Source organism: Pteropus medius, unplaced genomic scaffold (genome assembly GCF_902729225.1).
Source record: "Pteropus medius unplaced genomic scaffold, Ma_sr-lr_union100, whole genome shotgun sequence".
NCBI lineage: Eukaryota > Metazoa > Chordata > Mammalia > Chiroptera > Pteropodidae > Pteropus > Pteropus medius.
Genome location: NW_024349800.1, coordinates 30,257,844 through 30,538,763, shown reverse-complemented (window position 1 = coordinate 30,538,763; position 280,920 = coordinate 30,257,844). Strand labels below are relative to the sequence as shown.

General features: G+C 36.3%; 2 protein-coding genes, 1 long non-coding RNA gene, 1 other non-coding gene and 1 pseudogene across 4 annotated transcripts; 4 read left to right on the top strand and 1 right to left on the bottom strand.

The window, feature by feature from the left end:
* Positions 1 to 71,237: 71,237 nt before the first annotated feature.
* On the bottom strand, positions 71,238 to 71,765 carry LOC120621647 (peptidyl-prolyl cis-trans isomerase A-like; annotated as a pseudogene).
* A 7,707-nt stretch (positions 71,766 to 79,472) lies between these two features.
* Positions 79,473 to 194,670, top strand: ACYP2 (acylphosphatase 2). The gene is made up of 4 exons (XM_039887163.1): positions 79,473 to 79,788; positions 87,816 to 87,832; positions 89,292 to 89,401; positions 193,971 to 194,670. The coding sequence occupies exons 1-4, from the start codon at positions 79,650 to 79,652 to the stop codon at positions 194,083 to 194,085; spliced, it is 381 nt and encodes a 126-aa protein (XP_039743097.1). The 5' UTR covers positions 79,473 to 79,649; the 3' UTR covers positions 194,086 to 194,670.
* LOC120622431 (5S ribosomal RNA) lies at positions 157,305 to 157,423 on the top strand. Its single transcript, XR_005658481.1, has one exon. It is a non-coding gene; the product is annotated as a 5S ribosomal RNA (ribosomal RNA).
* Positions 194,671 to 213,627: 18,957 nt separating the features above from the next.
* CIMIP6 (ciliary microtubule inner protein 6) lies at positions 213,628 to 233,240 on the top strand (the record flags this gene model as incomplete). Its single annotated transcript, XM_039886933.1, has 5 exons — positions 213,628 to 213,656; positions 215,890 to 216,100; positions 222,339 to 222,492; positions 231,859 to 231,974; positions 232,759 to 233,240. Coding segments are annotated over 5 exons (879 nt in total), but the record flags the coding sequence as incomplete, so codon positions are not given.
* A 15,677-nt stretch (positions 233,241 to 248,917) lies between these two features.
* On the top strand, positions 248,918 to 259,487 carry LOC120621645 (uncharacterized). Its single transcript, XR_005658228.1, has 4 exons — positions 248,918 to 249,138; positions 255,888 to 255,969; positions 256,809 to 256,907; positions 258,000 to 259,487. It is a non-coding gene; the product is annotated as an uncharacterized LOC120621645 (long non-coding RNA).
* The last annotated feature ends 21,433 nt before the right edge of the window (positions 259,488 to 280,920 follow it).

Here is a 280,920-nt window from a genome sequence, read left to right as displayed (position 1 = left end):
ATTGATCTTCTAATTCCAAGGAGTATATTTTTAATTTTATTAAAAGTTTTATTTAGTTCTTTGACAAATATGCCTATTCTGTTTATCATTGAGTTTTGTTGTTTATGGTTCCAATTATTTCTTTAATCATTTTAGAAATACTTATTTCAGGCAATCATATTTGACATACTTTCTATTATCTCAAATTCTTAGGGGTGCTATGTATTTATTGACTTTTGTTCATAGTGAATCATTTACTTGTGTTTTATAACTTTTTATATTATGAGATCATCTTCAGATACCTTTTTTCTCTTTGGGAATCCCATGTGACCCAGAGTAGTTTGTTCGTTTGCTTGCTTGCACCAGATCCACAGAAGTATCAAAGGACCAGTACCTATCAATATTTATGTTTATTTTTCATCTACTGTAAATTTAGATTTTTACCTTATGCAAGTTACAAGCCTGGGAATTCAACCCTTGAAGAGTTCTGTTTTTATGCAGTATTTTATTTCCAATTCCCTTAGATTGAAGTTTTCAAATTCTGTTTCTCAATAGATATTGAACCTCAACTTACTTGTTTCCAGATCCAAAAGCCCTGCCCTAAAGTTGATGCAGAATTAACTCACATGTTTATCACTCTGGCTTTCTTTTTCTTTTTTTTTCCTGGCATTTGGAATTTTCCTTTTCTGTGTGTGAGCTCATCTGTGGTTGTTATTTGTTATTATGTTTTATGCAGCATTCCTGTATAAGAGCTTTTTTTACATTTGCTCAAGCTGACATGCCATTGGAACTGGAAGACCCTTACGGAATGAACTTCTAACTCTAAAATATTAGATATCATTGGGATCAAATGGGAGTAATTCTAGACTATTAAACATTTTTTTTTTGACATCTTCATCATGTAGGTGGCCCTTGGTCAGGTCTATCCATCAAGCTATATTTATATAATGATTTAAAAATGTTTTATTATTTATTACTTTTAAAACTTTATATTTAAATGCAAAAAGTATTTTTTAGCACCACCGAAACTCTGTTTCTTCTTTGACAAGCTATGAATAATGTAGGAGGTCACAGCTTCCCTCATAATCAAATATAGTAAAGAGATGTATTGTATTTTTTAATGATAGTTGGAGAAATTAACAAGAGTCAGTGGAGAGATAACCAATGCATAAAGAGGATGTATACCCTTTCCACCTACCCCCGCCCCCATTTTTATGTGTATAAAAAGAATAGGTCTTACTTATAGGTAGAGAATAGAATTGTCTGCATGAATAATTTGGATAGCGAACAAGACACTCACACTTTATCTGACGCTTGAAACGCTGCCCTTTGAAATCTGTTTCTTTGTACTAACCAGAATCTCTTGAAATTTACAGACTCATAAGAGGGGTAATTATCAAATTCCTAATTCTCCACAGTGAATTATATATTCATTAATTCAATAAATATGTATTGACTGCCTTCTGAGTGTCAAGTTTGAGATTTTAAAATAAATGACACAGTACTTGTCCTCAAGGAGTTCTGTCTAGTGGATTGATAGACAAGTAAACAGATAAAACTGTAACTGAATGTCACCTGGAATCTTCTTACTTCTTAAGATCTCTAGATAAATCTATAGCAGGCCCTTAAGTCATTGAGTTATAATGTTGATGAGATTCCATAGGAACATAACTATATCAGTTAGCCTCTGGTAAAATTGGTTTTCTTATATATTGTTTCGCTTAAAGACCGAACCTATTGAGGACATTGAGGATTTACTGTAATTCAGACTCCCACAGATTGAAAAATTCAATGTGTCATCCAATAGTTCTGTCAGTTTTGGAGGATGGGGGCTTATGTTTTTATGGTCACTCTCAGCTGTAAACTTTTGCTTCTGCTAAATTTGTTTTGTCAAGTCATCATATTACCATGAGGCTTATGTTGTCCCTGTTCCAGTACTGCTTTAATCCAAATGGGGAACCTGGCTTTTTTCCCTTAATTGACACAATTTCCATACAATTTACCATTCACAGAAGGCTTTCTGTGTCTGTGTGTGGATAATAGATAAACAGGCTCAAGGTGAAAACAAGTTTATATGCTAGAAATACAACTTAAAATTTAATGTAATGTATTTCCTTTTTTAAAAGATCTATTTCTGGGTAGGTCCTGATGTTATGGAGCTCATTGTCTAGTGGAGCAGGCAGACATCAAACAACTCGTTCTACAGGTATATAATTATATATATTTTTTAAAACCCTTTAACAGGATGAAGAGTGCTTTGATTGTGTAGAACAGGGGGACCTGGCCTAAACTGGGAGGCCTAGAAAGATATTTTTGAGGGAGTAGCATCTGATGAATGAGGTATTGAGAAGGATAATTTAAAATGATCCAGGTAGGAAAACAGTATTAGTGGAGGTTTGAGGTGGGAGAAGAACTTGATGTGTTTAAGAAGCTCAGAAAAGACCAATGTGCTCAGGAAAGGAAAGTGTGAATGTCAGATAAGGTAAGTTCTTCCTCTCCCTGTTGAAGGTCACTTCATTTTGGAATTGTGGAGAGTCAATGGTGCACATAAGCATTTGCTATGGGAGGAACCCTCATCTCTAGCCATAGAGAGTGGGCTGCCTTTCTGGACTCAGAACCTGAAAAATTCAGTTTTTCAGTTGTTGCTTTGTTTTTTAAATTAATCTTTTTATTTTGACGTAATTGTAGATTCACATGTAGTTGTAGAAATAATACAGAAATCCAGTTTTCCCAAATTCTTATCTTGCAACAATTGGTATCATCTTGTATCAAAATCAAGATACTTACATTATACAGTCAAGATAAGGACATTTCCATCATCACAAAGATCCCTCCTATTATCCTTTATAGTCACATCACTTCCTTGATCCCTCCCATATCCCTAATCCCTGGAAATCACTAATCTGTTTTTTTATTTCTATTTTTTTTTCATTTCCAGATCATATGTAAATGGAATCATATAAGATATAACCTTTTGAGACTGGCTCTTTTCTCTCAGTATAAATTCCTAGAGATTTATCTAAGTTGTTGCATGTACTAATAGTTCGTTCTCTTTTATTGCTGAATAGCATTCGATAGTATGGATGTACTATAGTTTAACCATTCACCTGTCGAAAGACGTGGGTGGTTTTTAATTTTCCAAATAAACATTCATCTACAGGTTTTTGTGTGAACATAAGTTTTAATTTTCTGGGGTAAATGCCCAGGAGTGCAACTTCTGGGTCGTGCTGGGATGCATGGTTAGTTTGTAAATATATAAATAAATGCCAAACTGTTTCCCAGAGTGGCTATACCTTTTACATTCCTACTAGCAATGTATGAGTAATCTAGTTTCTCCACATCTTGCCAACATTTGATATTGTCACTGTTTAACCATTCTAGTAATTATGTAGTGATATCTAATTGTGGATTTAATTTTCATTTCCCTAATAGCTAATGATGTTAACTGTATGTCATGAGCTCATTTGCCACCTGCATATCCTCTTTGGTGAAATGTATGCTTCTGTTTTTCTGCGTGCTAATTGGATTGCTCGTTTTTTACTGTTAAGTTTTGAGAGTTGTTTATATATTCCAGATACTATTCCTTCGTCAGATATGTGGCTTGCAAATATTTTTCTCCTTGTTTATAGCTTGTCCTTTTATCACCTTATAGGGCCTTTTGCAGAGTAAAAGTTTTTAGTTTTGATGAGGTCTAATTTATCAATTTTTCTTTCTGTGGGCCAAACTTTTTATGTCGAATCTGTGAAATATGCCTAGTCCTAGCCTCAAAGATTTTTTTTCTAATAGTTTTATCATTTTATGTTTTGCATTTAAGGCCATGATCTTTTTTGAGTTAATTTTTATACAATGTGATATTTAGATCAAGGTTCATATTTTTGCCTGTGAATGTCCAATTAATTCAGTTTTAAATAATGCCACTTGAAAGTTACCAAGAGTCCAGCCTAAGCAGCAATTTTCCAAACCCAGTCATTTCATTTCACAGTCTTTTACTCGAACATGCAGTGAAAAGGCACATGCTGGCACTATTCATTCTTATGATTTACTCACTGTAAGCCAATACTTGAATGAAAAGACATATCTCTTGAGAACAAAGAGTGACTTTTATGGACAGTTCTTAAGTCCATAATTACTAATACAAAGAATGTATTTGACTAATTCTGCTAGAATATGGTCCTATTAAAAATACACCCAATTTACTTTATTCAGGACATTTATAATAGTGAGCATCTATAATTGTTTTTGACTGCTCAGCATCTGGACTCACTTGTTAGATTTAGGAAATTTCCCATTATCTAGGTCTTGGTGAGCAATAGGCTCCTACCTCTAACTTTGAAAGCATAAAGAGTGAGATTCACCCTCTATTCACTCCCTTGAGTGCCTTGCGACCCAAATTTGGCTACCACTTACTCTGAATCTTGAGCAAGTGATGCGAAGATAAAGGGATAATGGATGATATTGGATCTGTGGTAGGTACGGGCAGTCTGGCATCTGTGGCTGTGTTATTGGTAACAGTGGCTGCCTACAGTGACTACTACATCAAATAGCAGAGATGGCATACATTGGTGGTGGCAGCAGCATCTTAATCAGATTGTTTCTGCTATCCTGACTCCCTTGGTTCCAGCCCATTATCTGAGAATGTTCCTTATCATTTCTTATCAATTCTGTGAGTTACCTGACACTCTCCAAGAAATTTATCTTTAATTTGTTAGCCAAAGTTGGTTACTGACAATAAGATGACTGACAATAAGATATCAAGAACCCTCACTGATAATACTTTTAGCAAATCCATCTAAAGCAGTGGTTTAGAAAGCTCCTACCCCCAGAGTTTCTGATTCAGTAGGTCTGGAGTAGGGCCGGAGAATTTGCATTTCTAACAAATTCTCTTGTGATGCTCATGCTGTTGATGAAGTAACCACACTTGATCTTCATCAAGGTTGATTTTATAGTTTTCCCTCAAACAACTCCTGATTTTGTGTACCAGTGTTCAAATATACTATAATTTGCTTATCCTTTTATCTGTTGATAAAAAGTTTGCTTGTTTTCTGGCTATTACAAATAAAGCTGCTATGAATGTTAATGTGTAAGTCTTTGAATGACCATATATTTTCTTTTCTGTTGGCCAAATACCTGAGAGAAGAATGGCTGGATCATATGGTAGGTATATGCACAACTTTTTAAGAAACTGACAGGTATTTTCCAAAGCAGTCATGCCATTTTACATTTTTACCAACAGTTAAAGTGTATGACAGTTCTGGTTGCTATACATCCTAGCTTAATTGGTATGATTTGTCTTTTTAACTATAGCCTTTATAGTAAAGTATAGAAGTACTTCATTGTGCTTCCAGTTTGCATTTTCCTAATGACTAACAATGATGAGCATCTTTCTGAGTACTAATTTAGCGTCCATATATCTTTATTGGTGAAAAGTCTATGAAAATATTTTGCCCACTTTTGAGGGCCTTATTTGTTTTAAAAGTTCTGAGTTTTAAAAGTTCTTTATATATTCTGAGGATAAATCCTGTACCCCATATGTGATTTGCAAATATTTTCTTCTAGTCTATTGCCTTTTTTGTTCATTCTCTTAATAAGCAGAGTCATTTTTGCAAAAATTATCAAGAGCCTCATCAGTTTTCTGAATGACTTTACTTAATTGCTTGATATTTAAGTTATTTCTTTTTGACGCACATTCCTTTTCTATATTCTCTGTTTCCATTGTGAACTGGTATCACTGCAGAGCCTCACTTGCCAACAGCGTTGTGTGTGAATTGAAGAGTTCTCTAATATCACTTTTTATCAACTTCATGAAATCTTATATCTGTTGTATAATCTGCAGTTAAATTTTTTTTAATTTGATTTTCATTTGATTGATATTTTGGATGTTTACCACAATCTCAAAGTTCAAACCAGTGAGGTGTCAACTGAGAGGTAACGGAATGAGATAGGATGGGAAAAATAAGAACTCGTGTTTTGTATGGAAAAATATTTAAATAAAGACTCATTTTATAAATGATCAGTTAATTAGAGAACAGTTTTGTGTTATTAGGACTTTTGTTTCCATATACTAGCACAGTTTTATATAATAAATACTCATAAAACAAGGCCCTACAAGAAAAGACCCCTACCTCTCTTAACATTTCATGTCATATTTTGATCCCCCCTCACTCATTCTGTTCCAGGTACTCTGACCTCTCAGTTTCCTGATCAGGACAAGCATTTTCACAATGCAAGACCATCTATTCTTTCTTTAGTAAGTGGGCCAAGAATGTAGATTTACTCTAAGTGAAATGGAAACCAATAGACAAGTTTTTAATCAGGAAAATGACATTATTTGGTTTATACTTTCAGCGGCTCTGTCTGACTCTAAATGGAGAACAGATTATACAGGGGTAAGAATGGAAGTAGGGAGACTAATTAGGAGGCTATTTCATCAGTCTAGTGGGAGATGATCATTGGCTTATATCAGGGAGAGATAGAAGTGGTCAAATTTGAGAAATTTCTTGGAGGTAGAACTAATAAGATTAGATGAGAGAATGTCATATGAGACTCAAAAAGGAAGAGTTCACAGATGACTCCCAGATTACCACTGTTGGTAATAGAGTATATCATCGTCACTCATCAAGATGGGGAAAACAGGGTAGGTCCAGGCTTGGGAAAGAGCAACCGTGAGTTCTGTACCATCACATTAAGTTTGCCTGTAAGGTCCTAAGTGAAGATTCAAGGAGGCTTTTGGGTTATCAGTTTCTAGAGTTAGTGGTAAGAACTAGGCTGGAGATATAAATTTGGAAGTTGTCAGCATATAGATGATATTTAATGTTAAGATACCAAATAAGATCATCTAGAAAACATTATAAAGAAGAGAAGACAGTAAAACCTTGAGGTTTAAGGTGGGACAGGGCAGAAGAAATCAACAAAGGAGTATGAGAAAAGGAACACCAAGACAGAGTAGCAATAGGGGTCCTCGAGACCACCTCTATGTTCAGATGTTCACTAGGAGGCTTACTGGAATCAGCATACAGTTGTGCTTACAGCTAAGATTTATCACAGTAATGTAGTAAACATTCAGAACTGGATTATAAAGGGAAGAGACACTGGTGGAGTCTGGGGGAATCGATGGGCAGGCTTCCTTATACCCTTTTCCTCCCCCGAGGGGTCATGCAGAGCACACTCTTCTCCAGCAATGAAAATGCAGCAACATGTGTTTGATGTTTCTGCCCAGGGAAGTCCATTAGAGACTCAGTGCCCAGGATTTTTATTGGGGTTTGATCACGTAGGCACTGTCTGCCTGCAAAATTCCCGAGTCCCAGAAGAAAAGCAGGTGTTCAGCATAAAACACAATGTTTATACAGACTAGGCACAGTGAGCCATCATTATCAGCTAGGGAACAATGGCAACACTCCTGAATCAAGTTCCCAAGTGTCAGCCAAGGGCCAACCTTGCAAGCCCCTTTGAAGGATAACCATCTCAGGCCTGCTATGTTAATTCTATTCTGCCCTGAGTGGCATCGCAGAAGATGAGTAGAGATTTCAGGGAGAGGGTTGGCTGCTGAAGAATCAAGTAAGATAAGGACCAAAGTGGCCAATGGATTTGACAACATAGAGGTCATTGTTGACTTTGCAGGCACAATTTCAGATGCATGGTGGGATAAGGAAGCTGGATTGGGGAGGACTAAAGAATGACTTGTTGGTGATGGGAATGTAGAGACAGGATATTTCAAGAAGTTTTCTGTCAGGAAGCAAAAGAAGGAAACACGTTTTAGAGAGGATATAAGTCAAGAAAGGCTTTTTACACATGAAAGATACTAGCACGTGTTTGTTTAGGATCAGAATAATTTATTAGAAAGGGCGAGAGGATGTTGTGAAGAGAGAGGGATTAGATCCAGAGCAGGAGCAAAATTGTGGAAGGAGAGACACTTCACTGAAATGGGAGGTAAGAATGAGAAAATGTCCAGATGCAGGTAGAAGTGTAGACAGGAATCAGATGATGAGCAGCTTCTCGTGGCTTTTATTTTCTGGAGAAATATGAGGCAGTGTCCTCAGTTGAGGATAGTGGGCTGTGTAAAAGATGTGAAAGATGTGTGGGAAAAGTAAAAAAGTTGGGAGTCTGTAGAGTAAGGAGGGAAATAATTTGAGAAAGCAAATGTGTAAGATAGTAAGCTGGCAGAGGAGAGGTCATGCTAGAGGTTACGGAAGACTGAAATTATTTTCCAAATGTTTTGTTAATAAAGGACAACAATTTGAATTTATATCATTGAAATGTTTCAACCTTCCACAAAGATCTACTTCTAAAGGAACTGTTGTGTTGAGTAGCAGTTAAAAATAGAAACGAAATGATTAGGACTTTAACCAAATAGTTATCAGCTCAAAACTTCTTTAGTTTAACAGTTGCTTTCCTAAATTACTCTGCCACTGAACAATTGAAACTCGATGACCAATTAATCTTCCCCAGCCTAACGCACACATAAAATATACTTTCAACATTATACTATAACTCCCCCACCACATACACACACACACACACACACACACACAACACACACACACACACAAAAAAAAAAACAGGAAGAGTGGTTATGTTTCGCTGATAGTGCTAGATGGTCTGTCAAGTAGAATTTCCGTTATATTCTGAATATCAAGTTGGTGTATTATGTGACAGTTCTTTATATGTTTTTTTCAACACTGCCGTGACAGAAGCATCTTTTCATTTTCAGAGAAGTGTCTCATGAACACAAGACATAAAGTATATTTCAAAGAAGCTTCAAGAATCTTTGCTGTTTAAAGGACATTTTTAGTGCATATACTGACTCTCATATTTGCTGAACTCCAGCTGTGGCACTTGTCTCAGAGAATTGCTCTGCTCCTGCTTTTTATCCCATTATTACTTTCAATTGTGAGATGAAATTGTTCTATTTAAAATAACTTGGCTCCTCTAAATAAAGAAATGTCCAGATAGCTAGTTTAGTCTCTTATTTGATCTCAAGTTAAATCAGAAAAAAGATTTCAGAATGTGGAACACTCATTCAAATCTGCAGTGACCATGGAGTTTTCCTCAATACATAAATCATTATCACATTTCTTAGTTTTCTAGTGCATAAGTTAAACTTAGAATATACCTTTCTTAGGCACAATTAAATTCAATGCTATCAATTTAATTTTTACTTGTATAAATTTTATAATGTGTAACTTTTTGCGTATTTCCAAAGTATTTTTATATTACTTGAGGAGTGGAGTGAGACACCTATGAGAGATAAAGGGAAAGGAAAAAGGATTGAGTAGAAAAAGCTTTAAAGACCTCGATGGTGATGAAATGTCACCTGTGAAAGATAAGTGAGGAAGAAACAGGATTGGACAGAGAGAGCCTCAGACTCTGACATAGATCTAGCCAAGTCTCAGCCAACCCAATGGAGCAAAGACTGCCTCTTAGAGAAGTCCTACACTGGGTACAGATGGCCAGGCCCTGGTAATGCTGCTGTGCTCAGTCATTGGTGGAGGCTGCACAGGAAGATGATGACCTTGGCTTGGATGCTGCTGTGGTAGATCCTGAAGGTGCTGAAGCTGGAGGCTATTATTAGCTATCTGCATTCTACCAGCTGAAGAGATCCATGCAATGGGGATCTTCATGCCTGCTACATCGGTTGTTCCCTTTATGCTAATGTTGCTCTCTTCAAAACAGTATAGTAGTTCACCGGTTCAGTCTCCTAACCTCCTCTTGGCCAGTCTCTCACCTATTAAACATTCTTAGCAGATTCATCTCCTAAAAGATCATTTTTATCCTGTCAGTCCTTTGCTCAAAAATATTCAGTGTTTCCCTATTGTCCACAAAATAAAGCCCAGACACTCTTACCTGGTACTCAAGACTAACACAGACTGGCCCCAACCTACTATTGTTTTTATCTAATTTTGTATCCTCTCTGATCAATCTATGTGGGACTCACTTGCGATCTCTCCAACATTTCGTTTATGTTTAAGTATTTTTAATACCTTCTATTTCACGTGTCAAACCATTTTCCCTGATATCAACCTATCAAAAACCTAGCTCATCTTTTAAGGCCTAGCTTACATTCCCTTTCTTACAGAAAGCGGTGTCTCAGTTTTTCTTAGAAATAGTTTAATATGTCTCCCACTTATCCATATCCTTTTTCATTATATTATTCAAGTTTTAATGTGAGCATGCCTCTTTTCCACCTATGCTGTCATTTCCTTTAAGATAAGAGGAGCACAGTGTTGTTTTTTCACTCTGCAACTACTCCATGATTGAATAAAGAGAGGTGAATAAGGGAATAGATAGTAAGAAGCTACTATAGAAATTCAAAAAATTAGAGACAAAACTTCAGGTGACATAAGAAACTACAATGAGAAGTGAAAGAATACTCTGTAACTGTTTTGTGGGAATGGATGATCCTATTTACTTTCTGTTTCTTTCTTAAATGCAGACCAGGGCAGAATTATTTACCCAAAGTACAGAGATGTTTAGGTGATTTACAGATGGGCTTTGAGGGAGCGTGATGATCAACAACTGACAATTATGAAAAATTTGTATTCATATGTGTGTGACTTTTCTGGTAATAAGATTCATAGCTTTTGTCTGATTTTCAATGGTCTGTGATCATAAAAAGATTTAAACCACTTGACCAGAGTTTGGGGCCTTGGTAAAAGAGAGGTTGAACAGGATTAAGTGTGACTTAGCAAGTAGGAGATCACCGGTAATCGTAAAGAAAATAGTTTCTGAAAAATGAAAAAAGCAGAAGCCAGATCCCTAGGAATTAAATAGTGAGTGGGTGGTGAGGAAGTGGAGGTAGCAAATATGGATTTTCATTCCAGAAATATATCTGTGAATGAAAAAGGAGGTATATGATAATTTGAGAAAGAGTAGGAGCAAGGAAAGTTGTTTTTTTTTGTTTTTTTTTGTTTTTCTGGACAGGACATACTTGAGTATATTTACAGAGGAAGAGTTAAAAAGGGGATAATTTTTTTATTATTCTTTTTTATTTAGTTTCAAGTATACAATACATTGGTTAGACATCTATATGGGGATCTTCATGCCTGCTACATCTATATAGTTTATAAAACGATCCTCCCAATTGCACCCTCCCTCCCCTGACCCTCCACCTAGCCAATGTATTAATGCTAACTGTATTCCCTATGCCGTGCTCCCCATCCCTGTGACTATCCATCAGCTACTAATTTGTACTTCCTTAGCCCTTCCCCCATTCTCCCAGCTCCCCAAACTCCCCACTCCTCTGTCCGACACCAAATTGTCCACTATATTTATGAGTCTGTTTTTGATTAGTTTGTTCTTTTTATTCCTTAGATTCGCATATAAGTGAAATCATATAGTGTTTATCTTTCTCTGTCTGACTTAAATACCTTCTAGGTCCATCAAAGCAATATCTTTTTCTATCCCCTTTCTTTTCATATGTGGGGGTCTTGTTTTCTTATCCTTTCAGCTACTTTATCTTTTGGTTGGAGCTCTTCATTCTTTTCCATTTGAGGTACTTACTGATAGGAATGTAGTTGTTACCATTCTTTATTCTTGTTTTCGATACATGTTTTTTTCTTCTTAAAGAAGTCCCTCCAACATTTCCTGTAATACTGGCTTGGTGGTGATAAATTCCTTTAGCTTATTTTTGTCTGGGAAGCTCTTTATCTGTCCTTCAACTCTAAATGATAGCTTTGCTGGATAAATTGTTCTTGGTTATAGATCCTGGGTCTTCATCCTGTCAAATATTTTTGCCAAGCCCTTCTGTCCTGCATAGCTTCTTTTGAGAAATCAGCTACCAGTTTACGGGTTTTCCCTTATAAGTAATTTTTTCTTCTCTTACTGCTTTTAATAGTCTTTCTTTGTATTCAACCTTTGGCATTTTAATTATGATATGTCTTGGTGTGGGCCTCTTTGGATCCCTGATTTTTGAAATTCTCTGAGCTTCCTGGAGTTTTATGTCCATTTCCTTCAGGTTAGGAAAGCTTTTCATCATTATTTCTTCAAACAGTTGTTCAACATCTTGACTTTCTTCAGTTACACTGATTAGATGAATATTTGGAGCCTTTATAGTGTCCCATATCCTCCTTAAATTATTTTTATAGTCTTGGCATCTTTTTTCTTGCCATTCTGATTGAGTGTCCTGATTGGCTTTCCTGTCGTCTAGATAGGGCAATTGATCCTCTTCTTTATTTACTTTGTTTATTCTATTTAATATACTTCTCATCACAGATAATGTGTTATTCATTTCAGACTGGTTCCCTTCTATAACTTCTACTCTCATTTTTATGGGGTTTTTTTTAGCACTTTATTGAAATTCTCACTGAATTTATCTACACTTCCCAAAAGTTCATTGAGCATCGTTATAACCAGTGTTTTGAACTCTGCATCTATTAGATTACTTGACTCCATTATATCTGGATCTCTGTTCTGTTCTCTCATATGGTTTCTGCTTGTCTTCCCATTTTGGCTGCCTTTCTATGTCTGTTTCTATGTACTAAGCAAAGCTCCTAAGTCTCCCGGACTTATTAGTGTGGATTTGTGAAGTAGGTGTCCAGTGGCACAGTCCTGAGAGGGATTCAGCTGCAGGCCAAACTTAGCCCAAGCCTCTACCCCTCCGGAACCACCTGTTAAGATTCAGCAAGCAATCCGCAGATGCTGTGCTTATAGTTGCCTCAAAAGGCCACACCAGAAACCGAGGCCAGCTGCCTCCAGTGTGAGTCTAGGTGCTCAGCAAAGAGCACCTGACTTGCTGAGGCTATACCAGGATGTGGCTTGGGTGGGGCCCAGGTTGGGGGAGGCAGGGTTTCTGGGAATCCTCTGGGCGGGGCAACCTCTGTTATCCATTTCGAGGACATCTGGACTATGGCAGCACTGCATCTGATGCACTGGAGACGGGGGGCAGGTCTCAACAGGGAATAATGGATACTGCTGGCACTTCTGTACAGGGCGAGTCTCTTCTCAGCCCTTACTCCAACAATGTCTCCCTGTAAGTCTCTGGTGCCCCCTGCACACAGCTGAATAGGTACTGGTGCTCAGAGTGAGCGGGTCTGTCACCACGAAAATCCACTTGGGAAAGCGGCCCCTTTGAGAGGCTTCTGCCACCACCGCAATATCCGTCTCTCTCAGCCACTCGAGACCCGGTAACCCAGCGTCCTCACCCAGTCCTACCTTCTGCCATTGCAGGGTGCTTTCTTGGATTTCTCCCTGGCTGTATGGCTTGTTCCTCTAGATCCCAGGCAATTTTTCCTTGTTGCTGCTCCTTGATTCCATCACAACTTTGATTTAGTCTCCGGAGGGATGAACAGAGTCTCTATCATCTACACCATTTTTTTTTCCTAGTATCGAAAAAGGACAATTAATAGAAGAAGTAGGTGGGGAAGTATCTGGGTAACCCGGTTTTATGCTATAGCAGTAACCATAAAAGAATAGTGACTTAAAACATCAAAGTTTACTTCTTGCTAATGCAAATTCTACTGTGGATAGCAAACTCTACTGAGACCCATTAATGCAGGCTGCTTCAGTCTTTGGGCTTCATGCTCCTGACCAGAGGGGAACGGAGAGATCAGGGAGTGATGCTGAGGGATATCACTGAAACAATTGAAGTGACATCTGTTATTTCCACTCATGTTTTTTTAACCAAAACTAGTCACATGGTCACACTTTATTGGGGGTGAGGGGCACAAAATGTAGAAAAATATGAAAAAGGATTTGCTGAACATAAAATTATCTGTGCTGCATGAAGGGATCAAAAAACCAAAGCAAGTTCTGGAAGTTGGGAGTGGCATCGTTTTTTGATATTCTCATATCTTCCTACAAAAAATAGAGCAAGTTGGATAGCAAAACCTAAATAAAACCCATGAACAACAATAACAAGTTTAGGTAGCAGGTGTGAGCTCCCAAATATACACAGGTGGGGATACATAATGGTAGCAACAAGATTCATATGTGGGAAGAGGCAGAGGGAGCCAAAACAAAACAAAACACCAAATTACCTAAAAATGCCCCCAGAAGAAGTCTCACTTGCTGTGTAAAGCTAGGAGAATTCATCTGAGGGCAGCAGTCAAAACTGGGGAGAATCTTTGTGGGCTCCATTTCTCAGGTGAACACAAAGGAAGATCAGATGGTGCTGGAACTATCTAGGTCCTATGCACTTTCAAAACCAACCTGAGCTTCCTTCCAGGACCAAGCCCTGAATGTGAGAGAACCTGCTAGGACAGGACATAAAACGGGCCATGCTTTATAACTACCACAAATAGCATCTTAATTATAGAAACTCTAAATCTGAAAATTTATCCCCTTGTCTTTTTTCCATACCAATTATATTCATTAATATTATCTAATTTCATGTATAAGAAGGCTTGCAATGAAATTATGTGACACCATTGTGATACTTCAATAATAAAATGCAGTGAACACAGAGAACCTCCAAATTTGACCATAAACTCTATTATAAAATTCCTAGGGAAAATTATAATCTAAAGATTAAAACCCAAATTACAAATTAAAGTCCAAATAAATTCAAAAATATCAATGCCTGCAATTCATCTTTTCTACTTCATATTTCACTTACTTTCAATGAGAGGGGTTCTTAAGGATTAAACAGGGTTGAATGTTTTTGTAAGCAGAAATAATATCGTTTCTCTTTGAGTTTCCAGAAGGTCCAAAAAGTCAATAAAACACACAAAATTATTATAGCACTGTCCCCTCACCCATCGAATTTAGAAAAAGCTATTCTTCAATCTCTAGTGGGTAGTTATTTCAGAAAAAAATTGTGTTCCCAAATCTCATTAATTGGCGTTGTCAAATACCAGGTCAGAGACTTCAGAGTTAGGGATGAGAAGGGAAATTCTGAGTTTCAACTTTACCAAGATGGTTGATCTAATAGAAAGATCTGGAATCCATGTCTAGTGAACATAAACTTAATTAGGAGTTGTTGAATTTAGCACTTTGAATTTTCCATTTCTAGGGGGAAAATTGACCTATTTATGTTAATTCTTCTCTTATTAGAGAGTGGCATTTGAGAGATACCATTATCTTCTTGAAAGCTTTACAAGAAGATATGAGTTTATTTTTCACTCATATTACACGTCCATCCTGGATTGGCAGGGAATTCTGTTCACACTGTATTCACTTAAGGAACTAGGATGACAGAATCTTCACAGGTTTTTCCATGATCATCACAACAGGACATGGGAATGTGATGAGTTATGCCCTGCTCTTCAAATTTCTTCCCAGAAGTAGCACATCTCTTCCACTCGCACCACTTCCATTCATATTCCATTGGACAAAACATGTTATGTGGTCTTCTAACTTCAAAGGGAACATGGAAGGACAAGTTCTTATCCCTTCTGTGTTACATTTAGAATGAACTCTGTCTGCTAATACTGCTTGTGTAATATCTTGTGAGCCGAAAGTTTTAATCCTCAGCCATCAATTGCTGTGACTGCTTTTATCTATAGAATAGCTGAAGTTTGGTTTCCCAAACTTGTCTGATCAAAATAATTACTTGGATTCTTATTGAAAATACTGATTCCTATATTACATTCTTGAAGAAATGATTCAATAGATCTGGGATGATATCCAAAATTCTGTGTTTTAAAATTACCCTGTATTAAACCAAGGAAACTTCCTTCCTAGAATAGGTTTTGTTTTTGTTTTTGTTTTTGTTTTTGTTTTAAATATACTTATTTTTTAGAGCAGTTTTAACTTAACAGCAAAATTGAATGGAAAGTATAGAGATTTCCCATAAATGCCCTGACCCTGCACATGCGCAACCTAATCCACTATCAATATCCTGCACCAGAGTGGTACATTTGTTACAACAGATGAACCTAATTTGATACATCATTATCACTCAAAGTCCATAGTTTACCTTAGAGTTCACTTTTGGTGTTGTACATTCTATGGGTTTGGACAAATGTATAATGACATGTATTCACCATTGTAGTATCATACAGAATTATTTCACTGCTCTAAATCCTTTGAACTGTGCCTTTTCATCCCTCTCTTTCCCCTAACCTCTGACAACCATTGCTCTTTTTATTGCCTCCATAGTTTTGCCTCTTTCAGAATGTCATATAGTTGGAGTCATACAATATGTTGCCTTTTTAGATGGGCTTCTTTCACTCAGTATTGTGTGTTTAAGTTTCTCCCATGTCTTTTTCATGGCTTGATAGCTCATTTCTTTTTAGCACTGAATACTATTTCATTGACAGGATGTACCACTGTTTATCCATTCACCTACTGAAGGACATCCTGCTTGCTTCCAAGTTTTGGTAATTATCAATAAAGCTGCTATAAATATCCATGTTCAGGTTTTTGTGTGGACATAAATTTTTGACTCCTTTGTGTAAATAACAATACCAAGGGCAACTGCTGAATTGTATGGTAGAGTATGTTTAGTTTGTAAGAAACTGCCAAGCTGTCTTCCAAAATGGCTATACCATTTGGCTTTCCCACCAGCAAAGGATAAGAGTTTATCTTGCTCCATATTCTCACCAGCATTTGGTGGTGTCAGTGTTCTGGATTTTGGCCATTCTAATAGGTGTGTAGTGGTATCTCTTTGTTTTGATTTATAGTTTCTTAATAGTATATTACGTTGAGCATCTTTTCATAAACTTATTTGCCATCTGTATATTTTCCTTAGTGAAGTATCTGTTCAGATCTTTTGCCCATTTTTAATCAGGTCATTTATTTTTTGTTTGTGAGTTTAAGGCTTCCTGGCATATTTGGATAAAAGTCTTTTATCAGATCTTTTGCAAGTGTTTTCCCCTAATCTGTGGCTTATCTTCTCATTCTCTTGACATTGTCTAACACAAAGCAGGAGTTTTAAATCTTAATAAAGTCCAGCTTATCAATTACTTCTTCCATGAATTGTGCCTTTGGTGTTGTATCTAAAAAGTCACCATACCCAAGGTCATTTAGGTTTTCTCTTATGTTATCTTCTAGGATTTTTATACTTTTACATTTTACAATGAGGTTTATGATCCATTTTGAGTTAGTTTTTGTGAAAAGTGTTAAGATCTGTGTCTCGATTCAGTTTTTTCATGTGGATATCCAGTTCTACCAACATTTTTTGAAAAGATTATCTTTCCTCCATTGTATTATTTCCCCTTTGTCAAAGATCAGTTGACTATATTTATGTGGGTCTATTTCTGGTTTCTCTATTCTGTTCCATTGATAATATTTTTCTGTTCTTTTGCCAGTACCATACTTATCTTGATTACAGCTTTATAATAAGTCTTAAAATTGGGTAGTATCAGTCTTCTGATATTGTTCTTCTCATTTAATATTGTGATGGCCTTTCTGGGTCTTTTGCCTCTTTATATAGACCTTGGAATCAGTTTATAATTATCTAAAAAAGTACTTGCTGGAATTTAGACTTGGATTGTGTTGATCTATATAGACCTTGTCTATATAGTTCAACACAATCTATATAGAATTCAATCTATAGAATGAATCTATAGATCAAGTTGGGAAGAACTAACATCTTGACAATATTGAGTCTTCCTACCTATGAATAATATAATGTATGTCTCCGTTTATTTAGTTCTTTGATTTCTTTTTAAAAAATTTTTTGTAAGAGTTTGTTTGAGCCAAAACTGATGACAGTTGCCAGGGAGCAAGATCTCAAATGCTCTCAGTTCTTTGATTTCTTTCATCAGAATTTTTAAATTTTCCTTATATAGATCTTGTACATATTTTGTTAAGTTTATATCTCAATATTTCAAAAAATTTTTGGAAGCTAATGTAGAAGATGTTGTGTTTTTTTTTTAATTTCAAGTTCCACTTTTTTGTTGCTGGTATATAGGAAATCAATTGACTTTTGTATATTAACCTTGTATCCTGCAACTTTGCTATAATTGCTTATTAGTTCCAGGACATTTTTTGTCAGTTCTTTTAGACTTTTTACATGGGCAATCATATCACCTGTGAATGAAGGCAATTTTATTTCTTCTTTCACAATATGTATACCTTTTGCTTTCTTTTTTTTTGTCTTACTGCATTAGCTACGACTTCCAGTACAGTGCTGAAAAGGAATGGTGAAAGGGACATCCTTACCTTGTTTCTGACCTTAGTGAGAAAGCTTCTAGTTTCTCACAAGTAAGTATAATGTTACTTGTAGATTTATTATAGCTGCTCTTTATCAAGTTGAGGAAATCCTTCTATTCCTAGTTTGCTGAGACCAGCATAGGTCTTTCACCTTATTTTTAAATTTATTTCAGTTGAAAAATCAACAGTAGCACTTTCCAAAACTTCTGTTCAAATTTCTAAAGCCCATACCCCTAGGACTGTAGACTCTAGTGAGGATCAATATTTTTGCCAGGTGCTTCATGAGACACTATATTTTCTCTGTGTTTGAATTTCATAAACTTCTCAGGCATGATCCCACAGGGACAGAAATTCTTGCATGCTTATCTATAACCACCAAGTTGCCCATAATTCTTAGAGTATTACTGCTCTTTAGTCTGTGAACAAGGCAAATTCATTATTTAACAAAATTAAAGTTTAGCCCCTTTAATTTTGTTCTTTGCCCTGAACGCCACTAATAATCGAAAGTTGGAACTTGTTTTGTTCTCTGAATGGCATCTAGAACTTGCCTTGTAGTTTAAAAGCAACAAATGTTTAAAAGGATCTAATCTTGCCACTGTCTAGCCTTTTCAGGTACAGTGTTTGCCTGTTTGGCTTTGCTTTTCAGAGGATGTAGAGACTACTCACAAGTCATGTGCTTAAGCCAAAGATCTTGTGGCTCCTGAGCCTTTGCCAAGGCTTGCCTCTATAAAGGTACCCACTAACCTGTGGACCAAGCTACCATAAACTGCAGTCCCTCCTTACCAAGTTAAAGTACCACTTGCTCTGAGGCTTACAGCCTCTTTCCCCAATTGCAACTGTTAAAAGTCCATACAACTGCCAATGTCACACACTAGAGTCCACTCACACCTCTAAATGTATATAGCTCCTCTAAATTCTCAGTTTGGATTTTGATTTTTCAATATTCCTCAACATCTCTCTGGAGGTCTTCAGTCTTTAGAGTTACTCCAGGATGAGTGGGACTGGCTGGCTGCCAAAAGATCTAAAGGCTGGTTAGAGAATGCTAGTTTATTCTGCACAAATTTAACAATCAGCAAGTCACTCCACTTCCCCTAAAGTAGAGTGAACAAAACAAAACGAGAGTATAGAAGAAGCATTCTCTGCTAACAGAGTGGCCGATGAAGGAGAAAAACTCATGTCATAAAAATATTTCAGGCAGGGGAAGATTTGGGGACTTCAGGAAAGTAGAGGTGATTTAGAATAGCAATTGTGGGGAATGGAATAAGGACTCAAGGAAAGATTACATGTTAGAAAAAAAGTCCTGTGTATCCGTGATGCTAAAGTTAGAGTCCAACTGGATTCTGGAAGTAATCCAGGTTTGAAGCAATCCAGGAGCTGAGACAAAAAAAGTGATCAATGGAAGGGACTAGTTCTAATCAGAGGGGAGAAAACCAGGTGACTGGTGACCAGGTTCCACAGAGGACAAGTGAAACCAAATAGAATACTTATACTACTGGCTAACATTCTTTGCATATTTAATGTGTCAGATTTATGTGGATTATCTCTTTTAGCCTTCGCAGGAAGCCTGTGGGAAATTTAGGGCATAGAGAGATTAAGTAACTTGCCCCTGGTCACTCAGCTAGTGAAGGGCAGAATCAGGATTTAAACTCAGGCAGTTTCTCTCTAAAATCTACCTTAACCACAACACTACTATTTGAGGATTGATGTAATTTGTGTTACTCTGAGGACACATACCCGGTTCAGTAGAATTGGAGAAATGACAAGACAAGAGGTGATGGCTGGAATGGGCATTTCAGTTTAAAATCTTAGAGCCTGAGCAGATTCGATATCCAAGAAAGGCAGGTAACAAGAAGTCAATCAGGCCAAAAAAGTGTGATCAGGCTGTCGAAAAGTCATGAAGAGGAATGTTGAAGTAAGTGTTCAATGATGATGTAATTAGAGAGGAGGCTGGAAGTCCCTGAAACTATCAAGGAACATAAGGGCTATCCCCAAGGCTGATAGACAAATTTAATAGGGAAGAGGGTGGTGCAAACGTTTGATCTAGATGTCAAAGGAGAGTATATCAACTATTGTAATATTCTCTCTTTCTCCCTCCTTTTCCTTCCCTCTCTCCTTTTCTCTCTTTCTCTCTCTCTCACACACACACACTCAACCTCCCTTTATTTTACTTAAGAGAAAGGTAAGAAAAAGCTAAAAGACATGTTGCTTTGCTAATAATCATGGCTCGTTGGTGACACAGTCAAATGAAAGCTCTCAATAAATTATTAAGTCTCATGCTCTGGATTTTGTTCAGATCATTTAAATCTTTCACTATTTACTAAAGATTTCCATGGAGAAATTATTAAATCTCTATGCCATTTTAACATTGAGAATTAAGCTATTAAATACTTAAGTAATCATTTATTATTAGACTATACACAGTTTAACAAATATTATTCTGGGAATAAAAATATAACACTCTTATTCCCAGAAGCTGCTTTTCTGTTTTTCATTAAAATCTTTTGATATAGCTAACGCATGTCCTATTTAAATTTAATTTTTATTTTCTTGGGGATTCTTGAATAAAACATTCTCTCTTGTGCTGTTCCCTGGCAGAAATAATATTCACTGGCACTGTTTGATGACATTTCAAAAATGTCTCCTGCTTACTCTATTCTCAGATTGGTATTATGCTATCCTTCATGAATACATAGCATTTTTTGTAGCTCACTCTCTCATAATAGTAATAATAATAATAATAATAGAAAAACCTCTGCTGTGCAGTTCTTAATCTCTTCTAAAGTCATATGCATTTAATGCTGTATTTTACTTCTTTGAGTCTCTTTTCTATTTATTACCCTTTCCTCATTGGAAAATGGTCAGTATCATTTAACAATAAACTTTGATACTTTTGATATCAGATATTTATTGGAAATATCAGATGATAATCTGATACATTGTGACATCTAGATATATTTTTAGCTATTTTCTATTTGTATCTCCTTAGGTGTATTAAAAAAAATGAATTGCCATTGTTTCCTTCTAGGGCATTTTCTCCTTGAGTAAGTTACTTTGTCAAATTCATAAATACTTTGAGAATTTGATCTGAGTTAAAATGGTTTTAAGGCTCATCTGGTTTTCAGAATATCTATACTTGAATGTTTCTGCACTTAAAAAGTACCTATAGACTTTACTGATTTAAAATACCCCTAAAATAAATAGTCAAATTCTCCTTCATAGATTAGTTGTTGAATTTAAATTTGTTTTTTATTTCTGTTTTTCCTGTGCCAAAGAAGAGCACAACACTGCACCTCTTAGTATGGCATTCAGGGAGTTCTTTATTAGAATCTGGTCGTTCCTCCTGTCTTCATTTCTTCTACTGCCACCCTGGCCCACAGACCTTGCCTCTATTATCTCTGGCCTGGGCTGTTTCAAGAGCCTTCCAGCTGGTTGGCCACTTCTGGCACTCTGTCCCTTATCTTTCTCAACCAACAATCAGAATGATCGTATAGAAACAAGTCAGGTTATGACAGTCCTTGACCTTTGAATGGCTTCCCATCTCATTCAGAGTAAAGCCAAAGTCCTCATAGTAGCCTACAAGACCCAAAGTGATCTGGGCCTTCTTCCCTCTCAGACCTCATATCTCGCTTTCCTTTCTCCCTTTTCCTCTGCTACACTAATTCCTTGTTGTCCCTTGAATATGCCAAGATGCTCTGACCTCAAGATTTGTGTTGTCTTTGTCTGAAATGCTTTCCTCAGATATGTCTGCATGGCACACGCCCTCACGTATTTAAAGTCTTTGCTCAAAATGTCACCTTCTTAAAGAGACCTTCTCTGACCCCTTATTTTAAATTTCACCCCTCCGCCATTTCTTTCCCTTGCCATTTAAAAAAATGTAACATTTACCATCTGATACATTTTTCCAGTTTTTACTTACTTATTTTTTACTTATTTATTTAAATTAAAAACAATTTTTAAATTATAATTGACATACAATATTATTTTAGTTTCAGATGTACAACATAGTGATTAGACATTTATATAACTTAGGAAGTGATCACCTTGATAAGTCTAATATTCATCTAACACCATATGTAATTATTACAGTATTATTGACTGTATTCCCTATGCCGTACTTCCCTGTGACTATTTTTATAATGGCCGTTCGTACATCTTTATACCTTTCCCTTTCACCCTTCCACCAACTACCCTCTCATCTGGCAACCATCTTCACTCTCCTCTCCTTTAGATCTGAGATAGTAGAACATGGGAAGTGCAAGGAGGCTCGATATGGACCTGTGTGGGATCCAACAGTGGAGAGTTCTTTGGAGTTCTTTATTGATAGCTACATAAGCATCTGCCTGGATATAGACCAGTGGCTCTCAAACCCATGAGTGCATCAATATCACCTGGAGGGTTGTTACTGGGCTCCACGCCCAGAGTTTCTAATTCAGGAGGTCTGGGGTAAGGCCCAAGAATTTGCATTTCTAATGGATTCTCAGATGATGTTAATGCTGCTGGTTCAAGGACTGTATTTGAGAACCACTAGTGTAGTGGGGTGGAAAGTATCAAAAGAGAAAAAGAGCTCAATAAGTTTGAAGTGTTAGCCCAGGTCCCTTTTGATATATCTTTTCTTTTGAAGGTGTGAAAATTTTAATCGTTAATTCAAATAACTGTTTTTAATTGAGTAAAGAGAAAGAGCACAGTTTGTTTAAATAGAACTGTTTACGGTTTCTGCTTTTTATATCAAGCATTTGCAAACATCGATCTGTCTGCGAAAAGATTATTTTTTAAATTTGTTAAAGCCAAGGAAATATGTTTTGTTTTCAGATGATAGTAAAATTAGTAAACAGTGATAGAAGTACTCTGTAGATTGCTTTCATCTTGTGTTCCCTTTGATGTTTTGGATAAACTGATTTTTTTTCCCCCAAAAAATTGTTGGTCACATTATCATTTTTCTGTTGAAGTTTTTTATGTATGCTGTGTTTTACCTTTATTTTTTCCTCCTTTTTACAAAGATTACATTGATACAAAATGAGCTGACCTCGGTTTACTTCCTGAAGAATGGAGACTACAATAATACTCTTGGAGCAATGGAGTGATTAATTGTGCTTTTATTTTTAATGATCTTCCTAGAAATAAAAATACATCTCCTGCCGATCGAACGTTAAAACTGCAATTGTGCTGTAATTGATTCCCCTCTGAGAGAGGAAGTGTCAATACAATACTTTCTTCAAATGCTATTAACAAAATAATGCTTTTGAGTAAAGTTTTAAAATACTCTACTAATAACTATAAAACAGTGGGCTAAAAAAAATTAAGCCAAATATTATATATCCTGGTAATTGCTGTCACTTCGGAAAGCTATACAGTTATTTCAATTATTCTTTAATTACCTAAAATGGGTCAGCAAACTAGGGCCTGTGTGCAAATGTGTTCCACAGACTGTTTTACTGGAATAAATTTTTACTGGAATACAGGGAAACTCATTTATTTAAACATTGTTAATAGCCGCTTTCATACTGCAACAGCAGAATGGATTGTGACAGAATCCACATGATCCACAAAGCCTAAAATGTTTACTATCTTAATGTTTACAGAAAAAGTTTGCCAACTCCTGGCCTAACATAATTTTGGAGCTCTTTTTTTTATTATTATTTATTTTTTATTTTAGAGACATGGAAAGATTTTTTTTTTCTGAGTGGCATTTGTGATGGCAAATTTTAATTTCATTAAGGTAGGCTTGATTTTTCAAAAATACCAAGTCATTTGAGTTAATGGTAAATTGAGTGACTATGTGTTCAGATGCCATTTTGTCCAAAATAAAATATAAATATATTTAAAATAACCACATTGATTTTATTAGGAGGGTCATAAACAGGGTCTGAAGCTCCAAAGTGAGATTTCCAGAAATGTCTGAAAATGGTAGCATTGCTGAAATAAACATATAGGTTCCCAACGGGACTATTTTAAATAAAAAAATTAGTTGGCTTATCTTTATTGCTTACTCTGCCTTCTTTTAAAATTGACCTTGAATGAAAACATCTATACGATTTCAAAACAATTGGACAAATAATTTGAGCATTATCTAGAGGCATGGAATACAAAAGAAGTTGTTTGATGGAACTTTTTATTTTACAGCTGGGTTGTTCTGGTGTAAAACATATAATCTTAAATTTAGTTGAACCATCTGAGTAAATTTTAATATACGGTTCACAGTTTAATAAACGGTTCCTAGTTCACAGGCTGTTCCATGAAGACAGTTGTAGGTTAGGAAAACTTTTCCTTCTACATTTCTATGTTCTTTGGCCAGTTTAGTAATTAAATTGATATGACATTAACAGGAGAAAAACATATTTAATTTCATACTTACAGAAGCCCCATGAAAATGTGAGTCCCAAAGGGCAGCCAGATAATTGAGGCTTATATAACATCCTGAGCTAAGGAAAAGTGTAGAGTCTGGGGTATACTAAGAGAAGGAAGACCATTCACAGGAAGGCAGAGATGTTTGGAAAGCAAAGTTTTCCCTGGTATGTAGATTGGTGTGTTGCCCTGCTATGTACATAAGTTTCTTAGGTAAAATGGTATCGCTGGTAATAGCTTTCTTCTTGTTGTAGGCCCCCTTTCTAATGTAAATTTAGGCAGTTGAGGGGGAGGTAAAGAGCCTTTTCTGAATCTGATGGATTTTTAGTATTTTTAGCTCAAAATAATCCTTAGGCCAAAGAGACATTTTGAGGTAGCAAAATCTGCTCTCCTTCACAGGCACAGATTAAATGCTCAGGCAGCGTAAATACTATGGCTAGCCTTAGTCAGTGAGCAAAATAAGAAATAAAAAATTGACCCCTAGAGATATTTCTGTCATTTTACCAGTAATATTACTGAGCAAGCTTCCCACTCCCCCCTTGCCAAATTTCTATTCTGAAAAATTTCAAACATATAAAATGGTTGCAAGAGTAATATGAATTATATACTCTTCATCTTGATTCACCAGTTTTTAACATTTAGCCACATTTGCTTCTCTCTCCTCCTCCCTTCCTACCATTCTTCCTTTTTTTCTTTTGCTGAATCATCTGAGAATATGTTACAGACATAAATTCAGTATGCCCCTAAATATTTTAACATGTGTAACCTAAGAACATAACATAACCTTGTGATTATTTCAAAGAGTTTTCATAAATGTAAAGATGATTGCTTTTTTTGTTGTGGTTGATGGTATCATTTTGCATTTTATGTATAATATGTATGTATTGTGGGGGAGGAAAATATTTTACTCTACCCTTGTAGATTCTTCTAACTGATCTTCTAATCAAGTTGACATGAGACAGATTAGCGGGAGAAAAACAAATTAAAGTTTAATAACATGTATACTTCCTGAATACGTGAGAGAGACCCAGGAAAACTGATTAACCTGTCAAAATGACAGAAGCCATTACTTAAAAACACCACTTTAAGCTGAATACAAAAGATGTTGGGCTTGAGAGTTAGTTTTGGGAGGTTACCAGAAAGAGTACAGCAAATAAGACTAAGATTGTTCTGTAGATTTAGGTCTCTTTCTTCTTCATTGAAAATAGTATCCAGAAGTTTAGGTATGTTCCTCTTCCTGATACAGTGAGGGGAACACCTTCACAAATGAAGATTTCCCTGACAAATGTAAATGTACTTTAACAAGGATAACTTTTACCTGATTTTTAGAGCTTCTCTCATGTCTGCTGTTTCTTAAAATTAACCAGCCTAAAATAATCAGTATCTACAAAGACACATATTTTGTGGGAGCAAACTATTCTCCCATTCAGTATGTATATATTTATGTGTGTGTGTGTTTATGTATGTATGTATATTTTATTATTCTTGAGTGGAATTGCTGGATCTTGTGGAAAGTGTATACTTAACTTATAGGAAATTGCCACTCTAGTTTTTAGAGCAACTATATCATTTTGCATTCCCATAATCAATGTTTTAGAATTTCAGTTGCTTTATATCCACAACATCACTTGATTTGAGCAATTTCTTACATTTTAACCATTTTAATGTGTCTGTTGTATCGCATTATGACTTAATTTGCATTTGCCTCATGACTAAAGCTATTGAGAATATTTTCATGAGCTTATTGCATTTATACACCATTTTGGGGGGGTACAGTATCTATTTAAATATTTTGCTTATTAAAATCTTTTTGTTTTTGAATAGTTTTGGTTAACCGAAATATGCAAAGATTGTGCAGAGTTCCCACATACCTTGCACTTTATTTCCCCTATTATTAACATCTTATATTAGCATGGTACATTTGTTACAATTAATGAAATATTGGTACTTTATTATTAGCAAAAGTCCATATTTTACTCAGATTTCTTTAGATTTTACCTAATGTCCTTTTTCTGTTTTAGAACATAACTCAAAATTCTTAAAGAGATGTGGAAAAGAAGAGACTTTATTCAGGTGAAATAGTTTGTAAAGCAGGGAAACACAGCCTCTGGCGGAAAACAAAAGAGAAAATCCTGCCTAGGTTCCCAAATGGTCAATTCTATGCAAACGAGGTTCCAAACTCATACAATTCTGATTGGTCAGTAGAGATGCAAATGAAGATATAATTGTGCAGTTCTGATTAGACAGGGTTCAGTCCATTGGTCAAAAGAGGAAACCAGGGCTTCCCTACAGTGATTGACTTAAACACGCAGAGCATAGGGAGTGGAGTTCAGTCTGAGGTTCTTCCCTGCCAGCAAATGGCCACTAGACTCTTATTATTTATACAATTTGGGCCCTCAGTTGACCATGGGAGTCTATCTCAGCAAATAAATTCTTTCTTGGGGTTCACATCAAACGAATCTTTCTTCTCAGGGTCCATAAGAATGTAATCTAGGATATCAGATTATGTTTAATCATCATGTCTCTTTAGGATCCTCAACACAGCTATGATAGTTTCTCAGACTTTTCTTGTTTTTGATGATCTTGACAGTTTTGAGGACTACTCACTGGGTATTTTGTAGAATATCCCTCAGTTGGAATTTATCTGATGTTTTTCTTTTGCTTAGACTGTGATTAGAGGTTTTGGGGAGAAAAACCACAGAGATAAAACGCCATTTTTATCATATCATAGGTGCTATCAACATGGCTTATCATTGCTGATGTTGACCTTAATAACATGGCTGATATAATGTTTCTTATATTTCTTACATTTTATCTTTATTCAAAATATGTTTTGTATTTTACTTTTACACATTTCCAAAATAATTTGTTTCTAAAAAGTAATAGCTGACCATAATACTTCCAACTTCATTATTTCATTCTCAAAAGTGTCCTTCAGTAGAAATATAAGACAGTTTAGCTAAGTTAGTTTTTGATGCTCTCCAACTTCCTTTTCCTTTAATAAGTTATTATGAATGCCAAGTCTGTGCCAACCATTCTGTTCTGTAAGAGTTACCACGACACAGTCTATGCCCTCAAGAAACTTGTTGTCTAGGGAGTAGCCAGAGATGTAAAGAGAAAATTGTAATTCAGTGTGACATGTGCTAAAATAGAGGAAATTTCAGGGCTCTGGAAGGATGCCACATCTCATTGGTATGTCAGAGAAGACTTCCTGGGGAAAATTACTTCTAAGCAGAGACCTGAGTGAGAAAGAATTAGCCAAATAAAGCCGAAAAGAAGATAAGGAAGAATGCCAGGCCGAGAAGGTGGCTTCTACACAAACCAGTAAGTGAGAAACCATTGTGTATATTGGGTGTTCGGGTAGTTTATGAGGCTTAAAGCCCAGGGCAAGCTGATCAGTGAGGATATTGGCTGGGGAAGTGAGGAGAGTCCTGAGAACAAAACTTTACAAGTCACATTAAAGAGTTTAGACCAGCAATTTTCCTGGGGGAGGGGAGGGGGAGGGGAAGGTTAGGGGAGGACAGTAGTATATCCACTATCCTAAAATTTGTAGGGGTTTTTGCTTCTAGTGTAATCGTGGCCAAACATTTTTTAATTAAACTAATGTTGTTTATGTTATTTACTTTCATTTATTTAAAACTCGTGTATATATGTAGTTTACTTTCCCTGTGAATTTTCTTTCAGGATAGTAAGGGAGAGGGGAGTGATGAAGATTATTTATTATATAAAATTTTGCCTCATAGGTTGAGAACCACTGGTATAGATGGTGCTGAAAGCAATGAAGAGTCTCTGAAAGTGTTTAAGCAGCAGAGTGACATGATCAGATTTGTGTTTTGGGAAATTCATTCTAGCTGTAATGTGGAGAACAGATTGGAAGGAGCAAACCTGGAAATATGGAGACCAGTTAGATGGCTACTTCAGTAATCAGGTGAGAAATGATGGTGGCCTGAAATATAAAGTATTGGTTATAGAAATGGAAAGAACATGATGATTTTCCACCCTGAGTTCTCTAAAGAGTTAGCTTTACTTTTCCCACTGAATTTGCTTTTAAGACCAAAAGAATGTTTGAAATTTCAGGGATCCTAAAAAACAATAGGGAAATATATAATAGCAGAGACATTCCCCATATTTCTCAAATAATATCAATAGTGTAATGGTTAAGAGCCCAGACTCTGGTTAAGAGGTTTGACTTCTCACTCTGACATTTAATAGCCCTGACTTTGGGCAAATCGCTTCATTTATCTAGGTCTCAGTTTCTTCTTCAGCAAAATGGAGATATTAATTATACCTACCATGCTGTAATTCCATGAGCACAGATATTCATTTCACCTGCTTGTTAGACCAACTCTGATTCTAGCTAAAAATAATTTCGAAAGCAAATTGCACAGTTGTCTTTCAGATAGTGGTATTGATTTATATTCAACTATCTACATGATCACATTTTGCTCTATTTGGGACAAATTTCAGACAGCTCTGTGATTGGAATGGCTGGTCTTGACTAGCAACCATAGAAGAGAGTGAAACTTATCTGTTAGTACCTGATAATTTTAACCCGGTGGCAAGTGTTTCCCCATTATAATTATTGTCCTTTGAGACCATCGAAAGTACCTTCCAAGAACTTGTGAATGAGGAAATAAGACTGCCTTCCAAGAATAAACTGTAGGACCATGACAGAAAAATGTGTAATTACCTAAAAGAGACAGACTGACTTAGTCCAGCTAAAATGTTAATCACCTGAGTGAAGATATATTGATATTTCTAAAGATACCAGTTAAAGGGGTGGCTCCATAGTGTAGTAGTTAGCACGTCTGCTTTATACACAAAAAGTCCTGAGTTTGGGCCCCAGGTGGAGCCATGGACCATCCCCGGGTGCACACCATGGGCACGTGGGAAGAGACGCCCCGCCTTCAGAGATCCAGGTCTTAGGGGGAAACGGCAACATCCATAGGTTAGGGTTGGAAGTGGGGGGAGGTGGAATTAAAAAAAGAGATACCAGTTAAAAGAGATCGATTCGCCTTCTATTCCTAGATAAAGAATCATAAAGACAAAACTGGCAGTGCCCATCCAAGCTCAGAGTAAAGGAAAGGATATCTCAGCTTGCATGTTTCTGTTTCTGATGGAGATGGATACAGGGCTTATAGCTAATCGATTATTGAGGACTTTGATTCTTTTTGTAATACAATCTCAATTGAGATTGATGCTATGGCAGATATTATAAGTAGTCTCTTTTATTTCTTCTCTTCTTTTCCCTTGGGAATAGGACTCTTTGTTTTTCACTGGGCACAAAGTCACCCAGAATAAAGATTATATTTCCCAGTGTCCTTTGAAACTAGGTATGACTACATAACCAAGTGTTTGTCTATGGATACAAGCTACCATGGTATGCGCAACTTTCAATAAGTTTTCTTATAAGGAAAGGGCATGCTCTCCCTTTACCTGGTTAGAATGTGTACGCGATGCCTGGAGACTAAGCAGTTGTCTTGAACTATGGTATTGAAATCATGTGTTAAATATGGCAGAGCAACAAATTAGAGGGAACCTGGATACCTAGTCATAGTGGATCTGCTATGTTAGTATTGGATTGTTTAATCTGGACTTTATTTTTGTGAGAGATCATAACTTGTTTAAGTATACCTCGTTCAAGCTACTGATTTTTAGGGAGTTCTCAGTCACTGCTCAATCTAATTCTAACTCACTGCTGAATCTAATCCTTAAATGCCTCAGTTAGTATTTGTTTTCTTTTGCTGCTGTAATAAATTACCATAACTGAATGGCTTAAAACAACACGTTTATTCTATTATAGTTCTGGAGGTCAGGAGTTTCACTGAGCTAAAATCAAGGTGTCAGTAGTGCTGCATTCCTTCTGGAGGCTTCAGAGGGAAATACATTTCCTCGACTTTTTCAGCTTCTAGAGGCTACTTGTGTTCTTTGCTTCATAACCTCCTTCTGGCATCACTCCAATCTCTTGTTTTACCATCACATCCTTTCCTACCACCTTTGACCTTCTTGCCTCCCTCTTATAAGGATACTTGTGATTATACTGGGCTCACCTCAATAATCCAGGATAACCCCATCTCAAAATCTTTAATGTAATCATGCCTGCAAAGTCCCCTTTGCAATGGAAGGTAACACAAGTTTTGAGTATTAGGACATGGACATCTTTGGAGGCCTGTATGCCATTTGTCATAGAATCTTTTAGTCGAGTTCTATATATTTGATTATCTATTTCTATTCTTATTACTGATCAAAATTCTGATTATGCTTTGACTCTCATGTAGGCTGTCTCTAGGGAGAAAATGCACAGATCATATAGAAACTAAGGTTTCTGTTCTCATGACAGAGATATCTCATGGTAAATTACTAAAGTACCTTTTCAGTATGAATTTGCCTCTCTGCCTTGACTTCAAGGAGAAAATGCACTAATTATGCCAATGTGAGTTTTCTGGTCCATATGAAAGTTTAACTTCTTATTGTTAATGAATAAAGTGGCATTTGGATGTCTATTTCTGTTTCTCATGTGTGAGTCAATCTCTTGAGGCTTATACCCAGGACACTGGCAGGAATGAGATTCTGGGCCAGATCCTGAAAACTGGCCAGATCTAATTGTGGTGCTCAGTGCATACTGCACAGCTCTTGCTGCCTTCCCAGGATGACCCCTTGACCACTTACTTCTGTGTAAGGTCCCTTTTCATTGATTTCTAGATCATGCATTTAAAAAGACTTAGTCAAAGGTGTGTGAAGTAATGTTCCTTATATAACATTTTTTAATGTAGAAAAGTTTCTTGGAAAACATTTAAATGGACATTAGAGTTGTTTTATTTTTAATATAATGATAATATTTTTAACAATGTAACAAATAAAACCTACTTATAGTTAACTAATGAAATAAAGCACATGGTAAAATTGAAATCAGAGTGCTTTTTATAAGCAAATGAATTCTAATGTAACACTTTTAAGCAAAACAGTTATTAATGATCATTTCAGCAGTTAAGATATTGGAAATATCAATTAACTATAAGAAACCTGAAGATTCTTTCAAGAATTTTAAGGTGAATTAATGCTAGCAGGTTTTTTTCACCAAATGTATCAAGCAGAGTGGGATAAACATTTCCCCAGGGTATAACAATCTCCAAAACTTTCTCTCCTACACAGTAAAATGACTACAATTTAATATTCAGTGTTACCGACACCTCCCCTTACATAATAAAGAAATTAAAGCATAAAGTAGGAAAAACAAGCTGGATTTATTGAGACAACTCTGGATCATCACTTCCTGGAAGGTGGGAGGATAGATTTATTTTTATGTTTGAATCTCCTCATTTCTTCTCTGTCTTCACCCTGGAATGCCCTTATTGTTGGCCTAGTAAATATCCTTTTATTCTCCAGGATTCACATTAAATATCACCTTCTCTGTGAAGGCTTCCTTTACCCTGAGGGGAAATTGATCCTGTGTATAGAGGCTGAGAAGTCCCAAGATCTGCAGTCGGCAAACTAGAGACCCAGGAGAGCCAATAGTGTAGTTCCAGTCTGAATCGAAGGCCTGAGAACTAGGAGAGCTGATAATATAAGTTCAATCCAAGGACAGGAGAAGGAAAATGCTTCAGCTCTAGAGTCAGGCAGGTGAAGTTCTTCCTCACTGACTATTCGTTCTATTTAGGTCTTCTATGGATAGGATAAGGCCCACCACATTTGGTCAGTCTGTTTCACCCAGTCTAACCAGTTCAAATGTTTATCTCATCCAGAATGAGATCCTCACTGACACACCCAGGATAACATTTGACCAAATGTCTGGGTACCACATGGCACATTCAAGTTGATACATAAATGAATAATCACAGATGGGTAAATAGGGAAGGACTCACTGAGAAGACGACATCTAAGGGAAGGAAATGAGTGAGTCATGTCTGAGAAAAGAACATCCCAGGAACAGTGAGACAAAGACCTGGGGGTGCCTGGAAAGTTCAAGGAATAGCGAAAGGTAGGGAGAGTGCTCCTAGAATGGAATAGGCAAGGCAGAAAGAAACAAGGGATAAAGTTGGAGAGGGAATGGGTAGGAAGCAGAGCATACAGGAAATTTTAGAAGTTGAGCTTTTACTAAAAATATCATTGGAGAGTTTTTTAGCAGAGGAGTGACTCTCTCTGATTTGTGTTTTAACACTATCACTCTGGCTTCTGTGTCGAGAAGAGTCTGAATGGTATCAAAGATGGAAAGTGGGAGACTAGTTGGAAGGCTCCTGTATTAATTTAGGTGAGAGATAGCAGTGTTAGTAGTGGAAGTAGTGAGTGGTGGTCACATTCTGGACATATGTTGAAAGTTAAGCTGGCAGATCAGATCTGGGGTGTGAGAGAATGTCATCTTGGCCTGAGCACTTGGGGAAGAGTAGAAGAGAAAGAAGTCAGCAGCAAGAGGAGATCAGGAGTTTGTTTTGGACATTAAATTTGTCTATTAGTTATATAAGAAGAGATATTAAGGAGGCAGCTAGACACTGTGAGTCTTGAATTCAGGAGAGAAATGCAGGCTAGACACAGAATGTACTAGATGGTGTTTAAAACCATGAGACTAGATGAGGGCACCAAATAAATAAGTGAAGATAGAAAAGAGAAGAGGTCCAAGGACTGAATCTTGGAATACTCCACGTTTTTGAGGTCAGAGAGGTGAAGAGAACCCAACAAGAGATACTGAGAAAGAGCAGCCAGAGGGGTAAAAGGAAGACCAGGTAGATCTGCCTCTAAAAGCCAAGTAGAAAAGTGGTTCAAAGAGGAGAGAGTGATCATATTCTGCTTATTGGGTATTGGATATGGCAACAGAGAGATTGAGGTAACCTTGATAAGGGCAATTTAATCAGAATGGATTAGATAAATATCTGATTTATTAAATTTAAGAGAAAATGGGAAGAGAGATAATGGAGATGGCGAATATAGACAACCTCTAGAAAAGAAAGAAATGAAGGTAGTAGCTGGAGAAGGAAATGGGGTCAAAAGAGGATTTTTCAAAGGTGGGAAATAATGTCTGTAGGTTGATGGAAAAGGTCCAATATGAAAAGGGAAGAATTGAGAGGAGAATTACTAAAATGATGTCCTTGAGCAGATGAGCGTAATGGCGTCTAGTCTAAAGGTAGAGCAAGTGGCCTTTTCCAGGGGCACAGAGTTCATTTACAGCCATAGGAAAGAAGCACAGGACATGGGCACTGATGCAGGTGATGCATGTTTGTGAGAGCTCTCTTCTGATTCATTCTAGTCAGTGAAATAGGAAGCAAGACCATGAACAGAAAATGAAAATGGGTGATGAGTGGGTATTTGAGGTTTACGGACAGAGGAGAAGGTATGAAATGTTACCTGGGAAAGTGGGAGAATAAAAGGATCAGAGAAATATAGTATGATTGCTAGCAGCATTAAGAGCCTACTCAAGGTTTATGATCATTATTTTAAAGTGGGCTCTCTCATCATGATCAAGTGACTATCTCAAAGTGTCAGAGTGGTCAGGGAGTGAGGGGCACATGTAATATAACATAAGTGAATTTAAGCTGAGTAAGGAATGAAATGACTATAAACATGAATGAATGTTTTCTCTACTTGGAATAAACATTTTTTTTTTCCCATCCATTGATTCAAACTTTATTTTTAATGGCCCACATATGAACTGTACCACCCAGAAACCACGGTCGGGGGTTAAGCTAGTAAATGTACTCTTAGATGAGAATAATTTAAGAATGGCAAATATTATATCATAGGTTGTGACGTAGAGAGATTCTCTTGTTTAAGTTTTCTCTTTGATTGTTTAGAACTCATCTTCCACTCAAATATCAGCTTATACTGGCAGCAAAACACTGACCTCTGGTAAATGCGGGAGGGTGACTCACAGAAGTTTCCATAACATACTTTTTTTATCCTTTTTTCTTTTTTGCCAGAACTCGGTATCTTTTTTTTTCCCCCCCTTCATGAGAACTCAGTATCTTTATTAAGCGTCTGGTAAATATTTCAGTTGATCCTAATTAGGGATGTGAGTCATGGGGCATGATGGTGAGGGGACTCTCATTCCTTTTGGGTCCCTATTTGGCTTCCATTTTGTATTCAGCAGGCAGAAGCATAGGCAACCTAGTACTTGTCCTTGGCCAGGGAGAAAATGTTTACAATTCAGAGTCTCCTTTAATCCAAGCTGATGATTAGAGAGGACCAGGAAAAGAGGTGTAAAGCTAACTAGCTTTTCTTAGCAATTTAGCACATTGACACACCCATCATTTCCACCTTCCTAAATTTTAAATAAGGCCCAAAATAGAAACTCTTTCTATTTCACTCTACATGACCATCAGTCCATGCATAGCATGGCTACTCCCTGACCAAAGCCTCATAACTCTATGTGGTCAGGGACCTTGGTGAAAATGGTGTGTATGTATACTATTTTAAAATCAGCAGCCTAAAAGTTGTGTACAAATAGAAAATGCATGCTTGTTGAGGCCAGGCTTGCCAGGCCTTGGAACTCTTAGCCTGGGAGTATGGCAAGTATATCTTGTTCTGTTACCTGGAAATTCTAACCAAGGGAAAATCAAAAGGAATCCAATGCATAGGCACTCTTCTTCAGACTGGTGGTTTTCAACAGGGCAGTACCACCTGTTAGGATGTGTTCTGGGAACTGCGGGTGCATATTTGGTTATCACAGTGATTGAAGGCATGCTAACTGGTATTTGGTGGCTGGGGGCCAGGACTGACAGATGTGTGGAACAGTGCCATAAAACAAAGAAACTGTCCTGCCTAACTTTAAAATGTCCTTCAGGGCACTGAAATGGGTGAAAAACCTATTTATAATTATTTGAACATGAACACTAACTCTAATTTTATTTTTCCTTTATATTTTACTTAGAGCATTATGTTAATCAAAAATATTTTCTTGTGTGTGGGTAGGTTGTATCATATATGAATTTCATTTCAGGACAGTGAAGGGGGTGTTTCATTCTCAAAAGGGGATAGTAGGTCTGATATGATTGAGAACTACTGTTGTAGATGCTTACTTGAACCTTATCCTTTTCACGGTAAATTTGCAAATTAGCTATAACCTCACCAAACCTTATCCATAAGAGGTAGAGAGGCATCAATCCCAGTCCACATTTAAGTCCTAAAGTATAAAGAGCCTCAGATGGGGGTTGCCTGTAATTCCTTTTTTCTTGCCCCATACGAGGAAAAGATTGAAGATAGGTACAGCCATACTTTCTTGTGGAAAAGGAAATCACAATAAAAAAGATGTGAGGATGAGAGAGTCTGTGGCTAGGCATCGAATTATGTGGCAGTCCCCACCAGGGGCAGAGATTATGCTTCCTCTGTCTTTATGTTTTCCAGCTCCAAACTCTCCCCCACCACAAATACACACACTCAGCCTATTCCTGTCCTTAGAAATGTAACCTGCATGTCCCAATTACTCTAGGCCCCTACAAACAGGCTTCCTTTGTTCTTGGGGTATGTGTTAGACAGTAAAAAGTTTACACTAAAACACGCCATCCACCAAGCTTCAGACGTTCCACTTGAATGAAGGTGCCAAATGAAAGGTTTGGAAAGATCTTCAAAAGATCTTGAGAGGCAGAGAGTTCATTAATCAGGAGCCTACAATTACAAGGATCTGAGGCATTTTCTCACCATTAGGGTGAAGCAGCTGCAAATAGTCACAATAAGAAGGAGCAATGCATGACACCATGATGTTATATGCTTAACATTGCAGAGGAAATGGCTGCACTCATTTTTTTTTTTTTAAAAAAAGAGAGAAACAGAATAATAAACAAGGAGATCTTAGGGATCAACCAGAAAGAAGCCTTGATGTTCAAAACTCATCAAATTATGGGATATTTTCTGCTGTTGAGCATAATGTGAAATCTCTGCAAGAAAAATAATAGACTGAAAAATAAATGTTGTTTGTCTCCAGACTGGATGTGTGTCTCTCGTGGGACCATGCAGGACCTCTTATGCTGAAGTTTGGCTTGGACGAAATATTTGCTGAATTAAGTTGAAACATGGAGATGAAGGCCATGATGGAGGGAAGTGATATGGTTGAGAGCAAGGCCAGCTTCATGAGTAGATGACATTTGGGTAATTGCATAGGGCCCTGTGCTAAGAAGGACCCCGTGCTTGGTTTAATACCCTGCTGTCACCATCTTGAAATTATTAATAATTTTTGAACAAGGGGTCTTACATTTTCATTTTGCATTGGGCCCTTCAAAATGTAAGGTATAGCCAGTTCTGGTTAGGAGAGTGAACGTCTGAGTCCGAGAGACTTGGGTTCAAATTCCAGCTCTATCACTGGCTAGCTGTATGATCTCGGGAACTTATTTAACCTCTCTTTCTCTGTAAAATAGAAACTATAATAGTACCTATCTCACAGGACTATTTCGAGGACTAAAAGAAACAACAGTGCAGTATTCAGTAGATATTATTTGTGTTATTATCAATGACAAAGATCTAGATGACATGGCAAAGGCACCACAAGGCACATCCAGTGCTGGAGAATTGTTTCCTAAACTTATTTTTGCCAGCACATTTCTGCTCTGGCTGTGTATATTGGCATCATCATCCTGTGGCAAGGCAAGCCAAGATAATTTTCTTAATTGCAGGCTTCACTGACACATTTTATGCCAGAACTGAAGTAGAGTAGGTGTTATTTCAGATTTGTGAATCATCACACACACTCATGCATCCCATATTCCTTAATAGATTTAAAAGAGTTGAACTCTAACCAAGATAATGGAGACATTATTTTAGAATGTAGAAATATGCCCATATAAAGGCAACTTTCTATTGAAAATACTTCCTTCACTGCGTGGGCCTGCCAAGTTATTTTATTTGCCATTCTGTTATTTAATGTAATATTTCCAACCAAAGAAGGTGCAAATTAAAAATACCGCCAGACCCATTTTTCTAGAACTACATACTAATTATCACCTTGTCATGAATAAATTGATTGTATTGTATTAAAATATGGTTCGAGCTAAGTGGGGAATGAAATGTGGAAGGAAGGCCAAATGGAAGCGTTTTCCTCCATTTTGACTGAATACCCCCTCTTAGGTCCTTGCTTATAACTGTAATTAAAAGTAGTCTCTGGCAGTCTTGAGAACAAATGTTTTTAAATGTGAAATGGATTTTAAAACTTGGCCTATATACTAAATATCCCATGACCTTCTCCTTAGTGGATACCTCAGCTACCACGCTGTGATAAGGAACTGTCCTGAAAGAGCTGAGTCACAGTTCTGGAGGAAGGCTCTCCAATTGCTAGGAAGACAAAACTGCCCCTGAGATGTGGGAAGCAAATGCTTTCTTTCAACCAAGGCTAGTTCCATAGTTGCATGTGAAGGTAAAATTGGTCTTCCACCTCTCTCTAAACATTTTAATCTTGGGCTTTACTCCATCACTTAGGTCATTAAAGATAATCTGATAAATGCAGTGTTATGGATTTAGGGATGACTCTCCCTAATTTTATATCTTGTTTTAAAAAAACTTTTTTTTTGTTGTGGTAAAACCTACATAAAATTTATGATTACAACAATTTTTAAAATTTATGATTACAACAATTTTTAAACAACAATTTTTTGTTGTGGTAAAACCTACATAAAATTTATGATTACAACAATTTTCAGTGGCTTTAAGTACATTCACATGTCTTGTTTTATTTAGTGGCCTTCAGTGCCTAAATCTGCAGATTACTTTTATTGATAATTAGTTTAAGACCCTGACAAAAGGAAGTGGCAGACTTGCCTCTGAGATTTCTAGGAATTGTACCTTTGTGGTTTATTAAAGAGCACCCTACACCAGGCATGGCTCCACAAAAAAGAAGAGGGGACCAGAACAGAGGTTTTCTGAGATTCTGCATGTGTCAATCTCTGTCCTGGGATAGATAGAAATAATGAATTGACTAGTACCACCCCTTTGTAAATCCAATAAACTGTAATATTGCCTCACCTCCTCAGTCCCTTGCCTTTCTCAATTGTTTCTTTTCCTTTCCTATAGTTTTGTCCTTTCCCTCTATTGGCTTACTATCCACATGTACGTGTTTCTCATTTTAATAAAACAAACCAACCAAGCAAACAAAACCCTCTCTTATCAAAATTCATCTCTATATCTCAGAATAGCATGCTTGTTCAAATATTTCCAGCTTTGGCCTTTGGGAGCTCTTTCAGATCGGTTCCAGTGTCTCTTTTGTTTTCTGAGTGCTTTCTTACTTTCTGGCACTATACTTATTTCTCTCTATGCTCATCTTATATTTTGCCTGCCTGAGCCCTGGTTCCTTCTATGGGAGAATGGGTTTTTGAAACCAAGATCTGGTCACTGGTATGCTCATTGCTATCAAGAGGCGTTGCTTCTAGGCTTTCTCAGTGGGCAAAGCTAGGAAATATATGCATGCATTCCCATGTCTACACACATACTACAATCACTTAGCTAAACATGAATTCATATTGATGTCCTCAACTCTAACTTAGCATCACAGAGTATTCTAGCCTCTCCCCTTATTTATTTGTAACTTTTTCCTCACTGTGAGAAACCTAGTTCCTATTATCTATTATTTATCATTTGTTCAAATCTAATATAGATGTAAAGTACTTTCAGAATTCTTAACCTGATCCCTGTGAGAAACTAATTTATAAACTAGAATACAGTATTTATGTGCGGTTCTTTTTTATCTTTAGCTTTATAGTTTTCCATCAAGATACCATCTTCCAAAATTATTTTAGATCAGTTCCTTCCTCATCCCTTTCAATAAGGTTATGTCATGCATTTGTAATACAGTTAGAGTCATTTCCCACAGTCTGCATTCTATTCCAAATCTTCCAACTTTCACTGATTTTTAAAAATTTACATACATTAAAGTTTACTCTGTAATGTATGGGTTTTTGCAAAATGCATAGAGTCGTGTATATCCTACCCTAGTGCCATACAGAACAATCCCATCACTCTAAAAATTTCCTTCGCAGTCTCTAATTCAACTCTTGATTGACTTTATCAAATTTTCTTTGAAGAGCTGTATCTTCTACCACAGGGCTCCACTGGTTCACAATTATGAGCCACCCTCAACAGAGGCCCTAGAGAGATTTCTGACCTCTAACTGTAAATGGCTGGAAGGGCTGGGTTAGAAGATCGGCGTTGTTGGGGAGTTAATGGAAGTAGTTAGCACATGAGGACAAGATAAATTCTAGGGGACAGCAGAGAAAGCAATCAACTGGGGAGGTCTGATTGTATGAAGGACTTCAGCAGGAGGGAGAATGTGCCAGTTATCAACTTAACAACCTCTCAGCTCCCTTCATTGACTGATCTGTTAAAATGGGTCTGGGCCCTTTAAATATTTTTCCTTTGGCAGACAGCACAATGTTTTGTCAATAGGGGGCGAGGAGAGAGACATTGAAGAAGAAATGGTTTCCCTTGGTTCTGATGGTTTGTTAGACTCCTGTAGAGCATGCTTTCTTTTTTACCACTTACCCCAGTGCTAAGTGCCTGTAGGGCATTGCTTTTGCTGTGTGCTATCTTCAGCTTTTGTCTTAAACAGCAATGTGGCTGAGAGCTTCAGATGGCCTACCTTTCACCCCAGCCCAGTCTGCTGCTCCGTATGGGCATGTTGGGGCCCCCACTGGGCTGTCTGTCTAGTGAGCTGGATGCTCAACTTTCATCTTACTCAGTGGCTCGAAACCATATGCAGAGGTGCACTAGGGTCCTGCAGAGGGCAGTCTCTCCAGGTCCCTGTCCCACAGTGACAGCCCCATTCCTCTGTGCCTCAGAGAGTTTTTTCCCATGGCTACCCTGACAGGGACACTGCATTCTAGGCCTCACACTGGTAGTGGCCTCTGACCCCATCTGCCCTCTGACACTGCACCTGGTCTCTCCCTACACACCCAGCCTGCCCACCAGCTGTGGCTCACCTGTGCCCAAAGGGTTGTTTCTGCTTTCCTGACAACTCAGTCATTTCTAGCCTCAATAGTTTATGAACTTCTCTGCCATCAAGTGGGCTGTGACCACATATTTTCCAATGAGCTTTGAAGTTTGAGCTTCTCCAAGTTTGTCTTTTTTTGGTTCTTTTCCTGAGTTCTTCAGCACCCTTTAGAGATCTCACCCATCTTCATAGTCTCCTATCATTGCTCAGTAATTCTTTATATTAAACTTCCCCTGTTTAAATTACTTTGTAGTCTCTGCTCTTAATTCTACTGTGACTAACTAAAGTCTACTACATTCAGTGGGAGAGGGCGCAGATGTTTTTGATATTTTCTTAAATCTCATTTCAAGAAAGAGAAGAAAGCTATTTCTTGTCAGGAAACTTGGTGATGATACCCACCCAGACTCTCTGGGTAGAGGATTCAGTATATATAAAAACCCTAGGCCCCAGATCCTGGCTTGTAGCTCAATGTACAGTTCTAAGAAAAAGAGTTCCCTGTGTGATGAAGGGACAAATGCTGAGTACATATCGTAACCTGGAGCTGGTAAGTGTTGAAGGTGTTTGTTAGACCTTTGACTACCGTGGAATAAGGTGAATTATTATGGGAACAGTTACTTATAGTGAGATGTAAAATTCAGCTTCTTTTCATTGAGTTTGGCACTTCAAAAATGGCATAATAGCCATGTAGTTTCTAGATCAGACATATTTTAATTTTTTTAAAAAAGGTCCTTCTTATGCTTCTTTTCGATTCCTGCCAATAATGCATTTCTGACTCTCTCTTTTAAAAATTTCCCGGACCTGAAAAGGAGCTTTGAAGTACCTGTGAAATTCTGCTGACAGGTTCTTACTTTAAATTTTTTAATGTTCTGTTTCTCTTATTCTGCAGATAATAGGTCATTTTACTGTTGCATCACAAGGTCTTTAATGAGTCATTTTAGTTTCTGGATTTTACTAGGTTGTGTTTTGAACAGATCGTCTTAACATAACAGTACTGTTAACCATGCTCTAATGAGAGAGTGAAGCTGAGGTCCTCCACTGTTCCTTAAAGATTTCCTTCGTTAACTCTACCACATCTAGTATGGATCTCTGATGGTTTTATCTGTGGCAGTCTTGCTCATAGTACAAGGTGTATAACTAACGTGAGATGATTGCTTACAACCACATACCTGAAGAAGGAAGAAGGAACTCATCTGAATATGGGAGAATTTTGTTTATAGGATTTGACATCACTCCCATTATTTTTCTATGTTTGTCCTCATAGTAATCAAGTGAGGTAGGAATTATTTTAGAAATAAGAAAACAAAGCTAAACAAATTAGAGAAATTTGTCAAAGAAATAGTGTTAGTTAGACTACAAGTCATATGTTAATTCTCTAGCTTTGATATATAAAATTACCCTCAGTATGGCAGACTTTATCAGTTAGGAACATTTTGAGAAGGAAATGCCCATATAAAGATATGAATATTTAAAGGAAAGACAAAAAAATGAATATTTAAAAAAGGAAAAAAAGAAATGCATATCGAGTCTATAATTAATTCAATTCCAAGATAGTGGTTTACTGTCACTTAGTCACTGACAGACTTTGTTCCATGTATCAGAAAAGTAAATTTTATTATGCAAAAAGTTTATTTACTCTAGATTGTAAATAGGTCCTGAATTTATAAACTTATTTACTATAATATATATGTTTGTTGTTAGCAAAAATATATACAATGTGGTCATTTATACTGAACATTTGTAATTTATCAGGTAAAGCATGGGAATTACTCACGTAAATTAGGAGTTAGAGCAGAGAAGGCCTTGAGTGATGTAATGAAGTCGCAACCTTAGAGGGGATTGAGGGAGAACTAACCAAGGCAGAGCAGCACGAGGGAAAGTCAGTTTCCTTGCCTTTTTTGGGTTCCTAGAGGCTGCCCCATTCTTCTCATCCTTCCAACCTCTTGCTTTCACTGACACTTGTCTTTTTCTGATCTCCCTCTTATAAGGATTCTTGTGATGACATTAGGCCCATCAGGAGAATCCTTGATAATCTCTCCATCTCAGAGTCTTAATTTCATCACATCCTCAATGTTCCTTTTACCATGTAAGGAAACATATTCACAGGTTCCAGAGGTTAGGACATAGATATCTCTAGGGAGTCATTATTCAGCCCGCTATACCAAGGAATGCTAAACAACCAAGAGCACAGCTGGATTACAGCACAACATAGTCAGACACCCCCAATGCTACCAACAATGAATATACAAACTATATGGTCATTCGAGATCCCAGAGCTGCCCTGCTTCTCCCTTTTTCCAAGTAAGGCATTAGATTATCAGTTTATCATCCAATATCCACCCTCTTCTCTTCTTTAGTAGTAGAATTTTCAGCTAGTCACATGACCACCCAGAATAAACATCTTCCCAGCCTTCTTGCAGCTTGGCATAGCCATGTGACTGATTTGGGATGATGAGGTACAAGTAAAATTGTCTTGTGGCAGTTTCTGGGAATCTGTCTTAGAAGATAGTTGGGATTTGCCTGGTTTTCATCTTTTCTTGCATTCTGCTGCCTACTTGGGCCATGAGGACCAGAGCCACACCCCAAATAAGGTCTGTGCAGTGAGTGGAATGGGCCTGGTCCCAGGAGACTTCATGGAGCAGAACTACTGTACCAGCCCTAGAATTCCTGCCTCCAGGCTCAGTTTATATGAGAGAGAATTAAAAGTCTATCTTATTTAAGCCACTGTTATTTTGGATTTTCTATCATGTTTAGTGAGACTTAATCCTAAATGATACACTGTTCAGCTCTTCCTTCAATTGGGTGAGCTGCTCCAGAATCCTCCTCATAAACTTTTTTTCCACCTTAAGTTAGCTAGATTTTATTTCTGGGCCTGCTGGAAAGAATTGTACCAGCCAAAAGAAGGTTTAGAATGTCACATACTGATAGTATCACAATGATACTCTCATAGTCAGAAAACTGATTACTGAATCTTCCAGCCCGGTAGTTCTCAACAGAAAAGCTACAATTTACACTTGGGATACTGTGAAAACTTGAAGACTCAAATTTGACTTGTTAAAATGAATGGAAGATGCTCTAGCATTTAGTGAGCTAGGGCCACAGATGCTAGATGTTCTGCAATATACAAGACAAACCCATAAATCAAAAAATTGTTCTGTGAATTGAATGAGATTTTTGAATGTCCCACAGGACTTTCATGTAGGTCTAAAATTTACTCATAATTACTTGTACCTAGGACCCAGCTCCATTTTATATAAAGTTCTAAGTCTTTTTTACATATTTTTAAGATCACTAAACTTTCTAGGAATGTACTATGTGAACTGAGAGAAGATTTTACACTGTTTTCTGGGAAACATTACCGAGAAGCATTCACTATTTTGAAAACTCATGGTCCTGACAACAACATTGCTCATGGTGTGCATGTCTCCAGTACATAATCAAATTTATGGATTTTGGATTCATAGTGATTCTACCCATAGGTGTGAGTCTCTGAGTGCCTAAGAGTTTACATTCTCATATATATAGACTTCTTATATGTATATTTTATTTATCCTTTATTTTATAGTTAGATCATTATATTCGTTTAAAAATATTTTGAGTAAATTATATTACCTATGAATTTCATATCAGGATAGCAGAGGAGACATTACAAAATGTTTGTTATAAAAAAGGGGGCATTAGGCCTGATACAGCTCTGGCCAGTAGAAACAAACATGGTCCACTAGTGGAAATAACACCTGGGGGATGCTGAGCCTGTTTCCCGCAGGTCAGCCTGAGTTCTTTGGACCTGGGATAGAGCTGAGCCTTGAGGACTCCCTTGATATGGCTCAGGGGCTTCTCTAAAAGTCTCTTATTAGCCTTCAAAATTACCTTGACTCTGACCAGCCAGATCATGGGTTACTCCTGTCTTCCTCTGGTGGATTATTTTGTAACTGACCTTGCACGCCAGACTTTTCTGTTCAACCTTCATATCATTCCCTCTATGACACTAGAAATCAGTATTTTTAGATGCTGAATCCAAAAAAACCTATATAGAAAAAATAAATCTGGTTCCACTTTTACTTCCTGTACAGGATATCGTTAGCATATTTTCCATATGAATAGAGACTGTTGGATACCATATGTTATTCACCACATGGCATTATGCCCGTTTCAAGGCATATTTTAATATAGCACAAAGGCAAAAAGGTTTAAACTGAAACATTTGCTGTGCATTGTGGTTTAAACTTTCTGGTTAGGAAGCTTAAGAACTTTAGCTTTCTACATATATGCCATAGAATGAGCTCTCAATAAATTACCTAGGAAAATTAGCTGAACAAGAGAAACTTTGGACACAATAAAAGTAAGTTGTTAGAATTTTAGCTCAATCTAGGCAGAGCCTCAGAGTTTTACAGTTACAGGACATTTTACTAGGTGGACAGAGAAGAAACTAGGAGATACCCTGTCTGACAAGGATGTAGGAAAGTGTAATTTCCCTATTTTAGTTATTAAAGGCTCAATATTCTACAATGAAGATTCTTTCATTAGTTCAAGAAATATTTATTGAGGCCCTTTGTGTCAGGTACTATGCTAGTTCTTGGGGAAATAATGGTGAGAAAAGACAGATACGATCGCTGACTTTAAGGAATTTATAATCCCTGACCTTGAGGAATTTAAAATTATTAATAATGCCTATTAATAACAATTTTAAAAACTTACTGTTATATGGTATGGTTAAAATAGAGATAAGTACTGTTAAGAAAATAAACCTAAAACAAAGGACACCTACTACGTTGGATTTTTTCCATTAGCTCTTCCAGACTCACCTTTCATCTTTCTCGACCCTGTGCTGTGCTCCGGGAGGTTGCCTTGGAGGTTTCCATTAGCAGGCAGCTTGTCCCTCTGTCCTCAGGTTGGGTTCAGCTAATAAGAGGCGTCAGCGGGACGTTAGAGTGTGGGAGCAGAGTGAAATCAGGCCATTTACACTCCCCTCTCCCTGTCAGTACAAATTAACTTATTTTCTTTGCTGAAGCCCACAGCTGTTCACTCTGGGTTCCAGGAGCCTCCCCGTCTCAGCCCCTGTCCCTTACCTTGTAGTTGAGAAGCAATGAGACATTCCTCCTGTTGTTAACCCAGGATGCTTCACTACTGCGATCTGGCTTCCTTTAAGAGGGCCCTTATCTTTGTAAATAGTCCCCTCATTGAACCCACCATGAGTGTGCTATCCCTTTTCTAGCAGTACCTAGACTGATACATTAGCCTAGACCAGAGTGAGGTGGGGCTGCTGGTGGAGAAGGGAGCATTTTAGGTAGTGGGAAAATCCCTATAGGGGAAATGTTTGAAGGAAGGACATGTAGCCGGAACATTGAGAGAGAAGGGGAGGCTAGGGCCAAATCATAGATGACAAGCTAAGGTGCATGTTTTTTCCTTTTTTTCTCTTTATTTTGGCGGCTCAGCATTTGGAACTCCTTGTGTTTGGGGAATTCCCCACTTTAAGAGTGTTGGGGGAGGTTGGCTGGCCTCTCATTATAGAAGCTCAGCTCTAGGTGGCTAGGTGTGGTCACATGACCTAGCCTTAGCCTTTCAAATATATCCACCCAGTATATGGATTTGGAGCCAGAAGCAGAACAGTGATGGATTCTCTTCTCTTCTTGGCAGGTGTGGCAGTGTCTCCAGCAGTGGTTTCCAGGGTGTTGGCAGTGCAAGCTGCGGCATCCATGTCCTCAGTTTGGCCCTCAGCCTTCTGGGTGGCTCCCATGCTTTTATAAATATCTTTCTTGTCTGAATGGGCCAGGGTCAATATCTTTCTAGTGGCAATATCCTTTTAATAAATTTATTTGCTTTTAAAATCAGCCAGAGTCAATTTTTGTTGATGGAAACTAAGAACCTTGTAATTAAGTACACTGTGGTAACTAAGAACATTGTGCCTTAATGACCCCGCTAAGGATTTTGACCTTTATCATAGGAACAAAGGGAAACCATTTAAGGCTTTAAAAAAGAGGAATGGAATGGAGGCAGTGACAGGATCAAGTCTGTGTTTTAGAGAAGTCTCTCAGACTGCACTGAAGAGAGTCTGGATTAAATGTAGGGAGACTAAGAAATAGGTGATGTTGGGTTAGACTAAGAGAAAGAGAGAAGTACATGGATGTAAGGGTTGTTTAGCAAGTGAACTTGCTATAGATTGGATGGGTGTGGTTGGCTAAGGAAAAGAGGCATCATGGTTAGTCCTCAATTTTCTGCTTCCTGAACTGGTGTTGACTATATAAATTCAACTACTTTGTTTAAAGCCTTGATTGCTACCAACGACTTAAAGGCTGATCAAAATGATTTTTCCATCCTTCTGCACTTTATATATAAGCATAAACTTGTTGAAGTTGGATGACAAATTGCCCATAAATTGTCTTTAGATCTAGACTCTGAATTCAGGCCATGGTTCAATGCTTGGCTCTCACCAATGAGAAGAAACACAGTTGGCCTCTAAGTCACACTGTGAAATAGTATTCAGTGCTGAGGATTCATCCGCAACACTCACATAAACACATCCTTGGGTTCTTATGAGTAGGAGAAACACCACTTTAGAGAAGCCAGATTTGGGCTGCCATCTGTTGTGCATGGGTTTTGGTTCTTACACATAACTAGTGAATAAAACACTTAACAGTTGGTAGCTGGAAAGTGATGTGCAGTTTCTCCATTCATGAGAAAATGATAAATTTTGTTTTCTATTTAAGGACATTGTTTAAATGTCCTTCTGGGCTTGTTTATATATCCTTAGTTGAATGGATTATTGCCTAAAGTCCACTTATCATCAGCACTTAAACCATGACCTACTATCCAGAAATTGTAACTAATATTCGTTGCTTACTAAAGTTTACAGTCTCCTCAATGTGAGTCAAGCCATGTTTAATGCCTTTTCCAAACTTGACTTATTTACAGCTTTCCCCAAAGTCATAAAATTTCCATTTATTATGCACTGATTTTGTACCAATTTACTCTGCCCACCACTAATAAACATATATTTATACACATCATACACATTATATACTTATTTAATTCTTACTCTAACTGTGTGAAATAGGTCCTGCTGAACCCATTTTATGTGGAATTGAGGTCCACCTTTAGAGATCCTAATTTGAACCCAGATATGTTTTACTAGGACCATGCCAAACCACTATCACACAAAATCATGTGACATCATTTGTTCCTCTCCTTTATTCTGTGTTCCCTCAACTAGTATTAGTCCAGAATGTATTTACCATTTCAAATTTGAAGACACCATGTTCTTTTGGGAGAGAAGCATAAACAAATAAATTAATAAATAAGTGTGGTGAGGGGTTAAAGAAGTAGTTGAAAAAATGAAAATTTAAGTGGTTAAAAGAACTCATTAAGACCTCTTATCAATCCAAAAAAGCTGGGCAAACATTTTTCAGTGGATTCCTCCATGTGACTCCTGTATAATATGTCAGGGGGAGAAATAGGATCAGAAGCTTTTAAAACATCAGATATGCTCCACAACAATAAAGGGAAAACACTAGACCTGGAGTCAAAAGACAGGGTTCGAATCCCAACTTTGAAGCCTAGATTCAGTTGTATGAACTTGGGCAAATCACGTCTCAGAGCCTCTGTCACCTCAGATGGTAACACCTTTGTTATATTACATTTGTGAGGACTAAATGAGCAACATTTACAGAAATTATTTACAAACAATAAAACATTACACAAATACAGATATTATTGTTAACTTACTTGAGGCCCTGATGGTTGAATTTCTGGAACTCAAGTCTGTGTTGCTATAATGAGAGCAATATTACTAACAACAGTACCAACCATCATGGCAATTTTTATATTTGCTCAATTTTTACATTTTATTTTCTTCTTATAACAGTGCTGTGAGGCACTGCCACTGCATAAAATTAACAGAACAAGAAGCTGAAATAAGACATTCTCCAGTGTCAGAAAGAGATTCCGAAATAAAATTAGGATTTAATTCTACCTTGCCACTGTGTACTTCCTCTCTTTAAAATACTTTTGCTTAACACCGTTTATGGGAAAAAAAAAACGTAACTTAAGAATCTGTGGTTAAATTTAGCAGATAATGTTGAAAGATGAGACTAGGAGAATATATTTAGAGAGAGCCTACTTAACATGAATTGTTACCTGCTAGTAAAAGCATTGGATTTCAGGTATTCCTAGAGCTCAGTCTAGCAATTATTCATCAGTAAGAGCAGGAAAGTCTGTGATAACTGAACCTAAAATTCTTTTTTAAACATCTTGACTTTTAATTTTTATTTGAAAATGATTTATTTTTTCCTATGTAAGATGTCCCATACTTACTGAATTGTCCACACAGTGGACCAGCAGACCCTTAGGGGAAAGTAATATTTAAGAACAGATAATTATCATTTCAGTGACTCTTTAACAGATAATTATCATTTCAGTGACTCTTTGCCTTTTCCAAATAGAGTCTATAAGCACAAATTGTTTTATTATTAGCCTAAAAGCTTTGGTTATCTTAAGCAATGAATATCTTTAGCTCTGTTCGTATAACTCATAGGATTTAAGTAAAACATTGAGGAAGGGAAAGTGAACACATATTGTTGAGTGTGATATTTCATTTGACAGATAAATATCGGCATGGAAGTTGTCCAGTTGAATGTGTCATTAAGCCAGTTTCACTTCTTCTTACACTATAACTGATGTTTCTAAGTGGAGAGACATTGATTTCTTTAACACTCTTGGGCTATTCTCTACTCTTTTAGTCATTTCATTCCAGGAGAGGAGGGTTGACTTACTGTTTTGTGGAACTTGAGAGAGGAACTAGGTTTACATAGCCCTGTCCATTTGTAGTAAATATCATTTGGTATGTCTTCTTAGTTTACAAAGAACCCCTTGAATACTTCCTTGCTTACAGGAATAGGTTTCAGGCAGCAGGATGACCATCTCTGGTCAAAGGTGGAGGTGGGCCGGTTTGGGCCAATGAGATTTTCTTTCTAGGGATTTGAATAAAGAGTCAGTCTGGCCATGATACATATGTAAACTCAATAGTTTGGCCATGACCATTGCTTTCCTCCTATGTGAATAGAGAAGAGAAACCTGTTTTGCAGAAAGAGGATAAACTAGGTTCAAAGAAGAGAACTGCCTGGATTCTGATGGCTTTTTTAGTTCTTACTTAGAGTTCTTCTCCAGGGCTTGATTGAAATTCCTGCTTTGAGTGCTATGAGACATCCTTGTCCTTAGAATAAATCCTCTCCTTTTGTTTTTGTTAAATACAGCACTAATTGTTTTCTGTTATATGTGCCCAAAGTATCTTAAGAAAAACATTGTTTAGTTGTGATTAATAAAATGAGTAATCTTAAACAAGCTGTTTGAAAAAGAGTCTGTTGGTATATACATTTTACTGGTTAGCCATTTTAGGTGTTGTAATGAAATTTTATTTCAAATATTCTTGTTTGGTTTAATTTATAAAATGTTATTTATATGTAAAGAGAGCATAAAATATGGCCATGTAGATGGTACATATTTAAGGAAACCTGGCCAGTTTTGGTAAGTAGGACTATATTTGTAACTAACGAGGGTTTTCTTATTGTTTCATTTTGTGGAAGAAAACAATTGAGTTAGGGAGAACAATTAACCACATGTTGATAGATGACAAATACTGGGTATTGGGGTGATATGTTCAACCTTGTCAAGAATCACTGTAAAATACTTAAAAATAAGAAAAATAAGGAAATAAATGTGATATTTAATAGTGGTTTTTCTTATTAGCTATGGAATTAGGCAAAATGACAATTCTTATTAAGTCAGTCTTGAATAGCAGTAGTTAAAAATGGACATCTATGTGTTGTTCCTAATCCTAAGGTAAAGCTTTCAGTTTTTCACCATAAAGTATAATGTTAGCTGTGGGGTTTTGTAGACGCTTTTTACTAGGTTGAGGAAATTCCCTTCTAGTCCTAGTTTATAAAGTGTTTTTTATCATTAATGAGATGTTGGATTTGTCAAGTAAAAAATAGCTTTTGAAAATAACTTGAATTATATTTTATTTTCACTTAGATAGCACTTAAAATTAGAGCATAATTTCTAAAATAACTAGAGTTATAAAAAGGATTTCTCTGGAATCCAGAGGGCTTGACTAGTGTAGTCTTCATTAATTCTAGAATAGTATATGTTAAATAATGCTGGTGTTGAGGACACATAAAACAGCTAAGTAGAATAAGATCCTGGTTTTTAGAAGCACAGTATGTAATGCAAAGGAGCAGCAGTTAGTGTGCTAGAATGTGCTAGCAGCTAGAACGTAAGATTCATTCTCATGAAACCACTTAACTCATGTTTGACTTCAATTTAAAGCACTCCAATGATTTAACTCTAATTAGGATTTCAAAATCCTCATAAAACATTTTGTCAGTTATGACTGGACACTTGCAGAGCAGATTCCAAGTGTGTTTTTTTCTTAAGAAGTAAAACATCTCAAACTTTAATTTATCCCAAAGAAGTATCCTAAATTAATAGTTCTCAGTACAATCTGTTCTCTTTTATTAAAATCTTTGTATTTTAGTGACTAATGTTTTTAAACACATATCAGTTGCTAACTACAATTATGCCAGTCACATCGCTGGATTCAAAAACTTAATGGCCCACTTACATATTCATCATCTGGTCAACCTTATTGTGCTTATAAATATGGTGGTAACACATGAATCATCCCATTTACCCCATATTTTGTTTCATTTGGACAGTAAGAGATATTTATGCAAGTTCTTGGGAAAGTAGGAGGTGGGGAATGTCAGGAAAATTATCCCCATATATGATAAAACTGATAGTGATATCACGCTATCTCCGGCTCTAGTTATTTGTATGCCTCATCCTTCTGATTACTGTCCTTGGACAGGTTTCAATGCTGACCATTTAGTATAAAAAATTCTATAGACTGGCAATGGCAAATATAGCTAAGCAGAATCCCAAATCAAAAGTTAGCTAATTGCCAACCTCTGAAATTCCATGTGACTCTGGAGTAAAGACTACATCTTTGCAATTCCTATACTCCTTGGGCAAATGCAACTCATGTTAATTAATGAAGAGATGTAATCTTGTATGTAGAAAATCAAAAAGAATCTACAAAAAACTTTTAGAACTAATGAATAAGTGTAGCAAATTAGCAGGATTCAGAATCAATATGCAAAAATCAGTTGTATTTCTATACACTAGCAAGGAACAATCCAAAATGATACTAAGAAAATAATTTCATTTACAATAGAATAAAAAAGAATAAGTTTACTTAGAAATAAATTTAAAAAAAGAAGTGTAACTTCATATGCTGATGACCACAATATACTGTTGACAGAAATTAAAGGAGACCTAAATAAATGGAAAGATATCCCATATTCATGGGTCAGAAAGTTTAATATTGTTAAGGTGGCAATACTTTTCAAATTAATCTACAGTCAATGCAGCCCCTATCAAAATCCCAGCTATCTTTTTAAAAATGAAAAATGAAGCTGATTCTAAAATTCATATAGAATTTCAAAGACCCAAACAATCTTAAAAAAGAACATTGGAGGACTCACATTTCCTGATTTCAAGACTTAATACAAAATCATATTAATTAAGAAAGTGTGGAACTGGCAAAAGGTTAGAAATATAGATCAATAGAATAGAACTGCAATTTCATAAACTCTTTTATTTATGATCAATTGATTTTTGACAAAGGTCCCAAAATGATTCAATGGAGGAAAGAATAGTCTTTTCAACGAATGATGCTGGTACAATTGAATATCCACTGAATATCCACATACAAAAGAATGTACCCCGCAGCATACACAAAAATTAATTTTAAATAAATCAAACACTTAACAGAAATAAAAGTATAAAACTCTTAGAAAAAACATAAATTTGAATCTTTGTGACCTTGGAATAGGTAATGGTTTCATAAATATGACACCAAAAGCACAAGCAACAAATGAATACATACATTAGACTTCATGAAAATTAAAAATGTTTGTGCTTCAAAGGACACCGAGAAAATGAAAAAATAACTTACGGAATGGGAGAAAGTTTTTGCAAATTTTTTATCTGAGGAACTTGTATCTAGAATATTTAAAAGACTATTACAACTCAATAATAGAAAGACAAATAACCCCATTTAAAAAGTGGGCAAAAATCTGAATGGACATTTTTTCAAAGATATAAAAATGACTAATAAAAAGATGCTCATAGTTATTAGTCATCAGGAAAATAAAAATCAAAACAACAATGAGATGCCATTCACACTTACTAAGATGGCTATAATTAAAATGACAGACAATAACAATTGTCGTCATGGATGTGGAGAAATTGGAACCTGCATACATTCCTGGTGGGAATGTAAACTGGAGCAATCTCTTTCAGAAAGTCTGGCAGTTCCTCAAAAGTTTAAACATAAAATTACTATATGACTCAGCAAGTCCACTGCTAGGTATACAGCAGGTTTTCTTATAAGTTCATTTCATTCAATGTCATTTTGTTATAACATTGACGAGATGCCATAAGAACTTAATTTTGCTCATATCAATTAACCTATGGTAAAATTGGTGTCGTTATATGTTGTTTCACTTAAAGCTGAAGACTCTATTAAGTGAGGACTTACTGTATATCCAAAAGCAATGAAAACATATGTCCACACAGAACTTGTATATAAATGTTTATAGCAGCATTGGTCATAATAACAAAAATTGGAAAAAATCCAAATGTCTATCAACTGATGAATGGAAATATAAAATGTGGTAAACCCATTCAATACAATATTATTTGTATTTGCAATTAAAGAAATGCAGTATTGATCTGTGCATCAGCATAGATAAACCTTGAAAACATTATGAAGAGTGAAAGAAGCCAGTGACAAAAGACTACATGTTGCACGATTCTATTTATATGAAATTTCAAGAATGGGAAAGTCTATTGAAGCAAAAGCTAGATTAGTGGTTGCCTAGGACTGGAGAAGGACTGGGTAAATGGAAACTGAGTGCTAATGCACATGGAGTTTCATTAAGTTTTAACATGTTCTAAAATCGCTTATGGTGATGGTTGTACAACTTTATTAATATACTAAGAACTCTTGAGTTGTACACCTTAAATGGGTGAATTGTATGATATGTGAATTATATGTAAACAAAGCAGAATGTGTGTGTGTATGTGTGCGTGTGTGTGCGTGTGTGTAGAGAGATAGAGAGAAGGAGAGGGAGAGGACATGCTGTATGTTGGGGTTCTCCGAAGAAAAAGAACCAATACGATTTATTTGTTTATTTATTTTAAGGAATTGGCTCACATGATTATGGAGGCTGGCAAGTCCAAAATCTGCACAGGAGGCCATCAGGCTGGTAATCCAAACCAAAGCCAATCGGTGATTCAGGAAGGGACAGATGACCAATTCAGGCTAATAAGTAAAGGCTTCTATTTATGAAGGTTTTTTTATTCTTCTGAGAGAACAATGGAGAGCCAGCTGCCACTCTCCTTCTGGATGGAATAGAATACAGGTGAGCAGTTGGAACTGCTGTAGTCATTTGTGACAATGAAAGAAGCCAGCATTAGGATTATGCCAATACCATAGATGTCAGATAGAGAGATGGAAAGAAAAGAAATTCTTGATAATATTGTTGAGTCTATGTCGAGTGATTCTCATCAAAAAAAACCTTGGAATTCAACCAGGGGCAGATTCAGATTTAGGTTTGGAGTGGCTTGAACCTTATACAATTTTGAGACTTCTTTTTATGAAAATGAATACAAGATTACAAATGCAAAATTAAGTATAAATGTGAATATTTAATTAGAGCAGGAAAAAATATTGCACCAAACTACAAATTTTGAAAAGCTGAAAAAAGTCACAAATTTCCCCAAGTCAACAATATTTTTGTGTTATTACTTGCCTCACACATCTTCAAGGTACTTTTTTCTCCTTTTTAGGATGCATTTTCTTTGATGTCCTCTCCATAAGACAATATTATTAGAGAGATTTTATAATCTCGAAAAGAATTTAGTGTTTCCTCTTCCATGGTTGATCAAGATTTATTTTGTTTTGTTTCAATAACTTAAGATGTTTATTTTAGTTCTACAATATTTTTGTAATGCCATGTGAATTGTGCAGATGTGTCAAATCTGGGAACCCCTCCGTCACATATTATACATGGTTTATAAGATTTCAGGACATTTCAAGTTTTCTTGAACAATCGACACTTTTAAATTTTAAAGTGTAAAACTTAATATATTTTTAGTTGGCCACATGTAGTTAACAGTTATCCTCATTGGTCTCTTTGTAGTGGAAGATTATGAATTTATACTATCTTCATTGATGCCAGTATCTGGGCAGGGGGTGATTCCGTATACATGTGGCTTCCCTCTGTTCTTATTTATCGTACTGCTAGTTTGTGCCCTATTAGCACAGGAATTCTGATCAATTCTATCTCAAATGATTTATATCAATAAAGAAAAAAGATCTTGGTGCATTTTTATTATATATGTTATCATCAAGTATACATCTGTCAGGAGAGAATTTTTAAATAGGTATCTGCTTATACATTGACACATCTGATGACCTGATCAGCTAGGTAGTTCTGGTATGAGTCAGCTTAGCTGATTTCACTAACTTGTGTGTGGTCAACTGTCTGGTTGACTGGCAACTGGATGGTGGGATGGTCTCACTGTAATGGCTGGTGGTTAACTTGCTATCAAATGAGGCACCAGAGATGATTAGGCCTCATGTCTCTCATCTTCCAGGAAGCTTGCTTGGCCTTCTTTATAGGGCAGTCACAGTTTCAAGTGCCATAAGAGAGAATAAGCCTTAAGGCACAAGCACTTTTCAAGTCTCTGATGCTTCATGAAGAGGACCACTAGAGCTTCACAAACCCTTCCCAACTCTCGAACCCTGCTCTGCCCTGCCCTGAAGCTGTTCCCTGACTCCTAACCCTGATCCAACTGGTGCATCACTATAACTAGGTACAAAGTTATGACTTTAAAGAATCTCTAGTAATGGAGCTAAATTTTAAACTATAAATCAGTTTTCATTATTTTTGTTTTATGTCAGAATACATAATTGTACACATAATACAATTCATTTATAGTAAAAGTACTTTCTTATTAAAATAGGATGCTTTCCCCCAGGAATCAAGTTTTAAACCTAACATTCTACTTTCATATCTTTAAATTTGTTTTATATAGTTTGCAATCTGAATCTAGATGAAATTTTCTGGTACTGACAAACTTTCAGTAATTGAGTTGTGGGTTAACAATCTTCATTTGTAGGCAAAACCCAAGTTCATATGTAGGACTGATAAGTAATCACTCTCTTCTCAGGGGACTAGAAACTTACCTGCTATGTCGTCAAGACAACAGCTGCTCATGTTTCCCAGCAACAGAACCTGTTCATATGGTTATTGTAGCTAACACAAATGTTTGTCTGCTGCCACAAGCCAGGGATCAATTTGCGAATGATGTCTCTCTTGAGGACTAATCAATAAATACATTAGCTTTGCAGACAGAGACCTCAGCAATGGCAAGCCATGTGAAGCTGATGCATTATCCTTTTCCATTATATTTGAAGTTCTGATGGCAGCATATCTGCCTTTCTTTGTCCAATTACATTTATTTGTGAACTATAAAGCTTTTAAGTCCCACAGCTAACCCGAATGTCTGTCTGGGACAAGTCTCAATGGGCCATTACTTTCAAGAGAAATCGAAGTCTTAAGTTTACAGGGAATAGCCATCGGTGAAGTGGTCAGTAGTAAAAAGTGGTAGGAAGGAATAGTGACTCTAGAAGGATGAAAAGAACCAAACACATGTCATGGAAAATGACTTTCTCCACAAGCACATTAGGAGAGCCTGTCCTGCTGTGAAGAAGCTGAAATGAGGCTCCAGGGTCCTGACGATAATTGTAGACTCCTCACTCTCACATAAAAAAGGGGGCAGCACAATCTGATCAGAATATGCTCTCATACTTTGCTAGATTCTGGGCAAAACCACCTTAAAAAACATTCTAGGTGAAAGGTGGACCTGATAAATAAGGCTCCCTTACTGTAAAAATATAGAAATGGTTTATATGCCAGCATCTTTAAGAGCCTGTAGAATATATCCATTAAGGATGGCCTATCCAAGGATTAGATCCAAAAATTAGTATTTGGTTTATCCCTTAACTTATAAATAATGCAGGTTTGATTTTCTTCTCATGGGGTACAAGTAAAAATCAAAATCATTTAAGGAAGAAATTTGATTACTCTTAACCATTTAATAGTATTACTTTTTAGGAAAGACAATACTTTAAGAGCAACAAAAATGGGCTCCAGCTTCTGGGGGCTTTGTCACACAGTCAGTTGCTTGCCTCGCAGTGCCCTCTTCCTGCCTTCTGAGTTCAACCAGAGCAAGAAAGAACCCTGGAGGCTGTTGCTCAGAGAATCCCTCACCGGGAAAATTTAAATATAGACTCTATATTAGATGACACTATTAAATTTATGTCAGTTTTCTTAGATATAATAGTATCGTGATTATGTAATGAATGTTCTTACTCTTAAATGAGGCATGTGGAATTTTCTGGGGTGGAATTTTTTATATCTGCAGCTTACTTTCATTAAAAATATATGGAGAGAAAGAGAAAGAGAGGCATGGAGATAACTAATACCGCCACAAAACTTAACTGTCTGATCTCGAGAATGTATGGGTATTAATTGTACCATTCTTATCATTTTTTGATAGGTTTGAAAATTTTCAAAATAAAATCTTGAGAAAAAAATATATGAAAAAATATGTAGTCCCTGACCTCTGGTAGTCTAGGCATTAGTTCAGGAATTGTTCCTCTAAAAATTAGAAAATAAGGGGACAGATGGGTCAGCTATGGGAAGGACTTTCGGTTGTAGAGGGAGAAACAGGGATGGCTGTTCCTTTGCTCCCTGGTCTCACAGGTGGACTTGGGAGGTGGGTGGGTAAGCGCAAAGTATTATCCAGAGAACATAAGGTGTTTAGGAGATTAATATGTTTCTTTTTTCTATATTTTGCTATGTCATTTATATCACTTTTGTCTGAGAGACAGTTCTGTTTTCCTGGTTTCAAAGAGCAAGTAGCATGAGGTGCCATCCTAGGAGTTTCTGATTAAAATGTCAAGGTGTGCGTGTGTGTGTGTGTATGTGTGTGCGTGCGTGCGTGCGTGCACACGCAGGCACATTTGCTAACATTTAAACAATTGCAGACTGCTACAGGGGAATGGATGAAATCAGTGTTTTCTAAACTGTGTCTCTACGTTGTAAAATTAAATTTATTGGGGGAGCACTGGTTACTAACATTATATAATTTTCAGGTGTAAAAGATTATAATTTGATATCTGTGTACTCTTTTTTGTGTTCCCCACCTGAAGTCTAGTTTCTTTCTGTAACCATATATTTGATCCCCTTTACCTACTTCTCTTTCCCCCCACCCTCTTTCCCCTCTGGTAACCACCATTCTGTTGTCTATATCTATGAGTTTGTTTTCGTTTGTTTGCTACTTTTTGTTTTATATTCCACATATGAGCAAAATCATAGTTTCAGTCCTCTTTCATCTGACTTATTTCACTTGACATAATACTTTCAAGATCCAGTCAAGTCACAAATGGCAATATTTCATCTTATTTTATGGCTGAGTAGTATTCTGTTGTGTGTGTGTGTGTGTGTGTGTCTCACATCTTCTTTATCCAATTATCTGTCAAGAGGCACTTAGGTTATATTCATGTCTTGGCTATTGTAAATCTGCAATGAACATAAGAGTGCATTTATCTTTTATGAATAAGTGTTTTCATATTTTGGGGGTAAGTAACCAGAAGATTTACTGCTGTGTCATATGGTAACTTTATTTTTAATTTTTTGAGAAACCTCCATACTGCCTCCTAGTGGTACCACTTTACATTCTAAGAACATGTACAAGTGTCTTCCTCTTTTCTCCACATCCTTCTCCCTGACATTATATTTTGTTGTCTTCGATAACAGTCATTCTGACTGGTGTATAGAATTTACTGTATTTCGATTTAGATTTTCGCTAATGAATTGGTGATGGGTTGAACATTCTTTCACATGCTGGGCTTTCTATTGTTTATGTCTTCCTGAAAGATGTGTGGCCTGTGGTCTCTGACGGAATCTTGATTTGGCTTTGTTAGTTGTTGTTGTTATGAGTTTTTCAGCATATTTTGGATAGCCTTCCTATAGCCCCAACATTCCTCTCCGACCAATGTTAGCTTGTTTTACTTGATGCTTTTTTAAGTTTTTAGTTTGATGTAGTTGCATTCATTTACTTTTGCTTTTGCTTCTCATGCATTTGGGGTCAAGTTCACAAAACTCCTCTGAGACCAAGGTCCCTAAGTTTAGCGCCTATGTCTTCTTCTATGTATTTTATTGCTTCAGGTCTTACATTCAAGTCTTTTATCCATTTTGAGTTAATTTTTGTGTTTGGTATCAGATAGTTTCATTCTTTTGCATGTGGCTATCCAATTTTCCCAACATCATTTTTTGAAGAGACTTTCCTTTCTCCATTGTATATTCTTAGCACCTTTGTCAAATATTAATTGTCTGTATATGTGTTGGTTTATTTCTGGGCTCTCAATTCCATTCCATTATTTTGTGTGTCTGTTTTTCTGCCAGTACCATACTGTTTTGATTTCTATAGTTTTGAAGTATAGTTTGAAGTCAGGGAGTGTGATACCACCAGCTTTGTACTTTTTTCTTAGAATTGGTTTGGCTATTCAGTGTCTTTTGTGATTCCATACAAATTTAAGAGTCTTTTTGTTCTATTTCTGTGAAAAATACCATTGGGATTTTGATAGGGATTGCATTAAATCTGTAGATTGCTTTAGGTAATATGGGCATTTTGGCAATGTTATTTTTTTGAATCCAGGAACATGAATATCTTTTCATTTCTTTGTGTCTTTTTTAATTTCTTTCAACAATGTCTGGTAGTTTTCAGTGTACATGTCCTTCACCTCCTTTGTTAAGTTCATTCCTAGGTATATTTGTGTTGTGATTGTAAATGAGATTGTTTTCTTCATTCCTCTTACTGATACTTGGTTGTTAGTTTATAGAAACACAACAGATTTTTATGTATTGATTTTATATCCTGCAACTTTACTGTATTTATTTGTTGTTTCTAATAGTTTTTTGGCGAAGTCTTTAGGGTTTTTAATATATAGAATTATGTCACCTGCAAATAGTGACAGTTTTATTTCTTCTTTCCCCATTTGGAAAAATGCCTTTTGTTTCTTTTTCTTGTCTAATTGTTCTGGCTAGGACTTCTAGTACTATGTTGAATAACAGTGGTGAGTGTGAGCATCCTTGTCTTGTTCCTGATTTTAGAAGAAAAGCTTTCAGTTTTTCTACTGTTGAGTATGATACTAGCTGAGAGTTTGTCATATATTGCCTTTATTAGGTTGAGATATTTTCCTTCTATACCCATTTCACTATTTTTATCATAAATATATGTTGTATCTTGTTAAATGCTTTTTCTGCATCTATTGAGATGATCACAATAAAAGATAAAAAGACTTTTATCTTTTATTATGTTAATGTGGTATATCACATTGATTGATTTGCAACCCTGGAATGACTCCCACTTGATCGTGATATATAATCCTTTTAATGTATTGCTATATTCAATTTGCTTATATTTTGTTTAGGACTTTTGCATTTATATTCATCAAAGATATTGACCTATAATTTTCTTTTTTGTGTGATGTCCTTGCCTAGTTTTGGTATCAGGGTAATGTTAGCCTCATAAAATGAGTTAAGAAGTATTCCTTCCTCTTCAATTTTTTGGAAGAGGTTGAGAAGAAGTGGTATTAAATCTTCTTTGAATATTCGGTAGTATTTACCAGTGAAGCCATCTGGTCCTGGACTTTTGTATTTTGGGAGGTTTTTGAAGACTGTTTCCATTTCCTTCCTAATAATGGCTCTTTTTAGGTTTTCCAATTCTTTATTATTCAGTCTAGGAAAGTTGTATGCGTCTAAGAATTTGCCCACTTCTTCTGGGTTATCCAATTTCGTGGCATATAGCTTTTCATAGTATTCTTATATGATCATTTGTGTTTCTGTGATGTCCATTTTAACTTCTCCTTCTTTTCTGATTTTTACTTATTCGAGTCTTCTCTCTCTCTTCCTTCATGAGTCTAGCTAGAGGTTTGTCAATTTTGTTTATCTTTTCAAAGAATGTTCTGCTCAGATTCCCACTTCGGGACTGACATTCATTCTCCAGATGCTGGAAGTACTGGCTGCTGACAACTTACTTCTAAGTCCTTTTTCTGGAATTGTTCTCAGCTGACTAGAAATACTTTACTTAACTTCATATCCCTTAGCTTGCATCCAATGACTGGTCGATGGTGGGGTATAAAGGCCCAGATCCCTTGTCTTATTTCAGGACAACTGTGAAGGGCTATCCCAGCCCGTTTCTGGGGTGGGCTGAGGCTTCTGTCTCAACTGCACAGCAGGTCAACTCTTCCCATAGCTCAGTCCTGCTGCCTTCATTCCTCCAGGGTTGTCCCCAAAAGCCTACTGCATGCAAGTCTTTGCTTCAGAGTCAGTGTCCTGAGGAACCTAACTTGAGACATTAGGGCAATTCAAATGAGCTAAATTCTCCCCTTTTATGGGAGAAAATCAGCAAATAATATCTAAAGGTAATAAGATCAATATATAATGGTGTGAGAATATTATCTGGAGTTAAATGGACAACCACCAGAATTAAAACTAGAAACGGTGAAAAAAGTATTGTCCTTGTATAGTGACTGGGAACTGATTAGGTGAGAGACTTGCTTTTCCTCCTAAGGTTTTCTGAAACTACCTGATTTAATATCATATGCAATAGTACTTTGATTCAAATCTAATTTTAACATAGAAAAGACTCTTAGCAACAACTAATTATGGAGAGGTAGTGGAATGAGGCAGAGAAGTAATAATATTCGTTTTCAAAAGATGTGATCTAGAACTCAGATTCTGTCTCTGTGTCTGGTTAATCTATGTAAGTTACTTATTTACTATTTCAGAGCCTTAGTTTTCTCACTTGATAAGAAGGAGTAATAATGATATTGAAATAAAAATCACTCAAAATCATTGTGAGGTATAAATAAAATAATGAAAGTGAAAACAGTGAAGCTATAAAGAGCCATATTATATGAGAGAATGAAATACCTTTTAGAATTACTAGTAATGTACAAGAGAACACAAAAGAGCAGTAAATTCTCCCTATGAATGAAAAGACCTCATGAAATCTCATCAGTTGAAGTTTGCTTCAAGAATAAAGGATTTTGATAGGCAGAGAAGGAGGAGTGAGGAAGAAATAGATTTTATTTTATTTTTATTTTTAAAGTAATGTTTTAAAATTCTTTTTATCAAAGTAATCCATGAACATAATTGAAAATCAACAATTCAAAAGGGCTTATAATCTCCTTCATCCCCTTTAAGTCTTTGTTCAAATATCACATTTCTCAATGAGCCCTTCCCTGACACCATTTAAAACTATAACCTTGGCCCCAATCTTGATCCTGCTTACCCTGCTTTATTGTTTCCTCATAGCACTATCCACTTCTAACATACTAACACTTATTATGTTTGTGGTTTATTGTCTCTTTCCCCTGACTGTAATGTGAACTCTACTAGAATAAGAATTTAGATCTGTTCTATTCCTATACAAAAAGTACATAAACAGTGCTTTACACATTGCTGCCACTCAATAAATATTCATTGAATAAATGAAAAATATACAATCATCTTCTTGTCACTACTGCTCCCCAAACCCCATTCCACTCTTCAGAGGCATCTGCTTTAAAAATATGTAAATAAATAAAAACCAAACAGTATATTGTTTTGGAAATTTTCAAACATATATAAAAGCAGAAAGAATGGGACAGTGAACCCCATGAATCCAGCCTCCACAATTATCAACATTTGGACAGTCTTGTTTCTCTATCCCCCTATATTTTGGGGTTTGGAAGGGTTGGCACTGGAGTATTTTAAAAGCAAATCCCAGATATCTTATTATTTTATCTAGATATACTTCACGACAAAAGATAATTTAAAATCTAACCTCCATATTATTATTATACTTAACAAAATTAAGTTTCTTATATCTAGTTCATAATCAAAATTTCCTCACTGTGTCAAAATTGTTCTAATAAGGATGCTAAATATAGTCTTCACATTGAATTCAATTGTTTTGTCTCCTAAGTGTCATTTACTCTGTAACTCACTACCATTGCCACTGATTTGTTAGAGAAACTATGTCAGTTGTCTCACAGATTGTCCTATATTCTGGATTTGACTGATCGCTTCCTCATGATGTCCTTTTAGCTTATTCTCCAGAGGTAACTACTTTTAACAGTTTCTGTTTTTAGTTCTTTTTGTGATTACCTTGAGATCTCTAAATGTGTTGTTTCTTGGTTTAGCTATCATGATGGGTGCAAATTTAGCTCATTTGCCCTGTCTCCCTCCTCCCAAGATAATTTTGTCACTAATCTCTGCACCTCCATCAATCGCCTCTTTGATTTCAGGCAATATCCTTGAACCATTATCTACTGTTCCATTAACCAAGAGAGCATCTCTCGTAGAGGATGTTTGTGCTCGGATGGTCTCCTTCACCTGCTCCTCTTCTCTTTTACTTTCCAACCTCTGGCAGCTGCAAATTTAGTTTTAAGTTTTCCAGGTGGATAACGTAGTATTTTCTGTAAACCCAATTTAGTCTTCTGTGATTTATCTCTAAGTTTTTTCAAAAATCATAAAAAATAATGACAATTTACATGATTATGGCTTTTCAGATTTAGTTCATTGTAGAACCAAAAAATTCCTTTTGGTTTCCTCTTTATGGGGTCAGCATTAGAACCTCTGTGTTAGTCACAGAAGAATGTCTCTTATGTCACATTAAAACAGATTCTCATTTTTTACAATCTACCAATTGTACAAAACCATGCCACATTTTAATTTGCCTTCTATTTGGTCCACATCAGGAATTATATATGAAATTGTGATTTGAATTGACCATTGCAGTTTTACCTTATTCATATGAGACTATTTTTTGAACAGTTATAGAAAAATTGACCTAGTATTTTCAAAAGGTAAAGAACAGCCCCTCTGAATAGGAAATGAGGCTGGAATAGTCAACTTAAACCACATAATGAAAGGCTTTGAATACCATGCCAAGTTTTGACTTTGTAGGTGCTAGGAGGCCCTTGAGGATTTTTAAAGAGTGCAAGGTACTTTGAGTTTAAGCTTCTTGGAAGTAATCTTCCCAAAAGTGTGACCCGCCAAGGCACTGACCTCAGAGTACCACTGGTCACCCCAATAGTGCTCACTACATCATGGAGTTACGTAGTCAGAGGGCCTCGCAGGGCCTCCAAAGAACCCACAAATGGCTCTGAGAGAGCGAGCATTTGAACCCCTGAAGCTCATCCCTGAACCCTAGATAAGTAGCCTTTTTCAGCATCACCATTCTCTAACTGCATACGAATCCTCATTTATTTAACTTTTTAAAGCTGATAGACATTTGAGTAAATTTTTATTCCAATTTTTTACTATAATAGACAACTTTGCAATGACAATTGTTTTATTTGTATCTTTGTATCTTTGCCCAATTTTTTTCTCTTGGGATAAATTTATAACTACCCAACTGTAAAGCATGTCTAATTTTTTTCTTTCATTTTAAACAATTAGACTGTATTTCTTAGAGCAGTTTTAGATGAACAGAAAAATTGAGCATAAAGTAAAGAGAGCTCCCATATTCACCCCTGCCTCCACGCAGTTTTCCTATTATTAACATCTTGCATTAGTGTGGTACATTTATGGTTACAATAGGTGAATGAATATTGATGCATTTTTATTAACTAAAGCCCATATATACATTAGTGTTCACTCTTGATATTGTGTAGGTTTGTTTGTTTTGACAAATGTATAATGCCATGTCTTCACCATTACAGTATCATAGAGATAGTTCCATAGCCCTAAAAATCCCTTATTCTACCTATTCATCCCTTTCTCCCTTCTCCAAGTATGTGTAATCTTAAAGGATTTTAGGGTCTATAGTCAAATTACTCTACAAAATGTTTGTATCTCAATACCAGCAGTATGTGAGAGTCCCTATTTTGGCACATCATCAATAATACTGGATATTATTATTATTTTTTATTTTAGGGAAATGTATATCTTATTTTTGTTAAGATAAATACAGATAAGATAGGACTCTTGGTTACAGTAATAGAGACTTAATACAAGTCAGCTTAAGCAAAATATGGGATTTATTGCCTCATTGATCTGAATGCTGGCCTCAGGGTTGACTTGATTCAGGAATTCAATTGATGTCAGAGAAATGTATTATTCTCATTCTTCTATTGCAGACAGACTTCTTCAAAGGAGAGAGAGAAGTGGTTGCAGGGAGCTCTAGGCTTATATAATTTCAGTTCAGGAGGCCCAGAGGTAAGAGAAATCTTTGCTCTCTTTGATTTAATTCTACGTCTATCAGAGCTCATTTTATTGCCATGATAGAAACCCAGTTTAAGATGATTTAGGCCAAAAAAAAAAAAAAAAGTGAATATATTGGCTCATGTAACTGAAAAGTCTAGGAGAGAGTTCCTGTTTTCAGGAACAGCTAGATCCAGGCACTCAAAAATGTCATCAGACTCGCTTTTTATCTTTTGGCTGGCTCTCCTCCTTGTTGTCTTCATTCTCAGGCAAGTTTTCTCTGCCTGTTGCCAAAATTGTTCCTGGCAGCTCCAGGCTTAAATGATTCAGAAGTCTCATGAGCCTCAAAGGGAGTACCTTATTTCTGATGGTTCTAGCAAAGGTTCTAAAGAAAACTTTGGATAGCTTGGCTTGGATATGGGGTTTTATCTTGGGCTAATCGTTGTGGCAAGGAGGATGAGAAAACCTCATTAGTTAGGATGGGGTCATGTTCCACCCCAGCACGAGAATGGGGGAAGGGATTAGTCCCACCAAAACCACAAGGTCTCACAAGTGAAGAGGAGGAGAAAAAGAGATTGCTTGCTACACCAGTGAAAAGAATAGATGTCTTTACAAATATTATCAACTCTCTTAGAACGTCGTAGTTGAAATTGGGGAGAAAGGTGTTTCATATTAAAGAAAAATGGAGAATCAAAAAATGGGAAGTAGACCTAAACAGACACTTCTCCCTAGAGAACATACCAATGGCCAACAAATATATGAAAAGATGCTCAACATCGCTATTAGGGAAATGCAAATCAAAACCACAATGAGATACCATCTCACACCTGTTAGAATAGCTATAATTAACAGGACAAGTAATAACAAATGTTGGAGAGGATGCGGAGAAAAAGGAACCCTCATACACTGCTGGTGGGACTGCGAATTGGTACAGCCACTATGGAAAACCGTATGGAGGTTCCTCAAAAAACTAAGAATTGATCTACCATATGATCCAACAGTCCCTCTACTGGATATTTACCCCCAGAGACTTGAAAACCCATATCCAAAAAAATATTTACACACCGATGCTCATAGCAGCATTATTCACAGTGGCCAGGACATGGAAGCAACTGAAGTGTCCTACAATAGATGATTGGCTAAAGAAGCTGTGGTACATATGTACAATGGACTATTACTCAGCCATAAGAAGAGATGAAATACTGCTATTTGCAACAACATGAATGGAACTTGAGATAATCATGCCAAGAGAAATAAGCCAGACAGATAAAGTTGAAAATCACATAATATCACTTATATGTGGGATACAAACCTAAAAGCAACAAATGAGCAGGACAAACAAATAGAGACTCATAGACATGGTCTATAGACTAGTGGTTACCAGAGGACTATAGACTAGTGTTTACTAGTGAGGTGGGGGAGGAAAGGGGAAGTAGACGGGGAAAAGAGGGTCAAATATAGGGTTTAGGGGGAGAGTGAAGTGGGAAAAGGAGATCAAATATACTGTAGCTGAAGAAAACTGGACTTTGGTTGTAAACACACAGTAGAATATATGAATGTCAAATGATAATATACACCTGAAAATTATGTAATTGTATTAACCAATGTTACCCTAATAAACTTAATTTAAAAAATGGAGAAGGAATAATGCATAGGTAAAAGTGAAAAATGTCCACTGGACCATTGTTTTAATTTTCATTCGCTAATAAGCAGTTCATATATTTTTTGGCCATTTGTACTTATTCTTTTATGAGTTTCCTGTCCATTTTACTATTAGGGCGGTACTTTTATCTTATTGATTTGTAGGAGTTCCTAACATATTGATATTAACTCTTTAATTATGCATGATACAAATATTTTTCCCAGTTTGTCATTTTTTTCCTTAATTCTGTCCTGTACCATTTTACATAAGAATATAATTTAAAATTGCATATAAATCCATGTAATGGTTATCATGCTTTTACTCATCCTAATTCTAGGAACTAAATAGTTGTATGACTTAGTCTGATTTTGCTTCTGTCCCCATTTTCTCATCTGTAAAATGGGTAATAACTCTTCTTCCTGTTCTTATAACATTCTCATGACTATCAAAAAAGATTAATTTTTATTTCAAAGTATAGACCTCAAGATAGTAGATACAAAATATTAGAGAGTTATGCCCCGAGTCAGTGCTGCCAGAGGGTATCTAATGCTCTTCCACAGGAAGTACCACAGGTGATCCTTTTACAGCTTGAAGTTACTCTTTTTGCCAAGTGGAGCAGAATAAACTCTTCCCCTTGCCCTAGCTGGCCAGGACATGCTGCAGATGTAGGAAATGCTTGCAGATACAGAAAAAAGATGCCACAGCCTGCAGGTTAAAGAGAGCACTGCAAATCTAAGCTAAACAGACTGAAGCTGGCCCAGAATGAACAAAAAAGCAAGCAGCCAGTATTTTCCTGAGTGTAACTGTGGGGACAGCCTCTATTGGTAGTATGGGTTTGGCATTTAAAAATGAACTTTGAGATGTTCCAAATATACAGATTAAGAATATTCTGCAGTAGGATTAGCGTTCTGATATAAAATGTATTTTCATGCAGTCTGCTATGGGACAACGGGAGCTTGATGCATGGAGGAAGATCATCAGAGTCTTGGAAAACAGAATCAAGACTGGAAGCGAAAAGAAACTATTCCTTTGATTACAATGACCAAGAGCTTTCATAAATTCCTTCACGAGGAAGAATTGGAAATTATCAGAGCCCCCTACTATATACCTCTGGCAATTTATCACACATATTTATTTTTAAATTAATGTATAGTAAAATCTATATACCACAAACGGGTGAGCTTAGTCATGCTCCACAAGTCCCTTTAGCATCTTTGGAAAGAACTTTTCCATATATTGTCATACAGAGATTTCTGAAGTGGTTAGATTCTGCCAGACTTTTAGATGTAAGATTCTGGGGCCTGAGTGGCAAACCAGATAAATAGTTCAGTTCCCTTGCAGACCACGATTTAAAGCTTATTTTAGTTTGTGTATGCTACACTTTATAAAAATCACTTTGAAAAGGAAAAAGCATTACATAAATATCAGTATCCTTATACAATCCTTTAGATGGATGGTTCACAACCCAAGGTAAACATTAGGACTACCTGAGGGATTATCAAGAAAATGTTGATGTTTAGCCCAACCCCATATTAATTAAATTAAAATCTCTGGAGTGGGAAAAACATTCCTTATGTGATTATAATGTACAGCTAGATAAAAAGGACTAATGGAGCTTTGCACAAAAAGTGAGGGCTAAAATCGGGTCTTAGAGAATGTTTGTATATGCAATGTAACATGTCAAGCTACAGCATGGTGCCTAATTCAAGCATTCCTTTCCAAATCTACAAAGTTTTTGGCATATTATTTAGTTGTTTCTGGAAGAAAAAAAATTTACACTACTCAGATATTTTTTGAATGTTACTTAAAAAAACTATTCAGATATTTTTTAGGTGTTGAGGTGATCTTAATTGGGGTGAAGAAAGGGCATTTTATAAATGGAGAAAATTCATGTGGAAATTGGATATTTCCAATGGACATTTTATGCATTTTTTCTTTTTTTCTTCTTTCCCCCTGAAGTTTGGCTGTTTTTAATAATGCTCCTGTGCCTTTCCTTTATCTGTTGTTCTTAATTAGCAAAACTCCAACTCTGGACATATTTCTCTATATCTGCACCTGTGCACAAGAGTGTCTAACTTCTGATTCCCCTAGAAACAGACACTGAGACAAGGATTTGCATAAAAAGGGTTTATTTGTGAAGTATAGATTACATTGTTAGAGAAATGGGGAAGTAATGAAGGGAAGAGAACACATTCAGTGGAAGATGTACTATTAAGCCAACTATTCCAAGTAGTTTCAATGGGGAAACTCTGGGAAATAGTGCAAAACACACCCTTCAGAATTGTCCTTCCTTGGCTTTTATGTACCATCTCCTGGGAATCATTATTTGAAGCATTTTGGGCTAGTTGTGTGACCAAGCAATGTGTTTTTTGACACAACTGAGCAGATTGGTATCAATATAAATTCATGATTTCCACCCTCAAATAAACACTTAATATAGCTGGTAATCCCATAATGTACTTCTCATAAACTCAGGTTCCCACTCTAAAATATCCATGTTTGATAAGAGCAATATCTGATTTACTTGTAGTTTGTTTCTATTGTCTTTTTTCTCTTGGTCTTCTGTCTTTCAGTACTATTCCCTGGCATGCCTGGTATTATTTTTAATTCCAGAAAAAAATGTAAAGACTCTAGTTGATATTATTTTCCTCTGAAAAGATTTAACTTTCTTTTTGTCATCAATTAGAGTAGAGTCAGATCATTTTGATGCTGTAAGTGGTTGAGATAATTTTAGGCTTTGTGAGAGTTGGTCTATTTCTATTTGTCTTTAATCATAGAGTATCTTCAGGAGTATCCACAGAAGTCTGTGGAGTTTATCAGGGCCCTTCTTCCTTGGTGGGCCCTGAACTATAATTTTTCTCTATCCAGTACCATGAAATTGCTAAAAGCTCTGCTTATCTTTTTAGCAATGATTTTTGCTTGGTTTCTTGCCTTCTCACTATTGCGCAGTTTAAGACTTGGTAAATGTCCTAAGGGCAAAAGTCACATCAAATGTAGGGCTCGCTTCTCAAGTGCTGGTCGTATTTGTTTTCTTGAACTCTAATTTTTGTTCCTTGGATCCATGCGACTGCTCTACTCTGCTATATCTGCTACCACTTAGTAGTAGGTTATATGGATTTTATTTTCTCCTTGAAGCATTAGTCAAAGTCATCAGCTGAGAGAATAAAGGACATAAAAGACACAAAAGACTTGAGATGGCTGAAGACACAATGAAATAGTCTTCAGAGAAAGTGAGAGAAGACTCTTGTTTCAAGTTAGCTTGTATCAGAGCAACCACCAATTGAGAATAACTATCAAAACTAGATAAACACCAAACCAAAATAAAACTCTAGGTATTTAAGACATTGGAAAGGAACTAAAGCATCCAGGATTTTATGTGCCAAGATCTGGCAAAGAACGAAAATGCACTGAAGTGAGCTGAACGATGTATGCTGATTTCGCCCCTCCCCTCAGGAATTTTCTGATTTGCAGCATGTAGCATAAAGCCTGAGCATCCTTTACTGGCTTCCCACCATACTCAGAACAGAGACCAGACTCTACCATGCCTTACATAATGTGGCTCATATGGCTCCTTCTTGCCTGTATTGATAGCCATGTTTAATGTCACCTTCCCTGTTTTTTAATAATGTTTCAGCCACACCGATCTTTCAGTTCCTCCTACTTGGGAAGCTCAGGCACTCTCCATGGTATTCCTCAGCCTGGATTAAATTCTCTCGCCTTTCTTCCTGGCTCATTCCTATATCCTTCAAATATCACTTCCTTAGATACCATCCATGACAATCAATTTCCATTTCACCCCCACTCTAAATTAGACACCACCTTCTCCCTAGAACCTGCACATAGCACACAGTAACCACTCAAGTGATGTTTATTGAATGAATGAATGACAGACTGCTTAAGATAGTGCAACATAGTGGAAAGAACCCTGACTTTTACCCCAGAAGGCCAGGTTCCCGATGGGGTTCTATTCCTGGGCGATCTTGGGTAATCCCTTAAATGATCTGAGGCAATTTCCTTATCTCTAAAATAGAGATAGCACTTGCCTTACTTAATTCACAGGGTTACTGTAAAAAGCAAATGGTATCTGGTATATAAAATGCCACTGCAGATATAAGTTAATGTACTATTCACTGACTCCAAAGGAAGTCACATATATCCAATCAACAAAATATGTTTTAAGTGCTGAATTATTCATACTTTATTACATTCATCATCAGCAGCCTTGTTAAGACAAGATTTTATAAATGATACTGAGAAGTAAATAATTCTAGATGAAATCTTTCCATATTGCAAAAATTTTTCTATACCCAGGTAATCATTTTATTTACACAACAAGGTATCTCTGAGACACAAGACCTTTAAAGAAGGCTGATTTTAAAAGATTCACTAGATGAGTATACTATAAACCGTAATACCTACTGTATAGTAGGAGTTCAAGCAATATTTACTGAAAAAATTTTTTCTCGTAAATTTTGCATTTTCTATAACATTCATGTCTAATAGTAATTCATGGTCAAGATAATTTAATACTTAAATGATCTGTTGAGCGAAGAGTCCTAACAACACTTAAACTGCTTATCATTTAAGGGATTAACATGTACCTAAAAGTATTTTTGAAGTGTGACACTGAAATGAGGGAAAACTTTGGTGGTACTAACATCCTGAAAGATTGGAACAGTAATCATATTCCCGTGAGCTGCTTTGCCTTGGATAGTTGGTAGGTGGCAGCAATAGACCAGAAATTATGGTTCATTTAAACTGTGCATTGGAAGGGTTATTTTTAATATTATTTCATTACTTTTGTTCAAAATTAAACACTATAGCTGAAAAGTAAGTAAATGATAAAAATAAACAAGGAGGATATAACTGCTTACAGAATATATGTTACCTAAGCCTTCATGCTATAATCTTTTGACAGCAACTTATTTTTCAAAACTCTAGGCTTAGTTTTATTACCATTCTTAGCTTGTTTTTTTTCTTTTAGATAAAACAAGTCAAATTTATTAGCGTTGTCCACAGTCAGCAATGGTGATCTTCTTGCTGGTCTTGCCATTCCTGGACCCAAAGCGCTCCATGGCCTCCACAGTATCAATGTCCTCTTTCACCTTGCCGAAGACCACATGCTTGCCATCCAACCACTCAGCCTTGGCAGTGCAGATGAAAACTGGGAACCTTTTGTGTTGGGCCCAGCATCTGCCATGGACAAGATGCCAAACCCTGTATGCTTCAGGATGAAATACTCATCATCAAATTTCTCCCTATAGATGGACTTGCCATCCGTGCCATTATGGCATGTGAAGTCACCAATCTGGCACATAAATCCCGGAATAATTCTGTGAAAGCGGGAACCTTTGTAACCAAATCCTTTCTTCCCAGTGCTCAAGAGCATGGAAATTTTCTGCTGTCTTTGGAACTTTGTCTGCAAACAGCTCAAAGGGGATGCGGCCCAAGGGCTCGCTGTGACGGTGATGTCAAACACAGGTGGGTTGACCATGACTGGATGTAAGTGGCTCTGGGGCCACAGTGTCTGCAAGGCCTTAGCTTGTTTTTTCTTACAATCTTTATTTCTTCTCTTTGTAAGAACGAAAAATTTTAATGTCCCTTTATTGAGAGGAGGTGATGGCATATTTGCACTTTCATTCTGTTTAAATTTTGACTTAATATGATTGTGAAGATTTTGCCCCCAGGCATTGCATTGACCAAGCTCCAGTTACAGAAAAAGCAATCCATTCTAGACAGTTCAAACAGAAATTGCTATAACATTTGGGTATTAAATGGGTTATGAAGTTAGTTGTTGGGAGGGCTAATGAAAGAGTCTCTGGGTCAGTGGTTCTCAACCTTAGTTTTGTACCACAGGCATTTGGGTTGCTTTTATGAATATTGATTCTGGAATCCACTGCAGACATATTGAATCAAAACCTTTGGGCATGAATATGTATATTGTTAATAAGCTCCTCTAGTGATTCTAATATGCAACCAGGGTTGAGAAACACTTTGAGATTGATGTTTCAGGGTCCACTCTCACTGCAGAACTGGGCCACCAAGTAAGCTATTGCTTCCTCTGCAGTCAGGACCATGTGTCAAATTGGGAAGCTGCCAGCTTTAAAACTCTGCCTCCCCTGTCACCATCAGGAAGTTTCCATGGTCTGGAAACTGGCACCTCCAGGAAGTTGCCACTCCAGAACCCATCACATTTGCTAGTATTAACATGTTAACTAGTAAAATGATATCCTACACCCTACCTCTTGGTGCCCAAGAAGCTACAGTCACTGTGGCTTCAATTAACAAGGCCACAGAAAAACTAGCTCCTCTATCACTGTGCTTATCACAGAACCAGCAGCAGAGTGCTTCTGCCTTACTCACGCTCTCCCTCCACATGTAGCATGGTACTTCTTTTGGTGGAGTCTCTATCACACAAAGAATCCTAATTGCAAGAATGCCTGGGTGATGTAGCAAGCTAGAAAGAGATTGGAATGGATGTTTTATACCAACCCAGTGGTCCACCAAAGGCATCATGAAATGGTTTTGTATCCCTTACTTATTTTTCAGAGAGCAGTGATTGAGCGGAAAGCCTGTTCCCACCCTTTATGAACCTGTGGACTCCTGGAAGCAATCAAGCTTTTCATTTCACTTTCTTCCTTTTGCAGAAGAGGCCTGCCCATTCAAAGCCACTTTGGTTACAATTCGGTTTATTTAGAATGATTTAATTCCATTCTATTTCACTGCTTCCACTTTTGCTGCTATCCCTCGGGTATTCTATAAGTTAATTTCTTAAGGGGATCTAAGAGATTTTTTACAAAACGGTTACCAATCATTCAATACTTGATTACTCTGCCAGATTAAAAACCCTCTACTTAAGAATCAATGAATAGTCTTTTTATATATTTTACATATATAAAAAATTTATATATATACACACATATATACATTTACATATATATATATATATATATATATATATATATATATATATATATATATATATATATATATATATAAATAGACACACACACACTCAGAGCAGAGATTTGGCAGGGAAACTTGCACTCCCTGCCTGTATATGCTTTGTCTGTATAATTTTAAGGCATACAGCATAGTGACTTGACTTACATATATTGATTACCACAATAAGTTTAGTTAACATTCATCACCTCATATAGTTACAAAGAATAGATGAGTTATATTAAAGACAGGACTCTTGTCACATTTGTCCAGATCTGAGGGTGATTAGTGCTTTTCAAGTGTGTGTGTGTGTGTGTGTGTGTACACTAAGGAGGAATCAGAGGGATGTCTTCCCCAGAGAGTGTTCTTGTTTCTATGGAAAAGGAAATCTGAGACTAGCTGAAGTCTGTGTTTGGCTGTCAGAGGTATTAGAAGAGGAAGGGCCTGTGTTGCCTATGCTTTGTCTGAGTTGTTGTTTGTACCTTTCTCCCCTTCTCTCTCGGTGCTATAGCTCAGAGCCTGGGAACGCTGTTCCAAACACAGCTTTGCCATTTGTTGCCTCTATGATGTGTACAAAATGTAGTATCTGTGAATATTTCCTCTTTATTTAACCTTAACTTTATCCTTGCCTTACTCAAGACTTACAAATGCTAATTTCATGTTTTCTGAAGCACTTGATACTAAGCATAATGATATCGATATTTTCTCATCCTGTTTCCTCACTTCTAGAGTATGGAATATGTTCTCATGCATTTTATATATTCTCTTCTTATGGAAATTATGTTTCTGTAACACATTCTTTTCATTAATTGAGCTATTATTATATGTAATGATCTATTTGTTTGTCTTTAAACCAGTTAAGATCTCCTGTAGCACTTCGAAGGTCAACCTTTAAGTACTACCTTTGCCTAAGCATGACTACTTAGAAGTTCACTAAAAATGTAAATCATGTGCTCATATACTGAAGTAGTTTTAAAATATTTTAAAACTACCAATGCTGCTCATACACTACAGTGAGAAGTTATTTTGAAATGTCATTACACAAATATATAACATATTAAAATGGACTTTTGAAAAGTAAACTTTTTTAGATTTGTGAAATTATGAAGATAGTACAGAGTTCTCCTATACTCCACATCCAGTTCTCCATTATTAATATCTTACATTAGTATGATACTTTTGTCATGATGAACCAGTATTGCTACCTTACTATTAACTAAAGTCTACTTTATTCAGATTTCCTCCATTTTTATCTAAAGTCTTTTTTTCTGATCCCGAATTCCATCCAGAACACACATTACACTTGGTCATCGTGTCTCATTAGGGCCACTCTCAGTTGTTTCTTGGGCTTTCTTTGTTTTTCATGACCATGACAGTTTTGAAGATTATTGGTCACATATTTTATAAAATGAAAATGGTCTCTTTTTAAATTTTATTTTAAAACTTTACATAAAAATTTCAAACATGCACAGAATTGGAGAATATTATAGTGAATCCCTATGTACCTATGACCCAGCTTAATAAGTGTCAACAATTTAGTAAATTTACTCTATCTAAACTGTCCCAAGGATTTTAAACCAAGTCCCAAATATCAAGTTATAGCACCCTTATATATTTCAATATATACTCTAACAGATAAGGCTTGTTCAAAAAATTCTATTATTATATGTAACAAAGTTAAAGATAATTCTATAATATTTAATAGTCCACCTGTGTTTAAATTTCTCCAATGGTCTCAAAAATATCTTCTTCAATTTACATATTCAAATCAGAATCCAAACAAGGTTTATACAGTATATACTGAATTCTATTGATTTAAAAAATGAGATTTTTATTTTAAAAAGTGAGACTCGAGACTGAAAACAAAACAGTAAGTACACACAGATTTCAAAATGAGGTGCTAGACTACCAATGTCATGCAAAAGGGATTTTTAAAACCGGTTTTTTTAAAAATCCTCAGGCTCCAGAGGATTTCTTTGGGGAAAGTTATTGGAAATTTGTGGCTTTTCCCTCTCCATTCCTCTGCCACCATGGGAGAGTGAAACCAGGTGTTTCTCCATGCCACAAGCCTAGTAAGAAGGTCTTTAAAAGAACCACTTTGAGAACTTGGCATTTACTCCTTGGAGTTAGAAGAGACTGGTATTTGACCCATACCTGCGGAAAGTGAAGAGGAAAGGCTGTGACTGGAGATACCTGAATAATCTCTGCCAATTCATTGCCAACTGCGACTTCTATCAGTGGTAGGGCAGAGATATGAGCCTCCACAATTAGATGTGACGGGAGGGTGAGATCTGGTCCAGTGATTATTTTAAAAGGTATCACATTCAGGTAGGTTTCTTGCTGAATGCCGCTAGTCTCTCTCAGCAGAAAGAGGGAGGAGGTGTAGCATTCTAGACAGGAACTGGGATGGGGGTGTGAGTAAAGACATTGTCTATCAAGGGAGCAGCAGTCAGGAAAACCTGGTAGCGAAAAGCTTTGAGCCTCCCACTCCCCAAAGAATCCTGTAAAAGAACTAATCAGCTTTGAATACTTGCCAACCCTAGAGAGCCCAAACTGGATTCCGAAATTACCTGTTCCTTCCAATTCACACCCAGGAGGGGAAACTAAGGCAAGGGGAGGAATCAACCATGCCCTCTCCCAAACCTAGTCTAAACAGTATCAAGCAGGGAGAGGGAATAAGCTTTAATGTTAAATGTACTTCTGAGTTTTGAATAATGAATTAGATTATGATAAAGAAAAATTGGTTCAAACCTGGGACAGAATCTCCTGGGAAGAAATATGCTTTCCTGATAAAATGCTTAAGCAATTTTTTGACAAATTATAATAAGATTAAAGCCTCTTCTGGGTAGCTTACTTCCTCAGCTGACCAACAGTCTTGTGTCCAATGATCTTGGATCCAGTTTGGTAATAATTATATTGAGAGAGGAGAAGAGGCATCTGAAAAATTGCAAAGGAAAGGCCTTGCAGAAATGACCAACTCAGCCAGTTAACGTCCACTCCAGACTGCCTTCTTCCCGGCTCCAGGACGCTCCAGCTAACATGTTTTCCCATAGCTACCTCCCCCGCCTCAAGGACTCTCCAGCTCACATCTGTGGATTCATAGCTTGCTATTCAGTTAATGTTCTTCCTTATCTCTGTAGCTGTGTAGGAATAACAAGACTGTGTAAAACTGCTTGATATGTTACAATTAGAACTCAGTCTTTGGATAGGAATCCGCTGAGCCAGTGCCAGCATCAGTAAGTGCTACTTTCTGCTTATAGCCTCAGTAACCCGGTCTCTCTGAGAATCCTGTAACAGTGTTGATAATACCAAGGTCAAGAGTTCTGCAAAGCAAAATGACCTGTAAATAGGTAAGACCAGTGGTCCGAAAATTCCTCCCCCCTTGCAATCCCCACCCCGAAGCTCCCTCTCCCCATTCTGAGTCACGAAGTGCATGTAGAACCCAAAGGAATCACACACCCCTTGTATGGACACTTGCAGAGGTATTTAAGCTAAATCTAACCAAGGGGAGCTCTTGCATGGTGTTGTTGACCCCATGCGCTCCGCCGGCCAATGAATTCTCCTTCCTCTAACAAAGTTGTCTGAGCGTCCAATTTCCTCTCTCAGGTGTCGCTTCCTGCAATAATATAATCATTTCTTTACCTATAAAGCATTCCTTCCATGAGAGAATCATTGAATTGGTTTAGGCCTCTTTAATAGTGCAAATAAACAATATGAGTCCTCCTTGTTCAACATAATGGTTACAAAAATATTTCAGGGGTAGAAATATGTTGATGGATAGGGTAATTTTGGTTGTTTCTAAAATCGATTATATGGTAATATCAAATTTCTGAGAAATCACTTTAGGAATCACTCTCTTTGTAGTGACATATTAGAGATTTACAAGTAGATACCTCTTCGGTTCATCATCATTTGGACACAGAGACTGTATTGTCTGTATCTATTTCACAGATTCTGGGGCCTGGTCATTTTTCACACCCATATAATATAGGCAAGATTTTCCTCTCCTAAGTATTACCTTAAACATGATCCTGTATCACACACAAAGGGTTCAAGGAAGGGAATGATTTAACTAAGTTTTCATTTCAACCAGTAGTAGCAACACAGAGCCTAGTTATCCCAAAGCTGTTGCTCAGGTTAACAAAATGAAAATGTTCTCATCTAATTTAATTACGTATAGTATGTAAAGACCTTCCTTACACTTTGGCATCAGAAGCCAAATAATCATACACTCATACAGTGTCCATAGTGGTATACTTAAATTAATACAGCCCTTTGCAAGACAATTTGGCAATATATATCCAGAACGATTCATGCTTATACCCTTTGATTTGGTATTTTAACTTCTATCCCAAATAATTAAAAAAATATGGGAAGGAAGCTACATGCACAGATATTTCCTTCACAACATTTTTTATGGTAGTGAAAAATTAGAACCAACCTGAATATATAACAACAGGGACTTGGTAGGTAAATTTACGGTTATACTCACTAAATAGATTATCATGAAATTACTCAAACATTCATTGGAAAGACTAAAACATTGGAAAAGAATAAAAATTAAATTTATACTATGATTTTAACTATTTAAAAAATATGTGAAAAGTATACAAAAATGACAAAGCTCATGTCAAGATTATGAATGATTTTTTTCTATTTTCAAAAATTTCTCTAATTAGGTATAGATATTTCTCAATTCAAATTAGCTTAAATATTAGCAACATTTGCTTAGAATGTCTTAAAGTCTTAAAATCACATATTATTGGCAATCCATGCTAAAATGGTATATAAAAATTTGTTTGCTAATGTTCTACTATTGGCAGACATAGTCAATTTTTCAGCTAAGCAAATGTCAATTGTTGCTATAGCACTTCTAAAATTACAATAAAACTACACAATAACTGGCAAGGAGCACTCAGATAAATGTGAAGAAAAATCAAAGATTGATTAAGAAAAAGAAAAATGTCTTTCCAGTCAGTGACAGGATCAGTGATAGTGACAGGACCTCAACCCAGTTTTAGATCTTACTTCTTGGAAGGCACAAGACTAGTAGGGAAGACACTAAATAATTAAGATGAAATCTGGGAAATACTTGCAAAGGCAACTAACTGAACAAGATTTTGAGAGTAGGAGGAGGTATTCCAAATAAAGTAGATCCAAGAGCAAAGATTTTTTTTTTTTTAAAGGTCAGAGTGTGTTCATAGAGTAGAATAATCCAGTGTCTCGACTACAGGTTACCTATAACTGATAGGATGGGGATAAACAGGTAATATTAGGTTAGTGGAGGCTGAAGACTTTCAGCTTTATTTGGAATGCAGTGTAGAGACTGAAGATGTGTCATTGAAAAGAATAGCATAAGATGTATGTTGATTCTAGAGTCTGCATGAAATAAACTGAAAGGAAGATGAAAGGGAGATGAGAGGAAGATGCAAACTGTGAGGTCTCTGTAATAAACCAGGATACTCATTACATGAAATTATCTAAATAGGACTTTCAGAATATATTTTACTTTAAAATGATTTAACCACATTCTAACCGAGTTTTAGATGATTTTTGGTGTTCCCTAATGGAATTGGCACCTAGTACTGAATCAGATTGCAGAGGATTATTTTAACTCTGGCCAGATGCAGAGACATATGTCAAGGTATTGAAGCCAACAAATAAGTTGCAAAATGCATATTATCACAAGTAAAAGGATTTTGAATTCTAGGGGGCAGCAGATTATCAATAGCTGTATCCAGATTCTTTAGGGTGATGGGTTGCCTTAAGAATATTAGCTTACCAGGAAGTAAAATTTTGTAAGCATAAACTGCTTTACCCTTCTAGGCAATTGAGATGTTGCTGAATAATCAAAACCATAAAAAAACTGTATGAGTGAACAGCAGATAACTTATTTTTTTGTTGTTTCTACTAACGGTTTAGGTTTTAAAGTTTCTCGACCCAGAATATATCACAACCCATTTAGAATATGGATTCAAGCCTTTATGACTCAAGAGATGAAAAGGATGCCAACGTCACCTTAAGAATTGGTGCAAAATCGCCTGATATATTTGGCAGTCGCCTAAACATTTAAGAATTCACTAACCAAATACTCTAACCACCAAGCTAGCAGGTCTTTCATCTCAGAAGCTATCATTTTAGGGTATCGAACTAGTGATATGTGGGCACAGCCTTCGGCTTGTATTTACAAACTTTCAGAAATGAGCAGTAAATCGTAGGGAGCGCGCGGCGGACGCATCCCTGCCGGAGGCCAGTCCGGCCCCACCGGAAGCGGGGCAGGGAACGGAGGCCCGGGCGCCAGCGGCCTCTTCTCCCGGTCGTGCGGGGCCGTCCTCGCTCCCACGCCTCGCAGTCTCATTTGCCGTCTCCCGACGCGTGACCCCGGCACGCCGGCGTCCGGGACCGAAGACAGGCGCGGGGGGCGCCACACTGTCCCATGTGCCCCTTCCCTCTCGCGGCCGCCGCAGTCGCTGCGCCCCGAGCCCCGCTCCGGCTTCTCGGCAGAGGACTCGCTGCCGCCATGTCTACCGCAGGGCTCAAGTCCGTGGACTACGAGGTGTTCGGGAGAGTGCAGGGTAGGAGACCCCGCTACAACAGGAGACCAAAGAGGCGTTACGGGTGGAAGGGGAGGAGGCTGAGACCAGGGCTCCCCTCCCCTTGTAGCCGGGACTTCCGCTGGGCCGTGACACAGCAGCCGCGGCGGGAACGAGGGCAAACGCGCAGGCGCCGGGGAGCTGGGATGGGCGGGGGGAGGAGCGGCGGACCGGGAAAGGGAAGGGAGGGGCTCCCGCGGGAGACAGGAAGGACCTCCGGCCCCCTGCCGTGGGGGAGAAACGAACTTGGGCAAGAAAATAGGAGAGGACCTTTGAACTAGTGATCCCGTTACTTGCCACTGAAACCACTGGCCTTGACATAAATTTCAGAGAGGACATGTAGGGGATGATTGAGGGTTCACTTTGTTGGAGATTATACTCTTTTCCCCCTTGTAGCTCTTAAAAGAATTATTGTTATCTAATTTTTATTTCATCATAAGTTTAAATAGTTGCAAAGGATGTAATGTTTGGCTTATTGTAACTTGTTATTTTTAAATTAATGTTAAATCACTGGAATTTATCCAAGGGAATAGGAATATGGTAGTGATTTAATATTTACCATAATTCATTTTTAATAATGGGAAATTTTACATCATACCTTTTCCTTTTGAATTTGATATCCATTCCAGGACCTCCACAATTTTATCCTGTTGTTACACTTGAGAGTTTCTTATTGATCGTCTATCAAACTTTTCTGCAGTATGTATGTACAGTATATGTGTGTGCGTGTATATATATATATACACATATACTTATAAGTGTATATATATACACTTATATATATATATATACACATATAAATATATTTTCTTAATTTTCTTTGACCAGAAAGTTCTATTGGTCTTTTTTCTTCTGACTTACTATTGCAATTATTGTTAGAACAATTGATGAAAATAATATAAATACATTTAAAAGTATGATAAATATTTAATTAAAAAGGTAAATTTGTATTGGAAATCTATTAAATAAGGAGAAATATTGATTAAAGGAAGGGTTCAATTATCTTTTTATTTTGGGACTTTAGAGGTTTTTACACTTTTGGAGCAAGGTGCCAGAGTAAGATTAAGGTGGGTGAGAGTATGCCTTTTGTAAAAAGAGGACCCTTTCTTTCGAGGAGTGATTGTGTAAAGGAAGATAGGACAGGAGAAACAGCAGGCACAGATGCCTTCTCACTCAGTTTTAGAAAAGAATACATATGGAAGTTGAGGATCTGAAAATTGATTTCCTTAAAATCCATGGCTTTGTACCTTGTAGAAAATCTTTGGGTACATCTAGGGGTATGGTACTCTGGATTGAAAAGTGCCACAATAAGTCACTGAAACACATTTCATAAAATATTAACATGGTGGCAAAGATCACCTTACAAAATATTTGGTCTGCTGGACAAAAGTGGCAGTAGTTAAGGCGTGTGTGTGTGTGTGTGTGTGTGTGTGTGTGTGTGTGTGTGTGTATGTACATCTGTGACATTTACTGGGTATGTTCCATGTGCCAAGCATCTTACTATTATTTACTTAATCTTTATCACAATTTTGTGAAATATATATGTTATTCTTGTCTTAACAATAAGAAAACAAGTACAGAGAGGTTCAGTAGGTTTGGACAAGCCCGAAGTTGGCAAATGGGATTTAATTCTGCATCTAACTCTAAAACCTGTATGTTCCCATTGTTCGATGTTTTCTGTTAATATATAATGTATTACTATTGATTTTAACTGTATAATTGCACATTTTGTGCATATAATGGTCACATGGTATATGAAGATCAATTTTGGGCAACAGTACAAATATAGCAAAGATAAAAGTACTATCCCAAAACAGTGGGGGTTAAAAAATGAGCTTTAGGGCAATAAGTCCTATAGTTTGCAGAATGTTAAATGGAAGAGAGTACTTATATACTATTAATTTATCAAGGCATAGTTTGCGAGACAAATTCACAATCACGTATATGCAGAAATACACATCAACATTTGCTGAGAACTTAGGATGTGCCAAGCTCTGTACTCAATATTTTACATGCATCGTCTTATTTAATCCTCTACCCTGTAACCTCAACCATTTCCTCATTTAACAGATGGGGAAATTGAGGCATAGAGAAGAACTTTCCCAGGTTACATAGTGAGTTAAGTGGTGGTGCTGAGATTTGAACCTTGGCAGTCTGATACCAGAGCCCTTGCTTTTGATCACTATAACCTATTAATTCTCCTCTCAATACCCTTTCCACCTTTATTTTGTCTTCTTCCTAACTTAAGCACCAAGTACATATATACGCTGATGTAGTACATTTAGTCCCAGCCATTTGGACTATTCCTCAGATGACCCTGAGGACGTTTTTATGGTTCTTTTGGCTCCAAGGAAGTTTGACCTGGTCAGTAAGCAGTCAGCACACTCAAAAGCTACAGCCTCTGACTCACTCTCTGTCACTTGATCACACTGTCTGTCACTATTTCTATATATCAGTCTGTATCTCTGTGTCTTACAGTTTTCTCATGGATTATCTAAAATAAATACAAACCGTTAGACTTTTATGCAATTCATAATGATTATGATGAAATAATTGATGATAATACAAAATAAAAAATTTAATTTTAAAACTATAAAATGGACAGTAATTAAAGGGAACATTGTAAAATTAACATTGTAAACTTTTCATTTAAAAGTATGGAGTAATAAAATCTTAATATAAACTGCCTTGTTAGAAATAATGGCTATGACAGTAAATTTACAGTGGAGGAAGCTATCATTGGCAATATTTAATATGGACAAAATATAAAGTGATAAAATTACCATAAAAACAATAAAATGGAAAATATTCCCAATGAAAATGGTTTCAATGACATAGAAATGAACATGGTAAAAATGATAAATGATTTAACTATCCTGTCCTGGAAAACTGATCACTGAATTAAATTGGCTTCATGAAGTTTATGACAATATTTTCCCATCAAAAACAAGATGTGTTGTTATATTTCCATTTAGATTGTTTGAGTTTAAAACATCCTTGGTAACAAAATGACAATCCATATGTTTTAAGGGTCAAATATATCGTGCTTTGTTCTCAAATACATACACTCTAATTTACAAACAAATTGTATTCCAAGAATTAGTTTTAAGTTGGTCGCTTGAAATTCAGGAAAATACATTTATAGAAATGATATTACAAATAGTAAATTTGCTTCTCAGGTCCATCTGCAAAGTTCTTGGCATACTGCTGCTTTCCATTGCTGCTTCTCCTCCTCTACTTTTTAAAAATATTTTTTGTTTGTTTTAGAATAGTTTTAGATTTATAGAAAAGTTGGAAAGATAATATAGAGTTCCTGTATACCCTACATACAGTTTCCCCAATTGTTAACATCTTATATTAGTATGAAACATTTGCCATATATTTGTCATGACTGGTGAGCCATTATTGATACATTTTTATTAACTAAAGTCTGTACTTTATTCAAATTTCCTTAGTTTTTACCTAAAGTTCTTTTCCAGGCTTCTTCCAGGACATCATATTACATTTAGTCATTTTGTCCCTTTAGACTTCTTTAGGCTGTGATGGTTCTCAGACTTGTCTTGTTTTCCATGACCTTGGCAGTTTTGAGGAGTACTTTGAGGTAACTTACTTTTTAGAATGCTCCCCAATTGGGATTTGTCTGATATTTTTGTCATGCTAAGACTGAGGTTATGGGTTATTGAGAGGAAGACCACAGAGGTAAAATGCCACTCTCATCACACTATACCAAGGGTACGCACTATCAGTACGACTTAGCACTGTTGATGTGAACCTTGAGCACCTGGCTGAGATCTAGTTTGTCAGCTTTCTCCACCGTTGAGTTACTTTTTTTATTCCTCTCCCTTTCAGTCTCTACTTTTTAGTCTCCACATTCTCTAAGCTCCATATGTGTTTTTCCCACCAACTTCTGGTGCACTGGGGGCTTTGGGATGAGGGATACAGAAGAGAGGGACTGACCTTCTGTGTTTTTAGAGCGTTTGTAACCGTGGCATGGCTTATAATGTTCTTATAACTATTTTATTACAGTTACATCTAGAATAATATAATCTAAAAGTTTGATTGATTAAGTTTTGTGTAGATTCTTTGATGCTTTACCAGCTCACAGATGAATACCGATGATACCTATGGAAATGGATTGTGGCAATCTGTTGGGATCTGTGCTCGGGAAATTCAGCAGCTTGTTTTTGACAGTATTAATTTAGTTTTAGAATAGGAGTAGCGTATTGGACTACCAAAATAAATAGCAATTTTTTAAAAGATTGTTTCTAATGAAATTGGGATGAATCATTAAATAGCTTTGTCAGACACCACATGATTTAGGTGTAAACATTTTTCCTTATGTAGACAGCTAAATGGAAAAGTTGTTTCAGAGGTTGAATATTTTAGTACATTACAGTCCAGAAACATAAATATGGCTAACTCTAATTCCTTTTCTCACCTTGGTTCCTATAGCATTTCATTTATAGTTCTGTTCTACTTCTCGTTTTTACTTCTCTTTAATCCATTCTGTTTTCCAATGGAGTTATTTGTATCCTCATATACGTGTCTGCCATTAGACAATAAGGACAGCATTTTGAAGGTCAAGCTGGTGGCTTGTTTTTATATCCCCTACAAGCTGTACTTCTGGTGGAGACTTCTAAAGTGTTTCAAATTAAATCGAAGTGCTTGGGGTAGTTGGGTTGGAGAAGAAACAGTAGTGCGATGGCTGTTTCAGCTATTAAAAAGATGCCATGGTGTGTGGCCCCAGGGACAGACCCTGGATCGATGGAGAAAGGTTAAAGTGAGGCAGAATTTTATTCCATATAAAGAAGACCTTCTTTACAATGAAAGATGTTTAAAATCATCAAGGGCTGCTTTGTAAGGTGGCAACTAGATGCCTTACTGCATTCAAAATTGACATGCAGTCAGAACCCAGAATGAAGGGGTACTTTACAATAGAAAAATTTGATTTCACATGAAAGGATGCTGATGTTTAAAATTCATCGAGTTCTTTAAATGTCAGTATTTCTTTGTAGACATAAACTATGATTTGCTTTGCATATATTCACCTCAGAGTTTCTCACTGACACCTTTCCACAAAGTGAGGTACAGTTGCAGCTGATTAACTCCAGCATATTGTGCTTGAGTTTTTCATAACTGAAGGGGCTGATGTGTGTCCCAGTTCCCAGAGCAACGTGTCTGTAAAAAACCTGCATGTCATGTCAGCTTCCCTTCTCTTTAACAAGTGAGGTGGAAGCAAAGTGGAGAGGCCACAAAAGCCCAGAGAAGCATCTTCTCCAAGACAGGCCTTGCCCCGTGAGTGCTCTGTTCCATCCAGTGCCAATAAACTGCAGAAATTCTGCCTCCACGTTCACTTTTTCCTTTTTTTCTATGTGTACCTCCCTCTGTTGCAAAGTATGCTTCAAACTAGGGATCAGGACTCTCAGAAAGATTCTGAGAACATTCCAAGTGGATTATGGAGCTTCGAACGGTTAATTCCCACATGGTTCACTGCTTCACAAAGTTAATGGGCTGGAGGTCCTGACACCTCTTGATGCACATTCCTTGTAAGGCTTTAAAATAGGTTTTATGGTTGAGGGTCTGAATAAATAACACCCCCCTTCATTGTGTGAGTTATTGATTGACAAGTAAGACAAAGAGTAAAGCAGAGTTTTGGGGATTTGTTGTGTATCTTCAGGTAAGTGGACTTTATAATAATCTGTATTGCAGAATGAAACATACCCAGCCAGGCATAGGCAGGCCTCCTCCACTGGCAGAGTAGAAGGTATAATCCCTGCGGTAACTCCCTCCCAGGAGAAGGAGGAAGAGGAAGCAGTCAGGCTATGTACCTTTTTCTCTCTCCACACTAACGCGTTAGATAAGTCACTGCATATTTCTGAGGAGTCAGAAACAGGTAGAGAGGGTAGAGAGTGGCCAGGGGTGTCCTGCTAATGGATATTCCTCTTCAAAGAAGGAGCTATCACAAGAGCAAAGAAGCTTTCCTCCAAAAATAAGTTGTAAAATCTAGAGGGAGCTCAACTATTCAGTTCTGGATGCAGTGCTTCAAGATGATCTTTGCTGCAGAATTTTTTGGTGTGGAGTGATAGGAAAAGTCAGGGAGGTTATATGGTGCCTTGTTTTACAGCTAGAGGTGGGAAGGATTACATCAGCCCAGTCCTTGGCTGAGGCTTGGGGGTGGGGGTGGAGGGGAGCACTGACTTAGCCAGGGGTTTTCCCCTTGTACCCTCCCTCTTCCTGATTGTAGGGTAGATATAATGACTGGAGCTACAGCGGACTCCTTGAGGGAAAGGCTGAGGAAATCACAGAGGCCTTGGCCCTGACTTCCCTGAGGGATAGGGGACATGGGGAATAGGGAATGACTGCTAAAGGGAAAAGTAAGGGAGGGATTCCTTTTGGGGTGATGGAAATGTTCTGGAATTAGGTAGTGGTGCTGGTTGCAAAATGTCGTGAATATACTAAAAAAAATCTCTGTGTATTTAGTATACTTTGAACATTTGAAAAGGGCAAATTTAATGTTATGTGAACTATATCTCAATTTTTAAAAAATGTCATCCCCCTACCCCCACCAAAAAAAAAAACAAAAAAAAAAACGAAGGAAAGCTTAAAATCTCTCAGGTGCTGCTGGTGCTGCTGGTCCATGGATCACTCTTCGATGTTTCCACTTTCTGTTTACTTCAGTCGCATGCACTTTCTTTTCATAATGCCAACATCATAAAGGGCCATTCACTGCTGAGAAACTCAGAGGGGAATGTGGACAGAGCAGCCTTGACCAAAACCTTCAACTCGGTCAGCGTCTTGTGAGATCTCCTCACTCTTAGGATAAAACGACTGCGCATTTCTGCACAGTTCTGCCTGTTTTCTGTTATGTTGTCTGTCTTCTACATGGTCTGGTTTAACTGAAGTTTCTCACTTTTCTGCCAATTCCTTTTTTTTATCTACTAGCTAATGTCTTTCCCTCTATATAAGAGATTGCCTTTTCGATTTCCCTTCAGATCAATACCTCCCACTCATCATTCCTCCACACTTTATATATATCTTTTAAAATCTTTTTATAGCCCCACAAAAATTCCATTTGTGGTATTATCCTGTCTATATTGCTTATACTCTTTTTCTTCATGTTCATTTGGTACCTCAATACACTATGATCAGGGAACAAGTGATATCTCTTATTATTATAAATCCACTTATAAAATTACATAAAATTGCCCAAGTCACTGATTCTTTCTTCTGTATTTTCTTAACCAGGCTTAATTGCTGTATGCAGAAGCAATATCTTTTGACCTCTCTGGAGATTGGTTTGATCTATCCCGTGTTATTTTTCAAGGTTTTTTAATTTTTAAAAATTAAGGTATCATTTTAATTCAGTAACATTTACCCTTTTAGTGTACAGTTCAGTGAATTTTGAAATCCACATACAGTCATGTAACCACCACTATAGCTGACATGTAGAACAGTCTCATTATCCCATATTCCCATGTGCCCCTCTGCAGCACTTCTCTCTGCCTGCACCTGGCCTTTGGCAACCCCTGATTAGTTTCCTGTCCCTGGAGTTTTGCCTGTTCCAGAATGTGGCAGTAAAATTAGAACAAATATTTTATTTAAACTTAGATTTAGCCCTTGTACTTGAAGAAGAAATTCTAAGAGCTGAGGATAGGTAAATTTTATGTCAAATATACTCAGCTGTCCTTGTAATAGGCATTTTGTTTTATTTAGCATTGTAAAGTAGAATAAATATACAGTTTGGCATTTCATTATACTTTGAACAAAATATTCAGATGAAATGAAATGAAATATTTAGATTATTTTTTTCTCCAAAAGCAATCTTCCTTTTCTGTTTTTATTTTAAAAGAAAATAATTTTTAAAAACACCTTTTGAGCACATTCAGATATTAAAAGTTTTGTTAGTTTCATTTAGTTACTATTTAACAAAATAGATGAAAGTTAAGTTAGGATGTTTATAATATTTTTAAAGGTAGACAAGCTGACATTTCTTTTCATCTTTTATACAGGTGTCTGCTTCAGAATGGTAAGTCAATACAATATGTTCATTATATTTTTTTGCCACCACCCCCTACCCCAACCCCCACCATGTTTGTTTCTAATCACAAAGATAAAACAGTTTCCTACTTAGTGCTAGTCTGCTGCTTGCTTCCTGTCCTTGACAGCAAATGTAGACATATTTGTATTCCTTCACATACAAATTACTGGTGAGATTTTTATTAAAGCTATCTTTAAAAAGTAGTGTATTAAAAACATTGCAGCCTTCTTAGCTTTTAGTTAATGTTTTCTATGAATTTCAAAACTACCTCTTTTTCGGTGATCAAATTAAACATTTTGATCAGGTATATTAAATACGAAGTATGAGATTTTCCACTTGTTTTAAATGGAAGAAACCTTCTAGGCAAGGGTATAAAATCTCGAATTGCAAAACAAAAAATGCTCATGTTGCATACCGTCGTGTTCCCCAGGTTTTCAGAAGTTGCCTTTAAATTTGTATTTTATGAATATACTAATTTCCTAAAAATTAAATATGGCTTGTATTTTCACCTACTATCTGAGCTGGCAGTCACTAGATTAGTTCTCCGTTTCTAACTTCTGAGTGTTCAGCATGTTCTCATCTGTAGAGTCTCCACATTTTGAGATAGTTGCATCCCCTACAGTTCAGATTGTCTCCTTTTTTATTATTACCTGTGAGAGCTCCTACATCAACCCTTGCTGTAACCATCCTAGCTGTAACCATCCGTGTTTGTGTTGCTTTTGTTCAGTTGGGGATGTGGAGTATAGAGATCTTGGTCACCCTGCCTTCCAAACAGGAGAAAAGCATGTTTTTTAAAAGGTCTAGATCCATAGGAATTTTAGTATGATGTTAATATAATTCAAAATCAAAATGTTGCTAGGTTTTCATTTGCTGATAACATGACTGAATTTGGAACCCAGAAAAGGTATTAAAAAAAAAACTCTTGAGTATAATAGGAGAAATAAATTTACCAATAGAGAATTATAACATTGGTGTGGCAAGTTCAGAGCCAACAGAAAACATCGGAATATATTAATCCATTACTTCCTATTGACCATAACTGTATATTTTCCCTCAGGGATTGAGAATTTCAGAGTGATCATCATTTGGAACCCAAATTAACAATGCAATTTAGTGTTACCAGACATGAGAGCAAGGCAACTGAATTTTATGGATCCCAAACATATCATGGAAACTGTTTTCTGAAGTAATTCCCACTATCAGTTTATTTTCCCATAATGTGCTGTCTTCATTAAAAGTGGAATTTAATAATAAAAAAAAAATACATTTAAGTGAAGGTTCTTATAAATAGAGGTATTGCTGTAGGTTACCTGCACAATTTTTTGGCATAGACTATATTCTTGGAAAACAATTATCAGCTTAGTACTTTTTAAATATTAGAATCAAGTATATTATGAATTCAGACTTTTGATGATGGACTTCCTTTCTCTTGTCTCTCCTGAACCAGTACACAGAAGATGAAGCTAAGAAAATAGGAGTGGTTGGCTGGGTGAAGAATACCAGCAAAGGCACTGTGACAGGCCAAGTGCAAGGCCCTGAAGAAAAAGTCAATTCCATGTAAGTAGCAAGATTAATAACATACATAATTCGTGAACTTATTTTAATGTTTCATTGGACAATAAGAATAGTATTGATGGACCAAATTCAGTTTGAAGGTTATAACTAAACTTACATGCTTTTAGAGAGACCAGCAAGGAAATTTTCAGAATTGGGACTGAAATTTCTACATTTAGGAGTGGATTTCCCTCTTGGACAGGCCCTCAGAAAGATCAATAACATAACTCTCCAATCTGTACAAACTGTATTCTAAGTCTCCTCTAACATGGGGGAGACATCCAAGGCATTCAAAGCTGTCACCTGAAGTGGTTGTGATAGAAACATAGTGCCTTGTGAAGTTCTTAAAATAGCCATCAAGGCAAAAAAGATTGCCATCTCCTTTTTATTGTTTAAGTGCTTATTTATCTAGTAATTTTATGTATACTGTCAATGAAAGTGTGTTTAATGAGCTGCATGTTTACCATAATATGAATCCTTGCATACCAAAAGAGAACAGATTCAGTAGTATAGAAAAAAGTGCCTGGTCTTTTTCAGAGGCCTTATCTTTTCAGCTTCATCAATTCTACTGCTCTCTGTAGCTAACATTTATTGAGCATTTGCAACATGTTAAGCAATATGCTAAACACTTTATATAAATTATCTCATTTAATCTTCACAACAGGTCTTATGAGGTAGGTACTAATCGATACCCAATTTATTTTATTATATTGTTTGCAATTAAGCTTTGGTTTCACTATTTAATGTTTTCATATTTCTGTTTATTGTAATAAGTGAAGTAATAAGATGCAGAGGTATAAAAGCAAAGCTAGTAATCTGCCCCTTCCCCTCTACTTCCCGCCCTTTTATGAAATCTGAGCCAAAGGCCTTCCGAAGCTTTCTCTTTCACTTAAAAGTATTTAACCATACATTTATCATTAGGGTTTTGTTTGTTTTTACTAAAATAGAATACTTTATGCCTATTTTTCTATGCTAGTTTTTTCATTTGATGAACACCTAACAATCAGTAAATATACAACCACCAACCCCTTATTTTTCTTAATTTCTTTATGTATAGGTACTTGCATTTGTGTGTAAAACTGCACCCCAACTTGAAAAGTGGAGTCCAGAAATTCAGTTTTGTAGAATGTGGGGTAACAGTCAATGGAAAACAGTATTTTTTAGTAAGATTGTCACAAACTGCACAAAAGAAAAGATTGCGAGACCTGTTTTATAGGACTAATAGTTCAGTGGACGAGGAAATGCAAATGACTGAGGTAGATTGAGAATGGGGAATGGGGAGGAGAGACGGTCATGCCCATCACGTTATATCCTAATCCATGTTGTAGCAGGTTTTTGAAGAATTTCCTTAACATAGGTGTAATCATATTATACATTCTGCCCATTTTTTCTTTCCAACCCCTGCACACCCTTCTCTCCCCTTACACTGCCAGTAATCTGTTAGCAATCTGGTGAGTTTCCTGTGTTTGTCTCCATGTTCACTTTTCACACACATACTCAGGTGCACATACAGTTTTGGGTTGTGATCAATGTTCACTTTTAGAAAATGAAATTATGATGTATGCTCTTCTCTGCATCTTACTTATATCATTTGTGTACTATTAAAAATATTTCAGACTGCTTTCAAAACAGTTGTAAACAATTTTCACTTTTTTTCTTTATCCTGTCAGCAATTGGTATTATTGCTCTCTAATTTTTCTTTTATCTGATTGGGTGTAGAGTGATATATGATTTTTTTTTTACTATAATTTTCATTTTTCAAATTACTAGTTAGTTTGAGCATCTTCATGCTTTGGCTTTGTGGATTTGTTTTCATGAACTCTCTTTTCACATCCTTTACCCAGTTTTCCATCGGGTTGCTTATCTTTTGCCAATTTTTTTTTTTCCTCTCTTTAATTCTCCCCCACCCCCCACTTCCACCCCTGACCTATGGATATTGCCCTTAAGAACTGGATCTCTGAAGGCGCCTGGCACACCCAGGGGTATGGTCTGTGGCTCCATCTGGAGCGCAAACCCAGGACCTTCTGTATGTAAAGCATACGTGCTAACCACTACACTGTGGAGCCACACATCCTCTGCCAGTTTTTAAGAACTCTGTATACTGGCGACGATTACTAATTATCTGTTATCTCATTATATATTATCTCTTTTGCAAGTATTTCCCCAAATCTATTGTTTGCTTCTTAATTACTTTTGTTTATGATAGCTTTTGCAACATTAATTGTTTTCTATTTTTATAAACTCAAATATGGTTATCTTTTCTTCCTGGTTAAGAAACAGATTGTAAGTGCTGTTTCCTACATTTCCTTCTAATGTTTCGAAGCTTTATTTATTACATTACATATTTACTCCACCTGGAATTTTTTAATTTTATAATATGAGATTGGGGACTGACTATATTCTGCCAGATGAGTAGCCAGTGTGCCAGCACCATTTATCAGATAATTGCTTTTTTTTCCATTGAATTGAAATACATTTTTGTCTTATATTAAAATCTCATATAAACTGAATTTTATTTTTGGTTTCTCTGTTCTGTTCTACTGATTGATCTACTTATATATTCCTAGACTAATACTCTATATTGATTTAATTAAAGTGGCTTTATAGTATATTTCCTTTCACTATTCTTTTTCATTCATTTATTTGTTTTCTTGGGAATTTATCTCTCTAAACTTTAAGATACTTTTATCCATTTACTTGAACTTTTTTTTTTAAACTTTCCTGATTGTCTTGCATATATGCTTTTTTAAATAAACTTTGTTTTAGAAGTTTTAGATTTCCAGAAAAATTGTGAGGATAGTACAGAGAGTTTTCATAAACTCTTCACCCAGTTTCCCTTATTAACATTTTACATTAGTATAATACATATGTTACAATTAATGAACCAATATTGATGCATTATATTAACTAAAGTCCATAGTTCACTCAGATTTCCTCAGCTTTTACCTAATGTCCCTTTTCTCTTTTAGGAACCCATATTTTACTTGCTTTTTTATTCCCATTTTATGATATTAAGAGACCTGATATTAAATCCTCCCATGTAAAAATATGGATGTCTTTTCATTTGCTTAGATTTTAAAATTTATCCTTCAGTATAATTTTATAGTTGTCATAAAAGTTGTGTGCTTTTCTTGCTGAGTTTATTCCTAAGTATTTGTCTTAGTTTGGGCTGCTAAAACAAAGTTCCATAGCCTGAGTGATTTATAAACAACAGAAATTTATTTTCACAGTTCCCAAGCCTGGAAGTCTGAGATCAGGGTGCTAGCCTGGGCAGGTTCTGGTGAGGGTTCTCTGCTTGGAGTCCAGACTGCCGACTTCTCATTGTATCCTCATGTGGTAGAAAGAGAGCTAGCTGTCGCTCTGGCCTCTTCTTATAAGGGCACCAATCCCATTTATGAGGGCTCCACTTTCATGACCCAATCACCTCCCAGAGGCCCCCTTCCCAAAAATCGTCATATTGAGGATTAGATATCAACATATGAATTTTGGGGAGGACACCGACATTCAGTCCATACCAATAGTTTATCACCCTTGGGTATGAAATATTTTTCTCGTTTCTGTTTTTGGGTACTTATGCCACAATAGTAAAAATGTGATGACTTTTATATATTTATTTTATATCATAGAGTTACCTTATCAAATATTCTCATTACTTCTACTAGGTTTTTTTTTTTTTTTGTAAACTGTGGTCTATTGGATTTTTCAAATATACAATTTCGTAATTAGCAAAAATAGTGTATCTTTTTTTTAGTGTTTATTTCATCTGCTAGACTCATCGAGACAATGATGAGTGATAACAGCAATAGTGGGCATCCCAGTCTGTGTTCTGATTTTATTTGAAATGGTTTTATTGTTTCACAAGTAGAATGATGTTTGCTGTTGATTTTGGTAAATATTCTTCATCACATTGAATTTCACTCTTGCATTTCTTGAATGAAACTCTGATTGGTCACAGGATGTTATTCTTTTGAATCATTTCTGAGTATTGCTTGCCAATATTTTATTTAGAATTTTTACATCTATATTTTTCAGTGAGATTATGTTTTCTTTTGCTTTTTTTTTAGTACTATATTAGGTTTTGGTGTTAAAGTTTTGCTGGCTTCGTAAAATGTATTTAGGAAATTTTCTATCCTTTCCTTCATTTGGAAATAATTTAAATAATATAGAAGTTAGCTGAAATAAATTATAAAATCACTTGGTCCTGGTACCTTCACAATGGTAGGCCTTTAACCATCATTCCAATGTAGTCTGTTATAATTGGCCTACTTGAGTTTTCCCTTGTTACCAGAGTCATTAATAAGAAACTATCCAATTTTTAAAATTTGTTGCCATAGATTATATAAATTTTAAAAAAAAATCTCTTTTGTATCTATATCTCTTTTGATTATTCCTAAACTTATATAATTTTATTCTGTCTTCCTTTTTTCTTAATCAGGTTCAGAAGGTATATTGAAGCCTTTCTGTATAACTATATTTTTGTCAAGTTATAATTGCAGTTTAACTTTTATTTACATTTCTTGCTGTTGTATTGTTTGAGGCATACAGATTTATGACATGTCTTCTTCATAAAGTGTCTTTTTTCATTACACAGTGTGTCTTTATACATTTTAATGCTTTTAAATTTAATTTCTACTTTGACACTCCTTTCTAATTTACATTTTCTTGCTATTTCTCTGCTTACCTCTGTATTTTCATAATTTCTTGATTATTTTAAAAGTGCTTTTTGTAAACAACATATAGCTAAGTCTTGTTGTTTAACATAACTTGAAATTTTCTTTTAATGGCAGAATTTAGTCTTTTCACATTTAATGTCATATTTAGTGTAATAGTGGTTTGTAACAATTTCATCTGTCTGTGTTACCTTACTATTATTTTAGTTTCAATTATCAATACATTCATGTGTTTTTAAAAAGTTTTTATGGTGAACTATAACACCCATATGGAAAAATGCATAAGGTAGACATGTACAGGTTAATGAATTAGTATAAAGCAAAGATTGTTCCCCTATAGTATTACCTTGGGTCAAGTATCCATGGGTCTGGATCTGTTTCTGGGTTCTTTATTTTGTCTCATTGGTCTGTTTGTCTGTCCGCGTACCAATACCATGCCGTGTTAATTATTTTAGCTTTATTATGTCTTGGCATCTGGTAGATAAATTCTTCCAACTTATTCCTTGTGTAGATTGCCGTGGCTATTCTAATAGCTAATCTAGATCAAGTTTTCAAGTTCCACAAAACAAAATTTTGAGTGGAATTGCATTGAGGGTATAGATAAATTTAGGGGAGAATTTATGTCTCAAATGTGATGACTCTCGTTTAGTTTGTTCTTTTTACAGTCTCTCAATAGTATAATTTTCTGCATCAAGGTCTTGTATATTTTCTCTCCATGTGTTTATTTGGTAGTTTCGATGCTGTTATAAATGTTACCTTTTAAAGCATTTTTTTCTGTTTATTGCTAATCCACAGAAATGCAATTGAATTTTGTATATTACTTTATTTCCAGCAACTTTGCTAAACTCACTTGTTGATTCTAATAATTTGCATATAGATTCTTTTGAATTTTCTAAGTACATGATCCCACATTTCATCTGAGAATAATGAGAGTTTTCTTTTTTCCTTTCCTATCCTTTTACCTTTTATTTTGTTTTCTTGTCTTACTTGTTAGGACTTCAAGTACAATTTTGAATAAAAGTAATAGTGATTACAGGCATCCATATCTTGCTATTGATCTCAAACTTCCAACATTTTATTATTAAAAAGTATACTTAGAATAAGTTTTTTTTGCAGATACTACTTATTGGATTATTAAAATTGCCTTCTATTTTTTAAATCATAAATGTATACTAAATCTTATCAAATACTTTTTGAAAACGTGATGATATGATTTTTCTTCTTTATTTTGTTATTGGGCAAATTATATTGATCAATATCCTAATGATAATTGACATTTTATTCTTGGAATAAATTCAAATTAGTCGTGATTGATTTTCCTTTTTATATATTGCCATACATTGTTTGCTCCTATTTTGTTAAAGATTTTTGCATCTATGTTCACATGACAGATTGGCTTGTAATTTTCTTCTCTTATAATGTTAAAGTTATGCTGATCTCAAATTTATATAATATTGGTATTTGTCTTTAAATGGTAAAATTTGTTAGCGATTCCTTCTGGGACTGGAATTTTCTTTATGAAAATGTTTTTAATTACGGATTCAATTCTTTTAATAGTTATAGACTATTGAGATTTTCTCCTTCGTAAGTTGTATTTTAAAAATATTTGTCCATATTTTCTAAACTTTCCAATTATTGGCATAAAATCTTGTTATCTTTTCAGTATTTTGGTATATGTAGTTGTTTCCCTTTAATTCCTGACATCGGTTGTGCCTTTTTTCCCCTCTTTTTCTCACTAGGCCTTTATTAATATTATAAATCTTTTAAAAATACCAACCTCTACCTTTGTTGATCTTTTTTTAAGTATGGTTGTTTCCTATTTCATTATTTTTCCTGCAATTATTTTCTTCTTTCTATTTTGTTTGTATTTGGGTTGCTGCTCTTTTTGTAACTTATTGAGATAGATGCTTAGTGCATTGATTTTTCAGCCTTTCTTTTTCTCATATATGTTTTAAAGGCTGTAATTTTTCTCTAAAGCAGTTTCACCTGTATCTCATAAATTTTTATATGTAATTTAAAATATTTTGTTCAAAATGTTTTCTAGTTTTTAGTGGAATTTTATCTTTGATTTGTGAATTATTAAAAAACATATTAGTTTCTAAATATATCAAAATTCTCTTGGCATCTTTTTGTTGTTGATTTCTACCTAATTACCTTATAGTCAGAGAACATCCTACATTTGATTTCAATCCTTTAAATTTGTTGGGATTGTTTTTATGGCCCTTATCATTTTTATAAAAAGTTCTCTATGTGTCGCAAAGAATGTACATTCTGTAATCATTTGCTGTAGTGTTCTACATGTCCATTAGATCAAATTTGCTGTATATATTATTTAAAACCCTTATTTTTTAAAAATTATGAGTTTATCTAAGTCAAACTGACATATGCCAGGGAGTAAGATGTCAAATGCTCCCCTGTTCAAAACCCTTATTGATTTTATTTTTACTGCTTGTACAGTTATGATTGTGGACTAGCTTCTTCTGGAAGATTTGTCCATTTTTTCTTTATATATTTTGAATCCATGTTATTTGGTGCATGCATATTTAGACCTGTTGTAGGTTCCTGGTGACTTAAGGTTTTTATCATTAGAAGTATCCTTCTCTATCTTTAATAATGCTATTTGCCTTAAAGTTAATTTGCCTGATATTAGTAGAGTTATACAAGCTTTATTTCTATATGTGTTTGCATAGAGTATCTTTACAAAGAATTTTTAAATTTTATTTTCAATGTTTCTTTATTGTGTTTTATATATTCCTTATAAACAGCATATAGTTGGATTTTGTTTCTTTATGCGGTCATATAATCTTTATTTTTATATTATTTAGTCTAAGCCTAATGGAATTACTGATATATTTAGAATTAAATTTATATTTTATTATGTTCTTTCCACTTGCTTTATCAGTTTTATATTCCTCTTCTTTCTAGCCTTCATTTGGACTGTTTTTTTTTAATTCAACCTTTTTATCTCTATTAGTTTAGAAATTTTATGTTCTTTTGTTTATTTTACTAGTGTTTTCCCTAGAGACACAACATACAATCATAACTAATCAAAGTTTGGCATCAATTTATGCCTTTACTATCTTTTCTAACAATGCAAGATTTATAGCATCTTTTAAGGGCATTCATCTCTCCATTTATTGATACTATTGTTGTGCATTTTAATTATATATTTTAAACCTGACAAGACATTAGCATTTTCAAAGGTAAATGTTTTGGGGGGTGTTCCATATATTTCACATTATGTTGCTCTTTTTTCCTTTCTGTTTCTTTGGGCTACAGTATAGGAATATTTCCATTCTGCTGAAAGAGTGGGCCTGCTAGTGATATGTTACCTCATATTTTGTCTGTCTCCACATGTTTTTATTTTACTTTCATTCTTGAAAAATATCTTCACCGTGTATAGAATTCTAATATGGCAGATTTCCCCTCCCTGCTCCCCTGCGGTATCCTATTAGTGTTCTGGCACCCATTGTTTTGTTGTGAAGTTGGCTGTCAGTTTTACATGTTGCTTCTTTAAAGTAATTTAGCTTCATTTAAGATGGTAACAGTAGTAAAATTGCCAGTTTATAATTTGCAGTAGTAAATATAACATTGATTCTGTCAATTGGTTTAGGTTTATTTTCTTCATTAATGTGTCATTCTCTGGGTACAGATGCAGAGAAGGCATGAAGTAGAGTTCATCCAGGGCTACAAAGAGCAGAGGTGAGAGCAGGACTTGAGGGTGTTTACAAGGTTATGAATATAATGATGAATCTTGGAATCTTGTTTAGACAAGAAGAAAGATGAACTGGAAGGAAACTGATGGGCAGTGAGAAATGGTTGCCTTACTGGGTTTTGGATCTAAAGATTTGTAACAGCTCTCAGGAGTACTGTTTTGTTGCACAGTGTGGTCCTAGAATCAGTGGAGTCAACGCAGAAGGGAAGAGCTGAAATAGGGGATGCGAAACATCCCTGATGTTTCCTGTTCCACTATGAGCGAGCGTCTAATGCAGATGGGACTCTCACTGACTTTTCCCACCTCTGTCCAGGAGTGGACTTCATCTGAGTGTTGCTAAGTGTAAATTCCTCCTGGTGTCTGAAAGATATTGAAAATTTGCATATTTTGTTGTTAGCATGATTTTTTCTTTTTACAGTTTTTTTTTTTATTATGGAGTGTTCCAACATACATGAGTAGAGAGAACAAGACAGTGAACCCCATGTTGTCTATTACCCAGTTTCAATAATAATTTCTGACATTCTTGTTTCACATATTCCTCCAACTTTTTTTTACTATTGTTATTGTTAGAGTATTTAAAGCAAATTTTCTGCATCATATTATTCACCTGTAAGTTAGCTTGAGTAATATGAAACTATGAATATTTGACAAAATTTTGATTTCCAAACAGCAATTTCACATCGTTTAACGAATACTCTTTTTCTCTAACAGAAACTCTATATACCTACCAATTTATTTTTCTAAACCCCATAGCAGATCTACCTCCAAATGTTAAAGTGCATCCCATATCAGTTACACTTACCCTGGAAGCTCGTTTTCCTTCTAGTCTGGGTCTAAGCCTGCTGCACAGCTGTTATTATGGTGCTTCCTTTCCTGGAGTGGGTTCCTGTTTCTTCAGTCATATGTTTTCATCTTCCTTGATTGAGTCCCTTGTTTTATTGTAACATAATTCTCTATAAACCTCCCAAAGAAAGGTGCATGAGACAAAAAGTTTGTATTTTTGTTTGCATTTGTTTGCTTTCATACCTGATTGGTCGTTTGATTATAAAATTCTATGCCAAAAATAATCCCCCACTCAGAATTGTAAAGGCATAGTTCCATTAACTTTTTGTGTTGCTGTTGAGAGATTCGATGTTATTCTCATACAAAGGATTGGAAGTCACACCTGTTTATTCCTCTCAGAAAGCTTTTTAGATATTCAGTTTATCCCTGTTTCTGCGTTTTCACAATCCTCTGCCTTTGTGTATGTTTCATTTCACTTTAAATGCTGGGCTCTTAGAGGAGGAGAATTGTCTTTTTTTGACAATTTCTTTCTCTCCTTCTTCTTGGTTCTCTTCTTTTAAAACTTCTGTGTGGACCTGACCCTCTAATTTTCAATGTTTTCACCTAATTTCCAAACTTCATTATCTGGAAAATTGCCTCAACTTTGTCTTCCAACTTTCCTATTAATTTTTTGTTTGTTTCTACTGCTGTATTTTAATTGTTTCTACTTCATCGTATCTTTTATTTTTTTTCATATCTATCCGACAATATTGTGTATGTTTTTCTTTTTGAAACTTTCATCTCTGTTCTCATTGTTTCCTCTGGTTCCCGTTTCTTTTGCCTCTCTTTGCCTTTCCTTTGTTTCCTCTTTGCATGTTTTGCTCCTCTTTCATACCACAGGCTTTCCTTACAGTCAAATTTTCAATAACTTACTAAAAAATATGAATAGTCAGCAGAATAAACAGACTTTTAAGGAAATTTTCCAACATGTAATTGTAGACTTGTTGGCTTGAGGAATGGTGGTGACTGATGGAGAGCTGGCCTTTTAGTTGGGGAACATGCAAATGTTAAATCAATAGATCTTGTCTTCTGCATCCCTGGACCCTCCAAATCCCAAGTCTTCTGTGGGTCCCATGAGGTGAGCTCACTTGCTCCTCGTTGTTTTTGCTTCTGTAGACATTTGGGCTGGATCATCTTTTGTTTTTCTGTGTCATTTACCCTCCTCCATCTGTTTTCCTTCTGATTTGTTGAAATCTCTTATTCAAATTATAGTTTTTTATCAGCTAGGAATATTTTCAGTTACAAGCTTAATGGAAATCCAGACTTAAAATAGACTGAAAAAATAGGGATTTGTTTTTCTCAGTAATAAGAAGTCTGGGGATAGATGGTTACTGGCCTTGGTTTATAGGCCAGTGATATCAGGGCCAATGTCTGTGATTCTCTTGGCATTTCCCTCACAGTCAAAAATGGAAAAGTGCAGCTGCTCATTTATCCACAATTAAGGTAGGAGAAGGCAAGGAGGAATAAGGATTGTGTTACTTTCCATGAACTTCCTCAAACAGACATCTGCTCGTTTCATTGGCTCATACATGGTCACATAGTTACTCTTTGCTACAAAGAAGACTGGAAAATTGGTTTGGCATATTGATGCCATGAACAAAATTGACGTTCTCTTGGCTAGGAGGAGGGGGAGGAGAATGGATACTAAACTTTCATATTTTGATACTACTATTTTAATGGAGTTTCAGGTAACAGGAGGTAAACATGCCGTGTTTAACTGCACTGTGAAGAGTGAGAAGATCCATGTAAAGTACTTAGTGCCCGGTTCATAATAAGCAATCAGTAAACATTTGCTATCAATATATGACTCATGGTGCTCTCTCTTTGCACATGTTGTTTCCGTGACAGTTGGACTGTCCAGGTGGAAATGCACTAGGCTCTTAGATATATGGGTCATCCCTGCAGAGAAACTGGGCTAGAGAAATGAATTTGGTTGTCATCAGTACATGGGTAGTGTTTGATGCCACCTACATGGATGGGATTATGCAGAGAGAGCTTATGTGATGACAAGCAAGCAGGAACCAGACACCAGAGAAGGTAAATCAAACTTAACAAACATTATAAATTGTGATGTCATTACAGTTAAAAATATGTAGGTCTTAAAGAATGAATTTATTCCTTTAGCATCTACTACATGCAACACATTGTTTAAGGTACTGAATTATCAAAAAATTAAACCACAGCAAGAGAAGTTACGGAAATAGGTTGGAAGGTCAGACTAAATGTGGAGCATTTGTAGCTATATAAATATTGCCTTATTTTCTCATAGTTATTAAAAAAACTTTTTTTTATTTTTTAGAATGCTATGACAGTAAGTCATGAAAATCAGAGTTACATTGCCTTTAAAAGTACGAGTGTGATTTCTTCCCAAATTATTGAATGTGGAATTCAACAGGGACCATCATTTATAGGTGGCCTGGCTGCAACTGTAGCAGCCCAGCTCTGTTCTTGCTAACGAGCCAGCAGCATCCAAGGACACACTGCGGGGTGGGGGGGGTGGGGGGAGGTGTGTGTGTGTGTGTGTGTGTGTGTGTGTGTGTGTGTGCTTTTCTTCCCCTTCTGTATTTCATTTTCTCAGAAAGAATAACTGATGGCTTTCCTTTGCAAAATGCATTATATGATTCAAATTGTAGAGTTAAGGTCTGCCAACATTTTTTGCTGCATAGAAACCATTTTAAATCTATTGTTTTATTAAACCTACTTTTTTTTCAAAATTAAGTAAAAAATATTTTCTGTTTCTTGGAAGTCATTTTAAATTAATGTATACAGTTATGATACTGAGCATAAACCTTTGAGTAAATCTACACAAAATACATTTTTTAAAAGATTAAATAGTAATTTTGTAAAAAAAAAAAAATGAGAAAACTAAAACTAAAAACATTCATATTTGGAGACAGTGAGCCAAATTTTAAAATTTAAAATGGCATCTTGATTGCTACATAGTTTTAAAACCATATGTCATGTATCTGTACACTTCAAAGCATCATTCACAGACTGGTTGGTGTATGTATACAAGAGGATGATCAAATGGTTACATGGTCAGGAAAACTATGTCATAATACAAAGAATGCTTTGGAGGCACTGCGGATATTTAGACTGGAGGACAGAATACTTGAAGACAGTAATTTTGGTTGTAGCAATGAGTGAATTTGCTTATTTCAAAATGTTCACCATAATAAAAATTTTCCTGTAAAGGCATCTACTGTATTTAACGGTGGAATTTTATCAATAACTAGGAGTGGACTGTATCAAGGTTTGGCAAACTACAACCTTCAGGCCAGGTCTGTCCTACTGCTTGTTTTATAAATGAAGGTTTATTGGAGCACAAGGTTATAATTTGTCTGCTGTTGCTTTTGTATTACAGTGGCAGAGTTGAGTACTTGCAACAGAGATTGAATGGCCACAAAGCCTAAAATGTTTACTGTCTGGCCCTTTATAGGAAAAGTTTGCTTACCCCTGGCAGAGATTTCAGACAAGTCAAGGGTATTATAGGAGATCTAACTCATTGGATGATGGTAAGTTAGCATAGGTGACCACTAAATTTTTGTCCAATTAATATTCTATGGTTCTATACAGAGTTGACAATATATGTGTACTTAAAATATGTTTGCAGCTTAAGAGTTAGAAATAGAATAGACATATTCACCAATATAGTTGCATTTATCTCCTCCATGGATATTCACCATAAGTAACAGAAAACCTAATAAACAAGTGGCTCAAGCAGGTAGAGTTTGTTCTCAGATATAAAGGAGGCTTGAGGTCAGGGGAATTTGTGCTCAGTAAGCAGGTCTTCCCTGTCAGGACCTGGGTCTGTAGGATTCGCTTATCCTGTCCCTGATGGTTGTAAAATGTCTGCTCCAGCTCCCAGCACCATACCCATAGTTGAGGCTGGAGGAAGGACTCTGGGTCTGTTCCCTTTCATCTGGAAAGCAAACTTTCCCAGAAACTTGCAGCACATTTCCATGTATGTGCCTTTGGCATCTTCAGCTGTAACCAGCTTTTCCAGCCATCGGTAAGGAAGGTGAGTGTTTTGTGTTCTATCAGATGGTCAGGTGCTGTTGCAAAGGGAGACAGAGAGGCTCAGGAAAAAAGTTTATTATACTCACAGGTCCTAGAGACAGAAGGCACGGCGCGGCACGCAAAATCATGGGGTAAAACACCAGAGTGGTCAGGAGGGAGCGAGGGGGAAGTTTTAGGCCAGAGCCTTTGTTGGGGTTTCTGAAGGAAAAACAAGGCAGGGCAGGGCAAGCAGTTTAGAACTAGCTAGTTTGAATAATTCCAGGGGTGGGTGGTTTTGGACTTAAGAGTGGTCCCTAGCTGCCTGGTACCTGGTGTGGTGTGGGGTGGGGGTGGAGTGTTTAAGAGGGAGGAGTAGGGAGGGCCTCCTGGGATGCTAGAGGAGGCAGGGCTCTGAATTTGTTCACATGTTAAAATCATTCTCAGGGATGAGCTCTTTGCTATCTTTAAGACTTGCTTGCCCCTAAAAGGGGCAGTCTCTCCCGTTTTTTTTTTTTTAAGATGTCAAAATAATATAATATGCAGAAAATATGTACAATACAGTGAGAGAGAAGGGTAATAATTAAGACTGGTATTGGGCTCAACACTCAGCAATGTCTACCATACCTCTCAAGACTTCTCAAGGAAAGGGATTGTCTGTCTTGTCCTATCCTTTGAATTCCCAATGCTTAGCACAGGGCCTGGCACACTATTATGTGTATGTCAGAAAGAGAAGGAGGAATAAGGACATTTGAGAGAAGGGACTATCAGGTACAAATGCACTGAGCTGAAAGGGCCTCTGTTGTGTGTTTGGGAACAAATGACAAAGATAGGCAGATGACTGGGACTTTTGGAAATTGAGGCTGGAACAGTAGTTTGGGGTCAGACTGTGAAAAGCCTTGCATATCACGTTAGTTTGTCCTTCCTTCTGTTTGCAGGGGGAGGCACTGAAAATTGTCAGGCCAGGGAGTGCCGCAGAGTTGTGCATTAGGGTGTTAACTGTGTCGGTAGTGAGGGCTGAGAACTGGAGGAGAGACCGGAATCAGGGAGACTAACAATCTCATACTGTGATTTGATGGAGTAAGAAAAAGTGGGGGAATTTGGAAAATGTAATTTTGAAGTCAACATCTAGAAGTTATTCCAAAGTATGACCCTGGACCAGTAGTATCTGTATTATGGCTATTTGTTAGAAATGCAAATTCTTGGGACCCACCCCAGACCTTTAATAAGCTCTCTAGGTGACTCTTAAGTACTTGAAGCTTGAGAATCACTAACTAGAGCAATAGACACTTGGGGTGGAGGAGAGTTTGGAGATCACCTGATCTGATGCACTCAAGCTGCATATTAGAGTCACCTGGGGTGCTTTTTCGTGGCAACTTGGTTGGGGCCCACAACAGAACAACTAAACCAGAATCTCTGGGAGTGGGATCTAGGCATCAATTTATTTCCGTTGCTCTCAGGTGATTCCAATATCCAGCTTGGTCTGAGAACCCTTGATCTTGTTTAATACCCCATTAATGAGAAAACTCAGGGCTAGAAGATGAATTGTTCAAGGTCATATACAGCAAACTCAGGTAAGAATCAATTTTTTAAGCTGTCTTCTACATGATGCTTTAAATACTATTCCAACTTTATAATAATTTGTCTTAAGATAATGGCTTTTAAATCATTCACAGTGACAAATATAACTACCGAATTTTTAGATGAAAAATAGGTTGCAGACAGCATTATAAAAATTATAAAGTTCTCTTTTAATTAACAGTATTTCGCACAATAGAAAGTTATCTTTCTTATAAAAATTATGTGAAAAATAAATATTTTTTATATAACAGTTAAGATATGGATGAATAGTGCTTTGTTATTTGTGTGTGAAAGTAATAGAAGTCTTTTTACTGACTATAGGTGGAGCTCTTTAGTTTAAATATATACAGTTTTATTTATAATTTTGAAAATCTTTGTTTTTAAAATAGGAGCTATTTTGGATTTTTTTAAAAAAAAAACATTAAAAGTTCTAATAAGTATTCTCAACATTTCTCAGCTCTTTTTCTTATTTTTGTTTCATCGCTTGACCAAAGAATCCAAACCCAGACCTCAAAGTCATTTTCAAATCCATCTTAAATCTGTATTATTATCTCACAGTGTTTAACAAATAGCATATGTTTCCCGTGGTTTTCGTTTCTGATTAGTCCCAATGTTGAAGTAGAATTTCTATAAGATGGTTTCCTTTTCTGAATAATGTCAGAGAAAGACATCTTGGATAACAGTTGTTGCTATAGTAACTTCTTCAGCTATTTTTACCCCATTGTGTACAAGGGAGTATTAACAGCTACCTTCCTGTAACATAAATGAAACATTTTGTCGCCACTTCTGTTTTCCTTTCTTTTTACTGCTCAGTATCCTTCTTATACTGGGACCACACTTGAGGCAACATTTCCAGCATGTGCAGCATGTTATTTTTATATGATGTAAGCCAGAGGTTGTGGTTCCTGGGCCAGCAGCATCAACTGAAAGTTTGTTAGAAATGCAGATTCTCAGGGTCCTCATCAAACTTACTGAACCAGAAACCCTGGGTGTGAGGTCCAGGGTTTCTGGTTCAGTAGGTTTGATGAGGCAATATGTACTGAACCACTCAACGTAGGCTATTTTGGAAGGATAAAAATCTTATACTCACTGGTGCCCACATAAAAAATATCCCTGTGCAATCAGCTATGTCCATTTTGTGGTTGTTCAGTGCTGTTTTTAATCACCTAAGGTTTTAGTTCAAAGGCAGAATTCTCAAGAATATTGAGCTGGAGCCTGATACTCTTCATTTTTAGCAAGATCCCAAGTGATATGGATTTTGTTTGTCTGCGGATCACATTTTGAGTAGGGAGGATATTGATGAGCCAAAAAGCACAGGTGAAGACTCTATTCACACCCACATATGGGAGTTATATATGATTTGTGAGTATATACTTTTGGTGTAGTAAGCCTACAGTCAACAAAGTTTTCCTTTTCCATCACAGTGAGAAAAAACAATTTCTGGAACATAATGATCTCTAATTTAAAATGACTCACTCTTGTTAAATGCTACAAGAGCATATTGTTTGCTGGAATCCATCTCTGAGACCCTGTATTTTAATCAGCAGTGGGCCCACTTGAGGATTGCATTATTGCATTATTTTTTTTAGTTGAGAAACTAATTCATTCACAGTATATTGAAGCTAAAGAGACAATTCTGAAGTTTGGCGGGTGTTTTCAGACAAAATGATTTCAGACAAAAAGAAGTGGTATGTAAGTGTTTAGAATTGTTCCTCAAGCGTTCAGTATTGAGCACCTGCCATGTGAAGCATTGTGCTAGGCACTTTGGGAAATTAAAAAAAAACAACAATAAAGTCCTTAGTCTTGAGATTAGAATCTACCTGAGGAAATAAAATGCCTGTGAAAGTTAATTACCAAAATAGGGAGTAGTCCATCAAATGATAAAGAAGTGTAGTAGAACCTCAAAAGATCAAAGGATAGCTTTTGGCTGAGGAGGTTAAAATTATGGAGTCAGAGTTGGGCTTTGGGGATGGGTAGAATTGGGATATTCAGAGGAGAATGAAAGGGGATGGGGCTCTGTTTAAGACAAGGTGGTACGGGCCATGGTGCAGCTTTGAAAAGTGAACCACAGGTGCACATGGGAACAGGGCAGTAGTTCAGACTACTTAGAGCTTAGACTTCTTGTCAGGAAAGATTATGGAAGTGAGCCATTTAACTGCCCGGCATATGAGTTTTGTGTTGTGCACCAAGGAGCCTTTGAAGAAGGTTTGAGATGGGGGGTGGATGACCCAATCATACTGATTTCAGAGGAACCATTGATGGAATGTTCATGATGAATTGAGATGGCAAAGACTAGAGGTAGAAACACGTGTTGGAAGGCCATTGCATTGGGTGGCCTTGGCAGTAGGCAAGAAAGAAAACAGCAGAAAAAACAATAAGAAAAGTATTTGGCAAAGAGGTAATATAAACTGAAAATATAAATGGATAAAGAAAAGTTAAGATAAATTTATCAATATAAATGGAAAAGAGGGACATTTGGGACTATGTGTCTGTTATTTTGGTGTACCCCTTGTGGCAAACAGCCTCACTTTCCAACTGTCTTGGAGACACTATAGACTAGGTGGGTTAAATGCTATTGCCTTTCTAATTGTTTGAAATTTACATATTTCACTCACATTTCTCTTTTTGGTTTTATATTTTTCTTTATGGTTCTCTACCTTATTTCCTGCAGCCATGAATATGTTTTGAATACTGCTGTTACGAATTCCAAAGCTGGAAATGGATTGTTAGGTAGTACTTTCAAACCAATCATCCTAAGATTGTAGATCCAAAAGGGACGTGAGAAGTCATCTGATATCACTCTAACTCTGACAACAGAAGTCCTCGAGGACTTGAGGCAGAATAAAACTAGAAGACAATGCTGCATGTCCCCAGACCCCCTCCCTGATAAGATGGTTCACAGAGCTGTGTCATATCAGATCACCAGTGCCTTAGGCTGGAAAGGAGGCTTGGTACCAGGAGAGCACTCTGAATTAGTCTTCCAAAAAGTCTCTCTCCCTACCACTCCTCAAGAGAAAGCTAGTGCACTTTGGACCCTGAATGAAGGAATCTTCTCCAGGAAATCCAGGTGGCTCTTTATTGACAATTATTGGTCATTCTGCAAAAAATTATCTCTCAAAAAATCCTTGGAACCCATATAAGGGTACTAAGTCAGAACCACCCAGCTAACTTATTGTAAGAAACATGATGCCTTCCCACACTAAACACATTCATGTGACCCTCTATTCTAAAAAGTTCTAAGCTTTCCATTCCAGTTTACACAGTCATCCAGCAAAATTAAAGACTAATCAATCATTGGTCCAGTGGTGCCTCATGGTTGTTCTTATCTGGGTGCAGCCTCAGTTTGGGACATCATGCTTTCTGGTCAGCAAGCTAAAGAGAGCAGGGTATGTATCTGTTACCTCTTGGTATCGCCTTAGAGCATTCAGAGAGCTGATGCACTGATTATCGCCTGTATCCTGTAGGCAAGCATTCATTCATCCATGAATATTTATGAAGTTTCTACTATATGTCAGGTAGAGTGTTGGGAACTGTGGATACAAAATGAGTAATATAATCTCAGCCTTCTAAGACTTGAGAGTAGATGGATGAGTATGCAGAATATGTATACAGGATAAAGCAAGTCATGGAGGATTTGATCCAGAGGGGTCTTGGGAAGGACTTTACCCTTCCTGGAAACCGAGACCCTCTTACTTTCCTTGTCACCACCACTATGCCAGGGCACCATCCATTCTGATACTGTGACATTTTATTATTGCTCAAATCATGTGAGCCTGGTTGACACTTCTATCTGTTTGTGAAATCTGCTAAACACAGGGCTAAATAGTGTTTGTGGGCCAGACCACGTACCTGAATTGGATGTGTGAACCTTCTCACTAGCAAGATGGTTGGGCTGCCTTACTACTCACCTTGAAGTTTTCCCTCAACAATGGAAACCTAAATCAAGATTCTGTAGCAATTTGGCTTCCATACCTGCTCTCTCATTTCCTAACTTCACATTTATCGTCCTGCTGCCTTTGGTAATGCTCATCTGACAAAGCCGAGAGAGGTAGGTAGCTCACAGGTAGGAAGGGCAGTGGACCCTCCTAATAAGGGACCCTATTTTGGTTTTGCTTTGTTCTTTTTAAGGCTTCTAATCATTCCACTGGATCTAGCCATCACAAAAGCTTGACAGTAATCCGTAGGTCCCGTCATCATTACTACATATATTGACCTGTGATCTTCTGCTTCTAGCTCTTGCTGAATATAAGAACACATCCAATATATCCTCACTCATTTCTTTACCAGTCCTTGCTATATTTAGTTTTGTGAAAGCATTTTTGGATTTTGATTCAGTTATTTGGCATATTCATTATTTCTCCCAGCTCATCAACTGAGAAATGTGATAAACATCCTTTGTATATCATTGTCAAAATAATTGATAACAATATAGAACAAAACAGGGATTGGTAGCATGCTTTAGAAACTTCTTCCCTCTTTCACATATATAGACATATTTGCAAAGATGTAATGATGTAATTCTTTTGGACATTATATTATAAAAAAAATTTTCATGCTTAGAAAAGTGAGGGAATAGCATAATGAACCCCTACATCTACTTTTCACAGTTGCAATTTTAAAAATATTTCTGTAACAGACACTCATTTTTTTTTCCCTCGATTTGGACAAATCAGCTGTAAAAGACATTTGGGGGACTGTTGGGGGCATTTAAATATGGCCTGGGCATTAAAGAACATTAAGAGATTAGTGCTGTATTTGTTACATGTGATAGTAGCATTGTAGTTATGTAGGAAAATGTCATTAATTTTCACAGCTATATACTGAAGTATTTGGGCAAAATGTCATGATGCCCATAATTGTATTTATAGTACTTCAGACTGTCATAAATAATGAAGTAGGAAGAGAGGTGAATACAAGATTATCTAGAGAGTCAGAGTAGTGGCTAAATGGTCTTTTGTCAGTCTATACTGATGCAGTTGTTTTGAGTCTGGGATATTTTGATAAATTTTAAATAACAAGCCATCTTTAAAAAATTACCACATAGTGCACATAATGTGCAAAAAGAAATCTTCATCCTGTCCTGGGCCCCAAACCATCTCAAAGCCTCACTCCGTCCCATTTCTCTACCTTTAATATTACTGTAATTTATAACAAAAAAATGTTTCTGTATTTTGATGTAGATGTCTCAAAACTGATTTGTCAAAATGTCCACTTTGCCCATTGGCTCCATCAAAACATGCCTCAGACAAAACAACTGTGTCAAATCTGCTACATCAGAATGTCCAATAAAAGAAAGAAGCAACATGACTGGTGAATTAGGGACCATAATAAGTAATTGGATATTACCAAAGGAAGCATTATTAGTATAATTTTAGATACATTACTGGGATAATATTTAGACAGGTGTAGTAGAATAAATTATTGTTATATATCGGTTGAGTTATTTTAAAATATAGGTATGATAATCATTGAATTTAAGAAACTCAGTGAATTTAATAAAGAAGAAGAGGTGTTAAAATGAATATAAAGTATCTCTCAGGAAAATGTAAAATGGATATAAGATACTAGTACTGTAGAGGATGGTTATTAGAGATAATACATTAATTATAGTCTGGCTATGTCTGTAACTATTAGAAATAAAATTTTAAGGATTGCCATTTTCTGGATGGCTGAGGATGACAAAGACAAAATTTGTACAGCATGCGTTCACTTAAATGGCATATAAAATAGGCAACCAAGGTGAAACACTGGGAAGATTAGCTAAAGCTTTACTTTTGGCTCCAGTTGCCATTCCTATACACTTGTTGAAGTTCGTAAAATTTGGTTTTGCTGCCAAGAGCCAATTAGAAATGTTACAGAAGAAATTTTTTTACCTAAACCATTTTAGATGATATTCTTTCTAAAGTATATTGTACTCATTCCTTAACATTTTTCCTCTAAATTAGAAGCTATTTAGCAGAGGTGAACCTTTTCTTGATGATTCCAGACTGTAATTTCAACAGTGAGTCTTCCAAGGCCCATTAACATGTGTAGTATCATTTGTGCCAAACCAAATAGCCATTGTGTTCTTGAGTTCTTGTGTCCCTGTATGTTATTCTTCTCTATTTCGTTGGGTCTGCCTGGTTTTTATCTGTTTCTTTGAATTTGGGGGCATGCCCATGAAAGCCTTTCCCTCTCTCCACTCACTTCAATTTCTAATCTATGGGTATTACTAACATTACATACACATATAATCGACTTTATTAGGCCCCCACATCAGAATACTCAATAAACAGTCTTCAACCTGTGGTAATTTGATTTAAGGTTAGCTATAATCTAACAGATATATCCATGTTACTCTAGACATGTTTGACAAAAAGCACATAGGAAAGGTCCACAAAAGTTATTAGTTTTTTGATAAAGAAAATACTGCTTCTGTTTTCTAAGTTAGTTTTGTTTTTAATAAAATACCTGCACATATTTTAAAAAGTCAGATAGTGCTGAAAATATAAACAAACAAAAAAACGGCAGCCATCCTTCCCCAATCTAATCCATCCCATCCTATCCCTCAAAAACCGTTTTAGCGATTTCTTTGAGTATTCCTCCCATTTTCAAAATATGTCTAAATTGGTATCTCTTAAATCATTATTTTAGACATTATCTATTGACTTGCTGTTATGACAGATGAACTTTGTCATAAGATGTAACTCTTGTATTGCTTATACTCTCTGTACGAACTCTCTGTAGAGGATGTAACTCTTATAATACTTATACCACACTTTCCTTCCCTCATTTTCCCAGTGTAGTTACGTCTGACTTGAATCAGCAGTCAGTGTTCATATTTTTAGAACTGTGTTCACTGCTAAGTGAGGTGTAGTATATTTCTCAAAACCATGGCCCTTACGAGGCGGCCCTTGCAGGTACCTATTACTTCCCTTCTCGTACTCTTTTAAAGCCTGGGAGTAGATGCATCATCCTCCTAAGAAGTCCCCAAGGAGAAAACTGGCTCCAGCTGTTCATTTCTCCTTTTAGAATTTAGTTATACTTAGTGATACTTGTCAGTTCTAGGCAATAGGAAAATTTATGCCCAAATCCTGTTATACTTTATTAAAACACTTGTTATCACAGAATAGACACGATCTCTGAGATGTTTGGAAGCATGTTCATATCTCTGGCTAGACTGTGAAGAATCTTGAGAGCAGGGATTGTGATTATGGCCTTATAAAGAATAGGAAATTTGAGAAGGAAAGGTTAAGATTCACAGACAAAAGGAAGGAGGGCATACTTTATACACTTGGTCTCTGGACCTTTTTATCTAAAGCCTCAGAACTCCTAGAATGCAATGTAGCTATGCAGTTGAAAGTGGGAGGAGGTTTCTCATTCATGGTTAACCTTTTACTGCCCCTCTTCTCATAGCTTATAGGTTGGAGATTGGAGGGGTCAGTGTGAGGGTGAACATGTGGCTTTTGAGGCTTATATGTTAATCTTATATTCTCATAGTTTCCTGGTGGCCTTCTTTCATGTCTGCTCTATCTAGTTCGAAATATGGATCCTTTCATCACATAAAACTACTTAGAGGAGCTTTAAAAATAAAGAAATACATGAGCTCAGTTTTCAGTCATGGATTTCATCCTAGTACTGAAAGTATCAAGTTGAATTAGAGAATGTTATAGAAGAATGAATTAGCTGTTGTCTCTCTGCTAAGAGTTTTAATTCCTGATGACTGAATTTATATCTTCTTTATTAAGTAAATTTAGCTGCTGGAAAGTTATTATTTGCACAAATATAGCAGCCTTTGGTGGCATTTGTGGTTATATAAGAGTTACAGTGTGTTGTGGGTTGCTAAAGACATTATTAACTTGTTGGAGAGCAACCCTGGCACTTTTTGTTCATGAAGGTCAATTTTCACTAGCAGAAGGATTACAAACAAAATGAACTTGGGAATTTAATTTTATTTCATGTAAGGGCTTTTTTTTTTTTACTCCTTAAATTAGTGATTCTAAAAATTTTGAACTGGAAAATTTAATAATAGAGTAAATAAATCTAAGCTTCTTTGGAAGTTGTACTTGTCAGTTCTATTTTTGGTTTCTTAGGAAACAAGTTAAAAACAGCATTTTAGACTTTAATACATTTCTAATTACATTTCTTTCTCCTCTTAAAAAAGTGCTGAGTTCTTTGTTTTTACCAATAGGAATATTGCTTTTAAAAATTCATGTTCTCTCCAATCATAGTCATTAAAATATATATATAAATTCTTGCAAAGGGATAACACAAAAGTCAGGTGCTTTAAGTAAAGCTTTAGAAATTGAAGTTGTTTAATGTGGTCTTGTACTTTTATTTGTGAACACATTTGTAGCAACTGAAGAGATGGTCTGGCTTGAATTTCCTTCATCTCTGCAAATCATTAGCCATAGTGACTGACAGCAATGCATGTAACCCATGGTGGTGAATGGGTGTGGAGACAAAGTTAGCTTCCACACCTGGAATGGAAGCAGTATGGGAATGAGAGCAGAGGGGAGGCGAGATGGGAGAAATTGAACTACCATAATCTCTACCTCCTTTTTCTGTAGTTTTTAGCTTGTGGACCTTGTAGATTACAGGGTTTACATGTTTCCTTGACTGATTTCCACTCAGTCACTCACATCTTTTCCTAGACTTGAGAGATGAAAGGTGGGAAGAGCGAAGGGAATTTTGCAGATTAGCTGTTACCTCCTCTGAGGGTGAGAACCAAGGGAAGTGGTACAATCCCTCAGCCTGTCTTCTCTTCTGACATTGCCTTTTACGTCGACCAGGTGGTTATTAGTGACTCGTCAGCTAATGTCACCAAGTTCCAGGGAGCTTCTTATTGTCTCTGACCATCTGTAGAGGCACGGAGAGTACATATACTCTAGCACTCTCCTGCCATTGGCCATGCACCTGCTCCATTGGCCATCTTCTTCCTCTCCAATACTCTTAAGTTTGGGGAGTCACCATCTTCACATGGCTGTTGACCTTGTCATTCAGTTCTCCACTTAAATATCACATCCTCAGAGAGGACTTTGCTGGCCACCCTATTTAAGCAGGCCTGGTGTCACTCCCTGTCATATCACCCTTATTTTTACTATAGCACTTACTACCGTTGGACATTTTTATGTTTATCTGTTCATTCTCTCTCTCCCCGCAAAATCTAAGCTCCACGAAATTTGGGCCTATCTACTGACATGTTCAATGATATATCCCACCATGAAGAGAAGGGATTCATCAGATTTTTATTTTTCTTTAAAGAACCAGATAGCGAATAATCTAGGCTTCATGGGCCAAATAATCTCTATGACAACTGCTCAACTCTGCTGGCTTACCACAAATGCAGCCATAGATGATATGTAAATGAATGAATGAAGCTGTGTCCCAATAAAGCTTTACTTATGGACCCTAGACTCTGAATTTCACATAATTTTTACATGTCATGAATATTTTTTCATTTTCCTAACCATTGTATATATAAAAACCATTCTTAGTTTGTGGACTATACAAAAACAGATAGCAGGCCAGACGTGGCCTGTGCACTGTAGTTTTCTGACCCCTGATGAAGAACAGTGAGTGATTGGCTGGCACTTACTACAAATTTATTTTTTATGAATGAATTAGTAAGGTTGAGGGCTGGAAATAATTTTTGCATAAATCAGCATATTTACTCCTAAAAATGGAATGGGAAAAAATTCCCATAAATTAATTCTGAATATATAGATTATTCTGGAGGGATAAGAATAATACCCTCTGCTACCCTCTGGATTTGGCCTGGCTAGCAGAGTGTGTGTTGCAAATTGAGCCTAAGCCATGCAAGACTCTGAGGTTCTTTTATGGTGAATGAAAATAGGTGTCAAAGAGGTTTGAAGTAGTGTGGCTAGCTACTCTGTAGGGAGCTAAAGCTCCCCAAATTCAAAAGAGTGCATGGATTATCTCGGGAGGCCTGCTTGCATAAAAAGGAAAAGGATGGTTCTGTGGAATTCCAGGAAGAAGAAGATTAAGTATAGATAAAGGGAGTGTCAAAGGGAGTGTTGATTGTACCTTGATCTTCAGGATGTTACTTTAATTATGTTATCTTGGGATACCAAAAGGAACAGATTATGTATAAAAAGAAGGATAAGAAATAAACTCGGAGAGACAGTTGTGAGATCTGTTCTCCCTCCTGCACCCTGTCTGTCTTCTCTTTTTTCTCAGTCCCCGCTCCCCCATTCAGGTACCCAGTTTGACTTGGTCGGCTGGCTTCTGACACTACTCTCACTAACTTCCAACCAGGTAATAATAAAAGCAAGTTTCAAGCAAAATTTGGAACACGTATGGCCATTAATCAAGCATTCATTGGCAAGTGGCCCAAATCAGTTCATTCGAAGTTTCTGTAAACCTGGTGGACTCTCAGTATTCTGCTCTTTAAAGTGCTTCAACTTTATCTGGTCTGCGCAATTTATTAAAGACAGACACAGCATTTGCAGAGCAAGAAAGTTCATGAAGTCAGAAGTCCTCTGAAACCAGGGGCTGATATGGGGCCAATTAGAAAATGTCATCCCCGATGTCATCCCTAATGGTACATGCTACAATTCACAGAATTCTTACACTATGAACAGCGATTGGAGAATATCTCTAAACCATTTGAGCCAATCCATATATTTTGAATACCTTTAATTTTACCAGTGATAATCCATTTTGAACAGTTACCATGCTGATTAATAAGTCACTAATTCTCCAATAAAGACTTATTTTTGATAAAATAGCATACCAGTTAGCCAAGTGTCATCTGTCGATCTGAATGGCAGAAGGATTTGTAGATGCTGCTTCTGGAATGTTGCCTTTTTTATATAATGCCAACTGACCACTCTGGACTGTGATTCTTGACAGCAAGTTACCTGACTACCCTCAGCATTAAAAGTTTAACTGGCGCCTACTTAATATCGCATTGATTATGTTGAAGTATTAGTAAATAAGTTATAGTAATCTATGACTTCAGTCCTCACACCATTCTGTGGAATATATATCCAAGGGTATCAACCTTCTGTCACATATATCTGCATCCCAGTGAGAATTACAAGGGAAGAGACAGATTTGTTCTGAGTTTTCTAGGAGTATGCAGATTACCGAATAACAACTCTTATTTCCATTTTTTATACTGTAAATGTACTGATTATCGAACTCATATTATGATACAGATTGCCAGTTCTCTTAATATCTAACTATTCCCTTATTTAGTAATAGAAGCTCTGAATTTAAGCTGTACACATGGTGGCCCCCTTTCATCAGACTGTATTTGTCAGTCTCCTAGAAGTTAATGTGGCCATAAAAATAAACCTAGCCAATGGGATATGAATGAAAATAGTGTGTGCAGTGTCTGGGTTAAGGGAAAGAGAATGCCCTCCACTGCCCTCTTTCCTCCTCCCTGCTGAAATGTGAATGTGAAGACAGGAGTTGGAGCAGCCATCTTGGACCATGAGATGGAAGCCATATCGTTAGGGTGTCAGACCAACCAATTGGAAGAGCCAGGTGCCCCAGATAATTGTTGAGTAGTAATATTAGCTGAGTGGACTGCTTGTTCAGGTATTTGCAGGACAGAGAAACTCCAACTCATTTAAGCTACTATTTAAATCTCTCTGTTATAGCATCTGAATTGCTTTGTATTCTCATTGATACAGTACTTACTTTAGAATATTTGGAACAGCAGAAAAGTATTTTAAAAGGCAGGAAAAAAACTCGACCATTGTTAACTAACATTTTAATGGACATTGTGGCATATCCCCCCCATACACTGGAAATGAAGCACCCCATCTCTCCTTGGTTTCCTTTATCCCTGCTCAATCCTTTGTAAATAGTCATGCTTCTCAATCACTTCATTTAAGTGTGCTATCTATTTTCAAGAAAGACCACAAGTGATACAAAGATGAATCAAAAGCATTTCTCACTTTTAAGTGTTCTTCTAAAATAATTTTTATTGTCCACATAAAATTCCATTATGTAGATTTACCAGTGTTTCTTTAACTAATTCCTTATTGTTGGAGTGTTTATACAATTTTTATATTGTTTTTTTCATGACAGATCAAAGTATTTATTATACCATTAAAAACTCTCATTAAACACCTTTTTAAATGATTGCTGTATCATAGGTAGAGCATATATGTTGAGTTTATTCAGTTGTGACAAGAGATTTGTTCTCATCGATCTGATTTATTTAAAGTAGTGTATATAATAACAAAGGACATATATTTTCAGGATGATTGGCTGGCTGTACTTTATAGCTACCACAGAAAAAAGCAAGAAAAAAATCAGACACACAACTTTAAGGTCCTTAGTTTGGGGCTCTTAACACAGTTTAACTAATTGGTATAAACAACACATTTACTTGGATCTGAAATCTTTACTGTTTTCTGGGCCAGGCTTTGCTTAGATGCTAGATAATGGACTAGGTGACCCTTTTATAGTCCTGTGTGCTTATAATTCTAGAAAAAATACAAAGCGTTTAGTGGAAAGGATATGAAAGAATATACAGGTTGATCACAGTGTAGCTTGCATAAAAATAGCACCATAATTGAAAACAGTAAGAGTAGGATTTTAATCAAGAAGCATGAGACTGGAACAAAGTAACTGACCATGAGCTCTTAAATTCTGGGCTGCTAGTTCTTTACAATACTCGGTGATCCTGTGTAAGTTCTCTCAGGTTAACCTTCCTCTAGTATTACAAAAAGCACGTGAGTCCATTCATTCAGTGCATTCAATAAATATTTATTGAACACCTATACTATCTTTAAGACACCAGGATATGCCTGTGAACAAGCTGGATGAATTACCTACTCTCATAGCACTAACATCTCTCAAGGGAGTCAGATAATTAGTAAGTAAACAAATAATATAATCATGAATACTAACATATCCTAAAAAAAATAAGATGATGAAAGAGAGTAAATGAGGCAGGGTACTTTAGATTGGATGGTGAGGGATAAACACAAGCCTCCTTTTATGTAGCATGCTAGAGTGGAGTGAGAGACAAGTAGATTTGGAGCATAGCTTCGTGACCTTGTGCTAGTTCCTTAACCTCTGTGAATACCTTGACAGGCTAAAAACATAGATAGAAATGCCTACTACTTACAGTAATTATAGGATTAAATCAGAGAAAAGTCTTAGCACTGTAAGCACAACTTTCTGCCAGGCCACAAATAAATATTAATTTCCCTGTCAACCTCTCAAAACTATATATAATCTGAATTAAGTAATACCCATTTTCCAATGACCTAACTTCAGAAAACTGTTCTATACATCTTTGAACCAATTTGATTTATCAAATATTTACTGAGCACTTACTATGTGCCAATTCATGGTGATATATAATTGTGAATGAAATAGAACACCCTTGCTTTGTCAAAATTCACTTAATGACCTTATTTGGCTGTGACTTACAAAGCCATTTCTTGCCACTGGTTCTCCTGACTAGTAGTAACAACTCTTCACCCCACCGATAAGCACAATTTTTGTTATTTTTTTTTTGTGCATGAAATAAACATGCACAAAAAAAGTTCATAAAACATAGGCCATAAATCTTAAATCTGATGGGCCCTCTCTCACAAAGTCCTAATTGCTTATTTATTCACCTATTATAAACTTCTACCATTCCCCACTAAAAATAACAAAGGAAAGATTAATAGAGATGAAATTTATGACTGCCATTTGGTGTCTGGACAACCTTGCTTCAGATTGTCTCGGGCTTAGAGTAGTAGAGTAGGGTTTCAGTCATGCAAAGTCACATGACTGGCAGTGACTGAATTTAGAGCAGTTTATTCAAACTGGAAGTTTTTTTACTCTTGGTTTGTCATTTGTGTATAGTGGTATTACCCACGTCGGTGCAGGCCCAGGTTCCCCAAAACTTGCTAGAGCATACTGACCATATAGTTCTGGAAAGATCTCACATAGAAATGACAAAATATATTAAGCCAAAGGCAACATGATATTTAATGATGAGATGCTAAAGACAAACCCAATTTGTGCTAGGAACAAGATGGGGATATCTGCTGTTAGCACCATTGAATACTTCATTGAGAGGTCTAGACAGTACAATAAGAAAAGCAAGAGAAAGAATAATAAATTTGTAATGCAAAAGACAGGATTATCATTATTTGCATTTTATAGCATTGTTTACCTAGAATACCCACAAAAACCAACAGAAAAACTATTAGAATTAAGAGATTTCAATAAGAGGTAAGATACCAAATAAATTTGTAAAATTGATACCTACCTTAGGTTCCAATGTGATGCAGTTAATTTTGTTAACTGCCAGCATCTTTTTTTTTAGGAAACCACCCCTTCTCTACTCCATGTGCCCCCACCAACTCCCAGATAAGGGAGAGGGTATGAGATGCTGCTGGTCCTCATGGGCCTATAGTCCCTGGGTACCATGATGCATCTGGAGCATGAGAATGGGATCCAAGCGGGACTAATAAGAAATCCTGATAGAAAGAAGCTCATTTTTTTACTAGGGTTGCTGGGCTGAGATATAACTAGACTGTCAGTAGCTACCCTGCTCTGACAGCATCATTTGACTGATCCCTGGATCCAGCTGTGACTGAGGCCACATAAAGCTTAGGACCAGGTCCTTCCCTAATCTTTGCAGGGCCTGGGTAAGAGTAAAAATAGAAGCCCACAAATCATATGTTTGCATACTGAGTTTTAAATTAAGCTGTTAAATAAAATATGCTCTATCCTTTTATCTTAGTAAATAAAATTTCCAGTACAAAATAAAAAATGTAAATCAAAATTGTAAAGCTATGATTTATATATAACTTTAAGTTGACAAAATATAAAAATTAATAAACAATTCTAATGTGTATAGGTCTAGGGATTCCGGTGATGGGCCAGAATGTTAGAATGCCTGATAATGTAAAGTAACACGTGAGTCTTAGTTTTTTTCTGTAAAATTTACTTTCCTTGCTTTTACTTCAGCAAAATCACTAATTATAATCAAGATATTCACTTATTTTTTTTCTATTCATGGTAATCTAAAATATTTAAAAATGTAATTATATTCAAGATGTTCCCAATTTGAATATAGTCCATCAAATATATAAAGTAAAGCAATTACAAAAATTTGAAAGATTAAATGTTCTAATATATTTTACAAAAGTTATTTGGCCTTTAAAATATTTAAAATTATATAAATATTTAAAGATGAACTATAAATTATAATTAATGAATATAAAATTTTAATGAAATTATTTAAATCTGGTGATTTAAAATGTAATTTGAAAATTTGGTGTCATAATTTAATCTTGTTATATTTTCATGAAAATAAAATTATTCCTAATTTCAGCACTAAATGATCATCCGGTTACCCATGTAAAGAATTTTAGTATATGACATCTATATCTCCAAATTTGCAAATTTTAGAGTAATATAATTTATTTTTCTAGAACCACAATATAGAACCAAAGAGGAGCAAGATGATAGATGCTCAACACTTTCAGAAAGATCCTTCATTATGTAAGAATCTATTGCTTTCATTCCAAGAGGAAGGATCTGACCAAGTAATTTGTCATTTCTTTCACCTAAGCATTTTCACCACTTAGATCCTCCCAGCAGTTGGAAGCAGGGTCTGTCTCCAAGGTCACAGTAGTACAACATTTATAGTCATTTTTTATTTTGAGGACACAGGGCAAGAAATGTGGAGAAACATTTTCCAGGGGCCTGAATAGTGGTAGTCATGAGAGTCTTCAGCATCATGGGTCGCATTTTTCAGTTCTAAGTGCCACATCCTGAGTAACAGGCTAAGTAACGTATTAAACAAATTGATTTATTTGTGTCAACGGAAGTGGTGGCCCTAAAGAGTATGGGCCCAAGGCAGAGGGGCTCTTGGCTAGGTTCTGAGGGCAGTATTGCCTAGGACTTCTCAGTTACATAAATCAATAAACTCTCCTAAGCTAGTTTAAAAAAATCCTAAATCATGCAACAAAAATGATCTAGAATAAAATAGACTTGCAGAATACATAGACACATGTATAGAATATATGTGAGTACAACTACAAGCCCTTATTAAAATACATGTTAGAAAAGCAGAAAACTTGAATAAATGGGGAGAAGTGCCATGTCTTTGGATAAAGAGACTCACTATTCAAAAGATTATCAATTCAGTTCAAATTAATGCATTTGAAGCAATTCTAATTATAGTGAAAATTGTGATCGTCTCCTAACATCTATTCTATGCCATCTATTCTATGTCTATGGGTGCCCCTGTTTAATCCAAGTAAAAAATTTTGATCCTATCCTTCTTTCTTAGTTGTGATTGATTTTTTAAAATGGGTAGGTGACAGAGTTCAGGCTAATGATACACAAAACAATTTTCTGGTGGCTTCCGCTAGATGTGAATAAAGATGCAATGGTCTGGGTTCTCTGGCAGCCATCCTACACCAATAAGGAGATTTAGCTGAAGCGTGAACTTGACATATCGAATAGCAGAGATGGAAGATTGGAGCTGGAAATACATGGGTTACTAATGACATTGATGGGCCATTGCTTTAAGATTGGAGCTGGAAATACATGGGTTACTAATGACATTGATGGGCCATTGCTTTAAGCCATTGATCTCCCTTTGGACTCAGTTATAAAAGGCAATCAATTCTTTTATTGTTTAAGCCTCTTTGACTTAGGCTTTCGGTGTCCTGCAGAGTAGAGCATCTTAACTAATGTGGTAATCATCTCCCGGGGATTTTTTTTTTTTTTTTTAAGAAACGATAAAATGCTTTTAAAACCTATCTAGAAAATGAAAATTTTTAAATCCTACAGTAATTTTAGCTGTGTAATACTAGTATAAAATAGGCTAGTTAGTTCAATAAAATCGAATAGAAAGTTCAGAAACACTCTAATACATGTACTAAGTATATGATAAAGGTGGATTATTTAATAAACAAAGTTGAGACTATTGGTAACTATTTGGAAAAATGTTATTTTCCTCCCTCCTACCAAATAAATCCTATCTAGGTTAAGAGTTAAATGTAAAAGAGTAAGTCATTAATGAACTAGAAGAAGATACAGATACCAAATCTTAGAGTTAATGAAGGCCTTATAAGCTGAAAGTCAAAATGTAAAGGAAATGTTGAATAGTCTTGAAGTAATTAAAATTTTATATGCCAAGGGATACCATAAACAAATGATGGTCAAAAGATAAATTGTCAAACTATAGAGTAAAATATTCCATTTATTTGATTTTATTCATACCGGATTCAAAAGATTAAAACCAGAGATTTAAATAGGCATAATATATGAAACGTCAAGACTGACCATCTTTCACCTCATCAGTATTTTCTTTTGGGAACACCGTGTAATGGGTTTTAGTTAGTTCTACAGGAAGTAAAACATCAATAATTGGAAATGAAAAAAATTAACTACACACTTCTATTGAATTAAAGCTTTTGTTCAACTCAACTTTTTCATCTATGAGGCATGCTATGCACAATTTAAATGATTGATATTTTTCTTTTATTAGGAAGTCCATAGTATTACAATATAATATTATATAAACATATAGTAAAAATCTTGTCTACAGGATTATAAGTACTATCAACATCAAAGAGTCTTATTTTCTCAAGATTTAATTTTATTTTCTCTCTGTATTTAACCTATTTACAAGTTCTACCAACATTTCCTGTTGCTTTGTAACGTTACAGTTAATTTTTTTCCAAGTGTAATGTTTGATATCCCTGACTAGATACGAAAACTGTTTGGGTTAGGAATAAATTATCTTCTCTTATAAACCTTTATTAAATTTTATCCACATAGTGGATGGTCATTCGACTGTGATGTTACTTAAAGTATAAATATTCAGAGTTAGTATCACTAGTGAAACTCTAGGAGCTATTTTAGGATGTTTTATTTTCTGATAATGAATATTTGAGTGGAAGTGCGAAAAGAGAGAACCATATGCATTTGCTTGTTTTTGAGACCTCCCCAAACTAGGTCAGAATGGGGACCTCAAAACTCAGTGACTAAACTGTATCACTTTCTTCTTTTTAATTAAGATTTCAGTGGCAGATTTTGATCTTCACAGAACATTGGGTGCATCTGCCTACAGGTTGGCATTACAGGTTGACGTTTCTCTTCCGTTAGCCTTATTAGCTCCTTTGGAATGTTGCTGTTGACAGGGATGGAGTGTTAGACTCTTCCAACATGAAGGGCCTTACCAGCCGCAGGCCACTTCAGTCAGCATCATGTGCCTCAGCAGACCTTCTCAAATTTCTAGACTTCTTTGTTTGACATGCTAATTAACTGAGAGACGCTAGTTTAGATATAGCTCGTTTTCCATTCAGTCATCTTTCATGACTGTGGTTTATAGATTTAATCACTTGAGTCAGTATTAGTAATAGGGTTAGCTTCATATCACAGAAAACCCAAGTAATATTGGCTGAAACAAAATAGAGGTTTGTTTTCTCTTAAGAGAAGTCTAGAGATATGCAGTTAAAAGCTCGCATGGCAGTTCCTTGGTTATAAGGATCCCAGACTCCATCCTTCAGGTCACCTCACAATTGCAAGATGACCTCCATTGCTCCAGCTATAACATCCACAGCCCAGATAGCAAGATGGCAGAAGGGGCAAAGGCAGAAGTGCCTTCCTGGCTGAGTCAACTGCCTTTAAAGCATTTTCTTAGAAGCCTCATTCAAGAGTCACAAGAAAGAATGGTAAATAAATTTTTTTGTCTGGGCACATTGCCATGTCAATTAAGATTAAAGTTCTATTACTAAGGAAGAAGAGCTAGATGTGCATTATATGGGCATCTAGAAATTTCTGCCACACTGTGATATTTAACACATTTTATCTTTAAGATTTGTCCTTTTTCTCCGAGTGAGCCATGTAGCTATGTTTCATATGGTTCTATTACTGTGGTCAGCATAAACAGACATCTGTCAAGACTTAATTTTCTTCTTCTGGTGTGATCATTTTTTCAAAGAAATTTTTAAAGGTTTGATGAATTACATTAAATATTTATCAGGATCTATTCGTAATCAGGATACTGTGCTAGACAAGGTTTCTCAACCTTGGTACTGTTGACATTTGGGCCAGGTAATTCCTCATTGTGGGGGCCTGTTCTGTGCTGCCGGATGTTTCACAGCATGCCTGGCCTTTATCCTTAGGTGCCGGTAGCAACTTGCAGTTGTGACAACCAGAATTGTCTATACACATTGCCACAAGTATATTCACAAAATTGTGCAATAGTTACGACTGTCTAATTCCAGAATATTTTTATTACCCCCAAAAGAAACCCTGTGCCCATTAGTGGTCATTCCCCCTTCCCCTTTACCCTAAACTTCTGGCAATCACTAACTTTCTGTGTCTGTGATTTGGCTAGTCTGAATATATAAATGGTTTCATATAATATGTTCCCTCTGGTGTCTGGCTTTTTTCACTTAGCATGTTTTCAAGGTTCATACATGTAGTATGTATTATAGTACTTCATTCTTTTTTATGGTGAATACTGTTACGGCGTGAAGATATAGAACATTTTGTTTATCCATTCAACGGTTGATGGACATTTGGGTTATTTCCACTTTTGATTATTATGAATAATGATGCTATTAACATTCACATACATAGTTTTGTATAGATACATTTATTTAGTTCTCTTGGGTATATTCCTAGGATTGGTATTGCTGTGTCATTTGGTAACTCTATGTTGAACATTTTGAGGAGCAGCCAGACCGTTTGCCAGAGTGACTGCATCATTTTACAAAGCAGTGAATGGGAGTTCTGATTTCTCCACATCCATACTGACCCTTGTTATTGCCTTTTTAATTATATCCATTCTAGTGGGTGTATCTTGTTGTGGTATCTCATTGTGGTTTTGATTTTCATTTCTCTAAGGGCTGATGATATTGAACAATTTTTTCATGTGTTGATTAGCCACTTGCATATACTCTTTGGAGAAATGTCTGTCCAAATCCTTTGCCCATTTTTTAAAAATTGGGTTATTTATCTTTTTATTGTTGAGTCTTAAGAGTTCTTTATTCTGGATACTAGACCCCTATCAGATATAGAATTTGGAAATTTTTTCTCCCTTTCTTTAATTTGATGATGTCTGTTTCTTTTGTTGCTCATGTTTTTGGTGTCATATATGAAACCTTCCTTAATCCAAAGTCACATTATTTCTTTTAAGAGTTTTATATTTTAAGCTCTTACCTTCAGGTCTTTGATCCATTTTGAGTTTTTACTTAGGGGTCTAACTTCAATCTTTTGCAGTTAGACATTCAATTGTCTCAGCAACCATTTGTTAAAGAAACTGTATTTTGTCTGTTGAATAACCTTGGCTCCCTTGTAGAAAATCAATTGACCATAGATACATAGATGTATTTCTGAATTTTCAATTATATTCCATTTACTGACATATCTATCCATATGCTACTGCCACACAGTCTTGATTGCTATAGAATTGTAAGAAGTTTTGAAGTCAGAAAGTATGAGTGTTCAACTTAAGTGTACTTTTTCAAGATATACTTTTGAAAAAAAAAGTATACTTTTTTTTGGCTATTCATGGCCCCTTGCAATTCCACATGAATTTTAGGATAATTTGTCCATTTCTGTGAAAAAGGACGTTGGAATTTTAATAAAGGTTTCAATTTTGGGAGTATTGACATCCTTACAGTATTAAGTCTTCCAGGCCATGAACCTGGGATATCTTTCCTTTTATTTGTCTTTAATTTCTTTCAACAATATTTTGTAGTTTCTAGTGTATAGTCTTTTGTTAAATTTATTCCTAAGTATTCTTTTTTGATTCTATTGTGAATGGAATTGTTTTTGTAATTTCATATTAGATATTTTACTGCTAGTGTATAGAAATACAGTTGATTTTATATTTGATTTTTCATTCTACAACATTGTCAAACCTATTCTTTAGTTCTTATAGTTTTTTAGTGGATTCCTTAAGATTGTATATATACAAGATCATATCATCTACAAATAGAGATAATTCCACTTCTTCCTTTCCAATCTGGATGCCTTTTATTTCTTTTTCTTGCCTATTTGCTCTGGCTAGAGCAAATCTCCAGTAATATGTTGAGTGGAAGTGTTGAGAACGGGCATCCTTGTCTTGTTCCATCTTAAAAGGAAGTCTTTCTCTCTTTCACCACTAAGTACAAAGTTAGCATGGTTTTCTTATAGGTGCCCTTTGTCAGATTGAGGAAGTTCCTTTCTTTTCCTAGTTTGTTGAGTGGTTTTAAATCATGAAATGTTTTTTTCTGCATCTGTTGAATTGGTCAGATAGTTTGTTTTTCCTGCTTTCTATTAATATGGTAAATGATGTTGATTTTTTTATATATATATGTTAAACCTAGAGTACTCTTCTAATATTCCCCTTTCCTTCAAAAAAGAGTGAGTGATTCATTTTTTGAATTCTTATAAATCTGAAATTTCTCTAACTCAAGTTATGGCTTATATCTTCCCTGGAGACAGGATTCTTGAAATGCAGTCCTTTTATCTTTAGAGTCTGTATACATCTTTCAAGATACAGTATGGTATATGAAAGATCCATTGGCAGTCTGATTATTTTACCTTTGTAAATATCCTGTTCACACTGATGTCTATAAGACTTGATCTTTATTCTTAGAGTTCAAAAACAACACCATAATATGTCAACTGTGTGTGTTTGCTTTTTCTCCATTATAACTGATTGGCATTTGGTGAACTCCTTTGTTCCAAAAATTCAATTCTTTCTTCAGCTCAGAGAAGTGTTTCTATTTGATCATTGCTTCTGTTCTTCCTGGAAATTCTAGTATTTGCCTATTAGTCCTCCTATATCTGTCCTCAATGCCTATTATATTTTCACCAATAATTTACATTTCTTTGTAATTTTTGCTTTGTGATGCGATTGTTTTTTTTTTTTTCCCCCTTCATCTTTCAGTTTACTAGTTTGGTTTTCTATACTAGCCATTTTACTTCTTTATTGGAATTTTATCCCCAGATTTCATGTTTATTTTTGGTTCCTCCAGAACTTTTGTAGTTATTCTCTATGTGTCTCCCCTTAAACATTCTTATTACATTTTGATTATTTCTTGCATTAACTTTGCCTTGATTGAAGCTGCCTATTCTGTCCATTTTGGTTTGAACTGTTAAGTCCCTTAGACGTCTAGGAAGTTTCTTTGCTTTCTTAGGTCAGGAAGTGTGTTCTCTCAAGCACCTGTATAGGTGTGGCTGGTAAAATCTTTTGGGCATGGTGGATATTGCCGATAACCTGTGGGAACTGAGCTCAAAATTGTGAGACAGTATTTGGGCCTATAGAGGACATTTTATTCAGAGGCAAGATGAAAAACAGCATTGAAGAGAGAACATCTGTGAGAAAGATTGACAGGAAGGAATGTTGTTTTTTGTTATAGTCCATGGTTTCTCACAAAACTTTTGCATATCACTCCTACCACACCTACCCTTCTCCCCTTTCTTGAGGTGGCTTGTGTTGATCTCTCTTCCCAGATCAGGCAGCAGTCACAGCATTATTGCTGTGGGGTGCTTTCATCTCCACACAAGGCTCAGGAGATGGTGAGGACCCATCTCCTCAACTTTCTTTCCATAGTGACTTAGATTTACCTCACCAGGTATCTCCTCTTTAGTATTCTCTTCCAGATGGTTTCATTCCTTTGCTAAATCTCTTTTCCTGAAATTCTCCTTCACTCCTTGAAGTTCAACTCTCTTCTTAGACATTTTAATCTGTACAGATTTACCAAAGTGTCTCAGGGATACTTAACTGTGGTTAATTTTAATACTTGGGTCAGGGATACTTAACTGTGGTTAATTTTATACTTTTTATATGATACAGGCTTTGCTTTAGGGTTATATATTTATTTATCAGTAATTATGAGTAATATACTTATCAAACACAAACATTTTAGAGTACATATATTTTCTGGATATCTATGGCTTTATTCTCTTTTATTAATTGATGTATTTACAGTTCTAATTTACTTCTATTGTCTAGTTCAAGGATTACAAATTGGCAGCTGTTCGTTGAATTCAATCTGGGGCTGATGCTTTCTGTTGGGATGGAATAAAGTTGTTATTGTGTTGTTTTAATGTAAACTTCTGATGGGGCATGCATGCTTTGCCTCTCTGCCCCTCTCTTATACTTGACACTTGTCACATTTTTGTTATTTCTCTTATCCTTGAAGGCATTTTGGTTTTAAGTTTGGAATCTTGGGCTCAAGATGTCATTGTAATTTATTTGCTTGCCAATAGTTTTCTTAAATATTTATAATAGATGATGTCGTGAATTAGAGGCACATGTCATGAATTGCAGTTTCGATCTATTTACTGTCATTGTTGGCTGTGCCTAGAGGATGACTTTAAATTGTTTTCCTATCCAATTAAAAAGTTTTTTTTTTCAAGTCTTATGCTTTTTCTCAAATGTTTCTGTCTAAATTATATGTTTTCATTTAATTAGGTTGTCACTTTGCTAAAGGTATAATTAGTGATATCTCTATTGTGTTTGATTCAAAACTAACGTACTAAAAGGCACTTTGAAAACAAGATAATTTATCCTTTATGCTCTGACAGGCCTAAGAGTCTTAATAGTTTTCACAGATGACATCCTTTGTCCTAGGTACCTATTAGCATTATATAAATTCTCCATGGTATCAATGTCTCTTTGTTTCCCTGAAACAGGTGTACCAACTTATTTCACTTTAGTTCAATCAAATCCTCTTTGTGATCTTTTCCATAATTATAGAGTAAATGAAATTCACTTGCTCCAAAATATATGTAATTTAGAAATGCAAACTAAGTTTTCCCCTGTAGGGGGTGCAATCTGTTTTATATCTCTTAATATGTGTAATTAAAGCTATAAACCACAGAGGGAACATTTGTAGATTCTCTGTGTATTCACACACATTTTTAAGTGATTTAAAAACCATGTAAATTTGATGACAGCCAATGTTTTCCTCAAGTTATAAAACCTGAAAATAAGATAAATACAATAAGTTTATTTTTTGTTATGGTTTTGGGCATTGTATTCATCAGGATTCTTCCAAGAAGCAGAGCCAATTGTATGTATACATAGTATACTCTTATTTATATGTGTATACATTTAAATTCATATAAATTATATACATACAAACACAGACAACATATAGTTAGAGATTGATTTATCATTGTGGAAGCTGGCAAGTTTGAAATTTGTAGGACAGGCTGGAATTCAAGTTAATGTTACAGTCCTGAGTCTCTCAATGCTGGAAACTCAGGCAGAATTTCTAAGTTGCAGTCAGAATTCCTTCTTCTCTTGAAAACCTCAGTCTTTGGTCTTAAGATCTTCAACTGACTAGATGAGACTAACCCACATTATGGAGGGTAATGTTTACTTAAACTCTCCTGATTATAAATGTTAATCACATCTTTAAAATACCTTTGCAGCAACATCTGGACTAGTACTTGACCAAACAACTGAGCACAATGGTCTAGCCAAGTTGACACATAAAATGAATCATCCCCGACATCTTGCATATATTTTTATCAATGTAGTTATGCACCTAAATTAAAGATAATGGTTGCTAGGATTTTTGATAGCTTGAATTCAATATTTAGTACAACTACAGTAATAAAGCTGTTAATCTATACGGTACTACTCCAAAGTTGAGTGTGTGGGACATGAAACACATCAACCATAAACTGTGCTTCTTATCAGTTTGCATTTTTTCTATAATATTTTTTAGGTCAATCTCCTATAAAAGTATTGTTTCAGCTTATTTTTTGAAATTTAACTTTCAAGTTCTTTGCATGCATGCAATATTGAGCAATCTTGAACACATAATTAGAATAGCAGCCAAAATGTGGATTCAGAAGAGAAGGCTAATCAAGTTGCTATCCTGTGCTGGAATTTCTAAAATCTTAAAATTGGTATAATGCAGAATGTTCCAGGACCTCACACAGATCCATAAAATGTGTCTTCTGGGTTAAGTTCCTCATGTGGTTTGTGTATGCTTCCAGTTCAAGGAGATGTCAAGCTTGCTTTTACTTTGGCCTCACATGATGCAGTTGGAGGTCTTCAAGTTGCCCTCACCCTATAATTATTTTTGTCTTCAAGTTAAAATATTTTAGTTATCTTTCTCCCTACAGTCCTAAAGTAGTTCTCCCACTCTCCTCCCTCTCCTTTCTCTCTCTCTCAGTTCTGATCCTGCTATTAATAATAAACAGTCCTTAATCTTAGATTTCTTGTTTTCAACTTATGTGACAATATTCATCTATATTTTTCCCTTAAGCTTATTAAAATTTACCTTTTAAGTCCTACATTGGTGATTGGAAGCTCTGTGTGTGTGTGTGTGTGTGTGTGTGTGTGTGTGCGCGCGCGTATGTGTATGCGTGTGTGTGCACGTGCACTGCGTGCATTTGCACATGTGCATCTTTAATTGTTGGAGCTTGATCTCTGCATGACTTTCCATTAGCTTGACATCATCACGTGACCCCTACGGTTGAGCAGGAAATTAGTTTTTGTCCAGAATAGCAGGATACAACAGAAACGATTTTGTTTGCTACAAAGCCTCTTTGCTGCAGGAGCACAAATTGAAATAGTGGTTTGGTGATTGACTTCACTCATTAGACAGCCTGATGATAAAAATTTATGTTTAGCCTTTGGAAGGAAAAGGAGATTTTTTTCTCAGGGCTCAGTATAGGTCCCAGTTATAGGAAAAAACTAAGATGAAAAACCGTTACTTAAATATATTATTGAGCAATAGTCTGTGTCAAAAATCAAACTTTATAGGATTAATCATTATTCTGATTGTGTCCTTGCCCTCTATTATGTGATTTTGCATGTGGTGAGGGGCATATATATTCACGGAGGCAATTCCTAATATAAAGTTTATTAGCTTTTACTTTGATTTCTCCTTTATTAAAGTATTGAGGAAACGACACTTTTCAAATTTTTTTGGCAAGATCAGCTTTTTCAAGCTGTTTATTTTTGCAGATGTCTTTCATCAGTTCTTAAGAATGAAGCTAGGAATGTTTGCTGGCTTCTTGGTTAGTACCACCCAGAAAATTTTTTTAAAATCTGTTTTCTTATGATATTTGGGAGCTGTAGGGAATCTTTTTCATTTTTGTAAACTAGTAGTTTTTTAAAAAAATTTAAATAATGAATTTTTATATTTTATTTTGGCTTTTTGACTCAGGTTGATGTATTCATTATTTTATAGTTAATGATTTTTATGGAAAGGAGAGAAAAGTTGCTCATGTTTATCTTTGGTAAGTTTGAATATACTGTTCATGTCATCTTAGAACTGTCGCTTATTCAGAGAACATCCTACAGAGGCTAGTATCCAAGGATACTGATAATTACTAATCAATTGTGACTATATGATCAGTCAACATCAAATATGCTTCTTGTAGAGTATTTTTATATAGTTAAAATATCTATATTAAGACATTGTTCTGATGCATTTTCTTTGAACCAGACTAGAGTAAGATGAGTTGAGAAAATGACTTGGAACAGTTTATTTCTTCATTTGGCAGACATTTATTAAGCCACTCAGTTGTGACAGGCATTGATGTTGTCCTGTCTCTACAGAAACTGACAGTTTAGACAAAAATGAAATCCATTAAAATTCAGTAAAGTGACTGTTAAAAAAGGGGTTCCTTTTCCTGACTGTGTCCTACCATTTCTGGCAATCTCCAGATGGCCTTCCAATTTGAGCTTTGAAACTGGTGAATAAAGCAGAAGCGAGGACACAGAAAAACTTTCAGATCAAGAAGTAAAATTTAAATTTAAGCTGCCAACAGAGAACCATGTTATACATTTCCTTTTCTCTTAAATCCTAAATAAAATTAATGCATACCATAAAGAAGAGTTCCTTAAGTTGAGGGATGTATCGCCCCTCTTTTTTTTTTTTTTGTGAGAATTTTTGTTTATTTGAAACAAACTGACGACATATGCCAGAGAGCAAGATCTCAAATGTTCCTATCTCACTCTCTTGAAAAATAAAATCCCTGTGGACTTCCAAGGTTGACTGAAATTATCATTATCATATTACTTAACTTATTTTACCTATATTGTTTATTGTTACTTAATATGCACCAACATAAAACTACTTATAATATTTTATGCCTATAGCTCTATACTAAATAAAACCAAAAAAATTTACAAGTTAAATACAAATAGGACTACAAAACCATTACGGTTCAAATGAATATTATAATTCGGTTCAGATCAACATGGATTTAGTCAGATGGGTAACACTGTTTTGCTTCTGAAATAGTTGTTGATTTGGGGAATTATAGTAGAACGATGTCACCACAAGCCTAGTTCTGCGGTTCATCTGTTTCTGTATTTGGATTTTGATAATACTTACTCCACAAATGCCTTCATATAAGTATGTTATTCAAACAATACCAATGCCTTTATTGTTAGTAAAACTCTGCTAGTGAGTAGTCTTGGAGCAGCACGTTAAAGATGCCTGTTGGCAACTCTGTTAAGCTTCATTACTTGAAGATAAAGTTAGCCTAATTAACATCTTCATTAAATAGGTATCTGATGCAGTTATTACTAGGATCAGGTATAGAAAAATTCTTTTTTGCATACTTATATTCATACTTATTTCCAATAAATTGATACAAGTTGGTACAGTCAAAGATGATACTGGGCTCTCCTACCACTCTGCTTTTTTGGACCACAGGGCCTTCCACTCATACAGCTTTCCCTTATGTCAATCGACATATGCTCAGTTGTGCATACAAACTGCTGCATACAAATCTTGTGGCAGTATGCAGTTGCATGGTGTCATCCAAAATATGTACATTATTTTTAAATTTATTTTTAAAAGATTATCATAAAATTTTAAAAAAATTTAAAAACATCAAGAATTTGAAGACCTTTAATAATATTTCCGTAGATCTTTGAGAAGTACTGCTATAGACGATGCAACAGTTTACTTATGGTGAAAAAGAAAACTTTATCTATTTAAATAAATTTGTAAATAGTTTCTCAATTCTAGATGCACTATTAACGTATAGCATTACCATGATATTTAAATCTGATGTCTAGGACCTGATATGAAATATATATTATATACATATGATGTATTACCGAATTGTACACTTCAAACCTATGTAATTTTATTAACCAATGTTGCCTTAATAAATTTAATTTAAAAAAGAATTTTAGATATGTCTTAAGTTGTAAGAGACAAACCTCACTGCTGTTGACCCTTGCTCCGCTGAGAGTATGAGCATCCCAGTCTACTTAGCTGGGTTGAAAGACTAACCATGGAGCCCAGCTTTGGTGTCTTCTATATTCAGTTCTGGCTATGGGCAGTGTTGGTTCTGTGTTTGAGTTAGTAATTTTTATTTTATTTTACTTTAAGAACTATGATCAAATTTTCATGTATTATTGGTTATATTTAATTTCTAAGTATTGAAAGTGATTCATTTACCAAAGAATAAATTTAACTCTAGTCTCACCAGTTTTTTCCCCTATTCTGTTTCAAACGTCAAAACGACACCTACCATTTCTCTGAGTATTGATTACACTGCAGTGCACTCTTCCTTCTATAACTTTAAGACTCATTATTTACTTCTCTAACTGACCAGGAAGGTAGGACATAATCAGTACTTGAAAATCTGAACAGAGCAAACCTATATCCTTCATGATGCCAGGAACTCTGTTTTATTCCTTTTTTTTTTTTTTCTAATTTATTTTTAGCTAATTTATATCTGGCAGGATTTCAATCAGGGGCATAACATGTTTACATTTGATAAGAGACTGATCGTTAGGTCCACCCATTGCACTGCCTGACATAGTGCTTGGCACATGCTAGGCATTCACTGTAGGTGAATGAAGGAATAAACGAAGCATGAATGAATGAATTTGGTGTGGTGGTAGTGGTGATGGTGTGGTCATGTTAGTGTCTTAGCAGAGACACATTTTGGATTGCTTTCCATTTGAAGCTGGTGGGAACATTGTCTTACTGATCTTCATATTGCCTGAGCTTTTATTTATTTTGGGAGATGAAGGAATCTTTTGGAAAATTTCTTGATTCCTCTGTCTTAATGCACTTACGGTGAGCTACTCTTTGGATAACCAGGTGGATAGATTACCTTTCACATTACAGAAAACAGTTGTTATAGGTCACACATTAAATCGCACATAGAATTTCTTCGTTTTGCTTTTTAGTTTTAGTTTCAGTTCACCTGTCATGCTGAAACCTCAGATGTAATCTTTCTTCTGCACTGCTGACCAAGAATACATTTCTCTATACTTTACTGGGGCTGGAGTAACCCAGTTATGATTCTATTAGTAGAGTTCCGCCTTACAGGCTTTTACTATCTGCTTCCCTGATCCCAGCATCAAAATAGTAGTGAAAACACTGAAAAGAATACAAAGAAAATGGCTTCATTTCTGGCATTGCACACACAGCTTATTACATGTAATATAGGCAACAAGGGTGTGAAACAGGAGCTCGTGCGCATTCCCCACTAGTCAGTTCACCCATTGAGTCAGTAAATGTCCCTTTATAATGTTGTTGTGTAATTAGCAGCTGCACAGTAGCCAGATGCACTTGATTAATCAAGTTTATTTCATTTTGACTAAGAGTAAATATATTCTTGTAGAAAAATATTTTTAAAATTTATGTAAAGAAGAAAATTTAAATCATCTGTAATCCTACCACTTAGAAATAACCACATTTAAATAGAAGCTACCTTTTTTTTTTACCATTTTGACTATTTTCACAAGAACTTAAAAATTTTACCCCAGAATACATTTTACTTCTAGAAATAATTAGAAGATATAGATAGAATACCCATTATAATACCATTTAGAGATAGCTGATATTAAGATTTTGGTACATATTCTTTCAGACTTTTAATTACACAAAAATTATGTAAATTTATGGGTAGGCATATAATTTTAATAAAACTAGAAGCACACCATACATACTTAGGTATAATCTTTTTTTGAATATCTTTTCATGTCAATAAATATATATCCCCATAATATTACTGATGGCTATGTGATATTCCATTGTATTGATGTATAAAGTAAATCAATTTATTCAACAGAGCTTATGATGAAAATTAGGTCACTAAAAAATCCTTTTATAATTGTTTATTGTGAGGTTTGTATCATACATCAGTTTTACATTTTTATGAGTTCAATCTGTCTGTCTTGTTATGGTTTCTGTCTTTGGGGTCATGCTTTGGAATTCCTACCCAATACAAATATTTTTATATTCAGCTCTGTTTTCACCTAGAATTTTGATAGTTTCTGTTTTAACACTGTAAACTTTAACTAATATAGAATTTATCTTACATATTATGAGGCAGGAATGTAAGTTTATCTTTTTCTAAAACCCTTTGTTAATTATTCATCTCTCCATTATTTTGAAATGCTAGTTTTATCATAAGTAATAATCCATATAAATAATTGGATCTGTTCCTAGACTCTTAAATTTTGTTTCATTAGTCTAGTCCTGTGCAAGATCCATATTGTTTTAATTATTGAGTGTTTATAACATGCTTCATATGATATTTGGTTGAGCAAAACCTCTTCTTTTCTCAGAGTTTTTTGGCTAGTCTAAAAACAGTGGATCATCTTCCAGATAGACTGGAAATTGTCAAGTTGCAAAAATTTTTTGCAACTTGAGTTTTTTATTGGAATTATGTTAAATGTAAAAATTAGTTTGGTGAGATTGACATATTTATAATATATTCTCATTAAATATAAAACATGGCTATAGTTAACAATACTGTATTTTATACTTGAAAGTTGCTAAATATTCTCACTACATGCAAAAATGGTATGAGATGATGGATATGTTAACTAACCTTATTGTGGTAATCAGTTATATATATATATATAATCACCATGTTGTATACCTTAAACCTACACAATGTTATATGTCAATTTCTCAATAAACTTGGGAAGAACAATATAAAATATATTCTTATTCATTTTTTACCTCTTACTGACATTTTTTGTTTTATTAACATAGCTATTGCACATTCTTAAGTTTATTTCAAAATAATTTATCCTTTGTTACTATTGTTAATGAGAGCCTTTTCTCGTATTTTCTGATTTTTACTAGTGCCAATATTAGTGAATTTGATTATTTTATATCCTAATTTTTAATCATTGTTTCTAACAGATTTTTATTTTATTTGCCATAGAGACAATCATTCCTGTCCATTCTTTAGATTTCATTTCCCTTTCTTGACCCATTGTGTAGACTCAAACCTAGTCTAGAAAAGTGTTGAAAACTGATGATAATAAGGGTTTTCTTGCCTTATCTCTGACCTTCAAAGACAAAGACTCTAGATCATCAGTGTCAAATAGAACTTTCTGCAATTATGGCAGTATTCTCCCATTGTCCAGTGTGGCCACTGAGCACTTAAAATGTAGCGAATGAGATTGAAAACTGAATTTTAATTTTATTTGATTTTAATTAAATTTAAACAGCCATCAGGTTAGAGGCCACCATATTGTACAGCACAACTCTAGTTTTTCATTGTTAGTTATGTCAAGTAGTATTTATTTCAGATGAATCTTTAACATGTTAAAGCCAGCTTAAAGATAATGGGATAAAAGTGAGAGTATCATGTAGATAATTGCCAAACAAATGCCCTCAGCAGGATGCGAAAGAGTAGAGAATAGAATGATGACCGGAGTGCGATGAGGATTGAAGGAAAGCTTGCTTTCATCTGTTTGTTTTGTTACTAAGACGAAGTATGGTCTTAAATCCAACCTTGTATTTATTCTCGCAAATATGTACCTTCTTCAATGTTCCTTATTTCTATTAATATAACAACCATTATTCTAGCCCAAAGCTTTGTTACATTTTTTAGTTTCCTCTCTTCCTTGTCCCCTAATACCCAAATTCTCCTTCACCTGCCACACCATTTCCACTAGCCTACATTTTGCCCATTCTTCAGTGTCCTTCACAAGTATATCCTCTGAATGAAACAACTCTTTTTGATCTGGTAAATTAGAAGTAGTTTTGTCTTCATTGACACTAGTATTTAATTTATGGTTTCTTTTTATAGCTCTTAGTCCTGCACATTGTCTTATAGCTATTTATGAACATATCTATCAGATTCATATCGATAGCTATTGTAAATACTGCAGTAGTTATACCTACTTATTTTAAGCTCTTTGAGGATATAATCCTTGGCTGATTTACCTTTCTATCCTGTAGGGTTCCTCTGCTGGTATGCTCTGCACACACACACACACACACACACACACACACACACACACACGTGTGTATATCTATACATACATACACATGCTCAGTAAGTATTTATTAAATGAATCATAATAGAATTTGTATTAATTGTTTGCTTTGTATTTTAGTTGATAACGTTTGGAGAACAGAGAGCATATACATTTATTTTTGTATTTTCTGCATGCTAGCACAACCCTAAGCATTAAACAATTGTTTGGTGATTACTATAAATTTTCTTATTCATAAAAATAATATCAAGACATATCACTTAGGATTGCCATTTTGCTGTATATAATGAAAATCCAATTAAACTAGCTTAATCAAACAGTTCTTTTTCTCAAAAAACAATAAGTCTGGAGGTAGACAGTCTAGGACTTGTACAGAGGTGTCATGATGTAGTGTCCCACATTTTTTTGTCCTTAACATATAGCTTTTGTCCTTGTGATTGTATGAGACTCTTCCACCTCAAGCATCATATTCATCTTTCTGTCCCTTTATATCAGAAGACAGTAGCTTTTCTAGAGGTCTCTACAAATAGACTTCTGCTTTTATCTCTTTAGTCAGAACTAGGATCACATGGACATTTCTGTCTGCCAGGGAATTTTGGAAGGTGAGTTTAACTGGGTGCATTGCCATCTAAGAAAAATTTGAATTCTATTCATAAGGAAGAAAATGAGAATGAATCTTGGATGGGCTACCTGGAGTAACTTGGTTATGAAATTTACACATAAAGCCATTAGGATCTATAAGGAGATCATAAGATACATGTGAAAAGTTCAACAATTCAAGACAATTATGTGCTAAATTCCATATACACAGTCAGACAACATATGTTACCAAAAGTTAGAGGTAAAAGAGCTCCCTGGAACATAGAGTCGACTAGGAAATCTTGAATGTAAGAGGTGGGACTTGAGCAAAGCCTGAAAAGGTGGGTCAAGTATTTTACAGAGGCACTAGATGCTTGTTTTGCAAGTGAGGAATAACATGCTTGAGATATGTTGTCGAATCACTAGACCAGCTTAGCAAGAGTAATGTACTCATATTATGGGGCTATAGAAGATAAGTTGGGACAACATAATGGTGAGTTTTAAATGCCACCACAGTGGGTTTGCAGGTGTCCAAAAAGGGGCATAATACAAGGAAGTAGAATAGAAATGATAATGTGTTAGATTTTAAAAGATAATATGTTAATTCACAGATTAGTTCATTAGAAGTAATTAATATCTAGTGCTGTACTTCCCACTTCCCACCCAGTAGTTAAGTGGTTCACAGCATTTTGGTTTACCAAAGCAGTTACTCATAAGGGGTCTCTAATACTTAAAATAGAGATTTGATATTATTATAATTGAAGCCCTGAGTTATAGAACAATGGAGCTCTAGAAATCAAATTTTGTTAAACTTTTTTTTTATATTGCCAAGGAATTCTTTTTGTCTGTTATCACCACATAGATTTTAAAAATTATGTCAGCATATTTTATCATATTAATACCCAAGTGTGATCTTTCTTAATTAAAACCATTTCTCTAAGCTTGCACTGAATAAATTATAAAATGATTGAAAACAGAGTGGTGCTCCTTTAACTAAATGTACTTTTGTTGTCTGTTATTTTCTCAACCAACCTAGAATTTTAAATTTGTTGCAAATGCTTAAACTTCAAAGCCTAATGTTTTATTTTCCTTTATAAATCAATTTTAATACAGTTTTCAAAGTTTCTTTGAAATAAGTGAGGTATGTTAGAGCTTTCCCCAGATACACTGATAAATTTTTTTATACACACATACACTCATTTTTTATTAATTAAATGATTATTTTTATTAATTAATTAAGTGATTTAATTAATTAATTAAATCAGTGTTTATTAAATGAATCATAATAGAACTTGTATTAATTATTTGTTTTGTATTTCATTTGTTTTGTATTTATTCAACTGTAAATCTCACAAAATAGCAAAGATTTGTTATCTTCTATTTTAATAATATCAATTGCTTATGATGGTTTGACATAGCAGTTTGAGTAAAGAGACAATCTGATTCAATTGAAACACATAAAACAAGCTTGAAATCATTTCCTATATAATTGTAAATGAACATCTGAAGACTGAGTTACCGCATTTATTTACTAATTGGAATATCAGAATTTTTATCTCCATTAGTGCTTTGTCTCTCCAGAATCTCCTCTTTAATTACCATAAGATCTTTCCTTTCAGAGTTTCATTAATGTGAATTTAACTCCATGTAGAAATAACTGATACATAATGCAATTACATCCAACTAGTTACAATTGTAGTATTCATTGTTGGGTACTTTTTCCCCCCCCCTCTTTAATTCCCTCTTCTCCTCTTCCACCCCTGAACCAGGCTCCTCCCATGCTCGTGGTATGCATCTGGGGCGTGGGGCCCCCCGGGGGGGCCTGGTGCACTCCGGGTATGTCTGTGGCTCCACTGAGGGTGCGAACCCAGGACCTTCTGCGTGTAAAGCAGACATGCTAACCACTACACTATGGAGCCACCCCCATTTGGATACTTTTTGATTATTGTTCAGCCCCAATCCCACTGATGTTGGGTTTGGCCCTGAGACTGCTTTGGTCAATGAAATGTTAGTGAATGTGACATAAAGCCTTAAATACACCTGCGTGGTTTGCCTTTGGTTTTGCATACTGGTAATTTGCCATGAGAAGAGCTTTCCCTGGGTAGCTGCTGCTCCTTCAGCTTGGATCTCAGAATAAACACAGGTGGAATGAACCTGAGCTGAACCCACAACTTGAAGCAGAGCCACCCAGCCAAGCCCTGCTTAGACCAGCCAAATTCTAGTTAACATACAAACCCATGAGCATCGGAATCAATGTTTATTATAAGCCACTGAGTTTGGGATGCTTTGCTCTATAGGATTATTGTGGCAATAGCTGACTAATACATTCTAAAAAATAGGTCTCTATATTTTCATTAAGAAAAAACATAATTACACATTACCAAACTATTAACTCCCTACTTTATTGATGAAAAGTAATAGCACAATACACTAATTAATCGAGAGTTTCTTTTGGCTAGTGGGCATTGCAAGTTTTATTAAGAAAAATGCCTAAAATGAAACGAGGAATAAGTTGTTGAAGTGCTTTTCTTTCTTTCTTTCTTTCTTTCTTTCTTTCTTTCTTTCTTTCTTTCTTTCTTTCTTTCTTTCTTTCTTTTCCTTTCTTCTTTTTTTTGGGGAAGTGGGGCAAATCTGGGTGGTACTTTAAGTGGTCACAAAATGGAATGACACAGGAGCCATGGCAAACATTTGTTGAGGGCTTGGCCACACATGTGCATGGCATCATATCACATCTTCTCACAGCAAACCTGTTAGTTAACACATATTTACTGAACATTTACTATATGCCAGGTATTGTGAGGTGTGTATTATCCCATTTTTGTCAAATGAAGAAGCCGAGGCTCAGAAAAATAAACTGAGTAGTTCAGGTCTCCCAGGTAGGAAAGGGCAGAGCTGGGCTTAAACGTGAAGTCCGTCTGACTTTGAAGATCCTGTTTTTACCATCATTGTGTTTCTCATGTTTGGAAGGATGGTAGAAGTAGGAGAAAAGATAGAATTTACATTCTGATTTACCTAACATTTGTGTTAGTGTGCTATTCCGGATAATCATTTGCCATATAACCTAGACGTCACGTGGGATTGCCTCAGCATTCAGAAATCTGTGTATAGTTAGCTTGGATCTCCATGATTTTATAGCCCTTGAGATTATCATGGGAAAACAGCAAAAGTCAGAATTAGTCCCATTAGTCTGATAGTTCCTACTTAGCTCAATTTTAATTTTTTAAATTCACTGAATTTCAACATCAATTTTGTTCAACTAACCTTAAATGGTGAAAACTAAAAACATCTAATATAAGAAAGAGCTACTATTTTCTTAGATTAGAAATAAAATACTTTACATAACTGAGAGAAAGCCTATCTTTAGAATTTTACTTACTTCCTACCTCTTTCCAAAAATGTAATTTACAAAAAATTGCAGAATAAATCTGGGTGTAAGCTTTTTCTGGACTTTTTCCAGACCCATTTTCCTATTAGCTATTCAGAGCGAACTTCAGGAGTTTGAGAGTTTGGTTTGTTTGTGAGCCTAGAATTTAGTTGCTGGTATAAATTTAAATAGTCTGAAGCTCTTGCTTCTATACTGTGTTAGAAATGGTTGCAGAACTGCTTTCTGCTTCTGGCTAAGCCCAGACCTGTGTTGCATGATTTGCCACTAAAATTTTAAATCCTGTTAGAACTATTTTTAATTGGAGAGAGCTGAAAACCAGTTGACCAAAGGACTTTATTTCTCACTCATTTCTAATATAATTTAATTGGTTCATCTTTAATTTAGGAAGCAATTTTCCTAGTAAATTGGCAGACATTCATTCCTTTAAATAAAACCTTACCAAAGATAACTAACTGCCTTAATGGTTTTTTGAGGAGCTCATGTTTTCTTACATTCTGTGATTACAGTGGTACTGTTTTTTTATTTAACAAACATTATTTTCTTTATTAAACAAAGCATTGCATTGGGGATGTGTTTCAAACATGGAAGCAATTATAAAAGAGAATGAACGAAAGATAAGGCATATCCTGAATGTGAGATGCATTTGGAAGTTGGGATGTCTCAAGATTTCACATTGGAACTTTGGCATTAAGATTCTGTTATTGTTTGGTCTCAATACTAAGTTTATGAAAAGAGCATTTTACCTTTGTGTGACCTTGACCAAATTCTTTAACCCTCCTAAACCTCTAGCTCCTCATGTGTTAAATGGGGTTATATATCTGTATTACCTACTTCAAAAGGTTGTCGTAAGGGTCAGATAAAATAAATCTGTGAAAGTACTTTATATTGTACAGTACCTACATACATTAGTGATTATGTTTGTGGGGCAGAAACGTAGGCAGGAGTTTGCTCTTAAATTCATTTGTGCATTGTGGTTGAAACGAATAGTCCTCAAATCCTAAATGGTCCAAAGATGACCAGGGAAGAGACTACCAGCCCAGGGGCACAGCAATGACCAGGCTCTTTAACCGGCCCTATGAATGTCAATTCCAATCATTTCAGGTTGTATTTGAGTGTCTACAGTGTGCTGGGCACCATGTTAGTTACTGGGGATACACACTATAACACGACACGGTGATTGCCCTCAGCAGTTCCCAGCCTAGCTGTGGACAACACGGCTGTGCATCTATAGCAGGGGTGAACTGGGAGACGGGCTGGGCAGAGGGATTGGAGCATAAGAGAAGTTGGTTATTGTGACTGGGTCTTGCATGTTTTTTCAATGATTAAATAGGGTGATTTAAAAATAATCCACCATCTTTTTTGACTGTTGAAATCATACAAAAAATAAAAATTAAGGGTATTTTGAAAGATTGTATACAAACATCTGTAATAACACTTTTTTTTTTTCTTTTTAATAGATGAGTGACAGGACAAGCATCTTCTTTACACTTTTGTCATGTTTTGGGTTTCTTACATGTTCCTTTTAAATTCCAAGGATATTATCACAATGAGGTTCTACTCTATTGCTTGTTTGTGTTCTTATTGTGTGACACTAAATCTTTGGGCATCTTTTTTAACTTCACTTTTGTATTCAAAAGTTAAATTTCTAGTAATCTTTATTTTTGATAGTTTTTAAAGGGAATAAGTGGATAATATATTATTCATACTAAAGAGGATCTAGTAACAAAGTTTACTCCTAATTAGTGATAATCATCTTGGGCTCTAGAATGTCTTAAGGGTTTCTTTCCTATTTCTTTCTCTCTTAGATGAATCATAAAATAAGCATTCATTTTCTAAATGTACAACAAGGAGAGGAGACATTCCAGAAGATGCCAAGAAATATAGGGAAGCGAACCTGGGATTAAAAAACTCACTGCAGCAAATCCGGGGGGTGCTGGGGTAATCTGTTGTTGAATTAAATTCTCTACTATGTCTAACTAATGTTTTACTCCAATAGAGTTGCTACTTTGGTCCCTACTTTAACTTAAACATTTAGAGAAAATATGGGAAAGTTTGTGAGAAAATGAAGTCTTATGTAAACATGCCAATCTTAATCGTTTGTATTTACTGTAGAAATCACAGAGTGGCACCACTGTGGCCCGTTGACTCACTGTTACTGTAAATTCATGTGATGTCCTGGATGCTTTGGGAGATGGTAGCCAAGCCCACATTCAAAATTCAAAACAAAAAATACTTAAATACCCAAGTGAGTAAAAACAGATTCTCTTGGATCAGTCTAGATTCATCTTTTAAAGAAGTTGAGTGTCTGGAATTTTTATGTGCATTCGTGAGGCCCTAGTTTTTTCTGACAGACGATTCACTGCGATTACTGGCTGTAGGCAGTAAGAAAGGGCAGTCAGGAAAGACAAAGAATTTGCGGTACAGAACTTTCAAAAATGTGTTGATGTCAGTAAAGGAGTGGAGCCACTTCTGATAAGAAAGAAGTGTTAATTTTAAACAGCTGCGAATGTACTATCTGTGATCTCCTGAAAAGTAACAGCAGAGTTATTCATAGGCTGACTGGGCCACAAGATGAGTTTGAGTAATCAATCCCTAAGTGATACCAAAGAGAGAAGTAAATACTGGAAGAGGTGACAGAGTTCAGCCCTGGGAGTGGAACATAGAATCTTTTACATTTGATTTTCTTGCCCCAGGTTTATATTTGACAGCAGCTACTTCCCTCCTTTAAGCCCTCACCTCTCCTTTACAGTGAATAGGCACTTATCAGTAACTGTGAAAGCACAGTGTAAAACTTATTCCTATATTAGAGTTTCAGAAGTGACATGAAAATTATACAGCATTCCTATTACCCAGGCTAACTCTTAGAAGCACACTGATTTTGATGCTTAAAAAAATGTGAGGAAATTTTTCTGAACTGATTTAGAATTTTTATCAATATGTTTGGCTGGAATAATAAAAAGCTGCCCAAGTCTATGGAATTGGGTAAAAAGCTTGTTATTTTGGTGAAGGTACATATTTTTTGAAGATCTGTCTGCAAGCCATTAGGTGAAAATGTTGAATGGGAGTTTAATGGAAGTTGACTGCTTCGGGTTCCAAACTGGACCATTGGTGTTAGGATATATTCAGTTTTAACTCTGGCCTTAATACCTGGGTGTTTATTTTTCAAAAAACAATAATAAGTTTTTCTTTTCGCAACGACAGTTTAGCTAAGTATTAAGTGTTTGGGGACTGGGGTTCTTATTTAACTCTTCTTTGTAAGAGTTTAGAGTAAATCACTCACTTTTATTTTAACCTCTCATCTCTTTTACTTATGAAATATACACACTAATTCTGGCTCCCCTGCTTCTGAAGGTGTCACGCATGTTATATACACTTAGTGATAAAGTCTTAAAATACCAGAAATAAATGACATTTTAAGACTTTATCAACCCAAGGTATTGTTATGTGTATTAATAGCATTGCATAGAATAAGAGCAGAATCATGTAAGTAAATGCTATGTCATTTTATCTTTTTCTTATTTATATTTAATAAATATTTATATTTATTCATATTTTATAAAAATTCTGTAAGTATTTAGAACTATGGAAAGGGAATCAGTGATACATACATGTCTATGTTCACATTCCACCTTACAGGTTAGAGCTTAAAAATTCCAGGGTTGAGATTCTAAGTGGCCTTGTAGGAATGAACCAGGCCAGAACTCAAAACTACCACCATTTCAGCTTGATTTTGCAAAACTTTCAAATCATCTGCTCAGACAGTGAAACCCCAGCTGCTCTTTAGGGTAAGCCGTGATGACAGAGTGGCTATAAAAGTGGCATCTCACAGACATAGAGAAGTATGAACAGGTTCAGCCTGGTTGAACAATTGCTCCTTTCTCTTGGATAGGAAGGGAAGACAGATGCAAATAATGAATTTCCTTATTACTTTCCTTATTACTAAGTCCCTTATTACTTTCTTTTGGGAAAGTGATCACATACTATAAATTAGGAAAGAGGACTTCACATCCAAGTATGGAAGCAGATCAGAAGTGCATAGACATATGGGATAAGGCAGAGCCTCAGCATTAAGCAAGGTCTAAAATAATGTAGCCTATTCTATAGATGGGCAGATAGGAACCATATTAATAGCAACAGCTGACATTTATGGAGTGCTCATTATTTACTAGACACAGTATTATATATTACCTGTAGATTATTCATATATAAGGCAGGTGTTTTCTTTATTTTGGAGATGAAGAAATCAAGGCATATGAAGATTAAGAATCTTACTCAAGGTCATACATAGCTTTGCTACCTTTCAGACCCAGGGACTCATATTGCAGAAAGCAGGGTTTTTTTTTTTTGCATGTTTTTAAAAATTTTAATTTAACTTTATTATTAGTTTCAAGTATACAGTACATTGGTTAGACATTTATAAAGTTTATGAAATGATCCTCCTAATTACTCTCTCCTCTGACTCTACACATAGCCATTACATTACTGCTGACTGCATTGCTATGCTGTGCTGTCCATCCTGGTGACTATCTATCGACTACTAATTTGTACTTCTTTAACCCTTCATCCCTCTTTCCCAGGCCTCTCACCCCGCCTCTGGTCATCACCAGATTGTCCTTTATATTTGTGAGTCTGTTTTTGATTAATTTGTCCTTTTTGTTCCTTAGATTCTGAATGTAAGTGAAATCATGGTATTTATCTTTCTCTGTCTGACTTATTTCACTCAGCATAATAACCTCTAGGTCCATCCATGTCTTTGCAAATGGTAGGATTTCATTTTTTTTTTTTTATGGATGAGTAATATTCCATTGTATATATGAACCATAAGTTCTTTATCCAGTCGTCTGTTGATGGGCATTTAGATTGCTTCCATATCTTGGCCTATTATAAATTGTGCTGATATGAACATAAGGGTGCATAGATCTTTATGAATTATTGTTTTGGTTTTCTTTGACTAAATATCCAGAAGTGCAATTACTGGGTCAAAAGGTAGATCCATTTTTAACTTTTTGAGGAACCTCCAGACTGTTTTCCATAGCGGCTGTACCAATTTACAATCCCACCAACAGTGTATGAGGGTTCCCTTTCCTCCACATCCTCGCCAATACTTGTTCTTTGATTTATGGATGATAGCCATTCTGACAGGTGTGAGGTGATATGTCATTGTGGTTTTAATTTGCATTTCTCTGATGATTAGTGACCTTGAGCATCTTCATATGTCTGTTGGCCATCTGTATTTCCTCTTTAGAGAAATATCTATTCATGTCTTCTGCCCATTTTTAAATTAGATTGTTTATGTTTTTTGTTATGGAGTTCTATGAGTTCTTTATATTTTAGATATTGACTCCTTATCAGATGTATAAGTGAATATCTTCTCCCAGTTGGTATGTTGTCTTTTCGTTTTGTTGCATAGCAGAGAAACCACACTCTTAACCAGTATACCATACCTCCTCCCATGAATTTGAAAAGTATATTCATAGTTCATCAATTGATGTCAGTGGGGGAGGGGATGGTGTGGACTGGTGGAATAAGGTGCTAACAGAGGGCAAGTTCTAAATTATTTGGGAAGTAGCCCAAATAGCAAGGTAATCCTAAAAAAAGAAAGTTCATTTCATAGGAATTAGTATTGGGTATTATTGGAATCTCCCATTAAATATTAGGTACCCATAACGAGATTGAGACTTCACAGTAAAAACCCAGCTACTGGAAATGTATAAAAGGTAAGGAACCCAGTCATAGTGGACTGGAGTACAATCAGAGGAACAAGAATTCAGGGCAGAGGCAAGAAGATCTTGACAAGAGATTTCTTATGTTATCTCCCTGCGGTGAGGGTTGGAGTTGGCTCTGAAGTCAGATGCATAGCTATAAGTCAGGGTTAGTTTAATAGATTCAGCTCAGCGGGAAAGAGAAGCAAGGGCACTGAGCCAGGTAGGCCATTAGAATTAACCCAACTGGGTTAGAGTTCTAGGCAAGAGGCTAATTTTACTAACATTACTTTTCCACCATGGCAGCCCCTGCTTCTACGGGAGATGGCATCACGTAACAGTGACATTATGTGTCCAAAGACTGTAGAATAGGGAGGTGAATTTTCATACCATAATTACAAAATCCCAGAGCAGCCTTTCATATATATCATATAGCCCAATTTGTTATTCTCATATTTTTCAAAAAAACATAGTACGTTATATAATTTATTGATTGTAGAGTTTACTAAGCCATTTGGAACATTATTAGGAAGAATAATTAGATATGAAATTATTTAATTATTCATATCATTTGTTTATTCTGTCTTATAATAGCTTTTGGAGAATATATATGATTTGGGGAGTTCTTGATTTGTATCCTTAAAAGATAAACATTCAAGATAGCAGTACTTAGGAGAGTCATTTAAATGGTTTTCATTTGCTAGTCCTATCTTCTATCAATTGTTTTTATTTTTTCTTCCATGCAGTGTTTATCCAACTGCCTCCATATTTTATCTTATAACAACTCTAAAGGCTATACAATTATCCGTTCTTTCTAAAGTTCATGATTTCCTAGACCTAGTTGTAAGTGTTGTTCAAAATCTTCCCAAAATGTTTTTAAGAACCCAGAATAGTTTTATTAGTGTTAGGAAGCTGTTTTCCAGATGACTGATATATTATAGGGTGGTTTCTATCAAAACAATATTTCTCTTGCTTAATCTGTGTGTGCATTTATCATGTTCTGTTTAGTAAATAGCTTTGTTATTATGAAATGAGTACAAAAGAAATATGCTAACATATAAAATGCACCCAGGAAACGCAATTACTTTGTTATATAAATTCTCTAAATTGATATAATTCATGTACATCTTTGAGTCTTCATCTCACATTAGAGAGTTGGCCTGAAATGGTAAATGAACACGGGTTTGAGGTGGGATTTGTGGTAAAAGCTAGTATCACCATTTAAATGCTGCTAAGTGGATTCACGTCTCTGAATTTGTTTCCTGATGTGTTAATTGAGAATAATACCTATCCTGCAGGGTCCTTGTGAAAAGACAAATGCATATAAAGTTGCAAATGTAGATTTTCAGTAAAAGCTAACTGTTGTCATTCATTGACACCTAAACTTTAAGACTATCCACTCAAGAGTTATATAATTTCAAGTTATAAGAAAATGCTTTTGATATAAAAGACTATTTCTTGCCTCCCTGGGCACTTGACACAGCCTACTGCACCATTAGCTATTGCTATGCACAGTTAATATGACAGCTTGGTGTGCCCCTGGCTCTGTGCTAGGTGATTTACATATATTATTTAACCAAAATAGCAATCCTTTCAGGAAATTTTTGGTCTCTGATTTTCTACCATGACTTTGAACTATGTGTATTTTCTTTTAGAACATGTATGCTTTTGACTTTTGTCTGCCTTATTCTATCTGCTACTTTGCACTAATTATGGTACTTTATGCAGCCAAACTACATTAGTAAGGAGGCTTTGGGATGCATATATCAGAGAATCAGAACTGATATGGCTCAAATAAAGGGAATTTTTTTTCAAACACACTACTGAATAATTCACTAGGCTCTATTCCTCTTGTGATTGCTTTCACTCTGGTAATTGTTTTTACTCTCTCTTCCATGGCTCCCCTCATTGATTAGATATGGCTGCAGCAACTGAAGACATGGCCTCTTTATATTATACTTGCTATAGGAATGGAGAGCTTCTATCCTCCCGGACAAAACTCTTGGCTTCCTTTGATTGGAACAATTTAAATCTTGCTTTGCCTCTGACACAATCACTGAGAGCAGGGGATTGGAGTGCATTGACTGGCTTATCCCTGCCCTTCCCTGAATCAATCACTGGACAAGGAGGAATGGTGTCAATCTGTTTAGTTCAAACATAGACCTGATGTCATCATGGTCAATGTCACCCAATCACACAGGGACATAATGGAGCAGGAGGTGAAGTGATACTAAGAAGGCATCTTTGTCTTGTTTCGAATCTCACATGGAAAGTTTTCAACATTTTACCTGTTGATGTGATTTTTAAAAGATACTCTTTATCACTTTAAGGAAATCACCTTCACCGTTAACTATGTTATTTTTTAAAATTATGAATGGAAGTTGACTTTTATTAAATGTCTAAATCTGTTGAGATAATCATGCGGATTCTTTCTTGATTCTGTAAAGGTGATAAATTACACTGGTTGACTTTTAAAACAACTTTAATGAGGTATAATAGCATAAATAAACTGCACATATTTGTAGTATATAGTTTGATCATTTTCACATATGTATGTACCTGTGAAACTATCACTGAAATCAAAATAATGAATATGTTTATCACTCCCCTCCAAAAGTTTCCTCATGTCCCTTTGTATTTCTCTCCACAGTCCCTTTCCCCCACATAGGTCCTCAGGCAACCACTCACCTGTTTTCTGTCACTATAGATTAGTTGTATTACTGATTGAATTTTTGAACATTAAACTAATCTATTTATGAAAGAAAACCACCTTAATCATTACATATTATCTCTCTTTCTTACATATTTCTATATTCATGTATCTAACATTTTGTTTAGGATTTTTGCATCTATGTTTATAAATGCTATTGGGCTGCAAGTCTTCTTTCTACTAATGCCCTTGTCATACTTTGATATCAAGGTTATGCCAGAGAGTGTTTTCTGTTCTCTTTTCTATTCTCTGGAAGAATCTGTATAAGGTAGATATTTTTTTCCTTAAATATTTGGTTTGAATCAATCATCGAATCCAAATCAGAGTTTTCTTTGTGGGAAGATTTTTAATTATTGATTCAATTTTAAAGTGATACAGAACTCTTAATTGTTTCTTCTTGTGCTGCCAGATTTTGTAAGATGCATATTTTCTTGATTTTGTTGATTTTTATTGAAATATAACAGACACACAGTAATGTGCACAGTATTAAGCATAAAACTTAATTTTTTTACAAATGCACAATTTATTGGTGTAAAGTTGCTTATAATATTCTCTTTTAATATCTGTAGGCTCTGTAATGATATCCCCTCTTTTATTTCTGACATTGGTTATTCAGGCTTACTCTGTGTTTCTTCATTATTCCTCCATGGGAGATTATAAATTTATTTGCGATTTCAAAGAACCAAGTTTTATCCTTGTTGATCTTCTCTATTGTTTGTTTGTTTTCTGTTTTACTCATTCTATCTTTTTATTTTTGTCCCTTTATTTTCTTTAAACTGAAGTTGTTCTTTTTATAACTTTTTATTATGGATATTTAGTTAATTGCTTTACAGCTTTTCTTCTCTAATATATGTATTTGGGGACATAAATTTTCCTCTTAAAATAAGCTTAATGTAGCTAGTACATTTTCATGAACATTCACTTCAAAATATGTTCTAATTTTTACCATGATTTCTTCTCTGACCCATGGTGTATTAGAAAGTATATTTCTTAATTTACAAGCATTCAGAGCATATTTTTATTATTGATTTCTGTTTAATTTCTTAGTGGTCAAAGAATTTACTTTATATGAATTCGATATGTTGAAATTTATGGCAATTTGCCTTCACATGTAGTTGATTTTTATAATGACCTATACATATTTGAAAGCAATGTGTATTCTACAGTTTGTATGTGCAACTATGAGGACAGGATTTGAACAACACAATTTACATATTTGTCCTAATAGTGTGGCAGCATGGTCAGGTTCTGGTGAGGACCATCTTCCCGGTTTGCAGGTGGCTGCCTTCTTGCTGTGTCCTCACATGGCACAGAGAGCTTTGGTGTCCCTACCTCTTCTTACAAGGGCACTAATCCCTTCATTAGGGCCACAAACTCATGACTTCATCTAAATCTAATTATCTCCCAAAGGCCCCATTTCCAGATATCATCACGTTGGAGTTAGGGCTTTGGCATTCAAATTTTGGGCATACACAATTCAGTCCATAGCACTTGCCAAATAAGATGCATTATTTTCCAGTGAATTAATAAATATGCTCGGTCAAGACTTTGGGAGTTTTTCATGGTGTGAAATTACTGTGATTACACATAAAAGTTAAATGATTTTTGCAAATGGTCAAAAAGTCTAACTCTGATCTTATAAGTGTCTTTTGTAAATTTCTTCCCCTAAATAAATCATAAATCCACCTATAATGCCTAGACCTACACACGATATGCAGTTATTATAGCTACTCCAGAGAATCTATAGTGTAGGACAAAGCTACTTTGCTGGAGAAACTTGACTTTCTTAATAGTAAGGTTTTTGCCTCAGATGGTACCACAGTACTTTGCTAGATTGCCTGAGATCAGCATGCCTTCCCAGTGTTCATGGACTGTGCTGCTTTTCCAGGAATATCTTGAAAAGACCCTACCTGAAAGAAATGATACCATACTATAACATTTCACTACCTACAGAGAACAAGAATCACCTCTGTCTTGTTTTCTTAGCCAGCTTAAAAAACAGGAATATAACTGATAAAGTCATCAACTCAGAGCCTCTACCCACCACCCATGTTATTTTCTAGTCTAGAATGGAGCCAACAATATAAAAAAATGCTTCCTAGAAAGGTTAAGGAGGAAAGCATCCACCACCCCACTGCTCCACCCCTGAAATAGGATTGTTAGCATCTGGTATGAACTAGAAGAGTAGCTGAGGCTGTGCCATGTGCCCCTGTTAGAAACAATGAGCTCATAATGACTAAGAGATTCCAGGGGCCTGTCTAAGCTGCCAGGGTTACAAAGGGCACAGCATTATCACAGCTGAACGAAAATTTAATATGGTTCTTACTTTACCGCCCATGGTAACCTAAGAAGGTGGTACGGCAGACAGACTCTAAATAGGGGGGCTCAGGCATGGCTCACGAAAGAACCAGATATACTGTTTTCATGGTGGAATAGGGAAGAAGACACTTACTTGTAAATATTTCTAAATGTCATGATCACACGTGAGCTTACTCATTTCTTTGTTTTTAGAATTTATCTCTTGTGAGAACAAAGTACTTTATAAATAATTCCTAAATCTAAAGTATTTATAACAAAAATTGAACATATACTCACTAGTTAAAAATTAGGAAGTGTGACTCCAGTGGTCCAGGGGCTGAGAGTTCCATCATTAGAGGTGGAGATTTCTTAAATTTCTTCTCAGAATGACGTTGAAGGTGTGCTCCCCACTATGTGCCCGCATGGATGGTTGAGAGGAATCTGGAGTCACTGTAATGAAGGTGGACAGGACTGAGAGTGCCCACGGGGTCGCCAGGGAACGAGGACGGAGGGAGTGTCACTACCATCTCAATGCTGCATTTTTAGAAACTAAATTTTAGATGAGGAATGAAGTCACAATCACTTAACTAAGGAGAGAATAATAAACTAGATATTAGTTTATTAATTTAGAGTGGAAAGTGCATCTCATTCAGGAATCAGTCTGCATATGTACTGAAACCTTCTTGGTGAGCAGAGAATCAAAAAAGAAAACTGCCCTTTTCCAAAAAAACAAAAAACAAAAAAAAAAACACACCAAACCTTTGTGGCCTGGAGAACTCATTCTTCATTTTCTGACTAATAACTTGAAAAGGTGGTCTCTGATCAGAATTCTAGCATACCTAAAAATGTAACTTTTTCTCCAACTTTTCTTTTTTCCATTTTTGTTAGTGCTCAGAACTTAATCATTGCAGTACCCCCTGCCTCAGCATACCCATGACAAAATTCCCAAGACTGAGTCTTACATTACAAAGAGTGCAATTTGGAAGAGCAGCTCTGATGAGATGAGCAGTTCTTTAGCAAATAAGGTGAAGATAGCAGTGATATAGGAATCAGAATACCTGGCTCTAGACATAGGGCTTCTATTACCTAATAGTCTGACCTTGAGTATGTTTTTCTGGCTTCAGTGGCTTATGCTGTAAAATAAGATCTCTTTCACCCTTGACATGTAACCCAGATTTAACACTTTATTTTATTTTACTAATTCTAGAAAGCTTTTAGGCCAAGGGGATGAATCTCTGTTCTCATTGAGGTTTTGCTTTTAATCTAGCATTCTCTGTTTGTGTCTTTTCTCTTCATTTGGCTAGCCGGATATTAAGTGCCACTGACATGGTCCAAAGGGTATATTCTTTTCACCTTTGGAGCAAGAAATACCAGAGTGGAGGACCTCATCCCTTCTCCAGATGCCTGTAAAGATGAGCCATAAAAAACATTTTTAAAATTAAGTCAGTTCAATTAATACAAAAGTTGAATTACTCTCTAATTTAGACATATCATGGGAAACTATAACTTATACCAGCTAACCCTTATCCAAATTTCCCCGAAAATAGCAATCTTATAACAAAATATGTTCTTGGACTATTCTAAAATTTCTAGCTGCTTTAAGTGTGATATTGAACCTAAATAAGAAACCTTCTACTAACAAAATGTATTCAATTTACTCAGGTGCTCAGGAGGTAGGCTTAACTTGAAAGAATCCATTGAAAAGATTTAAAGTACAATAACCCTGGGATTTCTCTCAAACTTCTTTAAGTGGAACCTTTGATATTGTTGTGTTGTTTCTATCTGAAGTCAGACAGAAGAAGAGATTGCTAAAAAGTTTTGCAGTTTTATTATTTTTCCTCTGCGAGGTAGAGATTTATCTGTGTCGGGATAAGAGGAGGTAGTCGTATTCTCTTGAATGACCAAATAAAGTTCTTGTTCAAGAGATTAACCATGTGCCATTGCTACTAGATTTATTCATCAAATGTATTGCTGTGAAGAGTATGAAAATATTTCAGATGAAATAATAGTATATGGGAGAAATTTGCTATGTACTTACAACAGGCCTAATAACGGTGCACGACCTTCACAGTGCATTCTGCAGCAGTTACAACACAGCACCAAACAAGATGGAAACAACCAGGCTTGTAAATAGGATAGCCTTCGAGAATTTAGTAATCCCGAAGTGACCTTGCCCATCACCGATATCCTGAGGCAATTGCAGACTTGTCTTACTCATTTTGCCCTGGTGGCATGGTAGTTATTGGTTTCCTCTATTAAAATAGAAAATAAGATTATAATTGACATACTTGACACTTTAGGTATAATAATCTGGATCAGTGATTTGCAGTTCTAAGTATACATCCTTTCTCACCATTCTAAAATTTGCTCGATATGAATTTATTCCCATTTGGTCAATTTTCTTTTGACTTTCTTATGAAATTTTTTTTACCATGTATATTTAATTTTTTCATGTAGTTATATTTATCAAACCCTTCTTTTATGCCTCCAGATTTTAAATAGAAAGGCCTCCCCACTCTAAGTTAATAATGAAATTCTCCCTTATGTTTTTCTAGTATTTTTATTTTATTTTTTAATTTAAATCTTTGCTGCTTTGGAATTTACTTGGTATACAGCATGGTGAATCCAACTTAATTTTATGAAAAATCTCTCTCCAGTTGTCTAAAGACAATTTTTCAAGTTGTCCATCTTTTCCTCACTGATTTCAGATGCCATGTTTATCTTATACCAAATTCTGTAGGCATTGGGATCTATTTCTAGACTTCTTGTTCTGTTCCATTTACTCATCTGTCATTTTTGTGTTAGGAGTATACTTTTAATTATTGTTGCTTTGTTATTTTATAATTAGCATCAGGGCTAGTCCCCTTATTTCTATTATTTTTTGGAGGTTTTCTTGAAATTCTTGTTTTGAATATTTTTTAATACGTACTTTAGAATTTACTTGTCTAATTCTTCTGCTGAACCCCTTCCTCAGTTTTAGGTTTTGTTATTGTAATTACAATAAACTTCTAAATTAGCTTAGGAAGAACTGACAACTCTATGAGGTTGAGACTTCCTATCTAAGAACTTGGTAAGCCATTCCCTTTGTACAAGTCTTTGTGTCCTTCAGGAATGCTTTAGAATTGTATTCATAAATCTTACATATTTCTAAATTTTTTTAGATATTTCATCTTTGACTGTTGCTGTTACAATGGAGTCTTCCCCCATTTCTACTAACTTGCTATGTTTGTTCATCTGAAATTTATTGGTATATAGTAATTCTGTATCACACTACCTTAATTTTCTTGTTTATAGTACATTTTCAGTTGAATATCTCAGGTTTCTCATAACAATCACAAACTGTGATAGTTTTATATCCTTCTCTAAATTTATGTAATTCTAGTTCTTTCTCTTATTAAATGTATCGTCTAACATCCAGTACTGAGTACTATTAAGCAATAGTCGTGACAAGTGAGCATCCTTCTTTGACCTTGACCTTTGTGGGAATGTTGCCTACTTTTACCCCAGTAAGCACAATGGTCACTTTAGGACCCAGCTATATTTTAAGAAGTTAAGAAGGCATCCATCTATTTCTGCTTTATTGAATTAAACCATATTTCCAAATAATAGCAAAACCCCAAACGTGTATATCTGCAGCTTTCCTAGAATGACAGATCAAAGCTCTAAAAGGAGACTTTAGACTTCCTAGTCTACCTCCGTCCCATCAGGACTAATAAATTCCAACCACAGGGAGATTGCAGTTTCCCCTGGAAGTCCCAAAATAATTTTAGAAAATAAGCTGGAACTAAAAAAAAAAAAAAATCACTGCCTCTTAGGTCTTACATCAATGTTCTTTTGGGTATACAAAACTAACATTGAAAGTTTCTTTTATGATTATTTTTCCCTTCCACTGTGCTTTCTCCTTGAGATTTTCCCATTCTTTTCCATCCCATTTCTAGGACCTCACATGTGCTGCTTGGCTGTGCATTCTTTCCCCAGCTGGCTGTTGCTGAGGAGCCGAGTTTATCAAAGATTTCTAGACAATGACATAATTCCTTTTCCACCCCAAAAGACCTCTGCCATTTGGTCTTCCAGGACAAAGTGCAATGTCTTCTGCTGGTTACTTCTGGAATTAAAGCAGAAAGGTTGTTGGGTCCACTGAACACCTAAAAATATGCTTTAGCTGTGATGATGCCTTTAGCAAAGTGATTTGAACGAACAGTAGCCATATCATAAATACCACTGTATCTTATATTCATTTGTGGGTGGTATTCAGATCTTAAAGGTCATAATATGTTTACAACATTTGAAAGAAAAAAACATAGGCAATTACGTATTATTAGTACTGTATACTTCTGATTTTGGACTTTGTATCATAACTTTCATTAATAAACATCAAAAGTAGTAAGTGTTTTACATGCTAAGAAAATTTGTGTATGAATGGGAAAAATCTAAGCCATTTGGCAAATTATTTTAATTAATAATTTAGCTAATTTATCCACATATCACTCTTTTCTGAGAGTTAAAACCAAGGTACTTGTAGGGATTTGACTCAAGTCTCTGCTCTGGCTCTTCTTTCTTAGGAATTATTTGGGCAGCCATGCCAGCTAATTCAAGCCTAAAAATATATTAATCTTTTAAATTAGGTTTTCTTTTTCTCCCATCAGTTATTATTTATTGACCCTCTGATAAGTGGAATTAAAAGTACTACAGAAGAATAATATGATTCATACTCTACACATTTAGAGCTATAAAAGACTTGGGCATCTTTTATTTACACATTCATTAAGTAATTTTGGAGTGTCTATTTTGTGTTAGATACAATGCTATACCCTAGAAATACATAGGGAAAAAGCTAGAGCCCTACTCTAAAGAAACTTATAGTCTAGTATAGTGTCTATAAAGGAACTTAAAAAGCCACCTCTTATTATAGCATAAGCCTTCCCTGATACCTCTAACCCTCAGGTGAGGGAAACAGTCCTCTTATGTGGTCTCATAGCACCCTATGCTTGCATTTATTTTAGCATTTCCCTCACTGTATATTAATTGTCTTCTAAGCTAGATTATAGGCTACTTGACACAGGGACTATGTCTTATTCATCACAGAAGAAAAAAGATAACTAAAACATGATCTCGGCTCCTGAATAACCTAAAATTGAGTGACAAAGACATATAAAAACTACTAATGTGTAGAAGGAACTTCACTATAAATTTGCATGACATAAATGCTACAAAGTGTATGCTATACAACGCAATAACAACAAAAAATGATCCAATCAAAGTGTATGCTGTATGAGGTAAGAGATTTTATAGGTTGTGTAGAGGAGATGGCATTTGAATTAAATTTAAAAGGAATAGTAGGATTTCCATAGATAAAGAGGTAAGGAAGAGAATCTAAGGTAAAGTGAACATCATGAGCAAAGGGAGGACTGAACATGAGTTGCTTGAAGAATAAATAGCAAGGATTGCCATGTGAGTGGACTCTGGCAAGAATGTTAGGCAGAGGCTTGGTTGTAACTGATCTTGAATACAATAGTAGGGTGTTTGGATTTTCTTTTGCAGACAGTGTTACATTCACAACGATATTTGTGCAAAAGAGAATTGATAACTTTGTGAATAGTATGAATGATGGGAAGATAAAGATCAGATTCAGGAAGGGCAGTGTGGAGATTTCCAGTAATGTAGATGTGGAAGTGAAAATGGAAATGAAAGAGAGTAATTCTGGAAACACTGTGCAAATGGACATGTCAGACCCTGTTCTGGAGTAAGGATGAGAGATCCCAGTTTAAGAGTCTTTATCTCAAAGGTGATAGCAGAAGCTCTGGCAGTGGCTGTCACTCAGGAAGAGTACAGAGAAAGCAAGCCAGTGGAGGCCCCCAAAACTTGTGGAAACCTTATATTTAAGGGGTAGGTAAATCTTCAGATTTAGAAGAAGTGATGTTTCAAACCTGTTATTAAAAAGATGAGGAAAACTGTGTCTTTGGAATTAAGTGGTTTGCCTACAACTTATGGTAGAGTCCCCTTAAAACCCACGTGCCCCAGATTGTAACTCGGCACACTGTTAGTTTAATGGTTTAGACTCTAGTTTCATGCTAAATTTGAAAATCCTACCTATTACCTTTCCTGTCCTCATCTATCTTGGTGAGATAGATAAACTTGAATTTTGGACCCCTTTATATAAATCAAAGTATCCTATATCTCTTATGCTTCTAGATACCAATAGTGAAGAGAAAATTTTGTCATTGGAAAATACTGGGCAAGCCATCTATATGAGTGCATTTTAAAATTATAATGAGCAAGTCTATGGTCATGCTACCCTGAACAAGCCTGATCCCGTCTGATCTCGGAAGCTAAGCAGGGTTGGGCCTGGTTAGTACTTGGATGGGAGACCACCTAGGAAGACCAGGTGCTGTAGGCGTAAAAAAATAAATAAATAAATAAAAATAAGAGAGCGTAGGCTGACAAAGTCCTTGCAATCTGTGAGATCAACCAAGGGTTGCCTCGCCTAAAAAAAATAAAAATAAAATAAAATAAAATTATAATGTGCAAAATGAATTGATAGTAAGAATTTAAAACCCCTAGATAATTAAATTTACTTTATGTTTCAAAGGCAACAAATTAATCTTATCTAGTAAATATTTTTATATCCTTTATGTAAAAAAAAAACCCTGTCGTATTTTCAACATTGAATTATTATTATCCCCAAATACCTTGCTACACAGAAATGGAAAGATTTTGCTCAAATACACCAAACCAAATGATTCCATTACAGTTTTACAGAAGGTTTTGTTGCTATTAATACTGCAGTCTTCGATGGCATGTGCCAAAGGTGTGGTTTGAAATTCTGTTTTTAACTCTTAATTATTGAGTGAAATATTTATACCTCAAAGAGGGAGGCCTAAAAAAATATGAAACTTTGATACAGACCATCTGAAAAAGCAAGTACTATATGATAGGGCCAATCCTTAGAATAGCATTATCCTTGCTGAACAACAGAACTAAATAATATGTGGATATTATCGTTTATTCAGCTGGAAAAACTGAGCTTTGAAAATGCAAAATCACAAGCTATGATTAATGAACTGTTTATAACTGAAGAATTCTGATAAAGGTCAGTTGGTAAAACGAGTAGGAACACATAGGAACACTAAGTACTGAAAGTCGATGGCCCATACCTAGATAACTGAGCATTTTTTATTCTTAGAAAGTGGATTTTAGCCATTTAAATGTGGCATAGTAAATGATCCCTATTAGAAATTCTATATATGTTCTCATGGCCTACTCAGAAAGATCTGAAATATACTTTGAAATTGGCCAATCATTTTCTAGCTTTGAGGTTCCAGAAAAATGATGGTCTTTTTGTTTTTTAATTTTTTCTTTGCTTACTTTGGGTTTCTTTTTAATTTTTGTTTTTCATAAGCATATTTTGTTAATGTATAACATACATATTGAAGTGTTTCACACTTCACTCTGTGAAGTTTTACAAATTGAAAATCTCCGTGTATCCAGCACCCAGATCAAGACCCAGATCATCACCAGCCCTTCAGAATCTATCCTCATATTCCCTTCCTGTAAATAGGTACCCACCCCTACCTCCGAACAGTTGGGAGACAGTTCTCATGGGTTGCTGATGTTTCTGCACAACTTGTGAGCAGACATTAACTGCCTTTGTTCAGAATATCTTTTCAAGTATCTGTGTAAGTAGCCTTGGAAGACAGAGATAGTGTTTTCCCTCCAGAGCAAAGGACAGGATTTCTTATAGCCTTGAGAAAAGAGATTGTGTCTCTTATAGAGCAAAGTACTTGGATAAAGAAGATGTGGTGCATACATACAATGGACTGTCGTCACTCAGCCATAAGAAAAGATGACATCCTGCCATTTGTGACAACATGGATGGATCTTGAGATTGTCATGCTAAGCAAAATAAGTCAAAAAAATTTGAAAACCATATGATTTCACTTATATGTGGGATATAAAACTGAAGGCAACAAACAAAAACTCCTAGACAACAGTTTAGTGGTTACCAGAGGGAAAAGGGGAGGGCGGGGAGGTAGAAAAGGGTAGAGGTTTACTTACTGTTCAGTATAATAAAGATAATATCTTCCTTCAAAGCAAAGGGCAAGCATGCTTGCTTCCCATGATGAAAAAATGCAGGTTCCTCAAACCCAGGTTTCCTTTCCTACAATGCAACTCACTGTGTGTGCTAGTGTCACCTAACTGTCATCATATGCAGAATTAAGAATTCAGGCTCAAAAAGCTGGTACAAATACTGACACTGGCTATTGTGTTGTAAGGTCCTCAGTCTCTGACTCAGCATCCATGAAGTAGGCAGGCTAACTTGTTAGTTTGTAAGTAGGGTAAAACCTCACACCCTTCACTGTTCTTGGTAGTAATCACTATTTGGGGACTTCCATCACCATAAATTAGTTTTACCTATTCTTAAATTTCATATATAAATAGAATTATATAGCATGTACTCTTGCATCAGGCTTCTTTCATCCAACATCATGTTTGTAAAATTCATTCATTTAACTGCATGTAGGCATAGTTCTTTATTTCTCATAGTATTCCATTTGTCAATATTTTAAAACTTGTTTACTTTTTCTAGTGATGGATATCGGGCAGTTTTCAGTGTTAACTATTAGAATGGTGTTGTTATAAACACATTTATACATGTCTTTGTGAATATGTGTATGCATTCCTATTGGGTATATTTCTAGAGCTGGATCAGAGAGTGTGCATAGCTACTGCTAAACAATTTTCTAAAGTATTTGTACCAACCTACTCTCTCACCAGCAGTCTATGAACATTCTAGTTTCTCTGTGTACTTTTCTACCTTTTTTAAAAAAATTAAATTTATTAAGGTGATAATTGGTTAATAAAATGATACAGGTTTCAAGTGTACAATCCAATAATACATCGTCTGTATATTGCATTGTGTGTTCACTATCCAAAGTCAAATCTCCTTCTGTCACCATATATTTGACCCCCTTCTACCTTATCACCTTCCCCCATTTCTACCTCCTCACCTTCCCCCCTTCCCCTCTGGTAACCACTAAACTGTTGTCTCTATGAGTTTTTGTTTGTTTGTTTGTCTTGTTCTTTTGTTGCTTTCAGTTTTATATCCCACATATGAGTAAACCATATAGTTCTCATTGTTCTGTCTGATTCATTTTGCTTAGCACGATGATCTCAAGATCCATCCATGTTGTGACAAATGGTAGTATTTCATCTTTTCTTATGGCTGAGTAACATTCTATTGTATATATGTACCACATCTTTATCCAATCATCTATTTAAAAACACAAGCTGTTTCTATGTCTTAGCTGCTGTGAATAATGCTTCAGTGAACATCAAGGTGCATATATCTTTACAGATAAATGTTTTCAAAATTTGGGGGGGTAGATACCCAGAAGAGGGTTTGTTAGGTCATATAGTAATTCTATTCTTAACTTTTTGAGGAACCGCCATACTATTTTTCTTAGTAGCTGCACCAGTTTACATTCCCACCAGCAATGTATGAGGGTTCCTTTTCCCCCACAACCTCTCCAACACTTGTTATTACTTGTCTTGTTGGTAATAACCATTCTTACAGGTGTGCATGGGGGGTATCTTTTTGTATGTCTAACTGCTATCTGTCACCACACACCAAAATTAACTCAAAATGAATCAAAGACCTAAATATAAGACCTGAAACAATAAATTGCATAGAACATATAGGTACTAAACTCACGGACCTTCGTTTTAGAGAGGATTTTATGAATTTGACCTCAAGGGAAAAATAAATGAATGAGATGATATCAAACTAAAAAGCTTCTGCATAGCAAAAGAAACCATCAGCACAATAAAGAGGCAACTAACTGAATGGGAGAAGATATTTGCAAACAATGCCTCTGATAAGGGGCTAATATCCAAAATATATAAAGAACTCTTACATAACAACAACAAAAAACAAACAATCCAATTAAAAAATGAGGAGAGAACCCAAACAGACACTTTTTCTGCATCTATTGATATGATCATATGATTTTATTCTTTATTTTGTTTGTGTTGTATCACATTGATCAGTTTGCATATGTCAAAACATCCTTGCACCCCTGGAGTGAACCCCACTTGATTGTGATGCATAATCTTTTTAATGTATTGCTATATTCGATTTGTTAGTATTTTGTTTAGGATTTTTGCATCTGTATTCACCAGAGATATTGGTCTGTAGTTTTCTTTTTTTGTGTTCTCTTTACCAGTTTTTGGTATCAGGGTTATGTCGGTCTCATAAAATGAGTTAGGAAGAATTTCCTCTTCTTCAGTTTTTTTGGAAGAGTTTGAGAATAGATATTAAATCTTCTTTGAATCTTTGGTAGAATTCACTGGTGAAGCCATCTAGTCCTGGACTTTTACTTTTTGGGAGATTTTTGATGAATGTTTCAATTTCTGTACTGTCGATGGGTCTATTTAAAATTTCCAGTTCTTTGTGATTCAGTCGAGAAAGGTTACATATTTCTAAGAACTCGTCCATTTCTTCTAGGTTATTGAATTTGATGGCATATAGTATTCTTGTATGATCTTTTGTATTTCTGTGGTACCTGTTGTACCTTTTCCTCTTTCATTTCTTATTTTTTCTTTTTTCTTTAGTCTAGCCACGGGCTAGTCAATTTCATTAATCTTTTCATAGAATCAGCTCTTTGTTGCCTTAATTTTTTCTGTTGTCTTTTTGTTCTCATTTAATTCTGCTCTAATTTTTATTTCCTTCCTTCTGCTAACTTTGGGCTTCATTTGTTCTTTTTTTTTTTTCTAGTTCTTTAAAATGTAATGTAGGTTGTTTATTTGGGATTTTTCTTGTTTCTTGAGATAGGCCTGTAATGATATAAACTTTCCTCTTCTTAACTGCTTTTGTTGTATCCCAAAAGTTTTGATGTGTTTTCATTCTCATTTGTTTCTCTGTCTTCTGATCTCTCCTTATATTTCTTCTTTGACCCTATTGTTCTTTAGTATCATGTTGTTTAATCTCCACATACTTGTGGGTTTTCCCACTTTCTTTTTGCAGTTGATCTCGTTTCAAAGCATTGTGGTTGAAGAATATGCTTCTTCAATTTTTGAGGCTAGTTTTGGGTCCCAACATATGGTCTATCCTTGAGAATGTTCTATGCGCTCTAGAGAAGAATGTATATTCTGGTGTTTTGGGATGAAGGGCTCTGTGAATGTTGATTTTGTATTTGTTCTAACATGTAACTTAAGGCCGATATTTACTTATTGATATTCCGTTTGAACTATCTATCCATAGCTGTCAGTGGGGTATTTAGATCCCCTACTGTAATTGTATTTTTGTCCATTTCTCCCTTTAGTTCAGTTAGTTGTTGCTTTATATATCTGGTGCTCCCTAACTGGAAGAATACATATTAATAACTAATATGTCTTCTTGATGTATTGTCCCATTTATGATTATGAAATGTCCATCTTTGTTTCTGGTTACCTTTTTCATCTTGAAGTCTATTTCATCAGATATAAGTATGGCTACACCCACTTTTCTATGGATGCCATTTGCTTGAGGTATCGTTTTCCACCCTTTCACATTGAGTCTATATTTGTCCTTGCAGCTGAGATGTGTCTCTTGAAGGTACTGTATGGTTGGGTTTTGTTTTTTGTCTAATCTGCTACTCCGTGATATATGAGGATTTCCTATAGATATTTTATGTTTTGTTTTCTGGTAGCTCAATGTCTCCATTGTTTTGTTGCCCTTGTGTTTCTATCTGTTATTTGGGTTTGGCGGTAGTCTATGTTTTTTTTCCTCTATTTCCTCTTTTTTTATGTCATCTGTCTCAGTTCTGGATTTTTTTTGTGTGGTTACCATTAAGTTTATATAAAGGAAAGTTTCATATATATGGTAGTCCTTTCTCTTTTGCATGTATCTGATCTCCATTCCCCTTTGCAAATTCAGAACTTTATCCCTCCTTTTTTATACTTTTGTTGTCACAAATTATCTCTGTTTATGCTGTGAGTTAATTCCTGAGTTAACAGTAGCTATTGCCTTCTCTTTTTTTTTATTTTACTTCCTTTAACCTTTACATTATATTTAAGTGTATAGTGCTCTGTTCTGAATAAGAGTTCTAATTTTCTGCTTCTGTTAGTCATCTTGCTCATAGTTTTATATCCTTTTATCTTTTTGTTTCAGGTAGAATAACCCCCTTTAGTATTTGCTGTAATGCAGGCCTTGTGGTGGGAAATTCCCTCAGCTCTTGAATGTCTGGAAAGGTCTTTGTTTCTTCTTTATATTGAAAGAATAACTTTGCTGGATATATTATTCTTGGCTGGTAATTTCTCTTCCAATAGTTTGAATATTTGATTCTACTCCCTCCTAGCTTGGAGAGTTTCTGAGTAAAAATCCAGTGGTAATCCAATGGGATTTCCTTTGTAGGTCACCATCTTCTTTCCTCTGGCTGCCTTGAGAGTTCTTTGTCATTAATTTTTGACAGTTTTAATATAATGTGCCTTGGAGAAGGCCTTTTTGGATTGAAATAATTAGATATTCTGTTTGCTTCTTGGATTTGAGAATCCAGATCCTTTCCATAGGTTTAGGAAGTTCTCGTAGATCATTTGTTTGAGTAGGCTGCCTCTCTTCTCTTTCTGGTATTCCCATTATTCTTGCATTGCTCTTTCTAATGGAAACAGAAAGAATTCTTGTAGAATTTTTTCATTTTTTTCCCACTCTCAAGTCTCTTACATCTGTGCCATTTCTAGATTTCTGTCTTCAATATCACTAATTCTTTTCTCCATCTGGTCAGCTCTATTTCCTAAGCTCACTATTTTCATTCTTCATCTTTTATTGAGTTCTTCAGCTCCAGAATGTCTATTTGGTTCTTTTTTAAAGTTTCAGTCTCTTTGGTAAAGTTTTTCTTTTGTTTGTTGAGTTCATTAAACTGCCTGAGTTTTCTTGCATCCTGTTGAGTTTTTTTCAGAGCTGTAATCTTGAATTCTATGTCATTTAAATCACATATTTCCATGTCTTTAAGTTTATTTTCTGGAGATTTTTCATTTTCTTCTTGAGCTGCCTTGTTATCTTGGCTGTTCACGGTATTTGATGGATTATTTTTTCTGCCTAGGCATTTATGGGAATGAACTCTGTTTTCATTGTAATAATAATTATTGTTGTTAAGAGTGATACCTCGTTAGCCGGTTGATGAGGTTTTTATATTGCATTCCAGTAGGTGGCGCACACACGCCAAGTGTTTTATTTGCCCTTGCACTGCTTTGGTTTCTTGGATCTATGCTGGGCAGTGAAAAATGCTTTGTATTCCCTGGGGAGGTGGGTCTCTCTTCTGTGACCAGCTTGCCTCAGTCTCAGGGCACCACACTGGTAGGAGAATATGGTTGGCAAGCCTGTGAAATTCAGCACTGCCCCAGCAGCGAGATGTAGTGATATACTGCATGGGTGTCCCAAGTAACCCTAGTTGTTTCAGCCTCAATGGGGGCGGGGGCAGGGTGGGATGGAAGAGGTCACTGGTGTGTTTGTGGCTTTGTTTTCCTCCCAGTAATGGCGACTGCCAGACCTCAGCTGTCTCATATCTGTATCTCCAACCCTGTAACTGGGATTAGCCACTGTGTGTGTCTGCTGCTCACGAGCTGTCTTTCCAGTTCTCAGGGCTGTAGATATTCTGCTTTATTAGGCATTCACTACTGCAGTTTCTTTTAGGGCCACGTGCTAACTCTAGGAGGGTACAAGGAGGTGAGCTCTGGGAGGGTGCAGTCAGGCTCTATGGCTTTGTTTTCTGCCTGGGAATGGCGGCTGCTGGAACACAGCTATAGCACTTCTGTATTCAGTCTCTGCCCCAACAGCTGGGTTCAGCAGTATTATATGCTGATCATTCAGGCAGGAATGCTCAGGGTGACAGAGTACGCACTTGCAGCCCGATGCCTCTCTTCTCCTGAGTCCAGCAGTGAGCTCCGGGCTGCATCTGTGGCACCCGTCTGCTCTTCTTCCTTCCCTCCTCCCTTTTGCCCACCTTCAGATGTTTTGATGCACAGATCTCTCAGAAGTGTTTGTGTGTTCAGCAAGGAATCCGTTGAACTATAGCTGTTCAACTTGTTGTCACTTCAAGGGGTCCTCTCACACTGCCATGCTTCTGAGGTTACCCTACCCTTGTTATTTTCTATCTTTTTACTTTTGTTTTTTCTGACTGACATGCTTTTATTTTACCATTGCGGAAAGATAAATATGCCATTGGTGCACTTCCAATTTTACAGATAAATTTTACAAATATTTTTACTATTTAGGAAAATATACACATCAATTACTAAGTTGTTACCAGGGTAAATTGTCAAGACAATCAGAGCCACAATTTTTGTAGGTTACTTTTCCATGAAGACAACAGTTTCCAAAGTATTCAGAGTCTAACAAGATGAGGTTATTCACATTGTATTTCTAAAGATAGTTTTAACAGAAACAAGTTGAAAACTGTTATGAATATTTGCATAAGTCTGTATTATATGGGAAAGAGGCCGATATTCTTCCAAATATTCCTAATTCAAAGCAAAAGCAAATCTATAAGCTGAATCTTCCCAATAAGCAGAAACGGAGAAAGTAACAGGATTTTATTGAATACTAGTGAAACTAAGGACATAGTATTAATCTTCCACATAAATTAGGTCATATGAAAACAAGAAAGAAAATATCCAAAGTTGCCTTGTTTCTTTAAAGAACCCTTCTCTAGGCAGTATAGTTAACATTTCAGCTACCTTCAGTTCTCCCATCTCAATCCTGAGAAAAGTATTTCTCCTCCCATTACCCCTGAGAGAGTAAGTACCCTTCCTTGCAGGCTCTCAGCCAACCCATAGGGTTCCTGGGTAATTGTGGTGGTGGCCATGAGGAGCTAAGGTCTTTGTGGCAGGAAACCTGAGTCCATGACGGGTTATGGAGGTCTTTGTTTACCAAGTACCAGAAAGCTGAGCTGACAGTGGCCTTGAAAATGTACCCCCAGCAGGCTAGCCAGAGGGGTGGGGGTAGGGGTGGAGAGTGGATATGGTCAGTAGCAGGCAGCAATAGTTTACCAGAAGAGCAGGAAGAACAGTGGAGTTGCATAAATCACATGGACCAAGTGGCCCACTGCTGCTCTCCCTTAACCTTATTAACTAATGCCCAGCAGTTGTCCACAGGCCATATGCAGAGCACAGTGAGTAAAATAGCTAGAAATCCAGGTGTTAGTAACCAGACCAAGGCCCTGGAAACAAACAGGGTCCAAGCAGTGCAAATAAAGGCAGTACAATCTACAGCATCATTTGTTTGGCTTAATTTTATAGCGATGCCACCTTTGGCTAAAATCAGGGAGAAGGCAGACAGCTTTAGAATTTCATTATTATTTAATTTCAGAGACCCTGTATTATATTACTTTTTTTCTCAAAGTGTTCAGAAGAAAGTTATACATATATTAGCTGATCAAAAATGAGGATCGTAAATGTTTTTTAATGATAATACCTTTGAGTTCATTGTGAAACGTTATTTTCTTTTGGGGTCTGCCGTTCTGCTTGTGTCCTAGAGTATGGACTAGAAACTACTGAAAAGAACAAAATACTATTTTAATCTGGGACTTGAAACATTCTGGCTATAAATTTTTAAAAACGGGAAATAAAGATAATATAAAATCTCTGAAATATCTAGTCAACCAAAGCAGAAACAGAAAGATGAAAAGAAGAGAGAAGGAGGATGGAAAGAAAGAAAAAAAAATAAAGAAAAATATGCTTTTTGGGGGAAAAGTACAATTTAGCCACAAATCTGCATATCATAGAATTGTGAAATATTTAAATTATCTGGGAAACAGAAAAAGCATGATGTTTTAAAAGATAAACTTAATATAAGATGAATGAAGAGAGCCTGTTAGTTGTACAGTCTTATTTTCCTTTGACTCAAATATTATTGTTCAGTTCTTGTTTTGAAAGGGATCTTTCCCTCTTGACTAAAATTCTTTAAACAAATATGTTTGTTTAGTGATTTAGCATGCAGAACTACTGTTCCTCAGACCAGGCCACTTAGTTTAGAGAGCTGAGGGCCTTAATACAATCTGTTACCTTCTTAAGGCAGGAAAGAATGTTCGTAGACAAGAGAAGATGTATACTTTATTAATTTCCTCTGTTTCCCATAGAAAGTCTATTGAACTATGGAAAAGGAATGCCAGAAAAAAAAAAAGAAAGGCTTTGAGGAATTAACCGAGTAGTTTTACAGCTGCAGTCATCTCTATTGCCTCTTAGAAATAGCATATAAATACAAAGAAGTGGGGAGAAAATATTTGAGTTACCAGGGTGTGAGTAATGATTTACCTTGGGAAAGTTAATAACTATGATTTAATCATTTCCTACTAAAATAGCACTCAGAGAACAAATGTACATTATGGTGCCTAATGAAACTAAGAGGCTATAAAGGCCTGGGTAGGGTAGTGGCAGGGCAAACTGGCCTCAGGGTGGTAGAGCCAGATGGCAGGGGTGACCCAAATCATCCAGAGCCATTACGAAAATTTTAAAATGTAGTGTAAAACATTAAAATGTTATACATAATCCCTCTAGTGTAATTGATAAAATTACTAAAAATAATGAAATTGAAACTATATCAAATGAATAAAATTTAGTTAATCATGAAGAATTGAAATAATATTAGATTTTTAAAAAAACGGTGTGATCTTAAAAAGCAAAGTGCATTGATGATGTGATCATTGCAATAAGAGCGTATTTTTTAAGTAAAAATTTCCAGCTGCTTTAAAAACTCTTTCAGACTCTATAGCAATTGCATAATGGCGAACAGAGTTTTGCCCTAATTCCTAGTTTTTCTTCTCAGCTGTCATTTAAAAATAATATCTCTTTATCTTTTTTTTTTTTTTTTTTTAGAAACAGCAATATTTTTATGTTTGGCACATTACACCTTCACTACACACTATGAACTAGGTACTATGACTAGTCCCATTTTTCACTTATGAAAACTGAGGCACAGAAATAACAAGTAATTTGCTCATAAACAATAAATGGCAAAGTCAGGAAATGAACCCAGGCAATCAGACCCCAAAGCTCTTCCTCTTAAACACTGCAGTGTACACTCTGAGCCTTTCTCAGGCTCAGTTTTCTCATCTATAAAATAGGGTCAGTAATTCTTCTCTCTCCTGGTGTTTGTGACAAATAAGATATGAAGGTTGGGCAGGGGAGGTATTGATGCTGTTTTTATCTGTTTCTGTATTACTTGATTTGTTATAATGAACATTAATTATTCATGAACTTTTTAATCAAGAAAAAAAAAATTAAGGCCTGTAAGAGGGCCTGGCACAAAGAACCACCTAATAAAGATGTTATTATGTCTGAAAGCAATGTCAGAATTTCCATTTTATGTAATAGGGATTTGTCTGCTCCAGAAGCTTGGGTGTGACAGGAAGAAATAAGATAGGGCAATAGCTAGAGGTGAATTCAGTTTAGAGGTTTTTACTTTCCAGTGAGGGATAGAAACCAGTGTGAGGGAGAATGAATTAGTTTAGGCAAGTGGGAATTAACCAATGGAGCAAAGTCCTAAGAAAGTGGTGGGGGGAAGCGAGTGGTACTAGAACCTTGAATGAATTACTTATTTTGGAGAAGGTTAGTAGTAACTCGTTAGTATATAAGCCCCATTTTATAAGTTCACGGAGATAATAAAAATACTAAAATCATTTTGGAAAATGAGAAAGAAATTAAAAGAACTCTATGGTTTTCTTTATCTGCCTGGTTCTGGGGGATGTGAGAATAGGTTTTCTGAAGAGGAGCCAACAGTTTATTTTTCCATTTGTGGGTTACAATGATAAGATGATTGTTGGCAGAAGAACATGTTTTCAAGCAGCTTCCCTTGGTGTAAGTCAGAGGGGCCACAGGAGGAGTTTTTTTCTGCAGCTGGGGAAAAGGTTCAGAGCTTTCTTCCTGGAATCGGCTCTAATTTCAGAGTCTAAAATAGATTTGAAATACTGTGCTGTTTGGGAATCGGGGCCCTATTCATCCTAAGTACATCTGTTGGTAGCTGTTGAAATTCAAATAAATTCAAATAAAGTCGAAGTAATGTTCATATTACACTTATCGATTTCAAAGAGTTATTTAAAAAACACATATACAGAAAACTCGTCACCGACACTAGCTAAGACACAAGATGGAAAGCATTGATTTTCTGCCAACCATGGTTACTTTGAGCCTGAGCTACAACTTTTAATTCCCTTAAAATGCTCCTTCCTCCCTACCTGAACTTTTCAACTGAGATGCATTTTCATTTTCAAAAGTTTAAACATGAACTATATCAAATAGTTGTATATTTTGTTTTCAATCACTCTGCAGCCTTCGGTAGTTGAAATGAGGTTCTTGGACTATTAAAAACATAAAGCCAGGGCTGAATAAGTGTTTCCTCTTTGTCTTTTCTCCAATTTTAGTCAATGAAAATTTTCATATAGGTGCTGTGATTAAAGAATGTGGTACATCTATTTTTTACACATAGTACCATTCTATGAAAGATTCAAGGCATCTTTAAAAAGGCAAACAGGAAAGATTCAAGGCATCTTTAAAAAGGCAAACAGGACAGAAAAATAAGGGAACTTTCCTTTTATTATTATTTTTTTTACTTAATCATAGTTGGTATACAATATTATATTAGTTGTATTAGCCTTAGGTATACAATATGGTGATTTGACATTTTTACATCTTACAATGTAATCACCCCACTAATTCTAGTAATTATCTGTCACCATGCAAGCTTATGACAGTATAGTCCTCTTCACCTTTTTCTCCCAACCTCCCACTCTCTCCTTTTTGATAACCATCCTTTGGTCTCTGAGTCTAGTTTTGTTTTTTGTTTTGTTTTTAGATTCCACATATAAGTGAGATCATAAGGTATTTGTCATTCTCTGACTTATTTCACTTAATATAATACTCTCAAAGCCTATCCATGTTATCTCAAATGGCAAGATTTCATTTTTATTGCTGTGCGATATTCTATTACACATATACCACATCTTCTGTATTCACCTATTGAGAGACACCTAGGTTGTTTCCATATCTTAGCTATGTAAAAAATACTGCAATGAACACAGGGGTGTATATATATCCTTTTGAATTAGTGTCTTTGTTTTCTTTGGATAAATACCCAGTAGAATTGCTGGATATTATGGTAGAGCTGTTTTTAGTTTTTTGAGGAATCTCCATACTGTTTTCCAGAGTGGTTGCACTAATTTGCAGTCCCACCAACAGTCCACAAGGGTTCCCTTTTCTCCACATCCTTGACAACACATGATATTTGTTGACTTTTTGATAATAGCCATTCTGACTGGTGTGAAGTGGTATTTCATTGTGGTTTTGATTTGCATTTCCCTGATAATTAGTTATGTTGAGCATCTTTTCATATGTCTGTTACCCATCTGTATGTCCTCTTTGGAGAAATGTCTTTTCTTGTCCCCTGCTCATTTAAAAAAAAATCTGACATTTTTAATAAACACATTCAAAGCTACAAATATAGAGCAATAAACAATGCTTTATCTCCAGTTTTTTAAAAAATTTATTTTATTATGGTGATGTTGGTTAATGAAGGGGGAGGAAGATGGGGTAAAAGGAGTCATATATGTGGTGACAGAAAGAAATCTAACTATGGGTGGTGAACACACAATGCTATATGTATATGCCTTACTGTTGAATTGTACTTACTGGATTTTGTTACTCTGCCCATTTTTTGATCAATTATTTTTGTTATTGAGTTGTATCAAAAAATACTGATATTTTGGATATCAACCCATTATTGGATATGTCACTTGTGAATATATTCTCCCATTCACTACATGTTTTGTTGATGGTTTCCTTTTCCTTCACTGTGCAGCAGCTTTTTAGTTTGATGAAGTTCCCTTTGTTTATTTTTGCTTTTGTTTCCCTTGCTCGAGGGGATGTATCCAAAAATATATTCCTCAGACTGATGTCAAATAGTCTACTGCCTGTGTTTTCTTCTGGGAGTTTTATGGTTTTAGGCCTTACATTTATGTCTTCAACCCATTTTGAATTTTTGTATATGGTATAAGAGAGTGATCCAGTTTCATTTTTTTTGTGTGTATCTGTTCAGTTTTCCCAACACCACTTGTTGAAGGGACTATTGTTACACCATTGTATATTCTTAGTAACATTGGTTAATACAATTATATAATTTTCAGATTTACATTGTAATTTAACATCTGTATATTCTGTTGTGTGTTTACCACTCAAAGTCCAGTTTCCTTCAGCTACCATATATTTGATAAGCCATGACTCTCTTATAAGGAAATCTGAGCTACTAAATGTATTGAAAGAAATAGCAGGACCATTTTAAGGTCGTAAGATTTTCTTTTTTTCTTAATAGTCAGAATTTTGAATCACATATCAAGTAACATATTTATATGTTATTACCTTAAAGTTTATAATGTTATAAGTAGGTACTACACCAAGTACATTACATGAATTATCTCCCTTAGTTTAAACCTCATAATTATCCTATGAAATATTATTTCCATCTTATAGATAAAGGTGTCCAAGGCTTGCAATTAAGTAATTTGCCTGGTCTCACAGCTGAGTGAGGACTTGAACCCATATCTTATTCCAAGTTAACTCCTAATCTAAATTATGCCTTTTATGTGGGAAGCAGTGAAGGAGAAGATAAAGGACCAAAAAATAAAGCAAAATATATTAGGAATTATAAGAAAGAAATTCACATGCGAAAGATGAAGACATCTTTTAAATCCAGGCAAACTTTTAAAACAAGTATTCTGGTAAAAATGGAACATGAGGAAGGAGGAAGACAAACATTATACCAATAGCCCAGGACAAGGCTCTGTAGGAAAAAGTGTGGCAAAACTCACATACACTTGATTCCTAAGGTGTGGTTTCGCGTTCTCCAGCGTCTGTGGGAAACGTGCTTTCTGTAAGGTTCTGCTGCACTAAAAAATGCTACACATTTGATACAATATTCCTGGTTTCTTCTAACTTTTTGCTTTTATCTATGTTGAAAAATACAATAGGTGTTAGAATCCATAATGTTCAACAACTAGTATTGTTTACTCACTAGTATAGCTAGTTTCTGCTTTTGTCCCAGTTTTATTTACAGAAAAAATAGTGTCAATGAATCCATTATTCTGTGTCAGTGGTGGTTTTCACTTTTGTCTTTTTCAATGTGCATAATAAGTGGAATTATTATTGGGCTTCCCTTCACTATTAAATAAAAACAATTTATTCCAGTTTTCATAATTATAATGGCTATATAATAGCCTATTTCAAATTGATCTAGTATAGTTTATGTTGGGCCTTTGTTTCCAGTTTTTTGCTAGCATAAATATACTTCGAGGAACTTATTAATGTATATAATTTACTTGCATTTCTTTGTAAGTGAATTGTATGTTTATATCATTTGAGCATTTATCTCTTGAAGTTTTAATATTTTTGAAGACTTGAATAAGTTTATGTTATATATACTAACTTATATTCTATCATAATAATACAAATGTTTCCCAACTGTGTTTCTCTTCTTTTGTTAGGTTTTTAATGTTACAATCATCTTCTTACTTGATGTTTTTGAACTAATTGTAAATTTCCTTTGTGACGTCCATTATTACCAAAAGCTTTTCAAAGATACTATCCTTCTAAAGATTTCATAAATATTTGATTCTTTTTTCTCCTAACTTTGCTAAGAATTAAAGCAGACATTAAACTCTTTAATCCTCTAGGGGCTTACTCTGGTATGTGGTAAAAGAGCTGACCTGAATCACTTCCTGTTATGTTTTGGGTTTGTTAGGCAATTCTCTTGGCAATTAGTAAAGTATAATTAGGAAATTATTAAATAGTTATTTTCCCTAATGTTATAATACTCATATAATATATTAATTTCTATATGTCCCATACTGCTTTAATTATTTAATTATTTTAATTTAATATACTTCGTCTTAGGATATACTGGGAACTAGATCAGCATGGTTTATTTTTAGTGTAGAATTTTAATAATTAACAAATAGTAAATGGTGAATTTTCCTATATAGTAACATGATATATATATCTCAATTTGTTCATCTTGTTTTATATATCCCAATACGACTTTGTAATTTTCTTTATATATAGCTCATAAAATTCTTTATCATTTTCTTTATAAATGTCATAGACAATTCTTTAAGTTTATTCCTCCCCCTTTTTTGTTTCATTTGCTATTTTGAATGAAATTTCTTCTCTTTTTCTTGTATCATTTAGCTCGTGGTTACCAGGATAAAGAAAGCCCTCAATTATGGTAAATTCATTATAAACTCAGTCACTTTGATAAACTAATATAGGCTAATAAATTTAAAGAGATTTGTTAAGATTTCTAGACATTCGGTGCTTTCTGCAAATTATCAAGAGTTTTATCTCGCCCTTTAATGTGTCATTCCACAGGCACAAAATCAATACCTGTGAAGTGCAATTGCCATTATTTGTGTATTGAAAAGGGCATTAGGTTGGAGAATCAGGAAACTGAAATTCTAAGATTTCTTCAACCAAGAAAATCATCTATGAAGCACCTTCTCTGAGTTGGGCACCATGTTAGGCACTTTACACAGGCCATCTTGCCTAAGACTTAGAATAAGTCTGTATGTATATTATTAAATAGCATAGGTGAGGAAACTGAAGTTTAACAGGTATGGTAGGGCAAGGCTGGTCCATGCTGTGTCTGAAGAAGCAATAAGAAATGGAACACTGAAGTAATTAACTGTGACAGTCTGTATGAAAGGCCATGGCGTCCTGACCTGGCAGGTTTATCACTCCCTGAGGGATGCACCGACCACTGAACTTTGGCCAAGGGTCTGTGAGGAAGTAGTGAAGCATCAAGAACCTGCATCAGTTCACTTTTTATCTTTATCTTGTACCTATGCTTTACACTTCCTGCTACTGGAACATAGTAAATCTAGTGAAAGCAGTCCTGAAGGTAGTCTGTCCTCATTTTCATGAGCCTTTTAAGCCAGTTCAGCCCTTTGTGGTCTGGCTTAACTCAGTGGGTTAAGTAATTTGTCCAAGATATAAATAGTGATGGAGTAAGTGGCTTGCCAGCGGTCTTTCCATTCCAGGTGATGTCTACGCCAGCTCTGTGGTTTGGGCTGGTCATTTCACCACTTCTGTGCTGTAATTTCCTCATCTGTACAATGAAAAAGTAGATAAATTATCCAGTTCTGACAGGCTGACCCTGTTGTTGAATACACATTACACACTTCTTTTCTTCAAGACTGCAAATTCCTCAAAGACAGAGCTATACTTTCTACATTTTTGAATCATTCATATTGCTTTGCACATTAACAAGGGCTCAGTGAACATCTGTTGATGCTGAATGAATGAATGAATGAATGAGTAAAACAGAAAATAGTCTTAATGCCTTTTTCACAAGAGATTTTCAATGCTAGGGCTCCTAAAATCTCATGGGTTCACATTTCAACTGTGAAGTCTTTTATAAAGACTGCATTTGTCAGGAACCTTTTCACAAGAAGATGCTTAGCAAGGGTCAGCTTGTTTTCATCTGAAAAGAACAAATAATTGAGTTTAGGAAAGCAGGAAGCCTAGAAAGGATCAAGGTGGGAGCTGTGGTAGGTAGATGTCTCTCTAACAAAGCTGTTTTGGCTACTTTTATCTTTATGCTGCTGTTATAGCAACTGACTATTCAAATTTAATAAAACTAGAGCCTATCCAAACTCAATTTTGAATAAATGCCAAACTGTGGGGAGCATGCCTTAACATCTCTATTTGAGTATGCAATAGAGAACTACTAAATCTTAATGTTCCTGTCTATAATTTAAACACAGTGTTTTAAATGCACCCTTAGAAGATTTAATACAATTACTTGTACATTATTTGAGTGTTCTCTCTTTATGCCACCCCCCCGCCCAAAAAAAAATCCAAAGGAAGGTACACAGTCCTTGGGAAGCATAGAATCTGTGGATTTTGTAATTACTGATGTTAAACTTAAAATCTCATTGAAGTCATTAGTTAATATTTCAAAACCTCTATGTCTGAAAACTTCTGAGCAGATATCCCAACAATCTTCCTGCCATCTCTGCCATCTCTGCCAAAGTAGGCAGGGAAGGAAGACCTGAACTACCAATAGTTACAAAGGTTATTTTTGGAATAAAAACAGGAATTTGTAGCATGTACAAAAGACTAGCTTTGTCTCTTGTGCTTCACAAAGACCAGCATCATATTAAGACTATAAAATTATTGTTCTCTGAAACTAAAAGATAAATCTGGAGACGTTAAACATTTTTTGTTGAAAATTATTTAAACTTAGAATGTCAAATTTTTTAAACTAACTTTTTATATAAAAAAGTAGCTTGGGTACAGGAAGGCATAAGGATTCAAACTGTTTTTATGAGCCACAGTATTTGCAGGTAAAGAAAATATTACATAAAACCGAAAACATTTTCTCTAACAAAGGAGAATGGTGTAACTGCAGCAGCAGGCTGTGCTGCCACAGCAAAGATCACCAGATTCCATATCCTTAACTAAACCGAATACCCACATTCGGTTTCCACCAGAGAAACAGTCAGTAAAGTCACAAAATGTCTTTACTTTCAAAACTTTTTTTTTTACCACTTTATGATGGTGTTTAGCTTTATTGTCCCAAAACAGGAAAAGGAAAACATCATGTTAATTAAATTTTGTTAACAGCTTATTCATAATGTGGATTATTTTTACATTGTCAACGTTATTTTAGTTTGCAGTGGAAGGCACAGGGTTCAGTTACAGGAAATGCCATGGTAGCCTGAACAGAAGTGGTCCTGAATTCTCCAGACCGAGTTTCAGGCCTCCTAATATTATTTCGAAGTTCTGTGCAAGGTAAGGTATGAAAGAGAAGGAAAAAACCTCCTCACCTAAACAACCTGGGTCTTAATAAATACTCCAATAAAGTTTATTTTGACCCTGAGTTAAAATGATTCAGCTTTATTAGATGACTATACTGGGCTGCTCTGCTGTATTTATTCAAGTTAAATTTATATAAGCCCTTAAATTGTTCAACTGTACTCTCTAAAAGAGGGCCAGACCAATGTGAACTAAATGCAAGTACACTTTTCAGTAACAACTGACTACTCGGATCTCATTGTCTGTGGTAGATCTCACTGTCACTCCAACCATGAGAAACAGGACTAGCTCGGTGGGACTGTTTGACAGAGGTGAAAATCTCATAAGTATCTTTTCAATAGTTTTTAATTTTAAAAGGAAACTAGTCCTTCTTTATTATTTCTAACTTCTGGTATTAGATCAGGGAAGAAAACCATTTTTTAACATTTTCCCTAAAATCCTGGAATAAGATAGGAGTAGGGAAATCTAGTGCTTTATTTCTGCAGCCCCAGGAATGGGCTGCCCCAGGCTCTCTCAGGGAAAAACTGATAGCTCTTGCAGTGAGGATCAGCCTTATATTTAATGGTCTCCTTTCTCAGGAATACCAAACTCTGACAAATGATTAAGCAGATTTATAGAATCTAACATATTAAGTGACTTCTATTTAGGTGAATTCAAGATGCCAGCATGTATTGTTTTATAATGAACGTCTAAGCCCTGCTTGATTTACCTAATAGAGTATTTGATAAGGACAAAATAAGTTCTGATTCAATATCATTTCTTATTAATCTTTAGTCAGACAATAAAATGCAACATTAAGCATATCCCTAATTATAGTAGTTTATATAGTAGTTGCTATACGGGTTTTATATTTATCCTATCATATATCCTTTTTTGGAAAAAAAAAAATTGTGGCTGAAACTTAAATAGCTTTCGTATTTACCCTTTCTTCCTTGTTAGGAAAAATTCCTTTAGAGAAATTACAATTATAAATGCCCCAAGTGTACTCTGTTTTTAATTTTTATTCCCTCTAATCTTTCCACTGTGGGTACCTAGAATTTTCATTCTGAAATACAACTTGGTCTGTGTCTTTGCAGAAAAAGTCCAAATCCTTAGCGAGCTGTACAGAATTTTTCACCATCCAGCCCTAATAAGCTATTAAAATCTGTAGGAGTCTCTCCCTCAGAATGTCTTGTATCTCTGTTGTTAGTTCAGGTATTTCAGCCACCATTGTCCTCTGTTAATTATACATCATAAATAAGTTAATCTAACAGTTTTTAATATTATAAAAAACATACACAGGGAAAAATATCACTCCTTGCATTAGCATGTTGGAGTTACTAAACTCACTGAAAAGACTTGATACCATTGGTAAAATAGTAGATAGTGTCTATCTCTGGATGCCATTACTTCTTGGCAAAAGACATTAATGAAATTTTGTCATTCGTCGTAATGACCTTAACTTTGGTCACAAAAGCCAAATTATATATTTCTCTCTGTATTCAGGTGGTTCTTTCAAACAAAAAACAAAAATTGTTTTTATTTCTTTAGGCATTTCCTCAGTTTCATAATCTTTTACACAAAGCCTAAATATTGATATGTATTTATTGGAGGAATTTGAAAATAAGCAAAGAAAAAGGAAAATAATGAAACTACCCATATTTCAGGAGATAACCACTATTTCAGGAGATTATCACTCTGCAGCTTTTAAATATTCTTGTTGATATTTTCTTATGAAAGTGGGGTCATACCATACACCTTGTTTTGTAATTTGTTTTTTAAAAATCTAATATCATATTACAAACATCTTTATATGTTAGTAAAATATCATCTTAATAATTTTAATGGTTATTACCCCTTTAAATGGAAATACAGTAATTTATTTAACCAAATCTGAATTATTTTATACTTCAATTGCTTGAAATATTTTCCTGTTACATAGAATGAATATCCTTGAGGCAAAATCTTTTACCTACATCCTCAATTATTACCTTAGGATAAAATTTTTAGCAGAATCACTGAGTCATATTATACTTATCTAATGAGGCAATAATGAACAAATGAACAAAAATTCACAAGGATCAATAGGATATTCAGTGAAAAAACTCCTTTCTTTCCTTTCCTTCAAATATTTGTTCTTACTTTTGGGAAGCAGCTACTTTTAGTAGTTTTCATTTATTTTTCCAGAACTACTTCATGCATTTATAAGCTTACACATACAAATCCTTTAGTATGTATATTAAGAAATTAGTAAATTGGTTCCAATAGTGATATTTATTTTATAATCACAAGCACAAAACTTTCTAGTATAGGCAACTTTCAGTTATTTCAGTTCTGTGTTACTAATTTAGATCTTTCATATAATATATTACTTATTAACTACCATGATATTTTTATCTTCACTGGATACTTTTAAAACTTTTTACTGTAGAAAGTTTCAAATATGCTGAAAAGTAGAGAGAATAATATAATGACATTCCAAGTAGCCAACTAGTTTACACATTTTAAGTCTTTTAACAAATAATGCCAAGTTTTTCTCTATGAATGGTTTTTACTGATTTATACTCCTGTCTGCAATGTATGATTTACACTATCTTCATTTTTGTATTATTGAATTTTATAGCTGCTGCATCCAATGTTACATGTATGTAACATTTTTTAACAAGAGTAACTGGGTAAGAGAAATGGAAAATGATAGGAAAAATAAAGCATAGAAACTTTTGTTGAAATACGACAATAGCTTTAATCTAGGATGGTAGTGCCAGTCAATTTGGTGTCGCTCCTGGTTCAGTGTTTGAAAGAATTATGAGAACACATCCAGGCTCCAATGGGGAAAAATGATAGGATTGATTAGCAATGTCTACCATAAGAAGAGGAGGGAGGATTGCTGGCATCCATGCTGTATAGTTTGATGATTCTGCTTTTGCTTACATGCACAACAGTATGTTTTTGTACCATTCTTTTGCTTAGAAGCCATAAAAACCAATTTGGTTTATTAAATGATAATGAGACATCTCTATTTATCTATAGATTCTCAATGCGTGCTATTATATTGACAACTTTTCTTGAAAATAAGTCGCTCTTCTGAAATGAGCTGAATGAATGATGTTGGTACATATGTAAAGAGGCTGCTGCACCATCATTAGGGGAGTATGTGTGGGGACTGTGTTCTTAGAAGCCGGAGAGGATGGCATTTGTCCAGTCACACAACTCTGCATGACTCCAAGCAGGACCATGAATTTGTTGAAGTCTGTCATGTTGTTTGTGGTCATGGAACAGATATGCTCACTGACCCACAACAAATCAAACCCCAAATCTTATCATTTTAATGTCACATTTAAAATTCCTGAGCTAACCAGCCTCAACAAAAGTCTATTTAAAAAACCAACATAAAGTATATCAAGAATTCAAGAACTGCTGTTTCATGACCTAATGGAATGATAAATCTGGAAGGCATTTTGGAGACCATTTAGATTAGGGTTGGTAAACTACATCCCATGGGCCAAATCCAGCCAACTGCCTGTTTTTATAAATAAAGTATTGGAATACAGCCAGGTCCATCTATTTATATATCGTTTATGGCTGCTTATGCATTACAACAGCAGAGTCGAGCAGTTATGACAGTCTTTATGTACCACAAAGCTTCAAACATTTACCGTCTGGCCCTTTAGAGAAAAAGTTTGCCAACCTCTGATTTAAACCAAACTTTTCATTCCAGAGAGATGGAAATTAGGAATCACAAAGGTTGTGTAATTTGAGAAAACAGCTGGCAGAATCCCCTAAATCCCCAGTGTTGGGATCTAGAGCTACAATCCCTTAAGGTTTCTGTAAGATAGAGAGCATTTTCACGTCTTCTGGAAGTCCTACCTTCTCAGGCAAGGTATCACTCCCTCCTCCACTACCTTACGTGCTTACTGCAGTGAGAACATAATGAAAACTCTTTCCTATACTCATATAACATTTATACATTCCTTCATCATTGCATTTATCATGCTGAATTATAATCATTTGCTTTTCCCTCTAGACTGTGAGTTCACTGGGGACAGGAACCATGCCATATCTGTCAAGCCAGCTGCCTAACACAGATTACAGAATAGATTTCTAATAACTGTTTGTTCAGTGGTTTGCCTTTGTCACCTCATCTTCTGTGGCTATTTTAAGATTAATTTCAATTATCATGAAGATAAAATACAAATGCTGTGGTTTATAATTTTCCTAACCAAGACCCACCACCAAGACCAGCAATAAGAGATGTCCAAAGGCAAACACTCTAATTGGAAGGTAACAGAGCTCAAAATTTCTCACAGCACCTGCTAAATAATGGTCCCAAATCTCAGAGCCAATCTTGACCTGTATTTCTGACAGACAAGAGCCTGCTATAAGTCAAGGGTAATAAGGACGGCAAAGAAGAGATGAAGGATTGTTAGAATCAACAGGACATCCTGGTCGATTGCCTGTACAGGGATGTGGGAATCTATGACTTCCTAGATTCTGTCAAATTTCAGAATGTTGGAGGAAGAGCACATTGGATGAGGGAGATGTGGGTGGGTGAGGGGTATAGAGGGTGGATAGAGATGGATATGGTACAGTCAAATGGGGAGACTCAGTAAGCAGTGGAGCATGTGAATCTGGAGCCATCATGCTAAATATGGGTTTAGATGGAATCACCAAAAGAATAAAGAGAGCGGGGGATTAAGAGCAGAAGCCTACAGATCACTAAAAGTAAGGCATGAACAAAGTGCAGTAGTCCCTCCCTTATCTGCAAGGGGTACATTCCAAGACCCCCAGTGGATGCCTGATACTGCAGACAGTACCGAACCCTATGTATACTGTTTTCTTCCCTATACGTACATATGGTAAAGTTTAATTTATAAATTAGGCACAGTAAGAGATTTACAGTATAATGAAATAGATTTACAGAACAATTATAATAATATACTGTAATAAAAGTCATATGAATATTCTCTCTCACTTTCTCTCATAACCTAGATGGCTACTAAGTGACTACCAGGCGGATAGTGTAGACAGCATGGATATGCTGAACAAAGGGATGATTCATGTCCTGGGTAGGACGGAGTGGGACAGTGCAAGATTTATATCACACTACTTAGAACAGCGTGCAATTTAAGACTTAAAATTGTTTATTTCTGAAGTTGTCCATTTAATAGTTTTGGACCACAGCTGACTGTAACTGAAACCTTGGAAAGCAAAATCAATAAGAGGAGAGTACTGTAAGAGGAACTCTCACTGAGAAGCATCACCTGGAGATGGAAGAGGCAGACAGAAGGGTGGTGTCCCAAAAGCCTAGGGCAAGAGAAGATGAGGGCAAGAATCTATGATGCTTTAGATTTAGCGATTTGGAGGTCTGTGATAACAACCTTCCTCAGAGCAATCTTAGTGGAGGGGTGGGCTTAGAAGCCAGATTCAATGGGTTGAAGACTTAATGAGAGTTAGAAAAGAGATATTGGGTAGATTTTACTCCTAAGAAGCTTAAATTGAGAGAAAAAGAAATGAGAAGGTAACTGGAAAGTGGGTTTATATTCCATTGCATGGCTAGCATTCTTGATTTATGAATTATTTGAAGGGAATTTACCAGGTATCAGGGTCACAGAGGGAAAATATATAAAAAGTCAAGTCGAAAAGGAGAGATATCACCAAGAAAAGGAATTTATCTCTATGAGCTGAGGTCTCTTCATTTGTCAATGAAAATAATACCTTCCTCAGAGAGATGTTGGAGGTTTAAATGAAATAATATAATTAAAAACATTTCAAAAATAGCAAAGCACTATACAAAAATAGATTATTCCCTATATTATCAACTCCAGTTTATTACCTTGATTCAATACCCGATTAGTCTCAGTCTCGCTGGCTTAGTATTTGAATCTAGTTATGATTAACCTTGTCATTGCAGCCTAAGAAATCAGGGCCCAAGTCCCTTTTCCTGACAACTGAATATATTCTGATGCTTTGAATGCCAGATAACATTTTTTTTTAATTGTAGTAAGAATACTTAACATGAGATCTACCTTCTTAAATTTGTAATTGTCCTCTGCCTATTCCAGCCTTTATTTTGTTCTACTGAAAGCAGATTACCATGTTCATGGTCAACTGTCAAAAAATTAATTCTGGGCTAGAGCACAATTCTGCCTGATTTGGTCTTAGTTCAGGTCACATGTTTTCCCCCATATATTCCTATGAATGTTTAATGAAAAGCAATGAATATTTACTTCCTTATTACCAGACCAAAACATTTGACTTGCTTTTAAGTGATTAACTAACTATACTGAGCTAATCAGTCCCAGTGACACCACTGGAAACAAGTATTTAATGGATAAGAAAACCAGACGTGGTGACAATCTTTTTTTTTTTTTTCCGTAATTTTTTTCAATTACAATTGACATACAATATTAGTTTTAGGTGTACAACATGGTAATTAGACATTTATATAACTTAAGAAATGATCACCCAATAAGTCCAAAACCTATGTGACACTATATATAGTTATTAGTTATTACAATATTATTAACTATATTCCCTATGCTGGACTTTACATCTCTGTGAATATTTTAATAACTGACAATTTGTGCTTCTTAATCCCTTCACTTTTTTCATATATTCCCTAACCCCCTTCCCATCTGTCAGCCATCAGTTTGTTTCCTGAGTCTGAGTTTTTTCCTATTTTGTTGGTTCATTTATTTTGCTTTTTAGATTCCACATATAAGTGAAATCATATGGTATTTGTCTTTCTCTGTCTGACTTACTTCACTTAGCATAATACCCTCTAGGCGCATCCATGTTGTCACAAATGGCAAGATTTCATTGTTTTTTTTTTTATGGCTGAATAATATTCTATCTTATGTATATACCACATCTTCTTTATCTATTTGTCATCGGTAGACACTTAGGTTGCTTCCATATCTTGGCATTATAAATAATGCTGCAATGAACATAGGAGTACATATGTCTTTTTGAATTAGTGTCTTAGATATTTTCAGATAAATACACAAATGCGGAAGGCTGAGTCATATGGTAGTTCTATTTTTAATTTTTTGAAGAAACTCCATACTGTTCTTGGTAGTGACTGCACAAATTTACAGTCCCACCAACGGTGCACGAGAGTTCCCTTTTCTCTACATTCTCACCAATACTTGCTGTTTGTTGATTTACTGATGACAGCCATTCTGACAGGCGTGAGGTAATATTTCATTGTGGTTTAAATTTGCATTTCCCTGATGATTAGTCAGAACATGGCTTCTTCTTTATATCCTTAGTTATAGGACTTCCATTCAGCTAGTCTTCAGGTGGTTCTCAATGCTGGTTGTTCTGTAATTTAGTTGTAATTTTCATGTGGTCGTGGGAGGAGGTGAGCACAGTGTTTACCTGCTCTGCCATTTTGAAGGGGGCATTCTTGCAGTCACCTACTACTCCTGTAGCCTCTGGTTAGAAAGGGCTTAAGTTCCTTCACCTTTTCCTAATCTAGAGAAAAATATCAGAAATATTTCCTTCCAAAATTGAAACAAAATCACCTTTTTCAAGGCAACTTGCTATAAGATGTGGTTTATAATATGGCACAGTATGCGATAGGTTTTTACATGTCTTTAGAAACAAGAACAAACTGGAATGTGTGTCAGTATAATCCAGGTGATAGAGAATCTCTTCAGGACAGGAACAAAGTAACTGTACAGAAAATGTGGATTAGCCTTAGAAACCTGTCTGAGGCAATGATGTAGTAAGCAAAAAGCAGTGGGTAGTATAGAGTTTGTAAAGAGGCGATCCATATTACCACCTCTTCAGTGTTTTCTAGAGAAAAAATTATTGTCACTATATATTTTCTAGGCCAAATATGCATAGATTGGAGAAAGAGCAATGTAATGTAATTCCATCTCAGTGTGCTTCCTCAACTGGAATTCTTATCTAAATGAATGATATATTTGACAAGTACGGTGCCCAATATAAATGAATACATGGTATTCTATTTTATATGTTGATCTCTATGAATTTGATTAGCATGCCCTTGTTCCTCTAAACTTGGTCATTTCAGAGAAAGCTTTTAAGATCAATTTCCTAGACCACTGAAGACCACTGGCATCTCCACCAATGTAATGATGCTTCATAAGTTCCTACAGGAAACCTATGAAGGAAGCTGTTAACTAGTTTCTTTCTTTGATGCAGGTTTAGCTGTAGCAGGAAATGGTGTGTAATTAGAAAAAGCTCCCAAACATTAGTCCTCATCTGGATGATTGGCAGGTCCAAACAACACTTTCCAGACCCAATGTCAGAGAATTCAATTTCTTCCACAGTAGGACCCATCTTCTGGCTTTAACTTCATGGCTGTAACTTCTGAGACCCCAGACTTTTTTTTCTAATAGCACATACCATGCTCTATAATTGTTTACTAGTTTATTGTCCATCTCTTCCACTAGAATGTAAGCCCCGAGAGGGGAAGCCAATGTCTGTCTCTCCGCTACTATCTTCCCAGTGCCTGAACCACACTATTAATCTTTTTGCACCAATGCATAAAAAACTTCTCATTGGTTACTATGTCTTCTTTCAAGTACATATATGCCTATATACAACTTCTCTAAAGCTTTTATGGATTTAGGGGAGAGGGTTAGCTAATCAATGGAGGACCCTCCCCGCTGCCTCCAGAATAATGAGCTTATCTCCATCTGGAAATGGTGGAGAGAACATTTAGAATTTAACCAACTTGAGTCATTTATATTTTTCAGAATTGTCCTCGATAATTTTTGTGGAATTCAGGTGAATGAGCAAGTAACAAAGTGTTATAGTAGTGACTGAGACAGACATGAGACTTCAGACTTTTAATTTTATTCAAATGCAAGCATATCACTCTGTTGATTTGGGTTCATTTGCCTAGTTTGTGCAACCTCATCTAAAAGTCATTTGGAAAACTAAACACGACAGCTATGTATCTACTGTATAAGAAACTTTCAATTCAAAAGAAGGGGATATAATTAATTAAATTGCATTTCGATTCTGGTGACTAGACATTCTTTGATCATTTTATTAATGGTGTCAGAGAAATTGAGCACATCTTAGAATGCAATATTAAAATTATGAAGAACTTTATCTTAGAAGGGGTTCATAACATGTCTCTCAACCTCTTCCATTAAATCTTTCTTTCTCTCCTTTTAGCCTCTAATCCTTCCTTTTTTCATGTTGTCACCTTCCACTAGACAGGCATGGATGGATGATGTCTTTTTATTTGAGCTTCGTCAAGCTATTAGAGTTCTTTATGACAAAAACAAGCTTTAAGTCATTCAACAAGCATACACTATTTAAACTTTTTATTATTAGGGTGACACAGTATACTCAATTTTAGTTTTCAAAGTTTAGACTGAAACACGTTTACTGGAATTTAACAATGACTTTTTTAAGCACCTGAAAAAAATCATTAATATTAGGAAGATACATACCATTCTTCACCTTCTATTTTCTTTACTTTTTATAAAAGGAAAATAAGCTGGCATGCATTTTTATGAGTACGAAAAGGATAACATTTTGATGGGAAGTGGCTATTTTTCTGAATCTCTATGTCACAGATCAAAATTTATGAGCATTTAACACATCAGTGCTGAAAAAATATTCAGAGTATAATATTCAAGTACCAATTGCAGGAGACCGCTTGTGAACTGAAACATTACAGTGGCATTCTTACTTCCTGTCATGAGCATCCCTATGAACTGAGTCACGTAGGTAGATTCAATGATAAAACACCCTTCCTAGGGAAAAATGAGAATCTAAAAAGATGATTTTTTTAAACCCTGGAAGGTTAAAAAGATAAGCCATTTCCCTAACTATGAAACACACCATGAAAGAGAGTTTCACTATTTTTATTTCTTGTCAAATATTTAAAGGCATACTGAAAGCCCCCACCCTCAAGGTTAACAACATGTAGTGTAATATGCTCTGTCACAGACGATCTTTTTAAAACACAGCCCAACAGTCTTTTATACATTAAAATTTAACTTTTGTTTCAAATTCTCCACCTACTGAATCTTTTTTTTTCCCCTAGCGGTTCATTGTGTCATTGGCTGCCTCTCCATTCTGCCTTCAAACAATTCTTTTGATTTAATTCTACACAAATTATTTTCAAAGTGGTTGACAGAGATGCTTCATGAAGTTCTCTTTACAGCCTTTGTGCATGCAGCTCTCTGCAGGGCTTCCACAAGGCTAGCCTGGCAGCAGGACTCCTTCTCTACCAGCAACCTCAGGAAAGCGCTGTGCGGGACCCCTCCCTACACCCCGGTAGCTAGAGCCAGCAGCACTGCTGGCCTGAGTGGTCCAGCCTGAAGCAGCCCTTGCCCAGGGGCCACGGCTGAGAGCTTTTATTTCCAAAGTTCAAGGCCATAGACAGGATGGCGGCCCTGAAGATACATGTTTTTGTGACCTCAGAACGATGCATACTTCACTTTAATTGAAAAAGTATCTAGCAAAGTTGGTTGTAAAGCAAAACTCCATAAATATCCACCCCTCCTCCCAATAATTTCCATTACGAAATCAAACAATATCAGCAAGAAGAAAAAATAATTACAACTTTATGTGTTTGTACCTCTCTGTTGCCAACAGGATTTAAAAGTGATTTGTAAGGATATATCAGACTGTAGCAAGAGAGCATACATTTGAAAGTGAAAAAAGATAAACAAGGGTGGGGACATAAAATAGAGCCAAGAACAGGGCTTTTAAAAGATTCTAAAATAATGACCTCTGCTCTGGGTGGGTTACACTTTGGCTTTAAACTATCTAGTAGCCCTCTATCAGCTAATGGAATCACCCCAAAAACTCAATTTGCTTATAAGCATTTTGGGAGGAGAGAGAGAGGTCAGGGTGAGGGGCAAAAAACACAAGAGAGTCTGGCCAACTCCTTTTCATTTGGCTTCATGTAGGAGCAGATGTAAATATATCTAGAATAGAAAATGTTTTAGACTGTGTGTCCTTAAAGCAATCTTTCTCAAATATTGTTCTTCTGAGACAAGGTGCTCATAACATTGGAAGGCACTGAATCAGATCAAGGCAGGCTTGGCTCGCCAAGAACAGAACCTTAACGATGAACCAAGCTGATTAGTGTCTCTCCTCTCCTTCACAGTCAGACAGCTAAAAAGATTGATCTATTCTTGCTGTCTCCATTTGTTCACTTCCCCCTCACTCATAAAACCATTCTAATCTGGCTTCCACCCCCACCACTTCACTGCAGTTGATTCTGCTAGGTCCCCAAAGCACTTTTCAGTTCATATTTTACTTGGGCCTCAGCAGCATTTGGAAGTTGACTGCTCTCTCCTTACAATACCCTGTGCTCTTAGTTTCCCTGACTCCGCACTTTATGGTTATCTCCCTCTTCCTTGGTCATTCTTTCCACCTGTCTTCTGTGTGCTTCTCTTTTTGACCTGACCCTTCAATGTTGGTGTTCCTTGTGATTTCTTTTCTAGTGCTAAGGAGAACTCCAGATCTGACAGAGTCCACAAAAGTGTTTTTATGATACAGACCAGCAAAGAAATGTTTCTAATCTTCTGCATCCCACAGTGTAGAATTTCAAGAAGTTCTTGTTAAATGGATAATAGCAGTGGTAGATATGGTATACTGCCTTGCTCACCCTCTATTCCAAGCTCTTTCTGGTGCCTTGCCTTCACTGCAGACTCTGGAGAGCTGGGAACCGTTTCCCTTGCAGCTAGAGTTTCGAATGTAATTTAAGTTTCATCAATCAAAAGTCCTTCTGTGAAATTTGAATTTGGAACTGAAGCAAGGAGAGAAACAGCAGTGCCTGAGTCATCCATTCAGCTGGCGTGAGGATCTAGCAAACATTACGTGGCTCTGGAGCCATCAGTTCTGGTGGGGGCTTCCTGATGCCTGGACTGCAGTTAGGGTCATATGTTCATAAATGTAGTGATTTCAGTGGCAGACTCTGATTCCTAGCAGTTCCCCTAATGGACATACCAGAAAAAATTGTCCAAGGCTTGAAAATAGAGATTAGGCAGTGTCTTCCAGGGAAGTTCTGGGTATTGTCTCGTAGAATGGTTAGGAATTTTCTCATTCTATACAGATATGCTCCATCTATTAGAAAGTTGAGTACACATTCCTGATTGTATATATATGTATGTATATAAACACATGTGTGTATGTCTAAATTACCCTTTGAACCAGATGTAACATGTTCTAGGTTTCCTCATCCATGCGTTGAATAGAAATCTTAACACGTATCATGTTTGCATGAGATCACAGTTTTAACATTTTATACTTTAGCAACCAATTCTACAGAGTTGCTCCAACAGGCCTAATATAAATCTGTTCTTCTGTCCTTTACAGTGATTTTGAAAAGACCTAATTCCCTAAGTTAAATTCCATTCTGAAATAGGATGGTTTTCATTACCTGCTAAGGCACCCTGACGGATACAATAGCTATAAATTATTGTTTACTATTTCTAGATACTGTGTTAAACACTTTACACATTTAATCTTCGTAACAACTCTGAAGTAGGCAACATACTCTCCATTCTACAGATGAGGCACTGAGAGTGTAAGAGACTTGTCCGAGATGACCGGTTAGGAAGTGGTAGCTAGATTCACACCCAAGCAGAATGATCCCAAAGTTCACTTCCATTTCCACTGTGCCAGCATCTAATTTCTTTCCACTAAATAAAGCATAAAGAATGTATCCGTCACTTTGTTTATCTGGAGACTGTTGCGTGGCAGAAAAGCTAGAGGTTTCAGTCATGCTTTCCTTCACTTCTTCGGCCTTCTCTGCTTCCAGGCCCTTTGATTCAGTTGGCGGGGTCTCAGTCCTGGGCATAGCTCATGCCTGATCAGCAATTCCAGACTCTCTCCCAACTGAGGAGCTTAAGCGACGTGCTATTTCCCACTGCAGCTGTGAAGGAGCTCCACCAAGACCAAGAGGTTTTACTAGTGGTAATGCACTACAAGTGTGTGATTTTAAGGGTCATAGAACTTGCAAAATGGGTTGCCCACCAATTCTGGCAAAGGCAGAGAACAACTGCACTGTGATAACTGCTATTAAGGGCCTACTGTGTATCAACGTGCATTAGGCAATTTATATACATTCTCTTTAATCCAATTTTAAAGATGAGGGGTCTGATCTCAGGTTAATTATGGATGTCCTAGGATTCTCTTGATAATCACTGAACCCTTCACTAAGAATGGGCTTCATATCTGACAGAAATTTTAGACATTGTATCCTAATATCATAAAAAGGTTTTTTTTAAATAATTTTTAAAATTTATTATGGTGCCATTAACAAAAGTTAAGTTTCAAGTGTACAATTCAACAGTAAGGCATATATATATATTGCATTGTGTGTTCACCACCCCTAGTTAGATTTCTGTCACCACATATTTGACCCCTTTTACCCCATTTACCTTCCCCCTCACCCCCACCCTCTGATAACCACTAGTCTACTGTCCTTGTCCATGAGTCTCTGTTTGTTGCTTTTAGATTTATATCCCACATATAAGTGATGTCATGTGGTTTTCAACTTTTTCTGTCTGGCTCATTTCGCTTAGCACGATTATCTCGAGGTCCATCCATGTTGTCGCAAATGGCAGTATTTCATCTCTTCTTATAGCTGAGTAATATTTCACTGTATATATGTATCACATCTTTTTTATCCAGTCATCTATTATAGGACATTTCGGATGCTTCCATGTCCTGGCCACTGTGAATAATGCTGCTGTGAACATCAGTGTACAAATGTCTTTTTAGATATGAGTTTTCAAGTCTTTAGGGTAAAGACCCAGTAGAGAGATTGCTGAATCATATGGTAGATCAATTCTTAGTTTTTGGAGAAACTTTCATACTGTTTTCCACAGTAGTCCTACCAACTTGAAGTCCCACAAGCAGTGTATGAGGGTTCCTTTTTCTCCCCATCCTCTCCAACACTTGTTACTTGTCCTGTTTATAATAGCCATTCTAACAGATATGAGGTGGTATCTCACTGTGGTTTTGATTGATCTCTAGTTTCAAAGCATTATGATCAGAGAATATGGTTGGAATGATTTCAGTCCTCTTGTTGAGGCTGGTTTTTTTTCTAGAGAAGAATGTATAAGCAGCTGTTTTGGGATGAAAGGCTCTGTAAATATCGATTATGTCTAGTTGGTCTAGTGTCATTTAAGGATGTTATTTCCTTACTGATTTTCTGTTTGGATGATCTGTCCGTACCTGACAGTGTGGTATTTAGGTCCCCTACTACGATAGTGTTTTGGTCTGTTTCTCCATTTAGTTATGTTAGTAATCGCTTTATATATTCCGGGATTCCTTGATTGTGAGCATAGATATTAATAAGTGTTATGTTTTCTTGGTGTATGATTCCCTTTATCATTATGAAGGATCCCTCAGTATCTTTCTTTACCTTTTTTATTTTGAAGTCTATTTTATCCGATATTAGTACCACTACTCCTGCTTTTCTCTGAATGCCATTTGCTTGGAATATCATTTTCCACCCTTATACTTTGAGTCTATTATTTGTCTTTGGAACCGAGATGTATCTAAAAATGCTTATCTTGATAATAAAGAAGTATATGGTATTATTTGTCCACATGTAACTGCATAAGGAAACTTACTAAAGAAAGAATAGCAAAAATATTATATACTGTTCTTCCATTATTAACGCTAATTTGAAAGTCTGAAATATGAAGGCAACTTCGTATTTTCCAGTATGCACCACATTAGCTTTTAATTCATTAGCTGTCTTTTCCTACTGTCTGCTTTCTTGCTATGCTCTACATTTTATACTGGTGCTACAGAGATATCCAAAAGGATTATGCTGCCCTAGGAAATAGTCACAGGAAATAGTACTGCTATGAATTATTAATAGTATTGGCTTTCTAGTGCTTTAATTTCACCTCTTTGTTTCAGAGAAGGATATTAGTTAAGTGCAATTTTTATATCACCTCCGGAGCTTAGTATATTTTGTAGGAAACACTGACCTGAATTATAGAAAAGACAGTCCTGTGTTGATTTCCATGTCTGCATTTATTGGATTCTCCATGTATTGCACTCCCTGATATCCTTGCTCAGTGATAGGTTAATAGGGCAGTTTTCCAGCTGAGCCCTTCAGAGCCCTTGGGGTTCCCTAGAGGTGCTTGAAGTGCAGTTGGAGGAGATTCTGTGCCCCACCCCCAACTATTCCCTTGCTTCAGAGAAGCACTTAACTTCCACTATAAACATTAAGCTTTTGTGCAAGATTATGTTGGAAGAAAGGATTGTTCTCTTTAAAAAGCTTTAAAATCCTCAGTTAATACAACAAATATAATATTAGGTATTTGTACATCTTTGGGATAGTAAGAAAATTGTCTACAGATTTTTATTCAATAATTAAAATACGTTTGAGCATATACAACCGACTGTGCGCTGAACTTGACTGAGCTGGTGGCATGTCATGTGACTGGTGTCATAATACTCACCCTGAACTCTGGGTGAAGTCAGTGACCATGCTTGTTTATATAACGAACCAATTCCACAAATATACTTGGTTCATGTGCTTATATTCAGGTTATTAGGTCAGATCTATAAGCCTCCAACTTCCTTTAAGAGGATGAATATAGTCATTACTTGTGTTATTTCATAGGGGACTATCGTGAGTAAAATATTTTATTTTCTATATTAAGAGAAACTATTTCTTTACCTTTGCAAAGACTGAAAAAAAAATGGAATGGTTTTGTTTCACATGAGGTAAAATCAAAGTTAAAAGGTCATGCTTAGGGTTCCTTTGTGTGTGTGGACTGTGCAGGACCCTAGAAATGCTCTCTCCTTCCATGCCTGGAAGCTATAGACTAGAAGAAGGCAGGCAGGTAACATCAAAGACTTATTCATTTAGTATGTATTTATTGAGTGTTCACTATCACTGGCATAGTGCTAGATGTTAGGGATACAGTAGTGAATAAGACTCCACCCCTTCTTAGAATTTGTATTTTAATGTGGAGTAGGCACATAGTGAATACATAAGCAATTACATAGCAGTTATAGAATGAGATAACTCCCATGATGCATACAACAGGTTGAGAGCAGGGCCCATTTTAGATAGATGGGCAATTTAAGAAGGGCCTCTGGGAAGGTAGAAACCCAAGTGCATTTTAGAAGGCCACAGCTGGCCTCTTTGCTGGCTGCCAGGGCCATAAAGGAGTGGCACTTACTGTACTTGATAGCTAAATGTGTGCCATTTGCATCAAAGAATTAGAATGCTGTGGAAACCCTGAGGAGACCGATACAGTCAGTGACTGACTGAAAGAGAACAGAAGAACACAGCGCAGTTAAACACATAGATAGTAAAGGGAAGATGTCCAAGGACTGTACCTTAAGGAACCCCGGTGTTAAGAGCTCAAGAAGCAGAGGAAGCAGCAGCAGAGAAGAAAGCATCCAGTGAGGTAGTAGAAATACTGAGAGAGCATCGTGTCCTATGTTCATTTTCTTGGTGATCCCATCCATTCTTAGGGCTTTCAATACTGTCTGCAGACAAATTCCTAATTTTATCTCCTCCAGCCAGACTCTTAGATCCAACTGCATATTCAACATCTCATTTAGCTGTCTAACAGACATCTCAGACTTAACATTCCAAAACTGAACTTCTGACCTTTCCCCAAAAGCTGTTATTCTCCTATCTCAGTAAATAACAACACTATCCAACTATTTTTTCAAACCAATAACCCTACTGTCATCCTTTAGTCCTCTCTCTTTCTCACACCTACTTTCAATCTGTCAGCATTCAATCTTTTGTACAGCCTTTCAAAATATATCCAGAATCTGATCACTTGTCACCACCACCACTGCTACGACCCTGGGCAGGTTACTTAACTCTTCTGTGTCTCTCTCCTTATCAATAATTTAGGAGTTAATTATGGACTACAGCTTACAGGGTTTATGTGTGGACTAAAGGAAATAGTATATGTAAAAAACTTAGGACAGTCCCAAGCAAACAGTGTATAATAAATGTTAGCCTCTATTATTTCTGGCCTTTTAGAAGACTTCAAAGAGATTTGACTTGTAAAATTGAAGCCACCAGCTCCTTTTCATAATAACTAAATTTTATTCTTCAACACATGCAGTTTCCATTTTTAAGATTTCAACTAAATGAGTTAAAATGTGCTACTGTGTCATAGCTTAGCTTCTGAAAAAGAAGAAAATTTACCCTTCCCAGGAAAACTGTTCAAGAACCGAAGAAAGTGTTATATAGCACAATGGCAATTTGAATCATTAGAATTCTCTAGCCTAGAAGTAATTTTCAGCTAATCAGACTTTAGCCTAGAAAATATTTTTAATTCAAGGTTATATGCAATAGTTATACATGATAATGCACAGCTGTACACAGCACTAGCTTCAGAACCTGAAAGGACTTTGGGAATATGAAGCAAGTCATAGAATGTTTCTAACAACAGCTGGGATAACTGCCATCACTTGTATAAAATGGGCTCATTATTAACATCTAATCCTGCTTAATCTGTCATCTCAATTATTCATAAGTAGAAAGATTCTGGAAAATCCTTAACAGTATTATATGAGCTGTCAACCATATTACAGTAAGCCCAAATTATATAGGAAGCATCTCAGGAAGTACCCAACTGCATAAATTAGACACATGGATATTGCTAATAAGAAAAACTGTGAATTGCTCTATATAAGCAGAAAAATAGTTTCAGATCATTTAACTTGTCCCTTTAATTCAGCTACTTTGCTAATATATCTGGTAAGATGGTGTTTGAATAAATAAGAAAATATGTTCATCTGATTTCATCTACCATGTGCTGGGTAATAAGTAAAAACAAACGTGAATTATTTTTATTACTTACCTCTTTGTAAAATATTTTAATCCTTTTGTATATAAGAGGCATTGGATGTTTTAAGAGGGGTAACATGACCCCAATATGAAATCAGTAGTTGACTATGATTGATTGATTATTAGTTTTTCTTTGTCCATATTTAATTATATATTAAACTTTTATTCTGATGCATGATATATACACAATGGAAAAACCTCACATTTCATGTTATATGCAAAAGTTACTTAGTAAAAATAAACTCCCATTGTTACCTATTGTGGGATCACTTTAGCTAGAAGTAGTCTATATATATTTTACATGCTGATTTTTATTTATTTGTTTTTTTTTTCCCAGGAAGTCCTGGCTGAGCAAGGTCGGAAGTCCAAGTTCTCGCATTGACCGCACAGACTTTTCTAATGAAAAAACCATCTCTAAACTTGAATATTCTAATTTTAGTATTCGTTACTAATAGAAATAAAAATTATGTTTATACAGCACAATAAACACTATATTAAGTCTATATACTAGGATAATAGTAGCAGAGTAGGGTAAAAAAAGAACTGTTCTAGAAGCTATAACATATATATTATTAAAAAATGTAATACTGAAATAGTTTTACTAAACTGTTTTTAACAAACAAAATATTAGTATCTGAAAGTAAAAAATGTCATTACAAAATATTTAATGTAAATATTTAATTTAAAATTGTCTCATGAAAACTTTAATTCTAATAAATATAGTATACATCTGGCTAGTTTTACTCAACTATGTTTTTAACAAGCAAAAGTTAAGTATCCTAACAAAAATTGTTAAGAAATATTTAATATGAATATTTAATTTAAATTTGTCTCATGGAAACTAATTCTAATGAATATTATAGCATACATGTTATTTGGCTAGACATAATAAAGTTAACCATTTAAAATTATTTTTAGGTACTGTTGTATGAATTGAATTCTATAACCTTCCAAATAATTTATTACTAAAGTTGAGTAATTCGTTTAATAACAACGAAAAGAACCAGTAGTTGGAAATAAATCTATATTCAGTATAACCATGAAATATCAATAAAGAGTTAATTTTTAAAATTCTGGTTAAATGAAAACATAATTCAGTACTTGAATTGGAGCTATTTAATGCTTTCTATGAATTATACTGTTCTGTATAGTGAACAGGTAAGTTATGGCAACTGATAAGAACCCACAATTTCAGTAGAGCAAGTAGCAACTTTTTTTTATCAGCAACAATTCATGATGGATATCCTATTAACCAGAAAAGGAACTGAGAGTCTAAATAAATTATTCTATCCCCCAAACTTGACCTATCATTTCATAATTTTCACATGTAAATGATAATTAAGCAACAGTATTTTAAGGGGAAAGTTCATTTCTATACCATAGAATTACACTATTGAAAAAGGAGACCTTTAACTTAAAGTACTGGGGAATTTCAAATGTTGTACGTATATACTTGCATATATCCTTCGGTGATTTCAAAATTTTCAAAACAATGGAATCCTTCATTAATAAAATTTTACGTGGAATGTAATACATAAAGCAAGTGAAAAGACACAACCAGTATGACTGAAATGGGGATGGGGTTCCCTGGAACCCTGTACACTTGGTCTCACTTTTCCTCTTGTATCTTGTCCTCCTTAAACAATTTCAAGTCCCTTAGGAATACAGGTTAGAAACCACCATTCTATCTATGGAACAAATCTCCACAGCCACACTCCATGGCATGGAGAAAGAACTCAAGCCTCTCTCCTCTACCTGCTGCAAGATGAAAATCTGAGAGAAGGAGATAAAGGGTGGGCTGTGTTCACTTGAAAGGTTAAACTCTATGGATGATGAAGGTATCGATACCGAATATAAATGACAATACGTTAGAGAATGTCAAAGATATTTTTTGATACTTAAAGGAATAAAGAACTTTCCTATTTTAATACCATCATCATGTTAAGTATGATATGTGTTGAATATTATACAGGAGAATCTTTTGTGATACTCATTTGAGTTCTGTGCTCCTTGTATTTCCTCACTCCTGGTTCAAGGAAGGTAGACAAGTCTTTGTGTTCTCTTACCTCAGGGAGGTTTTTGGTGCCAGATCCCCTGAAAACAACTTTCCTTCCAAGGTTTCATTTTAAAGAGGGCATTATGTTGAGTTGAGGAGAAAGACAAATACTAGGCCTTTAGCAGGTAAGAGATGGAGAAGTGACAAGAGCCAAAGAGACAAGGAAATTACTCCAGACTTTGGAAAGAGACCAAAGCTGTGAATTTCTCAAGAGATGGAGACCTGCACCATGCTCCCCAGTGGCACCTCTGGGGGATGTTTTAACCTGAGAAGGGAGCAGCTGTTGTGGTACATCTAGAGAATCTGGATCCCAGCCCCAGCAAGATTCCTGTCCCCAGAAGTGCTAACAACAAGGAACTGTGGTGGTTTGGACAGCAATCAGGGTAACTAGTATGGACTGGAGACCAGAAAGTCTTTTCTGAACTCTCTGCATAGACCCTTTACATGGCCCTTTTGAGATACCTGGATACCTAAGATTTAATTTCCTACTTCCCAGACAGGATGGAGATTGAAGCAGGATCAACTTGCACATACAAGTTCGAAAAAAAAAAAAAATCTCTCTCTTTATATATAGAAAGGCTAAGTAATTTTTGAAAAATATCTCAGATGTGACACCAATATGTCACTTTTTATTACCCTGATATCCTCTGATAATTCCCAGCTCTCTTCATAAAGAAATCACACTTTACTGGCACGATCATCTAACTGCCCAAGTGAATCACATTAGTCAAGGTTGCTTAATGATTAATACATAACTAAATTCTATTACTAGATGAAAAATGTAGATAATGATCAAAAGTAGATGTTCATGAATGGGTAGAAAGCAAGAGAAAAAAAGGTAAAGCAATTTTAAAAATGTGTTAAGAGACAAAATACATCTTAACATTAAACTTAATAAGTCAAATTTCATCTGAAACTTACACAGGGAATTTTTAATTTATGTATCCTACTTTTGATAACCTTGATAGGTTTAGTTTTGTCAGAATTAGACATTAAAACCCCCCCAAAAAATTAAGTAAAAGCTAGTTCAGTGACTATCAGCCAGAAATCTCAACACTCCACAGGCCCCCACCCTCCTCTGGAACCAGCATATCGAATTATGCTGATATGATTTGTAAAACCAGGCATTTCCTATTCTCTTGATTACTTCTGTCAAGCCAGTGTGGTATGTATACTTTACCTTTAGTCATTTCCATTGAAACATACATACTTTATGAAAACTATTGGAAATAAATTCTTATTTTTCATAGTGGTCTCCATAAAGGTCCATGGTAGCTTTTTATTTATTTTTTACTGGCATAAAAACAGACTACATATATAAATGGAACAGAATAGAGCCTAGAAATAAACTTATGCATATTGGGTCAATTAATCTATGACAGTGAAGGAGGGAACAGTTGCGGGTAGGTGGGCAATAGAGAAGTTGACTTTGCTCGAATCTGGTCACCATTTTTACAACTAAATATTTTCAACTTCATCTACCGAAGAAATTTTTCAGAAGCACGTATTTCTACATTCATAGAGACAACAGAACAAAACGATCCACTTTGGAAAATTAACTTGAACTTGGAAGTAGATAATGCACAAATATATTTCATATAGTAGCTCTCTCTGACCTCCACTAATATAGATATCAAAGAATGTTCACTACTTGGCTAGAGGGAAAAAGTTTTCATGTCTGGAACTAGCAATAGGAACTGAAAAGAGGCAGCATGGTGTGGCAGAGAATATTCAGGTCTAGGAATCAGAAGACCTGCATCCTGGGCCCAGCCTAACTGTTAATTAGCTGTGTGCCTAGGTGCCCTCAATTGCAAAGTCAAGAATTTGGACTATACTGGAAATTTTCATGGGATTGCAGTAAGCAAGAGGCCTCCCAGGAGATGGTGCCAGGAAAACTGCTGAAGGGCCACGAGAAAGATAGGCAGAGGAGGGCCCCAATCCCTGCTCCAATCAGAGCAGCCCTGCTCTCATCTCTTTCAGATATTAGGATTCTCCGTAAGATATCTCTTGAGAAGAATTCTGCCTCAGAGAAACAAACAAAAGCAAACAACAACAAAAACAGAGTTTAGTATCTGGGGTCTTTTCTACATTTCTATAAATGCTTAATGCAAATGCATTTCCTAGTCTCTTGATTACTTCTGTCAAGCCAGTGTGGTATGTATACTTTACCTTTAGTCATTTTCATTGAAACATGCATACTTTATGAAAACTATTGGAAATAAATTCTTATTTTTCATAGTGATCTTCATAAAGGTCCGTGGTAGCTAAAATATTTCTTAAATTTTTTGGTTGTCTTTTGTTGCTATGCACATAGACATACACATACATAATTAGTGGCTTAATTAAAAGGTGTTTCGTAAGCATATCTTCCAGATTTTAACCTAACATTTAGAATTATGTGTAAGAGATAATTTTCATTTTTCTTAACTGATTCAAATGATTTTGAATAAAACAAGTCTGATTAAGAATTTTAAAATTTAGAATTGAAAAGTCTACTGAGTGATCTCATTAGCAGGTTTTTCTAAAGAAAGTGGGTTTTCCCCTCTTTTAGAGAGCGTGATTTGTGCTTTCTCCTCTGCTAGAAGGTTAGTATACACTCTTGGTTATATGTCAGATACTTCTTTTATCCTTGAACTACAGTTTTCCAGTATTAGTTTTATTTTCTATGTTGGCACAATGGATGCTACAAGTAATTGTGGATACAAGCCTCCAAGATGGCTTCTTTTTTCCCCTCTCCTTTCTCACTTTACAAATACTAGAAGAGGCACAATAAAGAAAGAATAGATTCAGGAGATTCATTGTATTGGAATGGAGTTTCTATTTCAAAACAATTCTAAAAAGCGAGGATTACAAGCAGTTATTTGTTCATTGACAAGCATCAAAGCAGAATTTCTACTGAATTCAGGGCAGATTAATCTGAATTAAGAACATGCCTGCAATGCTTAACCAGGTAATTGGCATAAAGTGGGTAGATACTATGTACCATTATTTCTGAGATGCAGAATCTACATCAACCAAAAAAAAAAGGGGAATAAAAACTTCTACTCTGCAAGTACTATTCTGAGGTAGCAAAAGACGAATCACCCTTCTCTTTTCTCTGATCTCAACTGCCACTCTTTCTCCATTGATAGGGATAACATAACTCCTAAATCGCAGCACACAGGAAAGAGAACACAGGTAGTGGCTTATTGGATAGTCCCATTACTTAAAGCGCGGAAGTCGAGGCAAGTAGCTTCATAAGTGTTTGTTTTATAATATTTATACTTTATAATTATTTTATGTATCCTTTTACATGTATAATGTATCTCATAATTAAAAAAAAAAAAATTAAGACTCCTAGAAATCTCACAGCAAAACAGCAACGAAATACTAGATTAGGACAGATCAACCATTCTAAGGCTTTAGACCCGAGAAGGATATCCTCTGTTGGCAAATACCAGTATATAAACATACTCATTAAAAGATGAATAAACAGGAAACAAAAATCAGCCTTAAAATTTTAAAGAGAACGATAGCCAAAGTGAATGGCACATTATCCTTTAGAATCAGAGAATTACAAATCTCTAAAAGTTACTGTAAGAAAATATAAAATTTCTGGAAACATATGCTTATGTCCTCAGTAGCATGTAATGAAAGTTGATCTTTGAAAGAAGTGCAGGGAGCCACTGGCAAGAATATGTACAGATTAAAATAAAATATATGGATTAAGGAGAATAAGCTGAGATACAAAAATCATATTCTGAAGAGCAGGCAACACACACATACAATCACACACTTAGCTATGGACAGACTACAGGAAACCTGAAAGGGAATAGGAAAATAGTAATCTTTCAGAAATAGTGATTGGCAAATCTCATGAATGATAGAGAGCTGTGATGATCAAAGCCAGATAGTTATCAGAATTACCTAGGGAGCATTTTAAATACACTTATTACTAGGCCCAACCCCAGACCTAATAAATCTGAATCTTGCATGGTTTTTGTCCCTGAATCTGAATGTTTAAAAATATTCCCAGGTGATTCTGGCAATGTGGAAGGCTCAGGAAACACTGGGATAGAAAATACATCTGAAAGTTTATCAAAGTAGAAGAACGAAGAAATGAAAATGTGAGAAGTGATTAATTTAGGGGAATGAGAGCACATATCTAACCTATCAAATCAATAATAGATATTCATGGGGGTGTCAGAATAATTGAAACAGAATGAAAAATCAGTTATAGAGAAACATTTTCTGAGTTAAAGGATATAGTTATAAATTATACAGTATATAGTTATACAATAGGAAGGATTTCAGTTGAAAGAAAAATTACTGAAAAGAAGCCTCATAGATAAAGCCTGGCTAAAAAATAAGTAAATTATTAAGATAAACAAAAATCCTCTAGATTCCCCTCAAGAAGAGGTGAATTGCTGCCCAGCAACACTTCTGTGTCTCTAATCCTTTTACTCCCCGACTCTCCTAGGTCACCACTTCATACTTGCTCCTCAGGATTTTGCTTCCTATTGCCATCAAAACTTCCAAAAACTCTTACACTGCATCTACCCACCTACCTACATCTGTGCCCAAGTACTTCCTCTACCTTCCTTCCTATTACTTTAGAAGGACTATCTATGATACCAATTAAGGGAATGCCTGGATCCCATATCCTCGAGGATACTGCTCCTGCAATTCTTACTCTTGCATCATCAGTTTTTGTTTCCTATTGAATGAATCGAATCCTTCCCATCAGTCTACAAATATGCTATTAATTTCTCCCTCTCTTGGCTCCTCCAGTTACTACCACCACGTTTGTCTTCCTTTTACCGATAAACTTCAAAAAAAGTTGTCTATACTTGCTGTAATCCAAGCCCTCCATTCTTCTTAAATCTGTTTCCATCATGCTTTTGCTCCCCAACCTATCTACCAACACTCCTCTTTTTATTCCTAAATGATTTCATTTTTATTGCTGCTAACTCCACTGGTCAATTCTCTGTCCTCTCCTGACTTCAGCTGATCAGCACTTTTGTCACTTGGCTTTCTGGACATCTCACTCTCGATTTTCCTCTTACCTCATTATTTATGCCTTTTCAGTCTCCTGTGATGACTCCTCCTCACACCAGACCTTGTAACATTAGAGGGTCCCAGAGCTCAGCTCTTGGACATCTTCTCTTCTTAATCTATATTAATCCCTTTGGCTGTATTATGCAACTTCATAACTTTAAATATCATGTACATGTGGACAACTCCAAAATTTACACACACCACCCCCCGCCCCAGGCTTATACCCTTGACTCAGTTCATATAACCAACAGTTGACTCAACATTTCCAATCAGACTATTAAGCCTCTCAAATTTTAATGTCCTAAATTGAGTTCCTGTGCTGCGTGACCCAAACATAGTCTTCCCACAGACTTCTGCCACCTCAGTTGATGGCTTCTCCTATGGACTTCTCCACCTGCACTGATGGCAACACCACATTTTGAGATGCTCAGGTTAAAAACTCAGGGTAAAAAAAAAAGTTGCCTTTGACTTTTCTCTAGTGTTCACACCCCTGCTGTCTCTACCTTCAAATGTTGGAATTTGCTTAAAAATAATCCAGTGGGAGGAAAGAAGGGGTAGAAAGTAGATGGAGGCATAGATAAAACAAGATTAAACATGCCTTGACAACTACTAAAGTGGGTACATAGGGGTTCATTGGACCATTTGCTATGCTTTTGTTTATATTTTCCATAACAAAATGTTTTAAAATGTATGTTCAACTCCAACCACTTCTCAGCAACTCCATGGTGACATCCCTGATCTCGATCAACATCACTACTATAACAGCCTCCTAACGGAACTCCCGGCTTCTGCCTTTGTCCTTCCTCAGTCTATTCTCAACACATCAGATCATGTCACTCCTTGACTTGAAACCTTCTGATTGCACTCTATTTTACTCTAAGTAAAAGCCAAAATCATTACAGTAGCTCACTGGGCCCTCTATAGTCTGGCCTCCCCTTAGGTCTTTGACCTCATCTCCTACTACTTTCCCCTTGCTCACCCTGCTCCAGTGTCATGGAACTCCTTGCTCTTCCTTGAATGTCCCAGGCATCCTCTGTACCCAGGCCTTTCCACTTACTATTTTATCTCACTTATATGCTATTCTCTCAGACATCCACAGCTACCATTCCCTCACTCCTTCTGGTCTTTGGGCAAATATTACCCTAAAATGAGTCCTTCCCTGGACACCCTACTTAAATTGTCATTCACACCCAAACTCCCTATCTACCTTTCTCCTTTACTTTCTAAAAGGTCCTCATCACCATCTAATATTCTATATTTTACTGACTTATTTATTGTCTCTCATCCCAATATAAGCTATATTAGGGCAGGAATTTATATAAGTTTGTACCTTTCTATGTCTGTAGCACCTAGAATAGTGCATAGTGATGGTAAGTGCTCAATTGTATCTGTTGAATTCATTATGGGAAAAGAAATATTCCCCCAAGGGCATAAACTAAGATGACAGAAGGCTACATATCCATAATATAGAAAAAATGGTTTAAACTTCCCTAAAAAATTCCTCACATAACTTAAGCATACACTGATTATAAGATACACATAAAATAAGGTGACAAAAACTTCTACTATCACCCATGATACAGTGATAAGCACTGGATTTACCTCCCATGGTAAAGAGCCAGAACACTGGACAAAATATATGGAACAACTATTTTCAGACATTGGACAACAGGCAGTGCAGGCCCCTGATTCCTGAGGAAAGGAAACAAATGAAGTCGGCTCTGCAACTGCCACGTTTCTCTGCTAAACGCAATTTTCAGACTGCAGGAGCAGGAAGGGGGAATCCAAACAGTGTCTGGAGACCTTGCTGAAGAGAAGAGATGGAGAATGGAGTTTAGGGAGGCTAAGTTACACTGGCTAGTGTCCACCATATTGGACAACACAGCTCCAGGTTCATGAGTGGGAAATGAAAACGAATTCACTGAAATTGAACAGTGGTAATCTGTACCAGCTGGTGAATTTTTGTTTTATTTCTATCTATGTCCACCAAATACTTCCTAAATAAGCATGTATTCCTATTATAATATTTAAAAATAGAAAAAAAGTATATATTAAATTCCTAATATCTAATTTGGAATGGTAAGTAGTAATTTTGCCACAAAATTTTTAGATTTAAAATCCAATAGTATAGAAACTAAATTAGCACTTAATCCTTAAAAGTGGTGTTCTCTGGGTAGAAATGTCTATGCTAACAAGGAGTATGGCAATGGAAACCTCACTTTAATTTAAGGAAATCAGCTTTAAGTTCTCATGTTAAAGTGAAACCAACATTTCTTTGCAACAATAATATTTTGTCTGCACTGGACCAAGATAGGGTCACTTGTAAGAAATACAAGGAAAGACATTCTATCTTGGAAACATAATGGATTACTCTGAAAACATAAAAATCAGTTAAATGTTGAAACTTTCAGTCATTTGTCTAATTGTATATAATTTTAAAAGGGAAAAAGCTTTGCATTTATGGTTGCAAACAATTTGACAAATATTTTAATAAAGTAGAAAATAAAATTAGTTTAATGGACCTAAATTGAGATGAATAAAATATTTAATATTAGATTTTTAGAAAATTGAGAGAATATACTGTAAATTCTTCCAATCTGTCTATGACCGCCTCACTATTCCTCCTTCATACCAATTTGCCTCAATTTAGCAACAGTAAGACCTCTTAATGGGCCCCATTAGTGCCTACAATATGCAGTCTGAATAATACATTTGAGACATCAGCATTCTGGTATTTAGGCTGTAGCTTAACTCTGATTTTAACAAGAATGCCAATGTCCCATTCATTTTATTGTTTCACCCATTGTTTAAAAACAAAATGGTGAAAAAAACACAGCTGTTTCCAAATGTCAGCAAATGTGGGTAACTCTAAATGTTTAGAGCCATCAATCTACAGTACATCACAGGGCTTTAATTCAGCAGTATGTGTATACGTAGGCATCAGTGCCAGCCATGAGTTCAAACTCCTTACCAATACAAGTATAAATTCTACCAGCACATCCTTTAGCACTAAAAGTTTTGCTAAATTTAAAAAATTAACATTATCCAAAGACAACACTTCGGTGTATTAAATGTTATTCATATTATTAAATTTGAAAATATCACTCTGAGATATGACACAACAGATAATTTTAATGAAAATTCTATTTTTCCAAACCATATGTGCATTGTTTTTTAAGTGCTGGCTATCCCTGAGTGGCCCAAAATTTGACTAAGAAACAAGATATTCACAAACATAAATCTATAGTAAAATTCTAAGGTAATAAACAAATGATGTTATGGTACTACAGTGTTAGTCCTAAAATTCAGGCCTGATACTGCGTATACTGCCTTGACATCTGATAATATGGGAAAGCCTCAAATGGGCCACTGTCTTCCCTACTCTGCTTCCATGGAAAAGAACCCCTAGCCAAACAACCCTCCTTAAAAGGGACCAGATACACTTCCTGCTTATCCCTGAGTAGCAAGTTTCAGTTTCCAGCCAGCTTGCAAAATTATTCAAACAAGCCAATCACATCCTCCAGTGGAAACCAGGGGTGACCTCATCCTCTTGACACTATGGAGCCTGCTTCCCACAGTCTCTGGTTGTTTATTCTTTTCTTGAGTGTGACCCCCATGTGGCCCTGCATGGCATGTTGTCCTCCTCCCTTGGCTGTGAGTAAACATGGCAAATAAACTGCTGCCAGTCTCATCTGTCCAGTGTCAGGCGCCATGTGTTCATCCATTTCCATAACCCTAGGGCAGGAATCTCTCCCTCATCAACGGGGTGAATAGGAGGTGATTAGAATAGGCTATATCTCTTAACGTTATAAAAGGTCCAGTTCTAGAAAAATATCCTTACGGTGGCTGTCTAAAAAGGTTTTGTGAAGCAGGTTGGACTGGATGAAGAAAGGTGTTAGGGTTTCTGGGATTCTCTGCTGAAGTAGCATACAGACAAGAAATGATAGCCAAATAGCAAAGTACTGATTACATTAACCAGACAAGGACCCAGTTCAACAATAGAGAACTCAAGTAAAAGCTAGATTGCAAAAATTGGCTTAGGAGGTCAACTTCCTACGCCTTTTCCCTTAAATTGTAAACCCTCTTTCCAAATAACTGTATAATCATAGATGACTAATCCATCAGCTCCATCCAGCCGCAGGTAGAACTGAGAGGGTTGAAATGACCAGGTCAGCTCAGATAGACCCGATTGGGTTTGTCCACTCTTGCAGACCGGAAGTACAAGAGAAGGCAAGAGTGTGCACATCCTTGAGTCCTGGCCTTTAACACAATAAACCCACCCTCCACTATAATGGTCCCAATCAATGTCCAATTCTGACAGTCAGCTGAACAAGTTTGTTCTCCATTGCATTGAAACTGGGTGGACAGAGGGGTATCAGAAACGGAGCTGGTTTCCTTCTAACCCATGAACTAAGGCAGAAATAAGTTCTTTTCCCCAAACAGGAGAGAAATCAGTCTAGATAAGTATAACTAAATCCACAAACACAGTAAAGCAGAAATGAGAATGAACAGACTGTTTGGACCAGAGGCCAATGGGCCAATGTTAAGACAGAGATTTATACTTTTTGAGAGTGTGACATCCAAACTAGAGAGGACAGAGAAACTACCTGAGAAAAAATATGCAGTCTGATGAAAAAGATGGAGTCTTTCTTGCCTAAACATTAAGGGCTCGAGAAACTCGTAAGTCCAATCTCTGGTATCCATAACTCTTAATGAAAAGTTCCAGAAGCAGGGAGAAACCAGTGGACTGTCAGAGAAAGAGCAGAGACTGTATAAAACTTACTGGATGTTTTTTGCAATTCATTCAGAAACATCTACTGAGAATCTGCCAGTTGCTAAGCACTGTACCTGGGGCATGGTGCACAGAGAGGAATGAATATAAGAGAATCTTAACTTTTAAGACACATTCTGATAGTAATGCTGATAGATAACAGGTGGCTAAGTACCTAACACGTGCCATGGAGTATATTATGGACCATCTTATTTTAGCCTCACAAAAATACTCTGAGGAAGGCAGGCACGATCATTGTTACCACTTTATAGGTGAAAAAATTAGGGTTCAGAAAGATAAAATTTCCTCAAAGTCATGTTGCTTAGAAGCAGTTTCAACTCCAGGGCATAATTTGTGCCCTTATGCTATATTCTTTCAAATGTAAATGAGAAGAAAAGAGAATATTAAAAATAGAAAGTAAAATTTCTTTTCTATCTATATAGTATTTAGTTCAGAAAGAAGACCATATTAGATCTAAGTAAAAATATGTAAAAATTTTTCTTAAGGTGAAAAAAAAGTTAAAGAGTAATAATCACAAGGGAAAAAATCACGTCTGATATTACTAGATATGAATATAAAATTATGGAAAAAATAAGTTTAGGATATAACTCCATGAGGTATACCCAAGATAAAATTACATGCTTTCTATATATTTTATTTTAAGTAACTTCATTAGGGAAATAACATACTTAGAATCGCTATGTTTTCCCATTAGTGAGGTATGCTGTTCTCATCCAATCTAATCAAACTATATTCCAGTTAAAGGAAAAGCCTAAAGTTAATTATTTGGTGCTATTTTCTACACTATTCAGGCCTACTTTTAGAGAGGGAAATGAGTTTGGAGCAGATTATCTTGTGAATGAGCTTCTCAGCCTAATATTCTTATATGGATTAAAATAAAGATTAATAACAGGCTCAACAAACAAACAGAATGTAAATATATAAACAAAAAGCAAAAGCAATTAAAAGTTTTGCAGGAGAGGCTATTACCAAAGTAAATGCTGATGCAAACCATACTTTACACACAGAGAGTTGCCTTGCACTGTGAAACTACCCCAAGAGGGTGATGTTAGGACACTAGCATGGCCCAGCTGATGGATTTAATAAAGGGCAGTTTAAGAAAGCTCTTTCATGTGTAACTGCTCCTTTCGCCTTGCTGAAGCAGGTAGGATCGATGTTAGTATCTCAATGTACAAAGACAGAGACTCAGAGAGGTCAGGCTTGCTCAATCTAGGTTTCCGACAGGGGAGCCTGGGCTCATGTTCATTGTGGTGACTCATTACCTGCAACAACCATGGCTCATAAGGCTTCCCCACAGTCCCCATGAGGTTGACTAGCCATGATCCAGATCAAGTAAGGACTGTGATATTTCCCATATTTATTCTCTACATGACAAAAAACAACAACAACAACAAACTGCAGAAGGGCCAGATTTCTTTCTAATGCTGCCCACCTTCTCTTCAAATATAGGAAAATCCTATAAGATTTCTTTCCTTGAATCTTGTAACCCACAGTTAAAGCCTCAAAAGTTGGCAGAGGAAGCAAGAAAAAAAAAAGAAAACAAACCAAGTAAATAGTTTGCTCCCAGGCTTATGATAAGAGGATAAAAAACATGGCTAAGTTTCCAAACTCTTGATAAGCTTATAAATACCAACATAATTAACTATAACTTGAAGCAGATAATACCATTATAATTACATTAGGGAAAAAGGATAGGTTAGAATAATAGTTTAAAAGTGATGACTTGTTGAATGTTTATTTGTCATAACATTTTGAAAAGAATGACATACATCTAGGAGGTATTTGAGGTAAACTAAACGAACCCTTATTAATTAAAAGTGTTTCATTTTTCTCTCTAAAAGCATGACTGTGATTTCTTTTTAGGTATATCCTAACTTTTAGGCATATTTTAACTTTTAGGCCAAAACCTTCCCTTTTCTTTAAATGAAAGCCAAAATTATCTCCTAACTCTTTACTTTTGTTACAGAAAGAAGGCATTATTAAATTTATCATAAATTTACCCATTTATATCAAAAGAATTACCATTGATTACCAGTTCCTTGGTACAATGTCAAATTATGGCACCATGTAAGGTCATGAGTCTGAGCGATGGTGATTTCTGAATGTATGCTTATTCTTGATTGCTATCATTTTTTACTGACCATGGAACCCAAACATCAGCTCTAATGGCTGCACATTTGTCAGAATACATCATGTATGGTGATATTTTATAAGCAGATGGTGCTGCAGACTTTCACTTTTCACACACTCCCCACCCCATCACTGAATGGTTATCATGTTCCCCACTACCACCACCATGCATACCCCCCGCCCCCTCATAGCAATCTTCCTGTCTTGAAGACTTTTGTACCATGGACTCATAACTTGGGCCGATTTCCCTCTTTGTCATTTTCACCCACTCTCGTATCATAGTGTTCTTGATCTTTCCAGTCTAGTTGTCATTAGGAGGACCTTATTTAGAATTTTACATTCAATTTTTATTACGTGGTTTAAAGCAAGAGGTAGAGAAACTAGATGTAGAGTTAATGAGGTGTAAAAAAAAAGAGAGACTGATCTAAAAACAAATCCTAGCTGTATCACATTCTAGCTGGGTGAACTTTGACAATGGGTAAGGGTGGGAGAGCATGATGGGAAATAATACTTACTGAGTGCCTACTTTGTCCAGGTACTTTATGCATATCTTCAAGATAAGATCTTTTATTCTTACAATTTGGGGTCTTATTTATCTTTTAAAGATTAACAAGAGACATATTAAAAATTTAAAGCTCAAAGAATTTAAATAATTTGCCCAGAGTTTCAGGGTTTTAATAACAGAGCTAGGATTTAAACTCAGGTCTAACTTATAAATTCAATAACTATTAGTTCTCCTGCCTTAGGACAAGTACAGAAGTGGCAATTTGTACCACCAAAGGGATCAAAGGTAGATTTTATAGGCAGAAGATGAAAGACTTAATTGCTTAGCTTAAAAGAAAGTTTTAATTACCATTTTTAAAATGTGGAAATTCTCTAAAGAGTTTGTTGAACGATTATTATCTGTGTCCATAAAAAAAAAAAAACAGTTAAAATAGTAGTATGTATTTTGCAGGATATAGGAAGAATTTTTCTAGGTCAATCTCATTAATAGCACCTACTGTTTACAAGGTACTTTTCTAGGTGCTGAGGATTTCAAATGAATACACTAAAATCTCATGGTCCAGTGAGTGAGAATAGGCCAGCAAGGACAAGGTGCAATGTTTCTTCCTCAAGAAGCTATATGTCCATAGCTATTCATTGGACCAATCTTTACTACATGATTTTACTACTTTACTCTATTTAAGACTCCACTAGATTATCAAAATGTCCTTCACTGTTCTCACCACCTAAAACTTTTCATTCATCCTTTGGTTATACAGCTTCTATACAGATGATCATAACTGGATTACTTCAAAATGAATCTTGAATTATGAAATTACAGAAGTGGCTAGAGCCCCCCAAATTCATAAAGTATAGGCTTCTTCCATTATTCAGGTGAATTTCTAAACTAGAGATTTCTAACAATTTTGGAGTAACCCAGGCTGACTGTAATTGTATTAGTTATTTCAAGAGATTTCATAAAATATTAAAGATTTTTATTTATACATCTATGTGAATATATGTAAACATAGCCAGGCATATGTATCCAGAATCATTTCTATCAGAAGTGATCTATATGATTTGCGTCAGAGATTTTTACCTTTTAGGAAATGTAATACCTCATGCTTATTTGTTTTCTAATCTTTCTCTCTCTTAAAACTGTGATATAAATCAATCAGCTTTAAACCTATACCAGAAGAAAACTCAGGGTCACTTACATACTTGTAATTCATTATAATCTATCCATCTTCAAAGATAGGTAAATCTAGCACTAACATGTCTCATTATCATTGCCCTCTAATATATATTTTAGTTTGATAAAACTTTTGTAATCTAAGGTAATAAATCAAAGGCAATGTAATATATATACCTGATGAGCTTTCTACTATACTAACTATAATAGGAAGAATACAAACAACCAATTCTTAATGTTTACTATATGCCAGGGTAAATTTTCTGCTTATATTTTCTCATTTAATCCTTATAACACATGCATACCAGGCAAACAAACTATCTTTTTTTAAAATAGAAATTAGAGATAGCTTTGGTTTATGCCATATTCTTGAGATTGTCACCTATATCACAAGTACATCACTGAGAAGAACTAAAGAGAAGCTGGATCTTTCTGGGCCCCAGCTTTCCTGCCATACCACTCACTATTTTTGGCATTCTCCTGTGGTTCAAAAAAAAAAGTATTCACAATTTTCTGTATCTATAACATTTTGAATGAGCAATTCCTATCCTGTTGTGTTTCCTCACATATGGTGTTCTAGCTCAAATAACACTCGTATTTTTAACTTGTACAATATTAGTAAAGTATTTTGAATTATTCTTTGCCGACAAGTATCCAAACTACCTAACACAAATGAAAAAAATTACATGTATTATTTAGGCTAGTGTATTTACTTTTCAGACATAAATTTTCCAATAGAATCACTGTATTTTACAGCTGGAAGAGATCATAAAGTTGATCTAATCTGGCTACATATTTCTACAAATGAGAATCTATAGCAGAAAGGTTTAAGTCGAGAGAAGTCCTCATTTCTTCTTATTAAGCAGTTGGGACTGTTCCTAATTGTTAATGGTTTTAGGAACTTGAAGAGATTGGTGAAGATTAGAATAGAAATTAGAGGGACTGATGACACTGTTGACTAAGCCTCGAAATGCGGTAAAATATGCTGATCAAATTGCTCAATAAAAATAGTAGCCAATAATGCCCAAGGAGTTACTACATGTCTGGCACTCCTCTCAACACTCTGCCTGTATTAAATCATCTACACAACCACCCTAGGTATTTTTCCCATTTTGTGGATGAAGAAATAGAGGCTCATAGCGGTGAGATTACTTGCCCAAGTAAACCAGAAACTAAGTGGTGGAGCCCGGATGCAAACACTGACTGCTCCTAAGGCATACGCCTCTGATCATAGTATGATGGTTAGGATAAAACCAGGGAAGTAGAGTCAGCCTTTTGTATCCTTGGGTTTCTCATTTGAAATTCAACCAACTGCAGACCAAAAATATTTGAAAAAAAATTACGTTTCTGCTGACATGTATTATGTTGTTAGGCCATGATGATTGCATCTGTACTAAACATGTTCAGACATTTTTTTCCTTGATACAATTCCCTAAATAATATAGCATAACAACTATTTACATAGTATTTATATTTTATTAGGTATTATAAGTAATCTAGAGATGATTTAAAGTATCTGGGAGGATGTGTGAGGTTATGCGCAAATACTATGCCATTTTATATAAGAGACTGGAGCATCCTCAGATTATGGTATCTGCCAGCATCCTAGAACCAATCCCCCTGGGAAACTGAGAAGTGACTTATGTGGTATGTGGTGTTTAAGACAGTCCTCTTATGTATATACCCACCCACTCCCTACTCCCCAAACACATATACACTTGACCACATTCATACACGTTCCATTCTTTTTACTGACAAAGTCCACACTCGAGTGTCTAGGAAACTAGGTATCAAACTTCTATTCATACACTCTTCTTCCTCATAGGACTTAAACTCATATATGTACAATGAGTCCTAGGACCAACCTCAGGTCTCCCACATTTCTCCAAGGTAAACATAAACACAAACTAATAAGAACTCTGGGTTACAAAACACATGCACATACATAGCATGACACATAGCTGAATTCAACTCAATAAGGATTTTTCTTTTCCCATTATCCAGGAAAATGCACAAGTTACCATAACAGATGCCAAAGACATTTGGCTCTGGTAGTGGAAATTAAGAGGCAATGGTAAAATGAGGTAAGAAATTCCTGGGCCAGGTGGACGCAAGTCATCAACTGCTTTTCGCAGGAACTTGCTCTTTCGGATAAAGGCTACAGGTACAAGCCCCAATCCGCTGCCAGAGCCTACAGTCCCCTGGGCCAGATTCTGAAGCCCGCTCAGGCTGGAGCAGATGCACACACTGTGGGGAGCCTCATTTGCAGGGCTTGAGTGTTCCCTTGCTCTATTTCAACGCTTGCCTCACGGGTAAGGCGAAATTGTCAGAAATCATGAACAGCGAGAGCCAAGCTTTCTCATGCAAAGACTAGGCAGACCAGGAGCAGTGAATTATGACTTTGCAGTGTTTAATGGTTCACGGGAAAACAAGTTTCTCTCCTGCTGGCTCGCACTATTAGAGCCAGCTCCAGCAGCTGCGGGCAGCGCCGGGGTGACATACTGCAGACTTTGGAGGGTGGGCTCTACTATGCGAAATAGGAGCAGCGCCGCCCCGGGCATAAGACCCGAGGGCCATGCAGGAGGTTCTAGACCAACTCCTTCCTGATCTCCAAGGATGGGGTGGGCCCTGATCAATACTCCTCTCCGCCAGAGAGCGAAAATGCCAAGTTCAAACGCAGGGTGCTCGGGTTGAGGAAGGTCTAGAAAGGGCGCTGAGATCCCACCAGCTGCCCCCACCTACTACGCTGCACAGCACAGCGGTGCTTGCCACCCTTGGAGCCAAACCGGGTTACTGCGCATGCGCTTCCCGGAGGCCACCGTCGCTTAGCAACGTGCGAGTCACAGTCGTGGCTATCCACGCGCCCCTTTCTTGGCAGGGCTTAATCCCTGATCTTCCCGTGTGGCTCCTTGCTGCCTCCTGTCAAGCCTTAGGAATCCATGGAGGGAAAGGAGGATAAGCAGCAGTAAGTGGCGGGGTTTGGTTTTCTATTTCTCCTTCCAAAAAGTATTTTCCTCCTTGGGGGAAGGTTAAGTGATGCCCGAGGGGTCTTTTCCTCTTCCAATCCCCTTTCTCTCTCATTTCTAGTAGTTGAACGCTTACAGCGATACTTTTTTAAATGCATTGTTTACTAGGCACCTACTGTGTGTCCAGCATTTTACATGAATTGACTGGCTTAAAATTCTTGAAGCCATATGGAATCATCCACTCCTTCTAACATCCCTCATCTGATTTATTAGCAAATTCTGAAGGCTTAAATCCACCTCTACTATCATCCCCACCCTGGTCCAAATACCAGTGTATCTTGCCTAGGTTCTGTAATGGTCTTTGCTGCTCTTGTCCCTCTGCAGCCTCAATGCAACATTCGGAATGGTCTTTTTACAACTCAAGTTAGGTCACTATTCTACACTGGCCACTGCAGAGTAAAAAGCTAAGGCTCTAAGGATGGTGTATGAGGCCTGCAAAATGTGCTCTTTTTCCCTTACATGGCCTTATCTACTACTTGCCCTCTGACTCAACTCTGCTCCAGCACACAGGCATCTTTGCTGTTGTCTAGAGTGATTCTTCAAGTGTGGTCCTCAGACCAGCATTACCTGGGAACTTATTAGAAGTGCAATTGTCCAAGCTCCCCACCACAGACATACAGAATCAGAAACTTTGAGGCAAGGCAAAACTATTGAACCAAGGTGTTACAGCTTGTTATGACATGGAGCCATGAATATCTGCTTCTAAAGTCTGTATTTTGTCACTACAAAAGTGGTTCTCAAACTTCAACATATATAAGAATCATCTAGAGAGTTGGTTAAAACAGTTTCCTGGGAACCTGCCCCAGAGATTATGATTTAGTAGGGATGGGGTGTGTGATTTGTATTTCTAACAAGCTGACAATTGATGCCAGTGTTGCCACTCCAGGACCACACTTTGAGAAACACCATCCTAAGGACAGGTACACTTCTGCTGAAGCACTTTGGCAATTATGGTTCACTCTGCTACAATGCTCTTTCCCTCAGATATCCATTTAGCTCATTTACCTCCCTCTTCCATTTTTTTCAATTGCCATCTTCATGATGCAGCCTCTACCCTATCTAAAAATGGAACCTATCTCCCATAACATGCATTCCTTTTCCTCATTCCTGCTTTATTATTGTCCTCAGTACTTAATATCATCTAACAATACAGGCATGCCTCGTTTTATTGTACTTTGCTTTATTGCGCTCCTTAGATTACTATATTTCTTACAAATTGAAGGAAAGACCTTCCACCAGCAAAAAGACTACACCGTTTTATTGTGATACTTGCTTTATTCTGGAACCGAACCCATAATATCTCTGAGGTATGCCTGTATATATTTAACTTATTATTTTATTTCTCATCTGCCTTACCTCTCTTGAATGTAAGCTCTGTGAGGACAAGAATTTTTGTTTTGTCTCTCCTGTATTTTCAGTGCCTCAAACAGCACCAGGGACATAATAAATATTTGTCGAAGGAATGAACTATTCAATGTTATTCTCATATCTCTGACAATAGGTATTATTGTCCTTATCCTGCAAATGAAGAAACCAAGGCTCAGAAGTAAATGGTAGAGCTGGGAATCCAACCCAAGTCTGATTTACTTGGAGCCCATTAGTGTTTTTTACCTGTGTTTTCCTTCTAGAAAGAGATTACTACTGAATCATGTTTCACATTCATGTATCAATCTATAGCCACTCATACCACAAGTACTTAATTGGATGAATGCTTAAGTATGCAAGCAAATAGCCAGAGTCCTTTCCTCAAAGGACCTGATTCCAGTATAAGCATATTGCTGGGTTACAACTATGAGAAACAGATGGAAAAAACTGATGTCGGAAGTCTGCAATGATAAACTAATCACAACCTTTAAATAAATATTTATATCTCTGGAAAGAATAGAAAAAGCCTTAGAAGGTATTTATACTTTACTAGTAATCAGTTTTTCCAAATCTTTTATAGAGATAAATTTTTGTTGGGATTCAGGGTACTAGAATCCATCCATGGGTACTGAATGTTGTTTGTGTATGTATTAGAGTAAGAGTTGGGAGCGTACAGCTAAAACAAAGCCAGAGTAAAACAATTCCAGCAGATTCACTGGAAGGAAATATGTAAATATAATGGCTCTGGATATAAGTATATAATGGTCCAGATGGTGGGCACATAATGATGAATGCAACACAGTCTTCACCTTCATGATTAATAATGGCTATTTACTTATTAATTAGTAAAGGGCATTTGTAGTGCTTAGCAAAAAACAAGTAAACAAAAAACTAGATACATAGGTTATAAATTGTGCTAAGTATTATGAAAGAAATGAACAAAGTACTAAAATAGAGACTACATGGTATAAGGAGGAGGAAATCTAGGAAAAGCTTCCAAGCTGACTTTTAAGCTCAGACGGAAATGATAATGAGCCGGCTCTGCAGGGAGTTAGTGAAGAGCCAATCCAGGCAGAGGGAAGACAGTGTGTGCAAATACCTGAGGGGAAAAGAGACTGCTCTGTTCCAGGAACTCAAAGAAGGCAGACTGGCTGGTGAAGTGAGGGGAGAGAGGCTTGAGTGCAACTGAAGAGGTTAGCTGGATCAGGGTCCCACAGGACCTCAGAGCTAGGATAAGGAGGCAGTACTTTATTGCAAATGCAACAGAAATTCATTTGAGGTTTTAATTGAAAAATGACATGATAAAGGAGATGCACCTGGCTTTGGTCTGAAGTAAGGTAAGGGTTATATTTTAAGGGCCATGTAAAAGGCTAAACAGAATTATTCACTTTCTCTATAAAATTGGACTCATTCACTCACCTTCCATGGGTCAGGGCTTTGATCTGTAAAAGCTATCTAAAAATATTCAAACTCATATATTTCGTTCTTACATTTATTTTTCAAGTCTATAACATTTAAAATAATACCTTTTATACTGTATTTTACTCCTTATTTAAAAGGAGAAAAATTCTATAAACTCTTTCTAAACATTCTTTTGTTTTAAAAAAAATTCAATAACTTATTTTTGTACCAGAGTAGTTACTAGAAACAGAAAATGATTTGAAACTGAATTATCTTTTCTGATGCCTGCACAGCGGTCTTTTCTTGAAGAGATAATTAGTAGTGGTCATTTGGTAGCTTTTGTAAGTTTGCTAGGTGAGCTTTTAAAATTAAATAGTTGTCCTTGTCCAGGTGGCTGAATTTACTAGGGAACTAACTTTTAAAAATGAATTAAAATTAGCATGTAATTTAGCCACACTAATAAAATACTGCAAACATAATTTCTAAGCATGATTAAATCACTACTTCTTTACTGCAAGCAAATGAGAGTCTGTACACTGCACTGTATATTATAATGAATAATTATTAACACAAATCCCTTTATCTCTTATATGATTTAGAGTGAGAAGATACCCTTCCAAAGATTAATAGCACAGGCCCCTTGTAACTATTAATAAAATATAAATTGTCTTGATTGATATTTGAAATATATTTAAATCTTATTTTATGTAATTATGATTCGGTACTAAAATACTCATTGGGCTAAATGATTCACTATTTAATTCTGTTTTTCAGACAGCATAAAATAGAAGATGCTGGTATAGTGTATGTAGCTGAAAAAAAAGAAGAACTGATACATGAAAAAGAACCTGGAAAAAGTATACAACATTCAAAACCATGTGTTGGGAGAGGACGTGTATATTATGCTAAATTCATTAACACAAATACAAGAACATGCAATGAACCAGTTCCCTACATAGATCCCAAAAAAGGGCCAGAGAAGCAGGTTGGACAGATGTTCATTATATGCAAATATAGATTTAGGTTCAGAAGCTGTTTTGCAGGAAAATTTGGTCACAGACTACTTAAAGGATGTGACATACTTCAGACTTATACTTTTTATAATCCAATAGTTAAAAGCAGTAACCTGGAACTATTCTTGGATACAGAAGATAACTTTTACATACAGACCACACACACACACACACACACACACACACACACTCTCTCTCTCTCTCTCTCTCTCTCTCTCTCTCTCTCTATATATATATATATATATATATATACATATATATGGAAGGAATCCAAATAATCATTTTTCTAGATTGGATCAGATTATAGCCATTCAGTCATGCTTGAGGGTTACTAACGAAATCTCTTCTATTGTATTCGTGACATATTCTAACATAAAATTTCCCATGATACTCGGTAATTGAGATACTTTCTATAAAATAACAGCTACCATTTACTGAAAGTATATGAAGTGTTAGGAATGAGCTAAGTGTTTAATATAAGTTATGTCCTTCAATCTGCACAACAATTTCTAGGATGTATTATTGGAAATATTTTATAGATGATAACATACTCCAAAAAGTAAATTAACATATCTGAGATTTCATAGTAAGCAAATATTATAGTTATGTTCTGAACCAGGACTGTTGGTTTGGCCAAACCACCCTTTTATTCACTATCATACTAAATACATTCCATTATCTTTCTTTTTAAAGTCAGGTTTGTATAGGTATCATTTATTGTATTAGTTTCCTATTTATTATATTAGTTTCCTATTGCTGCTGTTACAAATTACCACAAACTCAAATGCTGGCTTAAAGCAACATAGATTTATTCTCTCAACAATTCTGGAACTTGGACGTCTAAAATCAGTCTCATTGGCTACTGGAAGGGCTGGTTCCTTCTGGAGGCTCTAAGGGAGAATCTGTTTCCAGCTTCTAGAGGCTGCCTGCATTCTTTGGCTCATGGCCTCTTCCTATTCAAAGCCAGCAGCATAGCATCTTCAAATCTCTAACTCTCCTGCCTCCCTCTTCTAAGGACCCTTGTGATATCTTGGGCCCATCCAGATAATCTGAGATCATCTCTCCTTCTCAAGAGCCTTAACTCAATCACAGACGCAAAGTCCCTTTTGCCATGTAAAGTTGGGTATAGTTGTGAGCTAGGCATAGTTGTGATTTAACATTTAAATGGAGATTACTTTTAGTGAGCTTTCTTTACCCAGATAACATCAAATGTTCTTGTCAAAAAAACAAAAAACAAAAACAAAAAAACCAGCACACAATGTGCTCTGTGTGGATGTGAGATCTTACTAGGGCAGGAATTCCTGTGTTCAAATTCAAATATGCTTTAACATCATGTAGTAAACTCCTACAAGGGCAGTTTTAAGGCTATTTTATTTCATAAACAAACAATTATTTTGGATTTAAAAGAAATTGATAGACCAGGCCTACAAGGGGGAAATACATCTGGTACAGAAATCCAGGTTAGTGAAGTTCTTAAGTCTTACAAAAGTTAATAAATGATACTCCTGAGCTCTAGTTCAGGGATACATTTAAACCAGACTGTTAACCCATCTTTACCTTGGAGATGCTAAGGAAAAGAAGCTAGTTCGAGAATAAAAATATGAAATGTAAAAATTCTGAAATTTAATCCAACTACTTTTCTCTTACTCCTAATTTGTAGATGCCTTAAAAAAAATAAATGAACAAAAGTGTTAGGAGCTGCTATCAGCAAGACTCAGTGACAGAGTAGCAGTAGAATCTTTATTAGTTCTAAAAGCTAAATGAGTCAGAGACCTTTAAGAGATGGTGAAAGGAAGTTTGAAATGAAGAGGATAGGTAAGAGAAGTCAATAGTGGATATGAAGGAGGAGTTACAGAGACTGAAGATTCATTACAGAATGAACAGCAAGTGTAATTTGGGTGTGAAGGGAATGTTCATATTTTAAAAACCAAACAACAAACCCTTAAATGTACTCATTTCCAAGTATCCGAGGAGTAATAAAGTACTCATTTCACATATTTGTAAACTTTGTTCTTTTATTTAAGATGACAGCTTTCTTTTTAAAAATTACCTTGCTTTAAAAAAATTAACTGGTTTACAAAAATGCTGGCTTTAAAATAAAAGTTAAAAAAGTAAAATTGCTTAAATATTTAAATTGAATATCTGTTATCTTATATATTTTCCTTAGGTAATATCTTTAGAACACCAAATTGATTTACAAGATTTTAAAGTGAAATAATCAGTTACACAGTTCTACCTAGGGACATAAAATTGCGGGTGCTAGAAAAAGTTAAAAAGTGCTTTAGCTCAATCACTTCCAATCAAAACTAGTTTGGTTGTCTTGTATTTTTAAATATTGATATTTTAAAAGAGATTATACTATTTTCCAAAGTGTTTTCTTTTTCCAAAGTATATTTTTCAGAGAACAAGTCCTTGCCTTTGTGCTCAATAACAAAGTTCCAAAGTGAAGCTGTATTTCTATATACCCTTCTCAGCTTCACAGTTCACTTCAGTACATAAGGGTCCTTAGAAATCCTGTGATAAGCTTATTAAACTTCACTTATCTCAATATTTCCCAAATTTATTTAACTATGGCAACCTCTTTCATGTAACACCTATTAATATGCTGCAGAACTAGTGTTCCACAGAACACAATTTAGGAATAACTGTTAGTGGGGACATTATTAATTGCTTAAAAAGAGGTATTTTTCAGCACTCTTTCTGGCATCCACAGCAAAATAGAGATGAACTTTGATGCAATGTAACTCTAGTGTTTGTGATAGCACTTCAATTTGTAAAGCCACTGGGCTCTACTAGTAATATGTGATTGTCCATGTGTAAAGTATTGTCAAAGTCCGTATTTCCCTAAGAATCCCTGAAGTGATTTTATGCTCCACATGTCACCACTACCCCCACCAGGCATCTTGGCCAGGCCACTGTGGCTGCTGCTGAAGAGATCAGCATAGCACTTCTTGTTTCTCTTAACCGGATTCTCCAAGATGCCCCACTTGCTTCTACTACTTCTCCCAGAAGGATTCTCCCTTAACTTCCTCCAAAATGAAAAATAATGTTTACTAATATATTTCTAAAGTCTTGGGGATAGATAATCCAAGCATAACATTGAGACTGCTTCACAATGGTTTCCAAGTGTGGCTAAGGGGTTATCAGTGCAATGGCCGTTTGTCCTCCCAGGGGCTAGGGTTAATGGGAGCCTCATCCTCAGGAATCTTGACCTCTCCCTACCATGGAGCCCAAAGGATGGTCATCCTGGGGCAGGAAAGGAGAAAGGCCTCGGGCTGGACAGGAGAACTTCCTCCTCTCTTTGGGTCCAAAGTTTTGAACTGGGAACAACTTATCTTTAGGTAAATCCCCCTCTACCATCTGCAAGATGTGGTCTAACCCCCAAAGCCTAGACAGAACAATCACATTGGATGACTTTTCCTAGTTGGATCTCTTTCATCATAAATAACTACACGTCGATCCCCTCACAATCCAATGTAAGTGATGGTAGACAGCAGTAAATTTAGTTTTTCCCTTTAGCGCAAGGAAAAAACAAGCCTCCACTATATCTTTAATCTTATAATCTCTTATGAGCAAATGCTTGGACCAAAAAGGCAAGCACGTGTGCATAGGTATATACACACTCTCACTCTTCCAGGAACAAACCAGACTTTTCAGGCAAAGGGCAGACTATACCGAAATAGAAAAGATAGAAACATTTTTTGAACTGTAGGATTTCATTCTGCTGAGGTAAAGATTCATCCAATTTACAACACTAATCAGAACACTTTCATCAACTATGGTGTTTTAAAGTCATCGATGACATTTTAGGAAAAATTGTTCATTATTCCCTTTATATTTGTGAAACTAAAGAGATCATTTTGGTAAAATTCTAAATTCAGAAGTCTTCTCGAAACATGATATCTCTGCTTTAAAGATTGTTTTTGCGTTATACTCTTGTTTAAGAAAAATATCGAAGTCTGCCAGTCACTTCCTAGTAGTTCATTTGTCCCAGAGTCACTCTTCCAGTAACTTGGGTTTTAGTAAAAGAAGTTTCTGATCAACAAAAGAAGATGATATAAAGTACATTACTTAAGATCTTATTATAGGAGATCTTTCTCAGGATACTTACTGAGTGCTCTTTTATTTTTACTTTTGAAGTAATTTGAATAACTTTGTCCTCATCTGGCTTTGCATTCCACAGCAGATTTGATACAGCAATATGATACAGAAATCAGAGGCGTGCACAGATGGGTGGGGGTTTGAATTGTGGCAGCTCTGCTGTCTGCTAGTGATCCACCTTGGGGAAGTTACTTAATCCCCCAGCAGTTTTCTCACGTGTAAAGCGGGTGTACCTATGCTATAGAATTGTGGTGAGGGTGATAAGGCCTATACATATTAAACCTCGGGGCATAATAAACACTCTCATAATTGTGGAGTAGAGGAGAGCTGGAAGAACCAGGCATGCTAACAACAGTAAGATGTGACTATTTTCAGCCAGATAGTGAGAAGCCACCATCTGTTTAGTAATCTGTTCTAGAATTCCTAGGATCTACATCAAGTAGTTCTATTTTTTGTAATTCACCTTTTAGCCCATTCTGAAAAATAGGCAGCTGGTCTCTCCTATTCTCCAAAATTCCCTAATTCCTAAACTTCTTTGATCTCTGCACACTTATTTATTACCCGATTACAATTTGTCATTGTCCTAAATAAAAGCTGGCACTCATTTAAATTTGCAAAGTGAATTCTAACTCTCTCTTCAACTATTCAGTTTCGTTTCCTCTTTGGTCCATGTTCATATCATTCATTTTTCAGTTTGAAGATAATTTCCTTTAACAAAGAACCTAAAGTTGAGTAGCTCTGACTTTCAGCTCTGAACAGTGTACACTTCTCTAAATTCTTAGCCTTTCCTTGATTTCTTGCTACAACACAATTTTTTCCCCCAGAAAACCCTATTTTTGCTGTGTTTGGCATATTCATGAATTTCTTCTATCTAAGCTTCCTGACAATCTCCTGACAAGCTAACTGCATTAAATTATTTCTTTTGAATTTGATACATTGTGCTACTTTTATACATGCCTTTTTTTTTTTTTTAAGAAACTTATCTCATTTGAGAGCTGGCTCCCCATGCAGCCACATAGATTTCTTTAGATGCCTCTTACTTTTTATATCAATGTAGCTTCAATTGCACTGACATCATTTTACTTACTAGAATCTCATATTCATCCCCCTTGAAATATATTTTCAAAGTTTTTTTTTATTAGGGAACCATAGCTGATTTTTTAAAAGGCTGATCTCCTTCCTTAAAGCCCAAGGTAGGTGTTTGATTACACTCAAAGCTTCACTCTCTAATAATATCCAAGAACTCCTAGGTGTCACAGTTGCCTTCTCCCAGGGTTCTCTTACTTCTACCTCATCAACCAGCTTCCAAAAATATTTTTAGTGAGAATTAAGTAACGATTCTCCTCACTGCTTTCTCAGCTTCTAAAAGATAAACTGTCATAAGTGCTAATGAAACTATCAGTTCTCCCCTTTCTGAATACTTAGGTCAGGTTTATTATCAAAAATTCTGCACCATCAGAGATATTTCTGCTTAAAACGAAGTTTTTCAAACTGAGTCATTTTGCAACCAGCATTGTGAAATAAAGTAGAAAAGAAATAAAATATAAAAATAGCCAATTGCACTGCATATAGTAAGAATAAGTATTTTGTGGAACTATTTTAGTTTTATGTATATGTATGCAATGTGTGCTCTTGCATGACATAAAATGTATTCTATGGGGTGGGTAATGGACTAAAAAACTTTGAAAACCACCATCTCAGATGATAATGCATTATTTGTATTGCCATAATGAAAAATATAAAACATAATTTTTAGATTAAATCATGTTTGATATATATGCATACATGTATAAATATATAATAAAATTATAGTATAAAGCATAGAAATATAAGTATTTCATTGATTTTTACTATTCCATCTGTTGATAGAAGGTAGTTTAAGAATTTGGCAGCTGTATTTTAACTAAAAATATATGATATTTAATTTTTAGGTGTCTTTTAAGAAATAGTCTTTGTGAAAATATATTTATTACTAGATTTCAGAACTGTTTTAGTACTAGACTATCCAGTAACTTGTTGAATCAAATTACTGAATAAAAACATCAAGCAGCACACAAAAATGTCCTACAATATCCAATTTTGTGTTTCCAATTTTTTTTTTCCATAAAGGGTAGCTGGTGGTCACATGGTAAAGGACTGGAACACCCCATCCAACCACCTTATGATACTAAGAGCACCCAGAGGAGTGACTTCCAAAAACCAACTTGTCCACTGGTTTTGCCAGTCAAACACAGCAAGTTGCAAAAGGCTTCTTGTGGAATAGGTAAGGCTAGCAGTGGTAAAACCTCTTCTCCATTATCTCGGTTTACTCCAATTAAGATGTATTAGATGTGCTGGCACTTTCTGAGAAAATTTCTCCTCTACAGGAGTTGAAACTATACATATGGCCAGTGCAGCCCTTGACAAGTTTGTTCTTTATCCTTTTCTGGTGGACAGCTTATCTCCAAATACATTTAATACAACATAATAAAAACTGTACTGATCATTAATAACACCAGCCTCCAAGTAAGACACTTAGTAGCATTCTGCTCTTTATTGCCACCAAATTCTAAGAATTATAACTATTAAAATAGTAGACAACACTATATGGCGGTATTTCTCAAAGTACAATCTGAGGGACACTAGTTTTTTGGTGTTTATAGATGATAAAAAAAATGGGAAGTGGTCAAACAAGTTTTGCAAAAACTGAATTATAAAGTTAAATATGTATATGTGTGTGTATATACACACATACACACAAACTCTTAAAACCCTTATGCTAAGCATAAGCATAATGAATTTCCAAGAAGAGGAATAAAGAATGCTATATTTCCCCACTTACTGACAATTTTACCCCTTTTCAAGAAATCATCTCACATGCCTGGTATCCCACAAAATACAATTTAGGAAATACTGTTACATAGACTACTAAAATATTTTCAGATCTAAAATTTGTTTTACCTGACAATGCCATTATAATAAACTAAGTTTTTCACATTTCTTCAAGTTGTGTCTGTTTCTTAACCCATGTCCCAGCCATTTCTACTGATGAATTAGGATTTAGTAAATGTTAAAAAAGTACAGGAATAAGTCAAAACAAAAAGGTAGTTATTGAGTACCCACTCTGGTCCTCGCCCCATACAAAAGTACATAAATTAAACTTCAAATTTTCTGAATACAATGGAAGACAACTAAGGATTACTTTTAGAAGTCGACAGTTCCTCACTTAATTTTAGCTTTTGCACCTCTGTAATCTGGCCAGTGTAGTTAAGGATATAAAAGACACTTAGATTGAAAGTCAGGACATTTGAAAATGGTTGTATGCAGTATGCGTTCCACCTCAAGAGAAGTAGTTAATGAGGGCTGTTAGATAATCTGTCACAATGATCTCTCATCTAGAAAGGTAATAATGTTTCTACTTCTGATTCAAGCTGGTAGACTGGACCATATTAATGTGGTCCAAAGACCATATTAAATGATAGCAAAGCAGCTGACCCATAAGAGTGAAGAGAATGGAAGGAAGAACTTTCTGGGATGTGAGAAGGATGAATAAGAGAAAGCGAAGAAGCAATATCCTAGAAGATATAGAAGGAAATTCAGTGAAGATGATCCAATCTGCCTAACAAAATCCAGAGTAGCTGTAGGCTCCATCAGCAGCAGAGCAGAAGGAAAACAGGGTGGGGAGAATCAGAGGGTTGCTTGAAAGTCTCTTAAATAACTGCCACAGTCATGAGCGCTCTACCCTATCCCAACATTAAGACTACTAGAGCCCAGGGTCTTAGCTAGATGTCAACTACTACACCAGTTACTTTAGTAATTCAAGCTGGTCTCCTATCCTATGCTTAATTTATGAATGGATAACCACAGATTAGAATTAAGCCAAATTATACTTTTTGAAGGCTTGGAGAATAAAGTTAAGGGGATATTCCAGAGCTTAAAATAACAACAACAACAACAAAACCCTAGAAAACATGAGAGAATAAAAGCAAAATAGAGTCAGTCTGAGAAGTCTAACTTTTCTGAAGCTCCAGAAAAGAGTGAAATTGAAGGCAAGATAATTATCAAAACGTTATAGTCACTGAGAACACACTATTTGCCAGGACTTTATGGAACTTTCTGAATATTTACTCATTCGATTCTCACATCAACCCTATAGAAATTAATAGTATAGTAACACTATTAATATTCTCATTTTTCAGATAAGAAAGTGAGCACTCAGTTTAAATAGCTTGCCCAAAGCTACACAGCAAATAACTGGTATTTGAACTCAGTCTGACTCCAGTACCTATAATAAAAACCAGTACTCTACACAGCCTCTAGAATAAGAAAGTTTCCCAATATAAAAGAGAGGCATTAGAAGGGTTTACTGAGTGCTTCAAAGTATGAAGGGGGGGGGGAAATACACACCTATACATCATTATAAAGATTCTAAAAGTTTTCATAAATAGAAAAGTAAGTCACAATCTAATAAGAATCAGTATGGAATCGAGCAGCAATAATACAAAGAGCACAATGCAGTTGATGTCTTTGAAGTTCTCAAGGGATATAATTTTTTAACCTAGAAAAGAAGATTTATTTGACATGAACACTAGAATCTTTTTTTTCCCCCAAGTGGCACAGTAGTCCCAGCACAACATTTGGCCCTTAAGTGAACAAAATTCATGTAATTATATTGTAAACGCCAGTTAGCAGGTTTCAACTTTTAGCATGAATCTATAGACACAATAGCAAAAATTTAAATATGGTTAGAGAACAGAATTATGTTATCAGCCTTAACAAGAAAAGTAAGTATACGGTTGACAGAAGATGGGAGGTAGAAGAGGGGAAGGGTGCTAATATCATTATTTGACTTTTGAATACTGAAGAGCTACTATTCAAAGTAGATGAAACAAGGAATAGAAGATTAAGGTTGAGGTTAAAGGAACTTATATAAGAACCAATTTATTTCTCCAGCCCTAGACTCTTCATTGAGTTACAAGACTACATATCTAACCACCTATAACTTCTCTTCTTGGATAGTTAATCTCTTTTTCAAACTTAACATGGCTAGGATAAAATATTTCAGTTCCCCCATCCAAACCTATCCCTTCACCAGCCTTTACCATCTCAATAAATGCCACTTTTATTCCCTCAGATGCTCAAGTTTTGATAACCTAGAAGTCATTCTAAAACTCCCTTCCCTCTACATCCAGTCCATCAGCAAATCTTGACCCCTCTATCTTCAAAATATATCCAAAATCATCTTACCACTACTCTCATGCTTCTTTCTTTTTCTCCTCCATAATTTGTTTTCTATATCATAAGGATCTTTTAAAAACCTAAATGGTCCTTCGGTTACTTCTCATTGTTCATTATGAGAAATAAAGTGCCTACCACCATACTTGGCACATAGTAGACAACAAATGTTAGCTATTTCTATTAATTATTGCATTGTACTAAGTCAAGTGTCAAGTTGAAATCTAGCTTTGGGAACCTGGCATGGAGTTCTCCCTTTCTCCCTCCACTTGCCTCCCCTTCCTCCTTCCCTTTCTCCTCCTCTCTTCCTCCTCCTTTCTCCCTCCCTTTCTCTCTCTCTGTTCTTTTATTGGTATCACTCATTGCCAAGCTCATTATTGTATCCCAGGTCCTAACACAATGCCAGACTCAACAAATATTTACTGATTAGTTTAATGATAAATACATATTATCCAACAGATTAAAGTCATAATGTAATTTAAACTAACACATAACACAATATAGGCCTGTAATTTATTCACATTTTAGATGGTATTTGGATTCTAGATGAAAATGACTTTAAAAACAGTTTAATATAACATTCAAAAATACATATATGAACTAGTCTGTATACTCTAGATTATATACATATAAATACAGACGTAGAAAAATGTGTATATAAACATGCACTAATACCAATTAAAAGCCATCTCATAGTCATTCTGTTCCATCAGCCCACTTAATTACGCCTGGTCTTTGGCATTTCAGCAATGTCATGTGCTGAGAATGAAAGTGCCCTTTATGTCTTGTACCACCACACAATTTCCTGGCTGCCATCCACAGTCAGTTCAACAAATGGCTATGCTCCGTCATATCCGAGTCCCTGTAAGAATAAGTATTCGCTTTTGGTTTTATGTGATAACACTTTATAAATTGGAAAGGCTGATCTAATTTGTGAGGGAGGTATTTCATATTTAAATGAGATTTGGGTTAGCATCAACTTGAAATTTTAACATTTTTTTGAATTTCAAATTCAGATAGAGTAGTAAAAATAATTTTCTAAATTAGGTTTTAGTTTGTGGTTTTTGCACCAAGGTATAACATTTCTTGTTACACTTATGTTCAAATTTGTTTTTTCACTGTATTTTGAAAATCTGTACTACTATTTTTACTTTAATAATCTTTTTATATAAGATCAAAATAAATACTATTTAGAAGAATGGGGTGTCTAATAGAAAAATATTACTCATGAATGTTTTTTTAAGTAGACACAAACAAAAAGGTAAGAAAATTTCTCAAAGTAAAAGCTGCTAAGTTCCCATCGGTATGAGAAATAAGTTGTATATCTGAATAAATCTTAGCTTTGTTGATAATTCCTATTTTAGAAAATTCCTATTTTAATTAGATCAAGTTTCCAAGAAACAGAGTGGATTTCAAACATTCTTCATAGACTCTGCCTTATTTTTTGTCAGCCTCATCTAACAAGGCTTCTTTTAAGTAATTAGTTTGGGTCCGATTTGAATTTTTAAGTAGAGTAACCACTAAGAACTTAAATATCTTCCTTGATGTTTTTCCACTTAGATGTTCTTCACTACTGTGGGCTTCTTTAAAAGTCTTATATATTTGCATAAATGAACATGGTAGTCATGTCTAATTTTAATAGGTATATTGTCTGGATAAGGAATTTCTATAATAGCTCAGATTACTTCTCCCTTTATTCGTCCCCATGAAGAAAATTTTTTTAGTTATTATTTTTGAGATTCTGAAAGGTTCTAGATCACTATATAAAAATGATTCACTTAAATTGATTTAATTGACTTCCTTCTGAAGTATTTCTGTTTGTTATCTGCATAGCAAGGCACTCCAAAATTTAGTTGCTTAAAAAAATCATTTTATCTGCTCAGGATTCTGCAATCTAAACTGGGCTTAACTGGATAGTTCTTCAGCTGGTCTTAATAGTGAGTGCTTGTGTAGCTATATTCAGTTGGCAGGTAGTCTGAGAATTGGACTCAGCTAGGATGCTGGAATGATTGGGCCTCTCCCATCTCCATGTGGTCTCTCCATCTGGTTTCTCCAGTAGGGTAGCTGGACTTCTTACATGGCAGCTCAGCACTTGCAAGCATACAAAAGCAGAATATGCAAGGCTTTCTTAAGGTTTATGCCTGGAATTGGCACAGTGTTACTTCTGCCTCATCCTATTGGTTAAAGCTAGTCACAAGAGCAGTTCACATTCACAAGGAGGGGACTGTTCAAAGAATACTGGGGCCACCAATGTAACAGACTACTATAATGTCCTTAAATAGCTCTTTCCGTGAGAGTTTAGGAATGGCCAACTCTTCACCTTTCTTTTCTGAAAATGTTTTTCAATTGCTCTCGTTCTTTAATGAATGAAATGATGTCCTATCCCTTTTAGTTTTCATGTTGCAAATATTTCTTCCCAATCTATTATCTTTCTATTCACTTTGCCCATGATGTTGTTCACTGAATAGGAATCCTAAATTTTGATGTAATCAAGTCTACCAAGTTTTCACCAATGAGTTGTGCACTAGGTGTTTATGGTAAGTTTTCTTACCCATTAGGTCACAAAAATATTCTATATTTTCTTCTCTTGATTTTATAATTTTATCTTCCATAATTATGCCTTTAATCTTACAGCCCACCTTTATGTGCCATGTTAAATCGGAAACCTATTCCATTTTTATTCATGGAGTGAAGTTTTCTGGATACCATCTACTAAGCAATCTACACTTTTGTTGTTGACTTGCAAGACCTCCTTAATTGTATGTTAGGGTTTCCTATATGAATGAGTCTCTCTCTGAGCTTTCTGTTATGTTCCTTAGGTTAATTTTCAGTTCTTGGTCAGTACTAAAATGTTTTAATTATATGGCTTTTAGCTTGTCATAATATCTGATAGGGTAAGTTCTCATTTTTTGCTCTTCCTTTTCAGAGTTGATCTCTCTATTGATGGACTTTTATTTTTCCATTTAAACTTTGGAATTTATGCCGTTCATCAAAATATCCAGCTAGAATTTGGACTGGGTTGTACTGACATCATAGACTAACTTAGGAAAAATTGTCACCATTATAGTAACATATTATCCCCTCCTAAGAGTATGGGAAGACTATTCAGTTCTTTAAGAGTTTAAATTTTTTCTCTATAGAGATCTTGTGAATTCTTTGTTAATTTCTGGATACTTTATACTACATAGTTTTTCTACAGAAAATATATCTTATTTTTCATTTTGTTTTCTATTGGGTGATCATTATAGCGAAATGCTTTTGATTTTTATACACTTGCTTGTTTACCTTGCCACATCTTTATTCTCATAATTTATTGATCCTAATTTTTTATATCACCTAAAATAATGACAATTTTTTTCTTTTCCTTTGTAATCATACCACTTTTTAAAAAAATAATAATAATATTCACAAGAATCTCCATTAGTATGTTAAATGGTAGAATTTTAGTCCTGAGTTATGAGTGTAATACTTATATTTGTGTACTATAGTCTTTGTCTTCTTAAAGAAACAAAAATTTCATTATTTTAGGCCTCCTCCTTATTTCTATTGAGTTTTTCCTCTAGGAATTCTTCAAAGTTGGTCTGTTTTGTGGGGAAATATTCTGAGGTCTTGTCTCCCAATATTTTTTTATTTTGACTTCAGAGTTAAATGACAGTTTAGTTGGATATAAAAATTCTAGGCCTAAAGTTCTTTCCCTTTTAATATTAAAAATATATATATTAAATCAATTATCACTGTGCCCAATGTTGTGAAATATGATATAAATCTGCTACTTACTCTTTTATAGATAATCTCCCTCTCCTCTTTGAAAGCATTTAGAATACTTACTTTGTCTCAGATGACCTTGAATTTCTCTACAAATGTCTTAGATGTGAGTTTTTCCTTATCTATTCTGAAAGATTAAGAGAGTGAGACAAGTAAGAGGCCTAGGGTGCAAAATTTAAGGAGGCACTCACTCCCAGGATCATGCCAAGTGCCTCAAGTTTTGCATCTCTTGGGCTTTACTTGCCTCACTTACTCCTGGCCCTGCTACCTGTGTGGTAATCTGTGAGCCCTTCCAATCTGAAGTCTTTGAACTTTTTTAAATTCTTGGATATATATCATCACTATTTCTTGAAATATTTTCTTTAAGGAATTTAAGGGGGGAAAATGTGGGTCAGGCTGGAGAGCATCAGGCAGGCCCCACGAAACCAGTTTTGACCATCTCCAGTTGTTGTCATTGTTTTAGACTAGTCATCTAGTCAAGATGCCACGCCTTTTCCGTTTAAACTTTGAAAAGAGGCATCACTAAGAGAAAGCAATCTCTTGATATTTTTAATCCTCTAGCACTGATGGTTGCTGGGGAAATGGTGGAGGAGGAAATGCCCAAGGGGGCAGCATACACCTGTTTTTATCATCTCCGTATTACCCTAGAGGGACTTCTGTGCTGTTCCATTGTTACTAAATTTACAACAGATGGCTAGACAGTTGCTGCCAGTTTCTGTGGCCCTGAGGCAAACAGTGATCTTCCCAAGGCAATGTGGGAGAAAGTCAAGAGAAGACTTCAAAAGCTCTCCCAACCTGTTCTTTATTGGCTACATCTGACCCCCCCTACCCTCCAGCCCAAGCTGGCACCAACCCTTCGCACCAGTGAAGCCTTTGGGTTTCTCACAGTTCTTTGATAGTTCATCAGATTCATGATTCTTCTCCCGTCCACGGCTTCCTCTTTTGTCTGGATACAAAAGAGTTGGCCCCTTGCCTAACTTTGAAGACCCTCTCTAATTTGACCCCAGCATCCTAGAGGCTTTGTCTTTACTTCTCACAATTCTGAAAGCAAATTATTATTATCCCCATTTTTAGAGAGGGAATTGAATCTCAGTGAAGTGATTTTTCCAAAGTCACAAAGCTAGGAAACGTGATAGAGCTGGAATTTGAAAACATGTCTATCTTAGCCCAAAGCCCATGCTTTGGATACTTCATTAATTCTTCCTGATTAATGTCTAAATTTGGAGCTGCTTCATTCGATTCAAAAAACTATCAAAATATATTTCTGAAAACATTAATGTTCTGTGAGATGGACCATGGCATTCCCCCCCAAAGTGGTAGTCTTTTCCCAATTGATGGAAAAATATATGTTATGGTTAGAATTTTCTGTGTCATAATTGTCCACAAATTTTTATTAAATCTTTGGCATGTGCTGTTCTTTTGTGTGCTAGCACATCTTAAAAGGTAATGATAAGTAGAAAATGAGTTTTGAATATCTGACCTCAATTAGAAATCAAGAAAATGTTATCAATTAGCATATTTCACCTGCTAGCTGGGAAAAGATTGCCATTTCATATCATGTAATATATATTTTAATTCCCATTATTATTGCTAGTAACATGAGTTTATATCAATGTCTGAATATTGAATTGAATTCATGAATGCTCAATAAATATGACTTTATCCCTTATTTTTCCTTCTTATATATCCTCCCTAATTTAAAGGCATTACTTAAAAAAATTAAATTTCATATTTTAATAGTTAATGCATGCATACAGTGCAAAATTCAAATGGTACAATAGGATATATGGTGAAAGTGAACCCACCTCTCTCTACCTCTGTCATCCATTCAGCTAATTCTCTCCCCCTACAACAACCACTGCTATTAGTTTCTCATTACCATTTCATAGATATGGTAGGTGTACATAATGTCTTGTGTACATATTGTTTATAAAAGGAAGAAATGTTTTATTTTTGGCTTGAAAGAATTTTATGACACTAAACTAACTGGAAATTACTCTGACTCCTTATATAACACTGTGCGCTGAAAGTAAAAATAGTTTTAAAAATTATTTAAAATATTAAACATAGAGCAGAGAGACCAATATAATAAACCCCTATTTACTCATCACCCAGATTGAAAGATTATTTAAAAGTGATTTTTAGAGGGTATAATACTCATAAATTTTCAGAGCATCTGTCAATGGAAAATGAAGAGAATCGTTTTCAAAATCAACTGCAGCAGCCCAGGAGTCTTCCAGTTCATTCTGTCAGTGCTAGCTGAGAGCGACTTATGCATAAATTTCTCATAGCCTTTCTAATAGTAAAAATAAGTTGACAGATTGTACTCATGATTTTTCTAAAACTTTGGTTGATATCTGTGCAAGAAGTATATCTAATAGATTTTTAAAGCCATTACTGCATTGATATTACTTTTAAAAACTACAAATTCCACGTGTGGGGCTAATTTGGTTGTTTAGATTTGTTTCCTTTCATGGAGAGAGAATGACGAATTCATTATATTTATTATTTAGTTGTAAGTAACCTTGCATACTTAAAAAAATTTAGTTTTATTAGCATTTTTGATAAAGCATGAATATTATGAATAGTGCTTACATTTCCACATACAAATCTAATTTTCGTCCTAACTTCATAAATCTCTTTTTCTTAGTTCCACTTGCCTTTCCTGATGCACCAGCAGAACTTCAAAAGAATTTTATAGAACGCATCTCTTTTATACATCAATATGATGCCAGGAAAACTCCCAATGAGCCCATTAGGGGAAAGGTGAGACAGTATTTAAAATCAATTATTTAACACTTTAGGATGGGATTGATTTATGATAGAACTTTAAGCCTTTTAAAGTCATAATCATCTTTCTCAAAGTCTATTTAAATAAGCTAATATGATTATTAGGAGAATAAAATTTCAACCACATGTCATAGTTAAAACTAAGGAATGATGTCATAATTTTGGATGCTAGTCTTTGAAATTTGGTTTAAATTACTAAAATCATTTTCTTAAGTAATAGCAAAGCAGTTTGATACACTCTTTGCATATAAGGTTTCTAAAGCCAAACAGAAATGTAATAGTCAACTGCTGAATTTTTTTCCCATTACAAATGTTTATTTTTATATTTCACTATAACTAAGTCTTTTGTTGGAACTAATAGACATTTGGGATACAATCATAAATCCTCAGGTCTGTGAACTGTAGTTTCTATTGTATCCATAACCACCTATAGAGCAAGAAATGAAATATGACTTGAGTAGGCTTACACAATCTAAATGACAGAAAGGATGAAAATGGGAGATGATGAGATGCTGCTTCTCTGACTTTCTACTTTTTTCTTCCTGCTCATTTTCTGGTGTGCCCTATTTTATTATTTGTTTCAAAGGTTCACCAGTAATTGTTATGCTGCTCTCTTCAATTTTGGACTAACGTGACAGCAAATGAAGAGGCAGAGAAATAAGTGCCTCAATCACCAGGACTTGATCTAACACATGAATTCAGTTCACAGTTCTGGCAACTTCTGTTACCTGGTTAATGTCAACTTTGTTTTCCTTTCCAGAGACACGGAGTTTTTGTGCAGACAGAGATAAAACCAGGGAGTAGGCCAATAGTTCCTAAGGGAACAAAGGTATTACTGAATGCTCCAGAGTTATGCTCATCAGAACAGTCTAAAAAAACTGAGAAAGGAAACTCAGCAGAAAGCAAAATGATCTCACCCGGTCTCTGCCAACAAAATTCCCAAGAGCTGTTAGAAACTAAAACTCACTTATCAGAAACAGACGTCAGAGAGGCAGCCAAGGCATGCCCCAGAAGTCCTGAGAGAAGAGAGAAGACTGCAGACGTCTTTCAAACAACTGCAGTAGATTCTCTGCTCACCAGGCACGATCCTTTAAATCCACCAATAAAAAGTCAGGATAAATCAGGATAAATTACCTTCTTCAGATAAAAACATAATCCTTGGAATGTAGAGAAATTTGAGTCACCATATAAGGCCTCACATATGCTTTCTCTTATTAGTAACCTCAGAACACACGATTTACATAAATGGGAAAAATTTTTTTAAAGACAATTAAAATATACCAAAGTTTTAAGAGTGGTCTCCAATGAGTGATGGATTATGAGACATATTTCTATATCATATGATTTATCAACAAAACAACTTTGTTTTGCACAAAAATGAATGTAATTAGCAAATATTATTAAACTTTTAGAGGAGAGGCCCTAGAAGATAGTCATTAGCTATAACTCTGGAATCAAACCTGGGTTGGAATTTTGGCTCTGCCATGTATCAGCTGTGTGACCTTGGGAAAATTACTCAATCTCTGTACACTTCAGTTTTTTCGTCTGTCAAATTAGGATAATAGTGACTTCATATGGTTATTGAGCATGAGATTATACACATTGATCAATCAATGATCAATGTAATAGCATCATCACTATTCCTATAATTAAAATTGCAAGTTAAGGATAATATTCTTCAGTGAACTTAAAATTTCCTCCTTATTCTAAAACTTTGAATCCATCTATACACAACTAAGAGTGTGAAAATCTAAAAACATTTCTCCCAGTACAAGATGTACACATATACACACACACAATTCAAAGACATATGGGTACTTATAATATCAAAATATTTTCTAAATTGTGTTCTGTTTTACTTAGATCATTTCTAGCACTAACTCAACCTTTGCTTTTTGGATAAGTTTGGTGTGGTTAATTCCACCAGCTGTTCTATTTGATTCATTTGGTGTGCTAGAAGCTATGTTATGTCCCACACAAGTGGAAGTAGATGGAGTATTCTTCTGCCGCCAAAAGTGTATGTACATGCCCAAGGAAATATACCAGTTGCACACTATTAATGAAGTATTGACAAGACTCAGGTGTATCTTTATCCCTTTCTACTCCACTAAAGAAACTTTAACAGACTGCAAACAAATGAATGCCATTATTACATATTTGTGTACTGGGGACTTCCAGTTCTTACAACATGGCAGATTAAGGCTTACAGTGAACCCTTTTCATTACAAATACCTTGAAAGGCTGAAGAAAATGGAACAACAAATATATAGCCAAACTCACAAAATAGAGAAACCTCACATTCTAAAATAGAGAATTTATTTGTTTATCAAATTATATCTTGAAGATCTGTCCTTGTCAACACAGGTAGACTACCACATTAGTCTTCCACAGTATAGATACACTACCACATTAGTCTTCCACAGTATAGATACACTACCACAGTAGTCTTCCACAGTATAGATACACTTTGTAATTGGAGCAATAAGAATGCAAGCTTTGGTATGTGTGTGGGAAGTGAGTAGCAGCTGTTAGCAGATTGAGAGAGTTCTTAAAGGCTAGGGGCTTGAATTTTATTCCACATTGGAACAGCAATGGAACCCAGGGCATCCAAGTAGAAAGCCGGAATGGAAACCTGTATAGAGCTAGAACCCTCAAATAGCCGGCCAATTGGCACAAACCGAACTGGAAGCATTCCACTCCCACAACCAGGCAGATGGCAAGACAGTCTTTCTCTACTTAGGACAATAGTAAGTGGATGAACCCTTTGTTAGAAAGTAAACCCTCAAGTCTGTGCCACAATCCAATTTGGAATATGAATTTATATGCAGGATATCTCACAGAACACCCAGTTAACGTAAGAATTAATCCTGCTGGTGATAACTCTGAAGTACCTGACAAAAGCAAATGCAAAATTCCCCTGGAGAGAGATTTCCACAATCCACAGAAAGGACAGTCCCTAATAAAGATACGGTCATGAACAAAAATTACAACGCAAACAGGGAAGAAAATCAAACTGAGCAAGAGTATGCAGTACAACAAAGAGAATTACTCAAACTTCAATAATAAAAACACTTGCAATGTGAAGAAACTTATTTTTTTTCCACAATGGAAAATTTTATTCATTGCCTGTTATTTCCATCCCCTCCATTCTCTCTCTTCTCTCCTTCTGGAACAGCTACTAGATGAATGATGGAACACTTGGATTTATCTTCTATGCCTCTCAACTTTTCTTTCATTATCCTTCTCATGATAACTTACCTCTAAGTAATGCAAGAGTCCCTTGACACTAACTTTCTACAAATTTTTTTTTTAGCTATGTTCATGGTTATCTCAGGCCATCTATTAAAATTTTTTTTTAATTTTAATATATTTTTAATATCCAATATCTATACATGTTTCTTGAATACACAAGACTCTTTCTAGAGTATAGATATGATAGCCTTTCTTATCTGTCTTAGAATATTATAATTATGCTTAAAGTCTTGTTTCCTCTCTTAATTCTGTTGATTTTTATTTAGCATGATGCCTCACTTGCGTGGTATTGTACATTTTTCTTAAATTTTTGGTGACTCTTGGTTGTATACTCTCTTCTTTGATTATGAGATTTTCAGATTTTCAGTATAAGTTGTTTCTATGTATTAGAGCCAGACTTTGGGACAGGGTTGGGATGTGTAGTCAGATAGGATCTGAGGATGATTTGTCTGATAGGCTCCTTGATCCTCTGGATGGTCAGCAGCTGCTTAGGCACTGCCTTGTTCCTCTAGCCCCAGTGGAGGAATCATACCACAGTTGCCCATTGCTTAGCACAAGCAGAATGAGCAGGGATGTCTGATTTGCTGCTCTACATGCAGTTCCCTAATTCTTCAAATTAATAAATACCCCAGGGCCTATTCTACTTTTTAATATCCAATGACTCTAAGCTTGTAGTTTTCTCAGACCTATCTCCACAGCAGTCATCTCTACACCTATGTGGGCTTTTGTTTCATTTATTTTTATTCCTTCATACATTTATTCTCTGGTAATATCTTTCAGAATCAGTTTAAAATATATTTCCTTTGATAGTAAGTTTCCCTGTTTTCTAATGCTATTAAGTTATATTTCATTATCTTTATCTACATGTATTTCTATGAGATTTAGTGGACAATGAACAGATTTGTAAATCTGTCTGCCATTTTGAATCAATTACTAATTTTCTTTTAAGTCAATCATTTGCAAAGTTATTACTTTAACCATTAGTAAATAACACATTCTCTGCAATAGACCTTATAGTTGACTGATAAACATCACTGAGAACTGACACAGTCATTCTGTCTTAGAGTGAGAGATAGAGCCCAGTTAGTGGACTACTACCACAGGCTAGGTTGGTGGTTCTCAATGTTTTCAAAACTGAGGACATCTTTTCTGTATTAAAAAAAAAATTCATGGTCCCTCACAAAATAAAACAGAACTTCCAGTATCCATTGTTTGAGAAAACACATAGTAACAAAACACAATGATGACTTCCAAGTTCAAGCACTGTTTTTTAATTGCTAAGGGTGTGTCTCTCCACAATGAATTTCATAGTCTATTAAAGTTATAATGGCCTGCTAGTACAGATAGAGCTCTTAAATTTCACAAGAATATTTGATTGTTTCCAAGTAATTCCCTTATTGGGTGTTTTAATAGAATAATAGCCTTTACCAGGATACAGGATTTTTTTTCAGCCTACCAAACCAAAAAAAAAAATGATCATTCATATAATTTAATATTTTGAGAACACCTTAATGAATGTGCTAATGGTTTTCAGCCCTTAATATTGCTACTAGTGATACAATAAATTTGTATAATGATTTAAGCTTTAAAGCATTTTCAAATCCATTATCTCATTTGATCCTTACAATAACCCTATGAAGCAGAGCAAATAATAATAATCCAATTTTTACAGCTAATAATAGGCTCAGAGAGCTTAAATGATTCCCCCAATTTTGTAGTTAGCAAGCAATAAAGCTAGGACCAGAACCTTAGTTTCTCAATGCCCAATCCATTCATTTCCAAATGTCAACCCACAGGGCAATGCTGGCCAATTATAAATGAAAAAATAAGGCTGTGTAAGAAACATGAGATGCAAAGCAAATAATTTCAACACTTTTATTGAGAGACTGCCATTTTACTGCCTTTTGGGATTTAATATGTTCTGTGTTAGACTTACCACTATGACGGACTAAGTTGTTGTGGAAAGCTCCCATCATTCCTAACACAGATAAATGTTTGATAAAATATAACAAAACATATGAAATACACAACTAAGCATAAGAACAAGAAATTGATATCCTCAGGTGCCAGAAATAAAGAGAACACCATAGTGGTAAGAGGTGAGGCTAAATAGCCAACTAGAGAAATGGAATCAGAAGTTGAACATAAGAGCAGAAATTTTAATACCTGAGCTGGAATGGGAGTTGAGGCCCCACGTGCAGTGGAGTTGGGGCTGAGCATTAAGCCAGGATCCTAGAAGAGCTTTGTTGCTGTAAAAATGACTCTATACTATCTCCTCCTATTAGCCTGAGAATTAGGGGAGAAAGCAGACTGACTACCACCAGATGATACACCTCCCAAACTGAGCTGCACAGGATTGAGAGTCAAATGTGCATGCATGAGCAGTGCTGGTTCCCAAGCCAAGAAAGTGACAGGAAAACTGGTTTAAACCAGGGAAACCTGAAGGACTCTGGTAAAGACAAATATGACACTGCCCCATTCTTTATGATCCTGGATACATGAGCCACCACCAAAAGAAATACCCATGATGAGATGCAAATACACACACACACACACACACACACACACGAAGGAAAACTTCCAGGGGAGGGAGTTAGCAGGATTCATCCCCAAAATATTACAAACAATAGAGCAAATAGACTATAAAGTAAGTATGCTTTAAATGATTCGAGAAAGAAAAAGAATAAAAACTATATAGAGAAGCCAGAATACCATAAAAATAGGCCTATGGGGAAGCTATTGAAATTCTAAAGATAAAAACTATACTTTTAAAAAACTTAACTCAGACTACAGCTTAAGAGAAAATCAGTAAATTGGAAGACAGAGTTGAAGAAATATCACAGAATACAACAGAAAAAGATGAAAAGGAAATATTAAAAAGGAGAGACACAGAGAATAGAATGTTACCAAGAGTTCCAGAAGGACATAATAGAGGGAATATGGGGGAGAGAAATTTAAAATAAAAATGTCTATGATAGGGACGACTACTTGTTACCAATAAAGAACCTCCCTCTCTGCCTGAACAGAATCACCCATTTTCTACTGAGAATTTGGCTGCCCAGAATAAAGCAATATTTCCTGCTTCCCCTGCAGCTGGGTATACCGTATAACTATGTTCTGAGATATAACCAGAACAGCATGTGCAACTTCCAGAAATGTCCTTAGAGGGGAGAAAAAGGCCCTTCTCTGTATTTTTTCCTTCCAGTAACTGGAATACAGATGTTATGGTTTAAATTTGAGTAGACAACCTACTTGCTGAGAATGGTAGAGCAATAAAATAGAAGAGTCTTTGAGCCCCTTGATATCATTAAACACCACCTGGATGGCCTAATGTAGTTGAGAAAGAAATAAACATCTTGTATAAACCACTTTGATTTAGAGATTGTTTTTTGTTTTTGTGTGTATGTGTTTTACCACTTGTGGCAGAACCTAATCCTAAAGTACACAATGATTGAGAATTTTCTAGGATTAAAGATATACATCTTCAATTTGAAGGAGCAAACTGAATTTTGAGCTGGAAAAATGCAATTAAATTCACACATGGACACATAATAGTAAAACCACAGAATATCAAATGTAAAGACAAAAACCTTAAAAGCAAATCAGAGAGAAAAGAGATTCTTAGAAAGGAAAGACAATCATAATGGCAGCAGGCTTCTCATCCACAACAATAGATATGATAGTGGAGTAATATCTTAGAAACGCTGAAGGCAAAATGGTCGATATAGACTTTCATGCTTAACTGAACTATAATTCAAGAAGGAGGACAAAATATGGACATTTTTCAAATATACACAGATTAACAATAATAGCAAGTGCTTACATAATACTTTACAAAGCACTGTTCTGCTTTATATATTTTAACTCAGTAACACCAACAACCCTCTGAGATAGGTATTATTAATATTACCATATTTAAGATGATGAAACTAAGATATAAGGAGGTTAAGTAACTTGCCCAAGGTCACACAGTAAGTGACAAAATCAGGATTCAAGAACAGGCATTCTGCTCCAGATTTCACGGTTTTAATCACTGTGCTACATTGTCGCCATAACTAATAAAAGTTAGTTATTCACAGATCCTCATTAAAATAACTACTTAAAAATGTCATTTTAAAAATTGATAATGGACCTGGACAGAAATTGTAGGATATAAACAGAGAAAACAAGACAAATCAGGAAGTCATATTAAGTATTAAGCTACAAAAATATTCTTTCATGAAAAAATTCTGATTTTAGATTCTAGGGAATTTTTTTTCCTTGTAGTGAGTGTCCTTATTTGGCAAAAGAAAATATTTGACAACTCTATGTCAGTTCCCTCCAAAATTCTGGTAATTTTCCCGGTATATGAAGTCACAAAGTCTGGAAACTATTGGTTCGATCTATTGTGCAACAAAAGTTTTTGTTTTATGGGTTTTTTTTTGAAAAACAAATTTGCAAGTTTAATTACTAATATGCCAAACAAAAAATATACTTATTGGTAATAGGATATTTTATGGGGTATTTGTAGTCATGATGTACAGGGCACATATAACCATTAGTGAGAATCACTTTTCCTCAGAAACATGGCCCCAGCAAAGGGCATGCTACGAATCAAAATGAAGTGGGGCAGGGAGAGAGGGAGAGAGGGAGAGAGGGAGAGAGAGAGAGAGAGGGAGAGAGGGAGAGAGGGGAGGAGAGGGAGAGAGGGTGGTAGAAGAGGAGAGAGGGAGAGAGGGAGAGGAGAGGAGAGAGAGAGGGAGAGGGAGAGAGAGAGGGGAGAGGAGAGGGGAGAGGAGAGGAGAGGGAGAGGGAGATATATGGAGAGAGATATATATATATATAGAACCTGTCCACCACAGAAATTCACTGCTAACACATTAAGATTTATGGAGAGAATGCTTTTGGTTAATAAATTATATCAAGATGATCTGCAATATTTTAGCCAGGAAGACAGAGCCCAGTGCTGTTACATGCCCACCAAAGTTGAAGATGGATAACCACACTGAATATCTCTGAAAGAGTGAATTTCTTCATCATAAATTTTCTTCAAATGACTCTATAAACTATCCTTTTTAATTCTATAGATTGAGAATGCGTAATGTTTTACTCTTAAGCAACTTTATAAGTCACATGATTTCCTCATTCTCTAGTCAACTTTGCACTAGAAGGAGATATCCCAGATATGTTCCCCAGAGTTCTTAGCTCTGTTTCACAATCATAAATGAATTGTAGAAATGTATGATCTAACACAATTTTCATAGCCAGAATCTTAATTGTAGCTCTAAAAGAAATTAAACTTCCAGATTAAGTTCTATAAAAATGATTTCATTTTTTTAGAGTGCTTTTGTTTTTGTTTCTTTAAAGCTTCAGCACTTTTGTTTTTCATTGTGGCGGCAGATGGGGAAAGTGAGAGGGTATTTTTAAGAGTCAGCTTATAAAATCGGAATTCCCTAGAAAATCCCTTACATAGCCCATGATGTCCAGTATACAAAGTTTTGTATATAGTAATTCTTATACACTAAAAGATGTCACTGAGCTACAAGAACAAAAGGAAAATCCCTATCAGATGCTGCCTGCTTGCAGGATTTCCTTCATTCTGTTTTTGTATCAGGTTTCTACACCCCTAATATATGCTTGTGTAGTAAAGGATTAACCTAGCTCAAAGAGAGGTCCAGCCTTGGCTCTGGCTCCTGTGATGTAGCTTCTAAGACCTTGGAATATCCTGTCTGATAAGAGCGTCTTGTTTACCTGGGAGCCCTGGGCCAGGCCAGATGGTTTATGCTAAAATGTGATTTATTGTGGGATTTCTTGGCCACACAATATTAGCTTGATTTCTGGAGAGGATAGAGACTAAGGTCAGCTATGTGGGCTACCAACCATGATTATATGACCAAGCTCAATAAAAACTCTGGACACCAAAAGCATCCTAGCTGGCGATATTCCATGTGTATCATCACGTATCAGTACTGAGGGAAGTTAGCACTGTCTGCAACTCCACTGGGAGAGGACAACTGGAAGCTCATGCTTGAAATTCTCCTGGACTCTGCCCTATATGCCTCTTTTCCGATTTTAATATGTATCCTTTTCACTGTAATACACCATAACCATGAGTGTAAGAGCTTTCAGTGAGTTCTGTGAGTACTTCTATCAAATTATCAGACCTTAGAGTGCTCTTGGGGAACCTCAAACTTGCAGTGGCTGTTAGAAGTGATGGTGGTGTTGGAGAATTTCAATCTTTGCAATGTGAGAATTAAGCAAGATAATGAAGTCTATAGTGAAACTCCTTGGTAATATAGAATCTCTCACTATAATAGATGGAGTTGAAATATTTGATAGAAAAGGTTAATAATAAATTGTATTTAGCTCTAAAAATATTCCCATGTATTTTCAATCAAGAAATTCTGAAATTTTTAAGGACTGATTTTTAAATTGTTTGGTACTGATTCTACTGCAGTTAATCTCAGTTATGGTACTATAAAATACACACAAGAAGAACTCTTTGTCAATCATTAAAACTCTCACTTCTTTAATCAATTCTTTAGGCCTTAGAGTGGTAATCACTATTTCTTCGAAAGTACAGCACCATCTCTTACTGACTTCCTTTAACTTGACCCACAGCTTCCAAAATAATCACTTTATTAAATTCTCTTCATTCATCCTATTTGAGTGGCCACTATTTTCTGGCTGGACCTACAGTAATTGGCACTAAAGCCACATTTGATCACAGAGTCTACTCAACACTGAGCTCCAGGTTATAACTATGAACTAATTAAAGTTGACACTTGTAATGCATTTGGCATTCCTAGATTTGAGGTTTAATGATATCTCTCTTGGTTTGAGCATCTACCAAGAAACATGAAAAATATGCCTTATTATTGGACATTTCATACTTTATCACTTCTAATCACTGAGGAACAACTTCTAACATCTCAGTTATACTACTCGTAGCCTCAGTAATGGGAATTTTGGCCCAACATATCTGTCTGTTAATGTAACCTTGACAGCCACCAAGAGGCTCTATGACCCAATGAGCTCCTGAGTCATACCTCTTTGTTTACCATACCTCTTTGTCACACCTGCCTCTCTCTACAACTTACCCTAAACTCAAATGTCCTCAGAGACGAGGGAGGTAACCTAAACATGTAAAGACCATCAGTATAAATAAGGCAGGAAGTATAAATAAGGCAGTGTTGTAAACAGGAAGTTCTGATTCTGGTATGTTGGAATAAACACTTCTGAATATCCACTCCATAAAAAAAAAAAAGATGAGAACACTGGCAAAACTTGTCAAAGTCAACTGTTTCAGAACTCTGAAAATTAACCAATGGCTTATAAAAATTGAAAGAACATTTATTCAAGAAAAATGGCTGAATCTCTGTGACAATAGCAAGCTTTGTAGTGTTTTAACTTGCTCTATTCCCATTCTACGCTCAAAAAGAATAAATTACTGAAGAATTTTTTTAAGTGTAAGGCTTTTACACGGAAAACTACAAAATACTGTTGAAAGAAATTAAAGAATATCTAAGTAAGTAGAAAGACATTGCATATTCATGGATTAGAACACTTAATATCATTAAAATGGCAATATCTCCTCAATTGATTTACAGAATCAACTCAACAGTATATCAATATCCCCAGGTGCCTTTTTCTTTTCTTTTTTTTCTTTCCTCCTTCTCCTTCTCCTATTCCTCTTCCTCCTCTTCCTCCTCTTCCTCATCCTCCTCCTCCTCCTCCTCCTCCTCTTCTTATTTTTTGTAGTAATTGAAGCTAATCCTAAAATTCATATGGAAATGCAAGGGGCCCAGAATAGCCAAATAATCTTTAAAAAGAAGAACAAAGTGGGAGGACTCACATGTCCTAGTTTCAAAACATACTACAAAGCTATAGTAAAGCAAGACATTGTGGTACTGGCATAAAAACAGACACATAGATCAATGGATTAAAATTGAGATTCTAGAAATAGACCCCTTCAACTATGGTCAGTTGGTCAAGAATGCCAAGGCAATCCAATGGGAAAAGAATAGTGTTCACAACAAATGATGCTAGACAACTGGATAACCATATGCAAAAGAATAAATTTGGACCCCTTCTTTATATCTTACAAAAATTAACTCAGAATTGATCGCTGACCTAAGCATAAGATTGAAAACTATAAAACTCTTAAAAATAAAACATAGGTGTAAAGTTTTGTCCCTTTAGATTAGGCAATGGTTTCTTAGATATGACACCTAAAACACAAGAAACAAAAGAAAACATAGATTAATTGGACTTCATCAAGATTTAAAACTTATGTGTTTCAGAGAACACCATTAAGAAAGTGAAAAGTCAATCCACTGGAGAAAATATTTACAAATCATATGAGACAACTCATAAACTCATCAATTACAAAATGTCCAATCAAAACATGAGCAAAGAATATGAATAAACATTTCTCCAAGGAAGCTATACAAATGACCAATTAAACATGAAAGATTCTCAACATCATGGGTCATTAGGGAAATGCAAATCAAAATCTCAATGAAGTATCACTTCATACCCACTAGATGGCAAAATAAAAAATTGTTATCCAGGAAGTGGAGAAACTGGAACCCTCATTTATTGCTGGTAGGATTATAAAATGATGCAGCCACTTTATAAACAGTTTGGCAGTTCTTCAAAAAGTTAAATACAGAGTCATCATATGACCCAGCAATCCCCTTCATAGTTATATACCCCAGAAATGGAAAAGATATGTTCAAACACTTATACACAAATGTCCTATTCGAATGGCCACTATTTTGTTTATTCATAAATTGATGGACATATTTATAATAGGCAGAAAGTAGAAACAACCCAAATGTCCATCAATTTATGAATAAACAAAATGCAGTATATCCATACAATGGAAGATTATTCAGCCATAAAAGGGAATGAAGTACAGATACATGCTACAACATTAACCAACAATGAAAATATTATGCTAAGTGAAAGAAGCCAGATGCAAAAGGCCAAAGCTAATATTCCATTTATAGGAAATGTCCAAAGTAGGCAAAGCCATAGAAACATAAAGTAGATTGGTGGTTGTGAGGGCCCGGAGGCAGGAAATGGGGACTGGGGAGTGACTACAAATGGGTACAAGGTTTCTGAAGTGATGAAAGTGTTTCTTAATTATGATCAGTGCACAACCTTGTAGTAAAAAACCACTGAATTCTACACATTAAAATAGTGAATTTTTATTATTTTTTATGTGAATTATATCTCAATAAAGTTGTTATTAAGGAAAAGACAATAAATAATGCTCAAACCTAAAACAAACTATGGAGTCCAGGCCCCTTCTAAAGACGTGGTAGTTTAGAAACATTTTAAATACAGGGCTCACCAAATAAAATGCCACTGCTGCCAGACCTACATGTCAAGTGTGCACACTCTGAGAGTGTCTCTTCACGCCAGCCTCCCAACACACACTGGCCTCTTGACTGGAACAGGACAAGAGGGAGGGGCCTTTCTACTTAAGTGGGGTATCACCTCTATTGGCTATCACTCCCTTTGTCTCCTACACGTAGGACCTGGTCAGGGGAGCACCAGGAGTGAGCCTGGGAGTTTCCTTAGTCATGTTACATACTTCTCTGAGTATGTAACATGACTAAGGAACTCATGCACTCTTGCCTGATCTGGGAATACTGATTCCAACTCTACCCCAGTAGGATGGCTCAGTCAAGTCTAGCCGAACTATCCTTCCAACCTTCTTGGAAATCTTGAGTCCTCTGAAAACTTAGCCCCAGCTTCCTTAGGAGCTGTCCAATCACTCCAATGTTCCTTATTCACCTGTGTGCCGCGTACTTTACACCCACAAAGCACACCTGGCCACAAGAAACTTCAACCATCACACCAGGTCACAGAATAATATTCCTTTCATAATAAGCACTTAAATTCTCAGCTTATCAAAAAATAAATAAAATAAAATCGACACAAAATTTTTAAGAATTCATATGGGGATATGTGTATGTGTATGTGTGTGTGTGTCTGTCTGCCTGTCTGAAGTGAAATGATCCTAGACTTACAGACAATTTGACTCACATCGTCTAACAGTAATCCCCCCGCTCAGGAGGCTAAAAAAAATCCTGACAACCTCTGGAAAGGCAGCTTGGACCAAACACTGAACCAAATACTAAAAAATCTGGTTTCTAACCCCAAAGCAGGTCTTGGAGCAGGTCATCTCATCTATATAGACATCAGTTTTCTAATCCATGAAGCAAGAATAGTTATATTTAGTTCTGCCTAAGACACAGGTGATCTTAAGGATCAAATTGGAGAAGAAAATTGATTAGACAGTGCTTTGAAATTTATAAAACAACAGGTAGATGTGGGGTTTCATTATCTTGTTTTTGAAGCCATGACGAAAATTTTAATAGGCAAATAAAAGTGGTTGGCTAAACAACTAGGACAGTTTCTTGGTTACAAGGAGGCACTGTTTTGAAGAAAAGGAAAAGAATATTAACTGAATTCATTATTTTGTATTATGTATTTATTTATATTGTAAATATAGTATATTTTACATTTACGTATATTTATATTTCATATACATGAATATAAAATATGTATTTTATAATATATTTATAAATATATTGAAAATTTCCTTTCTAGGCCACAGAGTAGTTTATAAATCAATGCCATGCTGACATTTCTTATTGCACCAATCAAACCAAAGTTGTTAGACTTGTTACAAGAATTCAGTGACAGCAACAAAGGGCGGCCCACCGCAACACGGTCACGTGGGGTGTTCCTTCATCTTTCTTTGAACATTATTGCCAGTGAACCAACCCAGTAGAAAAACAATTCTACCCTACTTCAGTTCTATATTATATTTAAGTTCTGCCAGCTATGACCGCCCCCCCCCAATAAAAAAGTCAAAATTACATTTTCAGAGGAAGAGGGAAAGGAGGTAAAATTCCCTACCACCTCCATAAGAATCTACAAATCATGAGATGTTAATTATAAAAAGTAACTTGCATATTTTGTTAAAAGTATATTACAAGTATTAGTAGTTGTTTTAGAGCTTTAAAAAATGTGTAAAGAAGACTAGTTTTGTTAATTCAGGCCTGTTGCTACATAACTGGTGTGATGTTGTTTGGTTTTGCCATCCAGGATTCCATCCCTCAGAATCTGAATTGGGCAGGAACCTAAAAAACTCCTTGTAAACACACAAATCTGTAAGCAGTTATGCCTGGTGACTCTTCCTAAACTGAGGGTCAGCTTAAACTGTGGGGAAAGGCGAAGAAGGCCCACTGGTCTTCAGAAGACAGTTCTGTTTCAGAGGGCCCTTCCCTTTTGATGTAGGTGGAGAGAAAGCCTGCACAAGGGTGTGGGCTGGGCCACCAAGGCCAGACAGGGTTCCTGACATTCTTGGGAACTTCCTGAAAGCCGTGAGAGGGGAGACACAATCCCTGGAGGGGAGAATCTACCAGTCAGCCATACCCGGGGCCACCCGCCAAGTGAACTGTTTTTATTGTTACCAAATGTCACTCCACCCAAGGCAGGATTTTCAAAGAGTCCTTAGATGAATGGGAACTTCTGGTTACTCCTTGTTTTCTGAAGTGTGTTATGACAGGCATTTGAGCTGTCCCTCCTTTGTAATTCAGGAAAAATTCCTCAGAGCCTAGAGGGTGACCTTTAACAGAAAGCAGGGGACATTGTTATTCCTTTCCAGGCAGTTTCAGGGGCTCTGACAGTTTGAGAGATTCATTTTCTCTCAGATGTGTCGATGTTTTAGGCTATTCAAGTAGGAAAACGCATCATTGTTCTGAATATTTCCCTGTTTGATGTCAAACACTTAGAATAGGAGGATGGGGTGGGTTAGGATGGGAAAAAAGTAATGAGCTTGGCCAGAGAGCCCAGGGAGTGAGACCCAGCCCTGCTGGTACCACCACTAAAGCTGACAGCCTTCACCAGGGTGCTGGCTTGTGTTGTATTTTGGGGGTGAAAGGCAGGCCTGTCTTTATTCGGCACTCCCCCCACAGCCATCTGGGCCTCTCCCTCCAGCCAGGAAAGAGTGCAGGAACATCTGGGCCTAGCATCTGTTTTGTGCTAGATCTCAAAAGAGCGCATGGTGTATTACTGTGTCCAGTCCTGGGTTCTAATTGGGTTTGGGGGAAGGGCTATGCCTCACCCCACCCCCATTCCAGAGCAAACACAATAGTCTGGAGATTTCAAGCAGGGAGGCTTGGTCCCTGCAGGAGTCACACCTGCTGTCACAGTTGTCTGCTTCTTGCTTCTAGTAAATTTCAGACATGCCAGTGGTGGGCGAGAGCAGAGGCAGCCATAGTGGCGTCTCCCAGGAGGACAGCATCAGTGCCAGAAACACAGTGGCTTTGCCAGGAAGCTAATCCCACAGTGTGGGTGGGCACGGGAGTGGGCCTGAGCATACTCTTGCCTGGGGAGCAGCTGCAATGCTGTGGGAAGAGCCGAATCTAGGGAAGCAGGAAAGCAGGCCTCTGAGTTCCAGCTTTGTCACTTCCCAGCTGTGTGACCTTGAGAATGTTACCTAACCTCTCAGGGTCATGTTCCTTCATCCGTTAAATGATGGTAATGAGAACAGCTACATCAAATGGCAAAACAGCATTAGAGAGGAATAAATGAGATAATACATGTGGAATGCTTTGTAAATCATAGTTGCTAACAAGTATTGAGGGTGCTTTGTGCCTAGTACTGTTTCATGAACTTCACATATCTTAACTAGAATCCTCACCAACACTTTGTAGTAGGTAACTATCATTAAACCCATTGAAATGGGGCAGAGATATTAAGTAATGTGCCTATGGTCAAATTGTCAATACGCAAGGAAGCTGATATTGAAACCCAGGTTGTCTTATTCTAAGTCTGCTTCTTTTCCTCACAAAAATATTAAAATGTGGGAAATGTTAATGTTAATATCCATCTTTGAGGCTTCTTTCCTCCTTAACCTAATATTCAATCAATTGCTGAGATCTGCAGAGTCTATTAGCGTCTCAAATTTGTCCTCTTGTTTTTATTTCCTCGAACTTATTGTGGTGGTTTTGAAACATGGTCTGAAACTTTTTGACACTCCTCCTATTAAGAGGAGATTCTGTGTCCCCCACCCCTCGAATCTGGGTGAGCCTGTGACTGCTTAGACCAATAGACCAAGGCAGAAGTCAGACTTCCAAGGTGAAGTCATAAAAAGCCACTGTTCACAGGTACACTAAGCCACCATGTGAGACGTTTGACTTCTGAGGCTGCCATACAGGGAAAGCCATATGTAGGCATTTCAAACCACAGTTCTGGCTATGTCCAGCCTTCCAGTCCTTTCTACCAAGGTGCCAATACATGAGTGAAAACAAGTGGCTTCTGTAGCTCCAGCTTTTCCAGTCCCTGCCCTCTGAGTCATCCCCAGTCTTTCAGAGGAAGCTCCTGATTGGGGAGCAGAGATGAGCCACCCCTACTGCATAATAAAATGGTTATCTTGTTTGCCACTAAGTTTGGGGTCATTTATCATACTGCAATAGATAACTGGAGCATTCGCTATGTCCCAAACCAGACTCATCCTTGCCTCCTACATTCTCCCTGCTATATTTCTGCCTTTCAGTTAATGACATCATAGATCACCCAATGGGTCAGAAACTTTTACGGTCCATCTCTAATTAGTCACCAAGTTTTATTTCTTCCATCTGTTTCCTGTTTCCTATTTGCACTGCTTCTGCCTTACTAGCGCAGGAACTTACCATTCCACTCATCTAAAGGCAATGGTCTCCTAACTGACCTGTCTGCCTTTAGCTTCTCACACCCTATCAATTCTCTGCACTGCTGCTCATCGTCACAGATTCGCCTAAGTCTGATAGGTCTCAGCCTTGCTGAAAACTCTCTAAAGGATCCCCAGTGCCACCAGAAGGACTTACAAGACCTTCACAGTCAGGTAGGCTCTCTCCAGCCAGCCATGCCTCCAGCCCAATGCCCTGTGTTCACACCTGCAGTGACTCATTCTTTCCAGACTATGTCAGGCACATTTATGCTTCTATGCGTTTATCCATGCTATTCCCTCTGCCTGACTGCCCTTGCTTTTGTACCTCCCCCATGCCTGTAACATTTTTTTATTCCTCCAAGGACAAGCTCAGATATCACCTCTCTGAAGCTCCCCTTCCACCAACCCCAAGCAGAACAAACTGTTCCTTCCTGTACATTCCATTGTTTCCCAGTTTGGGTGTCACTTTTGCAGCATTTACTTGTCGTGTCTCTACACTCTGCATCTCTAGGGCCTACTGTTAGCCTGCCTGGCATGCAGTATGTACTCTATCGATGCTTTTCAATTTCCACTGCTGCTAACCTAATTCTTCACCCTAATCTATCTTCTTAAAATAGTCCCCAATAGATCATTTCTCCAATAGATCAGAAATTCAGGTGGCTCTCCACTGAATAGAGACAGAACTCCACAGCATGACACCTGTGACTTACACCTATGTGTTTGAATTGACAGAGACTTGGAGTAATGGTCAAACGTTCAAGTTGCCCAGTAAGCTGGTAGGTTAGTATGTTGCCCACCTCTGTGCTGCTTCTGACCTTTGTCTGCACCTAGCTATCTCCAGCATATGAGTTTTTGAATTATACTCATACTTATCTTCCTAAGTCTCTTTTTCTTAGACAAAATCTATTCCTTCCTTCTGGTATTGTATTAAGTCTCCACATCAAGTCTCAGGAATGCCCATGAGGTCATATTTACTTCTAGGTGTTAGATAGCAAGTTCACTTTCTTTATTGCCCACTGCTTAGGAAATGGCATATAGACATCTGAAATCAGAAGTATTGTTTCTTGCCTCCTTTCCAATGATCTTAACCTGTATTTTACCATGCAGCATGGCTCCCACAATGCTCCTTTCTCTCTTATGCATAATGCTCTCCATAATAACTGCTTTTAGGGTTTTCTCTGAGGATTTTTTGCTCTACACTGTAATTCTTACAGATAGAGTCCTAAAATGCTGCAAATGGAAGTCTCTTTTTTTCTCTCTCATTCTATTATGAGATATTTTAAGCAATTATATACCCATGAACTGGGCATCCTAATTAAAAGAAGGTATTTTGAGTAATTAAATTTGAGTTCTCTGGTTGAGGAATGATATTTAATCAGCGTTTAGACATTCACATTTCCTTTTGTCATTGCTAACATTAAAGTAAAAAAACTATCTTAGGGGAAAAGAAGCATAAAGATTTTAACATTTTAAGTAAAGGCAAAATAATTTTTTGAGAACCAATGAATATACCCCAAGTTTCTCAGAGAATAACCAATTCCTTCCAAAATAACAGCATAATTTGTTACCATTTAAAGGACTTAAACACCAACCAGATCACACTTTGGTCCCTTTAGAGAAATGTTACACACATTATCTAAAACATGTAAAGAGAAAGCTGGAATAAGCCTAATCTGGAAAGCAGTGGTCACTGTTATTTGTACATGGCAAATAAAGACAGATCAAGGCAGTGCAAATTTTTGGCTCCATAGCAAATGAAAATATACATGTTAAGACACCCTTTCGGTTTCCTGTTTGGCTCCCTCGCTCCGCTCCCCTGCATGTCTACAGCACACGGAAGGCTAAATACAGCTTTATACTCTGCATTTTCTTCCATGATCTGTAAAAAGCATTCATTAATCTTATTGGAAAAGTATTTTTTGTTTCGCTTCCATACATAATAGAATATCTAGTGAAATATTAAGTAAATGCTGACTGTCTCTTTATGACATTGATCAGTCAAATTTTCAAGGCTTTTTTTCCCCTCAAGGCTTGCCAATTACTTTATCGACATTTAAAAATATCCAAACAAGACCCCAAACCCAGAAGCCATGAAAGAATGGATCAGATTTTTCTATAAAAGAATGTAAAATATTAATATGGCCAAAAATATAACTTTAACAAAATTAAAAGATAAACAGAAGAGTGAGAAAAAATATTTGTGGCATTGGAGTAGAGATATATAATTTCAAGTTTCCTTTATGACCCTTTGACCAATTATTCTGTCTTATTCGTTTTCAGACACCATATTCGTAAGAGGTAAATCTGACCTTTGGTGACAGTCATGCAAACAAACCAGTGCATACTCACTGGGGCAATGGCCTGGCAGTGTCCAAATCAGGAGTCATACAGAATAAGTTAAAGAAAGCCAGCCAGATCCCATGCCATGACCTGCTATCAGTGTGTGTTCACACACCTCACCAACCAGGGCTACTGTTGTGTGGCCATCAGCACTGGGGCTCAGGAAGCACAAGTATTCTGGAAAAAACATTAGCCATTCTTCAGGGCTTCTGTCATCTGGGCACTGTAAGCATAAGATATTAGGCTTGTTTTTCCTTGAGGGCAAAGATGCTACCTTCCAGAATGACTGGGAAGCTCACACAAGAGTCTGTGTGCCACAGTCTTATGAATGACAGAGTTCTTCTAATGAAAGGAGTCTTTCCTACTCACCTTACCCATGTCCCAGCATACTTTGTTTTCCTGATTTCTACTCTCCCCCGCAAAGTCTCAGTTGAGTGGACAGCACTCCTGGTCTTACAGAAGATATTCTTTGGTCCTTGTGGTTTGTGTATTTCCTAATTTAGGGAATTCATGACAACACCTGTATGGATACCACCCAGTGGTATGTTGGTAAATGTTTACAAACCAGATCTCCTGGTTATAGATAATACAAGTGTCTGTTTGTATGTAGACAGGAGGTGTCCATACACTGACACGTATGTTTGTATTCCTGTCACCTTGGGCTCAGTGTGAGTGCCAGACAGTTTGATAGATGAGTAAAGGCACGGACACCGAAGTCAAATAGATCAACAACTGTTCTGTGTCAATGTGTTAACCTTTGGCACTTAATTTAATATGTTTTTATGTTTCATATTACATGTATTACATAATAATATTGCCTATGGAATTATAGCAAAAAGATAAAAAAAACAGGTAGATAATATACTTAAACACAGAGCAGGTGTGAGGTTTAAGGACTGACATATGTAAAACACTTGGCACATAACAGGAGCTTAATACACGTTAGCACCTTTTCTCTTTAACAAGCATCTCCACAGAACCCCACATAATCCACTGGAGCTATTTGGAGAGACCTGCAGAGCTGGGCAGTGTCTGAACTCCGCAGGCGAAACCCGTCTCTCCTTCTCCTTTTACTTGATTCGGGAATCATGCTGGGAGAAGCACTGATTTTATCATTGTGGTGCCTGGCAACGGCCTGGAGTTTAATCCTGCCCGCTAGAGTAGCCATTGTGGTGTAGAAGTTTCTAGACATAGAACTGTCCTGGTTTTGTGGTGACAATACTCCTCTGAGTCACCAAGATTGGATGACTACACAAGCTTGTCCAGGGTGCCAGGCCTGCACCTAAGCGAGCCTAAAAGGAGTTCCTGAGGTTTTAAATAGGAAAAGCATGTACGACAGCAACTTGAATTCCTCCCTAGTTCCTTAATCAAATCACATGCTTTATGTTAATGGATTTTTTTTAGATCAGAAGTTCATTTTGAAATGTATTTGAGAAAATACACAGGTGAAATTACACACACACGCACACATAAAAAAAAATCCAGAAGAGAAAAAACCAGGAGTACCCAGTTTTCCCAGGAAATAGAACATGTTATAATTAACAATAAAGTGCAAGGTACTGGTTTGAACAATAAAATTTAGTAACATGTCTAAAAACAGACTAAAGGCTATATAACGCTTCACAAAACAATAAAAGAGAAGTATTCAATAAATGGGGAAAGCTAGGATACCCTCCCCTCACTCTATCTGTTCAAACCCCCTTTTCAAGTCTCAGCCCAGTTTCCCGAAGGTTCCAGAAACCTTTATGGACCCAAATCTCTCAAATCCCTGCAGCTACAGAACTTAGCTCTACTGCGCAATCTGTCCTTTCCTCTCATTCCGTACTTTTGTCCTTTGTAGAGATTCAAATAGTCACATTTAACATCTGTTTTTGAGGGCAGAGAACATGTACTGTACTTTTATGTATTATGTAACTTAACAGGCAATTCAATTCATGAAGGAATAAATGAACTAAAGAAGCAACAAATGAATGAGCAACTATGGATTTCGGGAAAGCACAGCTTCTGTATCCCCTAGTTTCTTCATCTGCTCTTACACAAGGAGATTACATTGATTCAACCTAAAAACAAGGCTTTTGCTATAAATGTGGTTTATTGGCCTCCTTATGTTTTGGACAACACAGATGCCTGTTTGTATGTAAACAGGAGGTGTTTGTACACTGGTGTGTGCATCTGTATTCACTGGGGCTGACATCTCTGAAAATGATCTGGCTGCTCCTACAATCCCTCCTCATCTACTTGGAAAATCAAATTGTCAGGAAGGGACCCCTAGTATTCATTTGAGATCTTACCCTTTGATTTCTATTTTTTTTTCTCTAGCTCCTAATTCCTCTGGGACAGTGCTATCCAATGTGTGGTTGTGTGTGATCACTTCATCAGATCACCTGTGGCCCTACTTAAACATGCAGATTCCTGGGCCCCATCTGCAGGCTATTGGAGAAGATTGTTGGGGGGCCTGCATGTCCCAGGTGACTCTTATGTACTCTAAGCTTTGAGAATCCCTTATTTAGAAGAGAGGGAAGGGAAGTGTGTTTTGTGCCTCCTGTATGCCAGGTACTTATGTTTAAGATACCTTATTTGATTCTCACGCCACCACTAAAGGTAGATTTTATTATTTTCTTTCAGTGATGAGTCTCAGGCATTAATATACTGATGACACAAATTGCCAAAGGCTCCTACAGGGAGTTAGTGCTAAGGCTGGCTTCCAAAGCAAGTCCATCTGACCCCATGTCCTCAGTTCTTTCTATGCCTACCCCACTCCTACCCAGAATACTTTCCATTTGCACGCATTCGAGATCCCAGGTTCCAGCTGATACTTTCTATATTGACCCAAAATGACCTCTGAGATGCTACTCCACAGCCCATTCGCCACAGTAGCTGAAATCTAAAAAAGCAACTCAGTTTAGTCCCAACCATCAGCACTGTTTCTATAATCTGGCCATGGCTTAGTAATATACAATTCAATTCGGTTCGGCATGTCATTGCTAGGCCCTAAGCCAAGCACTGGAGTCCAAAAGAAACACTGAAAACTGCTTCCACTAGGCCATGTGGCAAAGTAAGGAGAGATGCTCTTGGCGAGCCTTGGAGCACTGCAGCAGGATCAGCGTGATCCCATGTAGCTCGCCCTAACGCTGGTGGGATGTTGTGCCCCACCTCTAAAATGGTTCCCAAACACAGAATCCCCTTTCTTTGAGTGTGGTCTGGATTTAATGACTTACTTCTAGTGAACATGCAGAAGTGATGGTATGTCACTTCTGATATTAGGTTATAAAAAGACTGCTGCTTCTATCTGGTATATTAAAACAACAGGACTTGGTGAGGCAGGAGGAGAAAAAAACAAGGTTTAGATTTTTGGATTGAATACCTGGATGGATGTGGTGTCATTTACTAAGATGAAGATTAGATTTTTAAAAACAGCTAAGAAGGAAAGTGTTCTTAATTACGATTTTAGATTTGGATGTGAAGTTTGAGATGTCTATGTGACATCCAAATAAAAATGTCTGCTAAGCAGGTCAGAGTTAAGTCTGGAGCTCAAAAAAGAAGTCTGGGCTTGAGTATAAATTTGGGAGCTTTCAGGGAAAAAAAGCTCCTGGGAATTTTTCATCCACCTGTAGGATACTTCAGGGGACCATGTGCTTATACCTTTTCTCCCAATTGCAATACCATGTGAACCGGGTATGGGGATTGCACATCTGCCCACACACACACACACACACACACACACACACACACACACACTCACACACAGACACACACAGACATGATCACAACCATGCTGTATGGGCATAATCATCCATAGAGACACGTGCTGCCATGGGAACATGGGCACAGAATACGTAGCTGGTTCCCCTCTTTTCTTTTATAGATAATGTCAAAACAGCATTTCTTTGGTGATATCTTTTTCAGTCTCCTAGTTTCCTTGACTACAGGTTGAAAATGATGAAAATCGTCTGCATACTTTTTAGTAGCTCTTTCTCCACTGAGCTTGGTCGTTGAATGACTATTCCTAGTCTTGATTCAAAGTCTATTATCTTTATTATATCATTCATCTGTTTGCAACTGAATCTCAGAATGTGTTTGCATGAAACATCACCCTGTCCTAGAATTTAGGATCCTAGCCTCCTCTTCACCGCGTCAAGCTCAAGCTCCTCCCCCACTTTCCAGCGCTGGTGTTGCCCCACCCTTCTCTGCCCAAACCTTTCTCTGCCACCTCTGTTCCAGATCCAGGTGATATTTCTGACCCCTATGCCTTGTTCATGCTGGTTCTAATCCAATTTCTAACTTCCTATGTAATTTTGAGTGAATTGTTTCTTCATTCACCATAAAGAGGCTCCACTGAACACCGGAGCTACCATTTACGTCCTAAGTATTTTATGCATGTTTTCTCAAATCCTCCTAAAACCCATTAAAAGGGATATTATTGTTCCCATTGTACAGATAAGGACACTGAGACAGAGAGGCTAAGTAAACTGCCCAAAAGTACACAGATAGTGAGGAGCAATGAAGAAATTAGAATCTGTAAAAGGAAAACCCCTTGTTTTCCTCTACTTGTCTGCTCACTTCTGTGACCCCGAACCATCCAGTTCTCCAACACGAGTTGAGCCTCTTGCAATTGGATCCAGTTCTGACACTATCTACCTGGAGTCAGCATTCAGATCCCACAAGGTAAGGGCTCTATTCCATAAGACTGCTCTCTCACTTCAAATGCCAATTGCCCATCCCAGGTTGTCACCCGCTCTTCTGATTGACTGGTTATAAACTGGGGTTCTCATAAACCCCTCCTTGGGTTCGATAAGTTGCTAGAATGGCTCACAGAACTTAGGGAAACACTTACTTACATTTACCAGTTTATTATATTGTAAAGTATATACTAAAGGATATAGATAAACAGCTAGATGAAGAGATACATAGGACGAGGTCCAGAAAGGTTCTTGGCACAGGAGCTTTTGCTCCTGTGATATTTGGGTGCACCCCCCTCCTTCTGGTGGATGTGTTCACCAACCAGGAAGCTCTCTAAACCCCATACCTTAGGGATTTTTATGGAGGCTTCATCATGTAGGCATGATTGGTAATTACCTCAACCTCTAACCCCTCTTCCCTCACTAGAGATTACAAGGAGTGAGGTGAAAGTTCCAACCCTTTAATTACATGGTCGCTTCCACTGGCAACCAGCCCCACAACTTTTGGTGCTTTCCAAAAGTCATCTCACTAAAACAAACTCAAGTGTGGTTGAAAGGGGCTCCTTATAAATAACCAGACATTCCTTCTACCTTTATCTGCTCTTATTTCTTAGGAAATCCCAAAGGTTTCGGGAGCTCTGTGGTCAATATCTAGTTGGTCCTCAAATTCTTGTTTACTCCTCCTTTCGAGAACTTATTCCTCTCCCCTTGAGTGTGGGTTGGACATTGTGATTCTCTTCTAATGAACGAATACAGTGAAAGTGGAAACATGTGACTTCTGAGACTACATCATAAGTAATGAATAGTCCTTGCTCTTCCTCTTAGATCACTGCCTCTGGGGAAGCCAGCTGTCATATTGGAAGGACACTTAAACAGCCCAATGGAGAGGTCCACATGGCAAGGAACTGAGGCCTCCTGCCAATGGTGAGCAAAGATCTGAGACCTGCCAAAAGCCATGTGGTAAGCTGTCTTGGAAGAGGATCTCCAGCCTCATTCAAGTTTTCAGATAACTGCAGTCCAGCCATATCTTGATTGAAGCCTCACAAGAGACCCAACAGCTAGAACTATCTACATAGGCTGCTCTAGAATTTCTGACCCACAGAAATTGAGTTGTTTTAAGCTGCTAAATTTGGGCAATTTATTACAGAACAATAGATAACTAATATGCAGACCCAGCTATGAAATATCCCAAGCACTATTTCACACATACTCTTTTTTCCCACTCATATAACTTGAAGTGAATGATTCTGAAGCTCTCAAAGGTGACAAGATGGAAGGAGCCAGGATCCCTCAGTTACTTGGTGTCCAACTGCACCCTAGGAAGCCACCTCTATTGTGTTTAACCACAGGCTGTGGCTTGTTACAGTAGCTAGTGCTATATATGCTCCTTTCTATGCCTCAAAGCATTTATTGTTCTTTACTACATATGATATAATTATTTGCGTAAATGTCTTTTTTTCATTCTAGTTAGCAAGTTGCTTTTTTTTTTTTTTTAAGTAAACATCAAATGAGCGATAAGAAGATGCTTGGCATTCTCACCATACCCTATAAAGTTGATTCCATTATTTTTCTGATTTTCCATATGTGGAATCTGAGGTTGAGAGAGGTTAAGTGACTTCCTTAAGAATACATAGCCCAAGAGAGGGAAAGCTGCCAAGTGTTCTGATCCCCAAATTCGATCTCTTAACCGCTCTGATCTGCTCCCTCCCCATGATCCCTGTAGCCTGCACAGCACCCAACAAAGTCTCCTGCATACAGTTGTTGTTTAATTAATGTCTGTGATTACACAAATAAGTGAATGAACAAATGGTAATATGTTAAGAGGGGAAATGTCATGAAAGTTCACGGATAATCAAAACACTCTGTTGTCCTGAAATCTTTTTTCCTCTTACAAATGCCCCTTTTTACTTGTATGCATCTGAACTTTAGGGCTTTAGTGGCTAAGACACATAAAGAGATTCATTCACTGGATAAAAAGCATGCTTAGAGAATTCTTCACAATGTCTACATTTTCAGAGAAAGAGCTGCAAGTGCTTCAGGACATCAAAGAAACTCAGGACTTTTCTGAGGAACTAACTCATTGAGAGAAGCTGCTGAAATCCACAGGCACCTTTTAAGAAGAGGACAGTAACTACTGCACTGAAGTTTGCCCGTTTAGCTATAAACCTGCGTCCATTCACAGGGCCCGGCTGGAACCTCAGCAGCATGACAAAGGCCGCATTGTTCATTCCAGAACAACACGATAATGCAGTGGAAGAGTGGGTGCCCTGTGTACTGAGGGAAAAAGGCAGTAAATGAGTCCCTGGCACCACCACAACAGGTCAGCCTTCGCAAAGATGGGGACACAACTCTCTGCCAAAAAACTGGTCTCAGCAAGCTTGCTCTGTGAGTGAAACTCTATCAGATTTAAACTAAAAACAGCTACATTTCCAAAATATGCAGCCAGGGCACCATGGGAAAAAGAAGACTATCCCTTCTTAGGGAGGGTAGATAAGTAATGAATAGTCCCAAACTTGTTTAACAAAAGCAATGCCCAAGTCTTCCTTTCTGATTTGTGCAGAATTGGCCTTAGCTGCAAGTCACTGCCTGTGTCCACCTAAAGTTCACACCTATGTCTAGTCCAATTCAATCAAAGGAAAGCTTAAACTTTCCTTACTGCAAACCTGTTTTTCTCTGACATGAAAAATGCTGAAAGTAGTTAGCTTTGGGGAGAGAAATGGGGACAGGAGCAGAAGAAAGGAGAGGTTTATTGTCTATTTTTACCTTCTTGTATTAATTTTTTACCATGTGTACTTATTAATTTTACTTTTACAATGTTAGAGTTCATTAGAGTGAGGATTATGACCATTTTGGTCTTCATTATTCTATTATTCTGTTTTGAAAGAAATCAATTATTATTTTTATAAGTTTTATAATTTTATAACTATGAATCTCTGCCCTAAAACAACACATTGTTCCCATAAACAAAAGCCTTGCTTATCAGGAAAAAAGTGCATTTAGTGTATGTTCCTTGAAACAATATTACAGGATGCCTTCCCTAAAGAGGAAAAAAAGGAGGTGGGTTTTGTTTTGTTTTGGGTTTTTTTTTTTGTAATTTTAGCATTGCTTAACATGGTATAACCATGTATTTAGATTCATGGTTTCCAACTCAGGGTAATTTTTCCCCCCCTAGAGGAGATTTATCAATGTCTAGAAATATTTTTGATTGTCACAACTTGGGCAGGGGGTTCCTACTGGCAACTAGTGGACAGATACTAAGGAGGCTGCTAAATATCCCATAGTGCACAGGACAGTCCCCACAACAAAGAATTATCTGATCAAAATGCCAACAGTGCCCAGGTTGAGGAACCCTTATATAGATATGAAGACTCCATAGTGTAATATGTAGAAATTCACCCTAAAGTTGTTCTTACGGAAAAACTGATTAGATGAGGGGTTGTTTAGTGGAGAGTCATATCGTGTCTGGATGACACACCAAGTGTGAGGATGAGACTGGCCAGATTTGGGAGCAGCTGTTTGTGTCCATTCTTCCTGGACAAAGCACTTAATAAACATTTTGAAACAGAATTGAATCTATCCTTTATTCTTTACTCATTTATTTAACAGATATATGCTGAATCTCTGCTATGCTATCTGGAAGACACAGCTTGTAAGAGAAATCACTTCAATTATGAGCATGTTCTTAAAAAGAGAAATACCTAAGACATGTCTTACTATTAGAATCAATATTGGCCAAGATGTGTCTTTGGAGAACTGAAATAAAATGAGAATGAAACTGAAATGTTTAAATATCTTAGATATTAAACACGCATACAATTAATTTCCAGTGTGGCTGATTTTGTTGTGCAGTTGCTATAACAAACTCCTGTCCCTTTGGGAAAGCCAGGTCCTCACAGGGCAGAAATTCAGGGGGCTAAACAAACTGAGTTAAGAATTTACACATGAAACATGGACAGCAAGAGCTTCTGGTACTTTCACTTTATATTTCTAACTGGTCCCGCTCCAAACAGTTATCTCAGGACAGGAGGTGCTCCTGGACTTCCGCCCTCAGCTAGAATAGCCGGAAGGACATGAGTGTATAGTCCCAGGGGCTGGGCTTGGCTCCTCATTCTGAATGGAGTCACTGGGAAAGTTCCTGAACCATCCCTCCGTAAGCAATCATGAATCCACACTTAATTCTTACCCTTAAAGTAAATAAAAATATTCTCCCTTAAACTGAAATAAACCCCAACAGGATGACTACTCTCAGAAGTTATAATAGTTGTAGCATTATTGATTCATGAACAATTGAATTCTTTAAATTAGTGCCTAGAACACAAAAGAAACCCTTGTACTTTTTCACAAGCCCCTGTGGAATTTCCCATTCCAATGAAAGCAAGTTACACTTTTTTTTCTAATTTAGCAAAAGCACTATTTCCAACCACCAATGTAACCACTTGATAAGCTTTTTGCTGTTGTTGATTTATGATTCAGATTTTTTTTTTATATATAAAAAAGAAAAGAAATGCAGCTACCAAGAATTACAATCGCAAAGATATATTTCCGAAGATTATATTGCACATTATTCTCTCCAATTTCTGCTTGCCTTCAAAGAAAACTAAAGTGGAAGAATGGCACTGACACCAACTCAACTGGGCGAAATCCAAAGCTGACCCAGAGTGGGCAGAACCCACTGAGCTGAGGTCAGAGCAGGTCCAGACTTGCCTCCCTGCAGGGCAGGATTCTGTCTCGGGCCATCCCAGCTGTGACTGCTCCTGGTTGATTGAACCTGCCTCCCACTCTCAGTGGTATTTAGCTTAGGGCGCAACTCTAGTTCACAGGTGACCAAAGTGCTGGTCAGGGCCTAGTGCTTACTGTCAGTCTCAAGGTTCAGGGTGCCCTGATCTCGCTTAGAAATAGCCAGACCATCAGGGTCCATAGCAGTGGAGGCTGGGTCCAGGACCAGCCAAAGAGTTCCAGATCCATCCCACAGCTACTCAACTCCAAGGGCTTTGACTGGAACCAGAAAATTTATGGGAATGCAGCAAATCATCTGCCCAGCTGCATTCAGCCCTGGGTCAGTCACAGTAGGTGTTCAGAACCCCTGGTCCTATGTAATCTATCAAAGACAGACAACTTCCCCTAAGAACTAAAAACCTGGACAAACTGTCTCGCTTTAAATCAGGCTTTGTGTCACTTTGGAACTATGAAAGGAGGTAAAGTCAAAGCATGCTCTTTGACTTTAACTCATTCCAGTTTCTCAAATGAGAATAACAAAAAATAAAAACAGAAGTTATCCATCAGCAGTGCAATATGTTTCATACTAGGCTAAGCCCTGTATTTTCACCCCTAACTTGGAATTTTCTTTCACTTGAAGATTTAACACAAATCCTGTTTTTGTTAATGATGGCACACATATTTCTTTTTATTTATTACTTGCGGGGCTTCCTATGTGCTGGGCATAGTCCTAAGTGCTTTAAAAACACTGTTGTATTCACGTATGTACATATATGTGTACACTTACCATGAAATGTACACATTACAGGGTTGCATAAATTCCAATAAAGAGGGTACTTTTAAAAGTTTTGTGACTGTATTTTTTAATATTTTTAATTGCTAAAAGTAATATGTGCCTATTCTAAGAAAGTAAAGAAGGTTTTATAAAGAAAAGTGAATAATCTTGTTCACTTGCAGATCCCTTCTCCTGAGGTAACACTAAAAAATGGTTTTTAAAGAAACCGAAGTCTCAAAGCAAACAAGTAGCATGAGATAAAGAAACCGAAGTCTCAAAGCAAACAAGTAGCATGAGATAAAGAACCACATTTTTTTAAGAAAAGAAAAAAATTAAGAGACGAAGTAGAAAACAAGATAAAGGAAAAGACTGATGGCCTCAGCATGGAAAGAGGCTAAACAGAGTAGCTGTAGTTGAACTTAAAATTAATGTTGTTGAGGTGGGAATGGTAAAGAATGAACCATACATCATTGTAGACTTTGGAGGGGGAATAGAAGGAACAATGTGAAATGTCAGGCCTCCCATAATTGATCGGTGAGTTTCTAATCATTAAATAGAGGTAGAGAGCACCTAGTAATTACTTTCAACAGATATTTCAAGTTTAGTCACACGTCTTTTTTAAAATTGTCCAGTTACCTTCTGTTCATATATCCCAAGGATCCCTGGGATTACATTTGAACAGTCTGCCAATGCAGAAGGGAAATTTTGTCCCTCTTCCCTGGAGAGAGGAATCAAGTGGCCTGACCGGGAAATCTGGAAACAGTTTGTCCACTGAGACCCAGCATCTTCCAAGAACCTCCATTCTCCCCTTAGATGTGTGCAGGAGACATATGGCCCAGTCTCCAAGAAGGCTTGGAAGCCGAGGGAAGCTCACAGGTGCCCTGGAGGACAGGATCTAGGATGGTCAGTACCAAGGGGGTCCTTTGTGGAATTAAAATGCAGCACAACATAGTGGAAAAGATTCTGAGTAGAGGAATTAACTAAAAAATAGAGAAGGGAGTAGTAATCAGGACAAAAATACCGTAAATCTTCCAGGGTCACCATTGCAATTCTCAGAAAAAGGAAGGCTTCAGGCTCCAGGGACCACCCTTCCAGCTGCAAAAATGTCACAGACTAAGAATCTTTGTCTTTCATGGAGACCAAAACAAAGATCAAATAATGGAAGGGATGAGAGTGGGAATACAGAATTTCCTAGCTCGCTGACCTTAACACGGCATGTGATTTGAAAGCTTTGTTGTACCACATAATGATCAGTTTCTTGGCCTTTTAAAAATTCATGTGTTAACTGTTATTTCATATCTTCGTAAAGAACTGTTAACCTCTACCCATAGCTAATTAATAATTCTTAATCTTCAGGTGTCCTGACTTAAAGTTCAAAGCGTTGGAAATAATCATGGGACGTGATTTAGAGGATATTTGTCTAAAGCCATGGTTTGGCACCCTGGCTGCATGTTAGAATCACCTGGAGAGTCTTAAAATATTGATACCTGGAATCCATGCTCAGAAATTCAGATTTAATTGTTCTGGGGTAAGCCCAGGTTATCCATATTATTTTTAGAAGTTCCCCAGGTGATTTGAATGTGCAGGTAGCAGTGAGAAACACAGGTCTCTGATCCTTGGGATCCTAATCCCTTCCTTAATAACTATCCATTTCTATGAAGAGTGCACAGAGAAGAAAACAAAATGAGGAACTCTTTATCAGGAGCTGTGGCCCCCAATCTCACTGCAGCAGTGTAGTAAGCTAGGCTGGATGGACCTAAGAATGTTTTTGCATGAACCCAAATAGCCAAAACCAAAGCCAAATAAAAAGCTTACTGTCTCCTCCATCCCCAACTCCAAAACTCAAACCTCAGTTGTTATCACTCCAACAAGAGGAACAGCCACATCGACATACTTGCAACTCATTTTCAACCAAGAAAAGATAAGTATCCCAAAATAGAAAGAAATGCAAATCAATAAGAAAAAGGCAACAACCCAATGGAAAAATGAGCAAAGGATATAAACAGTTAATAAAAGAGAAGCCTCTAAAGACCAATAACCATAGATTCCCAACTACTCCAGTAAGCAGAGAAACACCAATTATAACCACAAATATAACAGATGCCATTTCACAGTTATCAGAATGATTAAAATCCAAAAGTTTGGTAACACCAAAGTGTTAGCAAGGATGGTGAGCAAGAATTCTGATATATCACAGATGGGGTATAAATTTGCACAACCACTTAGAAGAGTAATTTTGCCAATGTGGAAGGTGTGCATACCCTTCCAGGAATCAATTTCCCCTTCAGGGTTTTGCCACTCAGACGGAGTATAGAAGGAGACAAAAACAAAGGTATCCACTGCAGCACTGTTTGTAATGTGAGTAGGTTGGAAGGGTTAATACCCTTCAACAGTGGAACAGATAATTGTGGATTCATCATCATACAATGAAATAGTATATTCAGTTAAAATGAATTAAAAACACCTACATATTTCAAAACACTTTAATCTAAAACAATGTTAAATGAAAAGTGCAAGTTAAAAAAAGTCATTTTCAGTATACCTTTATGTAAAATATTAAAACTCACATGAACAAATATGTAGAAAAAGTATAAAAACCTGGACAGGAAAAAAAGAACATGAACAATAAGGAAAGTTATTACCTTTGGGAAGAGGTAGTATCTCCTCAGCTGAGACTGGGGAGGCATTTCAACTGCAACTAAAATGTTTTCCTTCTCCCCTCCTTCTTGTCACTTTTTAATCTGAAGACATTTGGCCAAATGTTAACAATTTTAAAAATCGGGTGTAGGTAAATGTGTGCTGTTATATTTTTATCTGTATCTTATTGTATACTTCAAACAGTAATTAACTTTTTAAAAAAATTTTAAGAGGAAAAAAGAAAGCATGAGCGTCTCCTTCAGTAGCTGCTTTGGTATATTTCCTCTCTCTTGCTTTAACATTGAGGCGGCAAACAGCGGTGGTGGAGAAGCCTGCTGCAGGCTGTCAGGATCCACTTGCTGATAGGGCAGAGACTTCAGGGGTGCCAGGTGACCCGTCCTACAGGCGTCAATCACATCAGTCTCATGTTGCATCATTAATGTGCGTTCAGTAACTCCACTTTGGAACACGGGAGAGATTTGACTTCCAGAGTAACGCACAAACCCTGGAGTGACGGAATCTCTTTACTTATATAATTGGTGTTTTATGTGGGATAACTATTAGAGTTATATTTAACCTGTGTTCAAATGTTCTGGCCCTATAAAGGATCAGGTTATGAGTAATTCGCGAGTAAGTCAAGGGGAAACTGGAAGCAGCTGGGGAATCAGTGCTTCGGGAGGCATTTGATGGATGAGAAAACAGAGAGTATAGAAGTAGTGAGACTTGTCAGAGCCTGCAGCTTTGTCATTGCTGGAACCAGAGCCCTCCCTTGACTCCCTGCCCAGTGCCCGGTGACCCCAGGCTGCCAAGGTGTTCTTTTTATGAACAGGTAAAATGTCCTCAGGGGAGAAAACTAAAAAAGTTGAAGCTTTTTTGCCCATCTTTTCTTCTATGGCGTTGTTTCATCTCTATATTTAAAATTTATAGAAATTAAGCTATTATACACTTAGATAACTAGTTTATTTGAGGAGACTTAACTTGAAGAAGGAAATATAAGAAAATGGCTATATATATATGTGCGTATATACATATGTATATATAAATATATATATTATATTTTTAATCACTGCTTTCAACCATGTCTTGTCAATTCATCCGTTCCATCCCTTAGCATTATTTTTATTAAGTTTATTGGGGTAACATTGGTTAATACAATTACATAATTTTCAGGCGTACATTATAAGTTCACATCTGTATATTCTATTGTGTGTTTACCACCCAAAGTCCAGTTTCCTTCAGCTACCACATATTTGATCCCTTTTACCCACTTCACCTTCTCCCTATCCCCCCTATATTTGACCTCTTTTAACCGTCTACCTCCCGCTCCTTCCCCACCCTCTACTCTCTGGTAACCACTACTCTGTAGTCCATGTCCATGAGTCTGTTGGTTTGTCCTGTTCATTTGGTGCTTTTAGGTTTATATCCCACATATAAGTGATATCATGTGATTTTCAACCTTTTCTGCCTGGCTTATTTTGTTCAGCATGATTATCTCAAGGTCCATCCATGTTGTTGCAAATGGCAATATTTCATCTCTTCTTATGGCTGAGTAATATTCCATTGTATGTATGTACCACAGCGTCTTTAGCCAATCACCTATTGTTGCTTCCATGTCCTGGCCACTGTGAATAATGCTGCTATGAACATCAGTGTACAAATATCTTTATGGATATGAGTTTTCAAGTCTTTGGGGTAAATACCTAGTAGAGGGATTGCTGGATCATGTGGTAGATCAATTCTTAGTTTTTTGAGGAAACTCCATACTGTTTTCCATAGAGGCTGTAGCAATTTGCAGTCCCACCAGCAATGTATGAAGGTTCCTTTTTCTCCACATCCTCTCCAACAATTGTTATTACTTGTCCTTTTGATTATAGCTATTCTAACAGGTGTGAGATGGTATCTCATTGTGGTTTTGATTTGCATTTCCCTAATAGCTAGCAATGTTGAGCACCTTTTCAAATATTTGTTGGCCATTTGTATGTCCTCTAGGGAGAAGTGTTTGTTCGGGTCCTCTGCCCATTTTTTGATTGGATCATTTGCTTTTTTGTTGTTTTTGAGTTGTATGAGTTCTTTGTATTTTGGATACTAGGCCCTTATTGGAGGTGTTGCTTGAAAATATATTTTCTCATTCAGATGGCTGTCTCTCTACCTTGTGACGATTTCTTTTGTTGAGCAGAAGCTCTTTAGTTTGATGTAGTCTCATTCATTTATTTTAGCTTTTATTCCCCTTCCTTTAGAGGTCAAATTGCTTAGCAACATTTTAGGCAGATATCTCTTAGGTCACTTTTAGTTAATAAAATTTGTCCAAACTAATTCATAAGGGATTTAAAACTCTCTTCTTCTCCAAGGTAGGCTTGGCGTGTGTGTGCATGTATGCGTGTATCTGGTAAGGGGTATGGGACCTGGCTCTGACACTGCCAGCCCCTTGATTCTCAGGAATTTGTTAGAGGCTTCGAGAGGGACATAAGAGGATTAAGAAATCTGCTTCTGGTGGCTAGTGATCCTCTGTTAGTGATTGGGGGAGGGTCACCAGTATCACACTAGTTTGTTGTGATTCTCTCTGAAAATGGAGGTGTCTCTTAATTTCAGAGCTACCAGCGCCCATATGATGCCTGGGCCAATTACAAACAGGTGCCCCCAAGGAACCTTCTTGGGTGGTGGAATGTCTTATACCTTCTGCTCTCCCCTAAGTCTTCCACAGGAATATTCCAAGCTCTCCAGTCAAGCCCTTCAAGGCCAAGGGTATGTCAGAGAGCAGCCTGTTAGAGAACACGGGCTACACGAGCGTGGATTTTCTAGGCTCCGTTGCCATCAAGCATACACCTTCCCTGATTCAATGTAGCTGCCAGAAAGAGGTTGAGTCACTCACAAACTCGATTAAGGTCTTGCTTTTATCCTGAGAGGAATCTGTTCTATTTTATTAAACTAAGACTGGCTGTTGAATCCCAATGAATAATTTATCAATAACTACATCAGTGTCCTTTCAATGGGGAGCTAGAGAAAGAAGAAAAAGGAACAATGGGCCTCACCCATCCAAGTGAGAGAGGAAGCATTCAAAGCATTCCTTCAAATGACTACTTTGGTCGTAAGGAGGACTGAAAAGAGTGGAGAGGGAAGAAGACATGCCTTGTTCTAATTAAAAAAAAAAAAAAACTAAAACAAAAAAACTTTTTTTTTAAAGAAAGAAGGCCACCAGAAAGTTCTCTCTGGAGACAGAACAGTCCCGTCATCTGACTGTGTCCACTTCCTACAGTCTTTACCTGTCCCTCTGACTCGCTTTCTTGAAAGCTTTGGATAGTGATTCTAAGTCTGGACTGTGTTTCAGGTTCCTCCATGACAAGGGAGCTGTGAACATTCTTCCCTGAAAGGAGAGTTGTCCTTAAAGAATGTCATTCATACCAAATGGCAGGTGTGTTTAGCAATTTGGACCTTGTCAGAAACCTTCTATTTCAGATGAAACTTGATATATTTTAATCCCTTTAAATTTTGAGACCTTAAGCAGTTAAGGCTCCATTTTTTATGAGCTCTTATTTTAAAATTCTGTTTTCAGTATCAAAAGTTTTAAACCTTAGGAAGAGTTGCCATATATATATTTCTAGATAGAAATCAATTTGAACTATATAGATATTGAAATAATCTATGGAATACTTTGGTTAAACACAACAATCCTTGTGTTAATGTTTTTCAATATTTTTTATGTTGCTGAGATGTCCAATAATCAATACATATTCTGTTCTCTGAAGATGTTTCTAGTTTGCATTGGTCAGAAGTTACAGTACTGATATACCGTCGATATAAATTGCACTTATACTTTGTAAAGGTAGAGTGCTAATTTCTGTCAAATACTGAAAATAACATTCTGAGGGTAATGAAGAATATCCATGAAGAGATTTTGTTTATAGGGTCAACAGATGTTTCTTTTTACCAATTAAATCATATATATATTTTTTTCTCTTAGTTAAAATGTTCATAGCATTCATTTCTCTTTCAAATGTGCAGTCATTATGTATACATTTTATGTATACATGTTAATTAAAATTACTCTCCCATTAAAATATTATAAAAACAAAAATATAATGATTCCCAGCTTCTATTCAAGTTGTTAGAGCAATCTGGTTTGCAATTCAGAAAGGAAAGGATGAATCAGTCATCTTCTCAAACAAGAAGCACATGGGTCTGAAATATTTATAACAAGGGCAGGTCAAGGATAAGTGCACTTGAGGGTGATTGTATGCAATTAGCAGGATGCACAGCCTAATGATATATAGAAAAAGTGACAGTTGCAAATAACATAAGCCTCTCTAGCTAAATATACATCTTCCAAATGTCTCTGAAACATTTCAGAATGTCTGTCATTAGTAGTTATCACAGCAATGGTTTTAAAGAAATGCCATATCCCTTCATAAAAATGAGTGGATGGCTCATTCTACACATCTGAATGTGACTCAAAGCTCTAGTTTTCCATTAGAGAAAATTATAGGGGTTGGAAAATGGGAACAGGGAGAGAGATTGAGAGAGTGTGTTAAGAATTCTAGGAACCCAATCAGAAATCCACCACTGGGCCCCCCAAGCTGCTAATGATGTGATACTAGCAGGTAATGAATTATGGTATATTAGCTGTTTACTCTTTTGGATGATTTAGCAGAGGCACCTTCTCTAGAGATACTGAGAGCTGACCAGGAGTGCTGAATCTCTTTCCTTCATAAAGAATTTTAAAGCACAGAAACTCTCTGATTTTCTCTCCTGCACATCCCTGCTCCTCTCACAAGAGATGCAGTAAAGACCTAAATGTCCTCTGAGCTGGAGTTGTTGCTGCTGTGGCTACTAGAGACCCCTCAAGGAAGCTTCTTACTTCCTCAGGACCGTTCATATACCTATAGCTCTTTAATTCTACTCAAGGTGTCTATATTAATACTCTGCATCTTTTTACTGTTTTGAATAATTTATGTTGGGCTTTTAGCTTTTATATGCCCTGTCTCAGATTCTTTTGGTCATATCAAGTAAAAATGCTCACATTTTCCCATTCTCAGTGAATTGATCTGGCTACTTAACTGTAAAGTATATTCAGTTTTCCATCCAGAAACACTAGCGAAATACTATTTCTGCAGTCTACTGAGCTGCCTTCTTCCTGTGTTAGATGTATGTCAATTTAATAAGCTGGAACTACATTTCCCAGACTTCTCCCCCTTGCACAGTTGACTTGGGTCAGAGGAGAAATTTCGTTTGAGATCCAGAAGGCAGAAATTAAGCAGTCATATTCTTTCTGTGCTTAAAGATTGATATTGGCATGGGGTACTGTTGCCACTAATACATGTCACTGCAGATCTGGTGGCCCCGCTGGTTGATGTGGGGCAGCAGCCTGGCCCATGGCTCCTCCAGATCCCACCAGGTCTCCTATGTCAGCTTTGCTGACTCTCCGTGGGAGAGTGTCACCAGCTTATCCTGCAGGTCACCTGCATCATAAACTTGGAGGCTTGTAGGTAGTCGAAAGTCCAATTTGAGGTCTAGCCATCCTTGCAGTTTCTGCCTCATCCTCACATGTGTCTATGCTTCCCCCACTTCATACCCATCTTTCCTTCCCGACTGCCTGCCTGCAAACGTCAAGTTCTAATACCAGAGGCAGAAGCAAAGCCTCACAGAGACTGTTTAATCAGCTCCCACAATTAAATAAAGTCAAATCCCTAAAATAAATCCCTTATGATGTCACCCCTAATGATTGTATTTCTCTGGTAAAACCTTGATAGATATACTAATTTTAACTGGTTGGGTGCATTTTAATAAATAAAGGAAAAAGGATTTAAGCTATAACTGTTAAGGTCAAAGTTACCTGTCCCTTAGCCTCACCTGGATGGGAAATCCCCAATCACACTTAAAACATTTCTATTTGAGCCAAATACCTGGAGTTTGAACCAATAGTGTCATCACCTCCCGTTCTAGTGCTCAAAGCAGTTTAAGGTTTTTCAGTAACTTTGCTTAGGTTCTCTGACATGAAAAACTCTCAGATGGGCTAATGAGTATTGAGTGGCCAGGGTATAACTTCACCTTTGGGAGTATCCTGCTGCCAGTCTTCCATTGCAGCTGGGCTGTTCCAGGCACACCAAGGTCCTCTGACCTGCCTAGTCAGCCTCTCTACATTACAGGATGTGTTCGGAAGAGGCATTCTTAGGAGAAATAGTAATCTCTTTTTGGGCAGCCAAGCAGTGAGAATTTATTTGACTCTTCTACATGGGTGGGTCTGTTGATTTTAAAGGATATGTTTTAAATTATAAAAGCTGCCCAGAAGCCACAAAACTACATTTTGGTTACATGCATGTTTATGCATAGGGAGTTGACGAGATCTGGAAAATACTTTAAGAAATCTCAGTATTGTTTCCATGGCTGAACTTTCCTAAATATAATGCCTTTTTTTTTTTCTTTTTAACATGAGAGTTTCTTTTGGATCAGACTTAGGTATATGGGTCATGCCTTGTACAAGATCTTAAATAACCCCAACCTAGATGAATAAGAGCAGTTTCTAAACACAGCTGCTCGATGATGGAATTGCTAACATCTTTTTTATGAGGAAGAAGAAAGGATATTTTCAGATATGTTTCCTTTCCTCTGCAGTTTGCTTTTCATTCAATCCAAAAATGAAGACATTTTTTGTTAACTCAAAATATCCATTCTTAAAGTAAGATTGGGGTGATCTTTCTGCCTTAATCATCTTTACACTTTAGCTAAATTATGCTGGATTCACTTTGCATAAGTTCAAGCAAGTCGACTAATATCAGTCCAGCTAGGCCTACGAGTGTTCAATCATATGATTCTAGCAGGAAAAGGTCACAAAAATAGAAGCCAACATTACCGAAATAAAGGAGACTACAGCTTTTTATGTTATCTGCCATACTCAAGTTTCTTAGTGTGGACCATTAGAGCTTTGAGTGCCCCCAGGCCACATCAGTCTGAGGATGCACAGGGGTTCATGCATGTAGGGGTTTTTGGGTGTTCATACATATTACCTATCTTTTATCTATCTGAGTTCAATAATAATTAGTAGCTAGACACAGGTGTCAGATAAATGAAGATCAAAATTTTTGGCTTTCTTACTAAGGAAGGCTAAGGTAGAGGACATAGCTTAGTTGTACAACAATAGGCTTATTCCACAGTGTCCCCAGTCAGGCACAGCTGGACAACTTCAGTCCTCACTCACAGGGTTTGGGACACTCCACTAAGCTTCCTGCATGATGAGGAACAGATGAGTCAGGAGAGTCCAAAAGAGTGCAGAGAGAAAACGAATGAGCTGAGCATGCCCAGTTCCTTCCTCCAAAATATCTGCCAGAGAAGTCACAGTCTCTTGCACGGGGAGAGAGATTGAGGGATAGGGAGAGAGACCATGATGTTGTTCTTGAGAAGTTTCTCTCAGTGGACACTGCTGCCCTTCCTGGGCTCTGTTATTGTCTCCTACAAGGTTCCACCATGGTTTCTGGAGCCCTCAGGGAACCTGAAGTGGCCCAATATTTAGCAAGGCAAGAGAAAATGTTTCTATCCTTTTATATTTTTACAGTGGCATCTTGCTAACAAAATCCCAGTTACACTCAGGCTGGCAATATAACAAGCTAACTATTTTCTTCCCCAGCCCCCTTGCATGAAGGGACAGCCACGTGACACAATTTGAAACAATGGCACATAAACAGAAGTCTCAAATTTATCTGCTTTCTGGATTTTAAATATATATATATATATATATATATATGTGTGTGTGTATACACACACACACACACACACACACATATATCTATATATCTATATATCTATATATCTATATCTATATCTATATCTATATCTATATCTATATCTATATCTATATCTATATAATGTATATGTATAGCTGGTCGTGACCTCCCCTCCCACTTCTCTCTCTTCCTGCCTTGGACTGGAAATGATGGAGCTATTATCATCTTATAATCATAAGGAGTCAAGGATGAAGGTGAAAATTGGCATATTGAGGATGGTGTAGCAGATATATAGAAAGAGACTAGGTGCCTGGTGGTATTTATTGTTGATCAGCAAAGCTAACCAACCACCAGCCTACTTCTGGGTTTGTTATATGGGAAAGCAAAAACAAAATAGAAAGCCTTTTGTATAAGACACTTTAAAATAGGGTTTCTGTTACTTGCAGATAGTTGGGATCTGAACTGATAGCAACCCTGTTTCCCCAAGAACTTCATGAAGCAATAAAGATGAAGGAGGCTCCGCACTCTGTCTCACCTCCCACCCCCCAGCCAGTCAAAGCATCCAGACCAAGACTGGTGACCACAGGGATGAAACATATTGTGGTCATTTCACCCCTACCCCATCATCATTTAATAACACTGTGGAGCAGAGCCAGTTTCTTCACTCTTATCACTTATGTGCTATTTAAATTCCACTCTCACTGCCTATATCAAGCCAAGGATTCACCACCTCGTTGACAAAAATCACAGAGTCCATTTTCCTGGTTTTCTTGTTTAACCTAAGGGTCAGCTAACTTGCTATGTCATTTACCATTTAGAAAAAATAAGATAAGTAAGAACTGTGTTTCTATTAAAGAGTCCATTTATAACAAGCTATTTTGTCACCAACTTCTCCAGCTCTTAGGCAATCAGTTATCTTCTGAGCAAATTCAATAACTCATTATCATCTTCAAAATCAGATTTGTACTGAGTAGAGACAGAGGCTGAGTTGAAGAGACTCCCGATACCAGATCAATAAAGAAATCACATTTTCACCCCCTCAGTAGTGCATCTTCACATCCCAGGGAGCCCCACCTTCCATAATTTAGTAGTATTCTATGCTAATGAAAGAAGTCAGAGGATGCTGAGAGGGAAAAAAACCACCACCACATCATATACCCTAACTGGATGTTCCCTGAGACATACAAAATTGAAAAAGATTACAAACCAAAAAAGATGTCTGGATTCTTATTTTAATCAGAAATATTAAATAATTTTTCTTCTACCAAACATATTAACAGATCCAGGGAACCTTGCAACAAATAAGTACTTATAAGTACTTAATGGGTTATTAGTGGTTTTTCACTTCCTTCTCTAAGAATATAACATTCTTTAAAATTAATCTATATATTTGTTGCAATGTTTTCTGTCACTTTGTGGTTTCTACACACTTGTATAGCTCTGTGTGCCAATGAGTCTTATTTTTGTCTGGCTGTATCAATTAGAATGTGTAACAATGAGAATGCATTGAACTGCAAGAAAAAACCTAATAGTGGTTCAAACCCCAAGGATATTTATTGTTTAGTTATCAAGAAATTTTGAGGCAGTCTATCCTTGAGTTTGTTCAGAGACTCAGTGATGCTGCCTAGCAGTAAGGGTCTTCCACCCTGTCCTCCCCAGAGAGTTGGTAGTGTTGCAAGATGACTGCCACAGCTTCCAGAATCAGTCCTCATAATCAAAAAGTCTGAGCAAAGAGACAAAGACAAAAAGGATTTTGTTCATGGGTCTCACTTCTTTATCAGCAAGGAAATTTTTTTGTAGTAGCACTGCAACAAGCTTCCCCTTGGATATTATTGGCCAAGAATGGGTCACATGGAAAGCACTGGCTGCGGAGGAGGTTAGGACATCCAATATGGCATCTTTGACCTTTTGTATAGGAGACGAGAGAAGAGGAAGTGTGTTGGGAACAGCCGTTGAGTAGGCCGTGGTCTTCTGCCATGGAGTATAAACTTTTAGGAATCAATAACTGCATATTTTTATTTGCTCTGTGTCCTTTTATAATAAAACAAAAAATATATAAAAATAATAATACTAAATATATTCAAATAGTACTTTGAAAAAAGAAAAAAATAGCCCATAATTCTGTCCCCGTTACAAAGACTTCTTTTTTCATATTGTCTTCTCGCTTTCCATAGTCCATATTCATATTTTTACCTGTTTACAATCTAATTTTGTTTTCGTTTAATATTACATCATAATTTTTCTACATATTGTTCATAATTATAATTTTTGATGAATAAATACATTTTATTAAGATTTATATATCACAATTTACTTAACCATTTCCCCATTTCTGAACACATAGATGATTTTCCATATTTGGGCTAAAACATCTTTTCTAATGTAAGATTTTTTCTGCTAGATTATTTTAAGTGCAAAAAAGCTATGAATAATTTTATAACAAAATACTGTCATATTCTCATGCAGCCAGAATGACTTATAGTTTAAAATTCCACTAGTAATATATATATATTTGAAACTCTAATCACAACCTCACTAGCACAGTGCTAATCATTCTTTAAATGCTTCTTTTTTCCTTTCACTGATTTGCCAAATCTAAAATATTATATTTTGTTCCCATTATTTTCCTTTTTTCCTGCCTGGGAGACCAGGAAACTAAACCAACCAGGGGGAATCTTATACCACCATAGTTGGGGCAAGGCTGTTTCTTACTCAGAGCTAGGTTAAATTAAAACGCTAATATCATTTAAAAGGTGTCTCTGAAGAGTATGTGAGAGATTGTTATTTTCTACTTTGTTTTTTTTTTCTAACTATACATTGAAAATTTATTATTTTATTTTTAATGAGTTGATCTTCGATAGTACTGGCACAGATGTGTAAGTAAAGAAAAGGGTCCAAACAGATCATCAGAACACAAAGAGCCTAAGACAGGAATACAGAGATGGAAATAGAGCCAAGGCTTAGGGAGTCCACAGAGATCAGAGCACAGAGCTCCACACCAGTCTAGCAGACAGGATGCTGGAATCAAAGGCTTGCAGGCAGCTGGTTCTCATGAGCTCCTGCAGCAAGGCAGGAGACAAACCAGACTTTTTCAAGGCAAAAGGAAGAACAGATTGTTTCTTTGATTACTGCCAAGGTGTTTTCTTACTGTTATTTTTTCTTTTTGAGTGAATTGTATATTTACATCCTAAACTGTGCCTTTGTAATTAAAATGTTGATTTTTTCATTCATTCCACAAATACCTATTGAGCACCTCCTATGTGCCAAGCATTGCTGTAAGCACTAAGGTGCAGAATTAAACACAACAAACTCCCTAACCAGAGAGGAAGGGTAACTGTTATGAGGAAATGAAAAGAAGGATAAGGACAGGGAGAACGTGTGAGAGAAGAGGGAACCTCTCTCTTATATAGCAGGTCGGGGAATGCTTCTCTGATGGAGACATAGAACAGAGCCTGGATGAAGTGAGAAAATGAGACATGGGCCTATCTGGAGAATGGTTTTCCAGACTGAGTGAAGAGAATGTGAACAGGTGCTAGGACCCAAGCATACTGGATGTTTTGAGAAAAAAGCATGTCCAGCGTGGCTGGAGTAAGGAAGAGCGTGGTAAGAGATGTGACTGGAGAGAAACTTGGAAGCTGGATCCCATCGGCTCTCATAGGTCAAGGTAAAAACTTGGGATTGTGTTCCCAGTATGAGGAAAAGTAGTTGGGTTTGCAATGACTTACATTTTAAAGGAATCACAAGTTGCTGTTTGGAGAATAGATTGGCTTGAGATGTTGGAAGCAAGAGTGAAAGCTGGAGGTTATTGCAATAGTCCAGGTGAGAGGTGCTAGGGGTTCGGACTAAGATAAAGGTGATGGAGTTGGTGAACAGCTATCAGATTCTGGATAATTTTCAGGCTAGAGCTGACAGAATTTGCTGATGGATTAATGTGACATGTAAGGGAAAGAAAGGAGGAATCCAGGATGACTTCTAGGTTCTTGGCTAGGTGAATCCATAGTGCCTTTTACAGTATTTTGGAACACTGGGGGAAGGGCAGGCCCTTGGAGAAGAAAATTGAAAGCTCAGATCTCTTAAGTCTGAGATTAGGTGTCCAAGTGAAGATGCTCAGTTGGCAGTTGACTATATTAGTTTGGAGTTCAGAGCAGAGAGCTGGATTGAAGATTTAATTTTAGAACCACCAGCATATAGGTAGTATTTAAAGCCACAAGCCTGGATGAAATCACCAAGGGAGTGATTGCAAGTGGAGAAGAGGCTCTTTCACAAGGGAAAACTGGGCACATGAGGATGATCCAACAAAGGTCATAAAAAGGAGTGGCCAGAGACAGGAGAAGAGAACCAGGTGGACTCAGGGTCCTGGAAGCCAGAGGAAGAAATTCTTTCAAGAGTTGTTTCAATTAATTATGTCAAATGCTACCAAAAATGTCTAGTAAAATGAAGACTAAGAAATTAATCTGCAGTTATGCTCTGGCTCTTGGTAGACTCCCAGATGCCTAAGATGCATAAAAGGCCATTGAAAGCAATACCAGCAACCATCTCTCTCTGGACTATTCCAAAGTGACACTGACAGGATTTAGATTTCTGTAAGGACTAGTTGGCTGGTAGCTGGAGGTTCCACAGGTTGTCTGAGATGTTTACTCAGGTATTCCTGAGGTTCTTTTGAGGATTAAATGAATAATAAATGCAAAATATAAGGCACAGGGTCTGACGCAGTGTCATTACTCCATAATGTCAGCCATAGTGATTATTGTAAACCCAGTGAGTCTCATTTAATGTTTAGCTCTTATCTCAGGCTGTTGCTTAGCAGTGTTCCAAAGATAAGCACTAAGATCTCTGGAAATGACTGAAAGTAATCATAACGCCTTAGAGCTGAAAGAACTTTAGAGATTAATCCATTCTCTTCAATTTGACAGATAAGAAAACAGAGATCCAGCAAGATTAGGTGACTTTCCCCTACCAGATTAGTGGCAGGACTCAGACCAGAACACAGGTCTCCCAATGCTGAATCCTTTGGAATTAGTTGCAGTAAAGCTCATGGCTAGAGAACTGAACATTCCATGTCAGGGGATCTATTTCAGATAACTGAGGCTTGTTCCTTTTTAATCACTAAAATTTAATAATAATCATTATCATCATCATTACCACTCTTGATTAAAATCTTCTACTGCTTTTGATTAAAACACTTCTCCGCACAATGAAGTTATTTTAGTCTAGAAGATCTGACATCCTTAAAGTCAGCTTTTCGTGTTACCTTATTTACCAGTTGCTTTAAGTTTTGAGTACTCCCTTTGACTTGTAAAGCAAGTGACAACTTCATGATTGCTACAATACTGTCAAATTGATCACTTGGTATTTTCTGAAAAGTTAGAAATCTAAGGAGCTAAGAAGAGCAGCAAGCACATGATTCTGCATGTAAAAGCAGCCATGACTAAAAGAGCGCATTTATCGCACATCATATGTACATATTGGAATTGTAAACATATCACAATGGAGATTTCGCTGCACAAAGCGTCTTGAAACTCATGGGAAAAGCAATCTTGAATGAGTGCTATCTTTCCTTCAGCACTTCAGAGTGCATAGGGAGCTCCTATATATTTATTTACTGAAATAATTTTTATCTCCGCAGCATTTTTCTATAGAGAAATTCTGAACATCATTTCATTAGACACCCAAATACTCCTGAGAGATGAGGAAATAGATATTATAATTCCTATTCTATAAATGAGAAAACTAACATTCTAAAATGTCAAAATACCCAGAGGACATAAATGAACAGAAATAAGGTCCCTTTCTCCCTTCTCTTTCTCACCAGGCAATCTTTTAGACTTGTCCAGGAGTCTGAATTTAGCCCTCAGTATTTTCGGCTGTTCCAGGAATAGAGCCTGCCAGAAAATAAAGCCCACTAATTCCCAATGCTCACAAAGCCATCCTCAACTTTTCCCATCACTAATGACCACAGGCTTAGCCTCTGCCTGCCTCTAAGGTCATGTGGTCTCTGCTGTTAGAACAATCGTGAATCTATCACATTTCACTAGTAAATGTAAACTGCCAGTCACTTACATTTTATCCAATCTTGTTAGAACTGAGCTGTGCATCTTTGGGAAGTAGAGTAGCAAATAACAGAGTAGCAAAGGATTCCTTCTTGCCCTATGTAGATTTTGGTGTCTGTGAGTGATGAAAGATACTGTTGGATGTTGGGCATGTGGGATGTTCTGGAGGAATAGCTGACATCTGGATAAGTACAGGATGATTGGGTTGATTAAAATTAAAGGAAGTAACACATGCTTACCAAAGGGACTTGGTCAAAGAAAATATTCAATAAATGTTAGTGGTTGTTGTTATTAGTATTTTTAGATTAGCTGGTAGAATTTGAGATGACCTAATAATCGTAATCATGGTTACCATTTATTAAATTACACTTAAATCTCATGATAAGGTTATAAGGTGATTATCATTTTCCCCTTTCCACTGATGAGAAAATAACAGATTTAGGATTTTACAAAGATTTCTCTGATTTTAGAAAGCTTGTTCATTCATTCATTCATTCATTCATTCACAAATACTTATTAAGGTACTGTGTACTAGGCACTGAGGTAGGCAAAGAAGTGAACGAGATAGACCTGGCCCTTGCTCTCATAGGACTTTGAGTCTGGGGAGGAGTACAGACAGGCAAAATCCAAATGTCATGATGTCCCAAATTCCACCTTTGTTCTTGCCCTGCTACCTTGAATGCAAACCTCTGCCCTTCTCTTTATCCTCCTAAAATAAATCTACTCTAGGAAGAAAAGGATATTTTGCTAAAGAATGCATAGGGAAAGTAGTTTATATTTCACAACACACAGAATTGCTCTCCAAGTGTCCACAAACATTTTTGTCCTCCCCATCACATCAGTCCTGAAGCTACTTACCCCACTCTACTCTACTCCCAGTCTCCCAGTCCAGGGACAAACCCCAAGGTCTGCCCTCCAGACAACTCTATGGTTCTCCCTTCCTTATGCACGCTACATAAGTCTTACATCTCAGGTGTCAAACAAAGGTCCTTCCATTAACAAGATATCCCCTCCCTGGAAGATTGCCAGGGGATTATGAATACATTGTTTTTTGTTCTTGTGGTCCCATATATAAATAGGCAGATCTTCTGGGCTATGATCCCCTGTGTTAAGAAGAGCACATAAGAGGGACCTGAAACCTGGAACCTAGGGCAGCAGAGCAGGTGTCCTGGAAAAAGTGACATCTAAAGTGCAGTGGATGGTATGGTTGCTTTCTTGATAGCCATTGCGTAGCCTACCCTAATTTGGAGGTTGGAGTAGGGGAACTCATACCTTCTACATGAAGCCCTCATACTTTGCAGGAAACAATTCCACTCCCCAAAATCAAGTATAAACTAAACAGCACAACTTCATCCCCCTGCCACAGTTATTGATTCAAGGGTGAGCAAGGACCTAAGCTGGGCTGATAAAACTGAAAAAAAAGTGGTTTTCAGGTGGGGGTGGGGGAAAAGGTCTGGAAAAGAAACACTCGTCTTTTCTTTAGTGGACATGAATAAGGAAATGCATAGGCCTAATCCCTACTTTTGGACCACCAGACTCACCAGGAAGGCTATGTTGTCCCACAGAGTGAAGAGCTAAAAAGAAATTGAAAAAATAAAAGAAAAAGAAAAAAAGAAATTGAACCCTTCATTACTTGGTAGAGCTGCTGAAATACAACCTCAATGATATGAGCCTCTCTTGTCTAAGGCAGTTTGGCTTGAGTTTTCTGTTACTTACAATCAAACCTAACCTAACATACAGGAGATCTGACCAATAAAGTAGCCAATAGCCTAGAGAAGGCAGTAGGCAAGTCCCAGATCTACAATTCACAAATTCATTTAAATGAAGCAGTTTGTTTTTCAGACAAATATAAAATACAGGATGACTCCTACATACTCTTAATTACCAGCTAGATAACATCATGATTCAAAAGAAGATCTGATTTATAATCATAACACACATACACCACACACACAATCACACTCACAAATTTCCAAAGTTAAAATAATTAGGAACTACGTAATGTGACTTTAAAAAAAAAAAGACTTTGTAACTTTGTTAGAACATTTGTTAGAACATTCAAGTGGAGAAATAGAGACAGTTCCAAGGTGAAAAGACTTAATAACATTAAAATGTGCCAACATAATTGAATTTGTGTTTAATTGACTTTATAGATTTAATATATTCTCACCTGAAGCCCAATAATTATTTCCAATCCACAAAATTATTCCAAAATGTATATATAAAAATAATAATACCATCAACAGGGAGTACAGAAAAGAAAATCAATGAAAGTTTCTACCAATATCACCCATTAAAACCTACTACATAAATCAATATGTAAAAAATTACTGAGATATTTTATATTCTCTTTTTCATACTAACCCTTCAAAATCAGGTGTGTATTTACAGAATTTAGACCAGCTCCATTTCAGATCCTCAATAGCAATGTGCGGCTGGTGGCTATCTAATTAGACAGTACAGCTGCGTGCAAATAAGCCTGTCCTTATTTTTATGACTAAGTATGTTCCTTTCTAAGAGAAAGTGCGCTCCAGGGTTAGGCAACTGAAAAGGGAATCCCCGTTCCCTGAAAGTATGCTTGCCAAATAAAATTTAAGACATCTAGTTACATTTGAATTTCAGATAAACAAAGAATGAATTTTTTAGTATAAGTATGTCCCCTTCTTCCCCAAAACCTATTACATAATAGAATAAGGATGAAAATAATAAGCTAACTAGATCACAAGTTAATGGAACCAAATCAAGAGACTTCCAAAGGCCTGAAAACTTGCAGAAGCATTTGTGTGGAACAAATTGACACATAACTACGTAAATTACACACACACATTTTAAAATATATGTACCTATTACAAAATAGTTTTTTCAAATATAAGGAGAGAAGGAAGGTATGTAGCAAACACTTCTAGGTGCATGCTTCAATGATTGTTCTCAACTCCCTTGTCCCTTGTTGTCTTCTACAGCAGAATTAAATACTTTCCCAGCCACTATTACAGCTGGATGTGACCATATGATGCAGTTTTGGCTAATAGACATAAGTGAAAATCTGC

Bases quoted from the DNA above. Each gene is read 5' to 3' on its own strand.
- ACYP2 (XM_039887163.1), top strand. From the start codon at position 79,650: ATGTGCCCCTTCCCTCTCGCGGCCGCCGCAGTCGCTGCGCCCCGAGCC. The intron at 89,402-193,970 runs GTAAGTAGCAAG...TTTTTTTCCCAG, and splicing joins GAAGAAAAAGTCAATTCCAT to GAAGTCCTGGCTGAGCAAGG.